At 39.7% G+C, this 288,358-nt stretch overlaps 10 protein-coding genes across 18 annotated transcripts; 6 read left to right on the top strand and 4 right to left on the bottom strand.

Annotated features, from left to right (window-relative positions):
• Positions 1-61,667: 61,667 nt before the first annotated feature.
• LOC141772094 (transmembrane protein 26) lies at positions 61,668-67,758 on the bottom strand. The gene is made up of 3 exons (XM_074642753.1): positions 66,354-67,758; positions 63,809-63,953; positions 61,668-62,812 (listed from the first exon to the last, which is right to left on the bottom strand). Exons 1-3 carry the CDS (start codon positions 66,545-66,547, stop codon positions 62,087-62,089), a joined length of 1,065 nt encoding a protein of 354 aa, XP_074498854.1. The 5' UTR covers positions 66,548-67,758; the 3' UTR covers positions 61,668-62,086.
• A 2,714-nt stretch (positions 67,759-70,472) lies between these two features.
• gabrd (gamma-aminobutyric acid type A receptor subunit delta) lies at positions 70,473-93,867 on the bottom strand. Its single transcript, XM_074644651.1, has 9 exons — positions 93,394-93,867; positions 79,794-79,909; positions 78,080-78,147; positions 76,483-76,703; positions 75,714-75,796; positions 74,878-75,015; positions 74,247-74,402; positions 72,862-73,073; positions 70,473-71,523 (listed from the first exon to the last, which is right to left on the bottom strand). The coding sequence occupies exons 1-9, from the start codon at positions 93,459-93,461 to the stop codon at positions 71,188-71,190; spliced, it is 1,398 nt and encodes a 465-aa protein (XP_074500752.1). The 5' UTR covers positions 93,462-93,867; the 3' UTR covers positions 70,473-71,187.
• Positions 93,868-98,105: 4,238 nt separating this feature from the next.
• On the top strand, positions 98,106-153,189 carry cfap74 (cilia and flagella associated protein 74). 4 transcript variants are annotated; one of them, XM_074644647.1, is made up of 39 exons: positions 98,106-98,245; positions 98,690-98,794; positions 99,430-99,511; positions 99,831-99,995; positions 100,841-100,939; positions 101,045-101,149; positions 101,858-102,031; positions 102,409-102,522; positions 103,067-103,169; positions 104,759-104,916; positions 105,113-105,326; positions 105,440-105,592; positions 107,648-107,806; positions 107,981-108,099; positions 116,560-116,626; positions 116,925-117,014; positions 117,453-117,641; positions 117,784-117,907; positions 120,645-120,760; positions 122,624-122,746; positions 122,875-122,996; positions 128,201-128,329; positions 135,825-135,912; positions 138,426-138,599; positions 140,341-140,474; positions 140,659-140,920; positions 142,093-142,227; positions 143,495-143,649; positions 144,116-144,250; positions 145,495-145,604; positions 145,705-145,760; positions 146,524-146,643; positions 146,871-147,026; positions 147,211-147,349; positions 147,893-148,047; positions 148,400-148,532; positions 149,877-150,010; positions 150,977-151,111; positions 151,796-153,189. In XM_074644647.1, exons 1-39 carry the CDS (start codon positions 98,170-98,172, stop codon positions 151,898-151,900), a joined length of 5,112 nt encoding a protein of 1,703 aa, XP_074500748.1. In that variant the 5' UTR covers positions 98,106-98,169; the 3' UTR covers positions 151,901-153,189. The 4 variants fall into 4 exon arrangements, with proteins under 4 accessions (XP_074500748.1, XP_074500749.1, XP_074500747.1 ...); XM_074644648.1 differs by having other exon boundaries at positions 105,437-105,592; positions 143,498-143,649; XM_074644646.1 differs by having other exon boundaries at positions 105,437-105,592.
• A 7,213-nt stretch (positions 153,190-160,402) lies between these two features.
• Positions 160,403-203,682, top strand: LOC141773021 (guanine nucleotide-binding protein G(I)/G(S)/G(T) subunit beta-1). 2 transcript variants are annotated; one of them, XM_074644643.1, is made up of 11 exons: positions 160,403-160,853; positions 187,035-187,141; positions 187,776-187,814; positions 188,065-188,171; positions 191,911-191,974; positions 192,620-192,782; positions 194,602-194,668; positions 195,581-195,782; positions 196,400-196,616; positions 200,752-200,867; positions 201,442-203,682. In XM_074644643.1, exons 2-10 carry the CDS (start codon positions 187,085-187,087, stop codon positions 200,856-200,858), a joined length of 1,023 nt encoding a protein of 340 aa, XP_074500744.1. In that variant the 5' UTR covers positions 160,403-160,853; positions 187,035-187,084; the 3' UTR covers positions 200,859-200,867; positions 201,442-203,682. The 2 variants fall into 2 exon arrangements, 1 of the variants encoding a protein (XP_074500744.1); XR_012594990.1 differs by lacking the exons at positions 200,752-200,867; positions 201,442-203,682 and adding an exon at positions 197,716-198,940 and having other exon boundaries at positions 160,413-160,853; positions 196,400-197,588.
• Positions 203,683-206,727: 3,045 nt separating this feature from the next.
• Positions 206,728-229,946, top strand: nadka (NAD kinase a). 2 transcript variants are annotated; one of them, XM_074644641.1, is made up of 12 exons: positions 206,728-206,895; positions 208,558-208,734; positions 213,273-213,356; positions 222,629-222,758; positions 222,958-223,066; positions 223,164-223,249; positions 223,353-223,455; positions 224,100-224,242; positions 224,689-224,788; positions 225,875-226,032; positions 227,081-227,163; positions 227,646-229,946. In XM_074644641.1, the coding sequence occupies exons 2-12, from the start codon at positions 208,583-208,585 to the stop codon at positions 227,791-227,793; spliced, it is 1,296 nt and encodes a 431-aa protein (XP_074500742.1). In that variant the 5' UTR covers positions 206,728-206,895; positions 208,558-208,582; the 3' UTR covers positions 227,794-229,946. The 2 variants fall into 2 exon arrangements, with proteins under 2 accessions (XP_074500742.1, XP_074500743.1); XM_074644642.1 differs by lacking the exons at positions 206,728-206,895; positions 208,558-208,734; positions 213,273-213,356 and adding an exon at positions 217,743-218,141.
• A 1,445-nt stretch (positions 229,947-231,391) lies between these two features.
• LOC141773022 (uncharacterized) lies at positions 231,392-242,582 on the bottom strand. The gene is made up of 9 exons (XM_074644645.1): positions 242,428-242,582; positions 239,611-239,719; positions 239,126-239,303; positions 237,641-237,786; positions 233,904-234,080; positions 232,671-232,787; positions 232,473-232,559; positions 232,185-232,332; positions 231,392-231,913 (listed from the first exon to the last, which is right to left on the bottom strand). The coding sequence occupies exons 1-9, from the start codon at positions 242,439-242,441 to the stop codon at positions 231,894-231,896; spliced, it is 996 nt and encodes a 331-aa protein (XP_074500746.1). The 5' UTR covers positions 242,442-242,582; the 3' UTR covers positions 231,392-231,893.
• Positions 242,583-244,649: 2,067 nt separating this feature from the next.
• Positions 244,650-254,007, top strand: LOC141773018 (solute carrier family 35 member E2A). The gene is made up of 9 exons (XM_074644638.1): positions 244,650-244,957; positions 246,573-247,031; positions 248,210-248,345; positions 248,509-248,636; positions 249,216-249,336; positions 249,410-249,463; positions 249,541-249,613; positions 249,880-250,025; positions 251,851-254,007. The coding sequence occupies exons 2-9, from the start codon at positions 246,752-246,754 to the stop codon at positions 252,065-252,067; spliced, it is 1,155 nt and encodes a 384-aa protein (XP_074500739.1). The 5' UTR covers positions 244,650-244,957; positions 246,573-246,751; the 3' UTR covers positions 252,068-254,007.
• Positions 254,008-255,782: 1,775 nt separating this feature from the next.
• On the bottom strand, positions 255,783-265,033 carry slc25a45 (solute carrier family 25 member 45). 2 transcript variants are annotated; one of them, XM_074644639.1, is made up of 7 exons: positions 264,898-265,033; positions 264,121-264,177; positions 263,975-264,018; positions 263,814-263,885; positions 263,249-263,437; positions 257,916-258,150; positions 255,783-256,440 (listed from the first exon to the last, which is right to left on the bottom strand). In XM_074644639.1, the coding sequence occupies exons 2-7, from the start codon at positions 264,155-264,157 to the stop codon at positions 256,160-256,162; spliced, it is 858 nt and encodes a 285-aa protein (XP_074500740.1). In that variant the 5' UTR covers positions 264,158-264,177; positions 264,898-265,033; the 3' UTR covers positions 255,783-256,159. The 2 variants fall into 2 exon arrangements, with proteins under 2 accessions (XP_074500740.1, XP_074500741.1); XM_074644640.1 differs by having other exon boundaries at positions 264,894-265,028.
• Positions 265,034-267,728: 2,695 nt separating this feature from the next.
• On the top strand, positions 267,729-273,243 carry mad2l2 (mitotic arrest deficient 2 like 2). 2 transcript variants are annotated; one of them, XM_074644637.1, is made up of 9 exons: positions 267,729-267,866; positions 269,536-269,654; positions 269,768-269,839; positions 269,939-270,039; positions 270,148-270,242; positions 271,047-271,120; positions 271,293-271,385; positions 271,538-271,933; positions 272,338-273,243. In XM_074644637.1, the coding sequence occupies exons 1-8, from the start codon at positions 267,827-267,829 to the stop codon at positions 271,574-271,576; spliced, it is 633 nt and encodes a 210-aa protein (XP_074500738.1). In that variant the 5' UTR covers positions 267,729-267,826; the 3' UTR covers positions 271,577-271,933; positions 272,338-273,243. The 2 variants fall into 2 exon arrangements, with proteins under 2 accessions (XP_074500738.1, XP_074500737.1); XM_074644636.1 differs by having other exon boundaries at positions 271,538-271,943.
• A 1,955-nt stretch (positions 273,244-275,198) lies between these two features.
• tmem82 (transmembrane protein 82) lies at positions 275,199-280,852 on the top strand. 2 transcript variants are annotated; one of them, XM_074644634.1, is made up of 7 exons: positions 275,199-275,299; positions 276,839-276,883; positions 277,000-277,072; positions 277,173-277,371; positions 278,214-278,628; positions 278,862-279,052; positions 280,672-280,852. In XM_074644634.1, exons 1-7 carry the CDS (start codon positions 275,254-275,256, stop codon positions 280,750-280,752), a joined length of 1,050 nt encoding a protein of 349 aa, XP_074500735.1. In that variant the 5' UTR covers positions 275,199-275,253; the 3' UTR covers positions 280,753-280,852. The 2 variants fall into 2 exon arrangements, with proteins under 2 accessions (XP_074500735.1, XP_074500734.1); XM_074644633.1 differs by lacking the exon at positions 275,199-275,299 and having other exon boundaries at positions 276,775-276,883.
• The last annotated feature ends 7,506 nt before the right edge of the window (positions 280,853-288,358 follow it).

Raw genomic sequence — 288,358 nt, 5'->3', positions numbered from 1 at the left:
AACAGACCTACTAATCCAAAATAGCACAACATTACAAGGATATTCCGTGTGTCATGAGAACGCATATTAGCCTTTTAGCGTGTCATTTGTACGTCTCTTTTGCATGCCATTTTTAAACCACGCAACAAAACTACGTGACGGCCGCAGTAAGGTTTAGGCAACAAAACCACTTAGTTAGGAAAAACATAAAAGCGTAAGCTAAAATAGTTACGGAAACAACGTAACAAAAGTACGGAAAACACCTCAATCACAAATGTCACTAAAAAACACGTCACTAATGACCAAACAGACTGCAATTTGCATTGTTGGTACTGCGCTGTAGGTGCCAGGTTTTGACAGGGAAGAAGAATGTATGTAACAAAAAAAGACAATATCTCTGGTTCTGTTGCATTGATTTTGAGAATTGCTTTTAGCTGTTCATTGTGACTTTGACAAAAGTGCAATGCTAAACTGGTGGAGTACTCTTAGGGAAAGATTGTGGTCATGCTCAAAACAAACCAATGATGACTGTTGGTATGAAACGGGACATACAAATGTCAAAATCCTTGGGCTTTAGGCTTTGCTTTTGAAATACAGAAGTCATAATTGGCATGGTAACAAGAGGTTCCTTTCTGGTAAAACACAGGTTGTTTTATGCTGGACGCGAACAAGGTGCTGCTTTTTTGGCACATATTGGAGCTTGAAAACCTAAATTGGGCAAAGCAGACACCTGCCATTCAGGTCCTCACATGCCCGTGGTTTAACTTTAATACTTTCTTAATAAAACTAAAAATATTTAAAATGTTGGTACCAGCATTAAGCGTCCATTAGCCGGACCAAATCTGAGCCATGGTGACTGTCACTTGATTGAACCGCGTCACACGTATTTATATAACTGGTCCGTTATCTACCGTCCTGCCGTCATCTTAATCCAGTGTTGATGCCACTGAACCACCAGCTACAGTGCAGAACAGACCTGGCACATTCCCATTTAGCAAAGCCTTTTATCTGTGTCCAATCAAAAATAATTGCCTCCTTCTTCCAGATCAAGCCACCTATACAGAGAGAAGAGCCTTAAAAAGCCCCAGCGGTTGGAAGCACATCTGAATATGAATATGTCGATGTTAAATAGCTGCCAGAGATTAAACACAAAGCGCGCACGCACACACATATATACACACAAAAAACAAAGAGGTCCACCTCCTCACACCCACTCCTGCATGGATTCCTTTATAAACAACATGAGTCAGTCAGTTGGCTTTTTATTGCCGCTGTAGCTCTGCACATCCCCGTCCTTGGACCAGACTCAGCCAATCACGCCTGCAGGAGGCAGTAAGATGGAAGCGAGCCGCAGTCATCAACAGCTGACCAGAAATGAACCGAGGACAGACTGACCAGGGGCTGTGTTTCTCTCTGGTAATTGGCTCAGTTTTAGATCTTAATACATTCAACAGATCAACAGATGTTTGCCTGAGCCCTGAGCCATGGAACCGACAACTGTGGAGGAATTTGCCCTCTGTGCTGTGGTGTCCTTGTTTTCAGCAGCATGTCTCTCTGCTTGACTCGATTGCAGTGTACATAATGTACTATACATCACAGTCCAACTCCGCTGCATGTTAGTTGGAGCAAAATGAACCACTTTGTCATCATACGCTCTCAACAAAATTGATATAGCAGTGGGGCCTGGGACTTGCCAGAGGTCTCTGCTGCAATATATTTTTCTCAGGGGTGGAAATAATACCATTTAGAAAATGCATAAGCACTAAAATGTGTTTAACAATTCAATAATGCAACTACTCAAACCTTTTTATACACAAATAATCTTTGAGGTCAAATGCCCTTATTCACTGTAGTCTATTTTGCCAGCTGTGACATTGAAATGTTTTCCAACGTATATTTTATAACATTACGTGCTTTGTATATGTAATGTTTCTTTTAACAGTGCTGGAAAGAGTCACCTTCAGAGTGCATCAAATATCAGTCTGTATTGAAGGAGCAGTGTGTTGGATCTGACGGCATCTAGCGGTGAGGTTGCAGATTGCAACCACCTGGAACTTCTCCCCTGTGCCAAGCGTGTAGCAGAACTACAGTAGCTGACGTGAAAACACTAATGTCCCTATCTGGAGCCAGTGTTTGGTTTGTCTGTTCTGGGCTACTGTAGAAACATGGCGGCCAACTCCTTATATAGATATAAACAGCTTAATCTAATGTAACAGAAACACAACTATTTTTATTTTCAGGTGATTATACACAAATGAAAACATACTTGTTAATATTATATTCCATTTCTGCCAAAAAGATCCCCTCAAGCGTTACACACGCTTCCTTTAAAGTATCCTTGAACCAGAATCTATCTTACAATAGACACCCACAGTTACTGCCAGAAAAAATGTCAATCAAAATGTCCCAAGAAACTACTCAAACCGCTCATGTAGCACAATCCACTTCTGTGCTGTTAATCTACATGCTCTAAACAATCAGTGCTGCACTAGTAAATTGCTAAATGTGCCACTGGCAACACTTAGGAGCTACACTAAATAGCATATAGTTTGTGTACTTTTAGAATGGAGCTGTTTTTCATTGTGTTGGTGATGCCTCTGGGTACAAATTGAGGGAAACCTCCATGCTACAGCATACAAATGTTATTTTAGATAACAGTGTGCTGTAGCAACAGTTTTAGGAAGGTCCTCTCCTGTTCCAATAAAGCAACGCTCCAGTGCACAAAGCCATTTTCACAGTTTGGTGTGGAAGAACCTGCGCAGAGGCCTGACCTCAACCCTATGCAACTCCTTTAGGATGAACTGAAACATGGAAAGATCACGGCTTGGGTTAAAAGGGCTACTTCTATGTGAACTTGTTGTTCTACAATAACGTCACCCAATTACCTCCTTTTCTCCCAATAGACAAGAGTCATAATCTATACGGCTTAAGTGTAAACATATGTCACTTTCTGAAAAATCTGATTGTTGTTTTTCTCGGGAGGACAGCCGTAAACACCTGGTTTAACCATATACTGTATATATGTATATACCGTAAGGAGTGGACATAGTCACCGTGACGTCACCCATTGGTTTGTGGACTGCTGTTTTGAAGTCTCGAGTTCGGCATTTTGGCCGTCGCCATCTTTTTTTTTTTTTTTTAAGCGACCAAAATGTTAATGTTAACTTTCATAAACTAAAATTACACAATGAAAGGGTTAAAGATTTAAGACGAAAACGTGAACAACTCCCAGACATGGTAGCGACGTGTCACTTACAAGGTAGCCACGCCCTAAAGCATCCCCTGCTTTATGGTCTATTTGACTCTAAATGGGACCATAATTTACTAAATGAACATCATGATGTATTAAAGAAGACTTTAAACTAGTGATTGAGACCATAAACTCATGTTTACAATGTTTACTGAGGTAATAAATCAAGTGAGAAGTAAGCTCATTTCTCATAGACTTCTATACAATCAGACTTATTTTTGCAACCAGAGGAGTCGCCCCCTGCTGGCTATTAGAAAGAATGCAAGTTTAAGGCACTTCCGCACTTTCAAGACATTACCCACTGGATTTAACAGTGGAGTGCTTATGCTGCAGGAGTTGTTTGAAAAGTTTGTATTTTGACACATACTGTATTTCAGCCGTGGCTCTGATCCAAGCTGATGGCAGGTGCCGTCCTCTGCAAAAGCTGTAAACTCTCAGGCGGCAAGTATTTCATCCTATGAGTTATCCCTTAAAAATATTTTTTAAGGAACCCATAATAAATTGTCAGGTTGCTTTAAATTATTGCTGCTCAGTGTAGACCATTGCCATGACTGAAGTATCCTTGAGGAGCCTCTCTTTTTTTGTGTGCAGGGCGGCTGGTAATGAACTGGCAAACTCTAGATGAGGGCAGCCGCTGTTAAAAGCACGACTCTTTTAAAGCCCCATAAACACTCTGCTACCATCAAAAGACTCAGTTGTTTGGTATTTTTTTTTTCTAACATGGCCTTCTCGGTTGTGGGCGGTAATTAATTCTTCATGAACAACACACACATTTTTATCAGTGCCACAAGATCCATTAAACAGGGCCACGCAAATGGAGTTCAGCTATCAACAGCGCTTGCTTATTTCTTGGCTGTAATGCGTATTTTAATGACAAGAAATTATCTCTCTCTCTCCCTGCACAGGGACTCACCTTGATACTCTTTGAAGTCCACTTGGTTACAATCTCCTTTCATTCTCTATGCAGGCGTTTGCCTAATGTTCTAACCTTGAAAACGTATTTCCCATCATATCAGCATATTCCACATCTCCTTATCGCATTATGATGCTTCGAAATGACCGTCGCAATTGCGTTTCCTCATAATTGCTTCAAGAACGTTAACCTCTTTTATTAATGGTGACTCCATTTTCACTGAGGCCGGTCTCCGAGGGTCAGTTTTATTGAATCGTCTGTTTGAATCTCTGTCTGCTCTAAATGGAAATGCATTCAGATTATTTCATTTATCATAAGCCTATAGTCACCGGTCGTCTCCGCTTCCCCTCCCATCGCTCATAAAGAATTGAACAAATCGTTTTATCTACAGCGGAGGGTTATGTTAGCTGGCACAAGAGCGGGCTGCAGTTTGACTGCATTATTTAAGACACAATTAAATACTTAAAATTTGATTGCACACAATATATGGGACATCTTTAGAGCAAACTGAGCTGTTTTAGATGCCACCCTTTATATCCAGGAAGGTTTTTTATGACTGTAATGTCTGCCCAAATGTGTAACTTCTGTATGTTATCGTCGAGGTTTCAACAAATAACGCTGCAGCTCAAAATCCTTTTGCGCTATTAAATATTCAAAGAGCTCTTTTTGGGGAGGAATATAAAACTTTTTATATTTTCATTGTGCATATTGAAACAAAACACTTTCTCGTTTTTGTGCAGGAAATTCATTTCTTCCACCGATGCCAATTATATCATAGAGGCCCCTCAGGCTGCAGCAAGAGTGAAGTGAAATTGAGAGGGTCCCATTCTCCCAATTAAGACGTTGTAGATTTTCCTCATTGTTATTTTGTTGGTATCAGATGTGGAAACTGGAGGGGATTTTTTCTCAGGAACTTGGAACTTCAGTGTGAAATCTAAAAGGGACTCCAGAAGTGTTTAGATCACAACTTTGGATTCATTTTCAGAAGACCATAAATATCCACAGTACATTTCATGGAAATAGGGCCTTCAGCTTGTCGTAGACCAAAGTGCATGGTGTCGGTGAAATCATTTAGAATCATGCCTATGGTGCCCATTAATATCCATAAAGAAATTCAAGTGAGTCTGTTCAGCAGATGTCAAGATGTCTTGGCCTGGATGAAAGCGCTGGACAAATGGACAGACCTGCCACTGGCAGAGTAAAAACAATAAAAGGGCACGTACACTAGGACACTCTCCTTCTGTCCCTCTAGGAAAGGAAAGCTGTCAGACATCCGTGTGTCCAGTGAACCCGAAACAGGAATCTCTTACACATGTTGCAGTCTGCTCAGCGAAAAAAAATATCAAGTGTGCGATCCCTTTTACAGCAAATCGATGTTCCCCACTTAGGTGCAGGTCACGCAGAGGTTAAAGTTTCCCAGCTGAATCGTGGCCCAGGATTTATCACTGTTCCTCTATAATCTGTATTTAACTATCCATTTCTCACTGTGATCATTATGGCATTAACATCAGAGAGTGACTTCGCAAGAATGAAACTTTGACATTATGAGGGAGCGAAGCCGTTCAGCCATGATTTTGTGCAACTTCTAATGGTATCAACTTCTCCAGAGACCGATTTTCATTTTACCTTTTAAAGTCTTTCAAATCATTAAGTGATTCAGGTTTGAAGTTCACTCTCAAATGTTTCTCGGGGGCATGTAATCACTGTTTCTGAATATAGTAAAACTGATGAATTTGAAAACTTTCTCTGCTAGAAATTCTTTTGTGCAAGTATGTGTCAGTAAAAAATAACCAAAAAAAATCCTTAATTATCATGTACGGGGACATGGAAAACTGTGGGTGTATTCAAATTTGAAACCTCTTGTGGTGAAGTTAAATATACAGAGTAATGCTTGTCACAGCTCAACTCATTCAGTGAAAGGAAGGAGGAAACATGCGCCCAGCACCGGAGTTGGAGGAAAACAAAAAATAAACTGGTCTACAACTCCACCAGTATATGCTTTAATCAATGTCCGTCCTCCTGAGGACAAGTCCAACGGTCTTATTAGATTAACCGTGTCAAGTTGTCCCTGCGTAGGAGTTTGGTGAAGTATTGGCTGTCTGAAGGACTATAGTCCAGAGGCTCATCCAACATTACTTTAGTTTTCTTTTTTTCAGTTATTATTTTCCTGTCAATCTACTGCTCCAGTCCAGTAGGTGGCGGTAATGCACCTCTAAGCTGGTTTGCCATCCGCAAATAAACACAAGAAGAAGAAGAAGAAGAAGACAACAACAACAACAACAACAACAACCCCTTTCAGCACTGATAAATGGATAAATACTCACATAACACTTTCATTGTTGGATTTATTAGTTTTATGAAGTCTAATATGAAGCTTGACTAACCTTGTGTAAAACCCATATGAACATGTGACCACTTTGCCTCATTGAGCCTATTTTTAGCAATGTAACTGCATTCAGATATATTGACAGCTCAATGTTATCACAACCGACAAAACTGAAGGCCAGAGCTAAGAAAATAAAAGCCAAATTGTGAAAAATACTGCTTTAAATACTGTAGAGAAAATGTACTATGTTCCAAATCACAGACTTTTTCTTTTGTATGCACTGCAGCTGCCCTTAATAAGTACATACTGTTGCATGCAGTGTGCATACAAATGGGACATACTACTTCATCATAACATTGTGTCTTGATCTTGCTGATATATATCCGCTGTGCAGAGGATTGTGGGTCAGAATAGCCAGCTGGCTTGTATACTGCAAAATGTGACCAGATGTAGTAGGACATCCTGGTATTTTTGGCATACTGCATTTGACATACTTTGTATTGGGACATACTAAATCTTTTTCTGGCATACTAAATAGTATCGTAGTATTGGTATTGGAACACACAGGTGATGATTGGATGTGCTTTTAGTGGTTGGAAGTCACCTTTGACCGAGTCGGGCTGAGTGATGAAGAGTTTACTTCTGCTGATGAGTAATTAGTAGGGCTGTCAATCTATTAAAATATTTAATCGTGATTAATCGCATGATTGTCCATGATTAATCATGATTAATTGTAAATGAATCACACTTTTTTTTATCTGTCCAAAATGTACCTTAAAGGGAGATAGGGAAGTATTTAATACTCTTATCAACAAGGTAGTGGACAAATATGCTGCTTTATGCAAATGTATGTTATAAAACAATGACAAATATTGTCCAGAAACCCTCACAGGTACTGCATTTAGCATAAAACAATATGGTCAAATCATAACATGGCAAACTCAAGCCCAACAGGCAACAACAGCTGTCAGTGTATCAGTGTGTTGACTTGCCCCAAACTGCAAAAACCCAAACCCCTTTGAAAATGGCCATGCCAGTTTTTCCTCACCAAAATTTGGCGTACGTTTGGAGCATTATTTAACCTCCTTGCCGACAAGCTAGTATGACATGGTTGATACCAACCATTGTACCAACATGGTATTAACTTTGACAGCCCTAGTAATTAGTTACATTTTTCAGGTAACTTGCCCAACAACAAATGCTACATCCCTGCCCCTCCGGAGTGGTACAGGCCCATTTGTTGGTTACATAACAAATGCTGTTTCAAAACCTCTTTGTGTCCATTATGTGTCAGTATTAAGTCTTTATAAAACTAGATTCCCTGTAGGATTATTATTTTTTTCTTATAATACCTGATATGACAGAGCTTAAATGTACAGCACCACGTTTTAACGAGATACATATTGTAGGATTAGGGTAATTATATGAATGTGTTGACTACATTTGGAGTTACACCTCAGATAAAGTTGGGGGACAGAATCAACCCAGCCCTCCACTCATAATGAGAGAAAGCTCCATACCAGGGGATTGTGTTTGTGTTATCTCTTCAGCTGAGCGTTATGTAAGGACACGTGTTGTTTTGGTTACAAAACTTAGATGAACGTCACTACAGTAGGTGCTTGGGTTTCACCAGTGGTGCTATGCTGAATTCTAATATGCAGCTGGAGGCTTTGGAATGGAAGATTGAGTGTGTTCATCTGTTGCATTACCAGAGGCAAAATACCCTAATGTACATTAGAAAACAATTTGGTGTCAAATTAATTATGGCTCCTCAGAATTACCTCACCGCAAATTTCGGTTTAAAGTTGGTATGTACCCATTTGTGCTCGATATGCGTGGGTCTTATCCTTTTCGCAGTGTGTGGGTGGGTGACAATTAAATGAGGGGAATAAATAACATCACTGCCAGCTGATAACAGAAAAAAAAAAGTAATTCTGTCTCACTTCCTCCAACTAAAGCCCTAACGGAACGAGAGGAGCTCCAGCAGATGCAGAAAGCCACTCTGATGGTGCTCTCGCTCCCCCTCAAGTGACAAGTGACAGATCCTGCATTTACATGAGCTTTACATATTAATAAAGCCGCACCGGAGAGGAACATGCCTTCTCCATCAACGTGTTTGGCCTCGTTTCAAGGCTTCATCCAATCATTGTTTTGCCTTCCGTTTAGAGATAGTTCCAACCTAGCTATTGCTCAGGAAGATTAGTGGGCCAACCTGAGAGATGGCGTTCATCTTATCAGCTGTTAACTGCTGTGGAAATCAAACGGAACAGCAATCAAACATGAAGAAAAAAAACGGCCTACGGCCAGACCAACACATCACTCGAGCTTTATCTTGTGATGTTTGAAATGTGCAACCTGGAGCTGCATCACTGACACTGACTGAGCTGTTGATTTATTGAGCTTTTTGTTTTTTGGGTTGTTGTTGGTCGGTGCTCTTACAGTCACCGTTTCTGTCTTTTTCCTCTTTATGCTCATTGAAGCAGAGATGCGGGACCTCTTCTTTCTCGTTACTGACTGAGCAGGAAGGAAGTGAATGCTCACCAAAATAAATGGAGCACTCTGAGGCCATTGGAAAAAGTATCAAACATGGGTAATAAAATGCAGTATAGTTGTATCTGTTAACTCTGGTTCACTTCTGTTGACTCCTGTTACCCCTACTGGCCTCAGTTTGGCATGACTCTCAAAGAGTATAGAAGCAAAGAGACAAAACGCTGATGCTTTTTTGACAACCGCCGCTAGATGGCGATGCAGCTTTTTTTCTGCCGGCTTCCTGCGAGCTGTATGAGGTTGCAATAATGTATGTATTGTAGAGCCGAATTCCACATTTTGGGCTTCGGTGAGAAATTTTCGAAGGTATTCGAAGCTTCGCGGAATAGCGAAATGGTCAAACGGTCAAAGCTTCGAAGCATTGGCTCAGCCCTAACATATTGGCTGTAATTCATCACTTTTACTATCTTATAATACACCCATGGGCTGTATGCTGTAAGCCTGTACCGTGGTGGATGTATTAACGCCTCTGTTCCCAAACAACCGGCTATCGGCCAGTAGCTAGTAGTGCTGGTAGCATGACAATAGTCGCCTTCAGTCCAAAATGGCGGAGGCGTAGCTCTGCTACTGGGCGCTGATGTATCAATGGAACGACCAATTAGCTTTCACTTCTTATCAATATAAGTTCTTTGCTAATACTACAGCTCTTGTGACAATAAATGTAGGCTAATATTTTGTCAGACAACACCGTGCTGCTGTAATACAGTAGAGCCGTGTTGTTAACAGGTGGATGGTTACATGACGACAACACGGATGAATGCATGATTTGAGTGAGTGAAACACAATTACCTCTCGCATCTCCCTGAGCACTTAACAAGGTCAAGTACTGCTGTATGAAAGCAACAATCTCTCATCAATAAGTGGCTGTTGAAGCCCATCCAAAATAAATGTGCTTTACAACAGGCCAATCAGCAATCACTCATTAAACGATGACTGTACTTTGGATTGATCGCCCCTGCATGGTAATTAATGACTGGGAGACTTTTAATATGCAGGTCCATTGAACATCATTTCAGCATTAATAGGAGAAGCTTGAAGGCAGGCAGAAGAAGCTAATAGCGTAGGAGGCTCTCCGATAATATTTGATTGCGAGTATTTGGATCAGAAAAGCAGATCAACTCCATTAAACATATTGGAATATGCACTTGTTTGGTATCTTGCCCAGAGCTGTATAAGAAGATCAGTTGGCCATGTTTGTTCCAGTTTAGGACAAAGACAGGAAGCAGCTCTGTCACAAGGTAAAACTAAATTGACCTTTTAACGACTAAAAATGTTATGTTATTTAAGTTTGGTGAAGGAAAAGGAGACACACCAGGAGGAGAACCACTAAGTCCCAAATAAGAGTGATTTAAAGGAGCAGTGTGTAGCATTTAGGGGGATCTACTGGCAGAAATGGAAATAAGAATTGATTGTTATCTTAGAATGAGCCGTTTATATCTACATACGGAGCGGGTCCTCTTCACGGAGCCGGCCACCATGTTTCAACAGTTGTTGGTACTGCCATCTTAAAGGTAGGAACAACGACTTAGTTACACACATTTCACGGAAGAATAATCACACATGCTTATCTTCGGTGTTTAACCCTGAAGAAGAAAATGACTTTATTTTTCACAGTTGTATTGTACTGTCTGCTAACAGACCTGACAAAGCATGGATTCATACTTTTTCCAAATTGGCATCATTATGTAGTTATTTCGGCATCCTTTGGATCCATTTATTGTAATTGAATCACAGCACAATCTGTTTATTTTGGGTTTATACTTCTTAAGGGAGGACCTCTTAATGTGGCTTGCTACATACAGTCAGTGCAATGGCACTGTATGTGAATACAGCTCAGTGAAATTCACCGTGCGCCGCTGGGTGATGTTATGAATCCAGACACGACGATGTTTGGTCTTCCGATGTATCTAGACTTCCACAACATGTACATGGTTATTTCGGCCATGGTTGATGAAATGTTATTGGTATCTACATGGAGGTAAGCCCCTCTCCTCTCTGGCGCGTCTATCGCGAGTGATGCAAATAAATTTGCTTCCCGTTTAGTGTGAACGCGGCATTACAGTCAGACATACCAAACCTCTCCAGTATCTTTGTTATGTACTTTTTTTTGGTTCATCCGGATTTCTCTGTCTCTCTGTGTGAAATCAATGCCGAGGAAATGCTGAAGTCTCCCAAGATCCTTCATGTTAAATTATTCCCTCAACATTTCCTTCACACCTTTGGGTGAGTCACTATCACTGCCAGCGATAATTAGATCATCGACCCAAATTATCAGGATTATCCTTCCTTTTGCAGTTTGTTATAGACACACAGTGGTCTACTGGGGTCTGTGTGAAACCATTTTCACTGATCATGCAACATTTTATTCCATATAGTGACTGCAAATCCTTCACGTTGCTCTATATACACCTCACAATCAGTTGGACTATACAGATAGGCTGTTTTAACATCCATTTGGTGTAAGTCAAAGTCATAATTAGCTGGCAGCTGCATCAAGCTACGTACGGATGTCATATTTGGAGTCGGAGAAAAGGTCTCCTTGTAGTCTAAAGGTAGGAACACCGGCTTAATTACACACATTTCACGGAGGAATAATCACACGTGTTTAACCCGGAAAAAGAAAATAAATGTATTTTGCACATTCGCAGTTGTATATGTCTCACAGGTCATGACGTCAGTGAAAGAGCACACATTAACAGCATCTTAGTCTATAAATTAACCACAGTAGCCCAGAAGAGACAAACCAAACACTGACTCTGGATAGAGACATTTTTGTGTTTTTGCATCAGCCACGGTAGTTCTCCTACACGCTTGGCACACGGGAGGAGTGTTGAGAAGAGTGGTCAGTTCTGCCTTAATCTGAATGAATTTGGAGTTTAAATATCTTACGAGGAATCCATAAGAATTAATAGACTTAATGCAAAATGAATACTCTGTTCACCGTATCACCATTATCATGGCTTGCCAAGGTTTGACATGTCTTTTTTATTTATTTAATTTTTTAATTTAATGGTTTTATTGGTATATTTTGACAACACAACTTTCATAATTTAGTAGTTTTCACCAAAGATTGGCTCGCTCTGACTGCTGTCCAAGTGAACATCCTCTGTTGGACCCGACAGTGTAACACATCCCCGTCTTTATCATATTCTGTCATCCATCTCTGTGCCTGTCACATCTCCTTGAACGCCTCAATGGACCATTTGGCTTTAGCATGATGTTTTTTGTCATCTAACTTTTGTGTCCCCCCTAATACGACTACTGACACCGTTAACTGCTTCTGTTTTCATCTGCTGATATCCGACAGCAGGATTTAAAGCTCAGCAGTTTGAAATTATTTTAATTCATATGAATATTTTTGTGAATTAAATTTCTCAGACGGAGTGGAACAGCCTTATATAGCAATTTGAGGGCGTAGATTATGCTAACGAATCTCACAAACACCTCGTCATGAGCAGGTGGCATTCATCTAACGTGCGTGTGCAGTGAAAAGGGTTTGGTGAATCAGACTTGGAATGATCGTACGAGTGAGCTTAAAGGACAAAGGGTGAGAAAGGTTTGGAATAAGAATATGAGCATTTTTCTGCATGCGTCGCATTGTTCCTTTCAGAAGCAGATCCATATGGTGGCCCCCACGGACACAATTTTAGAATGAAAGCACAAATAGGATCTGTAGTATGTTACCCTTAAAGGATATTTTGAGTTAATCCCATACACACCGTGCTGCTGCTGTAATTACTCACTAGTGCACTAAATGTGTATTATTCAACTGCTGAAATCCCCCAAAATGCAACATTCATTCCTGTTTGGATTGACGTTTTCTAAAAACTACAGTGCCCAGATGTTTCAGAATATAGTATAATATATTGTTTATAGAAAATATAGTGTTAACTCCAGCCTTATTATTTAATGCTTGCCGTTTTTTTCCTACTGTGTGTCTTTTAGAGCACATTTTCCATCCTGTTTGTGCTTTCACGCTTGAGGTTAGTTTGTCCTTGGAGTCTTTGTAGTTACTGTACATTGTTGGAGTCTCACAAAGCAAAGAAGACTGGCACAAACTAACTAACTATGAAATATATTGTACAGTATGTCAGTCATTTCATTAATCAGATTGCATTATGGGATAATTGACCCTTCACTAAGTCCCACCCCTTGAATGAGCCAATCCTATCGTAGCATCGGCCAGCTTTGACCAGGATCCGACAACTACACGTCTCTGCTCCACAGACTCTAATGCAATCGTTTCAGATTGTCTTCATTTTCAGGCTGGTTTTGTGGCTTTCAAGTTAGCCATGGTTGGCTGGTTGAGACTTGTGTCTCCCCAAGTAAAGTCACGTTGTGATACTCCTCTCTCTACCGTGCTACATTCCACTGGTTTTAACAACAACACAAATACTATTTCAGCTCATGCTCCAACCAGTGGATAACTTCCGGTCAAAAAAGTGAAGCCAATTCTGAAGTGCCTTAAACTTGCATTCTTTCTAACAGCCAGCAGGGGGCGACTCCTCTGGTTGCAAAAAGAAGTCTGATTGTATAGAAATCTATGAGAAAATGAGCCTACTTCTCACTTGATTTATTACCTCAGTAAACATTGTAAACATGAGTTTATGGTCTCAATCTCTAGTTTCAAGTCTTCTTCAATACAGCATGATGTTCATTTAGTAAATTATGGTCCCATTTAGAGTCAAATAGACCATAAAGCAGGGTATGCTTTAGGGCGGGGCTACCTTGTGATTGACAGGTCGCTACCACGGCGTTGTCCAGTCTGGGAGTCACTTCTGGTTGCAAAGAACCAAGATGGCAGCGGCCAAAATGCTGAACTCGTGGCTTCAAAACGGCAGTCCACAAACCAATGGGTGACCTCACGAAGATTACTTCAACTTCTTACATACAGTCTATGTTTCCACCATTTTATAAATCTGTCAAAAATACATTTGGGTCTATTCTCATAGAAATATAGACCATTTTTTTTAGGCTGAGCAAATGCACAGTCCTGAAATGAACTTTATGTGAGAGGAATCCAGCTAATTTGGTCGCATATCAATTAATGTATGAAGTAATTTTGAATTAACGGTCCTTAACTGATGATATATTAAGTGTGAACTAATCACATGAATCCATAGTGACTTCATCATTTGTTAATAGTGAGAGAGAGGAATTCAGGATACATCCTGCATTAATTCATGCGTTAAATCATCATGAGTCAGGCATTAGTTAAGCATTACTGAAGTATATGATTTCTCCCCTTATTATAAAGTGTTCCCGAATTTCCTCAGTAAGTCGTCCCCCCCTGACTACCTGACTTGACTGGCCCTGTTTTGCTGTCTGCACCTCAGCACTGTACTGTGATGGCAGACCGTTTAGTCACACAGGATTTTGGAGCAGAGAGAGCAAAAATCTAAGCTGTTATCCTTTAGCTGTCCGGTGGAACTGAACCACATTTTGCACCTCAGATAGAAGGAGAGCAGCAACACAGTTTGGGCCTCCTCTCTGTACTTGTTTGGGAGGGGAAATTTTGGATCCAAGCCTTGTACTTAAAATAGCTATGTGCATACTGTACCTACACTCTTTAGTCATTGGCAGTATAAAAGGAAGCAGAAGTGTGCAGGTGAACACAAATCAAAAGTGCACGTCATATACTGGTGAATACGGGCCGACTCACAGTCAGTCTAAGGATCTATGAAAATTGAAAGTTAAGCATGCTGAACTTTTAATTGTAAACTGTATAAAAAGCTCCTCAGCTTTAGAAAACCAAAATCCCCATGAATAATACAGAGGACATGGCTTTGGTGTCTTCTAGCACTCCTCCCATGTTATTTTGCTCAATGTTTTACATGCTTAATGGCTGAATGTGCAACATTTGAAAGGGTGACAGACTTCATTACCCATCTCTCTATAGTAGGGTGACATCAGTGAACTAAATTGCAACTCAGATTCCAACTGCATGTACAGTATCTAACTAGCAAAGCTAGGAATCTCTGTGTGACTGTGGGTATCTATGTGTGTCCTTCGCGAATATCGAGAACCGTTCATCCGATCTACTTCAGACTTTGTGGGAGTATTGCTGGGGATCCAAGGACGTGCACCGTCGAAGCCGGTTCAATTTGGACACGTTCAATATTATTAAACTTTGAACAAACAAGCGAACAGCGCCCTGTGCAGGGGCGGGGCTTCAGGGGTCTGTAGACTGAATCGAGAATGTCGTCTGCAGCGGGCCTTCGCAGGCCTCGGTTCATTGACTGCAGTTCACATTTGCTGCTGGATGCTGGCAAACCTGTCGCACGAAAAGGCGTATGAATGACAAGGCAATTTGCAAGTCATTTAGCGTGGAATAAGAACGCCGTTCTTACTTTTTGCGTGTCATTTCTACGCAAAGTAGTCTTGACTGAGTCCAATGTAAATGCATCCACGTAAAAATCCTGCGCTCAGAGCTAGTGACAGAAAAAAAAGAGAAAGACTGCTCATGGAAGGCAGGAGGTGAGGTGGATGGGTCGATGATCATGGTTACCATGTTATGTTTTGATTGACCAATATATTGTTATCATAGTTTTTTAACTCTCAAATATAGATGTTCAATCAGCTTCAAAAATTCAGTATTGGTTGGCCTAGACGGACTAGCAGAGCTTTAGTAAGATGATAATCCAGAGATCGAATTATTGATTAAATTAAAATGCATCACTTACTTTATATCAGAGTAGTTTCTCTAGTGTTATGTGAAAACTTGTATCCCCTGAGGGGATTATTATGGGGAAAATTGTCTTCGGAAAGTGACAAATAACCTGACAACTTCCTAAAAGAATTCATGTTTTATTACCTAAAATATGACATACAATCACCGCCAGAAGTGTCATTTCTAATCACGAAAGAGGCGAGGGACTTCTTTGTATTCATGAAATGCTGTTTCAAAAGCAATCAATAAGGAAATAAAAACATTAATTGTTGTCATTTCTTGCCTGGTGTGAAATTGAGAAGACAACCCAAGGGAGAAGCGCAAAACCCATTTTGTCAAAACAGTGTGAAACAGCTTTTAGACACCAAGTGTTCAGAGCAGTAAGTGTAGAAACTTTGATTAACTGTGTGTGTTGTGTGTAGACTTTCTTAGTATGTACTTGAACGGTCTCAAGAGTGGAGTAAGAAAGCAAAGCAGCTGAGCATTAAAGCTGCGGACGGTGAGAATAAACGGTGTAAAGAGTAGGACGACAGCCCCTACGGAGTCACACGGGTCTACACGGGAGGGACGCAACTCAAGTATGAAGCCATTTATCTGTTAAACACACCCTCTGGATTATTTATCGCTGTAGTACACGGCACCTATCCACTGGAATCTCAATGTCCTCCCAGCTGCCTGCTCTGCTCAGGTAAATCAAAGTGACTGTTTCACTGGATGAGGTATGTAAAACCATTAGGGAAAATTGCAGAAACCTATAGGGCCTGCTGCTTCCTCACATTCTGCTGAGAAGCTGTGGGTGCTGTGTATCACAAGAGACACATCAGCTTTGAAGGGGGAGTTCATGCTGTTGAGGTCGCTTGTCACATAGGAGGCTTTGTATTTAAGTGAGAATTCTCAGGAGAGGCCTGACTAATGGCCCCATATCGATGCACATCCACATGCCTCGTCTCGCTGTGACCTTTCGCTGTTAATGCTGTATGCCATGGCTGCTGCTCAGCATCATGCATAGTTAACTCTGGTTATTTAAGGAGCAGCATGGACGGTTCTTCTGTGGATGGGTTTAAATGAAATGTTCATCCTTTTACCAGCGAGGGCAGTTCGTTCATGTTTTGAAGCAGTTAAAGGGATAGTTTGGGTGTTTTGAAGTGGGGTTGTATGAGGTACTCATCCATAGTCAGTGTTTTACCTACAGTAGATGACGGTCGGCACGCCCCCAGTTTGGAGAAACAGACAGGAGTTACCGCACGGAAGCAAAGCAATGTACTGCTCTGAACGGGGCCGACAGCAAAACTTATTTTAGCCAACTAAAATAAAGACTCACCTAAAAAAAATCAATATCAGTTTCAGTGTACACTATATTTAGAATATTTTCACTGCTTTAACGTGCTGTCAGACAGCCCTTTCCGACGCTCTCACCAAAGCAACCAGACTCAGTTGAAAAATCCTGTAATTTTACCTTGAAGAACACAGGGGTTGCTGGTCTACCGCTGTCTTGATTGGTTAGTTTGTTTGTGCTATTGTGTGACTTTGGTGAATCCAAACTAACCAAAATCACACAATAACATTAACTAACCGGTTGAAGCAGCGTCAGACCAGCAACTCCCATGTTCTGATCTCTGTGGTCTGGTTACTTTGGACAAAGATGACAGCTTCAGTTCCTCATCAGAAACATAGAATGTATAGCTGTCTGACAGCAGTACATTGAAATCTGATCTGAGATCTGTAAAAAAACTCACAACACTCGCTGCCAGACGACCTATTCTTACCTTAACTATTCGAGATCAATGCCTTACCTTAACAATCTCGCCAGAGATTCCCCAGTTTGCTGGTTCCCTTCTAGACCCTACCCATGTTTGTCCACTCCCATGTTGATAAGAATATTAAATACATGACAAATCTGCCTTTAAGGTACATTTTGAACAGATACAAAATGTGTGATTAATCTGTGATTAATCACGATTAACTATGGACAATCATGTGATTAAACACAATTAAATATTTTAATCAATTGACAGCCCTTATATTTTTTTATGTAATAATCGGACTTTCTGTATTGACATATCCCAAAATGCTGAACTATTCCTTTAAGGGTTTTTACACACATAAAGCAACAATAGATCACGTTTACCTCTTTGTTGGTTCATTCATGTGTAGACTACTTCCATTTCCAATATTGCTTCGCATGACCTGAAGGCTGGATGACACAATATGAAATCAGTCGATACATTTTGCACCAAGGAAGAGGATAAAAGAAACTAAAGACTCTTTGTAACATGCTATCTCGTGGATCAATATGTCATTACTTACATTGAAACACTAATAACTTCACTCCAACACAGGAAAAGTAACATAATTACAGTAGTCTATATCGATTTGAAGCCCTTCTTTCTTTCTTCACTCTGTCCACTGATGCTTTAGTCTCTATTTGGACATCTTTGCACCACCTGAGTCGGATCTTAAAGAGATTCGCTTTTGGCCTTTCGGCGGTTCTTCTCTCATCTGTACTGTCTGTGTTCAGCAATGCAAACCTTGCTCTGACAGACAGCGTAGCTCTGTCCTATAAATGACCCCCCCTCTGGGAATTCTGTCTACTTCTCACAGCGGTAGATCTGCCCCAGTAAAAACGTACAGATGCAGGCACATTAGTGCTTTTTGTTGTGAAGAGGCGGCCTGTGATGTGGCACTGCATCAGTAAATGAGATCACATTATCTGTCAGTATGTGGACATTCACTCACAGAGTTTTTCATATCTAATGGAACAATTGAAAAGTTCAAATTGTGCTTATTTCAGTCATGTCTCCAAGTGTCTGGCCCTAATTTCTCACTTTATTCTTAGTTGAGGCTAATTTTGTCTAAACAGCAGAAGTAGGTTAATGACTACGTCGTCAATAATTTACCCCTTTCCACATGCTTGTCACACCTCAGCGAATGATACTGATGAAACAGCGAATGATACTGACGCAACACATCGCTTTTCATATCATGTATGTTTCATGGAGTTTCGTTTCACCTCTCCAGTTTGATCTTTAACTGTTACCTAACTTTCGTTTTATTTTGAAGGTTGAAGTAAATGGAAATAAACAAGATGCATCAAACTGGAACTGTTCCTATTACCAGTCTTTCTGGTTGGTTGTGCTCCAAATGCAATACCATGTACAGCGAAGAGAGAGAGAGAGAGAGAGAGAGAGAGAGAGAGAAGCTAGGACAGGCTGAGGTTTTCATGTCAGTAATTTCACTGTTGTGTCTTTGTTGCATTTCTGTTTTTTTGCTTTTTTCTCATGGCTACCTGTCACATCTACTTAGACTGAGACGAGGTGGGGTGCTTTCTGAACCAAAGTGCCCTTCAGTCTGCTCGGGCAAGTACTCCCTGGGAATAAAACCAAAACCACAGGCTTCCACTCCATGAAACAATTCTCTCTGCCACTCCTCAGAGATCTGCCACTACAATCTATTGAATTTCAAAACAGACTGGCAGGGAGACAAAAGCTCAGGCCCTGATGCAACGTGTTTATTCTGGGTAATGAAATCTAGATTGTGGCGAGGTCTTCGGCCATTTAATCAATGGTGTTTTTTCAATGGGGCTGTCTTCACATTGAGGTTCTCTTCACAGGGGGTGCAAACCCAGAAAAGCTGCTGACAGTCGAGGGGATTGAGAGTATAGTCACAAGTTGCCTTTTGGCCATTTGGGGGCTTTAGGCCTCCTCACGATGACCCAGAACACACCACTCGCATTGGCAGACTCGAAATAAAGCATGAGGTAGAGCATTCAGACATTAGGGCTGTGCAATTAATCCAGTTTTAATTACAATTATGGCTTCCAACGATTATGAAGACATAAAACATTATTGTGCTACATTCCGTTAAGCAACGATCTCATTTTGTCTGGTGTTATAAATCCAGAACACCTCTTTCCTTTAAAGGCCATTTGGGGCCGTCGGTGAGCATCTGTCAGCCTAGATTTTGCTGTGTGTCCCGCATCATCGGCTTTAGTCTGCCCAGGTCTGAGTTTTTCGGCCGATTCAGCGTGTTGAATTGGCGGTGGATTCAAAAAAGACAAAACATGAACATGGCGATTGTGGCGGTTGCTTGCCAACCCCTGCGATTGGCTTGTCAATATCGCGGTATTGCAATTTAGCATTTATTGAGACAGCCCTATGTGTCATCACCATTCATATCTATACAACCCATGTGTTTATGACTAAATTGTTTACAAGAGCACACATTTCTTCATAGATCTAGCCTCTTAATTTAGCTCTCAAAGTGCACCAGATTGATGCATTTAACTCTAAAATGTAGACTAAAAATGTTCTTTCTAAATGCATGATGTTTCCAAAGTCAGTGAGTAATCATGTTAAATCATTTCTATCACAGTATTGGCCAAAATACGCTTGATTATTATTTTTCAGCCCGATCAGACATGGAGAAATATGCTGGAATATCAGCAACAGAATCTATCGGAGAACAGTACATTGAGTGTAACGATCTCACATCCTCAGCTCCCTTCAAAGAAGACCTGCTACCTCAACTATTATGTTGTGACAAAGCGTGAGCGTGTAGCACAAAGCTGCTCCCGCAATAGACGCACTGTACAATTCCCATGCATCTCAGATAAGGCTAATGCACAAGCGCAAATGAGACACGGAGTTCTCTAACGAACACGGTGTGCGGCGGCGGGCTGCAGAGGCCAAATCCGAGTGGAGGAGATGATGGGGTGAATCCACACTGTGGTTCTTTTCAGCGCCGCAGAGTGTCTCTGACTGCCTAATGAGGCCTTATTAATTCAGATCAGGGTGAATGATTACCTCATCATTCCCATTCTCCAGAGAGCTCCCTCTCCCTCTGTACTCTGCCCGGTAAATTTACAGCACGGTAATCCAGAGAGCGTCTCTTTCTCTCGCCCTAAGACTTTAATATGCCACGTTCGGAGGTGGGCGCTGAACGACACGAGCCAGGAGAGACCTCTAATATGATCAAGTCATACATGTTTTCTGTGGAACTCAGCAATTAGTTGGAATTGTTTTAAGTCTGCACAAATGGCTGGTATCTGTTTTATCTATTTTTTGTTTTAATCTATTCTCTTTTGGAGAGGCTGCACTCCCACTAGCAGCAGATCTCTGACAGTAAACACAGAACACCCTCCCCATCGCTGTGCAGAGACTGGTTGCCTAGCAATGAAGTCTCTGATTTTATGTTCTGTGAGGCTTACATCCGCAAGAAAATCACATTTAGAGTACTGTAACAGCCAGGTTTTTACTCTGTTTTTTTGCATGTTGATTTGGTCAATATCAGGCTGTACTTTAGATATTGACAACAAAAAGAGCACAGCAAACAATGGTGCATGACCGAACTGGAAGCTTAATCCTCAGCGAGTGACACATCGCTCATTGATCCGGCTCCATGGGCGAGTTGATGAAATATTAAACAAAACTTAATCTCCGAGGCCAGCGCAGGGTTTGTTGTTAATCAAATTTGCAGTGATTGAATTCAAAGCTTCAGAGAGAGAGAGAGAAAAAGGGAGGGACTGCTCGGTCTATTATTTCACCACTGCAATTTCATTTCCCACACCGTCTCAGTGGATGTTAATATTTTCCTGATGCTTTAGTTGTTAACAATATAATGGCTGGATGTGTGATTCATTAATAGTTGATTTTAGTGCTGCTGTCAATATTCTTAAACTATTAAAAAAACACCAACAGAGCGAGACCGTCCTCACCAGGAGAACACACTGCTCATTTATTCAAATACCTAAAACCATCTGTGTTTATATTTCAGCCTGCCTAACAAGGACCTCTCCTGGCCATGCAAATTTTTACTTTTGCATCTCAGAGGCAAAGGCAGAAATAGCCTGATATGCAGACATCAGATAAATAACAAGATTTATATGTTGTGTTTTGCGTGAGACAGTTAAAAGTGTAATTCTTTTATTGACAATGAATTGAAAATGCATTGTTAAAATGTGAAATGGGTCGCAAACAGTGACAAGCCTACAGGGAATCATCAGCCAGTCATGGAAATCACTTTGCTGAATAAAATTATTTATTTCAGTTCTGTTCAAAGATTGCATGCAATGTAGTTACAATGTAGTTGGTTCGCTCTTTTTTCCTATAAGTCGTATCACCATTCAAATGCTCTTCAGTAGGCTACACTCAACAGTAAGTGAACGCAGGTCTTTGTCAGTCCCCTTGGCGTCACTTTACGGTCGCAGTAAATGCACGCTTAGAGGGGAAAATGTCAAGATCATGAGCCAAGAGAGACGTTATTTCTCAGGAGCTCACTTCAAGAAGTTTAAGAAGAAAATAGATAAAAGCTCACTTGTGATGTTAAAAGACATTCAGTTACGTCTTTTACATTTTCCATTCCTCTGGGTGATGATTCAGTAATCCACACTAGAGCTCCGAGCTCACCAGAGACCTGCATAAACTTCTTTGGCAGTTTTACAAAAAAAAAGTACTCAAGTTTTTGAGATGCTCCCGTGTTTCATCTCTTCACAACATGGCCAGACAGAACAGACGATACAGAGTGTGGTCCGCTTGTAAAGCCAAATGAGTACAGCGCTGATGTATTTGAAAATGCACTTTATGTGACACATACCAGAAGAGAGCGTGAGAGCGCCTGCTTTGAGAAAAGAGTCTGCTGATGTTCTCCTGCATTTTTAATTAATTTCATCCTTACACTTCACCCCCGCTGCATCTCCCAGTTGCCAAAGCTCTTTAGCAAGAGAACCACTGGGAGAGATACTCCGCATCACATGGCTGCTGAAAACGCTGCAAGATGACACAGCCTTTAAACTGGAACTATATAGAGTCAGTGGCGTGTGTGCATGGATGGATTACTGAAGGGGACTACTGGGCACAGGCCAAGGGGCCCAGAGTGTCAGGGGCCCCCCCTGGCCTTCACCGACAAAATGACACTCGAGGAGATGCTTACCAACCACAAAGATATGAAAAATTAAAGAAAATACACAAATTGGCTACAAAGAGACACAAAATGACTACAAAGAGACACAAAACGACTACAAAGAGACACATTACGACTAAAAATTACCCAAAAAAAGTCTTAAATGACTATAAAGAGACATAAAAAAAACCAAAAAAGTCAGAAAATTACTACAAAGAGACACATTACGACTAAAAAAGTCGGAAAATGACTACAGAGAGACACAAAACGACTACAAAGAGACACAAAACGACTACTAAGAGACGCAAAATGACTACAAAGAGACACATAACGACCAAAAAATACACAAAATGACTACAAAGAGACACAAAACAACTACAAAGAGACACAAAACGACTACAAACAGACACACAACAACCACAAAGAGACACATAACGACCAAAAAAGATGCAAAATGACTACAAAGAGACACAAATGACTACAAAGAGACACAAAACAACTACAAAGAGATACACAATGACCATAAAGAGATACATAACAACCAAAAAAGACACAAAATGACAAGACGCAAAGGACTACAAAGAGATGCAAAATACCTAAAACATACATAACGACCATAAGAGACGTTAAATGACCACACTCAAAATGACCACAAAGAGACTCAAAACCACTCAAAGATGCGTAACGACTACAAAGAGACGCACTGTGTGTCTTGTTCCTATGTAGGAGAGGTGGTGAGGCCTTTTGCTTGTCTGTGCCCAGGGGCTCATTGTCTCTTAATCCATGCCTAATTAATACATGCATTAATACATTAATACATGCCTGTGTCTGTATAATACTCTCTGCACAAGACAAGACAAATAACATTTTCTTTATCAAAACAACATACAATTTTGAAGAGAAATTTAAATGTATCCTTGGACAACCATTACATAGGCTTTTGTACATTTTAGTACATTACTGTAACTGCAAAATGTGAATATGGTCCATTACTGAAGCCCATTTTCAAGAGTCTCTCTTTAGGAAAACACAGCTGTTTAAGAGATATTTTTCTATACAGAACAAACACTGTGCCTTCTCTTCTGCTCCTTATGGTCTATTTTTGTTGACAGCATGTCTTTAGCTGTTAGAGCACAGACTTTTTGGATAATTTTCCAAAGCATACTGTGAGTTTTTAGATTGATTTCCTACCTTCGAGGTAGCCCTGTTTGAAATCTCAGCACTCCATGCGTTACTAGATGATTTAGTCACAATGCGTTGCCTATGTCAACCATATCAAACATATTTTTCACCTTTTTTTCCAGCAGTGTTTTTTTCATCTTCAAAGGTTACGTCCATGAAGTCCAGCTGGAATGAGGAAATGTTTACCTGACCAAATGTTTAAATCCATTATTTTTTGCTAGATTCAAATATTTTTTTTTGTAAAGTTACTAAAATCACTGCTCTACTTTTTGTTTTTTGCTGTCCAATTCGTCCACTGCCCTGCCCCTGTCTGTTATCTACCAGCTGCCACTCGTCTCTGTCACTTGGCACAGTTTGAGCAAAATTGGATTTGAAAGTTGGATTTAACAATTTTGGCTGCAGACATTTGACGATGCAACCTGTTGCTGGAAAATAGGTAAATATAAACTTTACCCTAAGGTTGACACAATGCAAATGATTTACGGAATAGCGTCACATCACAGACCTTCCAGGTAGCCATTGGTTTCACTTCAGTACAGAATGCAAATGAACTTGCATTGCCTTAAAAATAATTTGAACTTTATTCTGTAGAAATGTTATTTTTCTTAATACTTCTCCTCCGCTGCATGTTCCTACAAGCAGATATTGTATTGCAATTGTCAGTGAATATTTTACTGATACATTCAGTATTAACATTTAGATATAAGTAACAACATTACCAACACTTGACATTCTGGACATGAGACTTAAAAGATTAAACCACTGAATTGTATGATCATGACTAAAGTTTTCCCTAATTTAAGAAAAAGTTCTGCTTCCCTTAACCATAAAAAAAGTAACCTTGTTACATAATGATCAGCTGAGAAAGTCTTATCTTGCCACATAATCCTGTTCTGGTGAATGACGGCAATGTTTAAAGTCGGCCGGGCAAAATATTATGAGACTTTATGACAGAATTAGAGTTGTAAAATTGATAGAATAAGTGGTAACAGTGAGGGAACGGCTGTATTTCAACTGAAGGTCTTCACAAATAGAGTACAAGGTTAGCTGCATGCTGTGTGTGTGAGTGCGTGTGCGGGTGTGTGCGGGTGTGTGTGTGTGTGTGTGTGTGTGTGTGTGTGTGTGTGTGTGTGTGTGTGTGTGTGTGTGTGTGTGTGCCTGCCGTGTATTGAAGAGACAATATCATGTCATGTGAGAGTGAGAGAGCATGTATCTGGTCTTCACACTGCAGTAGATCCTAAAGTGGAGAAGGAATCTCATTTCCTCTACGGGTGAATTGATGCGCAGAGCTAGCAGTCCGTGTAAAATTGACCATGAAAGTCGCTCAATTGAGATCAAAGTCAATACAGCCCCTCTTGCCTGTTCAATGGCATCAGTGTATTGGAGGTTGCAAGGCTCAGAGGGCTTCCTCCACTCTCTCGACTCCCGACTCCATCCAGTGACCAGCGACGCTGAGATGAGAGCTCCTGTGTCTCTATGAAAATAAATGAGGTGGATGGGTATATATATATATAGATATAGAGTACAACAACATTTATGCATGGATATTCATTCAAACCCAGCTATTTGTGATGTCATTATTTAAGATAATAAGCCTTCATTGATCCCCAGAGAGGAAATTCAGGTGTTGCAGCAGCACAATGACAGAAATAAGGACAGATAAATACAGATGGGTAAAAGAAAGTAGAAGTATATCAAATAACAACTAGAATAGAATAACAAGAGCAATTGAACTAGTAATTACAAGGCAAAAAGCAGAATATAGTACCCACAACTAGACTTGCAAGCCGTCTCAAGCTAGGTGACAGGTTGCAACAAAGTCTAGTACATGTAGAATAATATTGATACCATAACAGTGTACACCAGAATAGCATATAATATGATTATGTAATTATACTTAGGGTTGATTGTATTAATATACTGTAGAGATATGATGTAGTACATAGTGTAATACAGTGTTTCCCAAACATTTAAAAATGACAAACCATTGCGACTCACTTCACATTAGGCCTTTATTTTTAATTGTGAGAAGAGTGATTTTGTGCATAAATAAACATTCTTGACCATTTTTTACTGCCATTTATACGTCACCTATATTTTCTTGAAATGGTAAATCAGCCATTTCGAAGAGATTGAATAAATCTCAACTTGGTTTTATGCACGTATTATTGTAAACTTATACACATGTTAAATACTTTATAAATGTGACCAAATAAATGCATTTAGGCGGAGTTAACTGGTTCTCGTTGTTTTCCTCTCATCTATATATGCTGGTCTAGGTCAGGCAAAACAGGAAAAGCGGCAAAACACTAGACAATCTGGCACATGACTACAGGACTGGTATATACTGTATAGGCCCACTGATGGGCTAATGAGAGAATGAGCTTAAGGTAAGGAAATGGGCGTGAAGAACCAGGTGAACTGAGGGTTTGGCCACATGGAGAGGAGGAATCTGAAATGACGTGATATGAGGTGGTGATATATGACAGAAAAAAGAACAAACAGATGAGATGAGAGCACGGTTAGTTGTTGGTGGGCTTCGTGACATTCAGAGGGGATTCATATGCAGCGCTATGAATGTCCTTTATGGGTGGTTTGTTTGTTGTCAAAAGAAAATGCCAGTATTTGTCTTGATCTCTTCCCTGCCAGCCCAGATTGTTCAGTACAGTGTGTTTTTAGCTGTCATTCAAAGCTAACAACACCCTCCTTTTACTCATTGCAACCTATTCCTCTCTGAAGTGTTACGCTGGAGCCACTGAACTGAGCAAAAGACTGACTGATATTTCTGTTGATCTGCTAACATTTGTCACCTGAACACCAGAGAGCCTTTTTTTTTATCTATTTTTTGAACGTGAGATAGAATATAAAACATCAGAGAAGGAAAATATGGTGAGTTTTTATAACTTTTGTGGCCACAAGGGCTACTGTATGTATTAACAGGTGTTGGCATATTGTGTTTCCCTTCGTTCCCCAGAACCCTCTTGAGTCGTCTAAATGTCATTTACAAGTACATTCACTGAGAACGAATGGAACAAGAACAAGAACACGGAACAACGAATATGTCTTCTAGTAAGAGACGGTGTGTTTTATTCTTATGATAAATCCATTCAATCATTTACATATAACAAAATGTAAAGTACAGAAGAATCCTTGTCATCGATTCAGTCATATTTTTTAAGTTTAGTCTGATGTTTTTCTGGACCTGAAGCAACATTATTTCATTTAAGTGTATTTTTTTTACAGTTGGACAAACTTTAACTTGAACGTCCATTATACAGAATAACAAAACACAGTAAGATTATAGCAAAACACTGTGAGTGTATCAGTTTATGGGTGTGTTTTATTGCTTATTCATTCAACATTTCAGTGGTTTTAAGAAGGACTCTTGTCAATGTCAATAGTGGCAGGAGGGAACGGACAAGCAACATATTTTAATGTTTAATTTGGAAGACTTGTTGTCAATGCTAAAAACTAGAATAGTATGGTTTGAGATCAGACTTCTGTTTCTTCTTCTTCTGATTCTGTTCGTTCCCTTGTAGCTGTCGTGTCCAGCCAGTCAAAAAAGTTTTTGTTTTTTTTATGCAGTGATTTGCTGTCTGCTTTGATTTATGAGTTGACTGGATGAGTAGCTTCTAAAATGCAACCCAAGCAGGCCATGAATGACAACTGACACATTAACTCCCTTGTGGTCAAAAAAAAAAAAGAGCTTGATGTAAAAATCAAAACAAATATTTTAAAAAGGGAGAAATATTTATCTACACATCTACAAAGAAATTGGGCTTTTAATTAAAACATATGAGGAGCTGTAGAGCCTTTTTAGTCAGCTGGATTTTTAAAAAGATTTTTATTGCAAAAGACTAAAAATCACAAATTATCCCTCAGGGTAATAGAATCACTTTAGAAAATGACATGAAAGCTGTTAAAATTCATGAATGTCTCAAATGCTGGGTGAAACTAAAGGAGTGTCATTCTGAAGACGGAATTGGCATGTTGAGCTCATACAGCACTCTGCCAAACGTGAAGTTGTCATAATATATTTGAAAGCACACAATGGTCTTCTTATAGACTGCTGGGTTCGTTCTGCTCTCTTTATTGAGCTGGAGTCTCTCCAGGTTCCTGCAGCCAACTGTATTTGTCTTCCTTCCATATAACATGAGCGGAGACTCCTCCAACTCCTCTCGAGCAATTAAAACACAGAGCAATATAAAGTATGTCCCCTTAATTGCCTGAAACATTTTCGAGGGTAATGTTCTAAATATCAGGAAATATTTAAATTGCATTCAGCTGGCTAATTAGCTAGAATATATAAAAACCTAATTTATTCCAGTGTTGATGCAACAAACTAAAATATGCCTGACTTCAGTAGACCTTAGAGAACTTTTCCACAAAGACGCGCGTGTCTGCAATGCTTCACTGGCTTCGCAACTTCATTTCTCTGCATCGAACAAACTTAATTTCCGCATCACTGACTCAATCAGCATTTCGTTTGTTTCCACTGTCCAGAACATTAAACAGGAGGCCGGATTGATTAATGGCATTTCATTTTTCCCAGCATGCAGCGTGAGAAACCCTAGAGTGTTCTGATATATGTCCTCTAATTAGAGCGAGCCAGCTAATGAGCCTCATTTGGGCTCGGAAAACTAATAAAGGAAATCTAACGCAGAGGCGATGCCCCGTGGCAATTAGATAAGTTACCAGACAAGCAGTATTTTTTCCGAGCGCTTCCGGGGGGGCGCTTCAATATCAGGAAAACATCGTTAAGTGTCTTCATTACCTGAGATGAATTTGTCCGTTACAGTCCTCAATTGATCGAGATTGATCGGTCTGAAGACACTTGTGCCTGCTGAAGAAAGCCAGCCACTGTATCTAATGCCTAATTTATACTTCCATGGAAAAAAAGCTTGCACAGAGCTTCTGCAGAGTCCCAGAGATGATTTGTGGAGCTCACAGAGTCGCGCCAAACACCTCCTGAAAAATGTGACTACGCACCAGGCACCGCAGACGCCGCAGAAGTTGGATTGGACATCGGGTTGTATTAAAAGGCCGCACATATCAACTCCTCATTTGGTTCTCTCTTTTTCTCCTTATTAATTATCTAGGCCCAGGAGCTCCTCGTGCACGTCGAGTCGTGTTTTGCCAAACTTACATGGAGCTATTGAAGCACGCCTATCAAATGATTGAAAGACCGCCTGACAAAGGATCCCAAAACCACAGGTGCAAATTAAAAACAAATTACATGCTACGTGAAATCTGCCACAGTACTATGTATGCCTGGCGCGACTGAATTGGCTGCACACTCTGCGCTCTGTTACTGGCTGGGGGTTACACCCCCACATGGGGCACAAAGGTTGTTTGCAGACGTCCAGAGATGTCCAGAACACAGCAAAAGAAAAAAAGAAAATATAGGCGGAGGGCTGCAGGGTCTCCACAGATACCGACACCACCACCACACACTTCTAGTGGGTCAGAAGGGATGATTGAGAGGGATTATTTTTGTATCAGTCTATACATTGCTTTTAGGGCTGTCAATCGATTAAGATATTTAATCGCAAATTTTGTATCTGTTCAAAATGTACCTTAAAGGGAGATTTGTCAAGTATTCAATACTCTTATCAACACGGGAGTGGGCAAATATGCTGCTTTATGCAAATGTATGTATATATTTATTTGGAAATCAATTAACAACCTCCGAAAGACCAATTGCTTTAATGTGTTAAAGAAATTAGTGGCGTTAAAAAGGAATTTGCGTTAACGCGTTAACTTTGACAGCCCTAATTGCTTTTAGGAAATTCCTGCATATATTATACATATTATACCTTTAAAAAAAAAAAATCCTTCCTATTAAAATTGTAACCTTAAGTACAGGTAAAACTTTTGTGCTAATTATACGAAGTTAAAGTAACCCAAAATAGACATTGAGAGAAAAACCCATTCAACAACCACTGTCACCGTCGCGACTACTATTGATGAAAAAAGCTAAGAGGCTAAGGAGGCTCTTTACTGTGTGATACATTCAAACTATCCATAAACCTAGTCCAGATGTGTTTTATGCTGTTTATTAGACTTAAAGAATTACAAGCAACAACTGTTATAGAAAAACTGAAATAGGACCTGATGGTCAACAGAAAATGTTGTTTGTCTTAATCCTGCGGTCCAAGTGAACAAGTAAAATAAAGTGAAACCACACCCCTGTACCACTTACCAGAAATGATAGTAACCAATGTGTGCAGCCTAAACAAATAATAACAAACAACACAGGCTAAAAACATATGTTGGCTCGTACAACCGCTTTCATTGGTCATGGATTACCAATTGATCTGTCCAGACTGATATGCTATAGGCTGCCATGGTTGAATCCAAGGTAGATGTATAATCTCTGACTTTTAATTACATTGTCTTGTAGCAGTGTGATAGCCGCACCTTAGTTTAATTAAGCAATAAGCCACGAGAGGCCGTGATTCACAGTGATTTTACAACAGCTAAGGGGCGTCGGTAGGCACGACGCGGACATTTAGCGGAGCGGTTACCTAGCAACACACAGATGCAGCAACACACAAACGCAGTGGAAAGCATGCTTAAAGATTGGTCTGATTATTAACATTTATCTGGATATCGACATTAAGTGTGCAATTGTTGAAGTCGTGTTTAATCAGCTGGTACGGGGCTGTTCGTCTCTGGACAGGAACGTTTTAATTAGGCGATGTCGGAAGCGAGGACGTTGCTCCGGCATCTGCTCTCGCTGTAGTTTGGGGCGCCAGTAAGATAGCAGGGACGATTCACATTAATGCTCCGTCACTGATATGATTTCTCTTGCCTTCAGGCCAGCATCAGAGACACAGTGTACAGTGGTGCTTCGCAGGCAGGTTGGTGTAGATTGTAACGGAGCCGGCTGCTTTACAAATCAGTGCTAACATGGAGCAGAGGAAGTTCAGCTCCATGAACTCTCTAGTATACCCAACGTTAGGAGAATATATATATAAAAAAAGTTCTCTTCATGTTGCAGTTACATTATAACCACATTGTATCTACCAACGACAACTATAATGCTCACTTAGCTGTTGTCACTTGCCAGTGATATCATTTTTGTTACAGTGCTGCTGGCAACTGACAACATAACTATAGAAAAATGAGCATAATAGGCTATAAATAAAAACATGCAAATTGGTTAAGGTTAAATTGTTAACTTATAGATCGTTGGTGTAGTTTGTCTACTCTGGATGGAGATAAAAGTCCAGTGGACTGGGCGATAGAAACGACAGGTATTTCTCGCTGACTGCTCAAACATAAATCCCCAAAAGCCTCTCTTTGTTTCGTTCGCTGGCATCTTTGTGTTTTTTTGTGCATTTATTGAATGACAGCGTAACGTACTCCTGACCGTTCTCGTCCAGGTGGATGATCAGGTCTGTGAACGGACAACATAGTCTATTTGCCTGGTGTTATGGCGAATACTGTTTCTCCATCAATATGTGTTTATACCTGACGAAACCTGAACCAACCCTTATTTTATTTGATTCGATTAAATTTTATAAAGCGTCAAAGCATAACAGAAGTTATCTCAAGACGCTTTTCATATAGAGCCGGTCTAGACCATACTCTATAATTTAGAGACCCAACAAGAGATCCCCCATGAGCATGCACTTGGTGCCGCTGTGGCAAGAAAAAACTTCCCTTTGACGGGTAGAAACCTTGGGTAGAACAAGGCTCCGGGCCATCTGCCTCGACCGGTTGGGTTGAGAGAGAGAGAGAAGCTTATCCCTAACCCTAACCACCGAGGGGGAAACACTGTCCAACGGGGGAACAGACTTCGGCATAACACCTGCTTCGTTTCTTGACTTTTCCAGCTCTCCAATTTCTCTCTCATTAAATTCAGCATGTTCCTGTCCATCTCTTCCAACCACTCATCCACACTCAGTCCAAAATTCACAACTAAATCTGACATTTTATAACTATTCGTCAGAGCTGTTTGTTTGAACGCGGCTCATATCATAATCAATCATAATCAAGGACCCGGACTATCCGTTTTATAATTAATAGTTTCCACTTATTTGTTCATTTACTCCTCATTTGGTTTGTTGACCTTTTGACCTCATTACATTCACATCATGCACACATAAGCAAAAAGATAGATGATGACATATAGCTTTTGTTTCATCCATCATACTAAAAGTGTATTGTTGGCCGTTGAGTTTATGTTAAATTATCACAACCTGAGTTTAGTTCTGTTTAGTTTGTTGCATATTTTGTAAATTGTTTTCTCACATTTTTGGGTGAATAAAACCCTGATTTTGTAAATCCACCTATGACTTCTCATGCCTGCCAGCTCGGTCCCTCACAAGCAGCTTGTGATTAAAGGGACATGGAAATAAGCGTTTTAGGATTTACACCTCAAAAGCGATGTAGCAGCAATCTCACATTCATAGATCCAAAGGATCTGCTGTCAGAAAGGGTGTTCCAGCATTTATCAAAGCTCCATAGGCGTTTGTCCTTCAGCCATCATTCAGTCTGCTATCGTGTTCATGTTAGTCCTTATCTGTTTTGGAAGGGAGGTAGTGACTGACGTATCCATCCTGTCATTGTCATTTTTAGTTGACACTAAAGCCGCTGCAGTAGCAGTTCCTGGGAGCGGTTAGCATTCGTCATGTCGGTCAAATAAATATGCCAGTCTTTGTTTCTGTAACAAGCATTACAACAAATCCAGGCCTGGACACCGGGCTACCGGGAGAATTACATACAACACTCGATTAGTGCGTGGAGGCCGCGTGGTCAAGCATTGTGGAGAAAAAATGGACAGTGCAGGAGAAAGAGAGAAAGAGAAAAGATGAAGCTAAGAGGTAGCGCATTAGAAGGAATAAAGGCCCTATAGGAAAGTGCAGCAAAATGCTCCAAAATGTTTATGTTCACGAGCAAGGAACATGGTTAGTGTTAAAAAAATATATATATATGCTAGCACGTCATATCACAACTACCCTTCCCGAGCTGATTTTAGTTTTTTAAAAAGTAATAAATGACATCAACACGTAATGAAAATAAAGACCTGTATAATCTTTTCTGTCAGGTGGAAGTACCTCCACTTACTCACAGAGCTCTGGGGAAATGCCAGATTCAAAACAAACACTCCAAAATGCCCCAAAAAAATATCTGAATATTTACAGCCTCATCATGGAAGTGCTATTGACTAACTCTTGAAACTGAATACACTTGGGATTTTTTTTGGATCAGTTTTTGTGTAGTAATGAAACTAAAAGATATGTTACTGGCATAAACGGTAAGCAGAAAAAATATTTCAACAATACGGTTACAGGATACGTTGTGAACTCCTGGGCTGACGTTAGATTCTCGGCCTGAATTATCATCCAAGTGCGGCCCTGAATAAATCTATATTTCTGTAATGATTTAAAATTCCTATGTTTCACAGCTGACATTTTGACATGTCACAAGAGCTTAAGAGGTTTGGTGTTTTTTTGCCAATATCAGTGGCGTAAGGTCGTTACGACGGGCCCCAGTGCACGCTATTATGACGGGGCCCCAGTTATTTACTGCCGCTTTTATGTTCAAAAGACATGACTGCTCGCTCAGCTTGCAGATGTGCTCAGTTTGACAGTCTTGACAGATTTCGTATATTGCATCATTTCATCACATGATCACATAGAGTCTTGATATTGGACATCAACATACATATTACCCAGCAGTCATCATTGCATATCTGTATATGACAAAAATATCAAAGAAAAAAATAACATATTCATTTAATTGAATTTGTGTTATAGTTTATTTATAGTGTTTATAGTTTATGGAGAATAAGTACATATTTTGTTGTAGATTGCGACTATTTCACCCCATCAAAAAATAAACATGACGGAGACTGGTCTGCCTTTTTCGAGAGCATATATAGCAAATGACAGCATGAAGTCCTTGAATGCAGGTGTAGATATGAGGTGGTAATATGAATCTCTCCCCAGGGCCCACTCTCGCTCTATCACATTGTTGTAGGGCCCGTAGTGCAGCTGTACTGTCTATCTACTGTCCCTGGCCAATATTGTTCTGCCTTTCTGACAGACAACAGTCAATATTTGCACAGTTACAAGAAGTCCTTGTCAGGACAATGTAAACAGAGGTTATTTTATGTGCTTGACCAAATGACCAATGCTGTCATTTTCCCGGGAAAGACAGTCTGTGCTAATATCAGACACTGGATAAAGCCACAGGAGGCTGGTGTGACACCTACTGTAAAGCCTTGAAGGATTACCATCACAGCAGGTCTGATACAAACTGTGTGAAACCAGCAGAAAAGTGCGGGACGTCTGGAGTTTTCGGGCAGGCTGATGCTAAAGCATCCTGAACTGATTGATGCAGGGCGCTCACTGTTGCTCAGCTGATGGCAGCGAGGGACAAAATAATCCTCTCAGTGTTGAATGACTCAGTACATACTTCTAAATGTGTTTGAGTCATAAAAAGTAATGGATACTATGTACAGTCTTCTGTGGTGTTCAGTTTCTTTGGCTCCAGGGCACAATATGCTGGAGAAATGCTGACTTCTCCCAGCAACATTTTGTTTTGTTCATCCTCAGAGCAATCACAATAGTTCCATAATTTCTCTACATCTGTTCCTCGTGCTGCAAAACAATATGAAGGAGCTGGGGAGGGCGATCACTGGGATGTGGAGGTTTGAAGGATGTGAGAAGTTTTAGAAGCTCACTGACACAGGAATACAACAGAAGGAAGAACAATTTATCATGAGAATATAGGGTCAGACAGTTTGCTTTCCAGCAATGGCCATACACTGTATATTGAGAGTTGTAGGGCATCTGTCCCATTGTAGAGGTCAGCTCTATGAGATGTACATAAAATGAGCGACTCCACACATATTCTACATCAAAGTTTATATACAAGTTTTGGGATTATTACTGCATATGTGGAAAAAAGTTGCTCAAGAGGGAGCTGCACCAAATCTGCTAAATTCCTTCAAGCGATGTTACTCGAGGCAGCGTCAGTTGGAGCTGAAGAAGATGTTGAAAAATGACAGAAAATGAAAAATCAGGGCACGTGGAGTCAGAAGGAAGTGAGCTCAAAAGACCTTTCTAGGCTGTTTATCATCTTTGCTTGAGGCTATAGTGGCTCGAGGCTATTTTAGCCACTACAAGCATAAATCAATAAGACCACAACATTCTCATAATAATAAACATATTTGATCACGTCTTTGTGGCAGGCTATTTGTCCCGACCCTCCTCCACTGTGATTGGACGGCTGGGTAAAAAAGATGTAGGCTGATTGGTCTTGTCTTCATCAACAGTAACTTGAGCTGCTTGAACAGAGTTATTACAATAATCTAGCCCTGATGAGACAATCAGACAAAAGCATAAATAATTGATGAACGAACACAATAGAATTTGAATAGAAAATATTACTGTTACTGTTGAGAAAATAAGAAACCTCGTCAGTTCTACTCTGCAATGCCATTAAATACCTCTTGTACCACATGTTGTTTAGCTCGACTACATTTTAATAACACATGAATGTAATTAGATTGAGATGATGTTGCAACATTGGCTCAAATTTCATTCCCTCTAGCTGAATTAAATAGCTTTAACGTGTCACTTTACTGGCATGAACCATCTAGTTGCACTCTCTTACTACTCTATTGTAATTATGTCAGTTTTTGTTATGTGTGCTATGTGATTATATGTGTTGTTTGTTGAGTGCACCGAAACTAATTCCAAATCAACTGCAGTTCATATGGCAATAAATTATTGAATCTCTTGAATCTTGAATTTATGCATTAACAGTATGAGCACACTGTAGTGTATAAAGTCTGTCTTCTTCCAGTTAGACACACGACTACCAGACATGTCAACATCATATCATATTTCATGCTAAAGCTTCTGGATTAAGTATCTAATACTTCTAATTATATGATTTATAATCTAATCTACCTCAAAGATTGATTTGAATGACTTCTCAACGAGGTAATTAATGCAATCAGTAGACATTGGATAAGGCTCTAAGCCGGCATAAGAACACATTAATGAATTAAACAAATAACAATGAGAGTATTGTACAATAGATGAAAGGAATAACATGTAATGTATTCATGTTTAACTAATAAGGACTCTCATCATAATTTAATAATGACGGTATTACAGCGATTAAACCTCATTACCATTAAAAAGTAATCGCTAAGGGTCTGGTGAATTCCATTGTAATTAATTGTCCGTGATGCAGCCACCTCTCCCAGTGACAGTCTCAGTGTAAACACAGCAGAAGCTCACAGATCAGCTGCTAGGAGACCCAGACGTATATAAATAGGGTGCAAGCTGAAGGTTGAAGAGTTCAAACAGAGCTGCACGTCCTTTGTGTTAATAACACAGAAATAAAGAAAAGCATATCACTATTTTATATCCATGATAGGAGTCTACATATACACATCATCACGCTGTGGTTGCCAGGCGACTATTGAATAGCTGACGATCTGCTGTCAGTCACACGGCCAGCTGTTGTTTATTGTGCTGGCCTCGGTGTGATGTAGCTGCACAGGTATTATATAAAATACAGTATAGAAAGAAAACAGCTTTTATTTGCTTCCAAGCTGCGGTAGTTTGTCCCAGAAGACCCATCTCTGCATTAATACAACTGGTGAACAGAGGCAAGAAAAACAAAAACAATGAGGTGAATTTGTTTCAACTCGGGGTGCTCAAGGCGTTCTTCCAAAAATGCAACGTGCCTAAAGCAGAGAAATGCTCAATGCAGTATAGCCAGGGGCAAACACGGTGTTTATTGGGCCGAAAGGCAGATATATATATACGAGGCCCTGTTTACCCTCTACTGTCACCCTACACTTATATCACACCGGCTTTGATTGCAGGTTTCCACCGAGCTCTGCTTTGCTGCGAAAGATCGACAATCCATCTTATATTTAATCAGTAAGAATAGAAATATATTCTCAGTGAAGACAGCATAATAAAGGCATCTTAAACTGTCATTGACTGCAATAGATGCACATATTTATCTTATTTACCTCCAGTGTTACTGACTTGAAATGCTGACTGGACTGGTACGGTAAGTACATTTTGTCACCATCACCATCATCACAGAGGAAAGAGGAGTCTCCATCATAATGATCATCAACAACAACAACAACGCTAATGTTACTGAACTAACAACACATCTAGTTCCAGCAGCAGGTTGCTCTTTAAACAACAGTGAAGAACAGTGTGTAACATTTCAGGGGATCTATTAGCAGAGATGGAATATAATATTCATAACCGTGTTTTCATTAGTGTATAATCACCTGAAATTAAGAGATATGTTTTTCGTTAGTCCAGAACGGACAAACCAAACACTGGCTCTAGAGAGAGACTTTCACGTTTTTTCGTTACCTGAGGCCACCGTAGTTCTCCGAAACACTTGTGAAACTGCGGCAATGTGAGCTGCAGAGTGCAAAACAAATCTGTGGAAACAAGGCGTTAGCTCCAATATACCGTTAAAGTGGCAGTAGGCAGTATATTTTTGGCATCATTGGGCAAAAATTCCATAATAACCTTTCAGCATATTGTAATTTAAGTTGTTCTGAGATAACTAGACGTCTGCATGATGATGATGATGGCTCTGTTTTCAGGCTTTAAAAAATCTAGCCCGTGACAGGAGACTTTGACCAATCACAGGTAATTTCATTGAGAGAGCGTTCCTATTGGCTGGTCATGTGACCGGAACTTGGCGTTCCTTCACCAGATTCCACAAACGGCGTCACAAACTTTCTCATTTTACAGCTAAACCGTGCACTACAAGATGATTCTGAAAACATTTGAGGTGAGAAATAGGCATTAACGTAACATAATATTGATTCATATTTGATCAGCGCTGCCTAGTTTGACCGTTTGGTCGGAGTTCGTGAGTGATTGACAGCCGGCTCTCATGGACGGCAGCTGGACAGCGGACCTCAGATCAGCTCTTACTGCTTGTTTTCCTCCGGTCTGTGAAATCTTGCAGATGCCGTTAGGAGCACCGGAGGACACCAGAGGTATTGTACTACTGTCACGACATAGCGACCGTTTTATAAAAATAACTTTTTTTAATCATATTTGCTCCAATCTCGCCTAATTCAGCTTGAATAGGATAGGATATCAAAATAATGAATATGTTTTATGTTCTGTCCAATATTCTCATATTGTATGGTGTAATGAACAGTACAAGGAGCTGAGATATAAGAAGTTTAGTCTTGTCCTTTTTTCTTTGCCCCAGTCCTGTAATTGTTACAAGAAGCTCAGTCAAATACAACGCTGTTTACCTAAATTGACCCTTACAAAGTTAATTGGATGTCGGCTCTTTGTGAATGAAAATTAAATTTTTCACAGAGCCCCCTTTGTGAGCTCCCAGCAGTTGTCCTTGAGTGTGCCTGTGTGTCACTCACATAATACACCAAAGTGTCACTCTCTCTTTTCAGCCTTTAGCAGCTCGGTTGCTAAAAACGTGTCCTGCATTATCAGCCCAGGATGAAGAACTGCAGGCAAATACAAAGTAATGGCTTGTGAACTAAAAGGCTCATTAGTGACCAAAGAGGCATTAAAGTGTTACAGCACAGTAATTGAGCCTAGAGAGACTTTGACCTCTGTTGCTAAACTCAGGAACAATGCAGTGTGCCGTACACTTTCACATTAAAGTGGTTGTTATCAAAATGCACGGTGGAGGGCGGCGGAGGCGTATCTTTGCCGCGTCTCATGTAAAACAAACTTATCACCCACAAACTCGTGAGAAGATTGCTGCATTTGGGTTGTTCTGTTAGTCAAAGTGAGTTTATCTTGTAGCAAAGTGATTTATTCCAGCATGTCAAAGAGAACTCAGAATCACGATGATGAGTGAAGAGACCAGGCTGCTGAAATGATATTACTACCCTGTAGGAGTTGTTTGCTCGCTCAAATTGTCCTCGGCTTCGCTCTGTTTTAAGCTCAGGTTGTCAGCAGAAAAGTGCTGGAGTATATCTGCTTTAGATATTGCAGAATGAATAATTAAAAACCCGAGCTTCACACGTCAAGAGAGGGTGATGTGTACATCGCTTTGAACAAGCTGCGGAGGAAATGAATAAATACATAAATTGTGTGCGTCTGTGTGTGTGTGTGTGTGTGTTTGTGCAAGCAAGGAAGCCACAGAATTGAAATTGCACAGGGGGATGAAAGCGAGAGGTAATTTTAACATAAAGCATGAACTGTCAGAAAAGCTTTTTAACTCTTCAACAGTGTGTGCTGTTTAGGCAGAGCATTGTGAAATGACAGATCCAGCCTATCGTAGCAGAGAGAACCACAAGCAAACTCTTCGGCTTCGGTGGTCTCCTTTGATAGCTCTGTAAATTACATTTGATAGCATGTTAACACCCATATTAAGAGTAGCGCTCAACTTAATTCACTTCAATAGTAGCATGTAAATGTCATTCATTGACAAGGCAATGTGACGTTGTTTTATAATACAAAACCATTTTCATAATTCAAAGTGTAATAATGTAGGGACTATATTGAATATATGAAATGTCAGAGGTGTACAGCAGTGGCTCCAAACTTATTTCCTTAAAGGACCACTTTCCTATCATTGAGTAAACTGACAAACCCCTGACTAAGTGACATATTTTATAAATATTTCATATTATATTCAATGCGTAACAATAACAGTACAGAGCAACTGATAAACGGTACAATTAACCCAAATAGTGAACGCAATAACTGAAGGACGTTTGTGTAAAATGAGTGGTTTCGCATCAAAGATGAGTTTTCCTTTTAATACAATTCTCTGTCTGTATTATGTATTTCTTTTTTTATTTTAACAATCGTACATACTTAATAGGCTTCTTTTTTGATATAATCAGAGTTTTATTCTCTCTGATGCCTGGCCATTGTTTTATTAGCTCCTTGCTTGTTTTAACTCATGCCTTTATCCTGTTTATATCTTTAAAAAAAAATCCAAACTTTGAAAATAACAATTTCATTTCGTTTTCTTCATAGAAATGAATGAAATGCTGAGATATAGTCCAATTGTATAGTTTTTTTAAAAAGTTGTCCTACACACCTAAATATCCAGAAGGCCTCGTGACCCCCGTTAAGCTTTTGCGACCCCTATAGCTCCCCAGACTGATGGTTTTGGACTGCATTCATTCAGGGGCAGTGGTAGTTTTAAGAGATGAAGAGCTGAACTTAAAGCTAGGGTCGGTAATCTTAAGAAACCAGCAAGAGTACGCTAGATTTTAAAAATGATCCAACTGAAAAACCCAGCCCAGTGTCGCCAACTCTTTTCCAATGAAAGTAGCAAGCAGCTCCAAAAGTCCCTAAATCGAGAGAGAAAGTCAGCAAGTCGGCGACCCTGACAGTCCGTCCCTTCAGGCCTCCCTCCAAAGCCACTCACCCAAAATTATCATTATGAACATAAACAACGAACATGGCTATTGTTGTGAGCAGGAGAGTTGACAGGCAGGTAATATGTTAGAGTCCTGCAACAGCCACAGATATGGGATTTTTTCTCTTTTTTCTATCAGAGCATTTGATTTATTGATTGATGACGGGATATAATGAGAATTTCAACAAATATAACAAAAATGTTTTTGAAGATTACCAACTCTAGCTTTATTATAACACTGTGATACACTGACAAAGATCAAGGTAACAAGAGCTTCTGTTTCACACTTCCAACCAAAAAACAGCTCTGCCTATGTGTGTGTATGTGTGTTTGTGTGTGTGTGTGTGTGTGTGTGTGTGTGTGTGTGTGTGTGTGTGTGTGTGTGTGTGTGTGTGTGTGTGTAAATACACAGTCAGTCTGTCTCAGTGTGTGCGCGTTGATGCGTTTTGTTGCAGTCATTTAGCTCAGCAGCAGATATCTCTCTGTTTGCTTTTTCGTGGCAACTTTCCCTCTCTAATTGGTCGCAGTTCAACTTTGTTGTAGAAGGCAGTCTGTTCTCTCTGTCTGCAGGTCAAAGTTTCCTGTGTAATAACAAACTCAAAGCGAAGATTCTTTTTCTTGCAGAAAGGAAACAAATTGCACTGTGACGAGTTTTCCTTTGAGTTTCCACACATTCGGATATCAAGCGTGGATGGTAAAGTTGGAAGACAATCCATTTTTGGAGGGGGGGTAAACATCTGCATAGCAACCTCAATATCATTCTGAGTTTCACTTTACATGAATGAAGTTTCTGTAGAATTATCAGCGATAGCCACAATGTTTGAAGAGGAAAAGAGATAAGAGACTCAAACTCCATCAGCAGAAAATCACAAGTGAAAGACAGTTTTTCATGTTTGATTCATGACGAGTGAGATCTGGGATTAATTATTTACTGCACGTCCCGCGTGATTACTATCATCATATTTTCAAACAAGCGGCACATCGCTTTGCCTTTTGGCTAATGCCCGGAGCAGGTTGGGACAGCTCCATTGGGAAAAACTGAAACAACCTGATGTTCGCTAGTTCACATCGCGTCCAGTTAGGAAGAGGTGTAATGCATTACAGCCCAAAACTGGTCATGGGTCTGTCGGCAATCCACCCGACCCGTCTTGGAACACGGACCCCGTCTCATTTACCATGCTTTTTGGGTGTAACTTTTATGCTGTGTCATCACCATTCATATATACAATCAATGTGTTTATGATTAAATTGTTTAAAAGAGCACAGATTTCTTCATGGATCTAGCCTCTTAATCTAGCTCTCAAAGTGCTCCAGATCGATGCATTTAACTTAAAAATGTACACATCCTTCCTGGAGAGCATGCATCTGCCTGGACCCCCCCTAGAGGGTCCGAGGTCCACCGACCACAGTCTCACAATGTCCTGTGGGAAACACTGTAATATAAAGAGCAATATAGACTGAGCTTTATAGAGAAAGTGCAGTTTTATTGGCCGTGATTGAAGGCTCTATATTGCAGGAAATGGCACTTTCAGGTGTTGATTAAATGAAATTTTCCTGCCATACCTATTCTTGTCTGTCACTAATATTTCACCCCCACTTTTAACTATAACTCGGCGCCCATGGCGCATAATATGGATGGAATATGAAAGTGTTGCAATTTTAGTTGCAGTGCAAATTTATATTAAAATGAATCCATTTATGTAGCGCTATAGGTGTAACAAAAACAGACCAGCAGGTTGGTTTTTGCATTCTTGGGTAGAGAGACTCTATGCATGTAACGACTGGAAACTGACCAAAAGTGTTGCTAGAGGGATCCCTAGAGCGTCATGGTTTGAAGAGGTATTTGACGAGTTGGGAGTGAGAATGTTGTGTTGTTGTTGTTCCAGCTGTATTGTTGCTGCTTCTTTTCTAATTCTCAGTGAATTGTAGAAGACTTTAGTCTATAAATCTGTTTCTTCCAAGAACGCCATATAACTATGAGACTTGAAGAATTACACTTAAAGAGCGATTAGTTTGTTTGTCTGTTTGTTCATCTTTGGCATTATCATGTAGTTTTTATTCATGTAATGTAATGTAAATGTATAACATTTAGTTGTCATTGTCATGGTTTAGTTACTGAAACCGACGCGGTGAAAATGAACCAAAGCTGTGGGACAGAGAGCTAAACAATGAGCCAAAACTCAGATTTGCTTGCTAATTCTTTGTAGGTTCATACGAGCGACCCCTTTCACATTGTCACACATTTTCATTTTTTGATGCATTGTTATTTTTATAGCTAGAATTATCGCCTCTCGTTTGTATTCCACCGCCAACCAGTCCAAATTACCTCCAGATTTGAAGAAATTTGCTCAAAGCATTCCCGAGATGTCATGGGATTGGGACGATCGTGAGGTTACAGTGACCTTGACCTTTGACTTTTGAGCACCAAAATCGAATCAGTTCATCCTTGTCAGAGTGGATGTTTGTGCCAAATTTGAAGAAATTCCCTCCAGGCGTTCCTGAAATATCACAAATATGGTCCGAACGGACGGAAAACCTAAAAAAAACATAATGTCTCCGTCCATGACTATCGCCGGCGTGGAGGCATAAAAATATCAATAATAACAACTTTAAAGTACCACAGTTTAGTCTACAGTTCCCTCTCCTCCAAACTGATGCTGGGATGGATGCTATACACTTTTTAATATTTTAGTTCACATCTTTACCAAGTCCCAGTAGATTTGTTTCATTTAACCTACTCTTTGACCCACTTTCAAAGAGCTTACTGCTGACAAAAAAAGGGCAACATGACACCTCATATAAAGCAACTCCACCCAACTGAGAAGCTGATTCTTTTTAATTCCACCTTGTTTGAGCTGGCGTCTGGTGTACAACAAAGTGGAGGCCAGGGGACTGTCTCTAACAATGTAGCGGGCCTGTCACTCACTCCATGCATGTGCGTGGTTCCCTTCACCCAGCGGCCCACCTCCTTCCATTAAGCTGAGTAAATGAGGTGCCAATCAGGCAGTTGAGGTTCTGACTCCACACAGAGCACAATAAGTGCCCCTGTCTGCTTTCCGGTTATGGTGAAATGTTGTCGTAGGCAGGCAGGGGGATTCACTTCACACTTAACGCATTGTGGGAGCAACAAACAGAAGCACTCACAGTTGTTGCAGGCGGGGATTTGGGTGTTTATGGTTATTTTCAGGGTGAAAGGGCTGCATATCTGAGAGAGGCAGATAAAAAGAGAAGAGAATAGGGCGAGAGAATGGAAGGAAACATGTCCCACACAAAGGATGCAATGCCCCTCTGGGCCAATATGTGTAATTTTATTTATGCTTGAGATTTGTCATTTATCCACTCAAATGTCGTGAAAATCCAATCAGAGGTGTCTGGCATGGTCTGCCAAATCTATGGTTGAGGGTTGGTTAAGTTTAGGCAACAAAAAATGATTAAGAAACCAGCACTGACTGTTGGTAGGAGACGGGATGCGAACCGCAGTCAAATGTTTTGTAGTTGTCATTTCAAGAGTTTGAATACATGCCCAATGCTGTATTTATTTTGGCGAGGACTGCAGTCAAGTTTCCATCCAAATGTAGCGAAAATATTTCAGTGAATTGGCAAAAGAAAGTGTATTAATGTGTTTGTGGGTTTTTTTCAGGGTGAAAGGGCTGCAAAACTGAGAAAGGCAGCTAAAAAGAGAAGAAAATAGGGGGAGAGAATCGTAGAAAAAGCCTACTACATGTCCCACTCAAAGGATACAATGCCCATCTGGGCCAATACGTGTACTTTTGAAAATTTTTGAGGTGTCATGTATCCCCTCAAATGTGTAAATCCAATCAGAGGCGTCATTTTCATTTTCAGTGTTTGAATACATTCCCAATGCTGTATTTTTTCTGGTGAGGACAGCAATCAAGTTTCCATCCAAATGTAGTGAAAATATTAACAGAATTTCCAGCAAATTGGCAAAAGAAAGTGTATTAATATGTGTTTCCTAACCTGACGCGCCAGATGGTTTGTTACACAGAACCATCTGAGAAGCGGTCATATGAAACTGTTTGGAAAAAAGGGCAGGCGCTTTCAAAAAACACTTGGCAGGTGATTGGATGAACCATCTGTCAATCAAACTCTCGCCGAAGCCAGTAGTGAGAAAAGCGAAAAACATCTTTTTCATCGAGAAAAGCCTTCAGTGTTGTTCTTTGTTCTTCTTTCAATAAAGAAATACTCTCCAGTTCTGATATAACTGATGCTACTGCCCCATCGATGCTAACCTCTTCAGGAGCCGCCGTTGTTGTTCAGAACAAACAGTCCCCACTCCGTGTTGCCTCATTCACGTAGCTGCCAGTAGCTCCTCACAGGACTGGCTTGCTGGACATAAACGCAGTACTTGAAGCCTGACAAGATGTTTTTTTGTGTGAAATGTGATCCTATGATTCTCACGTGACCTTGTCATATCGCGAGAATCCAGCTGGCGTGCAAGGTTATGTGTTTCCATCCACTAATATCCAAAAATCGAATGTTGTTGTTGTGGAATTTGGCTCAGTCAGTGCTGTTAATTCTTCAGTCAGGTGTCATTGAACCACTGCAGAAGAAGTTGTTCCCCCAACTGTTCCACCTCAGCCGAGCACCGAAACTTCTTTGTGATATTATGAAGTTTTTTTAATTTACAGCAAAGGTTTTTTTGTATGTGTAAATTAAAAAATGCAAATAAAAACAGGTTGATAGAAGTGCACTTAGTGTCTAATAGCATGCAAATCATTAAGGTGCATAAACTGCAGGGTAGTTCTTCAGACCAGAGACTCCAGACTGGCCTCCTCTCTGCTGTGTTGTCAGTCATATGGAGACACTGATATCTCTCCTGAGTTTCCTCTCTACTCCTTCCTCAGGAAACATGGCAGATATGTGAAGGACATATCAACCATAAAGAAAGCCCTCTGTGGGAAGACGCTTACGGACATGCTACAAAAACTGTGCAACGTTTGCCTTTGTTCTGTTATATGGTACTAATTCCAGCAAGTACAATAATAACTTAAATCCTCTGTCCACTTAGCATGAAGGATAGTAAGATAATCTCAAGTCTGACTGCAAGACAAAACTTTATAGCAAGGTGACAGAGGGAAATCATGCGAGGTAGTGGGACGTGCCATCGGCTGGCCTCTGGCCTGCTCGGGTCTTAATTCATGAAAAGCCCTGCTGAGCTCTTCCCTTCCACAAGTGGCTGAGGGTGCCCTGCGAGCGTACGAGAGCAACAATGATTAATGTGGTTATAAAACCAGTCGGCCGACTTTTAAGTGTTACACTAGATCATCCAGCGAGGGAGCTGCACCATGTGCACTGGAGCGACACAGAGCTGGGAGCTGGGAGAAGTGCATCGGAAACAAATCTCTCATCAAACTTTGATGTACCCCCCGCTTGACAAAAAAATATTTAAAAAAAACTCCTCTGTCGTCTGACCCGGCTATGAAAATCCTTATTGCCCCTTAAGTGTCATGCTACTGAGGTAATATTTGCTTTCCATCATACACTGGAACTGTACTGCTGCTGGTTTCACATTAGAGGCTTAATTGGTATTTTCATTTAAAGGGGCAATAAAGTAAGATTTTGACACAAAATGGCCCTTATATATGGGATTGTGGCTCATTCACTCAGGGATTAGTTGACTTGGAGCTGAGATCTGTTGCTTTAAAACTCCTACCCACAACCTCACATTTACAACAGACAGTAACCTTTAAGATATGGAGGCTAAAATAGCAAACAAAGAACACAACAAAGCAAATAAATAAGCTGTAAAAGCAGATGCTTTATAGTACACTCTCCTCTTTTTGCTGCACTTACGGCTGTCAATCATCAACTCCCACCATAGAGGCCACATGAGACTGATGCGAACGTAGCGTTGGACTCCTTATATAGCTGCTTTTTACTACACATTTTTGTACGCATGATGGTGTGATGTCCCTCTCTGGACAGGACTCCTTGGCCTCTGCCTGCAGGAGCCTGGAGGGTGTCAGGTGGTCGGGGAGATCCAGCTCACCTGGACTGACTGTCTGATTTCTCTTTCTACTGTAAGCTTGTGGCAGTCAGCCAGTCTTTCTCTCTCCTCTACTGTAGCTTCACACCCTTTTGGTTTTGTAGTATTTGGTTTGTTTTTAGTTAAGGGCTGTCAATAAATTCAAATATTTGTGATTAATCGCATGATTGTCCATAGTTAATCGCAAATTAATCGCACATTTTTTATCAGTTCAAAATGTACCTTAAAGAGAGATTTGTCAAGTATTTAATATTCCTATCAACATGGGAGTGGACAAATGTGCTTGCTTTATAAAAATTTATATATATATATATATATATATATATATTATTGGAAATCAATTAACAACACAACACAATGACAAATATTGTCCAGAAACCCTCACAGGTACTGGATTTACGTCTACGTAATTGGGAATTGGGAAGTATAGAGAGAGGCGAATGCCGTGTAAGGAGGTCGGGATGGATCAAAAAACACAGGACTTTCAGCCAGGAAGCCGCTCTTCGTGCCCTGTGTGAAACCTACCAAAGTTGATTTGTTGGTCACGTAACTTCCGTACTTAAGTTACTGCACTTCCGGAGTTATTTTAACCCAAGCCACGATCTTTTCCTAAAACTAACTAAGTAGTTTGTTGCCTAAGCCTAATAAAGTCGATGTTTTCCTAAACCTAACTAAATAGTTTTATTTTGAAAAGAATGGAGCGGAAATCGACACAAGCGTCATGTCATGCTGGACATTCGTAGGTGTCAAAAGTCGTGCTGAGTGTCACAACAAAAAAGGGAATTTTGTGTCTATATACAGTAAATGAATCAAATAGATTACATTTCGTGACTATTTCATGAACTGCCGTGAAACTGTGTTGTAATACTCTAATGCCTGAATTAAATACAGTATATAAATACCTTAAATACATGTCTGCAGTATTTAAGACATGTAGTAGCTCTCCCCACTACTTTGGATACCTGTGTATTTGAAATGTGGAACATTTTCAATCAGACTGTTGTGTAAATGGTTTCCTATCTACAGAGAAACTCCAGAACAATAGAAGAAAAAAAATCTTTAATCTTTGCCTCAGCAGAAAAAACAAAACAGGGAAGTGTTGCACCTGGTTATGCAATTATCAGCAGGTACTGTACACTGGTTCCAATTAGTAGAGATTACATGAGAACAAGCAAGAAATCAAAGGAGGCAGAAACAAATATATTTGAGGCGTTTATTGCACAGTTCTGCTCAACACAAAGGCTGCAGCCCATGAAGGAGGGTCCTACAGAGAATACCTGAAACCAGATCAAGTCTGTGACCACAACTGCATGTGATTATCATAAAGTGGGCATGTCTGTAAAGGGGAGACTCGTGGGTACCCATAGAACCCATTTTCATTCACATATATTGAGGTCAGAGGTCAAGGGACCCCTTTGAAAATGGCCATGACAGTTTTTCTTCGCCATTAGCCTCCTTCGTGACAGGCTAGTATGACATGCTTGGTACCAATGGATTTCTTAGGTTTTCTAGTTAGTGGCAAATTTGAACGTTTTATTATCGCATTAACTTTGACAGCCTTAGAAATACGTTAACATTTTGCTATGATGGTTGTTTCTTACAGTAGTTTCTTCTTGGTAGTCTTTGTATAGGTTGCATAGGTTGGTAAGATGAGTGTTAAAGGTTTTCCTGTTAATATCCAGACTCCGCTTCATTCCATGTTAACCTACAATGCAGTCCTTAAGTATCAGGGCAGTTTTGTCTTAGCTGTGTACTCCAGCACATTGGATTTGAATTGACCACAATGAGTTTTAAGTACTGTCCTGACTTTTAGCTTTAATTTGAGGGTGTTTATATCCACATCTGATGAACGGTGTAGAAGTTGTAGTCCTAAACTGTGAACTCCCTTAAAGCTGAAGGTCTGTACTTTATCCTCAGAGTCACTGTTTCACTTTAAATCCAGTGTGCTGAGCCAAAACAATGAAAAACATACTGCATCACGGCCCTAATACTTCCAGACTGCACTGTCCATATTGGATATAGTTGGGAGTCGAGGTTCATTGGGGTTTCTGATTAGACTGAGATTCAATTAATGGAAATGTTAACCCTAATCCCTGCTCATTTCTTTTATGTGTCTGCTACAGATTGAAAGTCTGACCCGGACAGCTGCTGATGATTTTGCTATATACTTTTATATTCCCCAATTATATTGATGCCGGCTCCCCCCTACTTCTCCGTCTTCCTGTCTTCCTTCCATCCCCGAGGCGTTACGTAGGCTAATACAATTATTTGTTCAGAAACAAAGGATCAGCAAAAATGATTCTGTTTTGGATTAAGCAATCTTTTATTTGGCTGTGGGGCGAATAGCACAGCGTGTCCTGTAAGGAAGCAATTCACTTTGTAAGTGCAGCTTAGACGCTGTTTTCCTGATCATGCAGGTTGTACAGTATATCCTCCTGACTACATTGTTCCGTGCAGGTTTGTTCCCTGTATAAGAAGAGCAGTGACACACTGGTACACACATGCACTCGGGACCTCTTTGCTTGTTATCCAATGCCAAGTAATCTGTTTGAACAAAGTCTCTCGTTGCTGTACATATTGGATTCATGCCGGCCGGTATTGACAGTGACATATGAGGCCTGGTTGTCTCTTTTTTTTTTCTCGTGGAAGCCGGAGTGGGGATAGATGGGAGGTGAGGCACATTACTGAGTCTGTACTGAAGCTACCACTCCCTTCCTCTGTGTTTCTGCTTCGTTCCTGGCGAGCACACAGGGGGGATGCTGCTTTCAAAGGATTTTTTTTAGCATGTACCTGCTCCCCGCTACATCAAAGCGAGCCTATCAATTATAATTTAAGTAACACATATTAATATGCGTTAACCGGTGCAGAACAGTTCACCTCCAAACAAATGGTTAACCGGGGGATTTGTGTACAGCTGCATGCCATGTCATGTTAGAGAAATCTGGGCGTAGGACACGAGCCCCTCAAATCCATTAGCTTGTCAAATTGTTTTTGACTGGCTTTGATTTTGCTTTTATCCTCGTCTGTCGCTCGGTAAGAGTGAGGCGAGGCTGTTATCGTGCGGTGGAAATGGAAATCAGGTCTTAGCCCATACTACAATTACATGGGAGGCTCTTTGAGTGGGACATAACAAAGAATATGCTTTATCAATTCACAGTAAGTGGGTTTCAAGGACAAGTCCAATAATACTTCAGCAGCACATTAAGAAAGCTATGACTGAATTAATGCAGACAGATTATTTGTGTTTTACAGCACAAGGACTTCAATCTCAATATAATTGTAGCTCATTTTGATGGTTGCTTGGCTTGATTAAACTGCACAGTAATTTTGGACATGAATATTAGGAGTTGTAGTGAGTATGGTGAGAAAGCTATATTTTTGGGAAAAGCATATTTGTTTCTTGTCCAGATAGGGATAAGAAGATAGATAGAAATCCCATTTCTGTGCATTTAGTAGTTGAGTTCTGGAGGGGTTTAGGGTATCTTAGCATAAAGCCTGGAAGCAGGGGGAAACAGTTAGCCTGGTGTTCTGTCCAAAGTTTAAAAATAAGATATGGTCAGTGAGCAGAGGTTGTATTTTTGCAGGGTTCAACGTTAATCTTTTTTTTCACTTGCCCAAAGTCAATTTCTATTTAATAGCAGTTATCAAATAACAACAAAGGCCAAAGTTAATTGTCATGTTTAATTAAATAATCTGGCGTTTCGCCCACATACTCTTAACGACACCCAACTTAACTCCTGTTTCCAGGATAATTGAAATGCTCTTTCGCGCTTCAGCTCATAAAGTTTGTCTTTACCAAGGCCTATTGAAAGAGGCTGGGACACGGACGGACACGGACGGACACGGGTCTTGGGGTATGGAGTATAACATACACAGTGTAACTGGAGCTGTGTTCGTGTGTTGCTATTGGCTCAATTTCAGCAAGTACAGACCAGATTTTACCAGATTGTACCCCTGTGATGCCTTGATGACGTGTGACGTCTCCTCCCCCCTTGGTCTTTAACCGCCGCCATTTTCTCACAAGTACCCAATCGGTACTGCACACGTGCAACTCTCAACAGAGATGACAAGGAAGCCAGATGGCTCGCTCATTAGCTACTTCCATCGTCAGCTCCGAAAAGGGCAAGTGAGGTTTACTCACAAGTTGGCAAGTGAGGTTTACTACCCCCGACGTGACGTGGCAATTTACTCGCCCCTGGCAAGGGAGCAGTCCTAATTGTTGAGCCCGGTTTTGGTCTCTGTACAGTACAGGCACGGAGGTACCAAACATTAAAACCTCACTGTGACGGCAAGACTTCAGCATGTTCTCAGCAGTAGTTAGAAATCAGTCCAACACATAATTCCCCATAACGCCACAAAGTGTGGCCTTTACACAGTGGTGAAATGTACATAAGTACATTTACTGAAGTACTGTATTTAAGTACAATCTTATGTACTTGTACTTTACTTGAGTGTTTACATCGCATGATACTTTATACTTCTAATCCACTACAATCCAAAGGGAAATTTTTGGCTTGTGACCCTTTACAATAAAGCAGCTCATGTCCAGCCTACAGATATCAATCCTCCCAAGTTTGTAAATGAGAACCTTCTCTACATTTCTTGATACTGTTCCAAAAGACAGAGCTAGTAGCTATGCTCCACATGAATCTGAATATAATGCATGACATATACTGTACATTGCAGCAGTAAACATACAGTGCACTCAATGTCCTAGCGTTATCCAGAGACTGAGATGTGCCTGATATGGTTTATCTCACTCAGGGGCTGCATGGTGCAATAACAAATATCCTAATGTGTAAAAGATGTGTTTATTCTCTGAATCAAGCCTCTTCCCCTCACCACTAACCCACTTCCTGAAATAGATCTGCTCCATTCACTCTCTGAAGTGTTCCAAAGAGAAAAAGTGCTTCTGGCTGCCCATGTCCTACATAATGTAATTATGTAAACCAAACCAAGAGAAAGAACCCGCCCACAACACAATCTACCACGCAATCAATGGCAGATAATCATTGAGAGAGCTGTAAATGCACAGATACGGTATAGTTCTGGTTGAATACGGTGCCGCTGTTACTATCCTAAGCATACAGGTGTATTCTCTGTAATACAGTCAGCATGAGTCGTTTGTTAATATTTATTAAAAATGTTTGTTTATAGGTGAAAGGATTCAAGATTTCTTTAAAGGGCAGGTCCATCTGCGCTCTGTTCCATTTTTTTAAATGGAAACACCCACTAAGCTGTTGCAAAAAGCAATGACGCATGTTGCCAAAATAAGCTAATCAATGAGGTTTGGATAATGTGAACACTCACACTAGCTGAGTCAAAGTAAGCTGTGCCAAGTTTGGAAATAACAGAAAGGGTTAGTTCAGATTTTTTTGAAGTGGGGTTGTATCTATACTCCTGACAATATCAGTTTAAGTTCACACTATATTTAGAATATTTTCACTGCTTTACCTCTCCATCAGACAGCCCTTTCCGATGGGGAACTGAAGCTGTTAAATCGCTGTCTTCAAAGCAACCAGACTCCATTCACAAAAAAACATTATTTTACCTCGCAGAGCAAGAACGTTGCTTGTCTTCCGGATCCGAACTAACATGGCATCCACACAGCAGTACATTGCTTAGCTTCCGTACCGGTACTCCTGTCTGCTTCTCCAAACTGGGAGCGTGCCAACCGCCACCTAAGTTACTGTATGTAATGTTAATACACTGACTATAAGGATGTATATATACTGTATATGTAGCAGCATCATCATGCAGAAACCTACGTCAGGTCACAAGGGAAAAGTTTTTAGGAGGGCTTGGGAAAATAACATTTTGACACTAAAACATGCATACTTTGACCAAAGTTTTAATGTTTGGATTTGAATACATAAGGAACAACACTGGGAAGTTACGTAATAAACGTAAAGAAAAAACTAAATAATGGACCTTTAAAGTGGCAATCACAAAGATTTTAATTTAAATTTGTCTGTTAAGTCACTCTCTATAGCCAAAGGAGGTGACACAATGGTGATTGAGCCTATGGCCCACTGGTGAAAGTATTGCAATATTTATATATTTTCAGTATTATGAAATGTCTGTACAGTTTTTCTCTATTGAATCCACACAAACACGGACCTTTGCACACAATGATGAAAACTTGAAGCTCATGTATCAACAACAAGACTCCAGATTGCTAAACTCACTTTTCACTCAAATAGAAATTCTAAATCAAACAGGACTGAAATCTTAAGGATTGCCACTTTAAGTACCGAGAGGAGCACATAAGAGAGCTTCCCCCCACTGCATCTTCACTGACAGCAGATTGCTTTCTCGAAACCAAAATGACAACGGCTATTTTCTGTCCGTTTAACGAAACTATTTGGCGCTTCAGTCTTCATGAAATACCCGTTGGAACTCTTCTCATCATTCTGCCATAATATTCTCACTCATACACGCTCACATGTATCACTGATGTTTGGTACATGGAAGTTTCATGGAATAGTCTATTTTATAGGTCTAAATGTGGAAAGAGGAAAGAGCTTAGGTAGGGAGAGAGAAGACATACTAGTGGTTTAAGGCGGGAGAAGAGCTTTGCATGTCTTATCTATCTGTCAGCATGTCTGTAACACAGCTCATTGGTCCGGCCATTAAAAGGAACAGGCTGTCCTCTTTCAGATGCTTCCATTGATTATATCGACTCACTTGGGGAGCACTTGTGCCGTTACAGCGTGGTTCAGTCTGCAAGTGACTACAGCACTCATTTGTTTTCTCTCCTTTTTTTGTATTTCGATTGTTCTAAGAAGTGATACAGTAGATTACACACACATAAATATGCACACACACTTAGAGCCCCAACATCGTGGTGCCATTAAAGCCAGGGGCGTTTTCCTCAGCTAAGCCTGTCAGGTCAATGAAGACACACATACAGTGAAGTGAAAGCATTTTCTCACTATTGAGCTCTCGTTTTGACACATTACATGTTCACATAACAGATCATGTCAGGATCTGACCTCCTTTAGAGACCATGTTACTCTCTTTTTTTTGGTATTATTTCACAAGATGCCGACACTTTGAACGTGTATCCAAATGATAATATGTACTGTATATACGCTGTGCTTTACACCAAACACTTCCAATCCCCGAGTGGTGTTTAGAACGGCCATTAAGGCTGTACGACCATTTCATAAAGTTTCGTTTCTCCCAGGAGCATTCATCACAGTTCCTCTAATGCCCACTCAACGCTTTTTCCAAGACTGAAGTGACAAAGAAAACCCTCTACCTCTCTCAGGTTGGGTTCTCAATAGCTAAATGTCACCTCTAATGTGTGTCTCGTTGTCGATTTTAAAACTTTTGTTTCATTTAGAGGATATTGAAGCTCCTATATGAAGGAACTGACATTTTCTGACTTTGACAACTCCTGATGGTAGTCTCAAAAAAAGAGACTGTAACTGGATTTTACAATCTACAACTTACATTTGACAGGGTCGTGACAAAGTGTGAGTATGTGACAAGTTGGGATGAGAACGTATTGCAATTTCCCAACCAGAAATTGGCTAACATAAACATGATGGCAGGAAAGGAAATACTTCAGTCTGATTATCAGGATAGAGAGACGCTATAATCACCAGGGTTGATGACTCATGTTTTTAGTCCACTGAATGAAAGTATGAAATATAACGTGCATTTAAATGCCCACACAGAGGAGTCCTCTTACTCTGGCAGATAAGACCTCCTGTCAGGTGGGAGTGGGTGCACAGACTGTTTGATTGACGTCCTTCTGACTCTCCTGTTAGCTTTGTTGCAGCTGTTAGGGTGGGACAGATTGTATCTTTATCATTCTAATTAGTTCAAGGAAGCGCTGCTGTCATGTGCACTCCAGCATCGTATTGCCCAACTTCAACCTGATACAGAGGTCTAAGTGGAAACACCTGTGGGGTGTGCAGGGCCTTAGTTAGAGTTATTTCTTTCTGTCTCATCAGAGTTTTCATAAAGTACTAGATGTACCTTCATCTTACAAAGCTACTTATTAACTTAATTCATCCAAAATACATCCAAATGTTTACCTTGCCCTCATTGATTTCCACCTTTTTTGTTCCATCAACATAATTAACACATTTACAATTAACAGAAAAGAAAATATTTTTGGAATATGTGAACTGATTAATATTTGTATTAGATGTGAATCATGATTTTTATGAGAATCAATTGTTTCCCTCACACCTCGTAATCTCCCCCCAAAAATGTACACATAGGGGCTTTAAGGCTTGAAGTAGATTGTGTTTGGAGCGTGGTTGTTTGTTTGACAGGTCTCTCAGACCGTCACAGTCAAGCATGCTGGTTGCAGCTCACCTTTCTCTCCTCTTTTAGATTTTCTTTGAGAGGTAAACCCAGAACTAGGCTTTATAACATCTCTTCAAAAACCATCACAAGTCCCATCTCTTTTTCTGTCTTATGGTCTTAAAGATGCAATGTGTAGGATTTGGCAACATTTAGCTGTGAGGTTGCAGATTGCATCCCTTGGGTGTGTCCTTTGCTAATCTTGAGAACCGTTCATCCGATCTACTTCACACTTGGCGGGTGTATTGCTGGGGACCCAAGGGAGTGCAGTGTTGAATTTGGTGCAATTTGGACATGCGACACATTCGATATTAATAAACTTTGAATAAACAAGTAAACGGCGCTCAGTGCAGCAGCAGGGCGGGGCATGTCGTCTGCAGTGGGCCTTTACAGGCCGCGGCTCATCTGCATTTCAGTTTTGCTACTGGATGCTGGATATGCTCACGTTACAACCGAACTCTTCTTCATTTCCCTGTAGTAAAAGAACGGTTCTCGACAACGCTGCAAGCAGCACTTCCTTTGGGTCAAGCAATCGGCCTGCTCCGAACAGGCACATGCTGGCACTGTACTAGTGTAGACACAAACGGCTCATTCTAAGGTAACAAAAACACAACAATTCTTATTTTCAGGTGATTTTACAATAAAGAAAACATACTTATTAATATTATATTCCATTTCTGCCAATATATCCCCCTAAATGCTACATACTGTTCCTTTAAACCACCAAAGGGGCCCCAATAAAGGGCAGAATAATAGCAGTGACAGTGAACTAGATTAGAATAAATTCTCCGTTTCCAATATTTAAATTTTAGGTCAACTTGGTACCACTGCTTTATATTATGCACTTTGCATTTGGCAGTCATAGTGAATATTACATGAAGGTACCAGTCTTTCACCAACAAAAACTTCTGGGCTGCATTGGTTAAATTAGTGCAAACGAGTCAGGAGTAGCCGGTCCCCTTGCGTGGAGGACAGAATTAGGACATCAGCATCAAACTGCGGGGATATCACAAGGCATATGGTTCAAACAACACTTGAGCTAAATTCAAAAATGTTTGTTCATCGAGTGCTCTCAACTGTCCTAATTATGTCGCCCAGTCAGACAGTCGACTGTATTTCCTCATTAGAACTGGTGTCCCGGCGTGGCCTCGGCCTCCGTGACCAGAGGCCATGTTGTAGATTGGAAGTGGGTAAAGTGGCAGCTCTCCCAGCTCAGAGGAACTGGGGGATGGCAAAGGAGGCGGCCAATTAATATTTCAACAATACATCCTCTGTGGCCTGAGATTGACTGACTAAACCGCTAACTGTCAGAGCAGTTATCTTCAAAACTGCCATGTGGGTAGGAATTCAGAATGCTCTGTTTAGAGAGAGATTTCATATTCATTGCTCACTTTTGCATTCTGCATAGAATTGGTTACAGAAGCAATTAACACTGGAGGAAAATGAAATGAATATAAATAAGGCTGAGAGACAACAAGTCGACGTTATCAGACACCTTCTCTTCTCCAACTTTGGTTTGTTTTTGGTTCAGGAATTAGCTGGAAGTTAAACTGAACAAACGTACTCAGAATATAAGACGGTGGATCTACCACCTTGATCTTCACCCAACAGGTGTCGACTTCACACCTGCAGTATAGCTTCAGCAGTTACAGCCAAGAGTCAGTATGTGTTGGACTCTGGAGTAGTACGTCAAGTTGGAAGATGGTTCTTCAGTTTCTGTCGACCCTGATCTCTACATTGGAGCAATTTGCACCTGAGTGTGATGAGATTAAAGGAATACTTCATCCACAGAATGACCATCTGTATATCAATGACTCACCTCGTGTTACCTTGAATTCTTGAAGAAAACTTTTTCTCGCATGCCTCCACGGTGAACGAGAAAAGTCTTGATGAATTGAAGCAAATGGGAGTTGGTGTGTCATTTGTACGCCATGTAATCTGTACTGACTGACTGCTACGCTTAGAGCTAGTGACGTAGAATAAAAAGTGAGAGAGACTGCTTATGGCAGGTGGGAGGGGAAGTGGATGGGTCCAACCAACACGACTTTCAACCAGGAGGCCGGTGTTTGTGTCCCGAAGTGTTGTTGAGTTACTTTGAAGTTTATTTTGACGTTAGTAATGTTTGTGACGTGTTTTCTGTACTTGTTATGTTGTTTCTGTTTGTATTTTACTTAGTTTACATAAAATGTACTTATTTTAAGCCGAACCATGATGTTTTCCTAAACCTAAATAAGTGGTTTTGTTGTCAAAAAGCAAAGTGAGTGATTTTGTTGCCTAAACCTAACTGCAGCCGTTGGCGTAGACACGCAAAAGATGCGTACAAATGACAAGCGAAAAGGCTAAAATGCGTTCTCTTGACACGCAGAATGTCCTTGTAATGTCGTGCTCTTCATACGGCTTCCTGTGAGATCGGGTTGGATGAGCATGCATACAGTACTGAGCATATGATAAAGGATAAATGAGACTTGGATTATACTGCACAAGTTGTGTGAGAGTTTGTAAAAGGTATCGTTTTGATATAGTTTTACTGTTGTTAAACGCAGCCCCCATTTACTTCAATTCATCAAGCCTTCTTTGTTTTATGATTCTTTGTTCAGCGTGGAAGCATGCGAGAAAAACAGAAAGGTTTTCTTCAAGAATTCAAGGTAACACGGTGATATACAGATGGTTCATTTTGTGGGTGAAGTATTCCTTTAAGTCACAGTCCTGTCAAATAGGTGCCAGATGTTTGGCCAACAGCTTCCTTAAACCCTAATACACAACTTAACTCTTCAGAACAGAATAAGGATCTGCTTGAGGAGCTGTGATGTTCCTCATTAAGAGAAGTAGCTAGCTTAGGTGGCTTTAGGTGCCACTGACTGTGGCAAGGAGGTCTGTGTTGGTCCAGGGAGCATTTATAATATGTTCAGAGAAGTTACACTGTTGACTCCATCTCAACAGCCTGTTTCTATGTGAAAACAAGACAGCCATGTAACATCCCTGATCCACAACCAGTGAGGTAAAGCTCATTATTTCACCATCCATGGCGTTACATGGCGGTGTGAGCTGGAACCTCAAGCTGCCTGTCAGAAAGTTGTGCAGTTCATTTGAAGTTAGCCTTTGTTTTCACTCTTCTTGTCTTGCTGTAATGTTTCAGTGGCATGTTGACGGGTTTATGTGTTGGACTGGAAGCTGATGAGGCGCACCTTGGTGTGTTTGGACTTCCTGATTAGTTGACACAATATAGGCGAATTATGGCATGTGGGGGAAAACGCTTCACGCTGTCATGGGAAGTGCACCTGCTCAGGTTGAGTGAATTTCTCTCTCTCTCTCTCTCTCTCTCTCTCTCTCTCTCTCTCTCTCTCTCTCTCTCTCTCTCTCTCTCTCTCTCTCTCTCTCTCTCTCTCTCTCTCTCTTGTTTCATTGCAACATCTGCAGCTTTCAGGTTCTGTTGAAAATATCAATACCATGTTTACCACACTTGAAAATAGTAATATAGTGGTAAATATGTCCAAATATGACATATATATAACTTGCTATTTATCATTGTATTATAAATGTATTTGATATTACTCAGTTAGCTTAGAGGGATGACATTTTTCATCAAGATGTGACTTGCAAGTAAATTTTTTGGGAAGACCTTGAAAAAAGCTGCCACCACACGAGGCTGGATTGAAAGCTGCCCCCAGACCCTGCGGGGCCCCAAAGGAACCAAGCTGACTGTGTGGCCATTAGTTTGTGGCAATTTGATTAATTGTTAATTTCAGACTGAACATTCATTCTTGACCTTGGGAACCGTAGCTGGACACAAAAATATTGACTCAAAGTCCACTTAGTAGCTTTATCCAGAGCTTTTAACCACATCGCATGGTATTCCTTAGCAGATGTTTTTTTTTATCTGTTGTCATGGAGATCGCTCATCACTTGTCATCACGTGACCTTGATTATTTATTTATTTGTTTGTGAAACTGAAACTTTGTTAGGGAATAGGAACCAAAAACTTAGTTTGAAATCTAGTTTCAGTACCTGCATTTTTCAGTTTATTCAGCTGATATTGTGCCTATATGGTGCATATAAAATAAATATATATAATTATATTACCTCACTCTAACTGACACACAGCAAACCTGATTGGTTTCTAGGTGCTTTTCGTTAAGTATAATAAAGCTGCTCATTGTAGTCTACTGTGTGCACTGTACCTAATAGGTACTTAAAGGTGCTCTGTACGATATCCAGAGTATTAATATAGCAGCAAACTATTGTCTCTGTAAAGATATAGAGGAGTAATGTCTACCTGAGCAGAGAATGAAGTTGCTCTCCCAATGCGTGTGTTTTAATCAAAGTTTTGTTGACATCGTCGGGCCGGCCACACATGCTTTTAGTGCTTGTTCGTGCATGTGAGCGTGCCCCACTGGCTAGCTAACGGCCGCCGCTCTGCACTGCTCTCATACGGCGGTTACAGCTGATAACATCGTCCCGACAGACGGCGCCATGGCAGAAGCGTAGCTATGGCAGCCGTCGCCATGGTGAGAGCTGTGCAGAGGCAATAGAAATGCTCGCAATCTCGCATTTAGCACCTTTAAAGGTAACAACACACACACAGCAAACAGGTCAGTTTTGCCCTGGGCCCTCCTGGTGGTTTAAAGGGACAGTGTGTAACATTTAAGGGGATCAATTGGCAGAAATGTAATTTTATTTGAATAAGTATATTTTCTTTAGTGTATAATCACCTGAAAATAAGAATTGTTGTGTTTTTGTTGCCTTTAGAATGATTTATATCTACATAGGGAGCAGATCCTCTTCACGGAGCCAGCCGCCATGTTTCTAAAGTAGCCCAGAACAGACAAACCAACCACTGGCTCTAGATAAGGCCATTCACATTTTCACATTTTCACATTTTCACGTTTTTGCGTCGGCCACCGTAGTTCTCCGACACGCTTGGCACACGGGAGAAGTTTCAGGTGGTTGCAATCTGCAACCTCACCGCTAGATGCTGCCAGATCCTCAACACTGCACCTTTAACCCTTAACTGCCACTACAAAACAATAGCATTTTGTATTTTACTGTATTTCCAAAGAAAACACACATGAATGTGCAACAAGTTGCATCTGTGATTTTCACATCTATGGCAGGATGGGACACATGAGTCTAAACGTTGATCTCAGCTGGGAGAGCAGCAATCAAGCAAAATCTGCTCAAGCACCATACATATCTAAATCAGTATGACTAATACTATCATCACTCCAACGAAATGACATGCTGTCAGTGATCAGTCATTCCGCTCAGAAACATGATCATATGAGCAGTTTTGAAAGGTTTACTGGGACATTATATCACATGCGAGGATTTGCTTTGCTTAATGAATTGATCTAATCAGAGATGTACATGTAGCAGCTTTTAAGCAGCACCTGGAGGCAGCATCACTCTCTGCCGTGTGAGCAGATATTTTTCAGTCGAGGGCTTGTGAGGGTTGATTTCTTTTTTATATCCATGTGCAGTGGAGTTGCAGGCTTTGAGTTTCCACGCTCTCTTCCTCTCTCTCTATCTATGTAGGGCAGCCCGTGGATCAGCTGACATCCCCATCCTCCCACATGCCCACACAATCTTGTTAAAGCATGCAGTTAATCTGAAGAGGAAAAGGACTCTCTTCACAAGCAAGCGGCTCTTTCATCACCCTTTTGTATTGCCCACATCACGTTGTCACGCGTATATCGGATTCTCCCCAATACTCAGGTGCTTAGAGGAAGCCGCGCCCTCGTCTTGGCTCTGCGTGACGCCGTTTGCCTGGGAGTGACTTTGTAAATTGGGCATTATCTTGCACTCTAGGAGCACAGAAATCATTATGTTGCTGGGAGAATCAACATCTCAATGGGGGACTCTCCATTAATTTTCTTCTTCTTTCTGTTAAAAGTTGGCTCCACCATCAATAATTTAGACCAAAGTGCCGCCACACAGATGAAACAGAGGAAATAAAGTAGTGCTCTCCAGCAAATCCTCTGGAGGAGGCCTACAGTCGTCTTGCTCATATTCTGTGCTTTATTTTCATAATCAAGCCCATGTAACAGAGGGTGGGAAACACACAAATGCTCTCCATCTTCTCTCCTCTCTGGCTCTTTATGTTCCTTTCAATGAGAGCTTATTGAAAACAAAGAGTCCCCCTCTCGTTCAGAGCTGCTATCGTCATCTTGCAAGCCAGGTGAAGTGCAGCAATTTGATGGACACAGATACAGGGCAGCCCGTGAAAGGCCTCTGATTGAATTGCCACTCGCTGCCGTCGCTCTTCTTCATTCCCAGCCTGCTCAACACGGTGCAAGAGACGCAGAGAGGGTCATCCATAAATGCAGGAGGGGCTTCATCCCTGCCCTCGTTTGACAGGAGCCGTATTGTCTGGATGGAGGTTGAGGTGGGGAGGGATTGTGCTGCGGCTGTTTGTCCCCGCTGTGAAGTGGCTCGAAACATTGAGACCCAGAGTTTCGGCTCAAACATCTCTCTGTCCTTGTGCGCTCTCAAAGAACCTCTCGCTTTTATGCGCCGTGGAGGTATATCTCAAAAGCGCCGTCCATCTCTCGAAAAAGAGAAAACATTGAGCAAATCATGTTGAACTTGAACAACTCCCACATAATCACGAGTGTGCTTTTTGAGACATAATAAAAATGCACTGAGCTCTCAAACAGGCTGATTGTGCTCAAGAGGAAAATGAACCTTGGAAAATGAAGCAAACCTCTTCACTCTCCTCCTACTTGTTATACTGTTTGAGGTGTCTCTAGATTGCTTACATCAGGCTATTCATTACATAGCCGCTGCCTGAAGGTGACTAAATCTTTGAAATGGATTTATCACATTCCTTACTTCCTCCTCACTGTATCATCAGGTCTTACAAAGAGGAGAGTTCCGTGCCTAAAACCAACAAATGATGAAGTTCAACGCTGCATCCGTGTTTCTGTGTTGCTGTCTCACAGTTTGTTTTTTTCTATGTAACTGGCATGCATGTTCCAGTCAAGTAAACACTGGATATTTGTGTGGTTGACTTGGCAACACTGCCATCTCATGGTGATCAGAATAAAAAAAAAAACATTGCTTTTCTGAAGCATCTTTATTAGAAAAGGTTTATTAATTAAGCAAGACGTGTTGTCACCGTCTTACTTTGCCATATTAATTCAATATTATCTCCTCCTGTCAAAGGCATCATCATGACAATCATTTCATTAAAAATGCACGACATAATGAAATCACCACAAGCTGTTGCTGATTAAAACAAATGTGTTGTACCTGAAAGCACAAAGCTGATTGTGTTTCAGCTTCTTCTGGTTAATTCTCTCATACATCACTGAGATTGACAGTTCGTGTTAAACTTGCAGAACTGGTTTTCTCCGGCGGGTAGAAACCTCCTCTGACTGACTCTTTGGAAGGGTTTTATCAAAGGGGGTTGCATAAATTCATCTCTGATGTTTTCAGTGGGGACTTATTCTCTTCTCTTGTGGTCTATTTCTAGTCACTGAACCTCCAGAGAGCTGAGACTGTCTCTTGAGCGAGGCTGATATGCTGGCAGAGATGGCAGATAGGTTCGACTTTTCTCTTGGTGTGTGAAAGCCGTCCTCGCCCCCCGAGGGCCAAAGTCATGCCTCACGGCATTTTGAGCCTTTCTATACCTGGACACCTCTCTGATCTTCCTCCCTCTTAGTACCCCTCTCTGTGTCTGTATGACAGCTCTGCTCCTCTCCACCTGCTTCCTCCTCCTCCTCCTCCTCCTCCTCCTCCCCAGCCCTCTTGGTTCGACACCGGAGCACCAAAGCAGAACACCTCTCCAGCCCCGATACCCGCTGCTCGCACTGCACCACAAAGATCCTGTAAAGCTCCAAGAGGACGATGAGGATGTTCTTGCAGGTGAAGAAGATCATCAGCTGGTTGAGCACCTGCTCTTGGATCATGAGGTAGAGCCGGTAAAGCAGGAACGGGCCGTCTTGGAGTCCCACTGTGAGCAACAAGCTCCACACTTCACTGGAGCAGCAGGAGGCGAACGACGACGGAGCACCGGGGCAGCGGGAGATGGCACCCATGCTCCTCTGTGGAGGCTCACCCTTTGGGAGTTGTGTCTGGGTCAGCACCAGAGGGAACTGCATGAGCGCCCAAGAGAAGAGGCCCAGGCCCATGATGACGACCGCTCGGTTGGTTTTGACCTCGGGTTCCTTGAAGGTGTCGAAGATGTCCAGGATGTCGGCACCCAGTCCCACGTAGACCATGAGGAGCTGGGAGAGCTGGTCGCGGGACATGTCCCCCTTGGGCATCAGCCAGCGACCCAGAACCAACACTATGAGCATGGTCTGCTCCAGACCAGCCACCCAGTTCTCTGGGTCCAGCTCCACGATGCCCTGGGAGGAGGAAATAGCACCGTGAGGTTACATCAAAAGCGGTCGTCAAGTTCGACAAGTCATTTTCACAGTTTGTGTTACAGAGCAGAGAATTTCCTTTGGATCCTCATTGATTTTCTCTGATATTACAATTATTTTTGATCAATCATTCATACCATAAAGATATTATAACGCATATTTTGCCGCATATTTTACCAAAAGTAAATGCACTGTAGTACGTATATATCCCACAAAATCAATTTGTGTGTAAGCTAGGTGATTGTGAAGGAGAAAGCATAAAGAGCGGCGAACACCGCGTAGGGAGGAGGTATGTCGTAACTTAACTATGATCTTTACTAAACGTAACTAAGTAGTTTTCTTACCTTCAAGTTTTACCTTCAAGCGGAAGTTTATTTTGAAAAGACTGGAGTGGAAATTTAACGCTGGACATTCGTAAGAAAACACACGAAAAATGAGGAATAACCTTTTGTAATTATATGAACCGTTGGATGAGAATACAATGTTTAATATTATATCTTTTTATGTGAAAAAGTTAAATGTGTAATCTATGAAACACATCCATACAATCATCCATTCAACACGGCGTCTCCTCTCTGTTCTCGATATAACTTGTGAGTCAGCTCCTCATTGTGTCAGGGTTCATTGAGTTTATCCCGACAGCACCCCTTGACATTTCACAACGTTCCCGAAACACTACGTATTCAAGTTTGAAAAGCTGCCACCCAGCCTCGAGCACAGCCAAGGGGCAAAAAAGTTCCCAAATCCTACATGAAAGAAGCTGCACTAAAACCACCCCAGAAGGGGAGAGATCTGAGAGTTTTTCAAGCAGGAGCCTATCTGGACTTCATCTCTGTGTGTCTATTACAACATTTCCTGCAACTAATAGTTTATCCGCCCCCCTTGCTAGATTTAAATCTTATCTGATATCAGGTGTTGCTTTAATGTGGCTGCGTGGAGGGTGAGGCGGGGAGGGCAGTTTTGTGGTGGGACGCCTACCGCTGTGATCGGGATGCCAGCCAGCAAACGAAGCTCAGGGCCCGAGGAATTGTTGACAGGCAGCTTGGACTGCAGCAGGCTCAGCTCCAGGAACCAAATGGACGGGATGACAGTACTGAGGTAGAGGAAAACCATGGGGGAGAACCTAAAAGAGGACCGCCAAAGGAGATGGAGGGTGGTGGGGAAAAGGTGTGGGTAGGTTATTTTTAGTGGCTTGCTTTTCTTTTTTTATTTGCCACCCGCTAAAGAAGAAAGAGCCCCCCTTTTTTCCCCCAAAAGAAGCATCGAATTTCAGACAGGCAATTATTCTCATCATATATGCAAATCCCTCTTGACAGTGCAAAGCCTTTTCCATGAGGAGAGAACTTCAAAGTAAGACTCAGGGAGAAAGAGAGAGGCCTGAAGAAAGCTCGCGTCTGAGGGTGTTCACTGCGAATGTGCCAGGGAGCTACAGCTTTTGAATGAGGCGCAGCTTGATGTTGAATGAGGTGTGACACTAAACGCTCATATCCTTTGGAGACATGCGTAATAAAGGTTGGTGTCAGTTTATGTTTACTCAAGCCAAATATTTTTTTTAAATCCAGCCGGTCAGCCCAGCAGCAGACGTTTTCTCCAGGACTGGAAAAGGAGCGACTGTGACATAGACATGATAGCAGGCTCACAGTATCGGCTCGGAGAAGAGACAGAGCAATAACACACAACAGAGGAATAGATTTGTTTTTGATAGACAGTGAAAGAGAGAAAGAGCTGCGGAGGATAACAGAGAATTTAGTGGCAGAGAATGTACACAGGCTGCCTCTCACCACCCTGGGCAGATGGGTTGTAAAGTGTTCAGAAGTTATTTACTCCCCTCACAAAACGGGTTTACAAAGTCCTGCTACAACACCTCAATCCTCACGTCACCCCCTGAATAAGAACAAAAGCAGGTGGTTTGTTCATGTTTATTTATCCCACAAACACATTTCGGTTTGAAGCCGGAGAGGGAACCGTTTTACAGCTGTTAAATTAATGAGTTCACTTTTGTTGTTTAACCATTAAAAGTGCACGCCAACAATTTAACACATCAAGATAAGTTTCTAAAGTACAAAGTGAAAACAGTTAATATGTCTCAAAAAGAGCTTTGTAAAGCTGGAGAAATTGACCCCTGATGATGTCATTAGGGTTAACTTGGCTTCATTTACCAAGCAGGAATGGTCTAACAAAGAGACATGATCAATCTGTGTCTTGGGAAATGTAGGATCCAGCGTTTGTGGCATTTGATATCTCGGCCTTTACCAGATTCATTTTGACCTTTTTCTTTTATTTGTCTCTTGTGAGACCCACAACTTTATGGAAGTGCAATACCGAACTGCTGGAGTAACCCTTCAGTAACCTTGGTTAGACAGAATGGATCAGAGTATTCTGTTATTAACATTGTGGTATCAATGTCTGTAATCAAAGCATGCAGATTTTAAGCCATGCTAACAGCGTGTCTCTATAGGGACGATAATATTGGATTGTTGGTCGGTCGGTCCACCACTTTGGTCCAAACTGAAATATGTCAATAACAAGTGGATGGAGTGCCGTGAAATTTTATAGACGGCAGAGGATGACGCCTAATGACTCAGGTGATCCTCTGACTTTTCCTCTAGCGCCACCAGCAGGTTGTTTGTTTTTATTTGTCCAATACCTGCAGAACTAATGACATCTTGTTTGTGTTTAGTGCTAATTAGCAAATGGTAGCATGCTAGCATTAAGATGATTAACATTATACCTGCTAAATATCCAGCACAGTCTCACCAAATGGTGTATGAATGACTCAGTAATTTGTAAGTCATTTCGTGTACAATAACAACGTCTTTGTTGCTTTTGGCGTGTCATTTTTTACACCCTGTAGTCTGTACTGACTGCAATGTAAATGCATCCGCATGAATATGCTACGCTCAGAGCTAGTGACGTAGAATAAAAGGTGAGAAAGACTGCTCGTGGTGGGCAGGTAGGAGTGGAGGTGGATGGGTCCAACAAACACGGGACTTTCAACCTGGAGACCGGTCGGTATTCGTATCCCAAAGTGTTGTTGAGTTAGTGATGTTTGTGATGTTTGTGATGTGTTTCCTGTACTTATTTTACGTTGTTTCTGTACGTATTTTACTTAGTTAACATTATTATTTTAAGCCCTACGTTAATGTTTTTCCTAACTCTAACTAAGTGTTTTTTGTTGCCTAAACCTAATTGCGGCCTTTATTGTAGTTTTGTTGCCAGAATATAACCGTAATCGTTTCACGGTAATGCCGTGGCATTAAATGACACATGAAAAGCCTAAAATGCGTTATCATGACACGCGGAATATCCTTAAAATGTTGTGCTATTTATACAGCTTCAGGTTGAAATAGTAGTGTGTTAGCATTGTCATTGGAAACATGCTAGCATGCTGATGTTAGCATTCAGCTCAAAGCACCACAGTGCCAACATTCAGCCTCACAGAGCCTCTAGCATGGCTGGTCCAATATTAGCCCCAGATGTCAGCCTAATCCTAGTATTAACACTGTTGTGACCTAAATGTTACCATTTCCACTCTGCGTTCCGGGTGCACTTCAAAGTGACCGCCATTTCCACGCCCAGCAGAGCCACGCCGGTCAGCAGCAGCCAATAGAGTGGCTCCTCTTTAACGGCCACCACGCGCCACACTGTCACCACCCCGTGGACCGCAAACAGGAAGCGACTCAGCAAAGCCAGCAGGACGTTCAGGAGACGACACATGGTGCACCACAGAAAACCTGTACAGAAGATAGTTTTATTATGTCAGAGTAGGATTTATAACACCTACTGCCACTTACTTTAAATGATGGAAACGTGTTTTTTTAAATCCAAAAGCTTTGTAAAGGGAGTTTAGGCGGATTTATGAGCCAGTGTATCCCTGGATTTTCCTCTTTCCTTAATTTAATGTATGAAAGCCATTACTAGATTGTTTAATGTTGCTGGATAGTGACTGAACCACTCATGTCTACTGATTTACAGTATGTCAGATGTGGCAGTAATATTAAATAACTAAGGGGAAATCCTATTTGTGTGCCATATTTGCTTTTCAATAAATCATTCTTGCAAGGCTGATGAAAGCTGAGACTTGTTCAGCCATTTGGCACAACTTTAACACAACTTTTGTTAATAACAGTGGTTCAAAAGTTGGAGCAATAAAAGCCTTTATGTTCTTTTGAACCTCATATAGTTTTACTGCAACAAACTTAATGTCCAACAGTAAAGGCTTTTGCAGAGTAAAGAATTGACAAGTGCCAAAGGCCACTTCAACTTGATTGCATTTTGCAATAACTTTAAGCAATAAACTCACACAGAACAGTCAGTGTCAGGCAGCCAAAAAACCAAACCAACCATGAAAAATTAGTAAACACTTATGTAACCGCCTGCTTCATTACACATCTTATCCCCCAGTTGAGCTTTTATTATCAATAACTATTGCATGATGCCTGTGTGCAAACAGTCCTCGCTGTCAATTAGTCAGCTTAGGATAAATGCTTCGGAGCTTTGGGGGAATTCAAAGCAAGCAGCGATTAGTAAGCAAAACTTAGAGAAAGTGATCTGCAGTCACAATTAAAGGACTCCAGAAGGCTTTGCTTAAATCTGATCTCTGGATCTCTGTGGATTATTGTGATGACTTGATGGTTTAAATGTGATTAAGATGAATACCATATAACCCACTTTGATTCCAGCCAGGGACTTTAGTTGAAGATCATATCCCTTTCGTGTTCCCCATGTTTCCTGTTTGTATCTGCAATGACTATGTTTACATGCACACTAATATTCCACTAGTATTACAAATATGGCAATATCCCAAATTTGATACGGGTCATGTAAACAGCATATTCTGTTTGGATATTCTGAATGATGTATGGAAACATACAACTAAACTGCATTCTCAATTATGTTTTGAGGGAAAAAAAATTTCTCCCGGATTACTGTCCTAACTACTTGGTTAGGTTTAGTAAAAACATCATGGTTTGGATTAAAATGACTATGTTTGTTACGTTATTAAGTTACGGACGTGAATTAAAATAAGTCAACATTGATTTTTAGTCTCACACGAGACAGGAACAATGATCTCCAGGGTGAAAGTCCTGTGTTTTTTTTTGTACGTAATCTGCGACAAAATACGTTTGCCCCAAAATACGGGGTTGTATGGGTTTTTACAACCTGGCAACCCAACATGTGTTGTTATTAATGCTTATAACTGAGCTGTAAAGCATTAGCAAATGCTGTATTAAATAAATAAATTAGTTACTTATGTTTTTAACTCTTTATAAAGTGTACCTTCTATTTTGGAGTAAAAGCCAGCAAATAACTTTTTTATGACTTTTATTTAACATATCTATAAGCCTTGAACAGAATCCATGCAGTATGTATGGTGCATGTGCATGCAGTACAGACCGACAGTATGAGCAGGACTCCTCGCTGAGATTTGGTGGAGATCCGTTTCTTCAGTGTATTTCCCAAAAGTTCTCGAATGAAACACCAGAACAGTCACACACAGCGAGCGGGCTTGTATCTGTCCGATTTTGCCTTTTAAATGACAGCCACCTCCTGGACCCACTGGATGTGTCGGCATGTCAAAGATGTGTGTGTGTTCCTGTGTGTGACTCCTGTTTAAGTCCACTGAAGTGGAGTATCAGTGAGCGTTAGTGTGTCCCATAAGTGTATGTGTGTGTCTCCATCCCCTTGGTGCCATTGTAGGAGATAACGTTTCCTGCCCCCCCCTTGCGCCCACATCTTCATCGCCATCCGTCATGATGTCATCTCTCCTGGCCCAGAACAAAGTTATCTCCCTGGGAGAAGCCGGCCTGTCGCGCTCCCTGTTCAGAGAGCACCCAGCCCTGCCCTGCTCCCACCCATTGCCTGCTCTGCCTCCGCGCTGCTGGCCCTGATAACAGCCTCACTCTCTGGCCTCATGCACTCACAAAAACACGGAGCAACAAGAGGGAATAGAGATGCTGACGGCCCCTAGGGCAATCTCTACAGGAGTGTGGTGGATATATATGTTACTGCTATTGCATCAGAATGAGGATGCTGCGTGGGTCGATGCTGTCCAGGAACGTCAATCCACTAAACCATCTAAAGTGGAACTGACAAGATGTTTAGTATTATTCGATCAGTGCGTGAATTGTAAACATTGGTCACATATATGATGGTATTTTTGCCACCTGGGGGCAGCGGGAACAAGCTGTAAAATGTATTTACGCATCATTTGTTCACCAGCTAAAGTCGCTGGCTATGTCAATCTGTTGTTAGGTGCTGGGCTGGTAGTGTACAGCAGAGTTTTTTTGCTGAAAACAGCTGCCTGCTGCATCTGGAAACGAGGTTGATGAGAGCAGTGAGACTGAACCACAAAGTTAAGTTGTGGGCAGTAAAACCAAAACAATGAGCTGAAAGGCACTTAAGCTCCATAGAGCTGAGGGGGACAGCAGAGGAAGGGATTCTGTGGGTTCATTACTATGAGCGACACATTTGATATTACACAGTCATTTGATCCATTGTGAATATAAAATATAGATATTGGACATTTTGCAGTTGAAAAATGGAACTGATGGAAACACTATGTCGTGTTTTTAAATGACCTCAGCTCAGACATATCTATCCATCTATATCCACTGATTTATCAATCAGGCTCTCGTTGGGATATTCATTGTCCACAGAGGATGAATCATGATTTATGTGCTGAGCCCCTGACCTTTTCTGTAGTCGCATTGTTAGGTCAGTGTTTTCCTTTGACCAAGTCCATGTCCATGAAAAGCTATTCTAATAACTAACCATGACATGTATTGTGAAGATTAACGGTCTCTGAATCCTAATGTTTTTGGTGACCCCAACTTTTCCTTCTGGAGACACCATCAAGCAAAAAAATCCCCTCATACACAGGAAATACCACAATCTAACAGACAGTTTGCTATGACATTTATCTTCTTGGTCCTCAGAAGATGAATTCCTCTGCTTTATGTTGCCCCCCTCAGAGCATCCCTGTTATAGGTACGCTTCTTAAAATGCCTGTTGGGCTTGAGCTTTATGCTAAATGCAGTACCTGTGAGGGTTTCTGGACAATATTTGTCATTGTTTTGTGTTGTTAATTGATTTCCAATAATAAATATATACATACATTTGCATAAAGCAGCATATTTGCCCACTCCCATGTTGATAAGAGTATTAAATACTCGACAAATCTCCCTTTTAGGTGCATTTTGAAAAGTGTGCGATTAACTTGCGATTCATCGCGATTAACTATGGACAATCGATTGACAGCCCTATGCATTATACAATATCCTTGTAATTACATTTCTAACAATATTTGCTGATATCAAAAAGATCAAATTAGAATGTGGTAAGACACCTGAGAGTGCAGCGATTATCATAGAGTCGATACTGTGATGTTGAATCTAATAGGAAAACTAGGTCATTCTTTGACTGGGAAGCAGCGGGGCTTTCTCATCTCTAACTTTCCTAAAATCAATTTTCAAAGTTCAGACAAAGGATAATAATTCAATGTGGCTATTATTTTGCATTGACAAAGTTTCATCTGCCAGAAGGGATTTCAGCATGTCCTTTCTTTTAATCACAACCGTTTGGATTTTAGGTTCAAGTGACCATTTGAAGCATGAGAGAGAGACACACACACACACACAGGTGGTGTAGGAAGTCCTTTAATGGTGAGGAAACAGGCAGAACTGGCAGGAGGAGATAAGACACCGCAGACGGTGTCCTGAACGAAAAATGAATGAAAAAAAGAAAATGGGTGGAGGACCAAAGGAGGGAGAGGAAGAGAGGGGGGTGGCGATGGCGCGGGGTGAGGGTGAGTGAGTTATCAGCCATGCAGAATAGTAGTACACCTCATCTTGTTATCCTCTAGGTTGGGCGGCGCTTTTTGCTTTTCGAGATAACAGGCGGTTCACTCCAGATTGTGGCTTTGAGTTAGTTAAGCTAACTGCAGTGGTTGTGTTTGCAGGATGGGAGCTTGTGGTCAGTACTGCAGGATGTTTGGTTCTAGTGTCCTGTGTTGAGTTCATATAACAGGATAACATGTGGAAATATGGATTGTTGGCTAAACTCTATTCGCTCCAACAGGCATCACAGTCCTTTGCCTTCATACGGCACATTTCTGTTTTTGTATTTGAATATATGAAGTCCTGTTAACACTTTTTAAACTCAGAACTACTTCCATTAATTACCATATTTCCACATTCACAGGCCGTAACACTTCATTTCTTCTGAAGTTGTTTGTTCTTTTTACTGTGGCCTGCTGTATATTTCATCTGCACCGGTCTGCCAGCATTGAAGTGGCACAACTCCAGCAGTTTCTTATATACATCCCTGGATGGCAGCCGTTCGCACAGACCTCCTCTTCACATGGTGTACGCCACCCAGTAGATCACGTTCACCACAGCGAAAGTGAAAGGGAATACGGCCCTGGCGTAGATGTCGATGGTGTCGGCATCGATGGGCTTGCAGACGCACTTTGAACAGCATTTCTTCTTCTTCTTCTTCTTCTCCGTGGTGTCCTCCGCCTGCCTGGACCGTCTCCTCCTCGGCTCGGCCTCCTCGCTGCCGCCCTCCCCGGGGATTTCGCTGCTGGAGCGTTGGGGCCGCCCGTGGCGGTTGGAAATCATCACGCCCTGGTTCATGCCGGTGACTGACAGGGAAAACAGAACCATAGCCTGTTTGCCGTTCTTCACAATGGACTGTAGGGAGACAGAGAGAGAGGCTTGTCAGCACTTTCTGAGGGCAGTTTTGAGTCATTCAGCATCAGATATTTGACAAATCTGGCAAAAGTGACAGTTAGCCCATCTGCCACCTAGTGGACTAGTTGTGTAGAATCCAGAAAATATTATGGAAATCTGCCTTATATCAAAAAGAGGAGCTGCAGAAAAACGTATTTTAGCCACCTAAAAAATTTATATCAGTTTAAGTGTACGCTATATTTACAATATTTTCACAGCTTTACCTCGCCATCAGACAGCCTTTTCTGACAGGGAACTGAAGTCGTTATAACGCTCTCTTCAAAGCCACCAGACTACATTCACAAAAACAGTCATTTTACCTCGCAGAACACAGGAGTTGCTGGTCTACCGCTGCATCGATCGGTTAGTTTGTTTGTGTTATTGTGTGACTTTTGGATCTGAACTAACGTGGCGTCCACAGCAGTACGTTGCTTAGCTTCCGTGCTGATTCTCCTGTCTGCTTCTCCAAGCTGGGAGCATGCCGACCGCCATCTAAGTTACTGTAGGTAATACTCCGACTAAGGATTTATGAATATATATATATGTAGGACGTCATGCAGAAACCTACGTCAGGTCACGTGGGAAAACGTTTTTAGAAGGGCTTGAAGGGAAAATAGCATTTTGACTCTAAAACATACAGACTTTGACAAAATGGTGAATGTTTGGATTTAAATACATAAGGAACACCAGTGGGAAGCTACACAATGATATAAAACCCTCGAAAATAATGGACCCCCCGCCTTTAAAAAAAACTATGGTTTATCATATCTTGGGATTTTTTTACAGTCATTGCAGTTTTATTCACATCCACATTGCATGCTGGTTCTCCACACATTTTCAATCACACCACTGTGAGACTCAATGTCTCTCACTTCACTCATCTTGTCATGTCTTTTACCTCATTTATCTTTTGTTGTCACTGCAGCATACAACCAGTTTTTGCTTATTATTTCTTTTATATCATTTGATTGTTCAATTTACAAAAAGTACCATCAAGTCAACTATCCTGTTCTGAAGCTATACCTCAGTAAGATGTACTGTATATCAACAGCAAAGATAGCAGACAGTATGATGAGAACCACTATTACTCCCTGAAGGGAAATCTGCTATTTTCCCTTTATGCTCTACAGAGATTCATTGTCTTGCTGAAGGTCAGTGAGATGGATGCTTGTCAACACCGGAGTTTGAAGCGCGGCCCAGGTCTATGTTTGAAAGGCGTGCTCATTACTCACAACACCCCCCTGAAGCTCTATGTTGTCATCTGCTGATGGGAGAACATGATGGGAGTGATTTCCTCACCTCAGAGCTGAGCTTGTTGGCCTTCGTCTTGGCCTTCTCTTTGAGTCGGTAGTCAGCGTTGTAGTGAGCGAAGGCGTACTCGATGAGGGCCGCGAACACAAACACGTAACAGATCCAGAAGTAGACGTCTAACGCCTTGATGGCTGACGCTCGAGGCAGGGAAGAGCGGGCGCTTACCATCAGCGTGGTCATGGTGAGAACAGTCGTGATCCCTGTGGAAAGAACACAGAGTACAGATCAGGGTTTCGTGGGGTTTTAGCCTGCTAGCACCACCGAGTACAGCTACACAGAGCCGCTAGCATGGCTGCAGGCTCTTAGTGTCATTAACAGACCACACAGGCTGTGAACTGAGAGCCAATATGTCTTTAACAGCCCAATAATCTAACATTTATCTGGCATTTTCTGCTACATTCTGTTCTTGACAGGATAATACAGTCTGAAGCCACTCATAGTCTTGATCATCATCACTACCATCACAGGTGAAGAGTAGGCTTGCCGTGGTAGTCAGTGTTACCAGTGTTATCAATACATATTTGAACGATGGATGATACAATTAGAAAGTGAAAGTGTCTGCTACGTACGGAGTCTCAGCACAGAGCAGCAGGAGTCAGATTTCACACACTTATCACGGGACGAGAGAGAGTTGACAAACAAGACGATGGTGAAGGATTTGGTGTCAAAGTGAAAAGCAAAAGCGCCTATTTGGCAGTATTTTGGATTTAACGGCAGGTGGAAACAGGTGGAAACAGGTGGAAACAGGTGGAAACAGGTGGAAACCTGCGGCTCCGCAGCGAAAGCTCTACCGGAGAGGCCAGACACACAGCCATCCAATGTTAAAGATCAAAGTAAGCGCTCTACATATTGAGCATCATCCTTTCTTGTAAAATGTCCGTTGTAATCGGTAACACCGGTGATACACAAGTTTATTAACCGGTGGGAAAATGTTCTCATCGTAGCATCCCTAGTCTTTACAATACTGGAAGGGAACAGCGCTTGATGGCTAATGGTTTTTGCTGCTAGCAGCCTTGGTGACACTTAAGCAATATATCTCAATAACATCTGGCCAGATTTCCACTTCTACACTTTAAATATCAATGTCTAATGGGCATAGTGCCATGAAATTTACTGAGGATATTATACTCCTCAGAGGATGAACTTTTTCCATCTGGGACATTTAATGAGATTTCCTCTAGCTCCAACCTCAGGACACAAAGTCAACTTTTAACACATCTCTCATTATATAACTGCCAGATTGCCATGAAAACCAAAAGTATAAACCATTTGATTAGGTCTTTCCTCTGGCTGGACACCAGCTTTGATTTAAGTTCCACCTTTTAAAATGTCCTATTAAAAGTTGAAACAGACCTCATCAAACTAATACCAACCTAAGGACACACGAGCAGGGACTGCTGTTTGGCTGATCCAGAAAGACACCCAGGACATGGCAACCAGCAATATCGAAGGCATGTATGACTGGATGATGTAGACGCCTCGATTACGTCTCAGCTCGAAGCGAAGGCTGAGCCTTGGAAATCGTCCCGCTGGGGAGCAGAAAAACAGACACTGTGTTTAATTGCTTTATTGAAGAAGCTAATTATCCATTATGAACATATCCAATTGTTCTTCACAGACACTGTTATTATAGAATGAATATCTGCTCACTTGTGCCCCTGGTGGCAAAGCTTCAAGATGTGAGACATAAAGAAGTATTGCAAACTACATTTTCCCAGCAGCACCTCCTATCATCTCCTAAACCTCCTGCTAGGCTCAGCAGCAAGCCTGACTTGATTCATTCCTTCTATGCATAGAATATAACCACAGAAGTGCCTGAAGTGAAAAAAAAAGATAGAAGTCTTGCTTCAAAAAGGGTCTTCCAACACAATATGCAAGTCCAAATCTCAAAATAGTACATAATGCATAAAAACACTCTCTCACATGTAAGAGGCTTTCAAACTGTCTCTACTAGAACTAACCTTAACAACAAGAAAAACAGAAGAAAACAAAAGGGATGCTCACCAGATTTGAAATTCATCATCTCCGTGACAAACCGATAGTCTGTGATGGTGAACTGGGAGAGCTCCAGTTTGTCCAGGCCGTGGATGTGTTTCTGACTGTCTGACCAGTGGTACACAATGTCCTCTGAGGAGTAGCCATCTAGAATGAAAAAAACAGAAGACAATTTATTAACCAACAAAGATGCAGTAATGTGAGGGCAGTAGTAGTAAAGGAGAAAGCTTGTAACCAGGCGGCAACCTCTGGGTCTGAAAAGTGAAGCCAATGCAGAAGTGCCTTAAACTTGCATTATTTCTAATAGCCAGCAGGGGGCGACTCCTCTGGTTTCAAAAAGAAGTCTGATTATATAGGAGTCTATGAGAAAATGACTCTACTTCTTACTTGATTTATTACCTCAGTAAACATTATAAACATGAGTTTATGGTCTCAATCACTAGTTTCAAATCTTCTTCAATACAGCATGATGTTCATTCATTAAATTATGGTCCCATTTAGAGTTAAATAGACCATAAAGCAGGGGATGCTTTAGGGTGTGGCTACCTTGTGATTGACAGGTCGCTACCACGGCGTTGTCTGGTCTGGGAGTTGTCCGTGTTTTCACCTTATAACTTTAACCCTTTCATTGTGTGTTTTCAGTTCATGAAAGTTAACTGTAATGTTGGTCGCCAAAAAATGTCTTATTCAGCGTTTGGTTGTACTTAGTTCCACCCTCGCATATCACTTATGGTTAAAAAAAAACAAGCTGGCGACGGCTAAAACACGCCGAAAGAAATCAAGAAAGCTACATTTTCCATGAATGTGTGAAGGAAGAGAAAGACGTTATGTGAATCCCAACTTACAGCTTTCCAGATCCAGCATACACTCCTGTTCGTCCATGGGATACTTGGTCAGGTCCATATCACACGCCACCGTCGAAGTGATTCTAGGAACAAAATAGCCTTCTTAAATTGTATGTACACCATTATAGTTGTCAACTCAACTGACAAAAAATCCTGCTCATGTTCCCATGGTTCCACCCATTCAGAAAAATAGAAAAAAAAATGTGTTTCAGTTGCCTAAACTTAACCAAACCTTAACCATAAACAATGACATCCTGATGACAGAAAAACGTGTATGGGTTGTTTGGAAAGGCAATGACAAAGGATGTAGTTTGTTATTTCGGTCGGATGATTTTCTTTTAGCAGAGCAGTAAAATAGTTTTGTTTAAAATTTCATGGATTCTGCCGACATACTGACAGTAAAGCCCAATTTAGCTCTTTTGATGATTCACCTCGATCCACTTTACCTTTACCTTCACCTTTCTTTATTCCCCTAACTCCCCCGTCTGTCTGCATCGGCCTTGTTCAAGCACATCAGATCATATCAGAGACCGCAGAGAAATCAGTTTACTCTCAGATCACGGTATGGATCATGAGGGATTTTCATTCCCAAAGACAGCAAATACGAGATGTCTGTGCTCTCAAATGTCTGAGATTTCTAGAAAATCTGAAACAAGCAAGAACTTTTTCATATGTAGAAAAAAGGAATCCAGATACATACTGTCTCACTGGTTGTGTTGTCTGACTGTCTGAGTGTGACTCGTGGAGACAATAATCTGTTTGCTCATACCGGCTGCTGTATAGAATGACTCCGTTGGGCTGCAGGCGGATCAGCTTGTTCTCCACGGTGACATCGTGGAACCAAGCAGATTTGGCGTTAACGATGAAGGTGTCGGGCAGCCACAGCTTGTCCACGAATCGACTGTCCAACCCCAGCGTCTTGTTGGTGTGATTGTAGGAGAGGCGGTCATCGCGCCAGCTCTGTCGCAGAAACACGGTCATGGTGTAGTCCTGCCAGGAACAACACACATACAAACACACAGACACAAACATTAAGGCTGAGTCACGGGCATGGGGAAACAAACTGTACTCAAAGAAACACCTCTAACGCTGCAGTACAGTGTTAGAAAAAACAAAGAAATAAACTCAATTTATATCAAGAATATTTTAAATGAAAACAAAACCAATGCAAATGTGTGTGGTTTAGCGACCTGTCAATCACAAGGTAGCCACGCCCTAAAGCATACCCTGCTTTATGGTTTATTTGACTCTAAATAGGACCATAATTCACTAAATGAACATCATGCTGTATTGAAGAAGACTTGTTATTTGCGATTGAGACCATAAACTCATGTTTACAATGTTTACTGAGGTAATAAATCAAGTGAGCAGTAGGGTCATTTTCTCATAGACTTCTATATAATCAGTCTTCTTTTTGCAACCCAAGCAGTCACCCCCTGCTGGCTATTAGAGAGAATGCAAGTTTAAGGCATTAAGGGAAGTGTAGGATTGCATTTTTGGACCTCGATCAATAAAATGTCAGGATATCTCGGTCTCTGCTGCGTTGATTTTCACCATTGTTCCCACCAACAATGGGACTGCAAAGCTAAATTGCTGGAGTTCCTCTTTAATCACTGCAATTTGGTGGGAATCTAACACTTCAGTTTATTTTTGTTCTGAATAGTTCTCTAATAGTCTCATAAATATCACCTAATTTAAACAAGAGTGACTGAAATGTGTAAAATCTTACAAAGTAGAGCAGTATTTTTTTTCTTCAATTATGTATTTCTTTTATTATTCCATGTTTCTACAGTAGCCCAGAACAGACAAACACTGGCTCTAGAGAGGGACATTCGTGTTTTCACGTTTTCGCGTCAGCCACCACAGTTCTCCTACATGCTTGACACGCGGGAGAAGTTTCAGTTGGTTGCAATCTGCAACCTCCCCGCTAGATACCGCCAAATCCTACACACTGCACCTTTAATGCCTACTGTTCATCAACAAGCTGTAACTTAGAAGGAGAGACGTCATTAAAGGAATTTGCTTTTTGTCCTGTTTTCAGCTTTTGGTGAGCCTTTATTAGAATGTTTATTTCTAGGTGGATTTTCAACTAAAGTGAGGAAAATATTTATTTGTTTGGAAAAGTATCCGGGCCACAAAGTTCATCTTCCCACTATTTTTGGTTCTTACCATACAAAATCCCTGAAAATATCAGATTATCTAACAAGTCAGCCAACGTGTCACACATGTCACACACTGAGTACTTTCAAACCCTCAAGTGGGATAAATCAGGATTATGCAAATAGCAAATCTTTGATCTGTGCCGCAATGGATAAGTTGAGGGATGATAGAGAATCTGCAGGAGAGAGCGTGACTGTATACTCTACCATGTTGGCTTCGGAGATGTGGTCAATGCTGGCCACTTCAATAGCCATGGCCACGTTCACTGGCGGACCTGCGGGGGGGAGAAGTGAGAAAAGAAAACAAACCTGCCCCCAAACACACACCCCCTCCCTACCACCCATCAATCGCTCCCAACCGCACTCCATCTCCCATCTGTTTCCCTCCCACCTTCCATCCTCCCACGTCTCAAACACTCCTACAGTGCATAGAGATTAAGCATTATCCAGTTTAACCATGCTAAGTGGCACATCGCACTGTGGGCATTCATAAACAGCACTGGGCTTTCATGGACTCGCACAGAGTGAGCTTCAGCCAAAACTCACACACACACACACACATACACATGCACACACACACACTGTATAGCACTCAACAGTTTGCCATATGATTAGCATGGAGTGTGCCTCTGTGATCGGATGCTGGAGGGCACAAACTACAGGGGAGCTCACTGATGCATAGCAGAAAGGCTATTTATACTGAACATTAAGGAATCATACATTATCATTCCCCACCATTCGACACCATCCCATAATAATTTCTCGCAATTCATATTCAATTGGCCATACACTGGATGTATAGTGTGAGGTGATTTGCAATGGCATGTTTATTGCACGCCAAGGTCAGCAGGAGCGAGTTTAGAGGGTGTCACCTGATGCAATAACAAGCAGGTCTTACACAGTATACCCTCCAGTGGTTCTGCACGGATTACTAACACGTGTTTGTAACACATACACTACATACAAATGTATGCCTTGTATGTCAAAGTTAATGCGATAACGCGTTAACGCAAATTCGTTTTAACAAGCTTGGTAAAAAGATCCATAAATATTAGATATTTATTATGTCTCCCAAGAAAAAAAATGTGATTCACATATTGTTTGTACTTTCATAACCAAAATAATTGGTTTTAAATTGTGTTTTTGTGCATCAACTTGCTCGCAATGTTATATCCTTTTTTTTATTTGCGTACGTTTCATATTTATTTGATTGTTTAATGGCACAAATAACTAAAAGGCAAATAAATAAACAAATAAATAATTGTAAAAGGCTATGGGATGTGAGCTGAATGAATGAAGGGACCTACTCCCAATAACACACATGATTCCTCAATGGTCACAAACAGCCTTTCCTTTATAATGTCACATCAATAGGAGTGCCATCACCACATGATGCTGTGTTATGAAGTCGTATGTAGGCGTGCGCTGCACAGGACGGTGTGCGGTGACAGCGATGCTCCTGCTCCACATTTTCACCTTTGCTCAGCTGAGTTAAGCTGTGAGACTCAGAAATCTATCGCTGTGGTCATTGGATGTTTCACATCTTGCAGCCATTCTTAGCAACATCTCTAGAGCGGTGCTCTTTGTTTGCACCACCCGTCTCCCTCTCGTCCTTGAAGGACATCGCCCTCAATAATCCCCTGAGCAAAGCTTCTCATCACCTCGATGATTTTTTTTGCAAATGATTCACCTAACTGATGAGTCAAAGCAGGTATTTATAAAAAAATAAATACAGCTTTGTTCTAATGTCGTACAAGACAAAAAAAAAAAAAAAAAGACACCTGTCATGATAATGGACTTGGAAAAATGAAATGTGAACGCCCATGTTGTTGCAACCTGGGATGGGTGATGCTAAGGATGGCTGTAAATGTGAGGGGGTGAAATGCAACCCAACGCCACGAGCAGCAGATCTCGTACTCACCTCCTATCCCAGGGCGAAAATTTCTGGCATAGCCCTTCATTAATTCATCCAGGTTAGGTAACCAGGATATTTGAATGTCTGAACCTACATAGTCCCCAATGTCATTCACCATGGCCCTAAAGGAGACAAACAGCAAACACAGCAGCCTTCAGCAGGCGTCCAGCATGTCCACCGGAAAGCCTGGCAGAGCCTCAGATACAGTCAGGAACATGAACACATAAAAACAAACCTCTGAATGTCAGACAATGTTAGCTGTTGAAAGAAAAAGCATTAGAAGTTGTTCTCGAACCTTTCTGGCACCTGCATGATCTCATCTTTAGGGTAAAAAAAAATTTCATGAACCCAGAAATCACGTAGTCCTTTAAAGCTGCATCATTTTCTTTCCGTTTTTATGATTTGCCACTTGGGGGCGGCAGAACCCGCTGTAAACACATGTTACACAGTAACATATGATCTCCTTGCAAAGTTGTTAGGGCAAACATGTTAGTAACTAGTTGCCTATCTACACATCCAGCTGACACAGAGCAACATTTGTTTATTTGTGTTTCTGTCCTCTTGACAAAGTCCAATATTCACTCTACTTTTAGCTCTGTTTTGGTGTCCACCACCTCGTGAAGGAAACATCTGTCCCAGCTCAGTTGCTAACTGATAGTGTACAGCTGCCTGGTCTCCAAAAAATGACACAAGACTTTCACCCAGGAGGCCGCTGTTGTGTCCTTTGTGAAAAACAAAAGTCAATGTTCACTTATTTTAATTTACATCCATAACTTAAATAATGTAACAGACATTCTTATTTTAAACCAAACCATGATGACAACGAATGAAGATAACCAAGTAGATTTGTTGGGTTTTTGTTTTGTTTTGTTTCAATTTACTTGCGTTAACTACATATTTAAAACTGTGACTGTAATCCGAGAGAAAATACGTTTCCCTCGAAACGTTATTAAGTGGGTTCGTCCCCACAAACAACCCCTTTGACACTACACATACTCATCTAAACCATTTTATTAACCATTTTTATTACCTTAACCATTAATATAAAATTATAGAAAACTGCAGCTTTAAATTTGAGTATGGTGTAATTTGGATTTTTTTTTTTTTTTAACATGGAGGGATCTTCAACTCAATTCTAAAATAAGAAATAACAAAATGTGGAAAAATTGAAAATCTCAGTATTGTTTTAAAACAAAAGAAATAACGTGTTTATCATGTTTTTTTGTAGATTTGTAGATGCTCTGAACACATGTGACACAACAAAATGTTTATTCTATGATTGTTGATACACAAACTTGAGGAATATTAAGATCATCAGACAAATAATATAAAGTTATAAGCCATGTCGCATATTTTGCAGAAAATAAGAACAAGAAAATACACTCTGTCATATAGCCTATAAATCCCAAGTTTTCTAAATGTTTTGAATTATTTATTATTGACTTAGTCTCTTAAACTTACAACAACAATAGGATGAAATTTGAATATATAAATATTTAAAGAGATTTAAGTGGGATAAAGCAGGCTCTTTGTTCTTTTTTATTTGTGCCCTCTGGGTTTATAGATACTTTGTTTTCGTTTATTTAAAAAAAATATATTAAGTGCTATATTTCCTATATCTATAAGTCATAGTAAGTACAATGGATGTGCTCTGAAATAATTCAAATGATTACATGTTATCATTAGCAGTGTGTCATGGAGACAACGTGTCATTTGTTGGAGGGTTTTGCATGAAAATGATCAAATTCTACTGATACTGAATGTTAGAGTAAAATAGCAGCCATCAGCTGTATCCTCTCAGATACCTCCACTTGTATCAGCATCACAAATCCACATTGATTAAAATCCTGGTTGGCATATTTGTCTTCATTCATGTCTCCAGAGTGTATTTGTCCACAAGGAGGCTGATCAAATAGTGTAGCTTCAGATTCCTCACAGCTCAGACTGAACATCACGCTGTGCTTCAGTCCACCAGCCTCCAGACCTTTTTATTTTTAAAACAATAGGTTCTCATTAGACGACATATCCCCATTTAATAAGGCATGATATTACATTGCTGCCTCTAGTTTAGGACAGTGACACCTCAATTCAATCTGGTCCTTTTGCTTTTCCCATTCCTCTAACCTCTCAAGAGGGGAATAATAGTGAAATTAAAACAATTCGCTCGTATGAAAGGACTCCTGTGAAGCCCTCGGGGACTGCTAGAGGGCCAAGAGCGCATCCTGACAGACACACTGCCTCGGTGTGGGATTTATTACAGAGCAGCACAGCTCAGATACCACCAGGTGGCAGTTTTGCATTCTAAAACAGAGCCTGTAAACAGATGCAAGCAGATATACAGATACCATGCAGATATATGGTACAGTGTGAACCTAAGTCTTGGTCAGTTACAATATGCTGTCATTCAATACAGGCAGAGCTTTATCCATTAATATTTTCATATATTTTAGAAGCAAAACTGCCATCCAGAGTGGAAAGAGCTGACTGACGAGCAATAAATACATTTACTGTAATAAAATGAAAGGTTTCACTGACATTCAAAGGCTGCTGGTGGCATTGACGGGGAAACGGACTTGATCGAAAGGCGTAATTATCGACCAACAATGAAAAGCCATTCAGTGACCTTTGCAATAAGGCTGACATTTGAAGAAAGCCGACTTCCTAGAGAGCAAAGCATTACACTCGCAGCTTCGTGGAAAACTGACCTCCGCAGCAAAATGTAACAATTATCTGCTTGTCTCTACAAATAACAGTGTTTCTGCCACGTGATTAACATTTCCCTCGCGAATCCATTTGGTAGTGGCAGATGTATTTTTAGTCTGGCAATCACTGTCATGTCTGAAATAAATGGGAGCACCGAGTGAATTAATTAATCACTGTGTGACTCCTGGATTCCTTCCTCACTAATTGGTACTTTCTAAATATGGACATGAAAAGCTTTTCCTTCAAGAAAATCCGTTAAACCACCAAGGTCAAACCTCGCATTGGAGGGACGAGACCGTGTGTCTGCTATAGGGACAAATCCTATTAGTCTGTTTAGTGTAACCTCATATTCATTTTCAGGAACTTGCTGTGTCATGTGTCTGTTCTGATCAATCAAGATCAATGGGTTTACTGTGAGTTTGTAGTACAGGGCCGTCTTAAGGCATAGGGAATATAGACGGTCATATAGGGGGGGGCGCTGCATTGAGGTAACAAATGAACAAATAAAGAAAGAAAGAAAGAAATACACTTTTCACCCCAGTAACTCTTGTTGTAGTGAAACTGACAAAACACTTTTATGCCAACAATATCAGGGACCAATTGTTTATCTATATTATAATAAATACAGTTACAGCTCCAAATCCGAATTTCGCTGAGGGCACCAAAAGGGATAGAGCCGACCCTGTTTTAGTATTATAATTCCTGACCTTTCCTGTTTGACTTTACCTTTAAAAGGCATATTGTATGCACTTTCCCACAAGTATTCTAGTACAAGGTGTTTTTATAGTTACAGATTAAAGAAATGTAACTTCTTACCCCCTTTATGTCAAAGCCCAGTACAACATTGTTTTTCTTGGACGTCTTGTCAATGAATTTTGACTTTCTGTAGAGGCTATCATCATCTGTTGGTGGCTATTGCTGCTCATACTCTTCTCCTTTTTTCATTTTTAAATGTATTTATTTTGTATTACTTATTTATTTATTTTAATTCATTAATTTATTTATTTAGTTTACACAGCTCCTCTCCTTTTTAATTTATTTATTTGTTTGTTTTACACAAATCTTTTTTTATTATTATTATTTTTTTTTATTTTTTTTTTTTACACTGCTCTTCTCCCATTTATTCTAAACACATAAGAAGCGTGTCACTTCCTGTGAACCAGAGGATTTTTAATCATTCAAAACATTAAGCAGACGCTGAAAATGTGAACGCTTTTATCAAATTACTAAATCTTGTATCCCTTTTTTATCAATAATTGATATAAACTAGCAAGTAGACATTTATTTAAAATGTCACAGATTATTGCTTTAATTAAATGCTGCTCTCTAAAGAGCAGATTGGACTTTATCTGACTCTGTAAAGACTTTTAAAAATATTGTTGAAGAAAAATGTGAAAGCATTTAGGTCTTTATTTCTTGACCTGAATTTGCATTTTTATGACCACAAGAAGCCAAACTGAAGCATATGCAGCAGCTCTCCAAGGGGAAAGACATATTACTGTTAAAAGACATGTAAGGGGTTGAGCATTTAACTGCTCTCTAGGTTTCACTAAACATTTGCACCTCTCTATTTTCTCACCCCTCCATCCATGACAAACAGTGGAGAGAGTTGGTTTCCAGACGCTCCTCTCCCGTCTGTATTTCACTTTCATTACACATCTCTCCCGAGGCCTGGATCCGCGCCCGTCTGTTTATGAGCTCACATTAAACAGATGGGGAGAGGAAAGACAAAGAGCAGCAGCCCCTCTCAAATTTATGGCGTCTTTTTTGTGATCGTAATGTGCAGCACGCACTAACAAGCCTAATTAGTTTTATATAGTGACACTGCTAGTTACCTGAGAACGGAGCAGAGTGGCCGTCCCCTGATCCTCACTCCGACAATCACTGTTTCATTTGTTTTACTGGCGTCGACGCAAGATGAGCAGCACTGCGAAATCCATTTGGATAAATCATAATAAAACATTAAAAAAGTAGCTCATATCTAGAGGCAGCTGCTCCATTTGTATGACTGTGTGTATCTGTGTGTGTGTGTGTGTGTGTGTGTGTGTGTGTGTGCTGCATTAACTGACAGTTACAATGAATAATAGGTTGCTTTTAATTCTGCAAACAGATCATTTTATGGACTACATTAGTACTCTACTGTTTGACAAATTACGCATTTTAAATATGGAGTCCAAGAAGTGACATCATTTTGCTACATTTTTTATTTAATGTGTTCAAATTTTAATGAATGAATGCTACATGTATACCTTTAAATCCTGTCACTTGATCAAATGAATTGAAAATTAATGTTAATTTTACTCTCATATTTATCTTTTACTGGCTCTTTAATTTATTTAAAATTCCTTATTCTTGATTCCTTTGATCCTAATGTGCTATAAGCAGCAAGGAAAATGGGAAATGTAAGAAGATATGAGGAAATAGGAAATGGATAAATGATGAAAGGTGTGCTTTAGGAAAAAGGGAATAGGAAGAAATAAGTTTTAAAAAATGTTGTATTTGTCCAAGGTGGCGAGGTAAACTGTGCACCAATTTATCGAGGACTTGAACTGAGCCTGTGCAATTTTTTCACAACAACCCTGTCTCTTAGAAATTACATATATAAGCTACTAATTTGTTTTGCTAAATTTGTTTTGAATGACACAACTACAGCGTGGATTATTACTGACAATGTTTTTTTTTGTTTATTCAGTCAAGGAAGTGCTACTTTTTGTACCACACAGAGATCATAGGGAAATGGTTGTGGTTTTTGGTTGGTGTACACATTTTACAGGACTTTGACACTGGAGAACCAGGGTTAGAAGTCCCACGATAGATTAAGATTACAATTTTGAAAATGTCATGTCAAATCAGTGTGGACTTTTTTAACATCAAACCAAGGCGTTGATGTTTCCCTAACTTCTACCAAAGTGCTCTGAGTTGCCTAAAAAAGTGATTCTCAAAGTGGGGTCTGTGGCACTCTGTCAGGGGGTCTGCGAAATAATTTGCTATGAATTATAAAATTGTGCTGTATCATTAAAAAGCACATATCTACAGATGGGGACCATTTGTGCCAATAAAACAAGCATATTGTGTCTATTACTTCCACCCATGTTAAGTTTGGGCCAATAGAAACTCTGATATGATTGTGACACACAGCAATAAGTTTGTTATTTTAAAGTTGAGACACTTACAGAAAGTTAGCTTTAGACTGGTAAGTTTAAATGTCTGGATTTATTAAGACTATGCCAGTTTTACTTCTGTTTATTTTCTATTTATATTATAAATCCTGTCAACTCAAGTAAAAATCCCCCTCTGTTTAAAAGTATATAAGAGGTGTTCATATTCAATAACATTGCAAATGTATCTCATCTTATCTTTACATGATTCAAATTGAAATATATTTCTGTTTATCACTATGAAACTGGTCTGAGGTATTTAGGTTGAAAAGTTTGAGAATACAAATAGTTTCAATGGCATCTAAGAGTAGAAATGGTAGTAAGCATTATGCTTATCTAGGGTACAATTTATGAGGGGGTCCTTGGACAATTTTCTCCCCTTTAAGGGGTCCCTGGCCTAAACATAACTATTAACTATTTTACTCACCATGCTTTTCCTATCAGATACATGCAGTATGCATATTTTGCAATGTCTGTACAGTATAATATCTTCTGTAGCTCTAAACCTCTTAAAACTGTTGTTAGTTGTTTTAAATTATTTTGCTCTGCTATGTGATATATACTTTAACAGTGGATATCTGTACACCCTCCTGTCATAACACAATGAATCAAAACTACTCTGGAATTCATTTTACAGCTTTTCTTGTAGGATGAGTCCCTTCTTTTCTGCTTGGAAGAGGATTTGATTCAGACTCTAAAAGAAGGGCTTTGTAGACGTGCATTGGAATGACACAAATCTTCTCTGTTAACTTGTTTCATGTGTTTAGTTCCTCTTCAATTGGGATTTTCACACAGTGAGAAAATGTAATCTGTTCTAATACTGTGTTATTGTTTTATCTCTTTCTGCAGAGAGGTCAGAGGTCAGCTACAGAACAGCAGCCCCGGAGCTGAGACTGTCTTGCTCAAGGACACTTCAGCAGTGTGAGAGTCTGAACTACGATGATCTCTGTAAACATGAGGCCTCCATTCCTTCCTGATAAACACAGTGAAATCTACCGTGGGATCTGCTGGATAAACAGACTGTACAGGACAGAGGAGATTTACAGGAGAGCAGGTTTCTCCTTATCGGAGTGGAAAAACGCTGCAGGGCTGCAACGCTCAGGTCACTGAGTATCCTCAAAGATTATTCCAGCGAGACGGAAAAAACTCAATTCGTACTTTCAGTATTGTGATTATGGGATGAACTGCAAATCATAGATAATATTTCCACGTATGGTGTTCACAGCACTTGGAAAAACTTGGAGTTGATTAATACTGAAAGACTTCTTCAGCAACAGAGGACATAAAATGTCCTGTAGCTGCTATGTCTGTTGTTTTGGTGTGGAGCTCAACTTTAAAGGGAATAACTGGTAATAGTAAAACAATATGTTATTGAATTATTTAAGGCAGGGTTCTCCAACAAGTAGCTTGCTCACAACCAGTTTCTGAGTGGCTCACTAAAGGTTCAAAGAATATGTTCATAAATCTGAAAACACTAAGTCACTTTGTAAACCTGTTTGAATTACTATCCAGTCAAATTCACAGACATAATACAAAATTATGAATTAACAATCAGCTGTCAATTAAATGACTTATTCTGCTTTCAGGTTTCGTTACAAAAGTGATGCTGTAACATTAGGCGATGTTAGCAGACTAGCAAGCACACACCAGATTTCACAATGACCACAGAAAATAGCCAGGCCAATAAAAAGGTTAAAAAAAATATGCTATTTTCATAAGGAATAGGTAACAGAGATTTTTTTTATCACGAATGTGAATAACAAAAGTGTGCGTCTCATTTGCTCTGCGAAAGTGTCAGTTGGTAAAACATTTAACGTCGAGCACCACTGCACCAAAGTCCACAGCAACTTTTTTAATGGGACTTTCCGGCTGTTAGCAGTATACGAACAGAGAAGTTAAAGGAACTGAAAACAATACTTAAAAGACAACAGCCTACGCAGCAACAGAGGCTTTTTTTTAGTGTCGCACATCCTAACAAAACAAAAAAAAAAAACTTAGTTTATGGCGGGATTATAATCGAGGCGATGACTGCAGTGGCTGAAACATTATTAAAGAACCAGAAAAGTAAGACAGAAATTGTTTCTGCTATTCGCGATGTACAACTTGGTGCTATGAGAAGCTCTCGGACACTTTCATTTTGTCAAATTAGCTCTCAGAGGAACAAAGGTTGGAGACCCCTGACTCAAGGTATCCCCTGTGAAAACTGTGATTTTTGTTCTATCAGTCAAATTATTCGATCAACAGAAAATGTATGTATTGTTTAAGTCATTTATCAAGTTAAAAAAATAGAAAACATTTGGTGGTGCCAACGTCTCAAACGTGAGCATTTGCTGCTTTTCTTTTCTTTTCGTTTAATACCATAAAGTAAAGTGAACTCATTTGTGTTTTAGACAAAATGAGTGCCTGTGGGGATATACATGAGTTCTCATTTTTTATATTTTATTTATTAAGCAATTAGTTATTTAATTTGACCAGACAGTAAACATTTTACACTCTTTAATCATTTGCTTTTTAATTGTATTAACAAACATTAAGGTCTAAATGCTGCATCAGAGCCTTCTTCACACTTCTGATGGGAAAATACTGAATCTTTGATTTATTTATTGTAATTACTCAAATTATGATACATCTAATACACATTTAATGGTGGAATCAGCACAAAAAATATCAAGTTTTCATTTATACGCCCCAAAGCTGCTAAAAGCCCTCAAATACAGAGGACTTCAGTGTCCTCAATTTTAGCTACAATCCCAACTACAATGTTGTGAAATGAACAACTCAATGATAAAAATATATAATTCTATTATTTATGTTTGCATTATATGTACTCACTGTATCAAAGTCAACATTTTGTCGAAATGGCATATCTCCACTATATGCCATTTGCATATTGCTGTCAGATTTTTTTTTTTAAACTTTTGTTTATTGATATTGTGCAGTTTATAAATCACAAAATCAATAAATGAAATAATTACAGTATTATCCCCATCCCTCCCCTGCTCCCCACTATATTGTGGCCTCCAGACTTCCTAAACAATTTAACTTACATGTATTTGATAATCCGAATTTGGAATGTTAGAGCAGACAACAGAATAATAGGCATAAAGTGTTTACACATGGTGCATCGCCTCAGATTGAGTGGGAGGCTTTTAGTGGAAGCACTGAAGTGTCCCTGCACCACCTCGCCCTGCTGCCAGAGCAGCGTCGTCGGGCTAACAGAGCCAGTTCACGCTGCCAGAGAAACACGATCACATCACTGTGTTATTGGGGGAATGTGCTCTCCGGACAGTAGGAGAGATTTATCCGCTGACTCAGCCTCTCACACAGATTGGTTAGGAGCACTGTGTCACTTGCTGTTTAAGGACGAAGTGTGACCGACCAGAAGGATCATGACATGTTGGGATTAAATCCTGCTGCATCACATCCTGCTGCCACATCTAGCTAAACACATAACATGTCCATGTTTGGACATAAAAACAAAATGTCTACAGTCCCAACTCCTCTGCCTGTCTTTCTGAAAAGCCAGAACATACGACTGAGCTTTTCTGCCCATATTGTAAGATGAATTAGCATCTACTATTGGACTGGATAATAAAATATGCTGGAATTGTTAGCAATCAACAACTACAGCTCCCATTCAGGGCTCCTGTTGACCCCCAATCCTCCCACTCTCCGTGCACTGTGTATGCATCCTGTATCTTCTCCACAGCAGACTACACACGATACATCTGTAGTTTGATTTTTTATTTCATTATCTCATCTGTTTTTGTGTCTGCTAGTTTGTGGGCATTTGATTAAAAACTAATTTATTAGAAATATAGAAATAAGTGAACGTTGATTTTTAGTTCACATGGGACACAAACAGCGGTCTCCTGGGTGAAAGTGCTATGTTTGTTTGACCCATCACCACCCCGACCATCTCCCTATCCGTATTTTCAAAGGGCAGTCAGTACAAACTTACGTCAAAAACAAACGTAATCCGTGACAAAATATAGTTCCCTTGAAATATAAGTCAAAGTTTTGTAGTATGGGAATGTCATTTTTTAGGAAATGGCAACACCAAACCACTGATAGCTCATCTGGCTCATCATGGGTGTACATGAATTTGGTTATTTTCTCGTGTTTTGCTGTCAGCAAAATAAGTTATGAATATTGCACGGGAGGAATGGTAAAAGTAGTGAAACGAAAAGGAGCAGATGAGATGACTTTTTATTTTCTTGCTCAATGTCTTTGGAAAAGCAGGACTTATTTTACCACGAGGCTTTATCAGAGCAGCCATTTCGACATGTCATAGCAGGGTAAACAGTCAGGTGTAATTGATCAAATTAAATACGGCCCCATTCTATTTAGTATGTCACAGCCATTCCAGTGAGCCAGCCTGCATAATAGGGAACAGGGCCATAATTATTGTTGGCAATTACACCTGTATTTACCCTGTAATGACATGTCAAGATGTTTGCCATGAAAATGGTCTATAGGCCTTTTTATACAGAGACAATTTGACATGTTATAACAGGAAATGCTAGGTGTAATTAATAATATTTATAACCACTGCACCTAAATGGAGCAGAGCAATCGTTAATATCATCAGTTAGACCTGTGCTTTCCTGCCAAACAAGTCAAACTGTCTGTAGTGATAAAGGTCTACTCTGACAATGAAGGGTAAGGCTGATGTTATTCTATAATTTTCTGAGTGTAAACAAATCCCATTATTTGCCCGAAATCACTCCCTATTTACTACTAGTACACTGTATTATCACTCTCCTCCATTTTACTTTAGTGTCAGAATTATTGGTGTTAAATTCATGCTCTACATAGTGCCCTCAAAAATGTCTGCAATGAAGTAGCGTCCGTGATGTGTACACTACTTTCTGTTCATAATCCCACAATGCAATGCGTCACATCATATAGACCATTTCACAGTAAACACAAAACATTCCAAATGTGTCCCTGTTCATTTCCTTTTGTATGTGAATGACAGCAGCTGACAGGAAGTAAATATGGACCCAAGCTGTTGCCTAGCAACGCAATTCCATTGAAACGGTCTATAGAATTGAAAATTACAGCTTTGTAACTCACAAATGAGTGATTTCAGACAAATGATGTGTTAATCTCAGCCAAACATGACTGATAAATAGTGCATTTGGAGGGAAATATTTTCGGCCTTGGAGTAATGCACATTTGGTTTGGTGTACTGATACTGTATTTACAGCATCAGGATTGTGTACAGTAGGCAGATTGAGGGGGGATAACAGCCCCCTTGTTGGCAAAATGAGCAAAATGCCTCCCGTTGGTTAACCTGCCATCCCCCTCTCCATCTCCTATAGTAACAGAGAGAGTGCAGGGGCAGAATATGTTAGTCTAATCTAGTCTGACTGAGGTTTGTGCAAGTTAGAATCTACGGCCCTGACCATGGCTCTGAAATATATCAGTAAGTTAGACTCTATGGCCCGACCACGGCTCTGAAATATTAGTAAGTTAGAATCTATGGCCCCGACCATGGCTCTGAAATATTAGTAAGTTAGAATCTACGGCCCCGACCACGGCTCTGAAATATCAGTAAGTTGGAATCTACGGCCCCGACCATGGCTCTGAAATATCAGTAAGTTGGAATCTACGGCCCCGACCATGGCTCTGAAATATCAGTAAGTTAGAATCTATGGCCCCGACCATGGCTCTGAAATATCAGTAAGTTAGAATATATTGCCCCGACCACGGCTCTGAAATATCAGTAAGTTAGAATCTATGGTCCCGACCACGGCTCTGAAATATCAGTAAGTTAGAATCTATGGCCCCGACCATGGCTCTGAAATATCAGTAAGTTAGAACCTAGGGCCTATGGAGGTTCACTAGACACAACCAATGAGATTGTTTGCTTTCGGGAACATTTGAGATCAAATAACCGAGACCGAGAAGTAACCGAGACCAATCCAATTTGCGTACAATGTGATGTTATGGTTCTATATTCTCAACACTCGTCTGTGTCGTCTTCTGTTTGAGGTTTTGTTGTCCACTACTACAGTATTTTATAGCCCACTCCTCGCTGTCTCTCCTGCAGATATTACACTATCAATTAGATGCAGATTGTGTTTGGTGAAGTGAAGGGGGAAGTGACACTTCAGCTGGAAAGAAAAGCTGTGAAATGTTACGCCACACCAAAGGTGGCGAGGCATAACTTAGCGAAGCAACTTTTTGTGAAAGGGATAAATGAGGAGCTAAAAAGAGAACTGGAGTAAACTCTGTTCAGAGCGGGGAACGAGGGGAGGAAGCAGTTTTGCAACTTTCAAACACCAAAGGCAAAACAGCAAAGTTTATGTGAAGGAGAGAAAGAGAGAGAGAGAGAGAGAGAGAGAGAGAGAGAGAGAGAGAGAGAGAGAGCGCTGACACATAATGAGGTGCAAGAAAAAGCCTCCACTGCATTGTACTGGGAACAAAATAATAATAACAGCAGTGACTAGAGGCAGGAAAATCCAATTACAATAGCTATTACTCCCTCTGCTGGTGGACAGCCAAGAGGGACAATAGAAGTGATTTGCCCAAATTTCACCCAAAGCTTAAGTAGCTTCGCCCTTTGCCCTTTTCAGTGGAGCCACTTGCCAGAATCTGGGCTTTGGGGAAACTGGATGCTGGTTATCCTCAGAATTGGATGCTTGTGGAAGCTTATGGATGTGAAGGCATTTCTACTGCACACAGACGAATGTACTGAAGGCCTCTATAGTGACAACATATATAAAGTTTAAAGCACTAACACTCACCATCTGGTTTAGACACGCCTGGTTTACCCCCAGCTGACACAAGCACACTGCTTTGTATTCAAGAAAGCTGCGTAAGAAGGTCGTTTATAATACTGACAATCAGAGGTCAATTTCAGCGTGTTTAAAAGCACTTTAAATGGCTCAGGGTTGAAGGGTTTTCTTCATCGTTTTCACTACTCACTTCACTTTAGGTCCACAGTTGGATGTGATTGATTCATTTTTAAAGACTAATTTTAGCTAAATGTGCACCACCAAACAGGAGGTGTTGTGATGCCAAATTCAGTGGCATATTTGTGATGGCAGCTCTCCATCTGTTAATTCCCCTCACTTTCCTTAAAACTCTCCAAGCTGCAAGGCTTCTGTCTCTGTTGTTGATTATATAGCAGAGCTCTGTTTAAATATACTGTATTAGATGCCTTCACAGAGAGGCCTGGTGTGCATCATGGCACCATCTGACCCTGATGGAGCAGGCCTGCCTGGAGGTGGGTGACGTTACACAAAAAAAAAGGCACCCACTCATCTCACCTGGCATTCATCTCCATACCTCTATCTCTATGCATATGCATTATGCAAATAGTGTCATCAGGTTGTCCATGTGCCCGGAGGTAAAGCAGAGGAGACTACAGGTTGTGGGTGTGGAGAAGTACAGTAGAGGGTAAAGCCACATACATTCACATTTACTTTACATTAATATTGATTAAAGGGAGGTGATGCACAGAAAAGGAGGATCAAACTGGCAATATTTTAGCTTTAATTTGTTGATTTTTTCTAAAGTATAATGGTGATGTTGGTTGTTGATTGCCTCGTGATTTACCAAAATATGGATATTCTGATAATTGTTATTTTTAGACTTTAGGATTATGGTTTATCCAACTTTTTATTCACCTATTTTTTGGAGCGCTCCTTAGTATAATGGGTGACACGCTATATTCTATAGTAATAATAAGACACCTGCAAGAAGTAAAAAAAACAAAACAAAGGTGATCTCACCAGGTGAACAGATCCCCTCCAATGAAGAGCACAGCAACACACGCCAGCACGAAAGTTAGGATCTCCATTCCTCTAGCCTTGGTGGTGATAAATAATTGAGGAGGAAAAAAATAATAAAAGTTTCCCCTGAATGGAAATCGACGACAGAAAAAGCCACCGAGTTTTATTTTAGCGCGCTCTCCTCCTCGTGATCCGGCGCTGCTGAGAAGAAAGTAAAGTGCGCTGGTGGAGGTGGTGGTGCTGATGCTGATGAAGATGCTGAAGATGCTGGTGTTGGAGATGGGGATGTGGATGGTGACCCCATGGTCATGCTCCCAGATTGCTCCGCGTCCAGGAGCGCACAAGAGCAAGAAGAGCGCACAGAGGAAAAGAGAAAAAACTCCCGGTTCGACACCGAAACAACGAGCTGATCCAACGCTGCTGCTGCTGCTGCCTCCTGTCCTCCAGCAACAGAGAGGAGAGAGAGAGAGAGAGAGAGAGAGAGAGAGAGAGATGGAGAGAGAGAGAGAGATGGAGATGGAAAGAGAGAGAGAGAGAGAGAGAGAGAGAGATGGAGAGAGAGAGAGAGAGAGCACAGAGATGGAGAGAGAGAGAGAGATGGAGATGGAGATGGAAAGAGAGAGAGAGAGAGAGAGAGAGAGAGAGAGAGAGAGAGAGAGCACAGAGATGGAGAGAGAGAGAGAGATGGAGATGGAGATGGAAAGAGAGAGAGAGAGAGAGAGAGAGAGAGAGAGAGAGAGAGAGAGTGTCACTAATCTGTCAATTCCCTCAGTTGCTCTAAACGTCACAGATTGAATCTTGCCATGGAGGAGGGGGGATGTCACGAACATAAGACTTCAGTATATTATGTAATGTTGAACATATTTGCAGCTAATTAATGTCTCAAATAAAATAATTTTACACTTAAAAAAATGGATAAATAGTAGAGGCTATCTAAAGTGAGGGGCCCATTGGGGCTCAAAGTGGGTACAGGGATACCCAGCAGTCCTTGAGTTGGTCTGGAGGACCTTACACCATTAACCTCCTGAGACCCAGTCCATTGACATGTGTCCTCTGTAGTGGACATTTTGTCCACATGCTTATCCTTTTACTCTTTTGACCTACTCTTTCAACCCCTGGTGTATTGTAAAGAGGACATAGGCTTTCCAGTGATATATAATGTGTTTGTTTTTTTAATCAATTTGAATGTATTCTTGGTTTAATATCACTCTACAGCCATAATCTGTTCATTTTCTTTGTCTTTTAACACTGAAATAGTCCTGTAGTCCACTACAGTGGACAATAAAAATAAAGTTTAACAAGCCTAAATTGTTAAGATTTTCTTTTAACCCTAAATAGGAAGGAAATCACAAAAAAAAAGTAATTGGAAGACACTTTTTTTAACTCGGTTCCCATGAGGTTAAAGAGGAGTAGCAGGTATGTGTTTTCACTTTCATGACATCAGTAAGTAAATTCACCTTAGACTGAGTATAGGCTATATATTCTCTAATAGGGATAAATGGAGGTGAGTTCTCTAAAATTAAGTAATTCCTGATGGGACTGTGGAACAGCTGACTGTCCTGCAGGTTGACATGGTCAGCAGAATAATGTGAGGAATGAGAGGTTTCACTGTTAGCTCAACACCTCCACCCTAGACTGTTATATAATTCTGTTCTAATGTACATATAGATCTGAATGTTCCTCATATCAGGCTCCGGTTATTACTGTAGCACAGAGGTTATAACACTTTTATTGTCGGGGACCAAAGACCCCAATTTGAAGAGATATAGCGTAGTCTCTAGAGGAATCCAGTAGAGAATCAATGCATTCATATTTTCAATACTGGAGGTTAGATTGAAAATACTGGACATGAATAATTTTAATATAAGTATACAAACATGGTATTCATTTTTTATGCACGTATATTCTGTATGTATATCTGCCTGACAAATGACTCTTATTTGCCCCTCTAGTCTTGGCATGGCATGGGTGAGACAACAAAAAAATAAGATGAAATATAATAAAATTAATTTTAAAAAAATGTAAAAGTGTTATATTAATAATAACAATAATAATTATAATTACATATATACTGTATATATACATGTAAATATATATACAGTATATATGTAATTATAATTATTATTGTTATTATTAATATTATTATATTTAATATTTATATACAAGTATATATAAATAAAAATGAGAAAAATATACATAACATATACTATACATAAATAAATAAATAAAATAATAGGGAAAACCAATATAAATATTTGTTATATATATAATAATCAGTTATAAATGTCAAAAATCCTAATCAGTTGAACCATGAGGTGTCCACGTAATTTTGTCTACCAGTTTAATAAGGTCACCAGATACAAGAATACAAATATATACAATATTAAAATAGATTGCTAAGCAAAAACAAAACAACAACGTAAAGTTATAAACACATCTCACTCCCCACATGAATTATTCTATGAATTTACTCAAGGGATTTATTATTATATAGATATTACATGAGTCCCAGAGGTATAATCTCAGTAAGCATTTTAATCTCCACTCAGTTTGATTAAAAAAAAAGCAAATATAGGATAAGAAATGTATCAAAATGTGCAGGCTTGTATTTGCTCCTTATTAACCGTAACCTGTATTATATGCTCTGTGTGGCGCGTTGCAGCGTTGCACCTGCCCTGGTTTCTACTGCTTCGCTCTGGGGAGCAGAAGCAGACCTGGAGTCAGTGGCTGTGGATTCAAACCACTGTCTCTTCCTCCCAGCGGACCTTCCACTTGGATCTGCACTGCAAGTTCTTTTGATATGAAGATACCAGGCTGCAGTGCACGCTACAATGCACTGCATGGGACTGTATTCTCTGTGTCTCTCAAGCACAAACTATTTCTTATTCCTTTTATTCCTCTCACCCTCATGTATTCTCTTTCTCCTTCTCTCTGATTTCCTCCTGTTGATCCATCCTTTATGTCAGCTGGAGTCTTTGTTTCCTCACAGTTACTTTGCTCTGCTTTTATCTCTATCACAGACACACATGCACACTCATACTATTTATTTTTGCAGTCTCCCACAGTGATATGCTACAGAATATTCCTGGATCACAAGACATGTTGCACAGTAGGACATGCTCTCCTTCCTCTTCTTCTGAATTCCTCTTCAACATTATGATGAATTGAAAGACAGATTTATTGTGTCAAATAAAAGAGAATCTTTCCAGTAAAAAGCCTGTTGTGCCAGTGCAATACTGATCAACTACAAATGATAACGTCTTTTCCCATGTGTAAATCAGATACAGTATCTTGCATGCAAAGACAAAAGATTTTGCATAACTCACAGATTTATCATTCTGCTTTCTGAACCGGCTGAGATATTTTCTGCTGAGTCTGGCTTGACTGATATCAATCAGAAGAAATAAACCAGTGTTGGTGAAGGAAATTATATACATAGAAAGGTTACAGCACACAGAGAGTCACAAAAGGTCAGTGTTATGTAAAATCTAGGTCTGCGTCCAGGTATAACAGGTCATTCATTATATTTTAGAAAATACTGTTAATCAGTGCTGCGCTTAGAAGAACAACAATATTGTAGGCCTATGCAACCAGTGATTCCCAGTCTACTTTAACATAAAGTACTTTGCCTGCCATTTACTATTGGTGCACAAAATAAATACAAAAAATTAAATAAAGAAATGCAGTAAAAAAAACAATACTAGTGGTGCACTATGTGATTTTATTATTTTGTTTTTTTACTCTTTTAACGTCTTATTGGGTAATTCCAGTGGACATTATGGATCATAACGACAAAAATGATGTTGTCATTACAGTTAGTAGGCTATTTTGTACAGTTATGGAATGTAACTAAGTACATTTACTCAAGTACTGTACTTAAGTACAATTATGAGGTACTTCACTTGAGTATTTACATTTTTATGTTACTTTATACTTTTACTTCACTACATTTTGAAAGCAAATCTTGTACTTTTTACTCCACTACATTTATTTGACAGCTTTAGTAACTAGTTACTTTGCATATTCAGATTATAAAAAATAAATAAATAAACTTATACATTATGATGTATTATCACTGGCATCACTAATTATAATTCAGTAATATAATATAACTATATTATGGTAAAATGGGCCATTCAGCATAATGGGTACTTTTAACTTTTTTTTTTTTTTAATACTTTTTTTTTCTTCCCTTTCTCGAGGTTGTTTTCATAATTATATGCAATTTACAGTTCGTAATTACAATGTTTTATAAACCAATTGTTTAAGTAGCTGAGCTTATAGATAAACTCATTAAGTACACTAGAGAAAACAACTTCAACATTCAAAATTGAGATAAAATTAAGAAAATAAATAATAATAATAATTATTATTATTATTATTATTATCATGATAATTATAATAATCATAATAATAATAATAATAAAAAAGAAAGAATAGAATTTAAAAAACATAAACAAAAAAAACACACAAAAAAACAATAATAATACAAAAATAAGAGAGTACTTTTAACTTTGATACTTGAAGTATATTTTGATGCTAATACTTTTGTACTTTTACTTAAGTAAGGCTTTGAATGCAGGACTTTTACTTGTTACAAAGTATTTCTACACTGTAGTTTTGCTACTTTTAGTGAAGTCAAAGGTTTACTTAATACTTCTTCCATCACTGGTTATGTACTATGTTTTTGCCACCAGCAGGTTTCAGTTGGAGTTCAGGTGATAGACCACGCCCCTTTGCCTCCCGTCTCCATGGAAACACTAACAAACATGGAGGATGAATTTCTGCTGTGAGGATAAAGGTACATGTGAGAAGATGTCTGGCCAAGAGAAGGAAAGCTTAGCCACGCCAGGTAACGCCTTAATGTTCGCTTAAATTAAGTGTTTTCAGTTTAAATGTTTTACAGCTTAAATTCAGCATTAATTGTGCATTAATTCGTTTCCAAGCTTTCTAGCTTTCCACGTTTAGCCAGCCACTATAGAGACACGACACGCCAGACTGCATTCAGAAATGTGGTTATTTAATGTTGTCTAACTTAGTGGTAATGTCACACAACTCAAAAACACGACTTTTAACATCTCCTGCTATTCACTAAGAGCCAATCTTCAAATCGGCACACATATAATCCACCAAAACAACATTTTAAAATTAAATTTCAACTTTTAAAATGAGACCTCCTTGCAGGATTATTGAAGAAGTTTGTCAGCCTTTTAGCACATTCGCAGGGATATGATGAAGTTGTAGCTATAAACTGTAGTTATTTCTCTGATATTATGCACCTGTGTTATTTATAAAGCAGGTGAAATGGACGTGGAAGACAGTGAAAGTCTATTTGATGTGACGTCAGACAGGTGTGGACAGCTGGGTGTCCACCTCAGCACTGATGATGAGGACAATGAGGGTGAGTGACAGCTCCTGTTGCTGCCCTGTTTGCAAAATGCAGCTTGTAGTCTCTACTTTTAGTCACCTTAATTCACAACCACACATATAACTGTCTATTTTACCTTAGTTTTAAAGGTTCCATATCGTTCTCATTTTCAGGTTCATACTTGTATTTTGTGTTTCTACTAGAACATGTTTACATGCTGTAATGTTAAAAAAACAACTTTATTTTCCTCATACTGTCAGCCTGAATATGCCTGTATTTAACCTCTGTCTGAAGCGCTCCGTTTTAGCATATTTTGACGGAATTGCAACAGAATTCCGTTGCTAGGCAACAGCTTGGGTCCATGTGTACTCCTGTTAGCTGATGACATTCACATATACTGCAAACCAGGAATAAACTGGGACACATTTAGAATGTTTACGTTTAAAATTATGTCAAGGGTCTAAATATTGTATATTCGTGACATCACGAATGGACAGAAATCCTGACAGCTTGCTTCAAATGCAGAGTTTCTGAATATGGGCTGTGTGTATTTCCATGTGGATTGAGTGTATCGATACTTTCACAGTATTTATATAGGACTTAAGCCTGCTTTGTAATAAAAAAATAATATGGGACCTTTAAGAGACTCACTTATACATACATTTCAGAGGATGGTCCAGGCCAGGAGATGTTTAACGATGAAGAGCCAGCCCTTCCTCCTGATTTGAAGTGGTTAGAAGAGTTGTACGAGTGAGTGTTTCTTGCTTTTCAGTGTATCATATTCTATTTATATGATTAAATACAAATATTTATGTATTAATCCTTAATCCTCTCAGTATTCAGAACATCAAGTCACTGTAACTCAATGTGGTTCTTAATATGATATTTTAATAGAAAATAATAAAGCTCAATTTTTTTTTCCAGAATTGATTATTATGTTATATAAAACCTCAGTACAAACACTTCCAGGCATAACAGTGGTCTAATTTTATGTATGTACATAATTCATAGTCAGATTTTGCATTAAACATGCAACCTTTACTGAGTGTAATTTTCCATCTGCCCGCAGAGAGGACGATGGGGAGGTTGACGGTGATGGTGACCTTGCGGTTGCGGCCGTCAGTGGTAAGAAGAGGAGTTGTGACGAGACTGCACGGATGTTCAAGCTGAGACGAAACCTGGACCAGCTGGACTGCATTCACCGACAGAAGGAGCACGACGTGCTGAAAGCCAGGTCTGGACCTCTAGAGCCGCAGTAGCATCACAGCCTATAGAGATCCCTGTGTCTTTCTAGACTCTTCTGAAACCTGCACACGTAATGGAAAACCTTGCATGTAGTGTCTTTTTGTTACAGGTCGTTGCACTACTAAGAAAAAAAACAATTTTCCACATCTTTTCAGTTTCCGGAAAGAGCTTTTTTTCAGCATTATTACACTTTCCAAGGTCTTTCCCCTCTTGCCCTCTTCACACAGAGCCAATCATTTCTGTACCAATTGATTCGGCTATTTGCAGGAATCCATTTCAGCTGAAGAGAGAACATTTCCTATAATGTCCCACTTTTCTTCCCTCTTTTTTATTTGTCTGCACTGCGAGCCATTAAGCAGCCGATGAACTGTGCTGCGGTCCCTGGCAAAAATGACCGTCATTTTCACTTCGGCACAAAACATCAGAGGTCAGAGTGGAGCTGCACTGCGCTCTGATCAAACATGAGTTTAATGGAAGCACACCTGGCTTTTAACCAATCTGCAGCTGTTACTAGACCATGTGCCATGATTTTCTTTTTATGACAGTCTTGTCCCCCAGTCACAGATTGTTCTATTGCATGCCATTAAACTGCAAAAAAAAACACTGGGCACTTCAAAGCTGTTGAGGTGTGTGTGTCCACTCTCAGCTTTTCAATATCTTCATTAGATTACCTTGTTAGCCGACAAAATTAGCTTCCTTTTACTGCAATGGCCACAAGGAAATCCATTAGCCTGATGCTTTGGGTTCATTGCACTTTAACAGCCTTGATGATGCTATTTCTGATTGTTTTCTATGTCAACTCTTGAACTTTTCTCTGCTTTTCTTTTTTTCCAGTGAGGAGCTTAAACTCTGTCAACAGAACATAGAAAGTTTAATGGAGCAGAGATATAACTTGGAGAAAGAAATAGAGCGACAGAAAGCAGCAGACAACAGGTGAGTTCAAAATGAACAACAAACAGTGACTGCTCTGTACTTTGTATTCATATATGAGATGTTTCTGTTTTGTCCAACCCACTCTTTGTTTACTTTATTCTGCAGCGTGGCGGTGTTTCGTTTGCGAGCTCAGCATAAGCATCTGTGTCAAAAGCTGCAGAGCGAGGAGGAGCTGGAGGGCCACGTCAACACTGAGCTGATGCAACAAGAGTGAGTCTGAGAGGGAAATGTTTTGACAGTAAGGTGTTGTTCTGACAGGCATTAGTGCGGCATGAAAAACAGAAGCGAACACAGAGGGTTCAAAATGGTCATTCAGCAAAAACATTTAACCTGCCGCAACACAAGGTGATGTCATTCACCAACAAAGCACTTTATTTGCTACTCAGAAGTGCACACTCCACTATGATAACTGTCTACTCTATACTATGATAGCATTACAAACCGTTAAGCAGTGTTGTGGCATCTGATAAACCTTCAAACCCATGGATCTATATCTCAAACCAGACGTCCTGGATTATATTTCAGCATCTCAACGTTACCTGAAACAACACGCCGACACCAATGCAGCCCCTCGTGTATTTTCTGCTCTTATCAGTCAGAAAGCCTGGTTACTTGACTTTTTTTTTTAAAGGAAAATCATCTCCTCTCCTGGTCTGAATGCTGCTTTTTAGGCTTTTCCAATTATCACCCATTAAGTGCTGGCCTCTTAGTCCAATTGATTCATTTTATTGATCTGGTCTTAATCATGATTTAAATAAAAAATACAGAGCAAAATCAAATTCTGCTTCAAAACCCCACATATGTCTAGCTTCTTACCTCTGCTACAGTAAGTGGTAGATAATATACACCATCAGTCAGCATTTTTTTTAACTTCATGTTCTATCTACATCCATCTCATTCTACATCTTTGCTCTTCAGGCTGGAGCTGACTGAGGTGGAGGTGGAGCTTGGCAGGTTCTCCTCGCTCCGGCATGAGGTGAAGGAGGAGGAGCGGGTCTTCCGGGTGCGTAAGAACCAGAAGGCAGCCACAAGGTTACAGCAGGAGAGGAAAGCCAGCCAGAACCTGCAGATCAAGATGCAGCATCTCAGGGAGTAAGGAAAACAACCATCTTTTCCATTCACTCTGTAGTGTTTTTTTTTGTGTGTGGGAGTGACAACTACTGCTCTGTTGTGCATACAAAATGATTGATCTCAGTATATAAACAAGTAAGTGGAAAATGTCATCTAATTTAAGCAAAATACTGCTTATATGCACATGATAAAAGATTATAAATTATTAATGTGTGCACTGAAGTGAGATCAAATGCAACATTGTGCCTTACAGTGTATCCAAAGTATCACTCCTCTATGAAAGGCTTGTTTATCCTGTGTGTTTTATTTATTCTGTTTATGAAAAGCCTGTATGGGGAATCAGTTACCTTGAATAGTCACGTAAAAACTGCAATGTGTTTGTGATTGTGTTCTGATAGTAAACAGGCAGCCACGCTGAAGAAAGAAGAGAAGGCCAAATGTCAGAAGAAAATTGCAGAGGGCCAGGCAAACCGCAAGATCGCTGCCAAGTACTTGAAAGAGACCATTAAAAGGTAATCAGCTTTTAGGCCAGTAAACAGGGCTTAGACTAGAACAAGAATATGGTGTATCTCAGAGGACTCATCGGATAGTTGACACATCCTATTGATCATTCGCTCATGCTGGCAAAATATATTACAATTCAGGCCAGATATGGTACTTGAAAGAGCTCAAATTCATACAGAAACGTTCAAACTGAAAGATCAGATCTGAGGAGAAAAAATGATGAAGTGTACACTAAATTTCCCCAAAAATGGTAACTATAAAAAATACTTTCTTGTACATGAAATTTACTTTAATTCTGGTCTTTTGGGGTATCAGGAACCTGACCTGAACAGTTTTTATATCAGTATTTACCACCTAAAAGCTAAAGCAAATGGTATTTTCTTGTAGCCCTCAGAGGATTATGATTATAGAGAATAAAGTATTTCTCCGAATCGTGATAATTAACCTTAATGTTGCTCAGCTCCTGGAAGTTTCAATCCCAACAGATTTGTTTTTCTCTCTGTTGTGTATTTGAGCATTCACATGCTTTGGGATTGTCTCCCTTTCATTCAGGGTGCATCAGAAAGAGGCTGAGAAGGAGCAGCAGAACAAGGAGTTACTGGAGAAGAGGATTCAGGCTGTCAAGTCACTGAAATCCAACATAGCAGCCACCCAAGTGAGCAGCAGCACCCTCCCATACTGATACTGTAGCATCGTGGTTGTTGTTTCAGCAGTGATGATGAGAAACGCAAGCTGTTGGCGCTATGTATTATTCTATAGCGACCATATCTATAGTGCAATATAAGATCATTCCAAAGTGCATACAGCCTTTTAAGTACAAACCATATTTAGTGATGCATAACATCCTCATAAAGCTTTAAAGACAGAGTGATACAACTTTGCCTAACTTGATTCGTGCTAAAATGGCAATATAAGCACACACTGTGTAGTTAAATGCATGTATGAAACTGAAACATTTTCTAATGTTTGTCTAATGATTATTATTGCAGTCAAGGGTCATAATTGTGACATAATGGACAGCAAAAAAACACATTTTATAGAGCCTGGCAGGTGTCATGGGGGAAAAAAATGAAAATTTGTGTGCACTAATTACCAGAACATAATGCTAAACAACATTTTTTTGCATTTTAACATAATGTTTAGGGGATTTCTAACAGGTAAAATCTGAAGTATAATCCACATACCTTTAAAATAAATCCAAAATAAAAACAAAACTGCATCTAAATTTCATTTAGTTAATACTGTCCATGGCCTGACAACTTTAACTGTTTATTTTTCACTCCATTAACATTAGGCTACACAGAGGGATATGACTAATAGCAGCCAAAGTAGGACAGTTTTGCTGAAACAACATCCAGTGTAGCATCCATTGAAATGAAATAGGATATTTCCTGTTTTCTATTTCTATGGTAGCAACTGTATAAACAAGAGTGTTGATCAATGGTATCAATATTATATTGAAGGAATTTGTACGCACTAACAGTAGTGCTGCTATTAGCGTGGATGTTCCCCTTTAACTGACCAGAGTTGCCACGACAACGTGGAACATCCCTTCCTGCTGTTACAGTAACATAACAGCACAAATGACTAATGTATGTGCACTAATTAAGTAAATTTGAGGGCATGAATTACTCACTTTTGTGCACAAAATCTATTTTTCTTCCCATGACACCTGCTGGGCTCTGTAGTTTTTACAGTATGGATACCAGTGTTTTTAATGGGAGATATGGCAGTGTCATATGCATAATAGTGTTGGAACCAGTAGTATGACTTGTTGAAGTCGCAATAATGTCTGTGATCATGTGAATCTCATTGCAAATTTCTGTATTGTACAGAAATTGCAATTTTGCATTTAAACTAGACTGTAACATTTGGTGAACTACATTAGAAGCCAAAGGAAATCATCGTACCTTTTTTACCATTAGGACCTGGGTTTATTTATTCCATCCACTCTGACCAAATTCTCCTCTTAGCTAGGAGAGATGTGAAGCAGAAACCACATTTTATTGTCATTACTACACCCCCTCATAGATCCCCAAATGCAGTAAATTCAGCTCTGGACTGTGTATGCTATTGTCTCCGGTACTTACATGCTCATCATCATGATCTTCCAATGCTATCATCATCGTCATGCTTAGTGCTGTATTTTCCAATTCAACAGGTACATTTCACATTTTAGGAGAACATAGCTCTGTGATTTTCAAATGACATGATGTGGTCATTAATCTGATGTTATTTCTTCAGGAGGGCTTACGGGTCCATCAGGGCAGAACCAAAGCAAACGCCCAGAAGAAAGAGCAGCAACAGAGACAACTGAGAGAATCCCTGCAGGCCCAAGGAATCAACAGTTTCAAGCATATGTACCAACAGAAACAACTAGAGGAGATAAAACGACAACAAGAGTACGTCCTCTCCTCTCCTCTCTTCTCCTCTCCTCTCCTCTCCTCTCCTCTCCTCTCCTCTCCTCTCCTCTCCCACATGCATGTCCTCCACTCCCACTCCATGCAGCAGTGTGTGGGTGTTTTCTCTCGCTGTGTGCTGGAGGAATACATGACCGCGTTTCAGTATAATGCGGTGTTGTTGATTTGTCTTTCTCAGGGATTACGAAGAGAGGCAGAAGTCAAAGAGAGTGGAGATTGTGGCAAAAATTCTTCAGGAGGAACAGCTGGTAAAGAGCAGAAAGAGGCACCAGGCGCTGCAGCCTAAACCCTCAACCACCGACAAGTTTCCATCTCTGGGGAGGGCAAGAGAGAAGCTCCTGTACTCCCTGGATCCCAGCCCCCCATCAGCCACCGAGGAGAGAGCCACAGTCGTGAGTGATTCATTACATCTGAGGTGGCATTTGTGAAATGACTGTTTCAAGAGATGGAGTGCATTTTGAACAAGTATGACCCAATGTGTACTGTATGTGCATTTGTCCAGCAGTTAAGACAGTTCAGTGACACCAGCAGCTCATCGTCAGCCTCCTCTGATGTTGAGGACCTGGAGGAAACCACGCACAAGGAAGTGGACCATAAAAGCTTCGCTGACAGCCTGGCTGAGCCTGAGTTCTCTGGGCTGTGGGACCAGAACTACAAGGTGCACTAACACAAAAAGCCACAGCTCCCAAAAGCAAATCCCTGAAAGCTGCTAAATTTACACACTCATAAATCACGTCCCATTCACACATGCAACCACACATGTACATTTTTCTGAATTCCCCACCTGCAAACTGAAGGACGCTGTATAAATAATTCCACTGAAAGCCAATATTTAATTGATTTAAACATAATTACATGGTCATATTAAATCAGATCAATTAGAATGTGGTTAAAGCATCACAAAGAGTTACTGGTTAGCTTATTTTACTTGTTACAATAGAAGTATCACACTGATATCTGTGTTCTGAGTAACACTAACACATTAGCATACAGTACATTGAGTTCAGCCTGTAGGCAACTAGCAATAACTCTCTAACACAGTCTGAGAACACTGGAGACCTTTTAGAAATCCAAAGCTGGTAGTGTTTTTTCCCATTTCTCTCAACACATATAGGCTCAGTTGACCTGTAGCCAGAATTTCAAAAAATGTGGTGAAGAGCTTTCTCTAGACAACAAGAGTAGAAAGTTCGACAATAAATATGTACTCAATTAAACTCCATCACCACCGTGTTTACCGCAGCGACGGCACCAATTCGGACTTTTCTTGAATCTGAAAATTAAGTGCCTTGCTCAAGTGCTGCTCAGTGGTAGTTGTTGAAAGAGTGTCTCTAGCTTGCTGCCACACACACTTGAAATGTGGGGCGACAGGCATCACTTCTCATTGTGCCGGCGTCTTTGAGGCCTCATAGCGAGTACAGTGCTACAGCTCAGAGCTCTGAGCTAGTGACAAGTGGAGTGGAAGCGATCTCTCCTCCTAGCATGCAGATCAGACTCACTCCCTCATCAAAGGCTACTTCTCAGCACAGTAATGGCTAGGGCGATAGATGAGAACAGCAATGTAATAAAGCTAATAAGATGATTCATCATGGGGAGAATGCTGATGAAATGTCAGTTCACTTCAAGCGCTTTACAATACAGAAAGAATACAGCAGGGATACAATGAAAAACATAAAAAGTAAAACAGTTTCACATGTTTAAAGCTATGTTCACACTACATCAAAACGACCAAGCATGGCCAGCTGGATTGTTGGCAAGTCGCCGTTGAAGTGCTCAAACGCTTGTTGACGTATTATGTCGTTAACGAAATTTTTTTAGGTGAAACTGAACAGGTTGAAACAAAAACACATGATTGGTTGATGCTTCAGTGTGTCATCGGAGCGCTGAAAAAGTTGAGACAAGATCAACTTTGATTTGTAGCGCGTCACACAGCAACAAGTGTCGGGCATCAGTTTGTAGCTAGCTAGTTCTTGTATTGCTGCTTTAGTTATGACAACATTTAACATTTGAGAACTTAAATGATTCTTATGTTAAATGAAAAAAAGAGTGTTGTAGAAAACCATGCAGTGTCCGAAATTAACTTTTTGATTCACCGGCCAAGCATATTTTTTACCTGCCAAAATAATAGATTGCCATTTTGTGTCACATAACATGTGTACAAACTCAGAGAAGAGGCCAGACGGTTTGAACGGTAATTCACTTTAGCTAAAGATAAAGCTACACACAGATGAATCAGCAGAAATGTCATTTTATATTGCAGCAGACTAATCCAATAGGAAGTGCATTGTTTTAATCTCATAATAGGATTTCATACTCCTACGTTACATGACATTTCATCTATTGTGCACTTAATGACACGTGGTGCATGTTTACATCTCCATTCAATCTGAAGGAGAATATTACATACAGTTCTTAGCTCTAGCATTGAGAAGGAGAAAATCAAATAAAAATGGAAAATCTGAGGAATTGACGAAACAACTGACAAGAAACAAAAAAAACCTGAACAATTTTAGGATGACAGAAAGTTAGATTTAGTTTCACCAGGCATACTCTCAAAATACATCTCCTACTTCTGCCTTTCTTTCACCTGTGTTCTATGTAAAGAGTCTTTTTCATGTCAGTGAATTTTGATTTTGTTATGTTACGGTGTGACAATTAGAGTTTTGTTATAGTGATTATTTACATTGACTTCAGCAGCTGTTGCTTCATGTTACAGAAGCTCCGGAATGAGAAAACGACATCGGTGCAGACAGAAGTAAAGCAGGAAGAACCGGTGATGGCCAGTGGGAAGCTCAACATTCCTCCTAAAAAAGTTCATGGAAAAGAGTTGAAAGGGCCTCCATTCATCAGTAAACCAGAGGTCATCCTCTTCAAGGTACCACACTACTGCTTCTGTAGAATACACGTCCTGAAAAGACTTTGTCATAGGAATTCATGTCTTTAAGCAGTTTTAAACGATTCAAGTTCAATTAACAGTTGATTTTTGATCTTCTGTTGTTCGTTATTTTAATAGCAACAGACTGACATTAAGGTGAATGTTCTGCTTTAGGACTTTGAAGTCGGGAAAATGTATAAGAAGAAAATCGTCCTGACTAACATCAGCTACATCATCAACCACTGCAGGCTCCTTGGGGTCTCCGCCCATCTGAAGGATTTTATCGCCATCAAGTAAGATTTTTACAATGTCAGCTGCATGATTTGTTTTTATGCTCTGCCCACAGAGCGTTTACATTCTGCAAAAGTAGTGTGCAGCAGTGGGATGGCCAACAAGGAGCGTCGTATCTCACCCTCACCTGTGATTAGGCGTGGTTTCAGCACCTTCAGCGGACACACCCCCAGTGTTGCAGTGTTGAGTGCAGAGAATACTGCTTATTTTTTCACAATTTTGAAACTTATTTTTATATACTTGCCGATTATTTTAATCATTAAAATTTGGCTGGGTGGTTAATAACACATTTATCTGTGGTGTGACAAACTCAGAACACATATTTATTTTTGCTTTACCCAGACTTTAAAGTGTTTACAATCCTTACAGAGCAACCCATCACTCCAAATGCCATATTGAGGTTATGTTCCAAATTTACAGACTAGACTTTGAAAGAAGCCAGAAACTCCAGTTTTTCTCTATGCATCACCGTGGGACAAATAAATCTCTGTGGGGGCAAACACAAACACACATAGCATAGCATCAAGCAGCCTACCAGAACCCAAACTGAATCCCATCTGAGGAAAATATTGAAATAGAAGAGACACCCAAATAAAAATACACAATTAAGCACAGTCGTTGTTCAGTGAGATGGCTTAGAGAATTGTAGTTGTTTTGAATATATAATGTAGTTATTAAAAATTGGATTCAAAGACCGAATTCTGGCATTGTGACAACACTAGAGCTAGATGTAGTTATAACAACAAATGTTCTTATGAACTGACTCGATGTTGGACAGCTTCAATTATCACATGGAAACATCTGCTGATGTATCACCACTCAGGAATTCAGTACAACCACTTCTTGTCATTTGAAAAGACGATGGAGTGGACGTGAAAGCAAAGCCTGTCCTCCCACATATGGACGCCAGCTTGGATCACCACGATCACAGCTCCTCTTATGAGACTCAGCTCAGTGAGTCAGTCTACGTCTCTGCTATCTCTTCTCTCTCTCTCTCTCTCTCTCTCTCAGCGTGCCTGCCAGCAGCCCACAGGCCGAGCAGAGATGCATTGTTCTCCAGGTCACTCGCTGTGTATCACTTTCCCATCAGCTCCCTCATGACTTGATGTGGTTTCTTCGTCTCTCCTCTTTCTGCCTGACTGAGTGAAGAGGCTCCCCGGCTACAGCAGGGTTAGCTGGAAACTACTGATGCCGTTCTTGAGCGTTCGTGCTGGACCACTTGTCTGAACGTATCACCGTCTAGTCCTCTGATCGGAACTCACATGTAGCAAACATGCACTTTTTTCAAAAACGTGTGAATGCACACATACTGTACTATAGTGTACATTATACCCACTCAACTCCATATCTCTCTGCCATGTCACTGAAACACAACAGTGCATAGCTTATATAGTTTTAATAATTGGTGCTTTTAGTTACTTTACACCTGTATGGTGTTGTTTTTGTGTTTCCATCTAAGTGGTAGTCTAAACCTAAAAGTCTGTTAGAATGAATGCTTACCATCCGGTGATGCTAACAAATTTCATAAGCCGCTGAGTGACTCAAATATCAGGAAGATCCAGGACCATGATAAGTACTGTAGTAGTCCTGGGTCAGGGTTAATGGTGGCTAATGTTAGAACACTTTAAAAAGATATTGTTGTGTAACTGACATTACCAGGTCAGTTTGCAGATTTCATGGATCTTCTCTTCATGTTTTAGCATGTCGCCGATAAGCATTTCAATGGTTAAAGCCCAAAAGTAAAACAAGAAGGAAACGGACCGTACCTTGTTGTTTCCTGCTTGTCGTCCCATATTCCGGGGTGAAAATGCGTTTCCCTCGAAACATAATTGAGAAAACAGTTTAGTTGTATGGGAATATAATTTTGTAGGAGACACGGTTGCCTTATGATGTTGTCATTAAAGCTACTGACTCAAGAGAGTCGTGGGAAATTAATGGAAATTCAGTGTGCCATTATCCTGTAATTGCTTATGACTGCAGTGGCCGCTTTTCAGCATATGCTACATAGTCTCACTTTACATGTAGTCAACTTCCAGTAATCAGGTTCACCTGATTTTTGCCAGTATACTGTACATTGGTTCCATCATACTGTCTTGGTCTACTATTCATGTATGTTGTGTTTACTGTATGTACTATACATCCCACTGATTATTCACACAATTATTGGAAATAGTCACTAATAGATGAGTCATTCAGCTAAAAAAACTACAAAAGACAAGATATTTCTTGTCTTGAACAACCCTCTCTTCAAAAATCACTGAGTTAAGAATTGACCCAGCATTAGTTGATATAGCACCAAAGCAATACTGGGTTAACTTAGTACCCAAGGGATATTTTTTTTTATTACTGTTTGATTATGGGTCAAAACCAAGGGGCAACCTCCGGTAGTGCTATAAACTGCAGTTCTTCAAATGGCCACTTGAGGCTGGCTCTAAAAGCGAGTCAATCCCCGTAGACCCCCATGTTAAAATGCCCAACTTTACAGCAGAAATAAACATGTTTACAGCCTGGTACAAAAAATGGTTTTGGTCTCTAAAGCTACATTCCCTGTTCATGACAACTGTACGGAGGGTTTACATCCTTTTTTTTATTCGGTCTATGGTCAAAACTACCCCTTGTGTTGTGTTTTCTACCAATGGGTACTGGATAAAATTAACCCATTATTGCATTGGTGCTATATTAGCCTTACCTTGAACAGCAGCTGGATACCTCACGTTATCACATGACTACATGAGAATCCATCTTGTCAGGCTTCAAGTAATGCGTTTGTGTCCGAACCACAGTGGTCCGGACCAATCAGCGTCCTGTGAGGAGCTACTAGCAGCTAGATGCGTGGTTTAGATGTGTGTGACGCGACACGGAGAGGCGAATGTTCATTCTAAACAACAATGGCGGCTCCTGAAGAGGTTAGCGTAGATGCTGCAATAGCATCAGTTATATCAGAACCGGAGAGTATTTCTTCATTGAAAGAACGAGGCTTTTCTCAATGGGAAACATGTTTTCGCTCTTCTCCCGACTGGCTTCGGTAAGAGTTTGATTGACAGATGGTTCATCCAATCACCCGCCAAGTATTTTTTTAAGCGCCTGCCCTTTTCCAAACAGTTTCCAATGGTGGCTTCTCAGATGGTTCTGTGTAACAGACCATCTGGTGCGTCAGGTTAATATTGACCCACGCTGGGTCAATTTCTAACCCAGTGATTTTTTAGAGGGGTAGAAATTGACCCAGCGACAATTCAAACAGAACTATACAAAAAGATAGGTACAAAATTAGGAAACAATACATTTTATATCCTGATTAAACCATACATATTCAACTATTCTAACTTTAACCACCACTAGAACTTTAACAGGGCAGTGGACATAATAGTGTAGGAATAATATAGTTTGGTGTCTGCTGTAGTCAGGAAACCAAATTTAAAAATGTAATTATGCTAACACATGCTGACAGATTCACCTGTTTCTTCCTCTGTACCTGTCATACACCCTCCTACTACTACTCAGTTGTGTGTACCTACAATATTGAGATCAGTCGTGACAACTGCTAAGCCTTCATGGCTCACCCAGTTAAAACCGTTAGCACATCAGGAGAGAGAGAAATGTGGAGAACACGCTGGGCTTTTTCACACCAGCCCATGTTTCCCAGTACGCCCCCTGAATTTTCTAAAAATGGCATACCATCCCCCTACACCCCCCCGCCCGCCCAGCGTACACGCATTGTGCGTTTGTGCCAGAATGGGCTCTGCTCTTTCTTCTCACTACTGGGACAAAAACCACAACAACAGCCCAGGCCTGCCAGACTTGGTGAAAACCCGTTGTATAGAAGCTGTGTTTATGCAATTAGTGTCACTTCCTCTCATGTGTTGCAAATGAGTGGCTGAGAGGAAGACACCCCTCTGTGGTCTGTATACTCCTGAGTCGAGTTGCGAGATGAAGCCTGAGACTGTAGTAGAAATGTTGTTACTCTGCGAATTCTGAGGATGTGATCACACCTACAATTTGTTGAATTTGGTCCAAATCGTGCCGGATCAGCATCAGGTGGATATTCATTAATGGCAAATGCTGTCTGTTCTTTAAAGCTATGTGCCCCTGCTGGCTCAGCTGTCAATCAAATAATAACTTACACCATTTATGTCCCACCTACTCTGAGGCTTGGGGAATAAAGTGGGGTTTATGCTCGCCGTAGTGTCCCCGGCACAAGGGTGCACAAGCCAAAAATGACATCATCACGTGTTGTGTGCGTGAAGTGCAAAGGCTCCCCAAGTTGTCGCAGCGTTTGGTTGTGCACCTCTCCATTTTTGTAACTAGGCACCCGCTGCCTGGCCGTGGCTTTTCAGACATGACTGCCACCATAAGATAAAAGCAAATAACTTAAATTAAGAAGTAACAATTCTGAAATAGAAAGACGGCCAATTCGTTTTTAAATGCTTTAAAAGCAGGAGATCTCTATTTTGCCCGCCGAATCAAAGTGTTTACAGGATATCAAACCCGCTACAGTATGTACTGTAAATGCAATTCCATTTACCATATGATATTTGACTACATAAGGGATACCTTTTGTGATTTTAGATGGACTTTTAAGAATTGTGAGCTTGCAGAAAGAGATTTGTAGCAATGGCCGCTAATGAGCTGTTAGCGTAATAACTGTTTTGATCTCATAAGAGGAATTAAGTCTCTAGACTTGAGTGGCAGCAGAGCTTTCTTTGCTTGTTATATTCCACAGCAAACTCCACTTAATTTTACCTCGAGTGATGTTTCATCCTTTTAGACGCGTCTTCAAAGTAAAGTGGTCTATCAGCCTTTTGATTTGTCTAAAAGACTTAAGACTTGGAATAGATGCAATCAGCCATGTGTTAGCATCTGAAACATGTAAAGAAGTTGGTAAGGGCCTTTTCATATTCTCAAGTGCTTGTAATCTGTCAAAGGAAAGTTAATTCCAATGGCTGACGTCAGAAAACCGTGCTGCACTTAACTGTGCATGTTGTTTTATTTATCTTCTGTGGTCGTCCCACTAAGAGTCTACAAACAAATAATTTAATATGAGCATCAGGCAAATCTACAGTGGAGCTTCATATCTTATAATAGGTCCTATTTCTTTCTGATTTAAAACAATCCGCACCTCAGACCACTTGTGGTTTTTGGTAGCTCAAATATCAAAATATCCACCTGCTTAAAGAACCACCAGAAAGGTTTGGATAAATGAATATAAAAAGCTGCCCTTAAAACACAAGATCTCACTTTTGTGAAATAAAACAGCAAGATTATTCAAGTAATATTCACACACATGGTCAGAGTTTTGCAGCTTGACTGTAGATCGGTGTGAGGGTGTTTTAGCTCTGTTGAACTGAATAATGAACTGAGAGTGCTTATTGATTTTCTGTAGGAGAAGCCAATGGGCCAGAATGTAAAATAGAGCACACGGCATAGTCAGTAATACTGTACAGCTTCATCACTTCAGTCTACTGCAATAGGTATACTGTACAGTATGGCCTCCTTTGCAGCACTTTAAATAGGGCTCTAGCAGGCTTTTTTTCTAACACTGCCTCACTCAGCATTTAATCCCAAGTGAACTGTTCTATTTTTTTTTCTTCATGTGTCTTTTTCGCACCACCTGTCTTGAAGCTAGGAAACAAGAGTGGTACCAATAAGGACAGAAATTAGCCAAAAGAAATTCTAATGAAAGTGCAATGTGACATTCATAATTAACACCAGATTTACCCAACCAGTTGGAAGGCTTTTATACACTTCCAGCAGGTCACAGTGGTGAGCCGGATGGCAGCTTCAGCCAACATCCTGACAGCTGGACCAACAACTTCAAACCACACAAAATGGTCCCCTGCCCACTGGTGTTGATGACAGTATGCACATATTTCTAATTAAGTCTCCACTTTCAAGTGTGAACAAATATTATGTTTTATATTAACTATCCAACAATGAAGCATAAAGCACCTTTTGAGTTTATCAAATGGAATTTGAAGAGGTTCACGGCTATTTAAACCATGTTTTAAAGGCTTTTTTTTTTTTTCGTTGTGGCTATGGAGTGGTACAGGGATGATGTATTTCTGTAGGCCAATCCGGAAGTTAGCATCGCACTGATTCCCTCAACAACAAAAACAATGTGATTTTTCCATTGGACTTTGGATTATTGCAGAAAATAAGCTCTGCGACAAACATTTATGATACTACAGTGAACCATCTTTATGATTTTTTTAAGCGTAAATGCAATCACCAGAATTAAAAATCTAACATTAGGGCTCTCTTTGACAAGTGTCCAACAAAAACTTCTGAACAAGCTTCTCCTAAAAAGATGCATTCTACTCCAATGGAATAAGCCCAGGCCTCCTACTGTTAACCAGTGGTATGGAGAAATCTTTAAAGTTTTGCCAATGGAGCGCTTGAGCTCAACCTTGAAGGGGAATGAGAGGGTTTTTGATGAGTTGTGGGCACCTTTTCTAAACAAGCTCTCAAACTGCAGGGGGCATTGCACTGTGGACTGGCATCCTTCTAGTGCCCCCTTGAATGTCTAATGTTCTCTTCTGGGCATTTTACTGCCTGGCATTAGCTGTGTATTCCCTGATCTGTATAATGTAGCCAAACCCTGAAGCTTCTGCATAATGTCTTTTCATGTAATGTATAGATCTACATACCATGCTGTTTTTTTCCCCCTTTCTTTGGTTTATTTTTCCAACCGTTAGGGTCTGTGACCTGTTCGTATTTATCCTTGCTGTCATGTGCTTTCTGTTTTTGATCTTGAAAATTCAATAAAATGTTGTGGAGGAAAAAAAAAATCTAACATTAGGCTACAAACAAACTACACTACAGTCGCATGACTTCAATGTCACCACCACTAAGTTAAACTAAGCTGCTTGTTAGCAACCTTCTTTTTAAAGACACTTAAAAGCTTAAAAATTCACTAGTGGGGTATTTACTTACGTGTCTTATGTCCTAGAATCCCTTCAGGCCTCCCTCCAAAGCCACCCCCCAAAATTATCATTATGAACGTAAACAACAAACACAGCTATTGTTAGTGCTCACAGCTGTCAAGCTAGTAGCTTGTGGAAGATTGGATTGGATGGGTTTATTACAGTCCTTTGACAGACACAGATACCGTATTTGTTTCTCTTTTTTTTGTCAGATTTATTGATTGCTGTCGGGATGTAAAGAGAATTTCAACAAATATAGCAAAACACATTACCCATCCTAGCTTTAACAGAAGCAAAAACATCAATTCATTCTCTTTCACTGAGTTTAAAAAGTTGACATGAGAAAGAAAAACTAGAAGGGCACTCAGAGAGCGCAGACCTCTGCCAAGGCTAATCCGCTCCAAAATGTAATGGGTTCTTCCTTGGCCCATGTTACATCCTTCCACCAAGCTTCATGAAAATCGGGTCAGTAGTTTTTCTGTAATCCTGCTGACAAACAAACAAACAAACCAAAAACAAAAGCCTCTGGCAGACGTTACTAGAATGAACCATTTCCATTTTTGACACTCAGCTTTCGTCTTGTACCATCTGCAGGCCAAAATGTCAACTTGGCACAAAACATATCTCTTGATCTAGACAGGCAAACTATCTACTACTGCATGATTGCACTCAGATTTAAATTCGGCCAACTTTGTAACAAGATGATACCATTACCAAGACCTAATAACAAGGATGTTTGGTGTCCACTATATTCTGTAACTGTAGCTGCTTCCTAATTATGCTCATAGTTGCATGTTTCCAACTTTTTATTTATCTATTGAACTTTTGAGAATCCTCCTTGCCTCTCTGGCTGCCTGCCTGCTGTATTCATATCGATCGCCTCTCTTCTTGTGTCTTTTTCGAAGGGCGGCGAGTTGTGAAGCTCCTCGGGGCAGCATTAGTGTTGGTGTAAACATGTGCTGTGAGATACACATGTTGCTTTGAAATAGCTCACTGTCCTCATGTTTCTTTTCTCGTCTGGAAATAAACTTTTGGTTTCTGCTCTGGTTAACAGTGTCAGATAATAATGGAATAAATCCCGACCATTCTGTTCCACGCTTCAGTGTTTTCATTTGGAACAATAGCTTTTCCTTTTCTTTGTTTTCTATGCCGTGTAAAAACTGACCATCAGGTTGGCGTTTGACCTCGGCTTTGTCTTCTGCTGATCTGCTCCAGTCTCAGGAGATTCATCATGCTTCAGCATTTCATCTGAAGCTGCTGATCTTTTGTTGAATGCAGCATATTTCCTGCTGCACAGACATGTATGTTCTGTGTTTCCTTTGAGTCTTGTTCTAAGTCATTGCTGTACATGTGTGTGAGGCCATGCAAAGACAAGTCTTTCAAATATTTTAACCTTAGCAACTTGTCTTAAGTGTGTAATATCCAATTTAAAAAACATGGGAACAGCATTCTTTATTCCATATGCAGTAATGCATTGTATTTTAAACTGTATGAAAAATGCAGATTATAGTTATTCCTTACTCAGTGTGATTTGTGTTTCAGCTTTGAGCCTCCCGGTTCTTTATCTCCTGGGATGTCCTGTGACATGCAGGCTGTTTTTCAGCCTATGGTTCGTAACATCACCCCTCCTTTTCTACAGTGCATACATCATTTTTTCAAATTGGAATGAAGCATGGTACAGAGTTGTGTCAGTACATGAAGGCAGATCTGTGCAACTGCATAAACATAAATGGCCATAATACTGTATATTATTCCACACTACTCTACTTCATTCATTCTCTCTATCTGCCCGCTGTCATTCCACTCTTCAATCAAATTTCTTCGGTTTGATCTAATGTCAAAGTTTTATTCTGAATTCAGTGTCCCTGTTATGAAGCAACACATTGTCCATTATCTGATCCCTTCAGATCAACGAGGACCTGGAAGGAGAGGTCCTGTTCGCATCAGCAGCGGGTCCCTTCTCTGTGCCCGTCAGATGCACCATAAAGAAATGTGATGTGAGTCGTGTGCTGCAGCCAACCCAAATAAAAGTAGTGTTCCAGATAACTACCAATGTCGTTTTCATTCCTTGCGATTTTTTCATGTTGACATTTTTTTCTTGCTACACATGTGTGCATGCTATTGTTTGGGAGCGTATGAGTATATACAACATGGATGTTGTTGGCCAATATAGTTGTAGCCTTAGGTTGCTGTAGTAGTAATTATATAGGAATAATAAGAACAATACTTGTTAAATAAATATGTTATCACTGCACCACAGATGAACAACTGACTAGCTATTTATCCCGATACAACAGTCTAATTATACTCCGTTTCTTATTTAATCAATTCATGTAATAATGTGTGTAAAACTCTGTAATGAAGCTGGTAGCTCTTCACTGCTGATACTAATTACTACTTATTACTGTACATGAATGTATCTCTTGTCTTTCTAGCTGGAGGTTGACAGCCAGTTCATCGACTTCGGTTCGCACGTGGTGGGCCAAACTATTTCATGGACCATCACCTTGACCAACAAGGGTGCACTTGCCACCCTCTTCAGCCTGGACACCTCTACATGTCTCAGTCCAGAAACTAGCCATGACCAGATGGCATCGCAAGTCTCTGCCAACACCTGCCAGGAGGTCAGACTGTCGATCTGGAAAATTAGACAATTTAAATAATTTACAGCACGCATGATGAATGTGTTGTCAATTCACATTACCAGGTCTAAAGACAGTCATGTGAATAAACTATCGTGTGTGTGTGTTGTCGTTTGGCTGACAGGAGACGAGCGGACAAAACACAACATGTGACGAGCAAAGCAGCTCCGTATCCATGGGCACCGGAGAGCTCCAACCAAAGCAAGAGAGTCAGGAGCTCTGTGAGACGTTGCAGCAAGAGCATCCAGGTAAAGCTCTTACACATATGCACACACACACAAAATGATTATTTAATGAAAATTAGAGTTCTTCTACATGGACTTGAAACTGAAACATGAACCTGTACTTGCATCTATAAATCCCAACCCATCTTAAACTAACTGGTACTGCCATGTTTGGCCCTGTCTTTCCCTTTTCCCACTGGGCATTGTATACCTGCTTGCTACACATAATTAGCATGGATGAAGACAATCGGCAGGGTCACTCTAACTACTGTAACTGTAAGAGTACCCATCCCAAAACAACGTTGCCCCTTGCAAAATATCTTTATATAGAACTAATTTGCTTTGGCACTTACGGTTTAGAGGAATAATTGTCTTTCGCATTACGTTCTCTGGCAGAGTTTTGTTCGTATGTAGGAAATAAGACATTCTCATACTGCAAAATATTTAAAAAATATTTTTAATTAATAATAGTTTTAGTCATGCTGGCGGCATATCTCTATGGATGCCAATGACCGTCTGTCCGTCCTTCCACCATTTTGGTCCAGACTAAAATATCTCAACAAATATTGGAGGGATTGCCATGACATTTTGTAGACATTCATAGTTCCCAGGCGATGGATGCTAACGACATTGGTGATCCCCTGACTTTTCCTCTAGCAACTAACTATTATTTCCATTGTCGATTAATCTGTTGATATTTTCCCGATATAAAATGTGAAAAATGTCGATCAGTGTTTCACAAAGCTCAAGATGCCGTCCTCAAATGTCTTATTTTGCCCACAACTCAAAGATATTCAGTTTACTGTCATAGAGTAGTAAAGAAACCAGAAAATATTCACATTTAAGAAGCTGGAATCAGAGAATTTAGACTTTTTTTTTTTTTTTTTTAATGACTAACTGATTTAATCGATTATCAAAATAGTTAGTGATTACTTTAATAGTTGACAACTAATCATTTAATTGTTGCAGCTCTACCCATGAGGTTGACATTTATGGTTTTGAGTCAAATGTCTCAACAGCTGTTGGATGTATGTATGATATTCTGCTCAGGAATATGACCATGTGTGTGACCGTGTTAGCATACTGATGTTAGCATAAGTACAGCCTCACAGAGCAGCTAGCAAGGCTGTAGACTCCTAGTTTTGTTTTAAAATATTTGTCAGAGTATTGAAAAAATCAATGCTGACTAAAAGTGTGCAGTAGGATGAAGTGACCTTTACAATATTTAACCAACACCCACCATCTTTAGTCTTAGCAGTGTTGACTAGAGTTGACTAAACAGAGCCATAGTCATCTTCAGTTACAAGAAGCAGTGTTGTAGGAAAAAATACAATGACAGAATATTTTTCAGATATAGTCGGTATAAAATTTGCGTTGTCACGTTGATGAAAATATAATCTGAACATCATTTTGTAACCTACTAAACATATTAGTCAGTGCAGTTGTATATGAACATAATTTGTAGAGGACAGTTTCTTAAAACAGCCTCTGAAATACAGGAAGTGACAAAATCTCCTCATTGTGGACGATTTCTCTCATCTTTCCATTCCTGTTAGGACATTTGGTCCTGGTAAGAACAAATACAGAGAGCGCACATACAGAAAGCGGAGGGTTCACCTTGCTCTCACAGCTGATGACAAGGAGGCATCTTCTCTTTAATGTTCTCTCAGATCAGAAGTCTTCATCGCTGCTCTCAGCACTTTCCTCCACTGATGCTTTGATAAGCTGTTCAGTCTTTTGTCTCTGCTCTGCTGGTTTGGAAAAGACTGTGTCTATTTTTTTTTCTATTCGACATTGTTGGGAAAGGCTGTCTGAACTTGGCCAAATGTTTAGGCTGCAGACAGGAGTTGATATTTTGTTCATGTATTCGCTTTTTTATGTCACCGATATCTCTTGAACTAATGGCCAAATTGCTGATTGGCATACAATTTGATGTGCCCATTCATGCTCCTATGAAGAATAAGTGGTACTTTATATTCTAGGCAAAACTGTCAGGATACTGATGAGCTCCTGTATCTGCTTATCCCTCACTCATATTACACAGTGTTTGAAGTGCATGCTCATACTGCCAGTAGGAAGAAAGCTACTGATTTTGGTGACCCTCATGAGCTTTCCTTTAGTGCCACCATGAGGCCTAATTTTGGCTAATAAAGTTATTCTTTCATCTACCGAATTAGCAGTGTTTTTATGCCTCCGCACTGGCGACAGCGTTGGTCGTATTCTCGTGATATCCCAGGAACGCCTTGATCAAATGTATTCAAATTTGGCACAAACATCAGCTTGGACTCAAGGATGAACTGATCAGAAATAGGTGGTCAAAGGTCAAGGTCACTGTGTCCTTACAAAATACGTTTATGGCTATAACTCAAGAATTCATATGCTAATTATGACAATTTCACTAGGGCTATCACTATTTAATTTCTCCACAAAAAGTCACACAAAAGCACCACTTTAAATCTTGTGTTTACCAGAGATGTGCTCATAAGTTTCTTGGAAATGAGTCATTCAGCATAAAAAAAGCATAAAAAACAACTAATCAACTAAAGAAATCTTATGTCAACAAATGTCTAACAGGATAAAATGATGGATGTAGTCTGCAACTTGTCTGGTTAATGAAGGCATACAACCGTGAGGTGGTAATTCTGGTCTTTAGTTGTATTTGGTGGATTGGCAGCTCCTCAAGGCAGATTGACCACTCAACCAACACAGTAAAAAATGATCTAATTTCAGGTTTTGTTTTCTGTGTGTGTCTGTGTGGCAGAATCAGAGGCTTCAGCTACAGGTCCAGAAGCTGTCCCTGAGACTTGTGTGTCCACCGATGTGGAAGCCCAGATGGACCCGAGCCACTCAGACTCTGGAGACATAAGCCTAGGAAATGTAAGTATTTTGGTCTATTGCAGATACTCAGTAATGTCTTTACTTTAACACCATTCTTTTGGTAATTCCCTGATTATTTATCTACTAAAATTATTATTGTCCAATACTTTGCTTTCTGACCAAATTCCTGCGAAACTAATGACGTTCCCATATATACAGCCATTTTGACCTGATGCTGGCACTCGACAAAATGTCACAGAATCATTTACTAGTCATCCTCTTGGGACCATGAATAGTTGTTGAGATATCTTTGTCATTATGAAGGTGTTGCAAGATCAATGACTGTGTGACCGACATCACCACCCTGCTGCTAGCTGTTGTATGAGAATGGTCATATTTGAAGATATTGGCACAATGAATTGCTTTTGATAGATATAATCCAAAACTATCAGTATGGACCTGTGTCCACTGGACTAGCAGAGCGACACCTGCTGTTTCTGAAGAGACAGACCATTACATTAGAAAACTCTCTGCCTCTCCATCTTGTTTTTAGCACTGATGCTGTGTGTGCCTCGTGGCCCACGTGAAGTTCTGGAGTTGTTCAGGGTTCATTACGTCTCTCGGGTGGGGGGCTAATGGTGCAAAGCCTCTCCCTCTGGGCTTGTTATGGCTCTGTGTGTGTGTGTGTGTGTGTTGCATGTCCCTGTGTGCCTGTGGCGCGGTTAGTGTCATTTTGACTGATACTTTCACATTGTGTGGTTGAAGGCTTGTGTCTTAAATGGCAGATTATCCATCAAGTTATCGCGGTCTCACAATATCGAGTCGGTTGCTGCACGAATGGCTCACTCCACTCTTTTATTGCTCTTGATGCTCTGTAGCTGAGCAGACGATCCACACAGCTTTTCACTCTAGTTTGATTGCATGCCATTTGAAGTTGCACATCTGAGAGATTTCAGCTTCCCCTACATGGATGGAAATGGTTTTGTGTCATGAAGTGAAACGGTTAAACTAAAGTGTGTCTTGTGTGCACAAAATCCGAATTGAAACAGACAAAGCTCACGGAGCTTAGTGGAAATATAGAGGTTATAGTCTGACTTTGTACTTAGTGGGAACGTCTGAAGTTCATTTAAAGCCCCTTTCCCACTGGACAAAAAACCCACTAACATCTGGCTTTTGTCTTCAGTGGGAAAGGTTACAATCGACATTCATTCCTGTGATAAATGACTCTGCAGTAGTCATGGATATTTATCAGCTCCAGCTCTGATTGGCAGTGTTGGAAACATGACACCCAGGTTGAACACGCACATTTTTGCCCCTTTTCCAGCGCATTGAAGGGAATATATAATAAATATAATCAACAGGGATTTGGACACTTCTAATAGTTTATTAACGTACAAAGCATACGTTTAATATGCTCTCCTTAAAGCCACCAGACTCAAGTCATTTTACCTCTCCGATCATAAAACACACTTAATTCAAACTCGACAGAAAAAAAATCATCGTCTTTGTTAGTCTTTCCACTTTTCCAAAAATCACCAACTCTGGTTTGAGGGTGTGAAAGAGAGACTGTATAAGTAACAGATATAAAAAAAAAAAGAAGTAACCACCGTAACATTTTCACTGTTTACTAACCCTGCTTCCGGGGCCAACCAGTGCAACCTTGACATTGAATGTGACACAGCAGTAAAAAAAAAAAACCAGAAAGGCCGGTGCAACGGCACAGCATACTCGCAATGGGAAACAAGTCTATTTTAGCGAGTTTTCCAGTGTTTAAAAAATCTGTATATATGCGGTAATTTGGGTGGGAAAATGGTAGAAGTTAACTGGTCATTTGACATTTGTTTTTGTAAAATTCTTTCAGAATTTGTCTTAAAGACTATAAGGTAAAATAGTTTAAAAACCAAATGTTTGCTTGTCCCTCAGGTCAGAGAGGGGGAGATTGGACCTTTTGAAAGCATCAAACTGGAGGTTGTATTCACTCCAACCATTCCAGGAGAGGCCAAACTGGACTTCCACATCAAATTCTCTGACTTAACCAGCAAACCAGTAAGACACAACATGTTTATCATCTTGTAAAAAGTAGAAAACAAGATTTACAGAGCCATAGATATGTATTCATATTCATGATATTTTAAGCAAACCATTTGTGATGAAGGGCATGTTGGTCCAAACAGATACCTGTCCAGGTGAGGGGTGTAGCAGTCAGCGTCCCTGTGTGGGTGGTTCAGCCCAGCATCGACCTGAAGATCTGCATGTTTGACCGCCTCTATCAAGACAGCATCATGGTCCAAAACAGGTGGGTCCCACAGCATTATCATATATGTAAACACTCTTCTTGATACAGAAATGTTCTTGCGCACCTGTACTGTGGCACTTAAAAATTTATTTATGCTTCCTGCTCGGCTCGCAGCGAATCTTGAATGTAATACGCGACGGAGGGACCTAAAGGGTCTTAATGAATCCATACAACAATACACTGTCACTGATTTAAATATGTATAAACAGTACTTACAAACCTAAAATGTTGCACAACTACTTCTCCTATTTGTTCATGAAGTAAAACAAGAAATCCCTACAGTACAGTAACATGCTTGTCAAATATAACATGAATTGTTTAATCTTAAAAGCTTGAAGTAAATTAGGGTGCAAAAAACAGCAGTAGCTCATTTTCTGTGTCATACTAAACACCAACAACAAATGCAACTCAATGGAGAAATACACCAGAGACATTTGCCCCTATAATGGAATAAAACTAGTTTCTATCCCTTGTTGACGTCCAATTGGTTTACACTTTAGAGTGAGCCATTTACACACGTCTTGTCTAACTACCTTGTTTGAACTGGCAACGCGTCAAATTAAGGGACGCGAGACGTCATTTAATACCATGTTAGTGTCACTTTAAGTAATCGTCTCTAACAGTGAGAGACAACATTGGATCAAGGACTAACATTGTGTCCCAAGATAATATATGACGCCTCATTTCAATTCCATTAGTTTTCAAGGTGATGTGCATGTTAAAACACTAGGCGTCGGTGATGTTAAAGGACAATTCACTTTGAACATGACACCTCAGGGTACCCCTTTATTTCACGGGTCCTTTAGTTTCCTAATAATTTTTCTAAAAATGTAGCAAAATGTCTTTGTTACTTTATAGGATGCTTCTTGATACTGATTATAAAGAAACTGGATTTGGTGCACTATTAGTTTCACACCTTCATCAGGCTTTCAACTCACAAAATGAAACAACACCATCTTTATACTCAACCCACACAAGAAATCAAAAGTCTCTATTTATTGATAAAGTTATTATAATGAACTCCATATTAAGATTTTAATATTAGAGAGTCTGTATAAAACTCCTCAGCCCGATGAGACGACTGCAGAATTGAGTGCTGCATGTCATATTTCCATTTTATTTTGTCGTCATGCTCGGAAACATCCTCGGAATAGAGTTTGGAAAGTGGCATGGACTGCTGATGTAGCATGCTGGCTTATCTGCTGAATGCAATACTAAAACTCTCTCACATACTCAGTCTCTGCCAAAACAGGCATTTTCACGGAAAACCGGCTCATGGAAATCCCTTAAAATTGACAGGGCCAGCTTACTTTTCAGCCGGCCAAACATAAAACTGCCCTAACTACGCTCAGAGCCAAGTAGTGAGATACTTGACAAATGTGCGGACATAATAAAATGTAGACGCATTAGTTGATAAATGTTCCTAAACAACGGAGGATGCAAGCAGTAAGCTCACATCCCCACAATCCTCTTTGGTCTGTACAATAGCACGGGGCAACAGTAAATCCTTCATGATTATGGATGTGATACATTATGATGCACACACGGGGTTAAAGATTCACCGGGAGGGCAGTGACATTTGCAGGCGTGCGGTCCACCACCTAGCCAGTCATTGTGTCACATCATGTGGGGGGAGGGAGTGCATGTGTGGGGGCGGGGGATTTGTGACAACTGCCATCTGGTGCGCTGGCACACCACCACATGTGACAAGATGACGATGACAGCATCAGTGTGAACGGCAGCTTTTAAAGTAAATGTTAATGCTTTGCACCAGCACCAGCACCAGCACACCATGCGACATGTCACTCTGCCTCCAAGACAGTAATTTGAACACTAAATAGCTTGGCAGGCTTTTTAGGGGAAACAATAAGAGAGCCGCTGCTTTCATCACACAATTTGTCACTTTTTCCTTTGAGTAGATGAGTAGATATCCCACAAGCCCTCCTCAGTTTGTGACAGATTTTTTTTAAGAAGACAAAGCATAATTGAATGTCTCTCTTGTCTGCGAGCCAGTGATTTGAACATTACTCCTACTAATTGAAAGATTTTTAGGAGACTTTAAAATGCGCAGTGTTTGACTTTTGCTTGTGAGCCAATGATTGGAATATTCTGCAAACAGTTGGCAGAGTTTTTTGTTTTTGGGAACAGTTTTTTATTTCAAACACTCAGCCTGGACTTCCAAACCCTCCTCCACTGGCACCTGCTGGGGAGTTGAGCATTCCTGCCCAAACTCAGACCGACATGCTTTTTTTTCCCCTTCACAAAGCCGTCTGTCGTCGGTTTCTCTCTGTTTACTGTATTTCTTATATGCCTACTGTGTCCTGTGTTGTTTGGCAATAAAAATGTGAGTGTGTTGTTGATGCTAGAGTTGTTTCTTCTTTTTTATTTTGGGGATAAATCGTTCATAGTTGCTAATGAAAAAGCTTGTCCTTCCAGCTGGTTATTGTGATATATATGGAATGAAGCAGACAGTGCTGCATTATTGGGACTGTTGCCTAGAAGGCCTGGTATCCCATGAGGCTTTGGAGTACATGTGGAGTAAGCAAGCACAGCCACCTGGCTCGTTCAAGAAAGGGCAGTGGAACTGCTGTAGGCACTCAGTGATCCAGCTCTGGATTTAGACTCAACATGAGCAATTTCTCTGCAACATGACCTGACACAATTGCCACTAAACCTCAGTGATTATTATGAGTGTCATTATCAGTGTTTTTCTGACAAAAGCTTTTTAGGAGAGGCAGTGAAATAGAGAGAAAGGGGTATGACGTGCAGCAAAGGTTCCAATGTCTGTCGCAGTAAACTGCCTCAAACTGGAAGGGAATCATGTCAAGCTCAAGTTCCAGTGATAGTTGTTTAATTTGAAATAAACAATTAAAATATATTGGTCTGGGAGCTAGTTATACCGAGACCCATCTATCCACCCCGACCTCCTTCCTATATGGACTTTGTCTTAGTCTTTCTTTTTCACTTTTCACGTTACGTTTCACTTTTCACGTTATGTTTCACTTTCACTTTTTAAACGTAGTTATTTTAAGCCAAAAGACGATCTTTTTCCCTAAACTTAACTAAGTGGGTTTGTTGCCTAAGCCGAAAGATGTTGTTTTGTTTGTGTTCAAAACGTAACGTTTTATGTGTTAGAATGTGTAGCTATAAAGTTTCGCTTTCACTTTTTACAACGTAGTAGGTGTAGCAGGCCCCTACTGACCCACATCTATGTTGCTTGTAACGACCGATGACACACATGTAATGAGCTGCTAACAGTCGAATTGGGTGGTTGAAACAGAAAATGTCCTTCCCCAAACCGTTGCCACAATTTTGGAAGCCCGCTGTTAAAATTTCCCTGAATAGGAACCAAGGGGCCTTACCCAAACCATTAAAAAAAACAACCCCAGCCCAAAAGTAAACTATAGTATGAGGACAGGGTGTCCACATACAGTACTTTTGGCCTATAGTGTATCATTAAATGTCAACAATATAAGGTTAGAAGGACAACATATGAGAACCATTTTTGAATCTCGTCTATAACTTTAAGAAACTGTTTCCCTGAAATCAGCGTCTGCTTTAACATGTAAATCTACAACCAAATGAAACAAAAATATTAGTATAATGTGATGGTTACATAATCATCATTATCACAGTGTTGCTGTGAAGTGACCTTTAAATCATTAAACTGGTCACAGGCAGCCAGTGAAAAAGACAGGATCAGCTAAATGCCCCTGTTAATTAAAATGCCTAATTGCCCTAAATGATTATGTACCCATGAATACCCCCCGAGAGTGATTTGAAGGTTATCATTTGGCCGGAATAAAGATAGCGACTTAATATCCCCCAAGTGTCCCTGAGAGTCCTTGCCTCGGGGAAGCAACCATCTGGTTGACCTCGCTGTTCAAAGTGGGTCATTTCATTTGAGAGGGGAAATCGAAAAACGAGGGGTCCCCCAGTCTATTTGGCCACGGCTCGCTCATCGCTCACCGCTCACCTTTGTGTCTTTGAGGATGAAAGCAGACACAACAAAATGTTATCAGTGTATACGCATATCACCTCCAGCAAACAGAGAGGTTGTTTTTTTTTCTCAGCGTATTTGTTCTGTCATCGTTTTATGAAGGTGTAGGAGTGTGGGCTGTGGTTGGATGTGTTGGAGAATTCCCAAGGTGAAGAGCCATTTATATCACAAGCTTCAGCTATAACTGAGGCTTGTAGCCACAGGCACAACCATCTGTTGGAGCTCCTGGAAATTGGGTCACCTAAATGATTTGGACATCACTCCATACAATGCAATTTCTGTGTCACTCAAACAAAAGTATTTTCTCTGTCCTTGCTGCATTTACCAACCTCTACCTCTCACTGCTGTTGTGTTGTGGTTGTGGTTGTGTCTGATAAACTGCTAATGTCAACATCATTACCTGTGCATTTTTGCCATAGACATATAGATGAACGACCCGTCTCTTCTTCCTCCTACTGTACAAAAGTGAAGCCAAAATATCTTGGATACAGGAGCTGCAATCTTGAAATTTAGACGCCAGAGTCTGTGCAGTAGAGATCGGGGACTGGAGCCACGTTATAGAGGTCCCCCCCACACACCCGCCCGAGCCAATCACAAGACGAACGCGGCCACAGCTTGTTAGAGTGAGCCATTTAGCTGCTACGTTAGCACCACTCTAGCTGTTTGGCTAGAAAGGCACACCATCTAATCATAATTAAACTACATATATGATCAAATTAACACATGTTCTATTACACAGACTCGTGACAGTTATGGAAAGTTAAAGATACATCTCTCTCGCACAATTCCCGAGCTTCCAGCTCCGTGACTACTTCAATCAGAGCAGCTGTCAATCACAGCTGTCAACCACGACGTCTCACCTGCTTTTTTTAGCATCAAATAACTAATTAAAATCAAACTTATCAGAAAAATTAACACTTGACCATACATCAGTGTGATAATAACTATGTAAAATGACATAAACCATCTTTGGTAAAAACGTATTTGACGTGTACTTTGACTTTTTAGTTTGGCCCATGTCCCATCCGCTAACATGGAGGAGGTGGGCTTTATATATTATCTTTATATACAGTCTTTTATTATTGCCTGAGCATTTCTGCTGGTGCATCATTTTTCAATAACAGATACAGATCTCCCATCTCTGACAGGAATGCACTTGGTGTGTTAGCATTAAGCTAATGAAATCATGTCTTTTGCCTGACAGAGCCAGCTCAGCCTTGAAGCTGACCTTTGAGGTTTGCCCGGAAATGAGGAAACACATGGAGGTCCTTCCAAAGACCGGCTTCATCCAGGCTCAATCAAGCTTTCATGCCCAACTCAAGTTCCTGCCGAGGTAAGGAAGGAAGGACAAACAGAGGATGCAATGATAATGGAATCACTGGAGCATTCATAATCTTATTTTAGACTGTAAGCTTGTTAAGATTCTATCAACCTTCTCTGAAAGTGCAAACTGTTTTCACTCCAAAGGAGACTTGTCATATGTATTGAGCCAGGCTTGCAGTTTAGTGACTTCTCAGCCTCTGCTTCTTCAGCAGAGGAGAAACAGTGCTATAGATTGTATACACTGCACACAGGAAAAGTCTGGTTGGTGTGATTCAACACGCCATTCAGATTTGGCTCCTCTTCCTATGTCATATGTACCGCCCACAGCTTGAGAACTACCTTTGCAAAGGTGCACCTTATTTTTCTCTAAAGCCAATCAGAGCAGACTGGACTTTTCTGGAGGGAGTCTTAAAGAGACAGGCGCTAAAACAGAGAGTTTCAGACAGAGGGTGAATACAGGTATATTCAGACAACAGCCTTGTTTCCTAAAAGTTATATTCCCATACAACTAAATTGCATTCTCAATTACGTTTGGAAGACAATGTATTTTGTCGCGAATTACGTTTGTCTTTGATGTATCACAAAACCGTTTCTAAGTCCGGACGGACGCAGATAGTGACGTAGTACAACAAGCAATGCGCAGAGCAGGTGACGTAGTATATCAGGCGACCGTTAATGAAAGTTACGTGGAATAATAATTATCTTGATAGTTACGTGGTATAGTAACGAGTACAACAAGCAAGTAAATCCACTACGTGCGGGTGGACGGGGTGGTGGATGGGTCAAACAAGCAAACAACCTTTCCTCTTTTCCGGACGCTGTTCTTTTCCTGTGTGAAACATACAGTAGTCAATTTAAGCCAAACCATGATGTTTTTTTTAACAAAGTAGTGTTGTTGTTGCTTTTTTTTGATGTTGTTGTTTTTTTCAATTTACAATGTTAACCACCTGTTTAAAACAACTGCGACCGTAATCTGGGAGAAAATACGTTTCCCTCAAAACATAATTGAGAATGCAGTTTAGTTGTCTGGGAATGTAATTTTGAAGGAGGCAGGGTTGCAGACAGACGGTATGAGAAAAATAATGTCTTTTTTGAACATTAAAGCATGTAAACATGTTCTAGTAGAAACCCAAAATATAAGTATGAACCTGAAAATGATCATGCCATGTTTCCTTTAAAGGATAATTTTGGTCCAACTAGCTATCCAGTTTTTGCCAGTATCGGCTGGATATATCTGTTACTACAAAGCTGATATGATAGCTCCACTTTTTGATAGAAACAAGCTATGGAGTCTAACGGGGGTGCAAGTGGCAACAATCTATAGCCAGTCAACAGCCAGCGGGTACAAAAGAGTTGCTTCCACATACCTGCACTCTGAGCGAGATGGTAATGGTTCCTAATGACTTTGAAGGACGTGGTAATTCTTTCTACAACAATACGGGCTCTATATTTAGATGGAGAGGCCGGAGTTGAACTACAGTTTGCATGCCAGGAGAGCGGACAGGGGACCCCCAGGGCAGATATGAGAGGCGTGCAGTATGTAAAATCTCAGCGTGGGCGCTAGTATTCTGCTGTCCACCCTCCTTTTTTTTCCCTTCACAGTTCAGCAACATTGTGTATTGATAGCTGAGAGGATATTGATGTAATAAAATAACATTTTCTTCACACATGACAAAAAACTACGGGCATGCAGTGGTCATCGTTCAGCAGGGGGCAAGAGGGGAAAGTGGGGAAATGTCAGTAATCTGCTTTAGTGAATCAGCAGAGATTTTAATGCGAGGATTAGAGTACAGCATTACTCGCGCTGCTGCTGAGATGGTGCAGCGTTCACAAGCACCAACACAGCTACAGCTACCACCCCCTCCCTATACTCTCTCTGTATCACACTTCTTCTCTCTCTCTCTCTCTCTCTCTCTCTTGCTCCTGTGCTGTCTTCTCCCACTCTCTCGCACATGCTTCTCTTTTTCTTGGCCTCTCACCTCTGTGCTTAACTATACTTGTCTCTTTCTCTTTTGCTTCTCTCAATCTCTGCAGTCCTCTATCTCCGTGCTCCTCCACTTCCCCTCTAACTCTACATCTATTCTGCCTCTCTCTGTTACTCTCAAACTCCTCTCATCCCTCTGTGCGTCCACCATCCACCACTGCTTATACGCTGGCCCTGATTCTGCTTACATAACCCCGAGACACCAGACCCAGTTCCCCGTGCTCTCATTGTTCTTAAAGGATCATTCCTGTTTATTACAGCCCGGATCTTATATTGAAGATTACTCCTATCGATTATGATCACGATAAACTCGCCAAGTCGATTGCTGGGATCTGGGAACAGATTGAAAATAAGTCCGGCAGCAGCTTGATAAACTTTAAAACATCATCAGAGATTATATTTCAGATGCTTTGCTCAGTAACGTGAATGTAATGATAATACTGAGAGGCACATGCTGCGGCTAGGTGAGCGCAGTGCTACCATAACCGATTGAAATGGTGGCCAAAGCTACAAAAATAAGACAGGAATTATGCTTTATGTTGGCCCAAGTGTCTTCCACCTGCACTGGAAATTCATACAAATCACACTGGGAATGTAAAATGTTTCCTGCATGTCTCATCTCAGTCATGGGTGGATCTCACCTTCTAATCTGCCTGATTTTTGTTAGGTTTGCTTTTGTTTTATGCCGTGGCAGTGTGTCATTTAAAATGGCACTGCCAAGTCTTCCTAGCCAGCATCTGTGATTGGATTTCCAAATCATCATTAGCAGCACTTCCTTCACTCACTGTCTCATCCACACACACACACTCACACTCATACACTGTTAAATCTGGATTCAAAATGACTCACATAGCTTTCATTCTTTACACAGGTGTTTGCTTCTTGCCTTCCCTCCTCGGGCTGCCCACATCCTTCGCCGTCTTTCCTTTGCTTCATCCCTCTCTGCCTGTCTTCCTCCACGTTTATTTGTCACCATGCAACCCACATGTTTCTCTCACATATACCCAGAGCATTGTTCCATACAATACATAATCCCCTCTCTACATCAAGGCCAGTGGTTCACGTTTTTTAATCCTGTTCAGATAAGAGGAATTATTTACATTCAGACAGACACTGACAGCTTAATAATCAAAGTGAATTGCCATTGCTTTAATTTAGCCCAACATTGTGTTTATGTTTGCCAATTAATGTTGGAGAGTGGGGAGCTGCTTGGAGAACTTTACGTTTTTCATGATATATGAAGAAACAGGACGATTTAAAGGGCGGGTCCATCTGCTTTCTTTTTTGTTTTGTTTTTTCAAATGGAAACGCCCACTCAGCAAAAAGCAGTGATGTAGGTTACCAAAGTAAGCTAATCAATAAGGTTATGAATAATGTGAACAGTAGCACTAGCTGAGTCAAAGTTAGCTGTGCTAAGTTTGGAAATAACTGAAAGGGTTAGTTTGGATTTTTTTAAGTGGGGTTGTATGAATACTCCCACAAGGTAAAATTACTATTTTTATGAATGTAGTCTGGTGGCTTTGAAGAGAGCGATATAACGGCTTTAGTTCCCCATCAGAAAGGGCTGTCTGACGGCGAGGTAACGCAGCTGTGGACGGTAGCAGCAGGAAAACTTATTTTAGCCATCTCTCCATCAGACGGCCCTTTCCGACGAGGAACTGAAGCCGTTATATTGCTGTCGTCAAAGCCACCAGACTCCATTCACAAAAACAGTAATTTTACCTTGCAGGACACAGGAGTTGATGGTCTACCACTGCATCAATCCGTTAGTTTGTTTGTGTTATTGTGTGACTTTCGGATCTGAACTAACGTGGCGTCCACAGCCGTATGTTGCTTAGTGAAAGATTGGATTTGAATCATAAGGAACACCACTGGAAAGCTACAGAACGTTATAAAAACCTAAAATAAATAAATAATGGACCCACCCTTTAAGAGTTATTATTTTTGTATGTCAATTTACAACAACCTCTAGAGTTGTGTCGGTCTCATCTACGCTTCTCGACCTTTTTGTGGCTGTTTTTCTGTCACTTTTTTCATGGCTGTAGCTACACCAGCTATGTAGAAAGATGATGTCCCCATTCTTAATCTACAGAGCTCTGATTGATCAATTGTTTCCTCAACTGGGGAAAACAGCCATCAAAACAGACTTATTGAAATCGCTGAAACAGATGTTTCACATCACCACATTTACTGTATGTTTTAGATTTAAATGTGTCATCATGCCATGTGACCTGGCTTTCTTTGGCCGGATATTTTGGCTTTAGAACTGATCAACTCGTCCCAAAGAGTAGAGGAAAAATATGCTTTACTCTCGAAGAACAATAATTCCGCTTCCTGGGTCAAGTGAAACAGTCGGCTTGCAGAGAATTTCAATCCAGAAGAAAATTTAAACCTGATGACAAGATCATTAGAATAGGGTGGCTTGAATGAACGGTTTTAGGTGTAATCCCTGGAGAGCGAGGCAATGTGTCCCACCCCGGCAGTTCCGGCTGATAAAAGGGAGATTACAAGGATGATTTACTGCAGATTACACCAGACAGCTCTACCAGTGCTTTCACTGATAGCTCACCGCTCATACCAGCAACAGAAACTTCAACGATTCTATGAGTTGAAAGAAAACAAACAAACAAACAAACAGAATAACCTGTTTGCTTAACATGACTTTTAAGATTTATTTCACAGTCATTTACTGTATGTTTTGTTTTAGCCCATCCATTTCCTCATAGTGGAAAATCCCTAAGCCTCTTAATCTGTTTTGTAATCCTTTTCATCATCACTTTTTTTTTAATGGTGAAGTGAAATCCAAGCTGGAGTCCATATTGAAGAGGAATATATATATTTGAAATATATTATATTTGCTCACATCACATCTTTTTCAAATCTCTTTTTTGTACTTTCCAAGTTTTTTTAGGGAGATAAAGTGGATGAAGTTTTTCACAGTTATTTCAGTAGTTCTAGAAACAACTTTACACTCGACACTGTGCTTCCCTGGGTCCTGAGAAATACACCCCCACCTGTGAGTATGAATGTTATGGACGTGCACTGATGTATATATGTATTTTCTAGGGATGTCAATCGATTAAAAATATTTAATCGTGATTAATCACATGATTGTCCATTGTTAATCGTGACAAATTAATACACTTTTCTTTTTTTTCTTTTTTAATTCGTTCAAAATGTACCTTAAAGAGAGATTTGTCAAGTATTTAATTCTCTTATTAACATGTGAGTGGGTTGTATAATATGCTTGCTTTAGGCAAATGTATGTATATATTTATCATTGGAAATCAATCAACAACACAAAATAATGACAAATATTGTCCAGAAACCCTCACAGGTACTGCATTTAGTATAAAAAATATGCTTAAATCATAACATGGCAAACTGCAGCCCAACACGCAACAACAGCTGTCAGTGTGTCAGTGTGCTGACTTGACTATGACTTGCCCCAAAACTGCATGTGATTATCATAAAGTGTGCATATCTGTAAAGGGGAGACTCGTGGGTACCCATAGAACCCATTTTCATTCACAGATCTTGAGGTCAGAGGTCAAGGGACCCCTTTGAAAATGGCCATACCAGTTTTTCCTCGCCAAAATTTAGCAGAAGTTTGGAGCGTTATTTAACCTCCTTCGCAACAAGCTAGCATGACATGGTTGGTACCAATGGATTCCGTAGGTTTTGTAGTTCATAAGATCTGCATCTTCACTCTAGCTTTAGAACTGATCGATTGCGTTAATGCGTCAAAGAAATTAGTAGCGTTGACAAATTGCGTTAACACGTTATTATAGCGTTAAATTTGACAGCCCTAAAATAAACTAAACTAAACGTGCCAAGTGTGAAGTGGATCGGATGAACGGTTGTTGAGAAACTCAAGACATACAGTTAGTCCTTCCATTTTAGTTAGATGGAGGAGAATGACTACTGGACGAGGCTGTGGATAATCTGGCCACAGAGAAGAAAAGCATCAAAGTAAATCTGTGAAGGACACTGTCAAATCTGAAACTCCATCCATCCGCAAAATTCTCCCGAGCATATGGGCCTGGCGACGTCCCACCACGCTTTTCCACTCTGCCCTGCCAAGCTAATTCAAGAGTGACTCTCCAGCAGCGATTCTATTTGCAGGCAAAACAAGAGTGCTTCCTTAAATACACCCCCTGTGCTCATTGGTCAAGCTATGGAGGGGGGAAAGAAAAAAATGCTCTTTTTCATTAGTGCCCTTTGTAAATGAGGAGATTTAATTTTGACGTGCGAGGAAGCGACCTTTCTAGCTCTGAGTCATGACGGGTGTTGTACTGTAGTAGAACAGCATGTTTACAGCAGCTGTGTGCTGCAAAGAGACGAGTGAAATATGAAAACACGAGCCTGTCCTCCAACCTGAAGCTGACAGATTTGTTGAAGGCGAGGCTCGGTTGTAGCGCTTTGAAAAAAAAACACACTGACATCTGGAGAGCCTTAAAACCGCTGACATTTACAGCATTAGCACTCAAGCCTCCAACCGGCATTAAGAGCGTAAAGAGGGAAGGACAGAGAAGACAGTGGATTGGAGATAAAACAGAGGAAGGAGTAGCAGAGGGGGAAGAGAAGGAAGGAAAGTGAGAGGCGGGGGTGGATGTGAGCACAAACTGCATTTGACATTTGACCACTGTTTACATGATAATGAACTACACATACATACTGTATATATATATACAGTGTATACTGTATGTTGTATTGAAGGACTGGGGTTTTACATAAGCCTGTGCATGACTACTGGGCCTCTTTGAATCATACTTACGTCTCCCATCACCATGGCTACAACCTACAGTAGTGTGGAGGCGCGCTCTACATCTCTCTCCTGCTTCTTTCCCTGGCGAGCCGATCCTACAGTCGTGGGTTAAAGTAAAGTAATGGGTCTTCAGGGTCTGAATCTTTATCTCTCTTTGAAAAGCTGGACGAAGGCTCGTGCCTTTTGACAGATGTGCTGAGAAAAGAAAATTAGCAACCTTTCAAACCACTGATGCAGTTGTGTGTTTATCATCAACCCCTAATTGGTGTCTTTGCTCTTCTCTGATCATGAACATGAAGCAAAATGAATATGGATGTTACGATATCATTTTTTCCTTCTCGATACAGATTCCGATCCCTGAACTTGCGGTATCGGCCGATACCGAGTACCGATCCAATTCCAGCGTGATAAAAATTATATAGTTATTATTATTATTTAACAGCTGTTTACTGACCATGCATGGATGTGATATGATTACTATCTTTGTTGTACGGCCTTCACAAATTCACGAGCCGGGTATTTATTGATGTATTTTATGTCGTAGAACAAAACGTTAAAAGCTCTTAAGCTTGTGTTAACCACAGATCTTATTTCAGGCATCTAACTAAAAACCCATTAAAAAAAAAAAACATTGACTTCCAGACGAGGGAACCGAAAGTGCTTCTCAAAATCTCCGTGTTTTAGGACTCATTCCTCTATAGTGTCTATAGTGTGTGTTCTCACAGTGTTCCTGCCTTTTTTACTCTCTCACAGACCCTCTTTATCCAAAGATGCCAAGCAGCTTTTTGACAGAGATACGGGAGTCCTGGAGGTCCCGATGACAGTGCAAGTAGCCGGCCAGGTTTGTATTATAACAACACGCTGCAGTCTACTTTACAGTAAACCTCCCTCTGATCCTGAAAACACTTTGTTGTTATCGTGCGATACAGGACTTGTGTCCTACTTTGTCCCTAACAGAATCAGAGCCACTGAAGGTTGTAACCTATTTTGCTGGTAACAAGCTAAAATTATCTCCCACCCCCGAGGCCCAGTTACTCCATAGGCGCCATTAAGCCAAGCATAAAGGTTACCCCATATTGTTTCACTGAATATTTCTCCAGAAGCTCTTCTTACACCACGCAGTACATAGTATGTGCTCTCTGCACTCTGAAACGCAGCTCAGTGAGAATAATAAATTGTAGATCCTCAATCTGGAATCAGTTGATTCCAATTGATTGTCATTTGATAATTGCTAACCTATTAATATGTGTTGTCTTGATGTGATAATGATATGATAATATAACTTTAGGAGACAGAGATTTGTTGTTGTGCTGGAGCTTTATTGTGCAACAAATATTGATAAGGAGACTATTTGCTATTCAGTGTCAAACATAAATCATTTCCCTCAAGAGGCACACATTTCAATATCCTCCTCACAAGGTCCAACTTGCAAATTGAAAATGTTTGAAATATGAAAACAGTCAATTCAGGAGCCCCTTGAAGTGGAAAATAAATTGCTTACAGCAACTGAATTCCTTCAGCTCGTCAGCAGCAGCTTTTATTGAAAAACACTGAGCAGCTGCTTAGACATTCATGCCAGTCCTCTTTCTCAGTAAATCTAAATCTGGTCCGTCTTCCTGCCAAATCGTCACCTTCCTCTCCCGCCTCATCCAGCCTCTCTTCCCCGTCTTCACCAGGACGAGGAGAGGAGAGGCTTGTGGGGGGCAGCAGAGCCAAAGACCGGGCCAGGATGCTCCTGTGGAGCACCAAAGCTGTTGCCCCCAGACCCTGGCCCTGAGCTCCTGGCATTAAACCATGTACACACACACACACACTGTAGTATGACCACCAGACGCCACAGCAGCCAGGAAAGCAATGGAGCAGAGACCAATAAACAAGGTCATCTGCTGAGCAGCACTGACAGGATTCAAGATGACGTTATCTTGAGAAAAAAAACACAAGATTACTTCTTCTTCGAATCTAGTTCTACACATACATAATGCAGGAGTGTTAAAGGATAAGGCTGATGATACTTTTATTATTGTCCCATAAAAAGACCAAAACCAACGACAACAAATTAATTGATCCTACCAAGAAGTATTGTCTGTATCCAAAGATTGATATAGCTTATTCCTCTGTAACATAGGCCTCAACTGTTGTGTCCAAAAACACAAGAGTGAGTCACACTGTTGCACTGGTTGACATGTTCCTTTATTACCATTAGCACAGCCACACAGTTAATTTCACTACGCTGCAGTAAATACTCACTAATTAATACAGTCCCCAAGAAACGCACTGTTTATGCCTCTGAGTAATGTTAGATAAAATCTACAATGTCCAGCGGTTTTAGGGAGTTATTTAGCCTTTTGTTTTAATGAAATTATATTTGTGACAGGAGTTTAAAGTAAAGATGAAATGAAAAGGGCTTTTTTTTAACCCTTTCAGATCACATCCCGGTCATATCCTGCACCTATTAAACAATATACGCAAAAAAATTACAAAAACTCTATCTTTTTCCTCCTGTAAAACAAAATATGTTGCCGATACGTTACACGGAAACACACCATGTTAATAACAAGCCGACCACCTCACGTAACCGCCAGCTGTGAGCTGTGATCTGTTTTTAAAGTCACGCGTTGGCGGAGGTCTGCGCTCTCCGAGTGCAATTCTAGTATAAAAATAATTCCGGGAGGAATGGCAATGTCACTGATAAACAGTTACTTGGGTCGGTGCCGAGATTTTAATTTCTAATCATTTCTGAGCCTTTACTCAGTTTTGGAGTGCACACACACACACACACACACAAACTCACAAACACACACACAAACTCACATACACATCTTGCATCTCAGCTGCTCAGTGATGACTGATGAAGGACGACCATATGCATAAAAGCATTGCTCCATTTCAGCTCAGAGGACTAAAGTGGCCTCGCCTTAAACATTAATTTGATTCGAGTGCATATATTCATATTTGTGAAATCACAGACCTAAGAAGGTTTCTTTTTTTATATATATATATATATATATATATATATAATAAAAGAAACATCAGTCCTTGCTAGTCCCACGTTCATGTTGTTCCCATCTCTGTTCTCCTCAATGCTTTTTTTTTCTTCAGTCTGCATATGAAAATGTGTAATTAAGATTTAAAAAGTGATACCAGTGCAGAGCAGTTTTCAGAACAGCCACTAGAACCATTTGTATTACATAAATCAAACCGTCCTGATACTTATTAACATTATTATGATATTAGAATGAAATAAAGAGAAACTAAATCTCATTACTCAAATGAAGGAAGCTGATTTTTCTTCACTGACGTTGGTGAAAATGTTCCACCAAATAGTAAAGATGCTTCATGTTTCTGTGTGTTCAGGTGAAGCCGGTCCATTTCACAGTCCAAGCAGTAGTGACCTCCTCAGACCTGCAGTTTGACCGGACTGAGGTGGACTTCGGCTTCTGTTCCATCTACCAGTCGGTCAAGAGCAGCGTCCGCCTCACCAACCTGTCCCTGCTGCCTCAGGACTTTGGCTTCTTGGCTGTTCCAGAGGTAACAAGAACTTCTCTGATATTAGCTTGTAGTGCTGTGAATACCTTATCTTGTGTTAAACGTTACTGTATTATTGAAGTACAGTTGCTTAGATCCTTATAAGCAGAAACTAACCCAGATACTGTTAGTCACTGAAAACAATTGGGTTTTTTTTATCAGTGCTGTATTTCTAGATGATGTCAGGCGTGTAGGAGACCCATATTTAGTCATTAAAATAAAGAATACTTTCATTGTTGGACATTCAGCTTCACCCTTCATTTCACAGGTTTCACATTATCGAGATTTGCTCTTTTCATTTAACCCCTTAAAGTTGTAATGCTTAAGATTTCAGTCCTGGTTGATTTGGCAACCCATGTGGTTACCGTGGCAACAGCAAATGCAGTTTAACACTACCGCAAACACTTGTTGAGTACTTGCCTTTGGCAGAAATACAACAAATACAATACAACAGTTGGATGTTTTTAATGTGAAGCAGCAGCAGCAGGAGGTTTCATTTGCACTAGTGGTAACTTAAAGGGAAAAACTGCCACCTTTTTGTGGAGATCCAATCAGTGTTCCTGGTAAATGTAGTCAATTCAAGCAATGAAATCCTCAGTGAATGCTATATTGATCCAGAAAGCTGAGTATGCAGCTGCAAAATCTGTCTGTGCATCCAGTGCCATCATTTGATGTGACAGTGACATACAGTAGTTGTAGGCAAGGAAGAACTGCAGGCTATTTCAGCTTGGATTTCTCTAAAAAGCAGAACTTCCTTGTTCTCCTCGCTTGTATTGCAAACTGCAAAAATGGCATCCCAAAATATGATTGCAGAGGGTGTTATGGCCAAGGACACTTTTCACAGTATTTTGGCTGACTCGGATATTCAGCTGTATTTACTAGAGCCAGAGTATACGGCCAAAGAAATGCAGCGGATAGAGGCCGAGGCTGCGGCTGCATTAGCCGAGCAAGAGGATATGTCCGGTCTGGGCGTCAGAAGCTCGAGCGCAATGCATCCTGGTACATGTAGGCACTTCTCGCACGCCTCCGCGAGCAGGAAAATTCAGCTTTCTGGGTCAATACAGCACACACTGATGAATGAATTGCTTCGATTGACTACCATCAACGCTGATTGGACATCCACATAAAAGGTGATAAATTCTCCCTTTAATACAGCGCTAATACGTGTAAAGAGAGTGAATAATAAACAGTAAGACTGTCATCAATGAGATAAAATGATGCTGGATTACATGCAAACATTGTTTGCTGTGAATCCCCCATGCTTGGAAATGCAATCTGAATCCCGCGCAGCATTTTGTCTCTTGACTTCCGGGTTCTAATCTAATTAGCGCTGATGTGCAAAAAGCGTCCTGTGTTTGTCAGGCTGCTGTAAAAGAAAGTCTAATTTTCTTTCAGCTCTGGCAGTTTTTAAAGCTGTACGTTATACTGTAGTGTAACACTGGTCAGATGTTTGCTAAAGTGTGGGGACAAGCAGCATCACAAGCAGCAGATTTAAATCCACACAACGCCACGCATCCCCATGTAAACAGGAAGTTAAAGGACAAAATTACAGAATTGGAGCACTTCCTTGTTGCTGATACGCTCAATAGAGAGATAATTACTGAATGTAAATACATTGAATGGCTATTGCAGAAAAAATGTTGCCCATAAATAGTATCAAACTTGGGGTTTGTTTTCATGAAAATCTTAAAGATTATAACTGTAAATTATAAATTCAAGCAATTTTTGTTCTCTCACACTGCAGTTTATTGAGGTCCAGCCTAATGACGGCTTTGGCATTCTGCTCCCACAAGAGACGCTGGAGATCGATCTGATTTTCAGTGCCAACAAGGCCAAAGAGTACAATTTCCAGCTCAGCTGCAAATCAGGGATTAACAGGTTAATAACTTTTAATCTTGCGTTGTGTGTCAATTGAATGTCTATGGATAAACCCAATATATCCTTGATTTTAATGATTGGTTTGATCAGTGTCGTTATGTCCGATATGATGGATATGATTCAGATTACTGCATTCAATATGTATTAATATGTAACTAAACAATTTATTTTCCTTTGTCTTCAGAGATTTCCTTCTGTCTTGCCGAGCAGTGGGTGCCCACCCTCCGTTGCAGCTCTCCCATTCTCAGGTCCAGTTTGGAGCCACGGCAGTAGGTGACCACTCCACTGCCATACTTTACCTGATCAACCATGAAACCAACCACAACCAGTCCAAACCACCAGTCCCTCCAGTGGCTCCTGTAGCCCCCAGGCTGTTCACCTTCACCCTGCCCGAGGATTCAGACATCAGCATCACTCCCTCCGCGGGCCGCCTGCTGCCCGGAGAGGTGGAGTAGCTCACCTCTTATGTTTACATTGATGTGATGTTAAAGGGACACTCCACTGATTTTACACATTACTCGTCTTTTCAATGTGTCTTTTGATTCCTCCAACTTTATGGAAGTGCAATACTAAATTGCTGGAATGCCCCTTTATTATGGACCTGTTCAAACCATGCATGGTTGGCCCTCATCACCCGCTTTAGTTTTAGTAAAACGGTGGAGCCTGATCTCCTGAGGTTGTGTTTCTCATTTTACGCATGGCCAAAATCTTAATGTAACATCGTGGCAAAACTAAAATTAAAGTTTTAGGCTACATATGATCCTAATCTAACTCATAGATCTATCTCTAATCTTAATCAAAATAGTTTGAGTTGAGTCTATGAATGTAAAGAAACCAAACCTGGGACTATAAAATACATTTTTACTTTTTATGACAATTTGCAACAAAGACATAATGATCACAGAGCTAACGGACCTCAGAGGAAAATCTTCCAGCCTCAGTTCAACTTACAGTACAGATATACACAGCTACAGTGAGAAACAAACAGATGCCTTTTTAGGGTAATGGTGCACTCTACTGGACATCTGAAGGAAGTGAACAAGTGCTTTTTATTTTGCATGCTGCAATATCAATGAGTAAAGAACAAAATACAAACAAAAACAGTGAATCTTATTGTTAATTTTATATTCATTAAATGCAGCATTATTCCAGAGTATATGTATTTTGAATTGCATTGTTGTTTATTGTTGCGGAGTGTGAGTGACAGTTGAATTAGAAGTTCTGTTTTCCGTCAGTTGTCAGTGGGAGACTTTCCTCCAGACTCTGTTTATAGAAACAATTAATCCATTGCATTCAAACTGCGTAACAGAGGACCAGTGGGAGAAATCCAGTAAAGAGTCTGCAATTGGAAAACAGGAGGATTATCATCCTCAGTCCAGTTGGTCCACGCTAGAGAAACCGCAGAACGGGAGACTGCCCAAAACTAATTCAAACCTCTGCTTCTTAATAATAAAGCGGAGGTTTAAATAGAAAATCTCCAGTCAGGAAGAACACTGCAAGCTGAATGTAATTTTAAAATCTCCTGAAATTATTTTACAATACAGGACGTGATAATAACCAGTGTTACTGCTGGATCCTCTAAATCTGAGACGTTGATACCATCTCTCCTCTCACATAGAGATGTTTGGTCCAAGTGACGTTCAAACCCAGACTGTTGGACCAGGACATCAAAGAGGAGGCGCTGCGTTTCCTCCACCGAGCCAAGTTGCTCCATGAGATGGAGTTGGAGAAAAAGAGACACGCTGAACAGGAGGTACGACTATACACACACCTATACACGTTATACACACACCTACTCCAGTCACCTCCTGCTAGTGGGAGGAGTCAGTCTGTGCTGCCACAGGGGCGACCCTCTGAGACCCACGATCCCTACCGACATTACTGTCTTTAAGAGGATGTAGCGGGCTTAGTCTTAAAGCTAGAGTGAAGATCCTGGTATCATATGAAACTAGAAAAATTAAGGTGTCCACTGTTACCAACCATGAATAAATATGGGTTCTATGGGTACCCACGAGTCTCCCCTTTACAGACATGCCCACTTTATGGTAATCACATGCAGTTTGGGTCAAGAACAATGCAGTTTTTTGCATACAGTATTAATGTGTTATTTTTGCCTTTTCTAGAATGGTGTATTTGAATATTTCTGCATACTGGGGTCCATAAACAGTCTTGGAATTACATAAATTGGGTATCACTGGTAAGCTGAGACTCTTGTGGATCCAATGAGACCAGCTGTGTTCATGTGTGATGATGTTAGTCCCCATAGTAGCCATTTCATTGTAGTGAGAGAATTTTTTTTAAACTTGACCTCACTGTATAAAATGACCTGTGGTGACCTCTAGGATAATCATAGCCTCATGAAACTTTACAACCACAAATTACAGACCTAGGGCATTCAGAGGATGGCTTTCCTAGGTAGATTGACAAGAAGGGGTTTTCTGAGCAGTTTCCAGAACAGAAGTGCTCGCCATTCAATCGCAGAAAAATGCAATTCTTGCAGAAATCTCTAAATGTTAGAAGTTTTTGACACCAAATCACAGCATGGCTTTTTCTATGGTGTTCCTCAAGGTCCTGGTGTCTTAATATGATATTTAGGAGCGAGATCTAATATTTTTTATCGATGCTCAATTGGTAAAAAATGGTTAAATTCAGCACTAAATCTGTGTAACAACCCAAAAATTGCCGCAACAACTTATGAGACATAAGTGAGCATGGGAATAACCATCATAATGTGACAGAAGTCCTAAATCCTTATACACGTTAACCAAATTGTTTTAATTAATTAATTATTTTATAATTTATGATTTATGACTAGAACAACTTGACACACAGTGCTGAGCTGCATCTCAAAATAATCTCTCTGGGTCTCTGAGGGTTAAATGTGAGCACATCTTCACCAGCTTACTGATGTTTTTCACTTTCATGAACATGCTGGTGTTTATACAGAATGGAGACGCTACATTTGTCTAACTTTAGTGTGAACCCATCGGTACTTTATGTGTATGTGTTGTCAAACTAAGAAGGAGGTCCCGGGGGAAACCAGTAAAGGGAGGAAGGTACCTGTGATTCCAAAGACTAGGAAGACGTCAGACGAGCCAAAGTCTTGGAAGACGTCAGACGATCCAAAGACGGACCAACTAACTGAACCACCAAATCCTTCTGACATACAGCCAGGGTAGGAGGTTTGCATTTCTACAAAGACTTGATTGTTTTTTCTTTGATGTCATCACTCTTGTTGCTCGCTTTGTATCACAAATCGACTTCGGAAAATACGTTCAGTTTGCTGGACTGAAGCAAATATTCCTTCATAAATATTGTATAAGTCAAAGAGTAGAAGTGCAATAAGAGAATAAATTATTCTTTAGGAAACATATTTCACATGCTCCCTGAAAGCCTCTTTATGTCGGAAAGTCGGCAAAACCCAATTAATAACTTGGACAGAGAAGAACAGCACGGAAATAAGTTACACACAAAGCTCTCGCTGGAACATTCCCTCTTCTTCCAGTGCTCAAGTGATTTCATCAGTATTCCCATTGCTTGTCATTTGCAGTGATCACACCATATATACATTATTATTATCTCAACAGAGCTGGAAAACTTTGATGAAAAGGGTTTCATTGTGCTGAATCTTTTCCCTCAAGGTCAGAGCAGTACGAGGAGGCCCGGGCGTCTCTGCTCTACTCCTTCACCCAGCGCTATAGTGAGTTCACCGTTCCATGCTTTGTGTCGGACGGAGACCCTCCAGAGGAAGACCGACAGGCCCAGCCGGCATGGAGGTAACACTGAGTCAACAACACACTGCAAGCCCTGTCATGTCAGATTTGTGTCGTGTCTTTAATCTTTGGGAGTTCACTGGACCCAATGTAGAATTCCCAAAGTGTTTGCCATTTGCAGTCTTGTTATTATGTACAGATTTTGTGGTCCTAAAACTTGAAAGCCAGCCAGCTCTTTTAAACCACGGCCTCCTTCTCCAGACTTATATTCTTTCATGCAGAAAATAAGGTCTGCGTTTCATATAAGTAACATCCAAATCCAGATCCACCCACCACAGGGCAACATTATATTTCATCCCCAGACCCAGTAAAAACACTACTACATGCCACGGGTTTGCTGAGAACCATTTTGCGCTTGGTGATTTAAAGGGGACATATATGGAAAAACTCCATTTGTACATACATTTTGGTATCTGGCGCGCTAGTAGAAACCCAAAATACAAGTATGAACCTGGAAATGAGCCTGATATGTCACTTTAAATTAAAAAAAAAACACAATTCTGTTTAATAATACAAATATGCTTATGTCCCAAAATGTCAACTATTCCTTTAAGGCCCTTAGCATTTCAGTTCATATCATGTTTTAGTGGTGCATATTCCAAAATGTGGAACTTTAGCTCAAATCAGCATATAGGAGGGCGGTGTCTAGTCTTTTGAGCAGGTATAACCTTTGGAAATCATCTTCTACTGATCATAGACTTCAAGAGAGTGGAAAATGGAAAATCACCACATGAAATTGCTGGGAAACCAGTTGAGACTTTTCTTCATACTATAATCTCTGCTAATCATAAATGAGAATGAGAGAAATTTCATGTTGTGCAGTTTTACACAACAGTTGTGAAAAGTACTTGTGATTAAAGTTAGTTACAGTTTGGTTCGGTAGCCTGGCCTCTGTTGAAAAGAATGTATCCGCGAAAAAAGACTGCATCGAAACTTGTTGGTCCCTCCTATCTCTTTCTACTATTTACAATGTTTGGTTTTAACCAGCGGCTCTAAATATTGCAGAAAGTGCCTTACGGGAGAGGATAGAAACACCTTTGGTTTAAATCTAAACAGTTCAAAGGAAGTACATATCCTGAGGCTATTCAACTCAACTCAAGTCAACATAGGAAAAGACTGTATTTTATCCTCCTGGATACAGATGTTCCACCATTCTTGCGATTTAAAGTGCTCTAAAGAAAACAAAGAGTGTGAGCTTTTACGCATACTCCATATTTCATAGCTTGTCATGTCTAATATCTCCACAGTCCCTTCAATACTCTTTACCTGAAGCTGCAGTGTCCTGCTGTACAGCCCCCTCTAGTGGTCACATCCAACAATGGACACAGTATCATAGACTTCCATCAGGTGGCAGTGGGTGAGTGCTTTTCAAAGTTTATGTTGTAAATGTTCATTCAGCATACACGCCTTTTTTTCGTACTAATTTATTGTGTTTTATTTGTGTCTTCTATCTCCAGGAGAAAAAGTGATCAAGAGGTTTACAGTTCAGAACATTTCAAAGGATTCTTTGGATGTATCCTGTTAAAACACAAAGTTTTACACAACTATAGAACTAAGAGTCATGCTTCAAACTGTTAAAACCTTAATGTTTTTCTCACTTACCTCTAGAAGTATTTAGCTCCACAGATAGTTTGGATTTCTGCCACCACCCCAATACAATTGAGGCCAAATTGAATTTAGTTTATGGTGCTCACAGCCTTGAAAAATTAGGAAAAAAATTAAAGATTCAAAGGCAGTATTTTGGGGCATTTCTGTACCTTTATTTGAGAGCAGACAAGAAGTGAGGGGGAGAGAGAGAATGACATGCAACAAGGATCTCTGGCGGGTCGAACTAGGGAGGTTGTGGTTCCTGGCCAACACCTTTAACACCTCAGCCACAGTTTTCACATGCATTTCTGTTGAAAGCATTTCTAAAGAAAACGGATGTGTAGTGTGCTGTGGGTTATACGCTTCCCCTGGAGATGAATGTTGCTTTTGACAATTTGAAATGAAAATTTTCAATGCTTGCTTCTCGCTTTCCCCACAATTCCTGTCTGTCTCTATCCAATAAAAGCATGAAATGCTCAGGGGGGAAAAGACGGATATCTCAAAACCTGGAAAAAAAATAATCCTTTAACGATAGACGGTTCTGTCAGCAAATATAATGCATCAAACTTCACACACAAATTAAGCACACAAATTGTCACTACCACTTATATAATTGGACGATACTACTACTACAAATAATAATAATGATATCAACTGTTCACCACTGCTTTTCTTTGACCGTTTCCAAGCTGAGGTCATCAGTGCTGGATGTACGTGGTCCTTTTTCCCTTCTGAATGCTCTCAGATGCATAAGACCCGGAGAGAAACACACTCTGGTTCTGGCCTTCAGTCCGTCTCTGGAGAAAAGGGTGAGTTAACATGGAGCGCTGGCTTTTTTCTAGAATTATGAGCACGTCACCAGTGTGTCACACTTTTCCCACTAAGTCTCAGAGTGAAGTTGAATCCCAAATTATTGTTATCCTATATTAATCTACTGATTTGTCCTCAGCAGAATTAGCCATTGTGCCTCTCAAATCACATAGAAGATTATTATAAATATTGAGTTATACTTTACCCACCCTCTACTCTCCTCTAGTACCGTGAGACTCTGGAGGTGCGTAGCCAGAAGATGAGCCTGGAGATGAGTCTGTGTGGGGAGGGTGTGGTCCCCGCTGTCACCTCCTCCCACCCTGGAGGTCTCCTTGACCTCGGCTATGTGTTGGAGAAGGAGAGCACCTCGCAGGTCCTAAAGGTCAGTCAACAGTGTGCTTATGGCAAAGGGAAAAGACGAAGATATTTTCTGTTTTTTCACGTCTGATTCAGGTCCATTTTTAAAATCCAGAACTGGATTGCTGTTCATATTATGCACTTATTCCCTTAGTGCTTTTGAGGAGGCTGCAGCCTGGAATTGACATTAAGTCCTGTTTTGTGTGCAGCTGCAGAACAGCTCAGCGGTGGCAGTGGGTTTCAGGGTGCTGCTGGCCAGCCTCTGTCCCTCCAGGCCTCAGGGTGGAGCTGACCGGGTGGCCTTCCTGCTGGGCAGCTACACGGACTCTCAGGTCCAGTCTACTGTGGGTAAGATGTATTAACACTGCAGTGATTCACCAGGGAACATGACAACGTTGACTGCCGAAGCTCTAAAATGACATTGAGCATCATAACATACAGATGGGTAGCACAAACCTGAATACATGAGAGGAGAAACAACAAATGCAAACACCTCCAGAACTCCCACATATTGATATCCACTATTGGTCGAGTTATTTTTGTAATTCTAATCAATGTGGAGGTCTTCATATTGTTCAAACAGAGCATCACAGCTATAATGGAAAGACGAGACAGGTGGTTTTGACCAAAGAATCTGATTCGTTCATGCAATATGGTAACTAGGGTTACCGCATAAATATCAGCGGTCCGAATGAGCAACATCACGGACACCAACAACTGTGGCATCTGACATTAAACCCATTGCAGTTAAATGTATGTCCACATTTATTATAGGCTCAGTAAAATAAAAGATGATGTTTAGAAATGTCATTATTTTTAACAGCAGTACTACTAGCAGAAGTAACAGTCGGAGACATAGTAGCAGCAGTATGTCTTTTGTATCCTGTACAGGAACCCAGAACTACAGTGGGATGAGTGTGTTCAGTGCGGTGCCAGCAGAGGGCAGCATTGCTCCAGGACAGAGCCAGGACATCACTGTCACCTTTCAGCCTGACCACCCGTCTGTCAACTATTCTGACAGACTAACCGTAGAGCTCATGAATAAGGTCAGCAGAACGCCACACACACAGCCCTCTCTGACGGGGAACTGAGGCCGTTTTATCCATCTTTGCTGTCTCCAAAGCCACCAGACTATTGAAAAAAACAGTAATTTTACCTCACAGAATACAGAGGTTGCTGGTTTACCGCTGCCTCGATTAGTTAGTTTGAGCTATTGTGTGACTTTGGTGAATCCAAACTAACCAAAGTCACACAATAACACAAACTAACTAACTGATCGAGACAGAGGAATACCAGCAACTCCCGTGTTCTGTGAGGTAAAAATACTGTTTTTCGTGTCAGTAGAGTCTGGTCTTCATGATATAACAACATGAACCCTGTGCCATTTCTGTCTCTCAGAGTAAAGTGTGTGTGGTTGATCTGAGGGGTGCAGCTTCTTCACACAACATGTATCTGTTAGGAGGAGACCCGCTGACGGTGCCCATTGAATCCCTCGTCCCTTCACTGATACCCAGCCAACCTCAGCTCACAGGTATCCGAGCCTCCGCCTTCATCTCTTCTTCAGTGTTATCCACTACTGGTATAATGGACATGATGTAGTTTAATGGAATATAATCAGTGTGGAAGGGATCAATATTAAACTGGTTATCTATGGAAATTATTCATGAAAAATGATTCAAGTTCAGAGATACTGAAGGCTCCAGCAAGGCAGAGAAAATAAAGACAGTGACACTATAAATATGACTAATAACTCCCAGACACATTCCATCATTTATGCCAGCGAGGGCAGGGTATGTGTTAGTAGTAATTTATGCTAATCATAGGATGCTGACAGCCCCATGTGCTTGTCACCAGCATTTCATCACAAAATCCATGTGTGAAAATAGGCACACCTCTTAGAGGAGGTTACTGTAAATTTCACTGAATCAAAGTGGTGTTGTGCATTAAAATAACATCAGCAGTTGGATACGAGCCTCCCATTGACAACCAGCAAAATGAGTGTCTTGAAGAAAGAAGTTAATGGAAGTTAATGTCTGTGCATATTTTTCCTGTCCTTCTAGGCAGCCATTGGTTTTCATTCATTCCTGTACAGTACAAAAATCATTTACCAGATTCCTGAAACTTGAATTGTGTAAGCCATCATACTGAACATTAGGGCCGCATGAATGCTTATTAATGTCACATAATTGTCGTGTGGCATTGTGTGGTAGTTAAGTCCAAGTTATAGTTTCCTGCATTGGCATGGCTGCAGTGTGTGAACACGTCTTTCTATGCAGACACCCGATGTAGTATAAAGAGAACCATGTGTGCATCTTCTGCTGTCTGCACACATTTTTGGGACTACTGTATATCGGCCCCTTTTATAGTAGAGATTCATTTGAAAAGGCTGCAATGCAAAAATCAAAACATGTGTAGCATACATTTCAGCAAATTGTAAAAATGATGTATAGTTGGATTTGTAGGAACTAAGCAATGAAATAAATGAATGGAAGCCAAAGGATGTATGGAATGGTAGAAATAAGACGAGGAGTCAACAGCTAGAGGCTCTGTGAGGCTAAATGCTAACACTAGCATACTAACATGCAAACATGTTAATCACGCTCACCATCATTTGTTAATTAGCACTAAACACAAAGTCATTAGTTTGCAGGTGTATTGGACAAATTTAAATTTTGATCTAATAATGGAAAGTGAGGGGATCACTAAAGTCAGGATTCATCCTCAGGGGACCATGAACATCTGTACAAACTTCTATCCAATTTCCATTTAATATTTGTCGAGGTATTTCAGTCAGGACCAAAGTGGTGAAGTGAAAGTATATATGATTTGTAGTAAAAAGGGCTTAAACTTCCAAACTGCTCATATGGTCCTCTAGAGTCGGAGGTGATGGAAAAGAGCACCATCCCTGTGCTGGTGACGCTGCGGGCCCACTACAGCGCAGGGGGCATCACACCTGCCGTGAGGGAGCTGCAGGTGGGCTGCATCCGCTCCACACAGGCCAGTAAGAAGGTACTGTGATGTCATCAGATACTGATACTGCTGCCAAGTGTTTCATTAGTGAAGTGTCTGACATTATGGAAAGAGTGTCACTCAAGGAGAAGTCTCGTTCTGAAATCTGGCGAGCTGACGTTGACGATTTCACAACGAGACTTGGGAGACTTGGAAAACAATAATAAAAAGACACTTTGCTTTGCACTTATGCACTACTGCCCTTCTTTTAAAATGTATTTTACTTGATTGATGCATTCTATGATTTATGTTTTTATTCTATTTTATTATTATTCAATTATTCAAATGTATTCTATTTTAACTTTTTATCTTAATGTTTTTATGTTCATTTTCATGTGAAGCACTCAGTGCAGCATTTCTTCTATGAAAGGTGCTATACAAATAATGAGTATTGTTATTATTTCTCTATAGGTCCTTTCCATAATGTCGTCAGACACTTATAATAACAATGAGCACATCAGTGGTAAAAACAAGCACTTTAAGTGAAGGTAACGTTACACTGACGCTGCTCACTTGCCCTCGCAGCTTGTTTCACAGCTGCTGGTTACAACGTTATCCTTCAATACTGGACTAATTTCAAAAAACGTTGTCCCCATTAGTCACTTAGACACTAAAATAAAACAAAAAAATACCAAAGTTACCCTTTTAGAAACATTTCAAAATCTTGTCATAAGATCCGTTTTTTTAGTTTTACTGTACTTTAAACATGCCTCTTAAAATGCTGTTGCCGTGTTTCCCCCTTTTGCCAGCAAAATTAACTCTGTCTAATTGATGTAATTAGAGAAACAAAGCATACTTATTCATACATTATGAAGTGAAAAGTGTTGAGGCATACATATGCAGATTAAATATCCAATAGCTGTATATGCTCCAGCCCATGTTTCAAGGTAAAGGATTAATGAAAAAAAAAGCAGATGTATTGATTTAGTCTGTTTGGGCAAGTCATCTCTTCTCTGTTTTCTCCAGAGTGGTGAGTTTCACTGGAATGACGTAGCATCTCTGCAGCAGCTCGGCTTCCGTGTGGAGCCCAGCGGAGGCACCGTGGAGACAGGCCACAAACGCACCACCACTGTCACATGGACTCCCTACAGTGGATACAAGGTGACGACAGTTTTTTATCACCTTTATTGAATTGGGAAAACAACCTTTACAAAATAAAGAAATGTTTGCATTAATCAGTATCAACTTAAAGATGTTTAGCAAATGCAGAATCACCTGTTTTCCATTGACCAGTTTATTTACTTAAGGGATAGTTTGAGTGTCTTGAAGTGGGGTTGTATTTGGTAATTATCCATAGTCGGTGTATTACCTACAGTAGATGACGGTCGGCAAGCCCCCAGTTTGGAGAAACAGACAGCAGTTGATGCATGGAAGCAAAGCAATGTACTGCTGTGGACGGGGCCGGCAGCAAAGCATATTTTAGGCAAAAACTGTAAATATGTAAGGGATAATGTACAGCGAGCCGGTCATTGTTCGCCGGGGGATCTTGCATCGTCCTGAAGGGGTTTATTTCACAACAATGACCCCATCGCTGTACATTATCCCACTTATTACACAGCTACTTACTTATGAAATCAATAATTTGCTACAAAAACGGTCGGACATCAGAACTGCTCCCATAGCAACGGTCTGCTATACATAGCAACTGTCTGCTATAAAGAAATAACAGACCGTAGAACGCTGTGATTGACCAATCAGAATTGAGTATTCAGCAAAACCGTGTAATAATGAGATATATCAGCTTTTATAGCAACACCACCATCTAACCTCCTGTGTGTGTTTCAGCCCTATGAGGTGGTGCAGACATGTGTGCCTCTTACCTTGAAGGGGGATGAGAGGAATGTTTACAGAGTCACCCTGATGGCTTTGGTCTCCACCACTGCTGACTGACCTCTACAGTACCTGGACGCCGGCCAGCGTGAAATCTGCACACACACACTGACACAATACGCAAAGACGCAAAGACATGTGATGTGCTGTACATTTATGTGGCCAACATTAACAAATTAATTATTTATTACTTAAATCTTATTATTAAAGGTGGAATTAATTAAGTATTGTTCATGAATCTGATTTTAACCATTTAATTCTACAGTGACTGACTGAGCCCTACCGGTTATATTATGTTATGTTATAAAGTCCATTTATTGAATCATCTGACTGTAGGACCTGATTCCACCACCAGGGGGTGTATCTGTGATAACGACTAAGCAGCTGTGTTATATCATGGTTCAGGGTGTGTCAGCTGATGTAAGCCAGCAGATGTATACAGTATATACTGTAGCACTGCTGGTACTGTACCCATGAAGTGAAAGGAGGCAGAGTTCACAATGAGGCCACACATGGTGCAGTCTGGGAAATATGACACAGAATAGGCAGAGATAGAGATCAATGATGGAAAACAGTAGTTTGGTATAAGATGATAGCCTACTGATCAGGCATAGACTGACGTATTGGTCTAGTATATCGGTATTGATAGCAGTAGTTGGAGCTGTAATTGCTGTAACAGTAATAGTGGTTGTATCAATAATAGCGGTATTAATCTTAGTAGTAGGCTGATGATTATTATTGGTTTACTATAAGATATAGATCAGCTAATGTCAGCTTCAATCCAAAGATATTAGGGCCAGGGTCACCTTTCAAAAAGCCGTAGATGATTGGTTTAACTGTGGTACTTTGGATATCCAACAAATACGTTTAGGTACAACATTGTTACATTTAACTTGTCAAATTTCCAGCTCACATATCTATTCAAAGTTGAGCTTAAATGGACGTCAAAATCAACAGAATTAGATCAAATAATGCCTAGCCTATGTAGCATGACAAGTAGTGGACTTGTCACCCCAAAATGTCTAAACAGGTAGTGAAAGAGCAACAATGAGGATGGCCCGCTTGCCCGGGGCAAGTATAATTCGACGTCGAGCTGATAAATCTAGCAACTCACTTGCCCGATCAGGCAAGTGGTTAAAAATAATTAAAGTCGAGATGAAATGAAAAAAAAATAATATTGGTATTTATTTATTTGTGCACCCACAATTTTGCAATAAAAATTGCAATATTTTTTCATATTTTTATATCAAAATCCAATGATCTTTTCTTCCTGTAAAACATAATATGACGTGTGCTTACGTAAGCTAGTACCAATTTTTAGCGATAAGCGAGGTGTGTGTGGAGCTATAGCTCCAAATCACGCTACATTCTAAGACCACAATTGTTTTAGCAGTCCAAACAATTGCGAAGGACTGGATTTAAATCCCTCTTTTAACTGTTCACCGATCAAATATTCCGTTTCACTGGGTATACGTCACAGTACAGAAGCTAAAAACGCTGTAACTTCTGTTTCACTGGGACTTTAAACACACTGTTTTATTCCGGAGCTGATGATGGAAGTAGCTAAGGAGTGAGCCATCTTGTTTCCTTTTCATCTCTGTTGAGAGTTGCACATGCACAGTAACGATCGGGCACTTCCGAGAAAAGGACGACGGGTAAAGACAAAGTTTATAAACTGAAGCTCAATTCCTGGAAACAGGAGTTTAGTTTGGTGGTATTAGAGGATGTGGGTGAAACTCCAGATTCATTTGCTTACAGATTAAATATGACAAGTAATTTAGGTCTTTAATAAATAAAAGACAAAATAATTTGTAAAAATGTACTTTGGGCAAGTAGATTTCTGAAAAAAACAAACAATGTTCAACCTTGAACCTTGTCCATTAAAATGTGTGTATTAGCAGAATCATTGAAGGGTTTTACAACTTGTGGACAAAACTTACTGGGCAGATATCTGATTGTGAATGAAGATCAAAATATATTTCACCTGATTTTGAAAATTATGGAGAGTCTGTCCTCAGGTCACTACCATCCAGAAGACCTGTGGACTGGGCCCAGTACTGCACTGGATTGTTAAACTTACAGGTATCGGCCACTAGGAGCCCCTAATGTCCCCACTGGCCCTCCAGGGGTTATGGAATTCCTGGAATGTCATGGAATTTAAAGCGTTGTAGTGTATTTGAAATAGTGAAAATTTGGGAATTGTGCTTTCCACTCTCCAGGATTAACAGAGTGTATTATGGACGAGTCGCTTTAATAGGACTTAAGTTTTCTAACTAGTTTACTGACAATAATCTGCACAAAAGATGAAAACATACCTGCACACTGCTGCTCTCGTTCCCAATTCTTTTATTCTAAATGGACATGACAAAGTTTCGACTATTAAATAGAATTATTTTTAATGAATAATAAAAATATGAATGGCCATAAACAAAAAACATACAACATTATAAAATATTTATAATTTTACAATGACCCCCAGGACTCACACAAGCAGACTCTGAAACAGTTTTACCCCCAGGCCATTAGACTCTTGAATAGATAATTCATACAACACTCTCTCACAAAAAGTGCAATAAACATGCAACACTTGAATCAATATAATATGTGCAATATAAAAAAATATATATAAACAATAAATTTCCTTTTATTATTGTAATATAACTTATTCTTTTTAATGGAGCTTCCCAGCAAAAAGTATTTCACACGATTGTACTTGTATAACCGGCATGACAATAAACATCTTGAATCTTGAATATTTCTAAATATTCTTTCTGTACAGCTTACTAGATAATATTTGTTCACCAAAAACAGGAATTATATGAACTTTAGTCACTAAAATTTGACTTCATGATGCAATGACAAAATGTGTAAAAAGATCAAAAGGTGAAAAGTAAATATTTTGTCAATGGATATGAAAAACATAAACTACTCCTTCGTATACATTTACACCTTTCTAATGGGCAAAAATGAAGAGTAGGCTTGCCACATACCAAAAATTATCTGGACCAACATACAATTTACTACCATTTATTTAATCATTAGACTAAAGTAAAAAAAAAAAAAATTTCTTTATACTATAAAGTGTTGCTTGAGTTTTGACCTCTTTAAACATTAGACTCAAATCATGTGATCGCTTCACATACTGTACATAATTGTATAGTGAAACAATTACAATCACATTGGACATTTAGGAAAACATTTGTCTTTAGATTATTTGATATAAAGTATAATCCAGTACTGACAACAGCACCAACGGACAATCTTTCTCATCTAGATTTTTAAAGCATTACTCTGTAACATTAAAAGTGTTAAATATTTTCCAAAGATGAGCGCTCACTTGATAAAGTCCTAACGGTGTCCAACTCTATGTGAACCAGGCCCTGTGCATGTGAACAGCAGATGTCAGTAATGCCTCAAAACGGACCAATAGGCTCTGACCTCTCTCAGAGATACATGCTGTAAGCATTTATCAGAGATTGTAGGAGATTATGCTAAATCAGATTACTGTACCCCAACCTGCCTATAAAAAGCAAGGTCATTATGAGCTTAGCCTCGTGTAATGTCACTCGTTTTATGAAATGTATGAGATCATATTAGGCAATATTTGTGTTGCCATTTCGCCTCTTTTTTCCTAATCTGATTTCTCCTCTGATCTCTCGCTAATACTGTGAGATAGTGCTACTTACAGTCCCGGCTCTGTCTGTGTGTGTGTGTTTGTGTGTCTCTGTGTGCTTGTCTATCTGTATCTGCATGTGAATACAACCCATTGAGTTGGTGAATGTGACTTTATAGAATAATTCAAGAGGGTGAAAATGCTCATAAAAGTCAACTTTCCTGGAAGCCATGCCCATGTTAAGTATTCCATTTATATACAATTACTATATTAAAACATACAAAAGGCTGGTTTATTTGTCACCATATAATAAGCGATGTTAGTTTTAAAAATAATAAATTAATGTTTCTTACAGCAGAATATTGCTGCCACACCAGAAAAATAAGGACCAGTATCACGTTATAACATGAAAAGTTTATCATTATATCAAGATGTTTTTCATGTTACAACAAGATATTTTCACGTTATTATGACATACAAACTTCTCACGTTATAACAAGAAACTTTTCTGGTTAAAACAACATACTGTTTATCTTCTTATAATGTGAAACTTTTCATGATAAAACGTGATAACTTATTGTTATAACATAAAACGTTTCACATTATAATGTGAACATCACTTATTTTGTTATAACTTAAATGTTTTTTTATAACAATAACTTATCACGTTTTAACAAGAAAAGTTTCACATTATAACAAGATAAATAGTATATTGTTATAACAAGAAAAGTGTCTTGTTATAATGTAATAAGTTTGTATGTCGTAATAACATGAAAATATCTTGTTATAACATGATCAGTTTGTATGTCATAATAACGTGAAATTATCTTGTTATAACAATGAAAGTTTCTTGTTATAACGTAATAAGTTTTTGTGTTGTACTAACGTGAAAATATCTTGTTATAACAACAAACTTCTTCACATAATAACATGATACTGATACTTTCTTTTTCTCTCTGGTGTTGCAGCGATATGCTGCTATAGTTTCTTACAGAAGAAAATAGAGCCACGGTTGAATTTATTATCATCATCACTGTTTGACAACTTTATTTATCACAACTAAATCAGAGCTTACATTGACTCTGAAAGCACATTGATGTGCAGATTGTTCTCTTTCCACTCTCCTCATCAGAAAGCTGAAAGCTTTCTCCCCTGGGTGGTCTGAAGCGCTGCTAAAGACGCTTCACAACACATGTATGCAGACAGGCAGGGGTGTATCCAGGGGCAACTAAATCTCACCAGCATTAACCTGGGCAGATGAGTCCCGGTGGAAACCCACACCCAGAACACAAACACATACACTCACACACACAGGGGCAGTGTTTTCAACTCATCCTGTGTATCTACCTCTGTTTTGTTTTAGTTATAGGCAATAAGCAGTGATTTTTAGGGCCTCTAATCCACCACCAATATCAACTATTTCCTTAATGTACACCTAGAAATGTGAGTGAATGAGATATCCATGTGTGCACACACCCCTACATACAGTACTGTACAGTTACAATGGGGAAGGTATCTCTTGTCGGTGCACTGATGTGTGATTACAGAGCTGACATCCCACAGCAGAGGATTGTTCATACAGGATAGCAAGCCAGTTTCCTCCTACAGGTTTGAGGTTTACAGAACTGGCAGGAACAAATTGAAATGTCTGAGATAGAGGATATACTGATGGATCATTTTAATCAACACATGCTTTTTCATTGTTAAGTGTATATATTGGATTATTTTAACTGCAAAATGTGAATGTCAAGGACACAAGAGCGAAAACACAAACAGAACATGCTGTGCTACAATAGACAGAGCAGCGTTCTCTCAGGAGCGTTCTTCAACCGAACCATAGCTGATGATGTCTTCCCCCATCAGACCAAGCCCATACACACTTTGTTGTCCCGGTGGACCTCAAAGTGTTCCACGTCTCCAAGTAACGACTTAACCCGCTGAGCATTAACCCCTCCTCCGAGCACTCTACCTAGACTACTGGTGATAATGATCAAGTCGTCTCTGTGCTGCAGTGATGGGCCCACCCACAAACACTCAGCACAGGCAGTAAATCCCCTGCTGATTTCTCAGCTTGAAGTAGAGCACAGGGACATCAGTTCATACACCAACATGTTAATATCACTTGTCAACAAAAACTTCAGTTACAAGCTAATATTAAACAAATTTCTGGGGGCAGTGACTGATGACTGTTAAAGTATTACTAATGGATCAGTATAAATGATCTGACATAAATCATCAGTGTAGAGAAAATTGGTCCTGAATGTTCTACTTTTTTTACTTTATTTTATATCTGTCAGATTAATTTCTGGCAATTATTTCTTTATTTTTAAATCAATTTTAGACTCTAACGAGTATATTATATTGACTGTACATGTAGTAAAGTTGTGTTTTGGATTTAGCCATGCATGTTATTTTCATGTTATAACAAGATATTTTCACGTTATTACGACATACAAACTATTTCAGATTCAGATTCAGACAACTTTATTGATCCCAAGAAGGGCAATTCAATTCACAGCTTATCACGTTATAACAAGAAACTATATACTATACTATATATACTATTTGTTTTGTTGTAACTTTTTATGTTCTGGCAATTATTTGTTTATTTTTAAATCACTTTTAGACTCTAACGTGTATATTATATTGACTGTACATGTAGTAAAGTTGTGTTTTGGATTTAGCCATGCGTGCTGGCAGGAAAAAACATGCTCTTCTGTAGTTAAATTTGTGGCGCCGTCTGTTTTGGTTTGCAAATGAGACAGTGTTATTGGCTTGGAGTAGCGGTTGTTGTACTGACATGAAAGTCAGGAGTTAGGCACAGTTTCTTGGAGTCCTAAAATATGTTCATATCACAGACACAGAAAGACACTTTTACTTTTTTTAAGATCCCATGGTCTCATATGCACATTTATTTGGGATTTTAGAGTATACACTGTGTATGGATGAAGAGATATTATTGGTAAAATACACTAGTATACAATAGTCATTCCTAAATATAAAACTCAATTATACCTGGTAGATGATAGTAAAAGTAACCTCAAGAACCCTTAGAGCTGTGTAGGCCACAGTTTCACAGCTACTGGTCTGGTGTGTAGAAAGGGCTGTTGTTCTAACCTACTTTGGCGTGATAAATGCTCATTTTCTTATCACATGTCTTTTGTCTCTTGGCTTTTGTCTGTTTTTGTTTGATCTGTTTCTCATTGTTTCATATTGTAATTTTCATTGTCTGATGTTTCATTTGTATGTGAAGCACTTTGTAACGGTGTGTTTTAAAAGGTGCTATATAAATGAAGCTTTACTTACTTACTTACTTACTTACATCTGATTTTAACTCTTTAAATGAGCAAAGTTGTGGAAAACAAGCAGTGTTTTTTAGCAGGTAAAATGTTATCTAAGGTCTGTTGGTGTTAACAAAAATGGAGTCCTAAAACATGCTGGTGTGTAGAAAGACTTGTTCTAACCTGATAAATGCTAATTTTCTTGTCACATCTGATTTTAACTCTTTAAAGCAAAGTTGTGTAATTAAAAGCAGTGTTTTTGGCGCGTAAAATGACAGATCCCAAGGTCTCATATATGCACATTTATTTGTGATTTTATAGTATACACTGTGTATGGATGAAAAGACATTATTGGTAAAATACACTAGTATACAGTAGTCATTCCTAAATATAAAAAAAACAATTATAGCCTACCTAGTAGATGATAGTGAAAGTAACACCAAGAACCTGCAGAGCTGTGCAGGCCACAGTTTCACAACTACTGGCATAAGTGTGTAGAAAGGTTGTTTTTGAATTAAAAGCAGTGTTTTTGGCAGGTAAAATGTTATCTAAGGTGTGTTGGTGTTATCAAAAAATAAAGTCCTAAGACATGTTAATATCACAGACGCAGAAAGACACTAGGACCTGTGGAGCTGTGTAGGCCACAGTTCCACAACTACTGGCATAAACACAAGGTCTGGTGTGTAGAAATGTCTGTTGTTCTAACCTACTTTGGCGTGATAAATGCTAATTTTACTTAAAAAAATGGCAGTATTTCCTGATCTTGTATAGATAGATACACTAGTATATAATAGTCATTCCTAAATATAAAAATTAATTGGTAGCAATGGTTAGTAGTTATGGTAGATGATAGTGAAAGTACCCCCAATAACCTGTGGAGCTGTGTAGGCCACAGTTTCACAACTACTGGCATAAAAACAAGGTCTTGTGTTTAGAAAGCCTGTTACTTTGGCGTGATAAATGCTCATTTGATTTTAACTCGTTAAATGAGCCAAGTTGTGTAATTAAAAGCAGTGTTTTTGTGCAGGTAAAATGTTATCTAAGGTGTGTTGGTGTTACCAAAAATTTAGTCCTAAAACATGTTCATATCACAGACACAGAAAGACACTTTTACTTTTTGTAAAATACACTAGTATACAATAGTCATTCCTAAATATAAAAATCAGTTATATCTGGTAGATGATAGTGAAAGTGTAGGCCACAGTTTCACAACTACTGGCATAAGTGTGTAGAAAGTCTGTTGTTCTAATCTACTTTGGCGTGATAAATGCTAATAATGCTTAAAAATGGCAGTATTTCCTGATCTTGTATAGATAGATACACTAGTATACAATAGTCATTCCTAAATATAAAAATCAGTTATATCAGAAAGTGAAAGTGTATGCCAGTTTCACAACTACTGGTATAAGTGTGTAGAAAGTCTGTTGTTCTAACCTACTTTGGCATGATAAATGCTCATTTTCTTGTCCCATCTGATTTTAACTCTTTAAAATGAGCAACGTTGTGTAATTAAAAGCAGTGTTTTTGTGCAGGTAAAACGTTATCTAAGGTGTGTTGGTGTTAACCAAAAATGGCAGTATATATTTCCTGATCTTGTTGGTTGTTGGTTGGCCGTCGACCCCTTCCTTCGCTTCTCTCCGCTTTACGTTGTGACGCTGGCGTAAACGTGGGGTTTCCCAGACCTGATCGCAGGGTTACCGCGCCCATCTCTGCTGTTTGATGGCCGGAGGAAGAAGCGACTAGAGATCCTGGATCTGTTGAAGGGAAAAGAAGAAAAAAAAAGAGGGACGGGACGACGACGGTGGGGAAAAGACAGAAAAGAAGAGGGGGATTTGTTTGCTTTTGAGTTGGAAGAGAAGAACGAATAAACTCTTGATACACACTAGTCTAATCTTGGGTTGAACACCGCCTTCATATCTCTGCTCTGCGCCTCTGAGCCGGTGTGTCTCCCCCCGTCGGCGGGTCAGTATCTGGGTTCGGGGAGTGCCGCTCCTCGGTAGCTACAAACTAGCTCACATCTTTAGCTTTCAGCCTGGGCGGAGAGAGGAGAAGACAAGATTGTTTTGCTGTTTTCCAGTCAATGTGATACAAACAACGGATACTCCTCGACTGAAAGCGGGTAAGGATATTTTATTTATGCTCCGGGGAATGCATTAAAGTGTGTGCAGTTTGTGCTAACCGTTGTCGAGCAGTTGAAGATGAACTAAAGGGGTTAAACTGGGTTAGCTTCATGCTAAGCTATCTAGCAAAGAAGAGTGGGTGTGGGGTCACTGTTAAAGAGAAACTTAACCCCAAGGTGTTAATCCACCAGAATCATATTAACTTATTAATTTACTTATTATATCTACTGGTATTTAATGATAATAAGAAGGTTAATTAGCCAGCACCCTTCTCACAAACCTCCAACATCCAACATCCAACCTCCAACGTCCGGGTATCTTTCTCCTTCTCTTCAAGCTGTTTTCAGTTAATCTGCTTTATTTTAATAACATATTTACATTCAATTCAGGGTTCATTTAAACCTTATATTAAGCCCCAACATATTGGATCTGTATGTGGGCCCCAGATTTCACATCTTTACTCTATATATAGCTACCTGGTGAAGCTACTCTTTTATAGTTGACTAACTAACACCCTAGGCTTTTCTAGATGGGTGAACTGTTTTATTGTATTTGCATAACTCAAACAAACAAATGTGTGAACAGAGTTTTTGGATTTACTTCCTCTCTCTCTATAATAAAAAAAAATGTTGTAGCATCATGCAAATGACAACGAAGGGGAGTCTAAAAATGGCTACTTCAACAACCAACAACCAACAGAAATCACCAACCAACCAGCCAACCAACCACCCCCACTAGTCCATACAAGTTAGCCAGCAGCAGCAGCAGTGGCCACAGCCTACGTTTTGCATGCAGCCTGCTTTATATGGCTGATCTTGGGTGTGTGTGTATTTTGTAACATGGCAGCCAGAAAGAACAATTTGCCTTCTTAGTGAATACAAACGGTGTTGTTGCATTGAAGCGTTTAATATTCCCCAGTTGTGTGCACACAAGCTGTGTTTAAACTAGAAGCGTTTTAATCCAGTGAATCGAAACCAAACCCATCATGTATTATGGCTTACTGTATGTTTTTATGTTAACAATCCCACGTTAAGTCTTGCAGAGTCAGCCATCCACTAGACTAGATAGTGCTGATAATGATAATTCTTTTGCACGATTCTGCACAAATAAATGATATATATATTTTGCAGTAACACATTGAAAATCTTGACAATAAAAGCGTCGCTGCTGTTGTGTGGAGCTGATAGGGGCAATAGCCATTTTAGTTTCATGAGTGTTAAACCAGTGTCGGGTTTGCAAACACACACACACTTCGATCTTCGTCTTCTTTTAATGATGTGAAAACGAGATTGTCTTTTTAATTGGATTTTGGACAAATCTGTTTATCTCGATCACGGGTGTGTTGCAGGGCAAAGTTAGTGTTAGCAGCTACACCATGCATGCCTCACACCGGGCCGCGCTGCTCCATAGTATTACAAGCTCTTTTGCCCTATGATAAAGCATCAGATCATAGTTAAGCACACCAGGGATAATGTAAAGTAGAAGAGAGGAGTTTTATTTTGAGGGTAAATATGCAGAAAGATTGGTTTAATAGCAACGAGTCAGACGTTTCTGTCGCAGGAAGCCGAGCTGAGCGCCTCCTCCAGATATATGTAGACGAAGTTATTGACCAGCAGTGTTTCAGATAAGGCATCTAAAGAATCCATTGCTAAAAATATCCGATTCTTAGTCGTTAACATTTTCGCTGTTTCTTAAAAGAGCTATTTGTATTTACTGGTTCCACAAAGATGAATTCATTTTGCCGTGTGTGCCCCCTCCCTCCGCCTCCTCGAATGAATGGGTTCCTGTATTCAGGGCCCAAGCAGCTGCAATGAACAAGATGGCGTTCAAAGCCTTTTTTCATCACCGCTTTTTCTCAGACTGAGAGAGACAGATGCCCAACATCGGATGGGTTCAGGCTTGGCAGACTAGATTTCTTTGATTATTTTTTTTTACCCAATCGTAAAAAATGTACAGAATGTATTTATATATATATATTTTTAAAAAACGTTTTTAAAGCTGATGGGATTCCTGGTCAGATGAATCCAATATGTGCCACCCTCAGATACAGGATAACATGGTGGGGAAAGGGGTGTTGCACATCTTGACTGTGAACCCTGAATAACAGGGAACATAAGCTGATAAATATTTGTATGATTTATAAGAAATAAACATTACATATTTTGATATTAAACTTAATGCCTGATTTAAAACATCTGTATGCCACCTCAGATACTTGACAACATGGTGGGGAAAGGGGTGTTGCACATCTTGACTGTGAACCCTGAATAACGGGGAACATAAGCTGATAAATATTTGTATGATTTATAAGAAATAAACATTACATATTTTGATATTAAACTTAATGCCTGATTTAAAACATCTGTATGCCACCTCAGATACAGGATAACATGGTGGGGAAAGGGGTGTTGCACATCTTGACTGTGAGCCTGAATAACAGGGAACATCACTGTGATAAATATTTGTATGATTTTATAAGAAATAGACATTTAGATTTACATACTTTGATATTAAACTTAATGCCTTATTTAAAACATCTGTAACCACACCTCAGGAAAATGGGACATATTTTTCTCAATCCTGTCTGGGACTTGCACATCTTGACTGTGAACCCTGAATAACAGGGAACATAACTGTGATAAATATTTGTATGATTTATAAGAAATAAACATTACATATTTTGATATTAAACTTAATGCCTGATTTAAAACATCTGTATGCCACCTCAGATACAGGATAACATGGTGGGGAAAGGGGTGTTGCACATCTTGACTGTGAGCCTGAATAACAGGGAACATCACTGTGATAAATATTTGTATGATTTTATAAGAAATAGACATTTAGATTTACATACTTTGATATTAAACTTAATGCCTTATTTAAAACATCTGTAACCACACCTCAGGAAAATGGGACATATTTTTCTCAATCCTGTCTGGGACTTGCACATCTTGACTGTGAACCCTGAATAACAGGGAACATAACTGTGATAAATATTTGTATGATTTATAAGAAATGAACATTAGATTTACATATTTTTGATGTTAAACTTAATGTCTTATTTAAAACATCTGTAACCACACCTCAGGAAAATGGGACATATTTTTCTCAATCCTGACTAGGACTCAGTTAAATGTAACTGAATAGATAAATAAAATAGATCTTTCAATGTAAATGAAAAATCCAGAGATGAAGGTTTCGCTCAGCTTTAAGTGCAGTGATTTTTCTCGCATTTTTTTCTTTTGTCAAAACACTTGGCACTTGAATATATAAGTAACATTTATACAACTTTATTACAAAGAAAAACTGTTCGGTGTGCTTTTACATGCCCTGTAGATCAGCCACATTTCTTCAGTTCATACAAGTATGTATTTTTTTTTTATTTTGGCTATTTAGCGTTATCAGTTTGAAAGGTTTGAAATTCTGCAAATTTTGAATGCCACAGAAGGACCTAATTATATTACATTAAACTGTCAACTTCAAGCATGGACCCCAAACTCCCAATACTGATTTATTTTTTTAGAAATGTTTCTATCCCGGTAATTACTGACAAGATTGTACCACAACACCCGAGACAGCCCTCTAACTATTGCCTCAGTGACATCACTGGAATTTAAGATTATGTTGTCTTTTATCAGATTATTTATTTGTGAATGAACTGATCCGGCACTTTAGGCCTTTAGTTTAACTGCTCTCACCTATTAATCCACTGCAGATGAAATATGAAGCATATACATAGCATTGGCCAAAGCATGTTTTTATCAATAATGGTTTTAATTTGAGCACCCAGTTATCTAACAAGGCATTAAACATTGTTCCATTTAATGTTAATCAGCTTTTGTGACCTGGACGTGACCCAAACTATACTGACACCCAGAATGTATTTGACATCCTGTCCAGTGACCCTGGTGGACAGTGATAGCATAATCTGCAAGCATTTCTGAAAAATTGTATTGATGTCTATACAATGATTTAAGTGGTGTTTGACAAGCCTATCTGAAAGCCTTCATGGCAGTAATGTGTGCCTGAAAGACATTTGTCCCTGGATTTGTACACAGCAGAGCTTGTCTGTAGGATGAGTGTCACCACAAGATAATGACCATGTGTTTAGAACCTGAGTCATTGGCCTTTCGCGCTGGGAGGGGGGTCTTTGTTTTTAATAAAAGGGATTTTCATCCCGCTGCTGTGGTATTTTTTCTTTTAATCTGCGAGTGCAGGATATGAATGGGATTAAAATCTTAGTCTGTGGATTTCACTCTTTGGGATTATGTGGCTTTGGTCAGTGATAGTGCTGATTTTTCTTCACTGCTGATATGTTCCTGCTTTTAACTGTATGTCCACTACTACGCATTTGTAAAATGCAGAAAAGTGCTGAGAGGCTTCGCAAACAAGCACCTGAAAAAACACCTACAGGCAATGAGTAAAATGCACCAAGTTTTCCTGTTAAGTAGCCAGGTCTGTGCTACTGCAGATACATTTATAAATTTAAAAAAACATTCACATACAAATACAAGTGTTAAAGTACCTGCATATCAATCTTTTTAATACAGTGTAGTAGGGATGTCACAAGAACCAATACTTCGGTACCAAGTCGATGCCAAAATTCTGAAAACGTTTTCTACAGCAGTAGTTCCCAAACTTTTCCTTGTCAAGGACCCCTAAACTGACACAAATTTGACCACGGACCCCCCATTTGTCCCAGGGTCCCCCATCTGATAGGATTTTTGCTTTTCAATGTTTTATTACAGAAATGTATGAAACCCATGACCAAAATAGTCTGTCATTGTGTTACTTATGGACGGAGTTATAGGGAAAATTAATTATTCCCTTTTTTGCTGGGGACCCCCTGGAACCCACTCAAGGACCCCCACATTGAAAACCACTGTTTTACAGCAACGCAGATACTGGGGATCAGGGCTCGAGACTAACGGCGTCCCATTGTCCAAAGGACGATAGAAAATTTCCAAAGCTCTATTCTGTAAAAATGAGTATTGGGCAAAGGTAAATTATAACGTTACCATGATGTGTTCAAATGTAATCTTGTAAATTTTAGGTTTTGGTGAGAAACTTGAGGCAGATCATTAAGGATTAATAACAAATTTGCAAAAAACAGTATTCAAAAGGTAAAAAAGGAGTGTGGGTTGCAGTACATGAGATTTATGTTTTTGTTTTTTACCGTGTTATCAAATTGGGTATTGAGAATCATTGAATTTCACTGGTATTGGTGTTGAATACTACATTTCTGGTACCATGACATCCCTACACTGTAGTATACACTATACACATAGTAAGGTAAGTTTAGTAGTAGCCGCCCTAATATATACCGCTACCCATTTACGAGTGGTAAAAGTTCATAAAGTCAATTGTCATCCAGGTTGCCCAGAATCCCCCACCAGCACAGAACAGCACATATGTCAACATCTTGGTAATTTATACAGTGTGGCAGCATTGGTGTTTCATGTCAAGACTGAAATATTCAGGGCTGCACATTAGCTTGATTTTTAGAAACAAAGAGGTGGCTATCTGGACATGACTGTTGGTATCAAATCGTCCAAAGAGAGTCGCTAAACTTAAAACTTGTCAGTGTGAAATATTTACATCCAGGGTGCTGATATCTTGGGTCAGTCATATTCATTAGCTACAATCCCTCATTTCTGACTGTGCATATCAGCACCATGTCATGCCATTTAAAAAAAATGTGTCTCTTAACATCAGAAAAAGCAGATATTAACACTGTGCTTCGTTTCTCTGAGCACCTCACTGTTTGTTCCAGTCTAATTGCTGGTGTTTAAGACTTAACATGTTTTCACTCCGTGTGCATTATTGGATGGTGCTGCTTCGGATGATAAACTTTCCTTTCTTAATTGGCAAAGTTTTTCTGCAGAGTAAACAATATACATCACCTGTCTATTTTGTGTGAGACTTTATTTACCCCAATCCTGTTTAGGATCGTCTTATCGACTATGATGCTAAACATGCTTAAGTAGCCAAAGTGTCACCAAACCACTGACGTCTTGTTACATAGTTTATCCAGAACAGCTCTCAACGTTGAAGGTTGTCATTTTAGGTGCCAACACATGAAGTTCCCTCAGAGGAAGCACTCCTTCTTCTTTCTATCCAACTTTTATTACCAAAACAACAATGTTGGTCTTTAGCTAACTCAACGCTGTTCTTATTTAGGGAAGTAAGTAAGACTGCTGTTTGGTGGTGTCGTTTGTGCCATTGTGAACATAGGTGCTTGCTGAGAAAGCACAGGATCTGCTGCATAGCGTCTACAATTCTTGCATATGGTAGGCAATGTGTTTCTGCAGTTTTTGAACTAATCAGTCTTACGACTGAATCAATAACGATCAGGGATGTATGAGTGTGCAGTGTGTGGGCCTTCGACAAAAAGACGTGGTCACAGGTCGGTGGGCGATGTATCCGCCAGCTCGTTCTAAGGGAGTGACGACAAGCTTCGATTGGTGGCCCGAGGAATTGACCGAGCAGCCGGACATTGCAGTCAGAGCAGGGGGCAGTGGATGCAGGGGCAAGGTGGCATGGTAGTCTTGTGTCAGCGTGGCGAAGTCCTTCTCATTCAGGATGTTGTACCAGTTGGTGAGCTGAAGTTCACAAGGAGGTTCAGCAGCGGTGGCTATAGGTGGGACATCTCTAGTGATAGTTGAGGGCACCGGAGGAGCGTCCACAACACAGAGTGCGGGCAGCAGCAGGACAGCGTAGGCATACGTTGGCAGCAGCCATGAACATATCCCCTGGATTGACTGGAGCTTCCCTTAGGGAGAGCCCGAGTGGGTTCAACAGGTTGACAGCCAGAGGTGAGATCAGATTCTTCTTACGTTTTCTGGCCACCACTTTGGTCCAAGTGGCCTGAGTTCACAGGATAGTGTCGGAAACAACCCAGCTCATCGCAGCTATCTTTTTTGCCTGAAGAGAGGCAGTGTCAATGAAACTGGACAAGAGAATATCCTTCTGTTTTAGTTCATCTGATAGTCTGCGGATGTCTTCTTTGGGTGAGCGATACTCATGTTTGCTTTCGTGAGTAGGCAGCAGTCAATACATGGCATGGTAGGGAATGTCCGCCAGAAATCAGTCACTCGAAAGGAAAAGCCGAAAGCACCGAGGTGTGAAATGCGTAGTGTGTGGTAAAGTGGTTACAAAATGATTAAGATCATTAAAACATGTTAAAATCACTATTGAAATCAACTATGAGTCTAAAGTCGAAATTTGCCGTTGTCAGATGCAACCACGCCCACTTATGTATTCATAGCCCCGAAGTGGGCTGTCTGTTCCTGAAAGACTGCCGTGTGATTGGTTAGAAATAGCTTCCTCTGTGTGAGGTCGTCGTTTGTGAGCATATTGTCCAGCAATTTCATTTAGTGACACTATATCAAATGCTAAAATGTTCTTATCGAGGAAATGTTCCTACTGAAATCAGTGGTTAAATTGTTTGTATTGCCTAGACTGTGCCAATGTGCCCTCATGAAATAGCCTCTTGTCATTTTATGTTTATTCGTATACGTAGTTATATCATGTCAATCAGCCAACACCGGCACTTTGAAAAACCAACAGGACAGCATAGCTGCTAATACATGGGCCTTTTGATAATCCATTGTTTAAGGCGTAGCTCTCTTTATCCACAATGGTGTCTTCAACTAGCTAATCTTAATTTAAATGGACCATTAGTGGGGGCCTCTGCAGTATGGCTCCCATTACTTTACTCTTAGGTCTGGTGTATTGTGGTTGAGAAAGTCTTTTTCCTCTTCACTCACTAAGCTTCCTACATAACTGAAACTATTTCATCAGGGTGTGTTGCACATCCATAGGCAAATGTGTGGCTAAATATTGTGTAATTGTATAGGTTGCCTTTTTTTTAACAGTACCAGAGGTAGAAGCTGTCAAATTTGTTTGTTAAAAGATCTGCTAGCTGCTGGCTAGTTTGACCTGTATTCAGTTGTGCTGATTATCAGTCCAGCTGTATTGGTTATATTCACACCGTTATGTTTGGAGTTTGCTCTAATGCTGATTGTCACTGATTGGTCGAACACAAACCTAGAAGCTGCTACAACTTGTATACAGCATTAATTCACATTGCAAGCAAGTACTTGGTGACAGTATCAACAGTTCTGACTGGAGGCCTGAAACGATTGTGGCGACTGAAGCCTATTGCAAGCTTTTTTGGGGCTCACAGACTTGTGAGAAGAAAGCAATTTTATTTTGAATGTAGTATACTGCCGGCCACCGCCTTACTGACGCTAGCCTGCTGTTGAGCAAACCCCACCAACACTACCACTACTCTGAACTGGCTGACACCAAGGAAACAAACAATCAACACAAATGATTTTTAGTGCAGACCGCATGTGACCAGCCACATGTGCCCAGCCACGTGTGCCCATATATTACACATAGTACAGTACAGTACACAAGTTGGATTAGGTGTGATTTATATGTTATACCTGTTAATGGTAGGGCTGGGAAAATATGCATATGCTTATCTCCCGATTTGATAATCTGATACTTGGGTGCCGATTCAATATGTATTGCGATTCTCTGATTCTACAAGTATTGCGGTTCGATATAACAATTTATTTCAATGCCATGGGAAAAAATTGAATCAAACGCTTCTAGGGACTTTTATTTTGGAAAATCTCCAAATTGACACAGTAAAAATGTTTGATTTTCACCCTGTATGTAGTCAGAGTTGTCCCGAAGTCTATATCGGTCATTGTCAGGATTTATTTTTATTTTTTTTCCCCCAGCAGCCCAAAAATCAAATTAGTGGTATTTCCCTTTTAATTTATATAGGACCGGTAACATGTTTTTTACTTCTGGTGAATATAATCCAATTAATCTTGTTTCCATGTATGTATTTTGTATACTCTTTGTTTACACCTTATTTTGAAAAGTGGACGTAGTCACACACATATACTTCCGCTAACCTCGCCAAGTCTATCGTTACATCTCCCGTCAGCACCATTGGGGCCATTTGAATGAATATAACATAAATGGCAGTATATGGTATATGCTCTACAGTTGCAGCATTGACTGATTTGTCCACAGAGATGAGAGTGACGGCTGGCTTGACCACACGTTACCACAATATGATAACGTTTCCTGTCCATGAAGAGTTTGAATGTAGCTTTAGCCATGATGTTTAACTCTGCTTTTCTGGGCAATGTGTGAAACTCAAATTGTTTGCATACTTTACTGTATGTGTAGTTTTGCTTGTGTTACATACTTTGGATTTAAAATGTGAGGGTGCAGGTCGTATCCCCGCGAACCCTCTGCCGTTTTCTGATTTCTCGCTTCAGCTTTGTTTTGATTTTTGAAACGGATATGACATCACGTTACTCAGACTACAACAATAAAAGCGGTAACTTCCATCTACCTCCGCATAGACTCAAATGAAGCAAATATATCGATTCTGGCATTAAAAAAACATTCTACTCCCTTATTGAAATCGGCGAGGCATTAGAAATATATGTATGATGTGAACCAGACCTGTTCAAGTTGGGGACCATTTCACAGCAAGACCTGCCAAATATGCATAATGAAAAGTTTACTTTAGTCCCCCTAACCTATATAATATACAACACTTTTGTACAGTAACACACTAAACATTCGTGCTCCTAAACTATTCAAAACAGTGGCTAAAAGGTCTCGGCCACTGTTTTGAATAGTCAAAGTAAGCGGCAACAGAGCAGCTTAGTGACCCACACAAGCCTGTCACCACTCAGACACTGTGTAAACCTGCCAAAAGCCCATCACAAGCCTGCTTTGCCTGTGCACCTCAACGCCTGCCCTGCTTTGAATAGCGACTGTTCCTCTGTCTATTTACATTCTAGCCCTTACATTTGGCAGCCATAGGGAAAATGTGACCAAACCTGATCCTAAGATTGTGGGGAAAGACAGCCAGTATTAGTGAGTTTTCTTCCTCTTTAAAGCAAGAAAGGCCAAAGTCACTTGAGCAAAAAGAGTGGGCTAGCTGTCATGTGACTCTTCACACACACTTGTTCCTCTCTTGGAAGCTTGGAGAGAAAGCACGGGGGGAGGGGTATGATTATTAATGCAATCAAAGGAGTGTATTTTATGTTTTAAATAAAGTCATGCTTTTGGCTTTGGGCTAGCCTGACCTTCCCTTCCTTTTTTAATTTAACTCATTCATTTATCTGTATAAAAAGCTGCTTGTGCAACTGTCTTAAGCACAAAACATACCTTTGTTAATGTATGTGACTCCCCCTTTTCAACATGGATTTCTTGATTGTTTTCATGACATTCACAGAAAATGGGCTAACATTAGTGCTAGCCTGTCTGTTTGGCTTGAGCCCTGTTGCTCAGAGTTGCTTTTTCAGAGGATTGTATTACATACCAGCTTATAGTAGGAATGCACCATTACCACTTTTTTTTCAGAGCAAGTACAAGAACTTACATTTGAGTACTTGCTGATCCCGTGTACCAATATGAGTACTTAATAATACCATTACAGTTCTAACAATGACTTTGAAAACATGTTTTATTTTCATCAGATGTTCCTCACTTTGATTTTAACAAATTACATATACAACATGATGCTGTTGTGGACATTTTAACATACAACTTTGTGTTTTCGTCATAGAAACAGAGCATAGTTTGCAGTAGGGATGTTAATAATTAACCGTTTCAATATTAAAAATGATGATTTAAAAAAAGCTTAGTAAAACTCAGAGGATTGGCTTATCACTTTAAGGAGAATAGCGGGTCCACCTGAAGTGAGTTGTCGCTAACTTTGGGGCTAACCCCCTTCACTTTAATCAGCAGTTTGCAAGCAAAACACAGGAACTTGCCTTGGGTCTTGAAGAGTTGTAGCATTTATTCACCGACAAACTGTACACACACTGCACTGCGACGTTCACAGCCATAACGACACTGCTAACTTCATACTCATCATCACACACGCTCTCTCTCTTGACAGGACACTTGCTAACGCTACGCTTGGCTTGCAATACACTGGCGGAGACCTTGACAGAGTATGCCATGCAGACATACTGCTGACAACCTCGTGGTGGAGACTAAAGTGACTGCATATGTCCACGACATGCTAATGCTGCTAACGCTCCCGGATGGATGAACTGGGGACTCAGTTGCCTGTTTTGCGCATACACTGCAGCCGATTATCGGGTTATTGTTGCAGCTGGGTGGCTTGTTAGGCGCTTCAACCACAGCACCCCTGCATGCAAGGCACTAATCTTGTTGGTTAACATCAAATTGCTGTACAGTGGTATCGGGAGCGATTGCATCGGAGTAGGTAGTATGAGTACATGAGCACAGTATCTGACGCGATACTGGTATTGGTGTGTCCCTAGCTTACACTGAATTATATTGTCAGATATGTGGTGTTTTCATTTAGCTAATTTTGCCTGTTGGGAGTCACTTATTCTACTATAGCCAGTGCCTGCTATTTCTACTAACAACAAAGCACCCTGTCTAGTAAGAGCACACCGCATCATGGAATGTTTCACTAATCAATCAATTAAATCCCATTGATGTTATGTCCCCTATAATCAGACATTACCCACAGCAGGCAGCCACATTGAGGGAGCACACACATACAATTGAGCCCAGTTAAAGGGACAGTTCACCCAATTTCTACATCTAGCTTGAGTAATGTTTGCAGGAAGGCCCAAGCCTATTTCAAGTCATAGTGGAACAGCTGTGATTGAAAATAAGTGTCTCAATATTTTTCCGAATATAACAAGTTTAACAAACGATAAATAAAGTAGGATGTCTCGAGCTGATGGGCAGGATCGGCAAGCAATGCGGCAGGAGCTGCATTGGGTTTAAAAAAACGTGGTCAGTTTGCCTCTAAATAGAGGTTCGATATCCTGCCCTAGTTTTAGGTAAGGTTCAAAAAGCAGTGGTATACATACAACAAAGCACTTCTTTGGCAATTTAGTTAAAGATATGAGGAAGGCAACAGGAAGTAATGGGCAGTACCTTAAGCAATTAATCATCAATCTTTTGGCACCTCAGTCTTTTCAGAGCTGTGGGTTGTGGATCTAAACAGTACTTAACATTCTACTTGGACATAACATGATGAGATAAAAGGCATCAATTTTGAAATCCAGTCATTTCAGGCCATAGAAACACTTAAAGCGCTTTCACATGCCATAGTCTGTTTGGCTAGTCTGAATCAGAGTGAAATTGATGCTTTTGGTTTGTTTTCAATTTAGTCTGGTTTGGTTTCACAGAGCACAAAATAAGGCGGACCAAATAAAAAAAAAAAAAAATTTGCTGAGGGGCGTGTACGAAGGAGAAAATGTATCTGTTTTTTCTCAAAGCTGCCACTTCTATGCAGGGAGTCACAGACTCCCTTTATTGTTGTCGAAGTGTTTTCACTTTGACTCGGCACTGATCTACTGTGCAAAGGAATCCCTTCTTCTCCAGTATATCTTGAATTACTTTATAAAACGGCACTATTTTTGTCCACTTTATTTAGCGTATTCTGTTTTTTCTCTTCGCCCCTGTTGTTGAGCAAATATCGGAGTTCTGCAGAAGTCCAGGTCAGTCCTCTCACTCATGTTAACCTGTCGTTTACCTGTGGTCATCTCAACGAATGCACGCACAGGCAGCCTGCACTTTGGTTCGCTTGGAAATGGTCCAAGACCACCTCTCGCAAGCAGCCTCAGACTGGTTGTTTCAGTCCACACCAGAGTACGATTGCTGCGTTCGCAACTGCCCAAATGAACCACATCAGAGTTCGATAAAAACGGGCTAAATGTTGGTTTGTGAAAGTGCCCTAAAATACATAAAGCCTTAATTCATCCATCTATCTGTCTATTTTCTGGACCCACTTTACCTGTACAGGGCATGGGCTTGGAGCCTATCCTATTTGCTTACATTGGGCAGTACGGGTGCACATAAGACAGATCGTCAGTCTGTCACATGGCTAACACGTATATACAACCATTCATACTCTCATAATTACAGTTAGCGTCACCAATTCACCTTACCTTGAGCCCATTACACATTCCATAAAGAGGGAAACAAAGGGTATAACATTGCATTGATGCGCATACTTTCAGTAAGAGAAGCATTGTGTAACTGACAGAACGTTGTTTTTCTTAAGCTTTTAGGTAGTGTGACTGTTGTGCAGGAAATGCAAGGGTTTCAACATACACTTATTGCCCCTGGCTCCAAGTCCGCTGATGTGGAAAGGTTTTTGTGTCACGCATACAGCTCTAATGTGTCCTGTAAAATGCATTTTTTTCTAAAGCCAGCCCTCCACCCCTCCTGATCTATGAGGCTTCAACGGACTGAAATGGTATCACATAAATTGAAAGCATATAAAGTAAATGTGTGTCAGCTAGTTTTGTTAGTGCATGTGTCATTCTTCTGGGCTTATGTTTGTCCTGTATGGATATTTAAGTGGCCAAATGTTGACTTGCTACAAATAGCTGAATAATGAAACGATCTTTCTGGTACACTTTCACTCAAGAGTTTACATCAGAATGGAAGGTACTACATTCACCCCAAAACTATTCCGGGGAAAAGGTGAAGGCAGCCTCTTTAAGTTAGAAAATTGCTGATCTCTACTGTTTAATTTTTCCGTCAAATGAATTGTGCACTCAAATTCAGTGGAAGATCATGATCAGAAGTGTGTCAGCCTATGCATACTCATTTGTAGCCCCAGGATTTTGCTCCACTTTCAATGGAGCAAAATGGGTTATGGGGCCCAAGGCTATTCATTTTCAGTTCAGCCGTTCTTCCTGAGACCCATAAGGATTTGAAATATACCTACTCCTCAGACAGTGATTAAAGGAATAATCCACAGTTTGTCAAACTAAGCTCGTTACCTGCTGTATAGCATTAGGAGGGCTGGCCAGTACGTGGCACAGTGTTAATCGTCACAATATGCATCGTCAGGGCAGCATGTCAAATTGCCTTTATGGTGATGCTGTTGCACAGACATTTAAAATAAACCACAGCCACTAGGGGCAAAGCTGGGCTTGGTGGTTGTTCTGAGTGTAGCCACTTAAGTATTCTAGTTACCTCACTATATTTTTTGTACTGCCCCTGCTAATGTGTTTCAGAAAGGGAGTGTTTGTTTTCAGCTTCAAGCCTTCCACCATATTAATGCTCTGACGTACCCTTGTGGCTGTATTTTTGAGAATATTGCGGTAAAACATATTTAAAGCAATGGTTTTGGATATAAGAGTATGCGCAAACATTTTATACCAGAAAAATCGCTTCAAAGAATTACTGTTAAGGCTGCACTGTTTGTGGTCTTCAGATAATTTGGGAAAAAACAGTAATCAATCAGAGTTGGCATGCCTTGTACAGTTAGATTTTTTATTTGTATTGAAGCTCTTGCATTTTCTGACACACATTTGACTAGATATTCATTCATACTGATGCTAGCCAAACAGTGAGAGTAGGGTTTCACCTCCTCCTCCACGGTGCTGTAGTTGCCTCCTGTTTGGTGGAAAAACACCATAGAAAGTGTGTGTTGGAGAGAATGACAAAGTGAGTGAGATTGGATGGGGCTTTTAAGAAATATCCTGGAGCAATCCCCTTCTGTCTTCTCGTACTGCATCATCAGCTCCCTTGTTCCTGCCTTCTTTGTGACCTGGTTGTGTTTCAGCTACATTTACCATGCATCACTTCCCCACAGCACTTAGACGGACCCTCACCCACCAACCAGACAAAAAAAGACGCATGCACTTCCAGTATCATTTCGCCCCGGTTTTGCGCTAGTAAAACTGTCAAAATTGGATATCTTTAAACATGGAAAACTAAAACTGACATAAGTTCATATTTTTATCAGGAATGGTTTGCGATCTGAGTCCTTTCATATTGAGTAACTGCCAATACCGAATACGATCTGATTGTTGTACTTTTCTTTTCTACATAATGCAAATTCACAGTGCACATTTAGCGTAGTATGGTTACAGTAAATTAGTGAAGCAAATTGATGTGCCAGTATGGTTTGGACAGGATTTGGACGTAATCTCTCCATCCCCAGCCTGAAGTTTCAATGCATTTTTTAAACCAAGAGCAACAATTTAGAGTTGTGGTCCACCTCAGAAAAGTAAGGAATGGATTGGGCATTAAGCAAACACAATCCATCAGAAATGGATCGGGGCAGTTTACTAGGGGTGGGGTAAAAAATCTATACAGCTTATTATCACGGTATTTTGCGTGGCAATATTGTATCGATACACAGACATCAAGTATTAATCTTTTATTATATAAACTGTTAACCTCTTAACAATCCAACAGCCCTTTATTGTGACTTTCAGAGGCTATAGCGGGCTCAGTCTTAAAGCTAGAGTGAAGATAATGGTATCACATGAAACTATAAAAACCTAAAAAATTAAAACAGATGTTGACAAACTGCATAATTTGCAATTGAAAAAAGGTTAATCGCAGTATATCGCAATATATTTTATCGCAATACTCAGCATATCGCCAAATATTTAACATCGCAATAAGATCATATCCTGACTAGGGCTGGGCAATATATTGGTATTACATCGATATCGTGACATGAGACTAGATATCCTCTTAGATTTTGGATATCGTAATATGGTATAAGTGTTGTCTTTTCCTGGTTTTTAAGGCTGCATTACAGTAAAGTGACGTATTTTTCTGAACTTCTATTTTATGCCTTTACCCACTTAGTCATTATATCCACATTACTGATGGTTATTTATAAAAAATCTAATCTGTGTGAATATTTTGTAAAAGCACCATTCGTCAACCCTACAACATCGTCGCAAAATCAATATTGAGGTAATGGTCAAATATATTGTGATATTTGTTTTTCTCCATATCGCCCAGCCCTAATCTTGACTTAAATATTGGGATAATATCGTATTGTGGGGCATTTTGTGATTCATGCCCCTACAGCTTATTGGTATAAATGGCTAGCTATTATATTTGACATTACTTTGACTGATCATAATGTTGCCAGTTTGGTGGGTAGAACTAGTCTGTGGTTAAACTGTCACTACTGGTTAGTCTGAAGGTGCTGAGCACAATATGAGAATTTGAACTCAAAGTGAAAGAGCACAGGGGTGGGAGAATGCTTTTAAATATTGCAGAGTTTTCTTCCGCTGGATGGATGGATGGATGGATGGAGAGAAGAAGAAGAAATGAGGTGTCTTCTCTCCAGACAGAGTGCTTTTCTAAAAGCCATTCCAGACCTGATAGTGCAGTCCCATTGTAAGCCAGGAATAGGGGTTTTAGAGCCATGTGCCGTTTCACCATTTTGGCTTCGACCGAGGTACAATGTGTGTGACCATTTAGGTAAATATTGACATTTAAAACAGCGTTTCATGGCTTGTTTAAGTCAGAATGAGATCCAGTAACTTTGTTTGCTTTTGAGGTTTCTGATGTGCATATTGGCATCATGGATGCTCAGATTACTTTCAGATTTGTATTTGTTTCATAGACATCATAACTACAACAGTGTTTATCTTGAAATGAAACCAGGTGAATGCAGAGCTGATCATGGTCAATAAGTTATGTGTGCGTTAATGTATTGCAAACACTTCCGTCTATTTGCCTATAATGTGACATATGGTCACCAGTGACACAAATTAATGCTTTGCCAAAATATTGTAAAATAAATACACTATTTTCCTTAGCTGCAGGCTGTGCAGTGAACACAGATGAGGAAAAACACCTCATATACTAGGGCTGTGTATTGGCAAGAATCTGGTGATATGATGCGTATCATGATACAGGGGTTACGATTCAATATATTGCCACACTGTAAGCAAGGAAATATATTGAAATTTTTTAAAATCTAATTTTAAGAGAACTGTCACACTATAAAGAACACACCACCATATGCATACAATCTGAGTAAAAAAAAGTTTACTTGTTTTATGCAATCAAAACAGTGGGATCTGCATTTGCATTGATCAGTCCCTGTAAAATCCAACATCATAGCACTACTTTGAGAGGGCACATACGCTGAGAGGACATCTCTTTGCAAATGAAATGAAGTATTGACTGAGATAATCTTTTTATGTAAACTATTATTTAAAAATGTATGGTGTTTTGTATAATCAATACAGTATCACAAAATATATAATATTAAATAAATATCTGATATTGCGATATTCAATTTTTAATTAATATTTTCTTACACCCCTATCATATACCCAACTACCTGTCACCAGACACTTTAAAGTGTAAGGGTTTAAAGCGGAAGCCATGGGTCTAATTATAAAACCCCCAGCTAACATTACAGTATAAACAAAGGCTGTTATAGTAATGACTCATGACTTCAGGTTGAAGAGCCCACAAGCTAGCAAGCTGAGACTACCCACAGAAAATGACAGATGGTCATTATAACACGCATCAACAACACGGATAAAACATACATTCAATAACCCCCCCCCCCCAAAAACAAAACAAAACATGGCCTCCTCCCTAGTATGAATTTGGTTGGACTAAAAATGGCCCTTTAGTTGACCAGAAACCCAAATTCCAACGCAGATATGATGAATGTTTAAACTAACATTTATGTTTATTAGGCCTGCAACTAACGATTATTCAATTATATCAATTAGTAATTTATTTTATAATGAGTAATTAGTAATTATATATCAATTAGTCATTCAGTTGTTTGGTCTATTAAATGTCAGAAAATATTGATCAGTGTTTCCCAAAGATGACGTCCTCAAATGTCTTGTTTTGTCCACAACTCAAACATGTTCAGTTTACTGTCATGGAGGAGTAAAGAAACCAGAAAATATTCTCAATTAAGAAACTGTAAACTCAAACTGATTAATCGATTATCAAAATAGTTGGCTACTCGATTAATTGTTGTAGTTCTAATGTTTATTGTGCCAGGGAGGGGTTGAGGCACCACCACTAAATTACATCTTTCAAGTACAAAGTATATTTTCCTGCTCGTGCACAAATTCAAAAGTCTCTTTTCACTTTGAATACTATACATTGAACAGCTTCTTGCATTCAGTCAGTGTTGATTATTTGTTTACCAGCATGGACTAGGCCTAATTTAAGTCAGACTGACCTCATTTTGTGTGAACTGCCAGACTATCCTCTGGTGTTGCAGCACCTCACACAGCGCCTCCTGCTGATCCTCCACCCTCCTCTCTGATTTTATCCCTACATTTGTCTGTTGGCATAAGCCCGCCTGTCAGGATGTCCTGTGTAACCTGTTATTGTAATGCAGCTGATTGCATAGCCTGGTTCAAAGCCTGGATGGACACTGGCAAGTGCAATGGAAGTAGCAGAAACCACAGAGCAAGTGTATTTGTAAAGTGTGTGTGCTGTCGCCACATCCGCCGAATGTTTTGACAAAGGGAAGAGAGAGAGAGACGAGCACAGCTAAGGAAACACCCTTAAAAAGGAAACGCCTGCTTAGAGAGTCTATGCGCTCGTAGTAAGGTGGAGGCAGCATGCTGTTGCAGATAATCAGTAGCGAGGCACAACAAAACGGTACCATCCATATCCTGCTGTACTTACATGTATGTTTCTAGTAGCAGCAAACCAACCACAACTGTAATGGCACTAGAATGTAAGATCTGACAGAGAAGCGAGTTAGCAGGAACAATCAGACCGGGGAGACGGGATGCAGCCGTCATGAAGGCAAGGGGTGGGGCATCTGGTATCCAAGCAGGAGGGTGTAAATTATTAAGCCTACCATCTCTACCCCACCTTTCAAACACTACTGTGTGCTTAAGCTCAATATATAGCTGTGTGTCTGTCTCACAGCTGGGAAATATGTGAAGAAAAATAATAATCATGGTGGTTGAGACTGACAATATTGCAATAGTTGATTGCATAGTCCTATACGTTTTCCCTTTACATGCAACAACACCGCTCAAACTTGTAAAATGTCCCCTGTCCATATACAATAGGGATATTCCAATCATTTTTTTTGTCTTAGACACTTCCCTGCAATCCTTACCAGGGCAGCGACAATACTCCGGTTTTATACTATCACGATACTTGGGTGCCGATTTGATATGTATTGCGATTCAATATTATCATTTATTGCGATTGTTGTTAACTTTTTTAACACTAGACCATGGTAAAAAGATGAATCATACACTTCTAGGGACTTTTACTTTGGAAAATATCTGAATTAATACATTAAAATGTTTGATTTTCAGCACGTATGTAGTAAGAGATGCCCTGAAGTCAAATATTCAATATACAGCATATGGGTGCTCTACAGTTGTAGTGTTTGCTGATTTGACCACAGAGATGAGAGTGACGGCTGGCTTGACGTTACCGCAATACGATAACGTTTCCTGTCCATGACAGAGTTAGCATGCAGCTTTAGCCATGATATCTACCTCTATTTTTCCTGGCACTGTGTGAAACCCAAAGTGTTTCCATACTTTTCTGTATGTGTAGTGTTTACCACGTTGGATTTAAAATGTGAGGGTGCAGGTCGTATCCATGTGGACCCTCCGCTGTTTTCTACTTTTTAGTCTAGTCTAGGCTAGCTGCTGCAGGCTGCGGTTTGTTTTGGTTGAAAGATACGGGTTCTAGACAAGTATAGCAAGTACCAATCCTTTTTAAAAACATGCCTGTATCGGCCCAAATCACAATCCTTTGCCAGCAATGATTCTGTCACTCAGATAGCAATGACACAGAGGAAGCGCTGGTGTTTTCTATTCTTCTCTGTTCATTTACTGGGGTAACCTAAAGAAGTGAAGAAGATTGTTCCAGTTTTGACAGTTTTGGGAAAATATCATACTTAAGACATGTGATGAATATCATGGAAGTTTTACATGTGCGTACTACTAGTGTTTGGTAGTTTTTCCCATTTGCTTTAAGTGCTGGACACATGCTCCAATGTGGTTATATTCATCTCATGATAAAAATCAGGCTTTAGGCCAAGTCCATTGAAGACAAATTTTGGACCTGCAGAAGGCCTAATTAGAGGAAAAGATTAAATCATTTTAATTTTTTCCAGATTCCGCTTCCCCCCAAAAAAATTCTGTGTTTTGCATTTAAATTTCTCTGAATTCTGTGTTTTACTATCAGAGAACATTTTGTCCTCAGACAGGGTGTCTAATCATCCGGTGGATGAATAAAAATTCAATAAGATAATATTCAAAATTTAATGAATATCAATGCATTTCATGTAGCACAACATTGCACTATTTGTTATCAAAGAAAGTGCTTCAATAGTTATAAAATAAAACATTCCATGCTTTTGTAACATAAAGTGCTCTAAATTTAGCTGTTAGTGTTGAATTCCTCAGTTTTTTGGATGACTTGGCCGTCTCAGTGGGCCTCTTCGACATGTCTGTGTGGAGGAGGAGCTGAGCCCCGCCCTCGGTGAAACACCAACACAGAGAGCAGAGGACAGAAGCAACGTGCCCGTAAATGACACCAAAACATAGCGACAGTTTTTTTTATGTTCATTCGGCTTATGCACTGTGAAAAAGCGTTTATAATGGTAGGGGAAACCCAGATTGTTATAAATGGCTTCCGCATTTTGGTAATTTTTTAAAATATATATTTATTATGATATTTTGCAATTCCATCCGTGTTTTCCGCATCATAGAACCCTTAAGATGTATTGTCAGATTTAGCCTGTTCATTCTGGACTACAAAGGAGACACACAGTAGTCAGGTCTAGTATTTCAGTATATATGGTATGACAAAATCTGAGTGTGGGTCTGACCTAAAAATACAGTGCAGCAACTTAGGAGTGGAAAAACATTGTACTCCCAGGGGAAATGTGCTAATGAAAACCCCATCGCTGACAATTATCATTTGATTTTGTTTGCTGTGCTTGTCAATCACATAAATGATCCGTAGTGGGGCATTTGATATTTTGTTTATACGTTTCACAAAGACTTATTTATTGCATTCTTATTGTACTGGATTGCATTATGTTGTGTAGCTTTTTCTGTGCTGACTCCCCGTACAGTATTTTGTACTGTGTATATATATTAATTTGTATTTGGCTGAAAACCAGATGAGAAAAGCTATATTTTGGGAAGGCCAAGAAACCCAGGACAAAGTCAGTGTAGGCCTCCTCTGCTCAGTCTCTAATGCTGGGAAGCTTACCGAGCCTTGCTCCCCTTCACCAAGGGGTTAATTAGCAGCTCCCCTCCCAATTGTCCTCTGCTTGTTCACTCTCATTAGTTTAATCTGGCTCTGCCCTCCAGCTTGCCTCTATTGCCTCTATCCTCTTGTGCACCAGAACATCTCACTGCCTACCCGACTTCTTATGTCATCAGGGTGGAGCCTTTCGCCTACCCCAAAAATCTACTGGCAAACCCCCCACCAGACCATCCTGTGATATATATATATTTATATCGCTTCACACATGCTGCCCTACTGTGTTTATTTAGCTATCATTTAGTTTTTCATTTAATTGTCCTCTATTTTTTAAAATATTATTAAAATATTGGAGATTAAGAGTGTCCTCAGCCTTGGTTACAAGAGGTCCACTTTTGATTATTTGCGCAAATAAAGTTAGCAGCACAGTATGTGTTGGGTGATGCGATTAGACTTATTGTCTAATAAGTCTTTTCCGTAACACTGCACATTTATTGTTTCAGAACTATGAAAAAAAATTGTCCAACGGTAAAGAGACCGTTTCCCCCCCCATCTTTTGTAAATTACATTTTAGTGCTGCAAAATAATGGGGAATTTTGACGAAATCGCAAGGCGCAATATTTGTTAAAGGGGAAACGTGTGTCAAAATACAATTTTAAAGCCAAATATTCTGTACAAATGAGTATATACAGTACAAAGCACTGTACACATTGTTCAAGGCTGCACAACATAATGCAATCCAGCACAATAAGCCTGCATTAAATAAGTCTTTATGAAATTAGGGCTGCACAATTAATCCAGATTTTATCGAAATCGCAAGATGGCCTACTGCAATTTTCAAATCGCAGGATGAGGAGGAAATCGCCAATATTTGTTAAAGGTGAAATGTGTGACAAAATACCATATTAAATTAAATATTATGGTGCTGCAGAGATGTCCTTGCCTACACATTATATTATTCAGACATTTTAATAGGGTTTTCAATGAAAATAATTGTATAATGTAAAAATAATTAAATAAAAAATCATTCCCAATTGCAATATCAGTCAAAATAATCGCAATTAGATATTTCTTCATAATCGGTCAGCCCTATTACATTTACATAGATTATATACGTTATTATTTAAAAGGGTTGAACCATCTTAAAATTGGATTTCTGAAATCCACAAATGCACAGTTTTTATTTATCAAACCCTCCTTTTGAAATTAAATTGTATAGAGAAGTCAACTTGCATTTTTTTCTTCATCCTACGTCCTGTATAAAGAAACCTCAGCAGAAATGTTCTCTGATTTAAGAAGATCATCTAGCCCATTAAAACGTCTGTATGGTGTGAAAATGAATGGTGCATGCATGATCATTGCCGTATGGGAAGGAGAAATACCAATGTAGTGTGTGTGTGTGGAGTCAAATTACACTTCCTCTCTCCTTGTCACTGTGTTGTGCTCGAGATGTCGGAGCTGATAGGAGTGGCTGGAAAATGTGAAGTCTGCTCCCCTCCTACTCTTTCTCCTCCTCCTCCCCCACCACCTCTCTAAAAATAGCTGGCAGAAAGAGAAGGCAGTGTTGGGCTGCCAGTGGTTTCAACACTCCCACCACCAGCACAAGGGGAAAAGAGTCCTCTGAATCACACCTCTATTACTAGTACTAATTGCCAGTAAAGACTACCGTCTTATTTTAGGTTTTCGTCAGTAGAAATTCTACTACATTTCATCAATTTGACATAAACCTCATATTGGATTTTTTGCATTTTAGAGACCAGGTTATTTTGAACACAGAGGCCAATGAGTAAATCATAAATATTTGTAATTCAGTCATACAAAGCGATCTGAAATTGACCCAGTTTTTACAGTTTTTTTAAGGACCAAACAACGTTCTTGACGGGCTACATCGATCACCTGACCTCAGCCCAACTGAGCATGTTGTTTAAACCAAAAGTGAAGACAAAAAGATCCTTAAACAAGAAAGAAGTGAAGATGGCTGCTGTGCAGGCTTGGCAGGGCATTACCAGCAAAGATATCAAGTCTTTACTTGTGTAAATAGGATTGTAGACTAGAGTTTTTGCAACCAAATATCTGACTTTATTTAACGTAATATGTTAGATTATGTTTGGTGTACTAAAGTTGGGAGGCTATGTTTTAAAAGGACCCAATATGGATTTACAGACCCTTGACTTAAAACTGAACCCAGCCTTCAGCCATGGCTGAAAATAGCATTTTCTGCCATTTTTGCATGAAAAAGTTCTTATATTAAAATGGGTGGCTATTATTTTTCTGTTCATCAAGTTGCAGCTCTAAACAAATTACTACCCCACAAAGGACTGCAAAGGGTATACCGATGTGTCCTCTGCGGCCTTCTCATTTAAAGTCAGGACAACCAGTCCTTGCTCCCAGACAGAATGGATGCTGTTCACATGTTGTAGCAACCACAAGGCTTGTGTGACCAGTCAGCAATGTCTATCACTGTAGACTCCACTCCCATAGTTCCTGGGCCATGGGAAAACACTACTTCAGGAGCAAGTACGTTTATGGGAGCATTAGCATGGTTCCTCTGCAGAGCTGGACGAACGTATCAGAAGGAAAACAGAGTGCTCACAATGAACACTTTAGGACTGACGAGATGAAGTTACTTAGGTGTCCTAAAACAAAACAAAAATCAACTGCATTACCTGAATTTCAGGTGCAATATCTGACAAAAAACACTCACCACCACCACCACGGCAGCAGCATGCCTCACAGTGGTATTTTATTTAAAAAAATTAAAAAAGACCAAAACATGGAATCAGACAAAAATACAGACAATTGAAACAAACCTGTTCGGTTGCAATATAAGGCATTAGGGTCAAGGTTATTTTAGCTGTACGGTATGTAATGATTTGATGTTGAGGAAGAATTGTCAGCAGTAGAAGTGTGGTCGTTGAGTTATTCATACACTGCGGTGTGTATGAATCACCATAATCTGGACTTCATCAACCGGTGGAACATATCCACGGGGATGACGTGTTTTTATAGGCCAACCCGGAAGTTAGAATCGCCCTGGGTTCCCTCGACAAAAAGCCAATGAGATTTTTCCATTGGGTTTTGTATTATTGCAGAAAAACGTTTATGATACTTGCACGTTTTGTTCAGCCAGATAATCTTCACAAATGAACACCACTTTTATGAATTTTGAAGCGTGGATGCAATCGGCAGAAGTAAAAAGCTAACGTTAGGCTATAAACAAACTATACCACGGTCGCATGAGCGCGTGTATATACAGCAAGGTTGCAAAGGCGGACGAGTTGGCGAGATGATGTTTTGTAGTCACATTTAGCCACTTGTTAGCAACCGCCTTTTTTAAGACATATAAAAGCTTCGAAATTCACGGGTTGGGTATTTACTGACATTTTATATCGGAACAAAACGTTAAAATCTCTTAAGCATGTGTTAATTACAGACCTTATTTCAGGCATCTAACTAAAAACACATTAAAAAAAAAACCATTGACTTGAAGTGCTAAAATGCTAAATAATTTCCGGGTTTTAGGACTCATTCCTGTAACACTCTATACACCTTTTGCAAATGTTCAGGTGTTACAGTTTGGTATGCCTTCATGTTCCAAAATCTGTTGACCAGCTGATGGCTTTTGTTGAAAAGGCCACTTGTAGGTTACCTGTTAAACAGAGGGCTATTACAGAGAAGACAATAATTAGCTTGTGATATTACAATGAGATGTTTTTATCACGAAGATTAGGGGTTAAGGCGCCTTGCTTGCTTAGATGCAGACCCATTTAGCAGCGCTGGCCAATCAGGTGACAGGTAGCTACTGAGACGTCAGAGGCTTGAAGGATAAGGTGTTCATTCAGAAGGTCTCAACACTCCCAGGACAAAGGACCTATATCGAAACAGGGAGGTAAGGTGTGTTTGCAGAAGAAATGGTACTGTAGTTAGCTTGTGTTCGACAGATGGGCAGTGATGTTACTTATGAGGAAATTTTATGAAGGTAAAATTGGTCCCTGAAATCAGTGAGGAGAGAGCATCAAAGGAAGAAAATTCCTTCATTTTCTTCACTGGATGCGGCCGCTGAAATTATAAATCGTCCTGGAGTTAACCGTTTTCAATGGACCGCTGTTTTGGAAAGTTTTGTCTGCTGACTTGCTGTGACTTAGGCACTTCTAGTAGTAATGATTGTACCACTTACACTGTCTTCCAGCAGCCTGTAAACCACAGGTCATAATTGTTGCAATAGTATTTTTCTTTTTAGTAGAATTTGTCTTCTCTCCGTGGAGAGTGAAAGTGTCTGTGCTAAGGGCGTCAACCAGAGGATTGGGGTCAGCGGGATAGCCACTGCTTTTAGGATCATCAGCAGGTTTTGTCTTAACCGGATTTGGCTGGAGGAGCTGAATCAACTGTGTCCCGGGATTACAGGGATGACATTGGAGGAGAGTTTAGAGTCCAGAGGCCAGAGCATTGACAGCTTCGTCCAACCCTGCCCATCATCCAAGCACCTTTGGGTTCCAGTAGTGCAACGAAACCCAAGCTGGTCTCTCGGTCTGCCTCTCTGCTTTCTTGATATCTGGACTCTTAATCCTTGCTTCTTTTGTCAGTAAGGGGTACGTTCTGCTCCCTTGTGGCAGAGTGGATTTTTTAAAACATATTTTTTATTTATTTATTTTTTGCCTTGGCAGTTGAGGAATGGTGATCAGCTGCTCAGTGTGGCCAAATCTATGCCCAAGGGTTTGCTATTGTTTGTGAGGGGAGAGAGAACAAATTCAACATCATCCTCAAAATTGTTATCTTAAGCCGAAAGTAGCTGCTGAGTGCTTGTTGCTAGGTAACAGTTTCAAGCTGGTACGGACAAGTCTTGTCGAGAAAGTGTTGGGCTGTTGTGATTCCCTACGACTTTGTCTGGGCCTCACAATTTGGATTTAAGAGATAATTTTGTTGAAGTGACCATGTCCATGAATTCATCACAGAAGCCGAAGCTCATAATGTCTTTGCACTTTGGTCAAGGTCTTGCATGTAATTTGGTGCACTGGCATTCAGAGTAAAAAAACTCAACAATACATGTTACTTTACTGTACATTTTGTGTATTACCACCAACATGAGACAAGCAGTATGTGGTATCCATGTTGAGACTGTCATTTCTTGTATCCTCCAGATCAGCAAGAGTCTAGGCGGCGGAGCGAAGCACACCATTAGCAGAGGAAAATGAGTGAACTGGATCAGCTACGCCAGGAGGCTGAGCAGCTCAAGAACCAGATCAGAGTAAGTCCTTCACTGTCCTCAAGTCTGCCTGACAGTATGTTAATACATATTGGCTCAAATGGTCAAATTCACGGAAATCATTGCCTACAATGCTGTACACCAGCCACCGAAGACTGAAGTGGGAAACTATATTTTCAGTGTACTTTGTGCTATAAACACAGTTTGTTTTATTGGTTTGTATTCAGGTTTGCGACTAGACTGCACAATTAATCAAAATGTTATCGAATTCGCAATACGGTACGGCCTACTGCAAGTTTCAAATCGCAGGCAAAATGTGTGTCAAAATACCCTTTAAGATAAATATTTTTATGCTGCAGAGATGTCCTGGCCTACACATCATATTCTACAGACTTAAGAAAACATCTTTGTTTGGTACAGATCCCCGCAAAAATCACACCATATTAATTTTAATGTTTTTTAATGAAAATAAGAATAATGATGTAAATATTATCATTCCCTCTAATATCACAAAACATATCGTAATTGCAATATCAGTCAAAATAATCGCAATTAGATGTTTTTTCAAAATCGTGCAGCCCTATTTGTGACACAAAACCGATTGATTCACTGATGATAATTTACTTGTGAAGAGTTTGTTGGCTAAAACAGATTTGACTGGTGTGTTGTGTTACAGGATGCCAGGAAAGCGTGTGCGGATGCTACCCTGTCTCAGGTAAGAAATGTGTTCATACCATGATCTTCACTTACTGTTTATTACGTAACTATGGTAACATAAATTATACTAAAATTGGCTTCGATGTTTGGCTGTGGGTGGTGTTTATATGGAGTGCATGATTTGAAGACTACATTCTTTTTATGTTTTTAATCATATCTTAAATCATGCCTTTAAATCTTTACAAATAGAAATGCCACATCACTATACCACACTACTTGAAGTGACTCTTTTTCTTACTGTCGTTTAGATCACAGCTAACATCGACCCTGTTGGCCGAATTCAGATGCGCACTAGACGGACACTGAGGGGTCATCTGGCTAAAATCTACGCCATGCACTGGGGCACTGACTCAAGGTAATCTCATTCAACTCCATCCTGTCCATTAACTGAATGTTTCATCCCATCAGCCCAGCCCCCTCGCCTAAATACAGGAAATGGATATAAAAGCAAGCTCGACTGTCTTTGTGCTAGTTACTTCTCCTGAGGGTCCTCGTCAAATCATGACATCCCACAATAGCTCACTTTTCCATCCAAAGACAGGTCTTTTTCTTTATATCTGTCCATCAGATTAACATATCCTCAGTGTTCTATCAATTCAACAGCAGGGTATTTGTGCACATGCACAATAGGTAATGCATTTTTTGTTGAATGCACATTGGTCATGCATCGGTCACTCTATCTTTGAGTATGTCTACTGTGCTGTGTGTCTGTGTGCTGTGTTTGTGTGCATTGGGGGCGGGGTATGTGGGTAGGGAAAATACTCAAAATGGAGTCAGCCTTTTGTTAGAGCTGTGTTGATAGGCAAGGTAGATGAAGCAACACTCTTCTCTTCACATGTAAAGCGCTTTCCCTAGAGTTGTACACACCTCTCACCTCAGCAACCAACAAGTTAATCACTGTGGTGCTGCTGTGCGTCAGTCCACAGAGAGACCATTGCAAACTTGCCATGTCACCTCATCATCCTTCCAGTCATATAGCTTAAGAAAGAGTCTGCGTCTTGTGTTTACCCACTGTCAGCTCTTCCTGTTTGTTTGTTTCATCTGTTAATGTTTCACCTCCCAGAGGAGTTGGGGTATTTATTAGACTACCTGCTGAGATTCAGCCACCCAGAAAGAAGGTCACATGAAGATGTTTTGACCCATAGTCTAAGCTAAGTCTGCTATTTTTAGCCCCATGGAGACTTGGATTCAGTCTGTGGTGGGTTTACGACAGTTTGAGAAAGAAAATCACCCGTTAGTTCCACTTCCCTTCGTTAACCAATAATATATATTGAGTTAAATGTTCAGGATGTACTACTCTGATGATCCAAAACAACACAACGCTTTGTAGTTGTAGCATTATGATTTAAAAAAAAGCAAGAAAAAAAAGCTTTAGCCCAAATTTCATTGACATTTTCTGACATTTTCTAGACCAAACAACTAATTTATGAATCGAGAAAGAAATCGACAGATTGATTGAATGAAAATAATCGTTAGTTGCAGCCCTAACCTTGTTGGTGTAACAACCAATTTGCAAACAACTTTTATGCTAGCACCTTACTAATATGACATGTTTGCATTCAATGATTCAGCCCAACTTTACTCAATAACTGTGGCCGAATCACTGCCCTTATCTATCAGGGGGATAGCTGGTTTGTTCCTTTCTAGTTTTATTTCAATGCACGTGAGAAATCGTAGACTTTGTAGTATGTGTAGTCTCCACAAACATTGTTTTCTGGTAAAAACGAAGTGAGTTTTGTACTAAAATTATGTAGAATAGTACTTGGTATTGGCAACACCAGAGGGAGCTTGAATGATGAACTAGATAACCTCAATCCTCATGAAATCAGTGAGTCATGACTCATTTCCCACATGAAACGATTTCTTCATAACCACCGGTGACCCAACAGTTGTTCGGTTTTTGGTTGTTGTTTGTTTTTATGGCTTTGCTGATATAATACTGCTCCTGTTACAGTTGCCTTGTGTTTCTAGGGTGTAGAATTAAGATCATATTCAAATCAATGTTGATTTCTTAATTAATTATTCAGTCATTTTATTATATATAATCATTTAGGGATGCAAATAATGATTATTTTTTCATTATTATTTAATCTGCGGATTATTTTCTCGATTGTTTGGTCCATAAAATAGTGAAAAATGTCCCAATTTTTCAAAGCCCCAAGGTGACGTCTTTAAATGTCTTGTTTTGTCAGTCCAAAACCCAAAGATATTCACTTTAATGTGATATAAAACAGAGAAAAGAAGGACATTTTCATAATTTAGAGGCTGCAAACAGCATTTTCCGACATTTTTGCATAAAAATTACTTTAAAGATTAATTGATTATCAGAATAGTTTTTGTTGCAGCTCTATAATCATTGCAGCATACCTAAATGACCATGTCTGCAATTAATTTAATAGACAGAAATTTTGCAAGCGTTATCACATAGGCCTCAATGAAATGTTATGATATTAGTCTGTTCATTATTCTTTCTCTCATAAGCCTTGACTCATAATGGACTCCAGCCTCCAAAGTTGTACTCTTAAAACCTGAAAGTGGTTTAGCATGGAAGCTATTTACCTCAGCTGAAGTTCAGAGCGAGAATAGCAAACACTAGAAGAAATAGAAATTGTTTGTTTTCCTGCTGCTAATCACTTTAGCTGAACATAACTACAGCCAAGCACACACTCCTCTCTCCTTGTGTTTGACTGTTGTCACTTGGCTGCATCACAGTTACTCAAACAAACCTGATGAGTGATGAGCAACACAAACTGATTGTGAACTTAAAGTCTGGTCTCTCCAAACATTGGGTGTCTGCTCCCAACCAGGTTGTCAGAGCTCTGTTCTGACAAGAAAGTGAGCGCGTCATTGCATCATCGTCTCCCAGCTGACACGCACACACTTAACACACTCTCTCGCTCACATTGCACTGGAAGTTAATAACACATACATTTTCCTACTTTTGACATAATCTTTTGATTATTCGAGTTTAATACGCTCATTTTAAGGCTCGGAAGTTGATGCTTCATTTTCTTTTAGACTGAAATTCCCAGCAGAGACCCTTCTGTCCCTGGCTTATTATCCGACGGAGTGTGCACATGTGAGCGCGTTCCCGTCAGCCTGGTAGTTAAGATTTGCCAGCAGATTCCCAGCAGGCCTTGGTGTGTTCACTCCTTTTCCCGGTCCTGTGCGTATTGGGACTGTCACTGTGGTTACTCTTGTTGAATTCACCCAGATAGCAGAGCACAGCCACAGAGGTACCTGAGCGCTGTCTCTAGAATGCAAAACAGGATTTGTAGCGAGACCTTACCGTGCAGCAGACTCTGCAGGTTGTTCTTTTTGAAGCACATAACATATTGAAAGTAAATAAATGGTCTTGAAAGTAGAGCTGCAACAACTAATTGATTAGTTGTCAACTAATAAGTTAATCGCCAGCTATTTTGGTAATTGATTAATCGGTTTGAATAATTTTTTAAGGGAAAAAAAGTAAAAGTTCCAGCTTCTTAATTGTGAATATTTTGTGGCTTATCTATCTTTGGTCTACAAAATGTCAGAAAATGGTGAAAAATGTCGATCAGTGGTTCCCAAAGCCCAAGATGACGTCCTCAAATGTCTTGTTTTGTCCACAACTCAAAGATATTCAGTTTACTGTCATAGAGGAGTAAAGAAACCAAAAGAAATATTCACATGTAAGAAGCTGGACGCAGAGAATTTAGACAACTGATGGATTAATCGTTGCAGCTCTACTCAATACAGCATGGCGCTTGTCTATTAGTCAGTCCAAGTTTTTTAATTCACTGTTCACTTTTGCAGTTTTTGTTAACTTTTTTGAAGGAGGTTGAAGTCTGCACAACAAAAGTCTTTTCAAATATTCAAAATGTTCAAACAAATACAGCCAAATCCTCACATATTGTGTGTCAATCACTGTTCTTTGTGTTAGTGAAGGTCACAGATTATCGGAGTACCAATATATAACGAATCTATACAGGAGCATATCCATCACAGAATTAGATGAAAGATGCCATTTTTCATGTGTGATAAACTAGCTATTCATAATGGGCAATGCACTGGTAATCTTTCCGTAGTTTGATCTAGCTCCTCTTTCTTTTCATCAGGCTTTTGGTCAGCGCCTCCCAGGATGGCAAACTCATTATTTGGGACAGCTACACCACAAACAAGGTAAAAACACCATATTCCAAAGAACTGAAACAATCTCACTGCTGTGTAATTCTTGTTTTCTTATAGTTTTGTAATTGAAAAGTTGCATGCAGCTCGTTCAGCCAACGTCACTGTGTGTACAAGCATATGTATTTTCACTGTGTGCAGTTTAGAAAAGCATCCCGGGCGTTTGATCTTAAAATCAGTCATAAACGGGCAGTGGATGACAGCTGCTCATCGCACCCAGTTCAAAGAAAGAAAGAAAAAACAATCTAAAGACTTTATTGATGCCAGAATAATGAGTTAGGTAGTGTAAACATTTCTTGACTACTTGGTTTGGTAAGTGGTTGGCAGATGAACCATTGCCATTACCCATTCCCCCCTTTTCTGGCAGCTAGTTTCATTTAGGGGTGACAAAGTGCTGAGTTCATTATAAAATAATTCAAAAGTGTTTGAGGGTGCCAAGTGATGCTATTTATAGTGGGTGTTGTGCCCTTGAAAGGTTAAGTTAATATTGCGGACGGACTTTGTCACATGCCCTCCTCTCTCTCTCTCTCTCTCTCTCTCTCACTCTCTCTCTCTCTCTCGCTCTCTCTCTCTCGCTCTCTCTCTCTCCCATCTGTCACTGCGTGCTATCTAATATTAAATCTTCCTCCTCTCTTCCAGGTCCATGCCATCCCGTTGCGCTCCTCCTGGGTGATGACGTGCGCCTACGCCCCTTCTGGGAACTACGTTGCCTGTGGAGGCCTGGACAACATCTGCTCCATCTACAACCTCAAGACCCGCGAGGGAAATGTGCGTGTCAGCCGTGAGCTGGCCGGACACACAGGTAGGCTGGACACACCCGTTAGCATGTACCCATTTACCCATCAATCCCAGGATTTTATGACGGTCAGATCAATCTGCCAATAGACCATATTTGCACTGATTTGTATTCAATATCTACTATTGAGTGTTTCCCCCAGAGTTTGTTTGCAGTTATAGAAGGTTCTGTTAAAAGTCATTGTAACCTCCAGGAACACCGAATTTCCTTTAGCACCCAGTTGTGTACCGTGTACCATGTACTAATCAAACTATGCTTAGCAGTAATACTACAGAGAAGACATTTTGGATACACATTAGCATGCCCAAATGGCAGTGAGAAGTAACTGGAAAATGTAAAACATCGATAGACAACACCCGGCAGGATCATGTTCCATCAGTCAGTGTGCACTGCTTTATACAAAATGTCATGTTGTCATAATGTTATCATGATGGAGCACTGCAGTCACTGCACTTTTTCAGACGATGCTTTCCATGCAAAAGTTTCTAGGGCTATCCTCGACCAGCCATTCTTAGGGCGCTTTCACAAGCCAACATTCAGTCCATTGTTATCAAAATCCAGTGCGGTTTCTATGGATAGTTGTGAACACAGTAATCGAACTCTGGTGCGGACCAAAACAACTGGGTTTCCAAGCGAACCAAAACGCAGGCTGCCTGTGCAGGCTTTTTTTCTGCAAAAGTCTACTGGACATCTTGGCCAAAGAGAACACACAGAATATGCCAAAAAGAGTCCACAGAAATAGTGATGTTTATAAAGACATTCGGGATAAACTGGAGAAGAAGGGATTCTTGCACACAGTATAGTGCAGAGTCATAGTAAAAAAAAACTTTGACAGCAATATTTCAAAGTCCGCGATTCCCGGAATAGAAGTGGCAGCTCTCGAGACGAAAAAGATAAATTCACTCTTTCATACAAGCCCCTCAGCAAATTATCTTTTTTAATCTGGTCCATTTAATTTGTGCGCTGCGAGTCTGAACCACACTAAATGGAAAACAAACCAAAATATATATTTCACTCTGATTCTTTTGTCGACTAATCGTTGATTAAATCGACAGATCTGTAAAACTGTGCAAAGAATCACACGAAAGCAATACTTTAAATCTTGTTTGCTAGAGATGTGCTCATAACTTTCTAGGAAATAAGTCATTCAGCATGAAAAAGCATAAAAAAAAAACTAATCAACTAAAGAAATCTTAGTCAGCTAAGAGCAAAACTACCGATTAGTTGACTAATCGACAGAGGGGGCAGCCCTACAATTTCAATTTGTCTTTTCTTTGACTGAAGAGATCATACCCAATACCCAAAGCCATTCGATTATTTGTGTCTGATATTGTTTTAACTTTATGTACTGGCGTAAGCCAAATTATTTTCATATCCGAGAGATGCCAGTCACATGTTGTGTCTTTCTCCATAAAAACAGGGAGCCATATCCCAGCTCAGACTAATGAAAGTGTTGAGCTCTGAGGCAAGGAGCATTCATCTGATCAGAGTCACATGATGCAGGAAGTGTGTCAGCATTTTAGTTCTAGTTCCCTCGCTATAGGGAGGGGTATGTACACTCTGCCAGCTAGTAAAGGATGAATTATGGAAGTCATGAACCGGGAGATACCCTACAGCTTTTTTTCTGTTTCTGGGAGTGAATTAGACAATTCATCTTTCCCCACACCCAGCACACACAGCGTTCTCTGAGGGTGGGATGATAATTTGGACTAGAGTTTCTTCCTCTGTGCAGACAGTAAGGAAATGAAACCTCTACTTCTCAATACTCTCAAAAGACAGTCAATCATGAATGAGTTATTCAATCAGTGTGTTTGATTCCTGTCAGGTTACCTGTCCTGCTGTCGCTTCCTGGATGACAACCAGATTGTCACCAGCTCTGGAGACACCACCTGGTGAGTTGTGAAACTGCACCCAATGCAACACCACCACAAGCTACAACCTCATAAAATCAACATACAGTTAGCTCAACTACTGTTTCACACAATTTAATGAAAAGATATAATATAGTTTAGAGCTGCCATTAAAAGCAAAGTCAACCTTAAGCCCCAAGTACTGAGTCTGCTTGGGATAGACAGACGTCATACAGCTACTAGCATCCCGTCATGGGTCGATCAGTTTCCTTCTTAAATGACACTTACAAATTTTAAAGCGCTCTAAAAATTGTTTTGTATTTTGCAGCTGTACATAGACTAGCGATGGGCACTGAAAGCCAGTATTAAATGGGCACCGTTGCTGAATCATTGAAGACCGTAGTATTGATAAGGTCCGACATTATCGTTACTTTTTAACATTTCGGTGTAATTTATTATCACGCTGCAGCCTCTCCTCTGCTCTCAGTGTCGGGGCTCAGCTCTTAAACACACACACACGCGGAGCGAAGTCCGCAAACAGTTTGTTCTGTTTAGCTTAGTTTGCTACGTATCTTCAAATTTGGACAGGAGGAAGGACTGATACGTACTGATGTCTGTGTTCTTCATTCTTTATAAACTTTGCTTGGGAATATTGTTTGTTTTATTGATATTTTAGATGTTTCCAGTGAGATATTAATGAGTTATATAGTGACTTTGCTGTTAAAAGCATTACTGTTGCTGCTCTAAAAAAGATTTAGTTATATTTAAAATTAAAATAAATTCTAATCCTTGTCTGAGTTTATTTTTTTTTTAAATGATAAAATAAAAAGTAATTATTTATTAATGAAAAAGAACCGATAAGAATATCGATAAAGAACCGAGCCGATAAGGAGTATCGACATAATCCTAACCATACCCATCCCCAAATTTGACCATTTTTCTGCTTTCTTGCAGTGCTCTGTGGGACATTGAGACTGGTCAGCAGACGACTACATTCGCTGGTCACACCGGTGATGTCATGAGTCTCTCTCTGGCGCCCGACACCAGGCTGTTTGTGTCTGGAGCCTGCGATGCCTCGGCCAAGCTCTGGGACATCAGAGAAGGAATGTGCCGACAGACCTTCACTGGCCACGAGTCGGACATCAACGCTATCTGCGTAAGGCCACATACACACACACATGCAAACACTCTCTCTCGTGCATGTTATATACTAATCATAAATCATTCAAGGCGTTTCCAAGCCAAGCCTGTCAGAGCAAATCTCAGGTCCTTGAGGGCACATTCAGGTAGAGGCACAAGTTTTATAAGCAAATTGCAAGTCAAGATGCAGATCATTCATGTCTGTGGATGCTGACCATTACAATGACAAAGCATTTAAATGTTTTCCTTTCCAAGATGTGTTCATAGTGTTATTTTCAAAGCCATGTCCTTTCAATGCATTTAACTGTTATAACTTCCTTCTGCAAAATTTAGGCTTCAAAAAGAGTCACTAGGAGTTCATAGTTGTGCGTTCTAGATAATTATTACTGAAATAGTAATCTATCAATCTTTCAGGGATAACTAAAAGGACTCCTAAAAAAGAAATGAAATACTTTGGTGCCACATATTTACGCTTTTTAGGGACCAATAGCAGAAAAGGGTGTGGCAAGTTATTGTTACACAACCTCAGGACAATAACAGATTTAATCACGACTACATGAAGGCATATGAAGAATTTGCTGCAGTCACTCTAAAGTATCCACAAAGTATTGACCCCTGACCTTTTTGTTGCAGTTCTTCCCCAATGGCAACGCATTTGCCACGGGTTCAGACGACGCCACCTGCCGGCTGTTTGACCTGCGTGCTGACCAGGAGCTGATGGTTTACTCACATGACAACATCATCTGCGGTATCACCTCCGTGGCATTCTCCAAGAGTGGCCGCCTACTGCTGGCCGGCTACGACGATTTCAACTGCAACGTCTGGGACACTTTGAAGGCCGACCGTGCAGGTAAGCCACCAAACAGGGTGTACATGCTGATGTACTTCTCCATGCCAAAACCTACACACATCAAAAACCTGTCAGTTAGCAGCTCCTCAGGCAAAAAACACCTCCTCCTCATCATTTTACACTTTTTAATGAACAAGCAATTGATGGCGTATTTTCTATCGCCAAGTTTGGTTTCTTGTAATTATTCTGGAGACCAATATATAAAAAATATATCATGAAGTCATGGTCTGCTTCATTACAGCGGTAGCACCTTCAGCCGTCTGAATAACCAGCAATACAAGTCAGAGTTCGGTGTCAGCCCCAGTCAAAAATGTGGAGTAGAGGTGTGGGAAGAAACCGAGCATATCTGTCCCGGCCGCTGTTCAGCACCACCACAGTCTCTTTTCTTTAAAGTAAAGCCATCGGTGCAGTTCAGCGGTGATTGCGGACAGTGGAGGAAGTTAAAACACGAGGAATGTGAACTAATTTACAGCACGCTTTGAAATCTCCTTGTTTCACACCTCCGCACGCCTGGCCAGTTGCTGCAGAAAGAGGGCGTGGCTGTCCATTTGTTAGTTTTGGAAAGTTAGACATATCGGGCGTAAGACCAACCACAGTACACCACCAACCATCATGTTGTCCAAACAGCACAGCATGATGTCCTGATGTTTACACTGTATCTTTACTCCTTGCTGAATAATAGTTTAGGCAAGTAGAAAATCATTAACTGAAGGAGAAGTACCTGACGCATGTTGAGGGAAAGTGTGTACACTGAAAGGTAAATTGCTGGTTTATATCACAGATTAATTAATTGTAATGACCTTCACAGATTGATTGATTTGGGTGTTTGCTTTACTGCAGGGTGAAGCAGGTTTTAGAGTAAACAAACAAAACATACTAATAACGGCGTTTTCACACCGGGCAGCGGCGAAGTTCGGCTTGGCGCAATAGTTAAAGTTTTCCGAGGCCGGGAGGCGTGTTCATGTGTCTCAGGCGGGAAGAAATTCTTTGCAACATAGGTCAATATGTCACAGGAGTCACAGGATCTGTTTACTGATTGGCTGCAGGTATTCTCTGGCTGCACTTTGCCAGTAAAAGTTAAACTTTTCCCAACTTTTAGTTGGACGCAGAATCAAATGGCTGCAGCTTGAATAGCACCATGGCGCAGGCTGCACTTTGCCGCTGCTCTGGTGTGAATTTGGCGTTAATATTTCCATGGAGCCGTCATGAATCCCATCAAAATGCCACATCAAGTTAAATTAGTACTTTGGATCTTGGACAAGTTCTTGTCAGGGAAGGAACCTCAGTCACGTCAGAGGTGGACGACATGACAGGTCAATATCTAATTTCTAATAACTGTTAAACTGATACATAAGAAAGATTATTAGTCTGCTGCAACAGATCCAAAATCCAAAGAGCCGTTTATCACAGGTTGACTGAAGATGTGTTATTTACAAAACTGTGATCGAGTTTATTACGGCTAGTCTACCTGTAACTGTAAAATGTTTATGGATCCTAGAAATAGAATAGGAGTTAGAGCGGCGGACATTTTTATGTCTAATGTTGATTGCAACCGTTGTAGTGGGCTAACCTAATTTCGTATAAGCAGACTTGTGGCAGGCTGCGGACTCACTCATGCCAGTGTGACGTTTAAAACAATAGTGTCGGCTTCTAGTGTGTGCGTGCGTGTAGTCCCGCTATGCCGGCTGTCCCTTTTACAAGTAAGTAAGAAAGAAAGTATGAATTGGCCTCAACAGACGGCTCTGTGACTACCTCCACTGCCAGCTTAGTGGCGAAGCAACACACTTTAAAGCCCCACTGACGTGTGTTGTCACCATAACAACTAACAACAATTGCCATTTTCTTTTGTACCAGTCAAGTTACCGCGGCAAATAGTTAAATGTCCGTTTTACTCCTATTCTATTTCTTTGGTTATTAGTTTATTCCAGTGTACACATCTTGCGTTATGCAGTGCCTTTCCTAAGACTCTGTCATGATATGGCCATACATTTTTACTTTTATATATCTTATCTGGAAGGTTAAACAGCTGTTTAGTCAATTTCCTGTTAGAAACCACACCGTGAATGCAACAGAACATTTCCAAACATAGTTATGAAAAGTTTACTGAGCCAATCACAATAATGAATACATCCGCCAACAAGAAGTCTGTGGACACCCTGAAGGAGCTGCAGGGCTCCATGGCTGCAACCGGAGACACTGTGTCAAAAAACAACTGTTGCCTGGCTGCTTCACAAGTTGCAGCATTATGCTTGTTGAAAAAAAAATCACATGACATCTGGACTAGTTTTTGCCAGAAGGCAACTCTGGAACACAGGGAAAGAAAGCGAAAAAAATAGTTGTATGATCAGACAAAAGTTTTCTTTTTAACCATCACACTGAATGCTCTATTTGGTGCAAGTCAAACATCACACGTCAGTCAGAACACACAAGACCTGCAATGCTTGTGAAGGTAGAGTGTAACATGAATGCAGCAAAATCGTGGAGGAAAAACCTGCTGCCAGCAAGACAACAGCCTTAAACATAAAGCTAAAGCTGCACAGGAATGGCGTCAAAACAACAGTCAGGGCTTTTGAGGGCATGTTCAGGTAAAGTCTCATGACATCACCAGTGTGGTCAAATCAGAGACCTCAATCCAGGCCAGAATATGTGGTAGGACTTCCTGTTAACTCGTGCTCCCCATGAAACCTGACAGAAGTCAAGCAGCTCTGCAAAGAAGGATGGGGTGAAGATGTATTGGCCAGATGTGCAGATCTGATACAGACCTGTCCACATTTCTCTACTCAATATTGACTTGAATGGACTAAATACTTTAAATGAGTAATTCATTATTTTTCCAATGTGACGATGAATTTATTTACAAGGGAAGTAACACGTACTAACGGTGTTCCAAACACTTTTAGCCCTTCAGCGCACGCCAGCGAGCACTCCTCTGTTTTTAAGAGCCAGAAAAGCATGTTTGTGTGCTCGTTCACTGGGGGAATATCCATCGGACAGTCCACAACATGATTTCAATGGCAAATTTAAAATGTTAAAAAATGCAATCGATGTTACAAACGTTCACTTTTTTGACCCTTTATTGAATAACATTGCTGTAACATCATCATTCCATGCAGAATTACGTGCAAACAGCGTCTGTGTTGACAGACTTGCTGCTGCAGCGCCAAACAGTCATTGTGTACCATTGATATTAAAAATAAACATAACTTCTTGCATAAGAATCGAAACGTACATTTTCGCTACTCTAGCTCTCGACTGGAGCTTCCCCTCCGGGCGCTGTGGGTGCACCTCGCAAATTTTCTGAAATCTCAAGGGAACAAATGGGGAACTGAAGATGACACATATACACATTTTATTCACGACATGAATGTATTTATTCAGCAATCGGCGAAAAAAAGGGCATCTGTACAGAACATCGTTGGTGGGCGTTAACTTCTTGTTTGGGATGTTTGTTCTAGCATTACTTTCTTGTAGTACCTCTACTTGAAAGCAGTAGACTTGAGTTTCACATTGCACCAAGCACGTCCCTACAAACATTCATTGCCTTTTACCAAAAGATTAGCAGGTCAGATATTGCTGCTGTATCAGATGGGATTGTGCACATTACAGTAGACTAGATGGGCCACACTGCATTATTTATAAAAAAACTATTGAGCAGGGATCAACTTCTTTAGAGTCAGATTTTTGACATTAGCCGTTTGAGGAGAAGATCTGTTGTTTTGTTTTTCTCACAGTATAGAGGATATTAATAGAAGGCATGAATACTTTACAGCTATTAACTGCATAGGGGATCAGAGGAGGCCCACATCTGAGCAGGCTATACGCACACACACGCACTGATTTCATCCATCGGTTGGTGGAATATTAATTATCAGCATATTGGGTCAGTATTAGCCTTCAGTATGCCCTGAAACCTGCTTCACCTCGTCATCTTTTCACCTTTTCCTCCACGTTTCACATTTTAGGAATCCGGTTTCCACAGACGTCATTAATGTTGAAATGATGAACTTTACCGTGTTGTCCCTCACAGTACTTGCTGATATCCAGTAATTGGGTTATCCCAAGTCTGAGCTAGCATGTGGTATCCATGAGACGGAGCAGGTTTGTTGCTGTGTCTCAGCCTCTGGTGTCTCTGCAGGTGTCCTGGCTGGTCACGATAACCGGGTGAGCTGCTTGGGTGTGACCGACGACGGCATGGCAGTGGCAACAGGGTCCTGGGACAGCTTCCTCAAGATCTGGAACTAGAGTCTGAAGGTAAATGATGAACTGTCAGTGTTTTAGAAACAGCATCAGCTACATGGAGCCTCATCTAGAGTTTGTATTGACTGCCATCTGGGGGTTGGGAATGAAAGTGCAACATCTGAAACTAAGAGAGAAACCACACATAATATCACATCAGTCTCTTTTTTACCAGTTTCTGTCCGATCTGCCTTTTGTTGTTCTCATAGCTTCAGAAATGTCTTATTAAATCTCAAAGTGATGTTGTTTTGTACTTGAAATTTAAACACAAATGGAGCTGCAACAATTAATCAATTAGATATCAACTATTAAATGAATCTCCAACTATCTTGTTAATCGATTCATTGATCATTTGTAATTGCTAATCAAATAAAAGGGATATGCACATATGATCATTGATCAACCCTGGATTTAATGATTTTAAGGGCTGCATCTAACGATTATTTTCATTGTTGATTAATCTGTGGATTAGTTTCTGGATTAATCGATTAGTTTGGTCTATAAAATGTTGAAAAAACACAGTTGTCTGGCCAATGAGTGATTTTGCTGAATAATACTAATCAAATTATGTCTTTTTGTTTGCTTCTAGATGGCATCTGGACTCCAAAGTTGAGTGGAAGACCATTCCAACATCACAATGTTCAATTTTATTGCATATCCAATCTTTTCAAAAACACCATGATACTGACTCCAAACACCCCAAAAAACTATCAAGGGCAAAAATTCTCTCTCTCTCTCTCTCTCTCTCTCTCTCCCTCTCCTTCATATTTAAAAGAGCACAATTGTCTGTCACTCATTCAGCTACAAAAAAAAGAAGAAAAAAAAAGCTCGAGGAATTAAGTGGTTTCAAAATGGAACGGAGGGGAAAGTTGTGCATTCCTCCCATCACCATGGTCTGGTATTGTAGTAAGTGAAAATACAAACACCCCACCGCTGCCGCTGCCGCCACCCAAGCAAACGTGTCCTGCGTCCTCATTATACACAGGTCTGAGTGAAGGTTATTACACGACAGCGATCTAACTCTTAATAGCTTTTTGGCCATGTTTCTTTTTTTGTTTTCATTATTCTTCTTTTGTTAAAGAGAAGTAGATCAGCGAACTGTCAGTTAATGTTTAAAACGAGGATCAAAGCTTTGTTTTATTTCCTAGTCTTTACACATTTTAGCGAATGTTTTTAAGCGAAAAACTAGAAGAACCTCCAGATCATGTCATTTTAAATCCAGCTTTATCCCACTGGAGAACAAAGTGAGAGAATTGAGCTTCAACAGGGAGTCCTCAAGCCACTTCTGGCCCTTCTGTATATTTAGTCCCATGATACTTTTACTGTTTCTTTTTTCCAGTGTAGTCCACAAATCTTTGTTTGCACAAAAATTAAACTTTGCATATATAGAATAATGTCTAAAGAAAAAAAAAAGTTAACTAACCAAGCACATGCTGTTTATGATGATGAATGCTCGTTTTTAAAACGAAAAACAACAAAAAAAACAAACCATTTTAACCATTCTTACACCTTTTTGTCTGGCGACAGTGTAGAATAATTAAATGAAGATTAACCCATCGGATCATAATCCACCCCGCCCCTCTTTTTTATTCATTTTTTTTTCTCCTTTAATTTAGTTTTGTTCCCCCTGGTTTCTGTTGCCCGAGGTTGGGACCGGTGATGTGATTTGGTCGGGTAGGGAGTACCTCCACTTTAGCCCGGTTGCAATCCGGACGTTTCTCTTTTAACAGAGGTGCCCATTCCGTGCTTGGAAATGCAGTTACTACTCTGTGAATGACATGTTGTATAAATCAATGTTTGAAAATAATGATATTGAAACTTTTTAAGTTAAAAACGAAAAAAAAAAGATTTTGGTTGTCTGCCATGGGTGGGTTATCTCTTAGAATCGCATGCTGTAGAATTGCTTAAAAAGGTGCATATGGAATTAAGTCCTTTGATGTTTTTCTTTAAGAAAATAACCTGTTGAATATATCAATACAATGGTATTTATATTTTTCTTTTTTTCTTTTTTTCCTTTTTGTTTTTGGCTACTCCGTGCATACATGATTCAACTACAATGTCAAAGCTATGCACTTGAGAAGCAAAACCCTGCGACATAAACGGTTACTTGGTCCATACTTGGGAGGGATTCCACAAATTTAAGAAGTAACGTAAATGTTTAAATTGTACACACATGCATACGTACATTCATTCACCTAAACATACACAATCTCAAATGGAACAAATAAATTGTCATTCCTTCTGTAGCAAACAAAATTCCACTTACAAAGAAAAACATTTTATAACAGGTTTTTTTCTGTCCTTTAATAAAAAATGAAAAAAAAAAATCTTGCAGCATCTGAATGGCAGAATTTTCTGTTGTTCCCTTCTCCTTGTAAACAGAGACGCTCTTTCTTTAGCAGTAGTGACATTTTTTCCATTCTGTTTTTTCTCTGCGACATTCTGTACAAAAAAAATGTGCTGTAATTGTGCGTTAGGCCTGGAGTTGGCAAAAAATAAAATGAAATAAAAAATATTAAAAATTAATTAAATTCCCTTTCCTTTTCTCTCTTTCTCCATCAAATAACTGTAGAGCTCTGCACCCCCACTGTTCCCTTTTCACCTTTTGTATTTAATTTTAAAGTCAGTCAGTGTACAACCGAAAGCTGGATGCAAGATAGAAACTATATTAAAATGTACTGTTATTTAAGATGTAATAAAAAGCAGTTTGAGATGACCTCCTGTGTTGAGTGTGATTCACTTAGAGCGGTTACCACTGAAGCTAGAATGTTGCAGACTGTTTGGTTTCCTTGTAATTATGTTCAAGTCAAATAAACAATTTCTTATCCACTGTTGAATCAGCCTGGCTTCTCTGTACAGTCGCTCGCACATAGTTACTGTTCTCTTTGCTTGCTGGCAGCCATGCAGCTTATTCACCAGCATTTACACCCAGTATAAAAGGACACCTTGTAGTCCTCTTTCTATCCGTTATTATAGTATAGAAATTATAGAAAATAAGCAGTGGAAAATATTTTTAATAAGCTGAAACTAAAGAAAAACTATATAATTTAAGAAAAACTAATTTGAAACAATATTAACTGGGTAAAAAAATAATAAAAATTAACGTAAATTTCATTTTTTTAGCCATAATATATCACTATGGAAAAATGGAGAAAGCATGAATTTCAGTCAACTCTTGTGACATTGAACCACAGAAATTGAACAGACTTGACCCTCCAGGAAATGATGCAATGTCTTAATTCCTTCACATCGGACATTAAAGTAATGCAAAGATTACACAAACAATATAGCCATTTCTATACAGTTGTCCAACCATGTATTTTGTATGTATATATATATACTTCTGAGACATTAAATACTGTAAAACTAAACCTTTCTGAAAAACTGAAACTAGAAAAAGAAAAGTAGGTGCACTCGGAAAACTAAATGAAATCAAAAAGTCAAATAATTGAAAATTCAAAACTATTATACCTTGGTTTGTATGTGTAGTTATTATGAGGATAGTAATTAAAACTGCAGACTATGACCATCAACTTGTGATGTGTCTGTTCAGTAAACTCACACCTGAAGAGAAGCTACATACTGTTTGCTCATGTTGCACCCACGAATCACATTGGACTAAGATGGACATATTTAAAGAATTAATAAAATAACAAGAACTATCAGCTGGTCTTCAGTAGCTTTTCTGATGTCAACAGCCAACGGAATTTAGTTGGAACAATAATACAAAATATAATTTAAAAAAATACAATATCTCATATAACAACCATTAACTCCCTATTTCATATATATCAAAATAACAATAAACATACAATATACGGTATATTTATATATACAGTACAGTACATCACAACTGTAACTCCTCTTGACCTCCCCTCTCCCTGTCGCTTGGCGCCCCCCATTGGACACAAATAGATATACTTCCTCCAAAAAGATTGTACATAGCTTATTGGAGAATACATAATCTATTGTTTTAGCATAATGCCATGTTATTTTAATCATCATACACTACTCGCTAATCAAAAGCACTGATTAATACCCTCTTAATCATTGTATCCAAATAACTGACGCTTATTTATCAAAAATTAAATTGTGTAAATATTTTGTGAAAGCACCAGTGATCAACCCTACAATATCAAAATGGATTTTTTGGTAAGAAGTATTGTGATATTTGATTTTTCAATATCGCCAAGCCCTAATGCCAAATTAAGGAACAATATTAATCATGTTTCATATAAGGTCACGTCTGTCTTGACTTGCAAACGAAAATAAATGTATTGTGTTGCTCTGCTAATTTAAAGTACAAAGTGTTATTCCAGGGTTTTGTTACATGAATAAACTAAATGAACAATCATGAAGGGATAGATTTGTGTGCAATGAGCCAGACAGTGGCGCTATCACACTGTGGTTTACAGGTTGGGCAATAACTTCTCTACTGTATGGACAACATAAACTGCCTATTTGGGAGACAATTACTCAAAGTGTGTCAGATTGCAAAGTATGAATACCAACGGAACAAGGCGCCAGTTCAGATTCCCATGAGGTAATAGGGGGCCAGTGCCTCATTTTTGCACCAGGGCCCCCCAAGCAAGGTAATCTGGCCATGCAGAGCGATCGGACCACATTTAGACCTATTGCATCACCGTTCAGATTGCATCACTATTCAAACAAACTGGAAAAAGTTTCAATTGTCACTTTGGGATGATTTGACATGTAGAACTTGCTTTCCTAAATGTGAAATATATAATTACAAATAAACAATTGAGTAATGCGTAGGATTATTAATACATGAAAGCACAAGAGATAAAACTCCTTTCTTTACATATCGTATAATTATTATAATAATAATTAACACGTTGGTTGTAAAACAATCAATATAGTGAATTAAAGTGCTTGACAAGCTCAGAATCAGAATCAGGTTCATTTTGCCAAGTATATAAATTCAAGGAATTTGATTCTGGTTTTATGCAGCTCTCTCAATGTACTTACACAGAATATAAGTAACAGCTACAATAATTAACAATAAATTAATAATATATATAAAATGTCTATATACAAGTCAAATGTTCTGAAACAAACAATACAAATAGTGCAAAGAAATAAATACTGGATGGATATACATGGACTAGATGATTATGTACAGTGTGTACATGTGAATATATTTATATGTAGAACTTATATTTACAGTGGCAGATGATATGTACATAAAGTGACAAATGATATGCACATATTAGAAACAAATTTGCATTAAAGACTGTAAATATGAATCTAAAAATGTGAAAAACTGCATTAAAGATTGTAAATAATAATCTAAAAATTTGCAAAAATGTGCATTGAAGACTGTAAATTATCATCTAAAAATGTGCATTAAAGACTATAAATTATAATCTAAAAAATGTGCAAAAAAGTGCATTAAAGACTGTATATAATCTCAAACTGTGCAAAAATGTGCATTAAAGACTGTAAACTAGAATATAAAAATGTGCAAAAATGTTCATTAAAGACTGCAAACTACAATATAGAAATGTGTAAAAAAAAAAGTGCATTATGGACTGTGAATTATGGTATAAAAATGTGTAAAAAAAAAGTGCATTAAAGACTGTAAATTATAATAAAAAAAGAGAATTGTGCAATAAAAGTGCATTAAAGACTGTAAATTACAAACTAAAAATGTGCATTCAAGACTGTAAATTATAATCTATAACAGCTCACTAACTAACCCTCTTAAAATTAGATCTCTTTATTATAATGTAATGCAGTTCTTTATTTCACTGTGATGCAATCAGAGAGGTTATATATCCTGACACTCCTTGGTCCAGTTGGGGTGATCTCGTCCAAGATGACGTCGTCGAGGAGAGAGCCTGTGATTGGTCGAGCGGTATCAGGAAGTGATGAGCTGACTGTTGACAGCAGCTCTCTTGCAAAGTAAGATGGTGAAACATTGATGAACTCTCTAATGAACTAATGGCGAGACTCTGAACCTCTACGGCAGTCTGCTGCGCTACAAACTAGTGTCGTCCTCTGTGTCGTTGTGGGTTGAAAGGTATTGTTGTCCACTGAAGTGATTTATTGTACGCTTTGTATGCTAAACTAGCTGCATGCCTTATTAGCTCGCTAACTAGCTTAGCTTAGCTTAGCTTAGCTTAGTTAGCTCACTGCGTTTCCATCTGGACCATTCATCCGCTGAACAGTCTGTGTGAGATTCATCCGCTGAACAGGCTGTGTGAGATTCATCCGCTGAACAGGCTGTGTGTGCTGGAGGGGCTGTTGTTGTAGCTGACATTAGACATTTGGGATGTTAATAACTTACTAGGTAAAATGGATTAACTGACAATAATGCTACTTGTTTTAGTTGGCTGTATCATGATTATTGAGCTGTGTTTGTTTAGCTAGGGTTAAGCTATAGTTAACTAGTTTATCCAGCTGGCTAACCCAAGGTATAAATACAAATGTGCAAAAATGTGCATTAAAGACTAAATTATAATCTAAAAATGTGCATTAAATATTATAAATTATAATCTAAAAAAGTGCATTGAAGACTTTAAATTATAATCTAAAAATGTGCATTAAAGACTGTAAATTATAATCTAAAAATGTGCAAAAAAAGTGCATTAAAGACTTTAAATTATAATCTAAAAATGTGCATTAAAGACTGTAAATTATAATCTAAAAATTTGCAAAAAAGTGCATTAAAGACTTTAAATTATAATCTAAAAATGTGCATTAAAGATTGTAAATTATAATCTAAAAAAGTGCATTGAAGAGTGTAAATTATAATCTAAAAATGTGCATTAAAGACTTTAAATTATAATCTAAAAATGTGCATTAAAGATTGTAAATTGTAATCTAAAAATGTGCATTAAAGACTGTAAATTATAATCAAAAAAATTTGCAAAAAAGTGCATTGAAGAGTGTAAATTATAATCTAAAAATGTGCATTAAAGACCTTAAATTATAATCTAAAAATGTGCATTAAAGATTGTAAATTATAATCTAAAAATGTGCATTGAAGACTTTAAATTACAATCTAAAAAATTGCATTAAAGATTGTAGATTATAATCTAAAAATGTGCATTAAAGACTGTAAATTATAATCTAAAATTGTGCAAAAAAGTGCATTGAAGACTAAATTATAATAAAAAAAAGTGCATTAAAGATTGTATATTATAATCTAAAAATGTGCAAAAAGGTGCATTAAAGACTGTAAATTATAATATAAAAATGTGCATTAAAGACTGAATATTAATCTAAAAAAGCGCATTAAAGACATTTTTACGAGTTTTATGGAACTCGTAAAAACCTTTATAGCACTCATTTGACATCCTAAATTTTGCTTTAGTATACGTTTAGAGTTTCTTAGATTGTAACAGACATTTCGGTCGCATTTTATTTCAACTTGATATAGAGACTAAGAAATAGTTTCAACTGATCGGTATTGCATTCCTGTAATTTGGATATTAAAAGTTGAAAATTAGCAAAATATATGTGCGGATCGGTGGTTGGTATGTGTGCCGAATTATAGACGTTATTCTTATTTATCTATGTAGACTCCATGTAAAATAAATTTCTATAAGATGTTTGCATTTTTATTAAGCATCATGTAAATTGTTTTTTTTCCTAATTGAGTTTGGCCTAGTTGACTAATGATTGTATGCTTGTTTACACTTGACTCAAACTTTCATTAATAATTGATGTGCCTTGTCAGATTACTTGCAGCCTGGCTGTCTGAGATGGACGGTGGAGAGGAGGTGCGAGTGGAAGCAGGACCATACTGCTGCTCCACCTGGGAGGGAGGGGAGGTCGCCGGTCGCAGCCTGGCTCGACGCAACAGGAAGACCCGCAGCCTGAGCACCTCCTCAGCCGGCAGCTCCTCTGACTACAGGTAGGTGTTGCACAGGGGCCCACACATGGAACATGCTTTCTTAAGGCGATGACAAGCCTGTTATTATGTTTGGAGCCAGAGGTCACAAGCACTTTAATTACATGCTACTATTCCCATCCTGTCCTGGACCTTGTATTAAACCAGCTTATTTTCTAACCAGTGTGGAAAATAGGAGCTCATAGGGTCTTACTGGAAAATGTAGAATCAGCCTGTCTCTCACTGGCCTTGTGTGAACTAATCTTTAAGCAAGCATGCCTGGATTTGCTGCATCTACATTTCTGTATTGCTGTTCATGATCTCATCTCATGTCAGCTTCACATAACATGTTTGTCTTAAGGCTTAAACAGACTTTTACACGTGAGTGAGTGGCAATTCAGAGGCCACATAAGGTCAAACTTTGTTCAGCCTGAAAGAACATGGTGTGCCCGGCCCTGATGCATACCTGTTTTAAGTTCATAGAGCACATTGTCACAACACAATAACCTGACTGAAGTACCGATATTTAAGAACGGCTGCTGTTGCTTGAGGCTGTGTGAGAAACATTTTTGAAATAGCCTTGTGACATGATATGCATTGCATCACCTCAGACATGTTTCCCTTCGACCATCACAGAAACGACTTCAAGAAAACAGAACGTTTGATCGCTGTGGATATTGCGACGGCTTTGTTTGTATGTTTTGGCAACCGTGATGAGGTTTAGTAAAAAAAGAAGTGAGAAGGCGTTTGCCCAATTAGGACTGTCCCATTATTGATGAGGAAATGAAATGTCACTGAGGTTACACTTGTCCAAGATGAGGAAATACACTCCCACAGATACAGTTTTATGAGTTTCTCCTAATTTGGCAGTGATACATTTTTTATGACATTTGACAGAAAGCCGTTGTGATGGATTTAGGCAAACAAACGACTGTTTAGGACTTGGAATAGGAAGGTGATGAATTTCGCTCTAGAGTTACTTGCTGATTATAGGGCAGTGACTCATCGCAGTGATGACATTAGGGAAGGGAGTTCCCTCGGCTTAAAGGTGCTGATCTAAGTTTGGTTAAATGCCAGAAAAAAAGTCACAGATGAAGACAGGCTGATCACAGGCTTCCTTTTCCTCTCAGATTTCTTTAATCATCACCCAAAAGAAGGAAAAGAAAATGAAAGAGTGATTTAATCAGCATAGCATTTGGTATAGACTTCAAACTTGAGCATGTTGACATTTAATATGACTGGCCGACATGGCTGCCTTTGTAGCTGCATTTAAGGTTCTTTATTTTCTGGTGTTTCCATTATTTGTCCCATCCCAGAAGAAAAACATGTGAAGACGTCATCCTGGACTCTTGGACTTTTTTCCCCCACAATTTATTGATGTTTCATAGACAAAGATGAACAAAAAGGAAAAAACGTCGTTAGATATATCGGTAGTGAAAATAATTGTTAGTTGGTCTCCACTAAAATGTCCCTCTGGGTCAAAAGTAATATTTAATTATCAGTTGTAAAATGCATCTCTCCACCTTGTTTCATGTGTTGCATTGACACAGTTTCCAGGCTTGTTTGTTCTCTTGTTGAGTGGGTGAATGTGTAACCAATGTTGGCGTGAAGTCCCTCCCAAGCTTACTGTTCTTACAGGAAACACGTAATTATGCGGAAGCAAATTGCCCTCAGTTAGCTATTTAATGGGAACTTTAAAGCTAGGGTTGGTAATCTTGAGAAACCAGCGAGGGATGCACTGATACCGGATCGCATATAGGGCCGATACTGAATCAAATGGCTGGATCAGGTATTGGTGACAATGGGGCCGATCTATTCAATTAAATTCTATGTTTATATACCATATACATTCTATTTCTGGCATTTTAATTTCGGTTTAAGTTTTGAGCAATTTGTTGCTGCATTAAAAAGTTCATACTTGAATTGTAATTCCTGTTATGAAATGTAAGTAGCTGGCAGCACTAGCTCCAAAAGTCGCTAAATCTAGAGAGAAAGTCACCAAATTATTTGACCCGAATAAAATGATTGGACGGGCTTATTACACTCCTGCGACAGCCACATATAGCGTTTTTTTTTTAATTATTATTATAGCTGTCGGGATGTAATGAAAATTTCAACAAATGATTTTGAAGAACACTACCGACCCGTGCTTTAAAGCTGCATTAAAAACATTTTGGTCGACTAATGGGAAGAAGAACACAGCACTGAACTATCTAGGATTATAAAGTTGTTTATATGTAAAGTGTTAGCAAGTGTGTTTCTGAGCTCCCGACTGATTCTAAAACAAAGAGCTAAAAGAGGCTAAAACTCTGTAGAGCAGCACAGAGCTGTGACACCCGTCACATTACACATATTAATTTCATTCAGTGTTAATAATAGGAAAATATTGATGAATGCAGCTTCAAGAACCAGTAAACAGCAGATGGTGAATTCACAGAACCAGACGGCTAAGAGGATTTGCTGGCTGAGTGATGTGACGAAGCGTGAAGGCTTCGGTAGTTAGAGGCAGTCGTCTTGTAGTGCTGCATTTTAGTCACTGACCTTTCACCCCCAGTACAATCGTATTCTTTTAACAAAGTCTACAAAGACAGGGTGTGCCAGGATTTTTCTACTCTACAGGAAGCAGCGTCTGACACATCTGATGTGTTGAACTAAAATAAAACGAATTAAACTAAAATAATTGAGATAAACTATATAATTGTCTATTTCTGTTCATGTTATGAAACAATAGGAAGGTGATGAATTCGAGTTACTTGATGATTACATTGTTATGTGAATTATCTAATCAGAAAAGATGGATGGAAGCGACAACTCTAGCATAACATTCCTAAAGCTGTCAAATACACTTCTGCAGCCGTAGGGGAGGGGCTACGCTATAAATCAAGAGAGTCATTATCCGCACCTCTGTCATTGTCTGGCGTTGTATAGCAACAAAATATGCTCTCATATGAGATGAAACGGAAGAACCTGCTCAACAGCAGCAAGATTCTAGACAGTCAACATTTTTTCCTGACATGGAAAGCTTGCGCTCAGGTAGACGCCTCAGTGGATGATTAAGCAAAATTCCCTTTCTAACATTTTGAATTCCCTTGATTGTGCAACGATTACACTAAATGATCAGCTCAAATAATCGCGATAAGGCGATTATGCAATAATAGTATTTCATGTTAATGGTTATTAACACTGTTGGGCTTTATTTCATCATTTACTGATACGTGTTCGTACCGCAGATAGGCTAGATAGACATGTTTGTTCTTTCAAGCATTTCAAAAGGCATTATTACTATTTGCCAAGGATTGTGAAAAGTCTTGACACGGTATGATCACCGGACCCATTATTCAGCACCAAAGGTCACGGAGAACATTTATCACGTTTTAATGTTGTATGCAGTGCTGGAAAGTAACAAATTACTGTATTCAAGTACAATTGTGTGTGCTGACTTGACTATGACTTGCCCCAAACTGCATTTGATTATCGTAAAGTGGGCATGTCTGTAAAGGGGAGACTCGTGGGTACCCATAGAACCCATTTTCATTCACATATCTTGAGGTCAGAGGTCAAGGGACCCCTTTGAAAATAGCCATGACAGTTGTTCCTCGCCAAAATTTAGCGCAAGTTTGGAGAGTTATTTAACCTCCTTCACGACAAGCTAGTATGACGTGGCTGGTACCAATGGATTCATTAGATTTTTGAGTTTCTCTTTTCTATCTTCACTCTAGCTTTAAAACTGAGCCTAAAAGTTGCGTTAATGCTTTAAAGAAATTAGTGACGTTAAAATGATTTTGTGTTAATGCGTCATTATCGCGTTAACTTTGACAGCCCTAGTTATTACAGACCCACCTTTACCAGCTGCAACATTAAAGTTAAATAATTATTATCCAGTCATATAGAATATATTATTCTGAAACGGACCATTCTGCATGATGAGTACTTTTACTTTTGGTACTTTAAATATATTTTGATGCTCATACTTTTGTGCTTTTACTTAAGTATGATTTTGAATGCAGGGCTTTTACTGCTAACAGAGTATTTTTACACTGTTGTATTGCTACTTTTACTTTAGTAAAAATATCTAAATACTTCTTCCGGCACTGGTTATATAATACATTAAATAGAGTGGTGGTTTGTCCCTGGATGACCACAAAAATGACCCACAGTTTATGAAATAATCTGCTAATGATGAATCAACATCTCAGATAGTCATTATGGCATCACTTCTCGTTTTTTCTTTAAAATAGAGAAATGAAAGTGGAATATATTTGATTAGACATTTTAAATAGAGGCATTTAGAAATGTAGGAATTTTAGAGATCAACTTCGACCATTCTCCAGCTCAGCTTACAGTGAATGATGAGATAGTGAAAATGAATAATGCGAATGTCTCATATCACAACTGAAACAAAATTAAACTTGTACTTCTTCTTTTTACTTTTTTTAAATAGCATGCACTTTGAAGCCATTGTGTATTTCTTTAACAAATTCTCCTGGTGGTATTTTGCATACTTGTCCGGCAACTTCCGCTTCTTAAACCTTAATGTTTGCCTTTGTCCTCTTCTCTTTCAGGAGGCCCCAGTCGCTTCATGGACCAAGCCCTGTGACTACATTCGGCCCAAAGGCATGCATGCTCCAGAATCCACACACAGTAATGTAAGTCAGACAGAGCAAATGCTTCTGTGTCATAAAGAGTGTTTGTATCCTTGTATTTTTTCCCCAGTCACGAGTCGGTGTACAACTTTGCATAGTAGTGTCAGTTTAGTCTGTACAGAACCAAAAACCATGAAAGCCACTTGCTGATCATGTTGAGCAAGACTCTGCAGTTTGGGGTCAGTTGGAACACTGTAAATATTTAACTAGAAACAGTAAGCTGTTAGATGGCCCTTACTTATTTGGTAAAAACTTGCCGTTTCAGCCTGAACAGCACTTTACCGACTGCCAACAGAGGCTGTGAGAAACAAACTGCCTGTCAATTAAAGGTGCTCTATACGATATCCAGAGCATTTATATAACACTGAACAACTATTTTCTATGTAAAGATATAGAGGAGTAATGTCTACCTGAGCAGAGAATGAAGTCACTGTGTGTGTGTTGTAATCTGAGTATCTCACTGCTTTGTTGACATCGCCGGGCCGGCAGCTTGTGCTTTTAGTTCATGTTTGTGCATGTGAGCGTGTCCCACTGGCTAGCTCACGGCTGCAGCTCTGCTCCGCTCTCATACGGCGGTTACATCTGATAACGGCGTCGCAGAAGCGTAGCATCCACCCTCCAGTTCACCCCCAGGTTGATACTGTTATCTCTTTCAGCACTGTTGCCTTTGTTTTCACTGTTAGTTTTGAGCCACCAGCTCAGCTGTTGCCATGTTGAGAGTCATGCAGAAGCAATAGAAATGCTCCCAATCTGGCATTTGGCACCTTTAATGGTTTGACCATCTTTTCATGTAGCTTTAACAAATAGCTTCCTCCTTATTGAAAGTCGATGGGATGTAAAGTAATGTAACATCCATGGTGTATAAAAACAAGTATCCAACAGATCTAACCCGTTCCTTGTCGGTGCTCTGGTGCACCTGTTTGCTAAATGTTAAAAATAAACAGACTATCTACTCCTTAATCAAATTTGACTTGACCAACAAAGAAAATGTAGTTTGGTGGGGTTCAAGTTTAACATTTGTTGTGTCCGAAATTCCATGCTAACATGCTATGTAGTAGATTTTTTTAGTATATCCGAAAGTTTAACCTTACTATGAAACCAATAGTACATGATTTACATACTATTTAAATAAAATATTATTATAGATATATTATATAATATATAATATGGATTTCACTTTGCTAGGTATAATTTATTTTTTAAATTAGTTCAGACTTTATGATTCTCACAAAGTGTTGTTTTGGTCACATGAGGTTGGCATGGGTTACCATGGTTACACTTAACCGGCAAGGAGGCTCTCAGGAAGTGACGACGTTAATTGCTGCTCAGTGCGTCCGAAAAGATACATACTACTGTTTATTCACACAAAAGTATGTTGAACGATAGTACACGTATTTGTTATTTAGTGCATAGTATGAGATTTAATTTCATTACCTGGCATTACCTGAGCCATGATAGAACACCATGTTCTAACTAACCACAACACAGACATCAGCTAACCACATTAGTACAGCAGCTTAATTAAATATTGGTTTGATCATTAAATCAAGTAGCAATCCAAAATATACAGGATGTGGAAATATGAAGAAACAGCCATAATTCACACACTTCATGTTTCCTTTTGTCTTGTAGTGACCAAAACTATGTTCTTCTTCTTCTTGTACAAACAGGCCGCACTGCTGAGCATCATGGTGCTAAGTTTTGTTTCTGATGAGAGTAAATAATTAAAACCCATTCTCCTTGTAACTGGTAAAGACAGCACACAGAATTGTATGGTATACTTCTCCTAAACTGGTTGTTTATGAGAAGCTTTTAACATCATGAGTACAGTCTTCCACTTAAATTTCTTAATATCCTCTTAAGTAACTTCCGAGTTAGCAACAAAAAAAACAACTTTGCGCACCGTATGGCAACGTCACGTACATATTTATTCTTTATAGTCTTGTTTCATGTGCTTTATGGCAGCACCAATACTTCAGACATTGCTTATTGTTGTTGTGATATTTTCCATCAGCATCATAGATTTGGGTTCTTTCCAAACTTTGTGTTCTGTAGATTTGAACATTGTTTGGCAGGTTGTAATTATGCTGTCTCTTTACAAAAAATACATCTGTCAAATGCTGCCTGTCCCATCTTTGACATGATATGATGGCAGGTGAAGTATTTGTCAAATTAAAAAGGACAAAGGCAGTTACCTGTTATGCATTATTTTGGCTCTACTCCAGCACCTTGGATTTTATCTGCTGGTTGAGACAAACGTAGTTGATGGGGTTTAAAAGGTGAGACTGTGAGATGAGGTTAATAGCTCTAGCAAAAAAACTAGTAAGTAAGACCTTGAGATTACTTTGTCATACAAAGATATTTAGTTTACTACCATATAAGACAAATAAAATAAATATTCACATTTGAGAAGATTAATTAAACGATTATTTGATTAATTGTCCAATACAATATATCTGCAATAAACCCACGACCTTAACGAAGCTCCTAACTCTCAGCCTGTTTATGTTCAGACTGTGTATGGGACCGTCTGTACACATGCCGCATTTTTTGCGCCCTCAAATCCATTGTTGTCAATGTAGACGCACGGAAAGCGCACTCGAACACGAGACCGACGCCAACGCGGTGCACAGGCACGACGGTTGCGCCCTGGATAATAATAGTTCAACTTTTAGAACACTGCAGCGTACACCGCACGACATTTGACGAGTTAATAGTACCATTTAAATTGGCCAGGTCGCTCTCGGAAAAAAGATCAATGAGTTTTCATTTTACCTGGTTAAATAAAGGATATATATATATATATATATATATTTAAATTAATTAAAACAACCTACCCAAAATCTCAAGTACCGCACTAATTTGCTTCCTGCTGCTTTCTGCTCAGATCATGGTAACTACGGTTGCTAAAGTCATAAAGCTCCGGGAATCCAACAAAAGTCAACGCAATGAGAAAAAATGCTAATACCTTAGGCTCTTTTCCGCTCTGAGTTGAATTTTTTTCACCTCGAGGCATTCAGGGTACTACTGTAAAAACGAGGGGCGTACAGAGCGGATAAACTCATTAACACAAGAGCAGCGCGCAAAACGCTTCAATCTTATTGAAACATTACAAAAAGCCGCACCGGGCTGCTAAAACGTCCTTTATCTGATCGGGGCCTCAGAGAGGTGTTGGTTCATTCTGTAGACTGATAGTTGACTTACTCACCTGGCAATATAACATAGTTTTATGATGTAATACAGTGTGTCAACACAAATTACTACAGTCATATCAGCATTATTCTGATATTCTGACACTTCACAAAGGCGTGGGTGTTTCATAGTTGCGGAACTTTTCCATTCATATTGCGTTATAGATGGCAGGTGTTCATGTTAACGTGTCCAACTTCCTTAATCTCCTTAGTGAATCAATCAGCAGAGTTATGAAAGACTCCTGATGTTTTCCCGTTAAAGCCTTGTCAGACTGTTGGCCTTTTGACTTCCTCGGTCACATAAGTGGCTCCTGGCACTGTTTGTCTTAGGCAGCCGTAATTAAGGATTAGCTTCCTCAAAGCTGCTAGACGGGTTAAAAGTGGCAAAACCAGGCTATCTTTATTCCAAAATAAAGGTTAGGCTGTAGTGCTTTTAGGAAGATGTAGTTCCACAGAGAAATACAGTGCAAATGTACTAAGATCAAGTAAAGTAGTCACAGTTTCGAACCATCCAAACTGAACTGACCGCTTCATTCAGTCTCTGTGGAAGGGTGTGGTTGTGATACTGCTTTTTTGTTTGTTTGGCATTGCTTTTGTTATCAATCGTTAGAAACCATTTGTTCAACTACATTCAGAATCTCCACCCTGACGTCGTAACACACCCTGAAACAAAATGACCCAAAGAGTCATTTTAGAGCCAGCCTTGGCGGGACACTGTGTTCTACATTTTTTTCAAATAAAAAGGGAATTTTTCTGGCTTAGTTTATTAATTAATTGTAATTAATTAATTAATTAATTAGTTTATTTATTCTTTAAGGGTGAAGTTTTGACATTGTTTCCTTTAATTAACAGCAGGATATTAAGCTTTTTTTTTTTTTTTTAATAATAATAATGGATTACCGAATGTGATTAATTTTATACAGTAATAAAGTGTCATCCTTTGTTATTTAAGGTAATTTACGTCATTAGGAAATTAATCCTTTGACTCAAGAAGAAGAAGAATTGTGGCACATAATTGTGGGTTAAAGTACCTGTCATTACAGTGGATATACTAGTTTGAGGAAAAGCATGTCATTGTTGTGTTTCAGTAAATCACACCCGTCCAATAAGGAAAGCCCTGGAAGTAGGCGGGCTCAACACAGCAGAGTGGGCTGGACTGAGATGAAGTCAACTTTAAGATGAGTGAGAGCTGTATTTCAGCAGCAGAATACACCAGGAAGGTTTAGTGTTAATTCCTCGTTGGGACAAATATAGCCTCAGTGGAATCAGCTCGAGGACTTTTTAGCTGATCCTGGATCTGTCCACAGCGCATGGTGAGACTCTCCGCCTCTCTCAGCCTCTCAGACGGTGGCTGACTCACAGCAAGAAGTGAACCGACTCTGTTGCGCCAGCTGCTTTACAATGTGTAGCAATCGAGGAAGTTGTTGGAGGTAGAATGAGCCGTTCTGTCAGCGCGGGCCACCGGGACAGAGCCCCGTTCTCCAGCTGATATCGACCTGAAGCAGCATCCTTGTTACATGTGTACAGCCATGAAGTTCAACCAGTGCGTACTACAGGACACTCCTGGGAGCCTCAGTGAGAACAAAGTGTGGAAATGGTGAGAGCATCTTCCTTATGTCTATCTTCACAGAGAGAATATGTTTGATAGGTGGATTATTAACTTGCACCCTCAGGCTGCTCGTAGTAATATTAAACTAATGTCATGCTTCAAAGGTTTAGATAAAATAGAGAACTATTGGCTTGAATGAATAAACCTTTATATTTGTCCTGGGTGTAAAGGGGTTGGACTGATTTGTCTTTCGGAGGCTGATATCAAGGTTTAGGCGTACCGTGTCAAGCGGTATTTGTAACACTTAAGAAGTGGCGTGTTATCACAGGCAGGCTGTTGTAACAGCATGGCCCTGTGGTGTGGACAGAGCGGGGTTGTTGAATGAAAGGGGAAGGTCAGCCTGTGGATGCTTTGAGGTGGTCGGAGGAGAAACTGTCCGTTGAATAGATCACAGCTCCGGCTTGTCCCCGCTTCGTATGCTAATCAAGTTTTGCTTTGTATCCTGTATTTGTATTTGAAACCAGGCCTGCAGAGCTTCCGTTTTGTTCTTGTTCATGGTCGGTTTAATCGGGTTCACTTAAAGGGTAACTCCCGTATTTTTAAACCTGGACCCCATTTTTTCATGTGAAACTGACTAATAGGGGACAACAGTATGTGAAACTGATCCAGCATTGAGGGAGAGAGTTGTAAACGGCAGCCACTCACAGGCTGCTAAAAGATTAATCTAAATATTTTTTAAACATTCCTTAAATGACAGATGTTAGGATGTGGACACTCTTTATTTTTCTGCATTTCCTGCAGTCAGAAGCATTACTTTAAATCCAAGCACAGATGAGACTTCAGTCTCTCTCTCTCTCTTGTTTGAACAAACATCATTATGAAAGTGGTAGCAAATCATCTGATGTCAAAATTGCGTCAGAGAAGCGATGAGGAGTTTTGTTTTGAAAAAAGATTTGTTGGTTTTTGAAAAGCTGACTTTTCAGAATGAAACGCATCACAATAGGGGCGAGGTGGCCTGAATAGATGCCTGAGATTCTCCAAAAACCACCTGGATTTACTGAGTTTCTGTCAAATACTTGACTTGGCTTGAGCTCTACTTCAGTTGCAGCAGGCACTGACAGACTTGTGATCACTATGAGCTTTAGACGTCTCCCAAGGGAACCTGACTGCATTTTAGGAAATGCAGACTAAATCCATCTTAGGTTATGAAATTGAAATGTATAGGTGACTTGTTGTGGAGCCGTCCAGGCCCCTCTGAAGTGTCTATCATTCTTCCTGGTCCGGTCTGACCTCTTTTCATTGCAGACTCGCTGTACAGCGTTGACCTGAAAATAGTTTGAATGTTGTCTGAAATTGAGGCCGCATGTTGGTTGTGGGCAGTTTAGTGATAATTGGTATCGTTACTGTCCTTTTTCACGGAACACATTTTGACTCGTCGCAGTAGGAAAAGCACAGTTGTAAATAATGAAATGAATGATGCCTGAATTCCATTTAACTGCTTTGACTTCAGGTTCCTGGAATCGGCATGCTGGCTCATGTCAATCTCACTGGAACACTTAAGGCAAATTAGACAATTATTGTTTAATTACACATTAAACAATAAAACAGAGCTATTTTCTATTAACGTCACTGCACTCAGCTGAAACAGATAGTTGTGTGAAATTTGACAACCAGTGGTGCATCACCATGCATTAATGGAGTAAACACACCGATAATGACACATTTGGAAAATATTTATGTATGACACACAGACTAAATGGTAACATATGCCTTTAGTGGACACCATGCATGAAAGGGTTAATGGAAACGTATGAGTACCTGTAGCTTCAGGTGGCTCCAATGACCTCTTCTGTCTCATTTGCTGCAGACCTGTCCTCACAGTGCTGAATCAGCACTATGTTAATGTTTATTTGTATATTTACTCACAAAAGAAGGTCAAACAGAGGAAACTAAACCGTAAACAATACATGTGTAGGAGGGAAGAGTTAATAGGGAAGCATGAGTAGGACATCACGCATGAAAGCAGGCTTTACATGCATCATCACATTGTGAACTATGAGGTAGTTGCTAATGAAAAAACAGTCGTATGTTGGAAAACAATTTGAGTATTCATTTCTATATGTTGGATTGAACATCAGTACACGGAGATCATGTGAGTAAGAAGCATGAAACACAAATGCTGACCTTCTGTATGTTAGCAAAGTAACACTACTTTCGCTCCCGCGTGCCGATCTCTTACATTTGTGCTTCTTTTTTAGGCATGATGATTTGATCGTTAGCGTAACTTTGTCTTCTTCTCCTTCTTCTTCTTCATCGGGATTTACCGATCCAATACCAGTGTTTAATTAATAAGCTGTATGCCTCACTGTGTGGAAGTGACATGGATCATTTGTTTTATGTGTCAGGCTTGACTTAAACATTGCTTTCTTAATTTAAAACGTCAAACAAAATGTAACCAATAACTACATTTACTAAATAGTTATTTATTATTCAAATAATAAATCGTACACCAGCAACTTGGTAAAAAAATCTAAACTATTAACAGGAAATACAATTCAAGTGTAAATCTTTTTAATTCTTCTTTTTCTTCTTCTGTTATATTTCTGGTAGATGCCGGTACAATAGCCACTCTGTGTGGTACGGTGGAAAATATAGTTCCCAGCGACAGTAGTTCCTCTGGTTTTTGAGTGGACAAAGAAACAGGAACAGGACATGTTATGATTCTGCTTTCTTATGTTATTTGTTGGGACTGAATAGCTTTGTGTGTGTGATGTGTATTTGAATCACTTGTCTCTTGTGACTATGATTAGTGTCATAGAGGGTTTGCAGGTGTTTATTCCAAACACTGATGTGTTCTCCTGGTCGGGTCCTCAGATGGGGAGAACACCTGCAGGGTGGATTGTATTACTGAGAACGGGGTCTGATCATTTTAATATTTACAGTAGTAGATAATGGGACTCATGTGCGGCCGGTGTTGACACACTGCTGAAATCTGTCCGGCCGAGCAGAGATATCGGAGCTAAACAGTACAGTAAATCACCATTAAAAGGCTAATGGGAGCGTATCAGCTGGTATTCACGGTAAAACAGACATGACATTAATGCAGCAAATTGGTATCTGGTATTCCATGACCAGAGGGAGAAAGTGTGGAGTGGAACTAAAGCTGAATGTTAGGTTTATGTTTTCTGATATAATGAAATCCTTCTGGAATCATCTCCTAATTTTCTCTTTTAGTCTCAGTGGCTTCAGTTTCAACCCTGGGGCAGTTCAGATTTTCATGCCGCATGTTAATTTAATAATTTTTATGTTGTGTTTTTCCTCCGGGTTCATCCTCGCCACTCGTGGCCCTTCGCATGTAATCCGAGAATGCACTTTGGTTTTAAGAGCTGACTTTTTGAGAGATTTTTTGACCTTTTCGCTCTCTCAAAACACCACTCCCACATTCTTATCATGCCCTTCTCACAGTTTTGTTTTTCTAAATATTTTGCATTGTGCCAATAATGAAACTGACTCGCTGTGAGGGGTTGAGATGAGGTGGAAGCCCTGCAGACAACACACAGGTGTTAGCAGTATGTTTAAGCTGGTGACTCTGATTGGAAAGGTACTGAGCAGTCCTGGTTATGATGAACAGTAGGATGTAGGGGTGGGAATCAACAGAGACCCCCCGATACGATATTATCACAATACATAAGTCACGATACGATCTTATTGCTATTTTAAACATTTTGTGATATGCTGAGTATTGCAATGAGATATATTTAAATTTATTACCTTTTTTTCAACTGCAAATTCTGCATCTTGTCAACATCTGTTTTATTTAATAAGATACAGTTTTCACTTTGTTTATCTCAGAGTTTTCATTCAAATATCTCGAGGTCCGAGGTCAAGAAAATGGCCGTGAGCGTTATTTAGCGATCTGTCTGACACGCTAACATGACATGGTTGGTACCAATCGATTCCTTAGGTTTTCTAGTTTGATATGATACCAGAACAGCGGCTGTCGGATTGTTAAGAGGTTAATAAACGATCTAGAGTTGTTCCGATACCAACACCAGTATCGGAAATGCGTCTGATACTGCTCAAAATTCGGTATTGGGTATCGGCGAGTACGCCAGACTATGCACCAGTCAGATACCGTAATTTATTAACCCTGAAAAAAATTAATTTGTTTAACTGGAAATCAATTCTTCTTGGCCGCAAAATTTGTTTTGTCACGCTAGTGTCGGATTGGTACTCGGAGCCGGTTGATACTGCAAGTTGAGGTATCGGGAAGGAAGAAATGTTATCGGAACATCTTTAAAACGGTCGATACTTGACTTCTGTGTATTGATACAATATTGCCATGCAAAATACTGCGATACTATGCTGCATCGATTTTTTTTCCCCCACCCCCAGTAGGATGCTTCAGTTAGTTAACAGATCCCACATCAGCCACAATCTGAGATTCAGCACTCAGGTCTATACTGACGGGGGAATCCTTATCAAGTGAAGTGTGTTTTGCCCTCCTGAGGTTAAAGTTGTGTTTGTGTTTTCAGGCACATTCAGGACCCCGCCAGCCAGAGGCTGACGTGGAACAAGCCACCAAAAAGTGTCCTTGTCATCAAGAAGATACGAGATGCCAGTCTGCTTCAGCCCTTCAAAGAGCTCTGCATGTTCCTCACCGAGGTAGGACCACATATTCACTGACACTACTGTACTGACTGTGATGGTGCGCCCTTTAACTTAATGAACGTAATTGGCGTAATTGTGTTTGCGGGTGGAAAGCTGGGGAGTGAAAACACCGTGTTTGTGACTTTTATTCAAAGTCACTGCTGTCTCAGTTGTTAATCTTGTGTTTTTTTGTGTGTTGTTGTTGTTGTTGTAGGTGAAAGACATGATTGTGTATGTGGAAAACAAAGTTCTGGAAGACCCCGCCATTTCAGACGATGAAAACTTCGGGGCCATTACTAAGAAATTCTGCACTTTCAGAGATGGTATGAAAACCAACTTTGCTATGATTTATGCACACTGTATAAAAAAGAAAACATTCAGGATCTTAGTTGAGATATTTATTGTTTTTATATTTCTCAGATCTTGATGACATCTCCAATCGCGTAGACTTCATCATCTGTCTTGGTGGAGATGGAACTTTGCTGTATGCATCTTCGCTCTTCCAGGTATTCATCCAGGTGTTCCTACTGTCACTTTAAAAACAGCCTTTGTGTTTTTACATTTCCTGGTATGATACAACAGTCCTCTCTTTCCTTTGTGTATTTGTAGGAGAGTGTTCCACCAGTTATGGCCTTTCACCTGGGCTCCTTGGGTTTCCTGACACCTTTTAAATTTGAAACCTACCAGTCTCAGGTTAACCAAATTATCGAAGGTACTGCCTGTTCTCTAACCTGTCTGTCTGTCTGTCTGTCTGTCAGCGTCTGTCTGTCTAGAACATAGACACTCCTGTTCTGTTTGCAAAGCATGTGTTGTGGTCCAGTCTTCATTACGGCTGTCGATCGATTAAAATAGGTAATCTTATCTGTTCCAAATGTACCTTAAAGGGAGATTTGTCAAGTATTTAATACTCTTATCAACATGGGAGTGGACAAAATATACTTGCTTTATGCAAATATATGTATATATTTATTATTGGAAATCAATTACCAACATAAAACAATGACAAATATTGTCCAGAAACCCTCACAGGTACTGCATTTAGCATAAAGAATATGCTCAAATCATAACATGGCAAACTCAAGCACAACAGACAACAACAGCTGTCAGTGTGCTGACTTGACTATGACTTGCCCCAAAACTGCATGTGATTATCATAAAGTGGGCATGTCTGTAAAGGGGAGACTCGTGGGTACCCATAGAACCCATTTACATTCACATATCTTGAGGTCAGAGGTCAAAGGACCCCTTTGGAAAATGGCCACACCAGTTTTTCAGCGTTATTTACCCTCCTAAACTTTGACAGCCCTAGTTTTCATATATAAAAGGCACTCATTCATGTATGTATTGTTTATATAGGTAATGCTGCCATCGTCCTGCGAAGTCGCTTGAAAGTCCGGGTGCTTAAAGAGAACTGGGAGAAGAAGGCCAGAGTGGACGGAAAGGGCATCATCCTGACTAATGGGGAAATGGAAAGCAGCTGGAAATCAGTGCAGCATCAGGTACCATCCGTCTGCAGCTTAAACCAGTTCTTTTAAAAAACATAAAAAAAAGAAAAAACATTTATAGCTTTTGCCAGCATTCATTTTTCTCACCCTGCGTGCCAAGATGCAAATAGCACACTGTCAGTTCATGTTAGGTGATTTACACACCAGCCCTAGCAGATGATTGGCTCTGGTTCTCCAAAACCAGCAAAGACGTAAATATATATCAGCTGTTACCATGGAAGCAGCCAATGGTCTTGTTAAAGAACCGCATGAACACTGTCATCAGTTCTATAACAAGAAATGTAGCTCTGCCTGCAGGGTTAAGTCTTTGACAGGTTGTTTATGGACCAAAGTCCCGTAATGAAGGGTGTGTCCGGTCTAGCGCAGACTAAATTGTTAGTGACATGTCAGGTAGAGTCAACTTTATGACAAACTGGTTAACATGTGACTGTGTGTCTCAGGTACTGAACGAGGTGGTGGTGGACAGAGGACCCTCCTCATATCTCTCCAATGTCGACCTCTTCCTGGATGGACACCTCATCACCACAGTGCAGGGAGACGGTGAGACGACAGATGATCTGTGTTGATGTTCAGCGCTGTGGGAAAATGATTATTTATTTTATTTAACCAGGAAGTCCCTTGAGATTAAAATCTCTTTTTCGAGGGAGACCTGGCCAAGATAACACGTCATTACAATGCTACAAAAAAATATAAAATAAAACATGTTACAAACAGACACGGGACAACAAATACATAATACAAAATCCAGGTTAGGAATTAGCAATTGCCTCTCCTAAGTTACATCGTTTTTTCATCAGAGCTTTGAACTCTATTTCACTACTAGTTTGAGCCGTACCACCACCAGCATTTAACAAGTCCAGAGTCAGAGAGCAGACACATGCTGTAAATCAGATCAGTGTTGTGTGGTGGTAAAGCTGCCACGTGTTCACACTTCCACAGCTGAGTGGTATTTAACACTGTGAGGAAACCAGTCTGACAGGCTAAACAAGACGGTGTGTTGTTAGTCTCCTCACCTCTGGCCTCTCTTCACATCCCAGCAAGCAGCAGCAAGCATCTAGACATTACCGATCTGTGAGAGAGGGCTTTCATTCAAAATACAATATATATATATATAGAAAAATTGTAGCTTGACACTACAGCAAAATATTCAAAGAATATAAAAGATTACCTTTTTGAATATGAATCATTTATATCATGTCATGTGTTTGAGATTCTTTGTTCTGCACAGAGAGACTGCAGGTTGCATGAGGTTCATTCAGCTGAATAATCACACATTCAAATGCAGTCAAAACTGCATGTAACAATTTAACTCACATGGGGGGTTAAATTGAATATTTACATGTAATATACAAATAATCCACCATATGAGTTAAAAGGCAGGTATATTATTATTATTTTTTATGTTTTTATATGATTCTGTAGCTTCACACTGGTGTTCATTATGTATTGGAAACCAAACATTCAAATTTTGATCTAAATACATATGTTTTAGCGTCAAAAAGCTATTTCCCCAAGCCCTTCTAAAAACTTTTTCCCACATGACCTCACTATTGAGGTACAGTATTTGTGTTTTAGAAGTGATATCGTGCCTTAATTCACTGTGCATGTGTCTCTGTGTCCTCTCAGGTGTGATAGTATCTACACCTACAGGAAGTACGGCGTACGCAGTGGCAGCAGGAGCTTCCATGATCCATCCAAACGTCCCAGCCATCATGATCACCCCCATCTGCCCACACTCGCTCTCTTTCAGACCCATCGTGGTGCCTGCTGGGGTGGAGCTCAAGGTATTTACCCTGGCTGAGTCAGTTGAGGAAGTTGTTTGGTTTTCACTGGCTGAGTCAGTTGAGGAAGTGGTTTGGTTTGATTTGGTTTGGTTTGCAGTAACTGATCAAAAGTCAAGTTATTTCCCATAACTGGTGCATATGATTTAGCATGGGATAGAAATAGGATTTGAATTATTTGGAGTATGACTGTATTTTGATTTGGGATGTCACGATACCAAAAATATAGTAGTCGATACCAATACCAGTGAAATTCCACGATTCTCAATACCAATTCAATACCACGGTAAAAAACAAAAGTAAAATCCCATGTACTTCAACATCCACTCCTTTATTACTGTTTGCATACTGCTTTTTGTTAGGAAGTTAAACAGGTCATAATTCCCTCTCTATTATCTATTTTATATTTCTGTGAAAACATCTCCTTCAAACATCTGGATTTATTCAAGTTTCTTGCCAAAAACTACATTTTACAAGATTACATTTGAACACATCATGATAACGTTAGAATTTACCTTCGCCCAATACTCATTTTTAATAAATAATCTGAATGCACCACAATGTAAATGAATGGCTCCTCCCGTGTTGAAATTGGCAGGAGGAGAGCTAGTTAACGTTTGCTGTTAGCAGCCGGTAAGCAGCACAGTCCTGCACGGAGCCGACGGCTAATTGTTAACTAACTTCGTTCTGCCGATTTCACCTCAGATTTGTTGTTCACAATGTAGCATCATCGGGGAAAAAATAGGGATGCGACGATAGTGAGTTTTAGAAGTATTGGTTCTCGTGACACCCCTATTTTTTTAAATCAACAATCGTGTTTGTCCTAAGAGAGACGGGCACGTTTTACACCCCAAATAATAGAAAAAGACCATATTTTGTTAGAGGGAAATGAAACTGACTGGTGGGTATAGTTCCGTAAAAGTGATTAAAGAATGAGTACATTTCATTTCATTGAGGGGGAAAAACACATTTTCTCTCTTTTAACTGAAAAAACAAAACAAACCCGGTTCTTTCTGTGACTTTTCTGCACTCTTTCCTTGTCGTTTTATAGATAATGCTGTCACGTGACGCCAGAAACACAGCCTGGGTGTCATTTGATGGAAGAAAGAGACAAGAGATCTGCCACGGAGACAGGTAGCATACCGAGCTGGTCATTCCACCTCAGCTATGCAAACAGCAGACAGACAATAAGAGAGTGAGCGACGCTGAGTAAATGAAGCAAAACAAAAGCCCAGAGCCTCCGTAATGGATAATAAGGTTAACTCTCCCAGCAGCTGCCTCGACACTGACCGGCTTTGTTACGTAACCTTATCAACCCTGCTTAGTGGGCTTGAGGCCAGGAGTGTCCTTAGGGTCAGGTCCAGGTTCTTCCTTTTATGTAACTCATCTAGAGATAATCACCTTCCTGGTACTTGAAATGAGCTGCCAGTCATCTGAGTCACTGAAGCAGACAAAAACAAATAACCAGTGTTGCTTCAGAAGGAAGGAGCATTACTGCATATGATGTCGACACCTCCTCTTTTGTCTTCATGATTGCACGTACCTGGACTTTTTCCTTCCTCATTCAGCCTGCAGCGATTGTGACACACAACCTTTTCTCATTTTTTTTCTTCCAGTATTACCATCACCACTTCCTGCTTCCCCGTTCCTTCCATCTGTTTCCGGGACCCGGTCAATGATTGGTTCGAGAGCCTGGCTCAGTGTTTGCACTGGAACGTGAGGAAGAAGCAGAACTACCTCAGCTCGGAGGACGAGGAGTTCTGAGACGCAAGGTATCTTTAAAGGTCTTCTCCAAAGTCTCAAGGACTCCTTCGTCTTGGTTTTAGCTCAACCATGCTCAATGCCGTTTTGTCTTTTATCGATAGGTCTCACCAAACTCCATTCAAATATACACGTTTTAAAATAGTTCCATAGTAAAATTCCAAGTATTGGGCCAAACGGCACTTTTGCTGCGGTCCTCCATGTTGCATTTTGGAGGAATAAGAGGCAAACTATGGAACCCCCAGCAAAGCAATGCAGTAGTAACCTACCTATGTTTGTATGTTATAGGTTTGCAGCATTAATAAGGAGTCTGTAGAATACCCCAGAAGATATTATGTCTAATGTGTAGTCCCGTTAAAATTGTGGATTTTTGAATGGAGTTTGGCCCCACTGATGGTCCAGGATTGTCCCTGTGTGTGTTTTTCCTTCTGTATACTGGACAAACTGGCCTTTTGAAGTCAAAATGAAGTTTGTAGAGCTAGTTATTGACTAGTAATCGGAAGGAAATGCAGAGCTTGGGATGAACTTGGACTAAAACTCTAATGGTCAGTCGCAGATGGCAGTTATTGCAATATTCTTGATGGTCTGTTTTTAGCACTTTTTAGTCTTTAAGACAGACTACAGGGACACATCTACTATTTTATAAACAACAAACTTTCACTAGAGGTAAAGGATCAGTTGCACTTTTCTGGAAAATTCTAAAAATATCTGTTTATCAAATCAGGAAAAACTGATGTAATGTCATGAATGAATGACAAATGTTGTCTTGCGCCTGGGCCACAGCGTGAGCAGCGTGTTTGCATCGCAGGACCTCTTCCTTTTTATTTTGGCGGCCATGTTAAGAGTTAGAGCATTCGAGGTCTCGCCTATTTTGTCCGTGTGCGGTTCACAGCAAAGATAGACGGTGAACGGGATCTTTTGACCATATATTGAAGTCATGCCAGCAACATTACTAGTTTCAAAGTCTATATCTGCAGAATATGTCACAAAAAAAGTAAATATACATTTTTAACTCAACACTTCCTGTTTCCGTTTCAAAATAAAAAACCCTAGCGCCTTTTCTGTATACAGAATCCCTTCATTTGTGAACACTAGGCTTTTATTCTGAAATATATGCAGGACAGTGTTGTAGAAAATGCAGTGACTTGCACAGCTCCGTGAATTAATAAGAGTAACTGCTTTTAATCGTGGATTATTATTCACGAATTAACACACGCTTCTTAAACTTTTTCTGTCTAAAATAAACAAAAATGACATTTAAAATGAAATTAAATGGCCATTATGAAAGGCAAACTTTATGTAGAAAGAACGCCGTCTGTTTGGACACCACACGAACGAGAGACGCAGTAGTTAAGCGAGGTAGCCGTCACACGCCACTCACGCAGGCAGCATGGCCCGGCCGTTACACAATCTTTAGGTCATCCTGCGGAAGAGCAGATTTACAGAACATCTACTTGGCTATAGTGGCCCAACTGTACAGACTGTGCCTTAAACACTGGTATCATTAATGTATAGAAATATTATTTTTCAAGGTTTACATCATAGCGATGATGTAATCACTCACTTTCACAATTCGCATTTCTTTTTTTTTCGACCTTTCAAAAGCACGGCTATCGTCTCTGTTCTTCAGTCATGTAGTCGACGCGTTGGACGACATGTCAAGAGTGCGAGGAGGTGATGATCATTCCAGATAATTATTCTTCAGTGTCTTTTTAAAGTCTGTTTTTTAAAATGCCGTCTAAGCCATAGCTGAACTCGGTGTAGGTTTTATAGACCAACGTCTGTGGGTGATTTACTGGTTTGTGTGCTCGGTGTATGTTGAGAAATTGATTTTTTTCAGACTTCGGTCAGTTTAAGTCTGCCATGGTGCAGTCTTTAAGGTGTCCTACCTTACTTATCTGTTCACATATAATATCTAGATGTTAATATATACATTATAAATTGGCTCGACAAATTGTGTCAGGGTGAAAAGAAAACACGAATGATGGTTGTAAATCAAGTGGACCAACTGAGCTCTAAAAGGCAATCATTCCTTTAAGTATGTGTATATATGTGATGCTTGAATAAGATGTATTTTGTAAAGACTATATGTTTATTAACCCGTTTACAATGTATCATTGCTGAAAATAAATCTATTTGGTACTTTTTTACATTAATAAGTTCTTTGGTTAATTATTTTTAATCAGTTCTGATTCTCCAACTCAGTTTTTCAACAGCTTGTATTTGGTCAGAAGTACTTGTACATTCAAGTAGAGCCAAAACTTATTCAAAATGCATTCCAGGACAACTTGATCCATGTTGGAAACAATGTGTCAAAACAGATATCGTTTGTTTCCAACGTTGGTCTGAGCTGTGAAGTCCCAGTAAACCACAGTTCTGCAAAAAGCCCTGACATTGACTTCTCTTTTCTATGAAGCATTGTCAGCTCTTCTTTCAAATCGCTTTTGTAACTCTGACCTTTGTATAGGTAAGTTTGTTAATGTTTCTAATATGAATCCTATTTTTTTTTTTCTGAGAGAACTTTAATAAACGGAGAGAAAATTTAACCAGGAAGTGTGTATCCTCCTGTTTGATCAACATGCTTCACGTGTCTAGAAGGTAACCCGCAAATTGCAAAATCTGGCAAGAACTCTTGCGAGACTCGCTGCCTGACGACCTGTCCTAACCTTAACTATTCGAGATCAATGCATAAAGGCCCAGACACTCAACCCGACATCAGAGAACTTGCGGCGACGAAGGCCGCCTGTTGAGTAGCTTCACGTCTCCTGTGTCTTGGCCAAAATGTTGCACTCAAACACACCGCAAAGACTACAGCCAACTACTGCGTGAGAGGAACAAACTCTCCCTACCAGCATGTGGCGGTAGTCTGTATTTGTCATTCAAAAAGAAAAACCGGACGACCGAGGAATGCGGATATACAAGTCGTTGTAAAGATACGTACATGAAACAAAGTGGCATCTGCTGTCAATTTTCAAACCACTCTCACTCACCACTTAACTTCATTCCAGACCGGTGTTGGAATGATCAGTTGAGATGAAGGTGAAAAATGACAAGCTCGTTGGCTTGCTTTCCTCACGTCCATTTCTCTTTTCATGCACTGATTCGTTTAAGCTGAACCGCCAATCAGAGTGATTTCTCTCACCGACGGGCACCGAAACTGCCGAAAAAACTGACACGGGCAGACTAGAGCTGACGGTGCGGGACACACCGAAAAAACTATGCCGACAGACGTTCACCGACGGCCCCAAATTGTCCGACGACTGACCGAAGGCTTGCTGTGTCGGGCCTTAATCTTAACCATCTCTTTCTCCACTCGTGGGTCACCTTCTAGACACAGCCGTGCTTCACACCTGAAACCAGACCTTAGATTCACGTTTGCTATAAATTGAAGGACTGTTGTGGAAGTCGTGCAATTTGTTAGCAATAAACCACTAAAAAGTGATAGAAATAAAAATAGTACTTACCTGGATGTAACTCCAGCTCTATGAGTATGTGCATAGGAAAGAAAAAAAATAAAAGCCAAATAACTTCCTTCTCATTCTTATTGTGCAACAAATCAAAACATCAATCTCAATTTTTTACAGAAACTTGAATAAAAACAAACACTTGAGTAAATGTATTAAGGTGCTGCAGAAAGGTAAGTAAAAAATATTCCAGTGGACAATGCAGATCACAAGATTCAAGTTTAGACAATTACGATTTCAAAAAGCCAAGTCAACACTGAATGTAAGGAAAGGACAAAATACCTTTTGTAAGATAAAAGCACCTTTTGAAATGGAGGATGTTGGACAATACTTTTGGTGTCCACAAACTGTATGGATTAACATATTACAATGCATATTACAGTAAAAACTAAATAAAAAAAACATTATAAATCCAATCTACAAAGGCATCTGATGTAGTTTCAGTTGTGATGCTTTACATCAGTAGATAGGCACACATGTTTTTATGACTAAAAACAGATATCAGCTGACTGACTTGGTGGAGTTGATGTTAAGTATAAATGTGAGATCCATAGTCAGCAGCAAAGTGCTAAAGCTTCTTAACGTAGGCTCCTCAGCATGCAGCTGTGTCCTTGGTCCACGACCACCGGATGTGTTTTATCACTTGCTGGGTGCAAACACTGCAAAAAAAAAGTAAATAAGTACAACATTTTGGTGTTCTGCAGCTTTCTAGCCAACATAAATGCACTCAAGGTCAGTCCAGTCAGGGAAACTCTCAGAATCAGGCACCTGATCAAGACAACATCAAGAGGGAAGTAGACCAGAATATTTAGAAATCTGCAAAGATGAGTCAACGCCCCCCTGATGTAGCATTTGTTTGGTCTTCTGCTCAGAGTTTGAAGGACTTGAAACCAAGAAAAGAAAAGCAGTGACATCAGACAGTTTACTCACTCCTCTCCCTCAGGCCTTGAACGGAGCTGTACACCAGTCTGATGAGGCCCCAGATTAAAACCGCTTTAATAACCAGTGAAATCAAAGCTCCGGTGACGGCAGCTGCCTCCAGGGTGTACGTGTTGTCCTCATACCATTTCACTACCACCTGTAATTAAAGCAAAACCATTATTTTCCTGCAGTAATCCGCTTCTTAATGTACATGGATGATATACAATGTATAATATAACATCTACAGGTAAAATACTTTATTATACCCTTGGGGAAAACCTATTATTTTGAACTCACCGTGTACACCAGGTAAACAAAGAAGGCTAGTTGAGGAATGTTCTGAAGCATGAAGACCCAAACTAAGACCTTGGCTTCCTTTAAAACCTGAAAAACAACAATTAGTTACAACTACTACGTCTGCTCTTTTCTTATTAGTTTATTGTCCCTTTGTACAAAGAGCAGTTTTACTAGTGAATGTGGATGAAGTGCACTCACCGCAACAGCCCCGATAACGGCGGTCAGGCAGGCCCAAACCACTCCGATTCCCAGGATAATGGTGTTGACAGTAGACATGGTCAAGTCCAACGCTGTGATTAGGATACACAGACACAACTGAAATGGAAACAACATGTCGTTAATGAAGTCAGTAGCTCATTTGAAGACATACTATACTATGACTTTTTTTAGACTTTGTTTATGACATACTATACTGACAGTTTATAACGTACAATATCATGACGTTTTTACCACTTTTTTCGACATGCTATACTATTACTTTTTTTCAACTTTTTTTGACATACTATATTATAAAAAAAATAAATTTTTTCGACATGCTTTGCTCTTACTTTTTGCGACATACTATACTATGAGTTTTTTTGACATACTATACAATGACTTTTTTCGACCTACTATAGTATGACTTTTTTTAACATTCTATAGCATGACGTTTTTCGTCATACTTTTCGACGTTCTATACTATGACTTTTTTTCAACTTTTTTTTGACATACTATATTATAACATTTTCATTCATAGTATAGTATATAAAAAAAAGTCATAGTATAGCAGGTCGAAAAAAGTGATAAAAAAAGTCTGAGTGTTGAAAAAAGTTGAAAAAAGTCATGCTATAGTATGGCGAAAAAAGTTGTGAAAGTCATAGTATAACATGTCGAAAAAAGTCGTAAAAAAGTTATAGTATGTCGAAAAGTCATAGTATAGAAAAAATCCGTAAAAAAGTCATATAGTATGTTGAAAAAAGTCGTAAAAAGGTCGCAGCATGTCTGAAAAGTTTTTAAAAAATTCCTAGTATGTCAGCACACTGACACACTGACAGCTGTTGTTGCCTGTTGGGCTTGAGTTTGCCATGTTATGATTTGAGCATATTTTGTTATGCTAAATGCAGTACCTGTGAGGGTTTCTGGACAATATTTATTGTTTTCTGTTAATTGATTTCCAATAATAAATATACACATACATTTGCCCACTCCCATGTTGATATATAGATAGACCTTTTTTAAGATATATATATATATATATATATATATACACACAGTATATATATATATACACACAGTATATATAAATAAAATGTCAATAAAGCTTAACCTAGAACCTTTTACATCCTATTAAATATTTGTGGTGAAAAGCACCTAATGAGTGTAAAAAGTGTCCTATCATCCGCACTGCGGAGTCTGTATGTCACATTTCTGTGTTGAGGAATGTAGATGTACCTGAGCCTGAAGGTCAAAGGTCACCATGGAGAAACACAGGTTGAGGAGGAAGTATTGCTCCTGGAGGCTCTCCAAGGCCCCGCCCACACGGAACGCCATCATGTTGGGCCTCTGGATGAGCAGCGTGGTGCAGAAGACGTGGATCACGCCAAAACACATGATGCACACAAAACGAACCTGCGACACAAACAGATCACAGATCGTAAATCAATGCTGATGGATGTTAAATTCCATATACATATAACATCCTTTATACAGTCATGATGAGTGATGTTACTTAATACTAATGTAGTTTTGCAGGCATTTAGTTATGAATAAAACCCATTAACCTGAGGGTGCCACTACAGGAGAAGTGAGAGGATCACCTAAGTCAGTAGGATTAATCCTCATTTCAAGGCAATCCATCTAATAATTGTTGAGACATTTCAGACAAAAGGGATGGACGGACTGACCAGCTGCCAGCTATAGAGAAATGACATGCACATAGTGTTTCCTGCAGGCTTCGCTCCCATAGGGCCCCATATTAAATTTCATAGAATGTTTTGGATCAGAGAAAAAAGTTAATACTTTTCGAAACTGCCGCCGAGGTCACATTTTTGAAACTACAGACCCAAATGTCGCACCATTTGTTCATCAGAGACTCCTAACTGGTCTCATGAACAATCTAAGCGATAGGAGTCACGTTTTTTGTCGTAGAAGCACTTTTATGACATGTACGTCTCTGGTTAACTCCTATTATAAACTGCCCCACTGCAGCAGTGGCCAATCACCACGGCAACTTCAGATTGCTGCTAGACAGCTGATTCACATTAGCCAATCAGAGCAGGCTGACTAACACACGCACACTATTTACTGTATCACGCCATTTCAGTGAGCCAGCATGCTCTAAACCAGGGCTTCAATGGATCAGGGCCATAATTAATGTGATCAATTACACCTGTGATTAAAAGCCCCACCAACTCCACCAACTCTCCCCAACTCTCCATCATTCCAGTGTGCCGAGAAGCACAAGGCTTTGCCTTGTGCTTCTCGGCACACTGGAATAAGCCCGACGAATAATAGACCAGTGTGCTTTGCACAAGGCTTTGCCTTGTGCTTCTATGCACACTGGAATGATGGAACCACTGAAGAAGGAGGTGCAGATGATGTTGGACATGGGAGTCATTGAACCATCCAGAAGTGAGTGGTCAAACCCCATAGTGCTTGTTCCCAAGAAAAATTTTACTCAACCTCGGTTCTGTTCAGACATGAGGAAACTGAACAGTATTTCCTGTTTTGATTCATATCCCATGCCCCGTATTGATGAGCTGCTAGAGAGAATCGGGAAAGCCAACTACATCACAGCATTAGACCTTTGTAAAGGTTACTGGCAAGTGCCTCTTGACCCATCTTGCAAAGAATACACAGCGTTCCAGATTCCAGGAATGGGCTTGTTCCAGTACACTGTGTTACTCTTTGGCCTTCATGGCGCACCTGCGACCTTTCAAAGATTAATGGACATTGTTCTTAATGATTGCTCCAGGTTTTCAGCTGCCTATCTTGATGATGTGGTAATCTACAGTGAATCCTGGGAAGAACACTTGCAGCATCTTGAAATCGTCCTAAGCAAGATACAGGAAGCTGGGCTGACCCTGAATGCAAACAAGTGTTCCTGGGCTCAGGAGGAGGTGAAATACCTTGGGTACCTGGTCGGCCGTGGGCAGATAAGGCCACAAATGGAGAAGATAAAGGCCATACAGATGATTCCAAGACCCCTGACCAAGAAGCAAGTGAGATCCTTTTTAGGACTGGTGGGGTGGTACAGAAGGTTTGTTCCCCATTTCTCTACATTGGCGGCACCACTCACCGAACTAACAAAAAAATCAACCTCGAAAGTGATATGGAATGATGAATGTGAACGTGCCTTCCAGGCATTGTTGGCAACGCTGAGGGAGGAGTAGCGCGGCAAAAACCGTAAGAAGAGGAATAGTAAGACTTCACTAGAAAATTTCGCAAGAAATTTTGACCAGTGTGCCTGGTGCTGGGGGGGGTCTGAGGACCACAGTGAGGTTAGAAGAGGGGGATGATAGGCCCAATAAAGTCCCAAGTCTCGTGACCCGTTTAAACTTTTAATCATTTTTCTACGTTAAAGTATGGCGACTCTGTATGGCCCTAAAGACGAGTATTTTTTAGCTCTCTTCACGTCGATTTGCCACTCATTCCTATGGAGCAAAGGAATCGCGCTTTTGTGCGATTTTTTCGGAGACCGCTACGCGAATCTCTTAGACAGGTCATAGCACACCATTCCCGATCATTCTGTCACTGGTTGCCATGGTGATTGGGGGGCCGAGAGGAGTGTTTAGTTTCCTGTTATTATAAAGTAAGAGTTGAGGGCTTTTATTTTGAAAAGTAGGTGAATACCTAGTTTCCTGTTGTCATACAATGAGAGTTGGGGGCTTTTAATCACAGGTGTAATTAATAACATTAATTATGGCCCTGATCCATTGAAGCCTGATTTAGAGCATGCTGGCTCACTGAAATGGCGTGATACAGTAAATAGTGTGCGTGTGCGTGTGTGTGTGTGCGTGCGTTAGTCAGCCTGCTCTGATTGGCTAATGTGAATCAGCTGTCTAGCAGCAATCTGAAGTTGCCGTGGTGACTGGCCACTGCTGCAGTGGGGCAGTTTATAATAGGAGTTAACCAGAGACGTACATGTCATAAAAGTGCTTCTACGACAGAAACCGTGACTCCTATCGCTTAGATTGTTTATGAGACCAGTTAGGAGTTTCTGATGAACAAATGGTGCGACATTTGGGTCTGTAGTTTCAAAAATGTGATCTCGGCGGCAGTTTCGAAAAGTATTAACTTTTTTCTCTGATCGGAGGAGTAGCGCGGCAAAGTTTGGCAGAAGAAGAAGAAAATAAGCCCGTCGAATAATAGACCAGTGTGCTTTGCACAAGGCTTTGCCTTGTGCTTCTAGGCACACTGGAATAAGCCCTTATTCAGGGCAGGAGTCAGTAACTATGCATCATGGAGAGTCAACAGTCAACTAACAGTCATGCTATCAAGCCAGAGATATAAAGACTAACACAACTAGACGTGACTGATACATTTAACAATAGGGACATCTAGTGGTGAAAGCATGACACTTTCAACAGGAAGAAAGTTATTAGGATCTGCTGTTATTCCCTCTGTCATTACATTATTAGAGGAAACCAGCAGCTAGTATGAATCTTATCTAATCGTATTGTAATCTCTTTCTTTACAGTGTCTTCATACTGTCCATAGAGAAGCTCTGAGTTGATTATGTTTATAAGTTCAGTTCCATTAATCGTTATCTATGCTGACAGTGATTAAGATTTACTCACAGTAGCGAGTGATTGTTGGTCATTAGATTTTATTTGCAGTTAATATTTACCTAAAAAACCCTAGAATTGAACTTCATAAAGTATCAGGTCTCTGTCAAGGAAAATGAATGTGACTATAGGGTTAAGGCAGCAATTTACATAGTATTTTTAATTATTCTTATACTACCACTATTATGGAAGCATGGGTTTATATGTATATATAATGTATTTAAATGCAGTAAATAGCATACTTTTTTGTTCATCAAGAATATCTGACCTATCAGTCTACAGCACCCCAAACTACCAGTGTTGTTGAGTCTACATGGCCTGTGCACTGATCAGGGTCTGGAAATAAGGTCCAGGTTGAAAAATACCAAAGTTACCCTTTAATAACAGCAGAGGGCGACCTACCCGCAGCTCCTGCTTGTCCTTTGACTCCAAAACGGCGAAGTTGACCACCGATCGAACCATCACCCCCAACACGCTGAGGACAAACACCACCAGCTCCTGTCTATTCTCCTGCAACACACCCCGGATGATGTAGTAGATGCAGAACACTGCAGGGGACAGACCATACAACACAAGTCACTTCTCTACAATAATGTATTCTTTAGATAGCTACACGTTCATATTTGTCATATCTCACATCTTTTACATGTACATTTTTCTTTAAAGGGACTGTTTGTAAGAATCAGAAATTGCTTGTTAACAGCGACACCTGTGGCCGTTAAGTCAACGAAAGTCAGCGCCCTGTTGCTCGCGCTTGTGCTCGCTCTACATAGACGTGAACGAGCATCGCTCAAAACAGTGAGGCAACACACGTCAGCTAAAACCACAATATCACTCTATATTTCACCTGCTTGGCAGTAATGTTAGCTGACCAGACGAAGGTCTCTTCATGAATCAATGCCGATCCTAGTGTTGGCTTTTCCTGCCTCAGCCTCCCGACGGCGACCGGAGGGAACAGGGGAGACACCGGAGTCTTGGTCGGAGACGATAACGTTTCTCGCTGCGGAGCCCCGTCACTTCACAAGACACGGGAAACCTCTGTTGGTCTGGAGGAGCTGCAGCAGTTATTTCTGCACAAACGTCCACTGTACATTCACTAGATATTCTCAGAGCTACTAACTCTTCTGCAGTGTGGAGTGTGCGCGCATGCAGGGGAGAGTGGAGCGAAACAGCGAGAAAGAGCGCGGCGTGTGAGTGAAGGCAAGCAGAGGAGCAGAGTACAGCAGAGACTCCGGCCCTGGAGACCAAAGCTACGGTCTCCCCCGCGTCCTCCGACCGTGGCCAACACTGTTTTGCAAGACGTGCTTCACTAGATAGAACTTTGCGGTTTTGGTGCTTCCGTGTAGTTTGTGTTGGAGTCTTGTCTGAACAGCGTAGCCACACGCGAGCGCGCATGGGACACCAACCCGCAATGATTTATACGTGTAAGAAGTTACAAACAGTCCCTTTAATGCTCACACACTCCATCATCTGTGTATCTCTAACAGTATAGCCTTTATAATGCAGTGTTCATTCATATTTTATACTTATTATGGTCCTGATATTGTATCCTGGACCTGCATTGGTTCCATTTGCTATATTCTTATGCTGCATCTGAAGGGCTGCAGGTGACAATTATTAACTATTGATTAATCTCTTAACCATTTAGTGTATAAAATGTCAACAATAATAACAAATGCCTATTACAAGCTACTAAAGTCCAAAGTTTTGTTTGAAGGTTTCTTAACTTTGTCTGATCATCAGCTCCTCCAGTATTCATCACATGATTATTACATCAGAAAAACTTCTGCTTTTTGCAAACAGTGCGGTCAGCTGTGGCATAAGAGTGACTTCCTGAAGAACTGAGTTACATGGCTTTGTTCCTTTAGATGGAGTGATTGTACTCACATATCCCAACTAACTGGATGAGAGATACAGTTAAGTTGTCCTCCTCATCAGGCTCATCCATGCCCATGTGCTGCTTGTAGATGCTGTATATGGTGAGGCCGAGCAGCGCCAGCAGAGACGTTATGGTGAAGCAGAAGTAGAACTTGAGCAAACATGACAGCTCTGACCAGGGCTTTATCTAAAAGAGGGTAGCGATGGAGAGGACAAAGAATGTGAAACAACCTGTGATGAGGACAAAAGACTTTCATTGGAATCAGTGTCTGCAAGTCCAATTTCACAAAACAGTAGGTCTGAGGTTCTGAGGTTTTTCCAATAGTTTGAAATGAATTTAATGATTATTCAGATGAAATTTGAGCCCATCATCACACCCACATCATTTGTTCCAGTGTCCCTCTATTTCATTACACTGTGCAAATAAAACTGGACTTGACTTCTGCTTTCAGAATTACTCAAGTTTTAGTTTCATTTCTGCTGAAGCAGCTCACCGGTCCACATGGTGTCAGGATCAACTCCTGGTGTCGCGGCCTCAGGTTTGGAGACAGAAGGTCTGGGTCCTCCTGAGGTTGCCCAGAAATCCGGTTGCCCAACAAAGGACTGCAGTGTAAAGAATATAATAATAAATTATACACAGGTGCAGCTTTAACTTGAATGCATTGCAGGACTGCAGAGATACAGTACAGTAGATTAAAAGATTCATCAAGGCCACTGAATAATCTTATTTAGCCCTGATATACAGATATGGACAAAATATTGGACAGATATCAAAATACAAAATTAAAATGACTAAAGAAGCAAAGCAACTAACTGTAAGCACAGGATAGTACCGAAGCAACAACAGCAGAACACAAGCAAAGGGAAAATAAAAAAAAATTAAAAAATTAAAAAAAAATATATATATATAGTCTAGAAACGTTCCAGACTGAGCAAAGGGAATAGAGTAGGAAATACAGAAGGCCTTTTTCACAGCAGACATTTTGAGTCTATTAAAATGTCCCAGTAAGCCAAGACAGTGTGACAACAATCACTAATTTCATTATTTAAAACCTGTGATTTTCCTACACTGACAAAAATGCCATCTGGGAAAAAAGGCCTATAAAAAAACAGGTGAGGACAAATAATGAAAAAAAAGAAATGATGTACTGCATGCTCAGTGATTAGAGGCCAGATACATTAAGTGTGACGATGGTACAAACAGACAGTGGACTCAAATGCAGGACTCAAAACACTCAGAGCAGGAGGAATGAAAGAAAGGTTTTTAAAGCAGGTGTTCAGTACACAGAAGAGGAGTCCAGGAATAAGCAGAGGTATCCAAAAATCACTAGGCTAAAAGCAGAGACAAAAACACAAAAACCAAGGTCTAAATAACCACTACAGAAATACACAAGGAGAATCAGCTTGACATTGAAGTCTGACAAACTGGGAGCATACAAAGGGAGCACAAAGACTAAATACACAAGGGAGGGAGGAAGGGTGATGGAAGAAGGACAGGTGAAAATAATCAGGGTGGGGAAGGTAATCACACAGGCAGGAAACACACAAGGGCAAGAAGCAAAGCTACCTGAAATGAGAGGCAAGGTGAGTACTTCAAAATAAAACAGGAAACACTAAACATGAATGAATAACATGAAAAAAATAAACAAGACTAAATGAATGACACAAAACAAAGGAAAAACACAAGAAAGATCTTTAACTAGGACAGAGCACATAGTTGCCCATGGTCAAGAGAAGTCTCTTCAATATTTTCTCTTTCTTTCTGATAAATATAGTCAAACAAAAACTACTAAAGATCCATAAGGAACAATGGAAGATTGAGATTTGGAATAAGCCAAAACTCAGAAACTACGAGAGGATTACTACACTGAACCTTATATATAATTTAATTTACAGAGAGGACAGAGGTCTGTATGTGCTCACTTAAAAACTGGTACCTTCCCGCTGGCAACTGAGGTAGACAGATACAAAGGTACTACTAAAGAGCAGCGTTTATGTATTTTTTGTAAACTTAGTGTTGTTGGGGATGAATTTAATTTTATGTTCCATTACCCTATGTAGAGTGACTTGAGGTATCATCAAACTGATCCTGCCGTGAAACCAGGAAAGAGGGAATGCGGAGAGTCAGCTTTCCCATTAATGATTTGTTTAGGCATGTAAATAGTGAGTTACGAAAGACCCGTAGTCGACTGTAGAGCATGGCGAGTTGGAAAGTTGTGAAATTTTAAATTTCGCAACTTATATGTTGTGCTTCGTAAAGCAGCACAACACATAAATAAATTAGTTTTAAAAGTTTAAAAATGACTAAATAACATGAACTAATGAATGGCTAGAAATCTGTTAAATACACTCAGGCAGGCATCAACACATCCAAAAATCCATTCATATTTTATCAGAATATGTGTAGTGATTCAATTTTATCTTTCATATACAACTTAATGTCACATAATAAGCCCAGCCAATTTGACATGAAACTCACTTCTATATTTCTGTTTTTCTGCTTCTTTGTATAGTTTATGTTTTGTGTATTATATTTACCTATTGCTCCATTTTCATTAATTCACTCATGCTACATGTAACTGTATCAGTTTTAAAGGGGATACATGCTCATTTTCAGGTTCATACTTGTATTTTGGGTTTCTACTTGAACATGTTTACATACTTTGATTTTTTTTTAAAAACTTTATTTTGCTCATAATTTCTGCTTATATATACCTGTATTTACTTTCTGTCTGAAACGCTCCGTTTTAGTACATTTCTATGGAATTGCAACAGAATTGCGTTGCTAGGAAACAGCTTGGGTCCATGTTTACTTCCGGTCAGCTGATGTCATTCACATACACTGCAACCAGGAAATAAGCTGGGACCCATTTGGAATGTTTACGTTTAAAACTTTGAAATGGTCTAAATATTGTAGATTTGTGACATCACAAATGGACAGAAAATCCTGACGGCTTGTTTCAAAAGCTCGGTTTCTGAATACGGGCTGTGTGTATTTCTCTGTGGATTAAGCATTTCGATACTTTCACAGTATTTATATAGAACTTAAACCTGCTTAATAATATAAAAGCCATGAAAATGTCACTTTTTACAATATGGGACCTTTAAAAGTCTGTGACAGGTTTAGTCCTACAGTCATAATGTGCTACTAAAGACTATATCTATATATAAATACATACTTTACATACATCATGTGAGATTAAGTTTACATTTAATTAAAATAACCTGTTGTTTGATAAAGCGTTATTAACAGTTAGCATAACTACCAGATATCTGAACAGGTAAATAAGTGTAGAAACGTCTCTACTAACCTTATCTCGTCCATTTCCGTGTGGACCAGCCTGTTGGGACTTGCAGCTCACATTCCTGCGAGCTTTACCTGAAGGCCCACCTCCAGCTAACAGAACTTCACTTTCACATTGGCAAAACTAAAAATGTAAACAGGAAGAAGTGCCTGTTCTTCTTCTTCTTCTGCTTTACATTTCTTTTTGGTCTATTTAGTTTGTCTACTCGGAAGCGCTGCTGCCCCCTGGAAGACTGGAGGACTGAGAGGCTTTCTTGAGTTTAGCCAGTCAGATTAATTCCTTATAACAAGTATAATATTAATGTAACATATTTGTATGTTTATTTAGCAAAAATCAGTCACTACTTAATTGCTGTTTAATTTGTCCCACATTTGTTTTTTTGGGGATCTGGTCACCCTATTGGTGAAGTGTTAAAGGTCCCATATTGTAAAAAGTGAGATTTCCATGTTTTTATATTATAAAGCAGGTTTAAGTTATATAAATACTGTGAAAGTATCGAAGCGCTCAATATACAGAGAAATACACACTGCCTGTATTCAGAAATTGTGCATTTGAAACAAGCCAAATATACAATATTTAGACCATTACATGGTTTTAAATGTAAATATTCTAAATGGGTCCCAGTTTATTTCCTGGTTGCAGTGTATGTTAATGACATCAGCTGACAGGAAGTTAACATGGACCCAAACTGTTGCAAGGCAACGCAATTCTGTTATAATTCCGTTGAACTGCACTAAAACGGAGCGTTTCAGTCAGAGCCTAAATACAGGTATATTTAAGCAGACAGAAGGAGGAAAATAACTTTTTTTTTTTAACATTACAGCATGTAAACATGTTCTAGTAGAAACACAAAATACAAGTATGAACCTGAAAATGAGCACGATATGGGACCTTTAAGGAATTCAGAGTAACTCTACAAAAGCCCATTTGCATTAATCAATTGGTTAATTAAAAGTGTATTATTGTTAAACCAGTTTGTATAGAATAGGGATTTATTTTTGAAGCCCCCAACTTTATGAAAGTGCAACCCTGAATCACTATTGTCCTGAAAGTATAACTGATCATAAGTGTTTGCTGCCCTGCAGTGGTCATAGTGGGGAACTACAACTACTCAAAAGTGTTTTACAGTGTGTGTATATATATGTTGATATTGGTATAATAATTTTTAAATATTTTTTAAAGTGTATTCAATTTTCAAATCACTCAAAATTGCATTTTTAAAAATGACCACAAACTCGGTTATTTTGAAGACATCATTGTTGAGCACCATCCATTTGTTTCGTGGCAGCTGCATCAAGTTGACGTCAGTCTGAACCGGAAACGCAATGATTGGATCAAGTAAAATAAAAACATATTCTTTTATTAAGGCGAAAAGTACTAATTTATAATCATAATAACATATCTAAACATTCAGAGCGATCATTACAATAAAATAAGTTTGAACCGTTGCTAAATTTTTACCCAATATGACCAATGGGTTACCCCATATGGTCATGTAAGCTAGTATAGTGAATTAAGTATAGACTGTGAAAGGAGTATTAATGAAATAAAAACAACTTTTCATATATATTATTATTTATGTATTTATTTATTTGTATTTATTTATTTATTTGAATTTATATTTATTTATGTATTTATTTATTTGTATTTATATTCATTTAATTATTTATTGATATATTTATATATATTTATTTATTTCTATTATATATATTATTATTATTTATTTATTTATGTATATATATTTATTACTTACGATTATGCATATGCATACAATATTCCTGTTTACATTCAGTTTATCCATTTATCCATTTACATTACTTATTTTATTAATTATTTTAATTTTATTTATAATAAATAATATATATATATAATAATAAATACAATAATATTATATATATATATATATATATATAAATATATTATTTTTGTACTATTTTATTTCTTAGATTCTCATTTTGCTTTTACATGTGTGATTTTCCTTATATATATATATATATATATATATATATATATATTATAATAATAATAATAATAATAATAATAATAATAATAATAAAAGTTCTTCTGTACATCCATGAAGGATCATTATATATATATTTATAGATAGATAGATAGATAGATTTAATGAGCATTGTTGAAGAGACATTTTCATTACCATCGACTGCTTGGTGTGGAGGTTTTATTGTGAAGGCCTGTGTGTTTGTATTGTGTTGTTGTTTCAGGTCAGCTTGACGCTGCGCATTGATTGTTGTTAGCAGCCACGTCTCAAAGTCAGGTGCACAGATTCTCTATGTGATCAACCCAGATAGATAAGAGAGGTTATTGTTTATTGAGTATTGTTGTGGAGTATGGCGGACAGCCCGGCTGTCTCTGTAGCTTCCTCCTCTTTACATCTACATCTACAGCTCCATACAGCGGCTAGCTAACGTCAATGTGACACTTCCTCTTCTCATAACACTCGCTGCTGTCTGGTTCACCCAGCTGCTGGGTTTACTGGATCTTTCACTGCAAACTTGAAGCATCCAGATCCAAAGAGGTAAGAGGTCTTTATACATTTTGAGTTTGCATTTAATCTAATATCTTGTGTTAACTTCTTAGCAAGCTGCACTAAACTTAACATGTGTTTATAGGCAGTGTTGTTGTTCTATTGTTTGCCCGACGTTGGCTCTTGATAACAAAAGCTCAGGGGTGTTTTTTAAAGAACCTATTTTGAAGTCACAGTGTAATAATAATAGTCACACCAAATATAGCACAGATGTGTGTGTAAAGTGGTTAATGTTTGGTTCACCTGTTACCCTCCTCGGTCTTCTTTCAGCAGCATGGCTCAGTTAGATCTAACCACTGCTTTCTGTCATAAGGAGCTCTGTGGTGCTGTAGCTGAGTTTATGTGAATGTGTTTGAACCTATAGTAGTCGTTTGCAGCATCAGTGTAGTATTCAATAAATACTAAATAATAATAATAAATAACACAGCAAACAGTTTAAGCATAGACTGTGAATAGAGTATTAATTAAATATTCCTGTTTTTCATATATATAATTTATTTATTTATTTGTATTTGTATTAATTTATTTGTATTTATATTCATTTATGTATTTATTTATTTGTATTTGTATTTATATTCATTTATGTATTTATTGATATATTTATATATATTTATTTTATATATATATATATATATTTTAAAAAAAAATATTATTTATGTGTATATATTTATTACTTCCGATTAGGCAAATGCATACTAGATTCCTGTTTACATTCAGTTTATCCATTTACATTACTTATTTTTAATTTGATTTATATATGTCTTATTTATTTATTTGTATTAGTATTTATATTAATGTATGTATTTATGTATTAATTTATTTGTATTTATTTATATATATATATATATGTGTATGTATATATATATATATATATATATATATATATTGTACTATTTTATGTCTTAGATTCTCATTTTGCTTTTACTTGTGTGATTTTCCTTATATTTATATATATATTTATATATATTTAATGCGCATTGTTGAAGGGAACCTGAGATCCAACATTTTCATTGCCAGCGACTGCTTCGTTGTAATTGTTGTGCATATGATGATAATAAATGTGAACACTTGAATGTGAAGTAATAATGGAGCGTCGTAACAAATAATAAATATGAATAATCTTTATTTCTATAGCATTTTTCAAAAACAGCAGTTAAACATATAATACATAATAGTACACAATATTATATGAAAACATACAACATACAGTTTATAAATCTGAAGCAGATTATCAACAATAAAAGCAATATAAAAAACAAAACAGAATTAAAAGACAAATAAAATCAAAACCAAAGGATTTGCAAGCAACAAACTTATAAAAACGCCAGCTTATATATGTGGGTTTTTAAAAGTTTTTTAAAATGTGGTACAGACTCAGCTGACCTGACAGTGAGGGGGAGGCAATTATGTGATTGTATGTCAAATATCAGACCAGCATGAGACAAAATACACTATATGTAATATTTTAAAAAGCTGTAATAAGTGGATGGACAATCACTGAATGTGTGTGAAACAGTGTGATACATAAATGGGATTTTTCCAGTGTATGCAAAGAGGATGACTATTTTTTTCCCCTTCTGTTCACCTTCTGTTTCTCACCTGACAGAAGACTTTCCAGCATCTGCAGCAGAGGACAGGGGACACCAAAACGGCGAGACTGAGAGGCTGACCAACTGCTGGACCAATCAGAAGATGGACTAACCTTCAAAACATCTCATCGACCCCCTCACCTCCCTCTTATCACCAACCTGTCGGGCCCCTGGGGGCCCTCAGGCAGCAGGTGGGATGCCGGGCGGCAAGCAGAATGGCAGGCACCCGGTGTGGCGCCTCCTGTCACCGTTTCGCACCCGCCAGGAGCGAGTGTTGGTGTCCCGCAGCGAGAGCCGGCCAGGGGAGGAGGTGCTAAAGATCACAGTCACAGAGACTACGGTGATCGAGGCGGAGTCAGGGGTGTGGAACTGGCGTTCTCTGACATACCTGGGCCTCTGGTTCTTCTTCAGCTTCTGCACGCTGTTCCTCAACAAGTACATCCTGTCACTGCTGGAGGGGGAGCCCAGCATGCTGGGTAAAGAAACAGATACTCATGCTACTACTAATATTAATATTACCTAGACTTAATAAGGCATGAAGCTTCTATGTTATTGCTTTGTATGTTTCTGTGATTAGTAAAATCTTATAGGACCATACTGGTGGTTTTGCAGGTTTTAGCCTTTTTCTACTGCATATTGCAAATAGATGTAGTTTTTACTGCTGAATGTTTATAAAGCACACCTCAAGTCTGAAGATTGATTTCCTGCCTTCCAAGCATGAAGAACCTTTTGGATGAGCAACCTTTATTTGTTTTGGCAAAAATGACAACATATGTTGTGACAGCGGCAGCCCACAACTGTCTGCCAGATGCCAAAGATTTGAATGCAAGAAACCAGAGCTGCAAGTACCGATTATTTTCATTGTCGATTGATTTGTTGATTATTTTCTCGATTAATCGATTAGTTGTTTGGTCTATAAAATGTCAGAAAATGGGGGAAAATGTTGATCAGTGTTTCCCAAAGCCCAAGATGATGATCTCAAATGTCTTGTTTTGTCCACAACTCAAAGATATTCAGTTTACTGTCATAGAGGAGTAAAGAAACCAGAAAATATTCACATTTAAGAAGCTGGAATCAGAGAATTTAGACTTTTTATTAATAAATTACTCAAACTGATTAATCAATTATCAAAATAGTTGGCGATTAATTTAATAATCGATTAATCGTTGTAGCTCTACAAGAAACAACTAAGTTCAAATGACCCTTTTCACAATGACCACATTAGCTTATTGTTTGCATTTTTCCAATAATACATTTTGCATTAGTGTAAATTATATTTAAGGTTCGTTAAATTACAATGATGATAATGTAACTGTGACGTAAAATATTAGCATTTAAATACATCAAATTATTCACTATGATGGATTTCCTAATTCAAGCATTTTTACATACACATTAAGTTGATTTTTGTCCACTGAAATGAATGGAAACCAATGGCTGTGTCTAAAACATGCAAAACCTACAGAATGACCTGTACTGCTGTAGATTGTCAAACTATTTATGCTTACGCCTTTATTAGTCTAGCTGTGAATAAACAAGGCCAATGTAAATATTAGGTAACAGCAAGCAGTTCAAGGATGTGAACAATTTTGACTTTCATGTCGTCTTTTCAGTGTTTGTGACTCTATTTTGTTGTCTTCCATATGCTCCCCAGGTGCTATTCAGATGCTCTCCACCACCGTCATAGGCTTCCTAAAGATGTATGTGCCCTGCTGCCTGTACAAGCACAAGTCCAGAACCGACTACCCCCCTAACTTCATCATGATCATGCTGTTTGTTGGACTCATGAGGTAGTAGGTCCCCTCTCTCTTTTTAGCAATTTAGTAAATCACCAGTTAGAGATTATACTAGTAGCTTTTAAGGAAGTAGTACAGGCTTGATAATAGATGAAGAAATTCTGATGTTTTTTGTAAAAGTCCAGTATAGCCATCATCTTCGTTTTCTATTTGTCAGGTTCACAACGGTGGTTCTGGGCTTGGTGAGCCTGAAAAACGTGGCGGTGTCTTTTGCAGAGACGGTGAAGAGCTCAGCGCCCATCTTCACTGTCATCATGTCCAGGCTGATCCTCGGGGAGTATACAGGTGGAGCACACACACTGTCTGTTTTAGGGGGTCGGGGTGTAAAATGTCAGGACAATGAATATCTTTCACTTCTGATGGAGTGTTGAACACATTGTTGGTTTTGGTCTCTTGTCATTCTCTTCTGAATGTTTTGTTTTCTTCTTACTTGATCAACATATAGTGAGCCAAGATACACTAAAGGCATTGTCATGGCTTCGTTGACGCACATAAATCACTGTAGGCACCCAAACAGGTTGTCTCTGTGCAGGTTGTCTCTGTGCAGGGTCCTCTGACGCTTTAAGCAGGAATATCAAGGCAGTTAGAGCCAAAGATGCATGCTTTTGATGACATATAAAACAGCAAATCTCACAAAGCAGATCTACTGAGTTAACTTACCTGTGCTAGTAAAACATTTTATTGCCACAGCACCTGCAATTATTATTATTATTAGCAATAATAATGATGATAATTATATCCATACAATGCATGCAATGTGGTCCTACCATTAGGACTGCCGCAGGGAAATCAGAACAAGGGATTTGTGTTGGCAGGTGTGGTGACTCATTTCATTGTGTATGCTGTTTGTTCTGCAATTTGCAGGGGTATGGGTAAACATGGCCCTGTTCCCCGTCATGGTCGGCCTGGCCCTCTGCACAGCCTCAGAGATCAGCTTCAACATGCTCGGCTTCTCCGCCGCTCTCTCCACCAACATCATGGACTGGTACTGCAGCACTCAACACAGCTGTCCCACGGCAGTGTTAATGCTTTATTTAACACTTTATCTCTGATCTCAGTTTGCAGAACGTATTCTCCAAAAAACTGCTAAGTGGAGACACGTACAGGTTCAGGTAAAAGAACTGTCAAATTACAGAATTTTGTGCAATTTAAAAAAAACACTTGTTATAAAATCTCTGACTTATTTCAGCCCTCCAGAACTGCAGTTTTATACCAGCGCAGCAGCAGTCATCATGCTCATACCTGCCTGGGTGTTCCTCTTGGTAAGTCAACAAACAACTGCTACAATTATTGTTGTAATTACTTTTACAGTTAGCCAAGTGTATTTACTGAGAGCACTGTGGTACGTGTATTGTTTAGGGATGCACCGATACCGGATTAGATATCATATAGCTATAAACTCTGCAGAACATCAGTTTCATGCCCCGTATTGGAACTATGTTAAATTGCATCGTCCCTATCAACCAAAATAAAAAAAATAAAAATGTGTGATGTTGATGGTGGTCGTGCTCCGTCTCCATGTTTCCAGGACATCCCAGTGATCGGGAAGAGCGGGCGAAGCTTCATCTTCAGTCAAGACATCGTCCTGTTGCTGCTTTTGGACGGCGCCCTGTTCCACCTGCAGAGTGTCACTGCCTATGCCCTCATGGGACGAATTTCCCCTGTTACCTTCAGGTAGGAGAAAGGCACAAAACCCAATCATAACATGGCTCTTAATTAGGGCTGTCAATCGATTACAATATTTAATCGTGATTAATCGCACGACTGTCCATAGTTAATCATGATTATTCGTTATCATTTTTTATCTGTTCAAAATGTACCTTAAAGGGAGATTTGTCAAGTATTTAATACTCTTATCATGGGAGTGGACAAATATGCTGCTTTATGCAAACATATGTATTATTTATTATTGGAAATCAATTAACATAAAACAATGACAAATATTGTCCAGAAACCCTCACAGGTACTGCATTTAGCATACAAAATATGCTCAAATCATAACATCGCAAACTGCAGCCCAAAAGGCAACAACAGCTGTCAGTGTGTCAGTGTGACAGTGTGCTGACTCGACTATGACTTGCCCCAAACTGCATGTGATTATCATAAAGTGGGCATGTCTGTAAAGGGGAGACTCGTGGGTACCCATAGAACCCATTTTCATTCACATATCTTGAGGTCAGGTGTCAGGGGACCGCTTTGGAATTGTCCATGACAGTTTTTCCTCACCAAACATTAGCGCTAGTTTGGAGTGTTATTAATTGAGCCCGCTACAACCTGAAAATAGCAAATTGCGTTAATGCATTAAAGAAATTAGTGGCGTTAAAACAAATATTATTATCGTGTTGACTTTGACAGCCCTACTCTTAATCTTTACTGAAACCGCTGACAACATGTTACTGGTCACTTGTGTCCCAACTGGCTTATACCAGCTGCAGGTTGTGGTTTGCAGATGAAGCTGATGTTGAAGATAATTACACACACTGTTGGCCACTTTATCGGGCACACCTGCCTGAATATGATCCTTTCTATCTCCAGTAGAGTACAGAGTTCTTGGTGAGGTTTATCAACATGTTGGAAATGGTCCGTACTTATTAGATAACAACATGCTGCGTCTGCACATTTTCCAGCCATGTATGCATGTCGTAAATCCTCAATTTCAATTTATCTTAAAGGGGAACTGCACCGATTTTTACACATCAGTGTGTGTTTACTGGTCATGGGGAGGAATAGTGCATATGTGAAAACAGTTGTGTCACATTTTCACATTTTTCCCCTTAGCCATCAGGACCCTGAACTCCTCCCTCCTCACATACCACTGACATGCATTACCAGGATGGTCTGCTGTTGTCCATTTATGTATTTGTCTAATATTTATGTATTTGCGCTGCAGAGAATAACGCACTATACCGAAAACAAACTCCACCGGCCTCGTGTGGCTAATTAACAATCTAATCTAATCTCTTGTTGGATTCTTTATCGGGAGAATGTTCAGGCCATTTGACTGAGTGCATTATGATTTGACACATTGACCTGCTGAAAAAGCAGAAGCTGTAGCCATGAAAGGAGGAAGCTGGTCAACTACAAGGCTTTATTTATGTTGTAACATTTAAATCATGCTCAGTTCAGTTAGTATTAGCCAAGAAATCAGTGCCGACACCATTACACCGACCATATGATCAGCGTGCTGCAACAGAAATTAAGATGTGTCGGGCCTTGTCCAGGTTTGGTTATCTTGGAGTTGACAGGAGTTGTACCTGGCAGGGTCTTCTGCTGCTGTAGATTTACATTAATACCCTCTACACACTACTGTGACTCTGTGCTTGGACCAATCTGTCCTATATACACTGAACTCTACTACTGACAAGTCATGTTTTTGGCATGCAGACCTGTAACCAAATGGAATTGAGCCAGGCATCTTTATCATGTTTCTCATAACAGGTCATGAATGTGATTAATTTGATGTTAATGCCAACAGTAAAAGCCCTCATCTCTTCCTCAGTGTTGCCAGTACTGTCAAACACGCCATGTTGGTTTGGCTCAGCATCATCGTGTTCAGTAACCAGGTCACCATCCTCAGCGCCATCGGCACCGTCCTCGTGTTCATCGGGGTCCTCTTGTACAACAAGGCCAGGCAGATCCAGACAGCAACCTTGAAGGCCATGGCTGCTGAGCAGAACCACAGACCACTTCTGCAGGACTCAGAACTTAAGACTTAAAAATGCTGCCTGAAATGGGGGTCAAGGTAATAACAAAATTCTGTTTGCTTACCTGCGGCGGTCCGGACGGGATGACACATTCCAGGTAAAGAGGACCCACCCCATGTTTTGTTTTCCCAGGATCCATTTAGTGTGCTTTCACAGTTCACACCTGTAGTTTGTGTTCATTTGGTCCAGACCAAGGTGGAAAAAAATCATGCATTGTAGCATAAACTTCTGTCAGTCACCAGAATTTGATTTCCCCACGTGGGTTCTGATGATGCATTATGACAATCGGCAAAACAGTCCAATCAACCTGTCAGTCTGTATGACTTCATGTTTACCCCTCTTACTTCGTTTGTAAAAAATCAGTGGGAACAGGAACCGGACCAGAACTAAAATGCAAAAATGTATAATTTTTTTCGCCTCGGTCCGGACCACACAAAGTGTGAAAGCACTCGGTGCAGGCTTTACAATTCCATCACTATTCCTGTGTAACAGTATTCCTTTGTGCATAACATGATCACGTATACTTAAACTTCAATCAGCCTTGATCCTTTGCTTTGTCTAATATCAGTCAGTAAAAAGGGAAGCTCAGGGTGTCCTTCAGCTTGATGAAGGAAGCGACTTCTGTAAGCTTTTTGTCTTACATTTTTGCATTCCAGTGTGCTGGTTTTGTCTCATCTGTGGTACAGCAGCTGCTGAATGTATGATATTGTGAATATCTGTAAAGCATTGAAGCTGTAAGATTTTAATTCTGTGATGGTGTAACATGAAATTGATCTTGACTGCATCTGAATATAAGATGTGAATAGGGCACCGGTGCCTGAGATGGGAGGCCTTTTGGAGGCTTTTCCAGCCAAAGCTCAGACTTGTCGTTTGACACATTTTTTTAAATGATGTGTGGAACATTTGAAAGCCACATACTGCATTCTAGGAATGCTCATCCTCCATCATGAACTGCTGCAGGTTTATATACATGCATTTTCTTTTTGTTTTTCTTTGTAAACTGACTCTCCCCCCAATGCATGCTGGGATAGCAGCCCTGGCGACCCTGAACAGGAAAAGGGGCCTTAGGGAGTGGACGGATCGATGGGCTGCTGTAGATCACATACTCATGATCTTAAAGAAAAACGGTTTATTACAACTTGGGTTTTATTTTTGTATCGGTTATGTCTAACAGTGAGACGGTCAAACAGGTTTTAAAGAGGACCTATTATGCTTTTGTGCTTTTTCCCTTTCCTTTAGTGTGTTTCTTGAAGTCCCGCCTTTTCTTCTGTAACTTGGTGATGTCATCAAGTAACACATTTGCATAACGGCTAGTTTGGCACGCCCTCAAACAAAGCTAGTTAGAGCGGAGCTGGAGTGGAGTCCAAAGAGTTTGGTTTGGTTTGGTTGACCAATCACAACAGTGGGCCAGCTGACCAATCAGAGCAGACTGGGCTTTTTGGGAGGGCGGGGCAGGAGCTCAGATAGAGCGTTTTAGACAGAGGGTGAAAAGAGGTGCTGCAGCACAGCCGGTATGAGAAAAAAATCAAGCTTTTTTGAACATTAAAGCATGTAAACATGTTCTCGTAGAAACCTAAAATATAAGTATGCACCTGAAAATAAGTATAATAGGTCCTCTTTAAACAAACCCCTAGGTTAGTCGCATTAGATGTCAAACTGTAAAATGAATACCTGTTGTAGACATCCATCACAGTCTACAAGCCAACTTCCTGGTTCAACAATGGCCTGCTGTTCTTACTGTAGTTGTTTGCACTCAGTTCTCTTGCGCAATGAGGGATTATTAGGGATATTACAAATGCACTCACTTTTGGTTTTTACCTCCAAATAAAGTGTTAACTTGTGTGGCAAAACTGCTTATTCACAACCTGTCTGATTGACTAACTGTTTGTCTTTGGATCTATTTTTAGCCATGTCACCGTGTTCTCAGATCTCAGCTGATTGCTGATCACAAACAACAAAACAACAAAAATAAACCCAACTTGTAATAAACCCGAGTTTTCCTAAAAAGCGTCCTACCACATGCATCAAACCCCTGTTAATTTATACTAGTAGGATTCAATGTAAAACCTTTGCCACTGGTTAAAGTGTCATCTCTGAGTCATCCTGTGGTCGTTGCTACTTTTAAACAAACATCGGCTGCTCATGAATAAGTTCATGATAAGTGCTGTGACGACAAATTAAAATTCATGTTTAATATGTGGTTGTTGTTTTTTTGCCAAAAACGGCTGCATAGTGCCAATAATCTAACGTACATCAGTGACAACCAAAGTCCATCAGGTCTCTGATAGGACTAATCTGTGTTAATCATTGTCAGTCTGACAATCATGTCGGTTTGAGTATTTTAGTAATGCTCTATTTTTGCTGCCACTTTTGTGCCTCAAGAAGCAGTCTTTCTTTTCTTTTCTGACGTGTTTTCCTCACTTCGGCATCTGTTTTGATTGTGACCATAAGCCGTCTGACTTGAACATATTTTCTTAATTTAGAGCAGAAACGTGTTCATTGTACACGGTTATTTCCTGTCATTGATTGAGAATTTGTTTCTTGTTTAAGTGCTTATAAAAACCAGATGTGGGCTTAGATTTGATATGGATATCCTGTTAATATATCTTTTTACATCTTCTCTTCCATATTAAAGGAACAGTGTGAAGCATTTTGGGGGATCTGTTAGCAGAATTGTAATATAATATTCATAACTATGCTTTCTTTCACCTGAAACTAAGAATTGTCGTCTTTTTCGTCAGCTTAGAATGAGCCCTTCATATCTACATAGGGAGCAAGTCCTTTTCACAAAGTCCGCCATGTTGCTCCAGCATGTTTCTACAGTAGCCCAGAATGGACAAAAACTGCGGTAACGTGAGCCGCAGAGTGCAAAACCGTGGTACCGCCGTCTGACTTCTACCCGCGTTACCACGGTTTTGCACTCGGCGGCTCACGTTACCACAGTCTTGGAAAGGGTGGAGTGAGCGGAGGAGTCCTCAGTTGATTGCAATCTGCAACCACACCGCTAGATGCCGCCAAATCCTACACACTGTACCTTTTAAAGTCTTAAGAGTGCTGCTTCAAGAGGCAAGTACAAGTTACATGCTGAGGTTATTTTGTGCATTTGTAGCATAAAAGGTTTAGAAGTGGGAAGTGTAGGAGAGAGCAGTTGTGTTTGTTTGGGAACGTGCAAATCAAGGATGTAAAAATATTCACTAATGTAACTCTTTAGTGAGGATGTAATGATATTTGGTGCAGAAAATAAAAAAAATATTTTCTCTTCAGCACCTTGTGTAAGCGTATTTTGTATTTTGAGTGGTCAGCCAGCATTGACAGGGATCTCATGTTGCATTGCTGATTTACATACACACTAGTATCCTGATTATAACTAGTTTTTAGAAATATTATACTTATCCTTTATCATATATCCCATTTATCTCATGTTTGAAAAACAATTCTTAAACCTGTAATGACCACTTAGAGGCAGAATGCAAGTCCAATATTGGGCGTGCCGACCGTCATCCACTGTAGGTAATACACTGTCTATGGATAAGTACCTCATACAACCCCACTTCAAAACACCTGAACTATCCCTTGAAAATGACACTCAAGAATGACTTTCTGAACACATAGTGATGTTCCACCTATTCATATACACACAGTTTATTTCTATGTGGCCTTCAAGTAGAATTTCTAGTGGGGAGGTTATTAGAATGACTACATGGACCAGTCACCAATAATGCAATCATCTACATTCATTGTATTGTTTATTTATTAGGAAATCCTTCACTGATTGTGTACAGTTGAGGGGAATAAAATGCTTTGAAATAAAATAAAACCTATAGTGAAAAACACGTCTCTGTCCGCAACAAAGTTATGCGCATTCATATTTCGTCAAGTACAACGGATTTGATGTCCATGATCAGGTACTTGCTAGATGAGAGTTGACCTATTTCTCACAGACTTTAGACATTTCAACAACAATTCAATACTCATCATCAATGGAGACTGTTTCAACTGATAATGTTAAGTAACCCTGAGAATATTCGACCTTCAGTCAAATTGTGTTTGTATATTCAAATCTCTTCACCACGGGAAGATCTATATTAACCGTCAAGAGTGAGGTCATCTCGTCGGTGGACATAAAATCCTCATCAGACTCTCGTAGCTGAGGAAGGTGATGGCGTTGACAGGGAACGCCCTCACGCTGTTCAGTACAAGTCCTTTGAAAAAGACCCTCACTCCCTCCTCTCTATAGCTCACCCTCATGCAGTGGAGGACCCCTGTGTACTCCCGGCCGCCGGCCCCTGACATCTGGAGCCGGGCTTTCACCACGTCCATGGGCGTGGCAAAGGCCCAGGTCACCACGCCCGCCACGCCACCTGCCATCAGTATTGCAAACGTACCTGAGGACAGAAAAGTTTAATGTATGATGTAAATCGTTGAAGTTGTGCCTTTACTGATAAATGACTAAAATACATTTAGAAGTGCTGAATCAAAACTAAAACCAAACTTTCTCCTGGACACAACAAAACTGGTAAATTATGAGATATAAAGTCAAACGTATGCAAAACTAAATCAAACGCATGAGATACTGAAAGTCAATAATAAGACCTACAGTTTTTTGCAATTGCTAAAACACAATTTCTGAAGCAAGGGCCGTCTTGACCGAAACACAAAATACAACATATCTTACATCTCTTTCATTCAAAACTATATAAAGTCTTATAAAAATGCTATTTTTGCATCATAACTTTACCCCAAAATAAATAGCTCTTTCCAAATGCCAACGCCAACTGCACACTGATGTGCTAAGTACAAAACACTATTATGTAGAGTGTTTGGCTTTTCATTTGTAGCCTTCTGTAAGTATAGACTATGAACACAAATGCAATGGGGAAACAAACAAATGTGTTTATCCTCAATATTCATGTATTCATAACAGTATCAGACACAATTAATTGAACTGAAGATGACATGAACATAGTTACTGTATTGTACCATAAACAAAACACAATATATTATTATAGTCCACTAACTCTCTCTCCGAAATTGGCCTCCATTGTTGTGCACACCAAAGATCAAACCGGAATCCTATTTATAGAGTTCAAGCTCTGATTTCTAAGTGATCTAAGTGGTTACAGGTGTTTTCACAGGTGCATTCTAGGTGCAGGTGATTGATAATTGAGTGGTATTTCAGTAGCAGTGTTTAGCAAACGACACACACAGGCTTTTAGTTTTGAATGATGTGTCTAATGTAGATAACCGACTGTAGTTATTTGCAAAAAGTGTGTTTTAGAATTTAAAACTTATTCTCACTAACTCAAACAAACGTATAAATCACACAATGTGCTTGTAGTTTAGCATTCCTGGTCAATAGATCGGCTACAAGCGTTAATGGTTTCAATAATTGAGCCACAAGTACCAGCTTTTGTGTTTTGGCATTTGCAAAAAACTGAATTAAAATTATGAGATTTATGAAGTCAAAACTTTGAGAAACTAAATCAATATCATGAGATATTAGGTCAAAATTTAATTATGGCATATTATCTCATGATTTTTACTTCTAAAGGTGGGGTTGGTAATGTTGAGAAATGTAAAAGTACATTAAAGTATCCAATCAAAAAACCCAGCCCAGTGTTGCCATCACTTTTCCAATTAAAGTAGCTAGCAGCACTACCTCCAAACGTCCCTGAATCTAGAGATAAAGTCGCCAAGTCGGCAACACTGACAGTCCGTCCATTCAGGGCCTTCGTCCAAAGCCACTCTCCCAAAATTATCATAATGAACATAAACAATGAACATGGCTATTATTTCTAACATATCATCCATTATTTTTCATTCACACACTACCATGGTTACTCTTCCCTCTGAAACTGACCTGGCTCTTTGCCGTTCTCGGTCAGAGCCTTTCGAGTGACCTCGTAGGGCAAAAAGTAGAGTCCATAGCAGGGTACGTCCCTCAGAGCCAGGGCCAGCCCTCCTCTGAACAGACCCTTGGGTCCCTCCTCCTTCAGGATGACCCTAACACAATGAAAGGGTCCACGATATCGGCCAGCTGTTGTTTGACCCTGCAGACGCACCTTCACCAGGTCAATGGGTGCGCAAACAAACACCTGAGAGCAGATCAAGTTAAGCTGTTAGTCCACCCAAATTATGCGTAAAATGTGATTTTGTTTTAGTCAGTATTTAAGGTTTTATCTAAGGTTTATCAAAGGCTATCTCCTTAAAGGATAAGCCTGGTGATATTCTAGATTTCTTTTTACTGACAACCAATCCCATGAAAAGCCTAAAACCAACAAAGATTAAAGCTGACAAGTACTGCTTGTGTAGCCTGATATATGTTAAAGTTGAAGTGTTTGTTAACCGGTTCCACCGGTTCCTTCCACATGGAGGTAGCCATTCTTCTATGGTCACAGTAACACCTTACAGTATTTGTTACTCCTGTTTTTGTATTTTTATGAGGAATTCAACAACGTCAAGCATATCAACCAATCACTGTACACATAGTAAGTCTCATTCATGAAACACAACAACATCCACAGCATATGCTCCCTTTCTCTTTGCTCAAGAGTTCTCTACTTCTTAGTAAACGTTGCTCTCAGCAGTTTTGTGAATAAGAGGAAATTCTTGGTTGGGAAGAGCAGCCTTCACGGAAGTCTTCACGGAAGATATCAGTTATTGATTGGACGCTGCAACTGATCGGAGTGATCTGATACATGTCAACGTCACTGGAGTTTCATACCGGAGTGAAGACAGATATCAGATTAAACTTCAGTGTATCACTCCTAAGTTTTATATTTAATTTGCTTTCTGATTCACCATCTAGTTAAAAATCTGTGTTAATTGTAGGTCTGAACAACAAAAAGACCACAAACAACTTTCTTCATCCATTACAAAGAGTTGTCTTTTCATGATCTGTTATTTCCCCCATCCATCCATCCATCTTCAACCGCTTATCCGGGATCGGGTCGCGGGGGCAACAGCTCCAGCAGGGGACCCCAAACTTCCCTTTCCCGGGCCACATTAACCAGCTCTGACTGGGGGATCCCGAGGCGTTCCCAGGCCAGAGTAGAGATATAATCTCTCCATCTAGTCCTGGGTCTTCCCCGTGGTCTCCTCCCAGCTGGTCGTGCCTGGAACACCTCCCAAGGGAGGCGCCCAGGAGGCATCCGTGCTAGATGCCCGAACCACCTCAACTGGCTCCTTTCGACGCAAAGGAGCAAGGACTCTACTCCGAGTCCCTCACGGATGACTGAGCTTCTTACCCTATCTCTAAGGGAGACGCCAGCCACCCTCCTGAGGAAACCCATTTCAGCCGCTTGCACCCGCGACCTCGTTCTTTCGGTCATGACCCAACCCTCATGACCATAGGTGAGAGTAGGAACGAAGATTGAACGGTAGATCGAGAGCTTTGCCTTCCGGCTCAGCTCTCTTTTCGTCACAACGGTGCGGTAAAGCGAATGCAATACCGCCCCTGCTGCTCCGATTCTCCGACCAATCTCACGTTCCATCGTCCCCTCACTCGCGAACAAGACCCCGAGATACTTAAACTCCTTCACTTGGGGTAAGGACTCATTCCCTACCCGGAGTAGGCAAACCACCGGTTTCCTGCTGAGAACCATGGCCTCAGATTTAGAGGTGCTGATTCTCATCCCGACTGCGTCACACTCGGCTGCGAACCGATCCAGTGAGTGCTGGAGGTCGCAGACCGATGATGCCAACAGGACCACATCATCTGCAAAAAGCAGCGATGAGATCCTCAGCACACCGATCTGCAAACCCTCCTCCACCCGACTACGCCTCGATATCCTGTCCATGAATATCACGAACAGGATTGGTGACAAAGCGCAGCCCTGGCGGAGGCCAACCCCCACCGGAAACGAGTCCGACTTATTGCCGAGGATCCGAACACAGCTCTCGCTTTGGGCGTACAGGGATTGGATGGCCCTGAGAAGTGCCCCCCTCACCCCATACTCCCGCAGCACCCCCCACAGTATCTCCCGGGGGACCCGGTCATATGCCTTCTCCAAGTCCACAAAACACATGTAGACTGGATGGGCATACTCCCAGGCCCCCTCCAGGATCCTTGCGAGAGTGAAAAGCTGGTCCGTTGTTCCACGGCCAGGACGGAATCCGCATTGTTCCTCTTCGATCTGAGGTTCGACTATCGGCCGAACCCTCCTTTCCAGCACCTTGGAGTAGACTTTACCAGGGAGGCTGAGCAGTGTGATACCCCTGTAATTGGCACACACTCTCTGGTCCCCCTTTTTGAAAAGGGGAACCACCACCCCGGTCTGCCACTCCTTAGGCACTGTCACCGACTTCCACGCGGTGTTGAAGAGACGTGTCATCCAAGACAGCCCCTCCCCACCCAGAGCCTTCAGCATTTCTGGGCGGATCTCATCAACCCCCGGGGCTTTGCCACTGTGGAGTTGTTTGACTACCTCAGTGACTTCCACCAGGGTAATTGATGATGGTCCCCCATCAGCTTCCAGCTCTGCCTCTACCATAGAGGGCGTATTGGTCGGATTCAGAAGTTCCTCAAAGTGCTCCTTCCACCGCCCGATTACCTCCTCAGTTGAGGTCAACAGTGTCCCATCCTTACTGTACACAGCTTGGATGGTTCCCCGTTTCCCCCTCCTAAGGTGCCGGATGGTTTTCCAGAAGCACTTTGGTGCCGACCGAAAGTCCTTCTCCATGGCTGCTCCGAACTCCTCCCACACCCGCTGCTTTGCCTCCGTCACGGCAGTGGCTGCTGCTCTTCGGGCCCGTCGGTACCCTGCAACTGCCTCCGGAGACCTCCGAGATAACATATCCCGGAAGGCCTCCTTCTTCAGTCGGACGGCTTCCCTGACCACCGGTGTCCACCACGGTGTTCGAGGATTGCCGCCCCTTGAGGCACCTAAGACCTTAAAACCACAGCTCACCGCCGCAGCTTCAGCAATGGAAGCTTTGAACATCGTCCACTCGGGTTCAATGCCCCCAACCTCCACAGGGATGCCAGAAAAGCTCCGCCGGAGGTGTGAGTTGAAGATCTCTCGGACAGGGGCCTCCTCCAGACGTTCCCAGTTCACCCTCACTACGCGTTTGGGCTTACCAGGTCTGTCCAGAGTCTTCCCCCACCCTCTGACCCAACTCACCACCAGATGGTGATCAGTTGACAGCTCCGCCCCTCTCTTCACCCGAGTGTCCAAAACATGCGGCCTCAGATCAGATGATACGATTACAAAATCGATCATCGACCTTCGGCCTAGGGTGCTCTGCTACCACGTACACTTATGAGCATCCTTATGTTCGAACATGGTGTTCGTTATGGACAATCCATGACTAGCACAGAAGTCCAACAACAAACGACCACTCGGGTTTAGATCAGTTATTCCCCCATTATTTCTTATTATGGATACAATTAAAGTCAGAGAGAGCCGGAGAGTCTGTCTGTCAGCAACAAACACTTTTTACATAATTTATCGTCATTTCCACAGGTTTGATGAGTTACATCATTTCAAGTTACCCTGAAACATTTAGCCAAATAAATCATTTCCAGTGTCCAAGAGACACAATAATTATATTCTGGGTTATCAAATAATTAATTCACAATCAGAATATCAATAAATACAGACAAAAATAGTGAATAAATAACATAAAGGCATTCTGCCAGTAGAACGGTTTCTGAGCCTCTAAGCAGGACACAGTCCACAGTTTAAATACAGACTGCAGCTGCTATTCATGTGCAGGTGTTTGTTAAACAGGTAACAGGCTACAGAGAGAAAACACAGCTGCTCTGCCACTGATAACTGTGTGTCTTTATTAGTATTATTAGTACAGTTCAGACACAAAGTCCATTCAAAGTCTCTACAGCTCCTGACTGACAGCTGAACCAGCTGTGATCAGCTGACTTCACGTGACTCTTCAGAGGAAAGGACGTCTCATGTCTCTAAAAAACATATTTCCTGTCATGGAAAAGACGCAAGTGAAAACGTGTGTAGGAGTCATGTATTTTATTTGTGTAAGGTGCAATATGCCCCCAAGCACTAAGGGGGGGTGTATGGAGTAGGCGGAGGCTGGCCACAGGTAATATAGGCCAAATGCCAGTTACCACAGGTGCTGCTGAATGAGCAAACAGTTTCTGACTGTGTTTTGTATGACATTGTGTGCTGTTAATGTCTCAACTGAGAGATTAAAACTTATTAGAAGTGACAGACACGGATGGACATGATTGGTAAATGAACGCCATGTTATAAAGTATTGGAGCTTTGTATGTTGTTTGTTTGGGTGACCTAATCGGCGAGGGCTGGGGTCTAGGGACACTCAAGTAGAGGAGATGAGGAGACTGCAACCAACTGAAGCCTCTACCATGGTGGTGCCCCTCTCTAGAGCCATTTGGAGCAGAGCCAGTGCATAGAGTGTGTGTCTACGTGGGAAGTGAGTGGTGAAGCAAGAGAGAGGGAGCGGTGGCGGCGACGGGAGCGAGTAACGTTATCGACTCAAGCATGGAAATGTTTGTCTGTTCTGGGCTACTGTAGAAACATGACGGACTCCGTGAAGAGGACCCGCTCCCTATGTAGATATAAACGGCTCATTCTAAGGTAACAAAAGCACAACTCTTATTTTCAGGTGATTATTACACTAAAGGAAACATACTTTTTAATATTATATTCCATTTCTGCCAATAGATCTCCCTAAATGTTACACACTGTTCCTTTAAAGTATGCTATTAATGGTTCTCTCAGAGTGAATTCTAATGATTTTGGCACCTACTTGACACTTCTGGCAATGACAATGTATGTTCACAACTATTTAATTGTATTTCAACCTTTACTTGGGCCCAAGTATCAGGCTACATTTCCACCTAGACACAGTAAATATCTAAAAGTATATGGTTTATCATTTTTTCATGGCCTCTCTTCAAGCACCTGACTCAGGTCACATTCTTGACCCCGTTTTGAACACTGTAGTTTTATGGGATGTAATAAACATTGCAACCTGTAGCACTTTACACTTTAAGTCTGAATTCTCCTAGGAGTCGGTGGGGAACACACAGGCTAAATGAAACTAGAATCAACTTGCTTGTTACCTCTGTGAATGGAGAGTTTGCATGAAGAATGGCACTCAGCATGATCCTGTGGCACCCTAACAGTCATCATGCCAGCAGTTATGGTCATGCAAAGGTGCTTTGGATGAAACCAGCCAGTGAATGTCAGGTGTTCTTACCTGCACCAGGCCTGAGAAGCAGCCGGCGGCAAAGACCTGTGCAGCAGAGGCCGGCTTGCCTTGATCGCGGTCACTGCGCTGAGACTGAGTGAGGTAATCTAAGGCATTACTGTAAGAGCCAAAGACAACGGAGTTGGCGATGCCCGTGGTCAGCACCGGAAATGCCAGGCCCTTGAAGAATCCATGGAGCTGATGTCATAAAGGCATAACAAAGAGATAAATAAGCATGCATCAATCCTTTCTGTCACTTGTTTTCTGGTGGAGGCTGGGGCTATTTAAGTTCAAGTTCGTTTATCCATCATACGCACAACAATTACAGCAAGCAGTCGTTGGCAATGAAAATCTTGGGTACAAGTACCCTTCAACAATGCTCATTAGAAATGTCTATATAAAAAGGAAAATCACATAAGTACAAGCAAAATGAGACATAAAATAGTGCAAGTTAAGATAGCAGTATTTCAAATGGATGAGCTGAACGTAAACAGGATGTAGTATGTATATGCATGTTGAGTAGAATTTATGCAGTCATATCTGATGAAACAATTTAAGAGGAAATAGCACCTACCCCTTCATTGGAGTATGTTTTAGACATACAGTGAAATATCCCTTTATACACAGACTGGGCCTGCAGGCGCACCTACAAATGAAACATGACGTGTAAGGGGGAAAAAAAGTAGTTTTATACATGTTTATAGATTTCAGGGTGTAAAGTATAGATCATGCAACCTTCACAGTGTCTAATGGATGTCCAACTGCCAGTCCCACTGCACCTGCAATAACCAACAAGACAAATGTTATTACTCCACATGAATTTTACAAATACTGTATTAAATCTCGGTTCTGACAGGAATAAAATGTAGTTTTTTTCTTACCGGCAATGCTCCCAGCTATGAATTCCAAAAAAGGCATGTCTTGCACAGTTTCACAACCTGCAAAGAAGACGGGTTGACATGTTGTAAAGATAATAAACTAAGGATACTGATTTACAGCTGTTGTAAACTGAACTGACTAAGGACCAACATCAGCAGCCAGGGATAGTTAATATATGACATGTGTTACATACGGGTCAGGTGTTTATATTTCCCTGTTTCAATCATGTGTCCCTGTGTTCATTTTTTCTCTTGTTATAAAGCAAAAAAATATGTCTAAAACATCTGTATCAGAGTATTTTTTACATCAGAGGTTTTTAAAGTGGGAGGCTCCAGACAGTTTTAGGGGAGGCTCAGTGGATGGAAGTAAAGCAATATTACATTAGATCACATAGAATAGACTAGAATATTTAGTTTTAGTGAGTTTTACTTTTTTCCCAGAGTCTGAAACTAATAAATGCCTTAGGACAGACCTTTTTTAGGCTTTTTAAGTTATGTCAAACAGCAATAATAGGCTATTATGTTTTTTTTCCCACACACAAGTAATGTTAATCCTATTATAATGTCACCCATGTAGAGTATTTAGCATCATATTGTTTCATTTTCCACAACTCTTTATGTTAAACTAGCTAGTGTTGACTGTCTAGCTAGCTAAAAAAAACATAACTCACATTTCACCTGCAAAACCAGTTCAGTTACAAGAGTATAGGTTATGATACGGTGTATGCATATGAATAGCATTATCATGCAAACATAGTTAAATTAGACTACATTACCTACCTTTTGAAAGCGTCACCTCATTGTTAGGATACCGATATGTTCAGAATAACGCTGCTCAGTGTTGAGTATGTGAACCTCAACACCGTTATCATCCCACCGCAGGAGAACAGCTCATGAATGATGTCCGACATTTAATACAGCATCTCCTGTTTGACGCGGCTGTCTTTTCAAAATAAAAGCCGCCTTAGATAGATAGATAGATAGTAACTTTATTAATCCCGAGGGAAATTCAAGTTTCCAGCATCACAGTTCCATAGTGCAAAACATGTTAGTAAAAAGGCAGTGAAAAAGTTAGTAATGCAAAGTACAAACTACAAAAAAAATATACCAAATATAAAAATACAAGGAGATGAAGAAAACTGTTAAAACTGAATATAGTGCAGGGTAACAGCTGTGATACACGACTATTAAAAAAAGTGAATATAGTGCAGAAGAGACTGTTAAAAATGAGTATAGTGCAGGGTAACTCCAATAGCTTAGTCTATGAAAGTGCACTGTGTGCATTATTATCTGTCCTGCAGACCGTCCTCCATTACATTGGCTGTTTTTTTATGGGACTTAGATAGCCTTTACCCCCATGTAAGATTACATAATGGGGCTTTATTACACTTTTAAACACTTCTAAGTCTTCCAGGTGTGTGATTTTATTTTGAAGGTGAAATCGCATGATTTCCGCTTTTTCCACCTGGTTTGACTTTTGCTGCGTACTTTTCATCGTCTTGTATTTCCAGAGTTTTAGCTAAAATCATCACGATCGATTTATTCGCTGACACTTTTCTTGAATCCCTAGAGAGCTGCACACCAGACACGTCGCATCTGGCAGAACATTACAATTAAATCAACACAATAGACCTAAAACCAGCGAGCATCACGTTAGTTAGTGTTGATTGATGCTCTGCAACGCTTTTATAAAGAGGTGGGCCACATTTATACAGTATAGGCCTAAATAGTCCAGAAGTATTTGGACAGTGAGAAGTTTATACTGTTGGCTCTGTATTTCAGCACATTGTATTTGAAATAAAATAGAAAGCTTTATTGTCATTGTATTAAATACCACGAGATTCACAGTTGCCACTACTGGTCGGTGCTTTAAAACAAATACTTGACAAGACTAAACGAGGCAGATAAAACAACAGGTATAACACACACAGTTATAAAGTAAATAAAACAGGTAAAGTAGATGTAATAAATAAATATAAACAGAAGTGTTACACTAGAAATATAAAATATAAAACAAATAGATGTAATGTAAACAGAGGTAATTGCACTTGTAAAATAGGTAGGGTAGATGTAATAAATAAAATGTAAACAAAAGTAGTTGCACTTGAGGTGTATATTGCATCAAGGATATATTGCACAGAAATTAAACTATGACTATGAGGTTACAGTGCTGACCCTCAGTTATTATAGAGTGGACTTTTACCTCCACATTAGATATTGATAGGATAATTGAGTGGGTCACTGATTGGGGCTTCAAAATATTAATAGACAAGGCCAAATTTATGGTATTTGGATATAAAAAGAAATTGCCAAATCTGAATCTGACTCTTGAAAAAGTAAAAAAAACAAAAAAAAAAACTTTACTTCTCGGAATATGGTTGGATGAAAGGATGACATGGATGGCTGATGGCCCACAGAGATTAATTGATGATGATATACATAAAATAAGATAAGAGATAAGATGAACCTTTATAAATCCCTGGGGGAAACTCACTTAAATTATAAAAAAAAAAAAAAATAGAGATATAGAATATACAGAGTGAATGGGTGAACATAGTGTGTACCGTCCATCAATTAAAAAAATTTATGTATAATAAATAAATGTAATATGTACATATGTGCATTCTATAAAGTGTAAAGTAAGTGTAAAATGCATGCATGTATATAGAGCAATGATTAGATCATTTGTTGATTGTGGATGCATGGCCTGTGGATCAGCTCCTAAAAAACTATATATACTGCAAGCTATAGCCCTGAACATAGGCTATGTAGTGGGACGTTCCACAATACTCCCAATACCTGCCTTATTGATATAGAAATGGGAGAGATGCTCTTGAAAAGCAGAACATATAAACTTGGATTGAAATATTATGGTGAAACATTTCCAACAAAATGCCTGCTAGATCAACATTGTGGGAATTCCTGGGAAGAGCGAAAAAGGCCAAAACAAACTTAGGAAATAAACAAAAATCTAAGGTGGAGGATATTGGAATTATCAATATCAATGTTCAGTCCAATCTCCAGTCTGCCGGTCAGTTGAGCAATCATCATGGCTAATCCCAGAATCTGAAGCTGTACAATTATTATTATTATTATTATCAGTAGTAGTAGTAGTATTAATAATAATAATAATAATAATAATAATAATAATAATAATAATAATTTATTTTTATATATTTAATATATATTATATTTTTATATCCAAATACCATTGCATATGATATTTTCCTCAACCTTGATAACTAAAATGGAATAACTGATGGAATGGCTGCACAGTATTGGACTAGACCGGTATAAAAATATAAATAACTGTTAGGAGGATCATTTAATAATCAATAGAGGAGCAGCGATGGCAAAGCGACGTCATCCCTCGTGGACGGTAAGCAACTTGTAAACAAACAGTGACGTCGATGTCATGCGCCACCAAGCTTTGATTCGGTAACGGAGGAAAAAGCCGCGTTTCTTCCGGTGAAACTGATGAAACCATCAGCTCGTTTTAAAGTATGCCTCTGCTTGTTTTATCATCTTCTGTAAATCTTTATATAAAGTGACATTGTACTCCTCCAGTCCTGTTGGTTGTCATCGTCAGACAAAGGAAGAATATCAACTAAAAACAGCCTCAACATAATGACCGCCTGACAGACTGCAGCTCTGCTAGCTAGAACATTAGCTGTTTGTTGGTCATCTGGCAGCTCCTGGGATAGAAAACATGACAACTTTAACAAGGCAGGACCTCAATTTTGGACAAGGTAAGTCAACCGAACAAGCCAACGACATGAAACAGTCAGGTATCTGTCTTTTAGCTGCGGCTCAACGCCCCAGATGTGTAGACAGATGCCTTAAACACAAATCAGCTGATTTATTTGTCAATGAAATTTGACTTTCTTATGAGTAGATAACCCATTACCATAGATATGCTGAATTATGGGTTTATCCTCCTGGGAACCGAGTTTAAAAAAGTGTCTTTCAATTACTTTTTTTGTGATTTCCTTCCTATTTAAAGAAAAAAAAAATCTTAAAAATGTAGGCTTGTTAAACTTTATTTTTAGTGTCCACTTTAGTGGACTACAGGACTATTTCAGTGTGAAAAAAAATGAAAAAATGAACAGATCATGGCTTTAGAGCAGGGGTCTTACTATTGTAAGGCAGGCTTCTCGCTACCTTAACTATAACCTTACCTATTACTTAATTAAACTCCTGTAGGGCTGTGGGTAGAACAAGAGCACGGGGAGAGCTTGGTCTGTTCAACAGGATCCACTTTTAATCACTCAACTCCGCGTAGGACAACTCAAAAGGTGGCACCTCACTTCATATCCCTCCGCCAATCTTAACCATCACTCATCCCACAAGCACGCAAGGTGCGCCAAACCATATAGCTCCATCTCTAACTTAAAGAGCAGAATACAATATGTAAACTGTATAAAATATGTCTTTACAAAAATAAATCTAATCTTACACTATATATATTGTATACAATTGTGTTTTATATTAAACTGGGCCTACTGCCATGTATAAATGTACCTTGTTATTGTGCATTCAATACTAAGCTATTCAAATAATACACAGGTTCATATATTCATTGTTTTTATTCTAAACATGTGCAGTGTGCAGTGAGTAGGGTGGCCATGCCACTGCCATTTATAAACATACCTTGTTAACTGATACCAATGCCAATATCAACAATATCTGTCAATTGCATGATAATCATGCATACCAGCTATTCAAATTGACATTTTTATTTTAAACAAATGTGGAAACGAAAATGAGTGATGGCCTATTAGTGCCACTGCCATGCATAAACATACCTGTTATCTTGCATACAATACTGAGCTATTAAAATAATTGACAGATTCATGTTATTTTAAACTTACATACAGTAAGACATTTCAATTTGTGGTGGGAAAAATTGGGGGGGAAATTAAAAAAAAATTGTCTAATCAACCAAAAATTAATATAAAATAATAATAATAAATGATAATAATTTAAAAAAAATCACGATCCACTGTTGAAGACCTCTGCTTTAGAGTGATATTAAACCAAAAAATACATTCAAATTGATAAAAAAACAACAACACATGCCATATCACTGGAAAGCCTAGGATGTCCTCTTTACAATAATACACCAGGAGTTGATAGAGTAGGTCAAAAGAGTAAGAGGATATGCATGTGGACAAAATGTCCACTACAGAGGACACATGTCGATGGGCTGGGTCTCAGGAGGATATGCTGGCCTACTTGGCATATACATATCGGCATCTTATTTCTATAAATTATCCTTTTTTGCTGTTGGTCTGTGTTCCTTGTAAGCTAATACGGCAACACTAAATGGCAGGGTTTTTGCATTGAGTTTGGTGGCACTTTGTCCTATTATAAGGACAAATGAAATGGATGGAGATTCAGTTGATTCCTCTTTTACAGTGGTTGCTGACATCCTGTGTGAGTTCCTGGAGGTCGCTATTCATCTCATCCTGTATGTTCGTGAAGTTTATCCCTCTGGAATATTTCAGAAGAGAAAGAAATACAATGTTCCTGTGCAGGTACAGATGAATAGATGAATATATGTATAATTACTACTTGCTCACAGTTTTTAGGAAGGCTTATTTGTATCTCTAATATCGGTCTTCTGTTTTTTGTGCGTGTTTGTTTCCAGATGTCATGTCACCCAGAGCTGAATCAATATATCCAAGACACACTTCATTGTGTAAAGCCGCTCATTGAGAAGGTAAGACATGACATGATGCTGACTGAGGTTAATTTAGGAAACACGTGCCATCTCTCATCTACGTGAATGCACTGCTGAAGTCTTTCATTTCCCTCCCAGAATGATGCAGAGAAGGTGGTGGTGGTCATCATGGACAAAGAGCATCATCCAGTAGAGAGATTTGTCTTTGAGATTTCCCAACCTCCACTACTGTCCATCAGGTTTTTCCCCTTCTTCTTAAAAAAAAAGAATATAAGTGCTGATTTTGTGATACATTTTCAGGGTGATCATGGTCACTTCACTAACTGACTTTGGTTTTGTTGTTACAGCTCAGACACATTACTGTCACATGTGGAGCAGCTGCTGAGGGCATTCATCCTGAAGATCAGCGTGTGTGATGCCGTTTTAAATAATAACCCACCAGGTAGCGCCACTTATGATTACGCAAAGAGAAGCACACGACAGACACAGTCACATACATATTCCTAAAAAATGATTTGCTCTGATTCCCTGACATGATTCAGCTCATTATCCAGTATTAGCGGCTAAAAAAATTAGTCTCTAGGCCAATGGTTCCCAAAGTCTTTTCAGTGATGCCTCCCTTTGTAAGACGCATCTGCAACACCACTCTCAAATGATTTAGATTCATCCATTGCTGCTATTAATAACATTATGGTACACCTGTAACTTCTCACTTCTTCATTTATAAACATGCAGGTGTTCACAATATGATATAATCTTAGACTTAATTGATCCTTGTGTGCAATAAGTAGGAATTCCAACATTAATAGAGTTGATCACCTCTTACACAGTGGACAAAGGGCTTTTTTACTAAGTTACTAAGCCTACCATGCTGTGTAGGGGCCCCAGCAAGCCTTGTTAACCAAATGCTTTAAGTTGCAGATGGCTGTGGTTAGGGTTAGTGCTGTGGTTGGTTTTAATGTCTGCCAAACTTGGCAATGGATGCAGAATTTGCGTGTAACCCGGGGGGAACGATAAGCCTGTGAAGTGTTCTTCAGGGTACAGACACAACTCTTCAGAAGCAATAGTCCTACTGATGCATCAGAGTCTTATTGGACAAGCATGCAAGGGAGTAAGCAAGTCCAGGCACTAGAGAATTACCAGAGAATCAAGCGTGTAATGATGATGACATTATATGACACATACATGATATTCAGGGGGGAATAGATAAAAATCATACTTATTTGTGACCTGTTGTTTGTCACAGGGTGTTCATTTACAGTACTGGTACATACCAGAGATGCTGCTACACGCAACATGGAGAAGGTTCAAGTCATCAAGGTGAGGTTTTAAAACACTACAAACCTACTGGTTAACTCATGATGTGTGTCTGCTAATACTGACAGATTAGCCCGTTTACTTCTTGGGAGTATAGTAATCAGCTCTAATAATGTGTAAACACTGAATAATTATATGCATGTGTTGTGTCATATTTGTGCATTTCCCTCTTCAGGATTTTCCGTGGATAGTTGCTGATGAGCAGGAGGTCCACATGCAGGAGCCTCGACTCATCCCACTGAAGACCATGACGTCCGACATAGTAAAAGTGAGCAGAAACATCCCACTCATTGATCAGTTCATCTGTTCAAAGACAAAAGCATAGAAACTGATTTTGTAATTATGTTTTGTTGAATCGTCATGTTGAAATTCCCCAAATTCGCTCTAAACTGATTATTGTTTGTTCTCCGTCTTTAACAGATGCAGCTCTACGTGGAAGAGAGAGCCCAGAAAACGTAGGCCTGTGACGATGTTGTGAATCATGTATATAAAAGCCTATCAGAGCTACCTGGAACAGTAAAAAAGAAACATGAGATTTATTTGAACACATGTGATCATCGAGAAAGAGATGTGTACATTACGCTGCAGCTAGTGTTAAAGAGTAACTTTGGTATATTTCAACCTTTTCCATGTTTTTGTGTCCAACTGACTTATAGGGACAACAATTTCTGAAATTGGTCCAGTATTGAGGGAGATCGCTGTAGACGGCAGCTGCTCACAGGCTGCAATGTAATCCTATTGGGGCAAGCTGGCACCGTCATTTACTGTACGTCCACTAAAAGTGCTTTTTTTTTTTTACCATGACGGGCTCTGATTGTTATTATAAGTGTCTGACATTTTGGAAAGAGTCTCGCTCAAGGAGAAGTCTCATTCTGAAATCTAGCGAGGTGACGTGTTGCCGGAAGACAACGATTGAATAGTGGAATACATCCATGGTGGAAACGGGAGTGCCAGCCGGCAGAGTTGGTTGTGTTGGAGTACAGAAAGCGTAGCTTAGTGTTATCTAAAGATTTTCAATGTAATGGCTGAATATTTAGATGATTTCCACAATGTGGATATGATCTTTGTATTCGATGGCTGCCCATATTTATTTGAGTCAGAGTATATGGATATTCTGATTTCACAACAAGACTTGGACACAATAACAAACAGACCGGATCAAGAGAAAGGAAAGAAAAAGGTTTTATTTCTCTGTAGGGTCCTTTCCATAATGTTATCAGACACTTATAATAACAATCTGAGTCTGTCAGTGGCAAAAACAAGCACTTTTAGTGAACATAACGTTACATTGACGCTGCTCACTTGACCTCGCAACTTGTTTCACGGCTGTCATCTACAGCGTTCTCCCTCTATACTGGACCAATTTCAAAAGTGTTGTCCCCATTATTCACTTAGACACAAAAACATGGGAAAATAGAGTCCGGGTTGAAAAATACCAAAGTTACCCTTTAAGGGTTGATGAACTGACATTTCATTAAGAATCAAATCTGGCCCAGACTGTTTGCTGTCCGTCTGAGATTTGATGGCATGCCATACAAATACGCATGAATATGGTTATTTTATTCTCATGTATTGTGTTTAATTGCTTTCCATGCAGATCTTAAGTGTAACATTATGATCCAAATGTAGCTGTTGCACCATGGCAATAAAATTGTGGAAATGGATTAGAGCAGTTAAACAATATACCGGATATCAACTCAGATATTTACCACCAGCAGCTTCTTTAACTCTAAACTGTGTTGTAGCTTCACTGTAAAAATATTCAGTTTCTCTATGTGGGGAAATAGTTTTGCTAATGCTCCCTAGATGTTGTCTTTTCACCTCCAAAGGAAGGTCAGAGGTCACCTTGCTCTGTTAGAGGGACAGTCACACTGAGTCATAGCAGGTCTGTGCATGGTGTCTACAGTATTATCAGTCAGGGATGCAGTGTGAGAGTTTTGGATGGGTTCCTATGGAGTAAAGGGGATCTTGGTGTGTTTTCTCATGCAACCCGTGGTAATGTTCACCTCCATCCTTAATGTGACAAACGTTTTGATGTTGTGACAAAGAAACAGTTTTTACTGAGACAACATGATTTTAATATGTGTAAAAAATATGAAATTGTAATAAACGTTTTTAAAGCACCACCACAAGAAAGGTCTGTAAGTCTTTGCATCACTGAAGTTTTATTAAGAGAGATGAAAATTAGAATAATTAGAATAAATAATGTTACAAACTTTTATATAACTTTTAACTTCATATATAGAAAGTTATGACACCAGATTAATGAAACAAGCATCAGAAATGTACATTTTACTGGCAATATCTATGTGAATATTGAACTTTTCCGTCAGCATAAAAATATTTCACTGTAAGCATTCTTTGTCTGAATATGTTTATATATATATTATATATATTATATATATATATATATATATATATAATATGAAAAAATCTAACTGTATCCAAAATGTCTGAGCTCTTTTCTCTCCTGACCACCTATGGGCACCTATGGACGTAGTATCCAGTCACGTATCCTATGATGTAAATGGACACCATTGCAGCCAAAGCTCCTGCTACCTTCACTGCTACTCCAGCGTTGCCGGTACACACTCTGTCAAAGGTCCTGTGAATGTAACAGAGAGGGAGGCAGAGTCAGTTCAAACAGCATCTGGTCAGCTGTTTTCATTCTAACCTTATTTTATGACCTGGTTTCACCACATTATCACTTTATTGTGACTGTAAATGTTTTACAAAGTACTCTAGCATTCAACTGGTGTCAGGTTTAACTTTATGTTATGTTGATTTTTGACCCCATCAAACTCATACATGAGTTTAGTCTATACATGTCCCACTGTAAAGTTTTATCTCATCCACATCTTCCTACATCACTCTAGGTTTGTTCTCCATGAAACTTTATATTTGATCTTTGCATCTTTCTGTCAGGCGTCACTTTGTCTCACCTCATCTTAGCCGACTGTGATGCCTCTACGTTCATGTTGATGTTGTCCTCGTTCCAGCGGTCATATTGCACGCTGCCGGCCGTGTTGGAGTCCATGTGGGAAGTTCTTCCTCTCCTCAGAGGTTTAGCTGCTGCCTGGAATCACTGCTCACACTGCTGTGCCTGGACACAGATACTGCCCATGAACCATTATAAAGTATCTTGACTACAGTAAAACTGTTGAGTTGAATTTGGTATCATTATGTGTAGTAATGATGAGAATCAAAGGTAATTTACTGCTGTCAATTTGTCAAAAAAGGCCATAATAATCTGCATGCATTGCATCATACGTATTCAAAGCTGTTTAATCAGCCCCAGAGCTAATCCAGACTACATGAGATGAGATAATCAGACTCAAAAGCAGTGATTTGATCATTGTCACCCAAAGCAGAATTCACTTTATCTCCCCACATTCAAATAAGCTGAATTAGTGCTCACCTGTATGAGTCTGAAACAGTTAACAACCTGCAAGAGCTCTGCTGCTTTCCAGCTCCTTGACTGAGATTGAGACTGAGACTGAGAGAGCCGTTCCTCCTGCTTGGTCATAGTTCATGTGTTCACTGAGTTCAACCTGTCATAAATGTATTGGTACATATGTACTCCAGCTTTTCTTATATGACCCTTTCTCAGTGATAAAGGGCAATTTAAGTTCTGTGTGGTTTGTTCATCTCTGGTTTTATCACTGCAAAGTAAAAATACTTAGTGTTGTATTCCATGATACTCCCTGCTCTGCATGAAAATGTGATTTGTTTCAATATAATATTAATTTGTTGTTTCAAAGATTTTCTCTTTGGCTCTGTTGCAGAAGAGAAACATGTTGAAGCTGTGTTTTCTGCTGAAATAACAGCGCCCTCTTGTGTTTGTAAATGTAAAGAAAACCAGCAATCTCAGCTACGCACTCATTTCATTTTATGTAGTGACCCTAAAGCCTCTGAACACCCACACAGGTGTTTTCAGTTAGGCTGGACGGTGTGGGTGTGTATAGACTACTTGATTGACATCTTCCTGAGTCTCCTGTTAGTTTTGTTGCACCTGTTAGGGCGGGACAAATCACACCATTATCATTTGATAATGGTGTGATTTGTCCCGATAAATAAGAATTTATTGGTAGGTGAAGATTCATGACCTAAGAAACTTTCCACTTACGAGGTTGTGAATGCCACAAGAGGGGGATGTTCATATGGACTCTTCTCGTGAACACGGTAAACACAAACCCATTTTAAGGCACCAAATCACAGCTAAAACTCACCTTCAACCTGAGCAGAGGTCTAATCAGCCAGAATAACTGAAAACACCTGTGTGGGTGTTCAGAGGCTTTAAAATGTCTCATGGATGCCTTATGGTTTCTGTATGCGTATAGACAGATGCTCTGATCTGTACATTACTTTAGAGTTAACATGCATTCACATTACATTTGCAAACTGAGATGTAGATGCAAATTAATTTCTTTTCTGGTTTCGTTAGATTTGAACACTCATATAATCATATATGTGATAAAAGATATTACTGTTACAGTGTTCATCATATTATCTGTTACACCAATGTCAGGTTAAAGGTGGCTCCAGGGTTTATGGCTTTACAGGCATCGTGGGCCCTGAAGAATGAATAATGAATGTTACACTGCTGCCCTCTCATGGACAGGCATTAATCTTATGACTGCTACACCTCTCCTTGTACCTTGAAATAATATGAGCACATTTTCATTTATATTCTTTTTACTCTTTATTAGGTAACATTTTAAACACATTTTTGCATAGGATCAGGCAATGCAAAATATTTCCAACTAACGTGGGTTTTCTTGGCGATCAACCAAATGTTTGTTCTGTCAAGAAAATGAAACAATAATTTGGAACCTGTCTTTATCTAATGTTCAAGTTTTTGCTCTGGAAATGTATGCAAATTAGCACATATTTAAAAAGATAATGCCTCATTTGTATATTTAAACATACAATTTCAGAAAACTTGTAACACAAAAAAAATTGTCTTAATGTAAGTAATCAACTGGGGAAGTTTCGTGGTGATATCTATAAGTTAAAAATGTTTTTACCCTGTTCACCTGTAGTGTCTCCTCTCAATATTGTATTGCTATTTGTTCATAATGTAGCTCTACTGCTACTTCTGTTTAATCATATGGCACCTATTGCATATCTATCTGTCCAGGAAGAGCGATCCCTCATGTGTCAGAGTTTTCTCTTTTTGTTCCTGTTTTGTGTGTGCATGTGTTGAATTTCTCTTTATCCAAATCAGATATCTAAGTATGTGCAGATTATACGGCTTCCTGGAATTTCGGGCTGTATGAATGAACTTGACTTTAAATACTGCTCTGGGCAAAATATGATTTTTCACAAAGATCTAGCTTGCAGACAACTTGAGAGCACAACTAACTCCTGGCATCATTTGTAAGTGAGAGTGTAAAGTATTTCCTGTGGCGCAATAACCTCCATAATCTTGTTATGAGTCAGGCTGCTGAGTGCCTCTGCTCCACCAACCGTCCTGGTGACCTTTGGTACAGGACACAGAACAGACTTCGAGCCACGAGCAAAGCTCAACGCTGAGGCAACAGAAATAAACAGAAGAGCTGAGCTGATACGCTGGAATATCTACAAAATATGGCTTCTGAGTGTGTGATTGCTTGAATTACATTCGCCTCCATGTATTTCTTATCAAATCTGTGACATTTAAAAGTAGTACGATGTTTTCCTTTATCACGTCGCTTATTCCGACTTCCTACTTTCTACCAGGGTGGTTGACTTTTGACACAAATCCACTGGATAGTTTACTGCAAGGTGAGCTCCTCATCCATTGATTTTCTCTCTCACGTCCACATTGCAGTGTGTTTCTAAACTGTTCAGGTGCCTGGAGTGTGTCGTTGATTGAAAATTCAGTGTTATGTGATCTACAGGACTGGTGGGTGCATGTGGGATCTCTGTGCTGTGCTCCCTGTTAAGATTGCACCTATTTCTAGAAGAGGAGAGGTGAGGAAATGGCCCTTTAATAGATCTGTGCATGAAGATGTATTCTTCCCAGTTTGTTCAAGTGCTGGTACAGATCCTTTTCTTACTTGATTTGTTTCAGTTGGAGTGATAAAAATGATAAAGACGCATCAAGCCAGAGGACGGCCAGTCATCAGAGGGGAATTAACACTGGACTTGTGGGGATGCTCCAGTTTTTCTTTGTGACTGGGATGCTGGCTGTAGTGGGCTCCCGTGTTGCCTCCCTGGTGGTGCTGGAGTTTTGTCTACGAGCTGTCTCTGGATTGCTTACAGCCGGACCAGTAAGAAAATGTGATAAAAATACTAGGACTGTCAAAGTTAATGTGACAATAACGTGTTAACGCAAATTTGTTTTAACGTCACTCATTTCTTTAATGCATTAACGCAATGGATCTTCCGGAGGTTGTAGCGGGTTCACTTCTAAAGGTTAAATAACGCTCCAAACTTACGCTAAATTTTGGCAAGGAAAAACTGTCATGGCCACTTTCAAAGGGGTCCCTTGACCTCTGACCTCAAGATATGTGAATAGAAATGGGTTCTATGGGTACCCACGAGTCTCCCCTTTACAGACATGCCCACTTTATAATAATCACATGCAGTTTGGGGTAAGTCATAGTCAAGTCAGCCCACTGACACACTGACAGCTGTTGTTGCCTGTTGGGCTTGAATTTGCCATGTTATGATTTGAGCATATTTTTTATGCAAAATTCAGTACCTGTGAGGGTTTCTGGACAATATATGTCATTGTTTTGTGTTGTTAATTGATTTCCAATAATAAATATATACATATATTTGCATAAAGCAAGCATATTTGCCCACTCACATGTTGATAAGAGTATTAAATACTTGACAAATCTCCCTTTAAAGCACATTTTGAAGAGATAAAATAATGTGTGATTCATTTGTGATTAATCGCGATTAAATATTTTAATTGATTGACAGCCTTAAAAAATATGCTTGATACTCAACTATATCACCTGATTTGCTTCTACTGCTCAATTTTGCAGAGTTAATTTCTGGAATTTATCACATCATGACTTCTCATATCATCTATTATAACAATCACCCATCATCTGTTTAGATTCATCCATCAGTTCTGTTCATATGCTCCTTTATTTCCCAGGAGTCCAGGAAATTTCTGCAGCAGCTGTTAGTTCAAAGCCAGTTCTCTCTCGGCTGTGCCCTCAGCTGCAGTTTGCACTTTCTCCACGAGGGAGCGTCCCAGCGCTGGCTATGCCTGCTGCTGGCAGCAGCACTCAGCTGGTTCCTGGCTCGGCAGGCCAGTCGGCTGCTGCACCATGTCACAGCTCTGTATAAACTCCACAGCTCACAGCGCTACTGCGGCATTTGCATCTGCCTCCTCACATCAGGCCGCTGCCTGCTGCCCATGCTGCGCAGGACTATGATCATTACTTTCTTTGTGGCTGTGGTTGCCTCCATATCCATCATCAATCAGCACTTCCTCTCTGCAGCAGAGGCCCTCAGGTTTTGGACGCCGCTGACTATCTGCTACACACTGTTGATTGTGTACATGCAGGGTGAGAAACATGTAAAACATGTCATAAGATTATGGTGCAACACTCATTAAGACACAACCTTTAACAGTGTGACCCTCTCAAGACTGAAGAAAACCTTGACGCATCTCTCTGGTCACTAATGCATCCATCATTCATTTGAGCATCCTGATGTTTAACACCTCTACAGATCTGTTCTGAATTGTGTTCATTTTCACCAAAATATTCCCCTCTAATAGTGCATTTTGGTTCTGCAGAGGAGCAGCACCGTCTGCCCGGCAGCCAGGCCGTCTTGAACACAGTGGTGGTGCGTCTCGGTGGTTTGATGGTCCTGATGCTGACTGTTGGACGCTGGGCCGACGTGCTCCACATCCTAATGTGTTTCCTGGGTGAGGCCAGCTGTCTAATCCCCACCAAGGATCTGCTGGATGAGGCATCCTCCTCACAGGTCAGCGAGTCTCCCTGGAAGCAGCACTCTGGGCCGAAAGCACTTTCTGTCCATCGGGACCCCGAAAACTGGGGCAGAATATCAATGTGTTCATTAGACTGGGTCCCAGGATGAGACTGAACTTCTCAAACTTGTGTCCCAGGTGGAGGAGGTACAAGATCCCCAAGACAGATTCAGGTCAAAGTAGACTCTGACTCAGAGTACTGAGCCTACTTTCCCTGGTTAGCCTCATTAAACAGTTCAGAGTTTCAAATAAAAGCATACACTGTTGATAGATTGTTAGAAAGATAGATTGTTGTTAAAAAAAAAAGTAGCATTTTTTTTTTTTTAACATAACAATTAGCATTTATGTTAACCCCTTGATACCCGCGGGATCACGGGCAATCCCTACTGTCTTTCAGAGGCTGTAGCAGGTTCAGTTTTAGAGCTACAGTGAAGGTGCAGATATCATTTGGTGAGGAAAAACTGGCATGGCCATTTTCAAAGGGGTTCCTTGACCTCTGACCTCAAGATATGTGAATGGGTTCTGTGGGTTCCCACAAGTCAACCCTTATACAGACACGCCCACTTTATGATAATCACATGCAGTTTGGGGCAAAAGCCATGCCGTTTTTTGAATGCAGTATAACTGTTATTTTTGCCTTTACTAAAAATGATGTGTTTGAATATTTCTGCATACTGGGGTCCCTAAACAGTCTCGGAATTACATGCCTTGGGTATCACTGTAAAGCTTGTGGATCCAATGAGTCCAACTGTATTAATGTGCGTTAGTCCCCATAGTAGCCATTTCATTGTAGTGAGACCATTTTTTTATTTGACCTCACTGTATAAAATGACCTCTGGTGACCTCTAGGATAATCACAGCCTCATGAAACTTTACAGCCACAAACTAGAGACATTCAGGGGATGGATGGCTTTCCTAGGTAGATTGACAATAAGGGGGTTTATGAGCCGTTTCCAGAACAGAAGTGCTCGCCATCCAATCGCTGAAAAATGCAATTCTTGCAGAAAGTTTTTTAATACCAAATCACAGCATAGCTTTTCTATGTTGTTCCTCAAGGTCTTGGTGTCTTAATGTGGTAGTTTGGAGGTATTATTGATCATTTTTATCAATGCTCGAGTGGTAAAAAAGGCTAAATTTAGCACCAAAAATGTGTAACAAATGGTATCAACCCAAAAATTGCTGCAGCAACTTATGAGACAAAAATGAGCACAGGGATGGCCATCACAAACCTATATCATAATGTTCTAAGCCCTTATACATTTTGACACTTTATTTTCATTATTTAATTAACAAATGAATTCATGTTTATTTCTGATTTATGACTAGAACAACTTGACACACAGTGATGAGCTACACTTCCTCCTAAAGACCCCCTGTACCACCCTAAAAAACGTGTCTATTGTGGGTCTCAGAGGGTTAACTGGCTTTAAAAAGTGGGTTGAATATATTCAGCAAATAGAAAAGGTTGTTAAAATTAGTGAGAGTTCCACAATACATTGGATTAGAGCCAAATTGAAACCCCACACAATTGTTCAATATAATATGGTTGCTATTAATATAATGTATGATATTTTTGTGAGTAATGATGATTCATCTGTCATACTTGCTCATACAGGATGAAGAGGATTATACAGCCTACGTAAAGAGAGAGCATCGACGAAGACCACAGGCACAAGAGAAGGATCATCAGAGATAAACATTTCTATTTAATGGCACTAATTAGTGTTGGACCTGTTAGGGCTACATCAACAATGAACACTTTTGTATTTGTATTTTTCATTAAAAAAAAATCCAAGGAGCATATTATGATGATTTGGAAATTAAAAATAAAAATAAAAAAATAAAAAAAGGGAGATGCTATTAGCACCCAGGTGTCAGTAGCACAACAATACTATTGCACCCGACCCAGGCACAAATTAGATACTGTATGTGTATATGTACTGTATGTATATTTTTCCATAACCAAGTAGTTTTGCTGCTTAAACCTGACCAAACTGCGACTGAAAACTTTCAGGACTGCGAAAGTCCTGAGTTTGACCCATTCATCTACCACAACCCACTCCTTGCATATACTTTGTGGCCCTTTATATTACTACTACTGTATTTTAATTCATCAAAGCAATGTAACTTATTACAGTTGATTACTTTTCTAACAAATGTTTTAAACTGGGCAATAAAGCTGAAAAGTCCTAAAAAACATAAATAAACCAGGCAGTGTCTCACACTGTCCAACTTTTATTAAAAGTTCTTCAATATTTGAATATTTGAACTTGAATTGAGATTGGATCAGAGCAACAGAATAAATGTTATGTTCATATATAAGCCTTTACCGAAAATAATATATTCAGATGTAACCCCTTTGTAATCGCCAACATTTTGATTATTTATTTTAGATTATTTTTTTACCTTAAATATTTAGATTGTTAATTGTAATTTAATTACATATCTTTCTAAGTAACTGATTACATTTATTTTGTAACTTTATTATGTAAATCTACAAGTAACTAGTTAAGATAATATAATAATTTATTAGTCCCACAGTGGGGAGATTTGCAAAATTACAGCAGCAAAGGGAAAACAAGAGGCATTACTAAAAAAACAAAACAAGGTGTAACGTAAGTAAACAATAAAGATATAGCCTAATTATTAAGTAAACCGTAAAAAATATTTGTATTATTTTTTCAATATTTAAATTATTGACTAATTTAATTACATATTTTTCTCAGTAACTGTAACAGATTACAATTACATTTATTTTGTAATTTAATTACGTAAATCAACGTGTAACTTGTTAAGATAAGATAAAATAATATATAATATAATAAAAAATGATTTAGTCCCACTGTGGGGAGATTTGCAGAATTACAGCAGCAAAGGGGAAACAACAAGAGGCATCACTTAAATACAAGGTATAATAGTAAGTAAAGGATAAAGATATAGCCTAATTATTAAGTAAAAATCAAGATATAAAATATAATAGTAGAGAGACTGAATAAATAGTTGGGTTCACATTAATGCACATAAAAAATGTTGATATTGCACAGGATGTTGAATTTTGATGTTGCTCATTTGTTACTCCCCAACACTGCTTTGTCTGTTGTTCTTTTATAATTCTTATTTTCTCGATTGCCAATTCTTTAACAGTGACTCAGGTGACTATAACGTACAGTTGTGTGTGTTATTCTCGGAGTCTGTGTGACATCTTGGATGAATTAATGCTGTAATCCTGGAGAGATGTTGGCCTGCCAGTTATATCACTCCTCATTGTTCCGGATTTTCTTGGTGGGGCCCTGCAGAGCCTGGGGGCGTTTAACCCTTTACATGGCCTACTGATAGAAGAGGGTCAAAATAAGCCAGGTTTATTAATGCCTATGTTATGTTGCTACAATCGAGCCTATAATCAGCTGATCCTCATTATCCCACTAATTAGTGTTATTTAAGGATTTATTTTATTTCCTTTTCAGCAAAGGAGAAACCATTTTATCTTTACCTTTAAATACCATGACCACACAAATAACAAAAATAAATGCAATATATACATAATGTAGGCTATATTACATACATTATGAATTTTAATTTCAAAGGGGGAGACTATCACACACAGCTCACTGTGTTTTTTAGGCTTTATACCATAAAAACAAATAGCATTGAGCACAAAAACACGCTTATCAAAATTGCCACAGCTCGCAAATTTTCACCTGTTATGCAGTAAACTGATAGCTGCAACGTTATTAATAGACTAAATGCAGACATTAACTCCACCCCAAACAGCGTAGGCAATAGGTAAGTTTATTTTTTATTATTATTTTTTGGTCGGTTAGCTCATTTTCCACACAACATATGGGCCTTAAAAAAAATATCATTCCTCTTTTTTGACGTCTCTGTTTGTCTGCTTGGAAAAGAAAAAGGCAAAATGGCTGACGACAACGATAGTGCTGTAAAGACACACACAAAATGGCGTTAGACAAAGAAAAGGACTCTGACATTAAGCTTCCTCTGAAATACTGTGCGCACAAGACGATAACTCGCATTAATGGACATTGTTTAACGCACAACAAATTCGCTTTTTTATAACACCTTTTGAAGAGAGAGATTTGTTTCTCTGGTTATTATACAATCAAGTCTTTGTTATGTCCTGGCTTCTTTATAAACTCTCACATCAAGTTAAATCCACATTTTTGATGCCGGTATATTGCCCATTAGATGTGTCTTTATTGAGAACATATTCCATGATATTGTTTTATCAGTCCCGTCAATTCCGTGTTAAAAAAAAAAGATGTGAAATTACAGTGGGAAACATTATATAGCCATTATGGACGGTCCAAGTTCCCAAGATAATCCAAGGAGGAAATTTAGTTTTTGGTGTCTAGTCGATCCACCAAAATAGGTAAATTGTACTCCCATGGGTTTATTAGGTTTTTAAACTGATAAAAAGTTCCACATCAGGACGAGTTCATCAGTAGACACAGGAGGAGCAGCCGAGCACGGTGGAAATGCCCATTGAAATGACTGAGTGCTTGTTGTCAGCTTCTCTGAGGAGCGTTCCAGTTCCAGAACGCGTCTGTTCTCAGCTGATAGGCACGCTGAGCGCATGCGCAGAACAACCTGCGCCTGTCCCCTGTTACCGCATTCTAACGCATGCGCACTGCTGCCTGTAGTGCTTAATATAGTAACAAAAGCAGAATAAATGCTGCTGTGTAGTAACAGAGCTTTTTGCACGAGAACCAAACTTTATTGGGGTTTTTTATGAGCTAAACGTTACATTCAGCTCCAGTGGGATGATTATTTTGGTTCTGTTGTTTTGTAGGGGCCTTCAATCCATTAAATATTTAATTGTGATTAATCGCATGATTGTCGATAATTAATCGCGATTAATCACAGATTTTTTTTTATTCGTCCACTTTATGGGAGATTTGTCAAGTATTTAATACTCTTATCACTATAGGAGTGGGTAAATATGCTCGCTTTATGCAAATGTATGTATATATTTATTTATTATTTATTGTCCAGAAACCCTCACAGGTTTTAAATCAGCTAAATTGAGTATCAAGCATTTTTTTAAGGCTGTCAACCGATTAAAATATTTAATCGCGATGAATTACATGTTTTCCATAGTTAAATGTGATTAATCGCAAATTAATCACACATTTTTAATCTCTTCAAGTATTTAATACTCTTATCATCATGGGAGTGGGCAAATATGCTTGCTTTATGCAAATGTATGTATTTATTATTGGAAATCAATTAACAACACAAAACAATGACAAATATTGTCCAGAAATCCTCACAGGTACTGCATTTATAGCAAAAAAAAGATGCTCAAATCATAACATGGCAAACTGAAGCCCAACAGGCAACAACAGCTGTCAGTGTGTCAGTGTGCTGACTTGACTATGACTTGCCCCAAACTGTATGTGATTATCATAAAGTGGGCATGTCTGTAAAGGGGAGACTCGTGGGTACCCATAGAACCCATTTTCATTCACATATCTTGAGGTCAGAGGTCAAGGGACCCCTTTGAAAATGGCCATGGTTGGTACCAATGGATTCATATGATACCAGAGTCTCCACTCTAGCTTTAAAACTGAGTCCGCTTCAACCTTCAAAAGATCGATTGCGTTAAAGAAATTAGTGGAGTTAACGTGTCATAGCGTTAACTTTGACAGCCCTGTTTTTCATTTGTTTTTATTGGATTGTTGTCTACTGATTGCTTAGTTTTCTGCTTATTTTGTGCACTTTTGTTGTAATTTTTTGTGGTATTTCTACCAATTATGTTAGCTTATTTTTCTTTCCTTTGTTGTTATTGTTTGTTTTTCTCCTTACGTTGTATAAGCCAATAGAATAGAATAGAATCCCTTTATTGTCATTGCACAGTACAGCGAAATTAAAATAGCAATCCTGGTGGTACATACATATCTATTAAACAGTAGTAAAAATAAAGAAGAGTAAAAAATATATATATTATAAATAAATATAAATATGTATTTGCTTGACCTATAAAAACAGTAAGATATTGCACATTTGTATTAAGTTTTACGTGTGTAAATAAAAACATAACCATGTGAGAGGGTAATGTTGTGAAACCCACTCAGATTAGGTTGACATTTGACATCATTTTTACACATTGAGCAAGTAAGCTATCATAAATACAGGGATAGTCTTTCAAGGAAAAACACATTCAATAAACGTTGCCCCTCATCAATGCTTATCACCACTGTACCTTTGGACATGGGCCCGATTGCTCATGTTACTTATTAGCTTAAAACAGAGCTCAGATCAGGTCAAAGTATTTGACTTAATAGCCTTCATGCCATTTTAGTATAGTAGTAGTTAAATCTTTATTTGTCCCGATGGACCGCTGGTATTACAAGCAAAAGGCAGACGACACACATACAAAGTGTAAAGCAGAATCAGATTAATTATGATAAATTGTATTTTATGGCACGGTGGTGCAGTGGTTAGCACTGGCGCCTCACAGCTAGAGGGTTGCAGGTTCGAATCCGGCTTGGGACCCTTCTGTGTGGAGTTAGCGTGGGTTTTCTCCGGGTACTCCGGTTTCCTCCCACAGTCCAAAGACATGCAGGTTAGGTTAATTGTGGACTCTAAATTGCCCGTAGGTGTGAATGTGAGTGTGAATGGTTGTCTGTCTCTATGTGTCAGCCCTGTGATGGACTGGCGACCTGTCCAGGGTGTACCCCGCCTTCGCCCAATGTCGGCTGGGATCGGCTCCAGCCCCCCCGCGACCCCTAACGGGATAAGCGGTTGCAGATGAGATGAGATGAGATGTATTTTATGAATAACTTTTTCTGTCTCATGTGTGTTGTTGCATTTGTAGTATTCGTTGAGCCCTAGCAAGATCTAATAACATTGCATTGCCCAAGAATATTAAGGTTTCTTCTTCCGAAATATATCAAGTCAATTCAAAGTCACGTAAAAGAAGATTTGGTTTGACTGAATGCTTTTTTTTGCTACACATTTTTTTATTTTGTTTAATCTTTATGTAATCAGGCAGTCTCATTGATATTAAGATCTCTATTCTCAGAGATACCTGAGAACAAGAAACATTCACAGGAACACAATCAGCAACAGAAACAACACAACTACACAATAAACAGTTTAAAACGGTTGCAAGAATCATAAAAACATCAGATAATAAAGCTTCAAAATCTCCAAAGGGAATGCAAGACTCTAGTTTGAGGGCAGTCAATGATTGATGGATGTCAGTCCCACAGCTGTCAAACCATCTCATTTTTTGAGAAAATCTTTTTAAATGCGATCTCTGATGCTTCAGTTTTAGTTAGACTAATGGAAAGTACTCTTTATTTGCACTAATGTGTTCAGCAGTCCCATGTTTAATGGATGGATTAGCTTTCACAAGTCACTAATTACATGATTTTCTCCCGAAATCACGTTGAATATTATGGGCTTGTGAGCTGAGTCTCTTAGTGTACAGACTGTGGTAACTGGTTTGTTATTGACAGGTGACAAACTAAAGGAAAAATAATGTGTCTTAGTAACAATTGGCATAGATTTCCCAAATCTCTGACTTTTCCTTTGGTTTGTTTGAAATTTATATAATTTCCTGTTAATTCTATGGATACAATTTATAATAAGAAAAACTCTCTTGAACATAAAAAAAACAGATTCTAGGCTGTAATCTTCTCTGTTTTTAATTGAGAGATTGAACTTTAATAGGGTCTATACAAATCTTAACATATGTCACAGCATATTGTTTCACTGGAGCTCATCATCAAATGATCTAATCATTAACATTCAGAATCGCCCACCACAGACCCAGTTTCCTGTTTCCTGCAGGCTTAAGTTTCCGCTTTATGTGTTAAAATGTTCAACATAGACTTTAAATAGAGGACGGTCAACTCAGCAAACCCTAATGTATGACTATAAAGGGACTAGAATATCATCCCAGCATGATATATTGTTTTACTGACATAAAGTTCTGGAGAAAAATACAGCAATTAGTGGCGACTAAGACGTCGTTAGTCCATCCATCCATTTTGCAGACATCGATTCTGTTCATAATATATTGAAAGAGAAGTGCTGCAATAAAATCATCTAGATGTTTTTGCTCCTCCTTATTTAATGATATACAACGGGAGAAAGCTTGGAAAATGTGTGATAAATACTGTATCAATAACAAACTTAAAGATAGAATTTACCCAGAAAAAGTTGTAAACTTGGAAAGATTCATGCTGAATATTGATTATAAGTGTGATTTCTGTGGACTAGAAAAAGAGAGTATTTCCCATCTATTTTTTCAGTGTATATACAAGGATGTTCTGCATTGATGTAGCCAACTTTCTAAAAAAAGAAGATGAATGTTAAAATAAATATGTTTCATGTAATGCTATATTTTAGATAGATGGATAGATGGATAGATAGATAGATAGATAGATAGATAGATAGATAGATAGATAGATAGATAGATAGATAGATAGATTATTGTGTTACAGCAGCAGGTTAGGCAATGCACCCAAACAGTAAATAAAATGTACATATCAACACTAGAGAAATATATCTATAGAATGCACAATATGAAGAATATCTGAATACACTATAAATATACCCGACTATCACAACTAGCATTAAAAAAATTCTAAAATATAAACATAAAATAACATACAACTATGTATTATTTTTGGAAAATTCCATATTCATAAGGAAAAAATGGCCAGAAATCAAGCCAATCTTCCTGCACTTTATTAATGAATTCAAACAAGCACCATCTTACCTAATGTTAAAAAAAAAGCCATTAAGACCTTTATTATTATTATTATTAATTAAATGAATATAATATTATGCATATAACACACACTCTGACATTATTAAATATAAATGCAATTATTTTTGTTTTGTCTTGTCTTCTATTTTGTTGTTGTTTTTTATTGTTTATGTATATATGAGGGCGGCTGTAGCAGCTCAGTGGTCGTCTTTTAACCGCAAGGTTGGTGGTTCAATCCCGGTTCCAACTGTCTGCATGTCGAAGTGTCCTTGAGCGCTTTACAGCCGCCCACTGATCCAGAAATCCTTAAGATGGGTTAAATGCAGAGGTCAAATGTCATGTATGTACCTGTATGTATATGAAAAATATTAAAAAGTTTGAATTTAAAAATGAGCACATATACAGTACAAATTGTTTTAAATTAAATTAATAATTAATACATTATTATTAATATTATTATTATTATTTTTAAATTATTTTTAATTAATAAATAAAAAAAACAACAACAGCGTTGTATTATGTTCAGGTTCACAGGAGGCTGGAGTCGATCCCAGCACCAATT

This window comes from Sebastes fasciatus, chromosome 8 (assembly GCF_043250625.1).
Source record: "Sebastes fasciatus isolate fSebFas1 chromosome 8, fSebFas1.pri, whole genome shotgun sequence".
In the NCBI taxonomy this organism is placed as follows: domain Eukaryota; kingdom Metazoa; phylum Chordata; class Actinopteri; order Perciformes; family Sebastidae; genus Sebastes; species Sebastes fasciatus.
The sequence above is the reverse complement of the archived record's forward strand: the minus strand, read 5'-3'. Positions and strand labels throughout refer to the sequence as shown.

Bases quoted from the DNA above. Each gene is read 5' to 3' on its own strand.
- LOC141772094 (XM_074642753.1), bottom strand. From the start codon at position 66,547: ATGTGTCGTCTCCTGAACGTCCTGCTGGCTTTGCTGAGTCGCTTCCTG. The intron at 63,954-66,353 runs GTAACATTTAGG...GTCCTCTTTTAG, and splicing joins CGGAACGCAGAGTGGAAATG to GTTCTCCCCCATGGTTTTCC. The intron at 62,813-63,808 runs GTAGGCGTCCCA...TCCTCCTCCCAG, and splicing joins CTGGCATCCCGATCACAGCG to GGCATCGTGGAGCTGGACCC.
- gabrd (XM_074644651.1), bottom strand. From the start codon at position 93,461: ATGGAGATCCTAACTTTCGTGCTGGCGTGTGTTGCTGTGCTCTTCATT. The intron at 78,148-79,793 runs GTGAGTACGAGA...TCCCCCCCGCAG, and splicing joins TTTTCGCCCTGGGATAGGAG to GTCCGCCAGTGAACGTGGCC. The intron at 75,016-75,713 runs GTAAGTTGGGAT...TTTTCATTCTAG, and splicing joins TATGCTGGATCTGGAAAGCT to ATGGCTACTCCTCAGAGGAC.
- cfap74 (XM_074644646.1), top strand. From the start codon at position 98,170: ATGAATTTCTGCTGTGAGGATAAAGGTACATGTGAGAAGATGTCTGGC. The intron at 122,997-128,200 runs GTGGGTCCCACA...TTTGCCTGACAG, and splicing joins AGCATCATGGTCCAAAACAG to AGCCAGCTCAGCCTTGAAGC. The intron at 128,330-135,824 runs GTAAGGAAGGAA...ACTCTCTCACAG, and splicing joins CAACTCAAGTTCCTGCCGAG to ACCCTCTTTATCCAAAGATG.
- LOC141773021 (XM_074644643.1), top strand. From the start codon at position 187,085: ATGAGTGAACTGGATCAGCTACGCCAGGAGGCTGAGCAGCTCAAGAAC. The intron at 187,815-188,064 runs GTAAGAAATGTG...ACTGTCGTTTAG, and splicing joins CGGATGCTACCCTGTCTCAG to ATCACAGCTAACATCGACCC. The intron at 194,669-195,580 runs GTGAGTTGTGAA...GCTTTCTTGCAG, and splicing joins AGCTCTGGAGACACCACCTG to TGCTCTGTGGGACATTGAGA.
- nadka (XM_074644641.1), top strand. From the start codon at position 208,583: ATGGACGGTGGAGAGGAGGTGCGAGTGGAAGCAGGACCATACTGCTGC. The intron at 208,735-213,272 runs GTAGGTGTTGCA...CTTCTCTTTCAG, and splicing joins GGCAGCTCCTCTGACTACAG to GAGGCCCCAGTCGCTTCATG. The intron at 223,067-223,163 runs GTATGAAAACCA...TATATTTCTCAG, and splicing joins ATTCTGCACTTTCAGAGATG to ATCTTGATGACATCTCCAAT.
- LOC141773022 (XM_074644645.1), bottom strand. The intron at 234,081-237,640 runs GTAGGTCGCCCT...TTTGTGTCGCAG, and splicing joins AGGACAAGCAGGAGCTGCGG to GTTCGTTTTGTGTGCATCAT. The intron at 232,560-232,670 runs GTGAGTGCACTT...GTTGTTTTTCAG, and splicing joins CCGTTATCGGGGCTGTTGCG to GTTTTAAAGGAAGCCAAGGT.
- LOC141773018 (XM_074644638.1), top strand. From the start codon at position 246,752: ATGCCGGGCGGCAAGCAGAATGGCAGGCACCCGGTGTGGCGCCTCCTG. The intron at 248,346-248,508 runs GTAGTAGGTCCC...TCTATTTGTCAG, and splicing joins CTGTTTGTTGGACTCATGAG to GTTCACAACGGTGGTTCTGG. The intron at 249,337-249,409 runs GTACTGCAGCAC...CTCTGATCTCAG, and splicing joins TCCACCAACATCATGGACTG to TTTGCAGAACGTATTCTCCA.
- slc25a45 (XM_074644639.1), bottom strand. From the start codon at position 264,157: ATGCCTTTTTTGGAATTCATAGCTGGGAGCATTGCCG. The intron at 263,886-263,974 runs GTTGCATGATCT...TTTCATTTGTAG, and splicing joins ATCCATTAGACACTGTGAAG to GTGCGCCTGCAGGCCCAGTC. The intron at 256,441-257,915 runs GTCAGTTTCAGA...TTCTGTCCTCAG, and splicing joins CGAGAACGGCAAAGAGCCAG to GTACGTTTGCAATACTGATG.
- mad2l2 (XM_074644637.1), top strand. From the start codon at position 267,827: ATGACAACTTTAACAAGGCAGGACCTCAATTTTGGACAAG. The intron at 267,867-269,535 runs GTAAGTCAACCG...CCTCTTTTACAG, and splicing joins GGACCTCAATTTTGGACAAG to TGGTTGCTGACATCCTGTGT. The intron at 271,121-271,292 runs GTGAGGTTTTAA...TTCCCTCTTCAG, and splicing joins AGAAGGTTCAAGTCATCAAG to GATTTTCCGTGGATAGTTGC.
- tmem82 (XM_074644633.1), top strand. From the start codon at position 276,790: ATGTTTTCCTTTATCACGTCGCTTATTCCGACTTCCTACTTTCTACCA. The intron at 276,884-276,999 runs GTGAGCTCCTCA...TGTGATCTACAG, and splicing joins ACTGGATAGTTTACTGCAAG to GACTGGTGGGTGCATGTGGG. The intron at 278,629-278,861 runs GTGAGAAACATG...TTGGTTCTGCAG, and splicing joins GTTGATTGTGTACATGCAGG to AGGAGCAGCACCGTCTGCCC.